This window comes from Phalangium opilio, unplaced genomic scaffold, assembly GCF_054372755.1.
Source record: "Phalangium opilio isolate 3A_F unplaced genomic scaffold, DU_Popi_V2 ptg000031l_1, whole genome shotgun sequence".
NCBI classification, from domain to species: domain Eukaryota; kingdom Metazoa; phylum Arthropoda; class Arachnida; order Opiliones; family Phalangiidae; genus Phalangium; species Phalangium opilio.
The window spans coordinates 8428521-8716878 of NW_028324158.1; the positions used below are offsets into that span (position 1 = coordinate 8428521).

General features: G+C 37.1%; 1 protein-coding gene and 3 long non-coding RNA genes across 5 annotated transcripts in view; 2 read left to right on the forward strand and 2 right to left on the reverse strand.

Moving 5' to 3' along the window:
- Positions 1-2221: 2221 nt before the first annotated feature.
- LOC149690424 (uncharacterized) lies at positions 2222-123371 on the forward strand. Its single transcript, XR_016383735.1, has 7 exons — positions 2222-2607; positions 18439-18521; positions 64355-64442; positions 81734-81944; positions 113588-113769; positions 115778-115962; positions 123131-123371. It is a non-coding gene; the product is annotated as an uncharacterized LOC149690424 (long non-coding RNA).
- Positions 14060-14384, reverse strand: LOC149690425 (uncharacterized). The gene is made up of 2 exons (XR_016383885.1): positions 14191-14384; positions 14060-14103 (listed from the first exon to the last, which is right to left on the reverse strand). It is a non-coding gene; the product is annotated as an uncharacterized LOC149690425 (long non-coding RNA).
- A 56809-nt stretch (positions 123372-180180) lies between the features above and the next one.
- The window catches only part of Ten-m (teneurin transmembrane protein Ten-m), a 415273-nt gene continuing 307095 nt past the window's right edge, over positions 180181-288358 (forward strand). For both annotated transcript variants that reach the window (XM_089869961.1, XM_089869962.1), the window contains exons 1-3: positions 180181-180632; positions 242936-242984; positions 273924-273949. The gene's annotated coding sequence lies outside the window, so the exon portion shown is untranslated. The remainder of the gene's footprint in view (positions 180633-242935; positions 242985-273923; positions 273950-288358) is intronic.
- On the reverse strand, positions 237362-241251 carry LOC149690427 (uncharacterized). The gene is made up of 2 exons (XR_016383732.1): positions 240276-241251; positions 237362-240211 (listed from the first exon to the last, which is right to left on the reverse strand). It is a non-coding gene; the product is annotated as an uncharacterized LOC149690427 (long non-coding RNA).

The following is a 288358-nucleotide window of genomic DNA, read 5'->3' on the forward strand; positions in this document are numbered from 1 at the left end:
CATGGTAAAACCGTTAAATATATTACACTGTTTGCATAGCATTTTATTCAGCCTCCATCGGGTTTGTGGCGCATAGGATAACGCGTCTGCCTATGGAGCGGAAGATTACATGTTCGAGTCCTGGCAAGCTCGTTGTTTATTTTTACAGATCTTTTATTCAACATAAATGAAATAATCCTATAAATACAATGTTTAGATAATTTTTGTTACGAAGTACGGGCTTGTGGCGTAATGGATAACGCGTTTGCATTCGAGGCAAAACATTGCAGGTTCGAGTCTTGGAAAGCTCGTTGTCTATTTTTGATGAAGAATCTTAGTATATATAAGGGAAAATTCTTAAATAACAAACTTTCAATGAAATGTGCGCGTGCTGGCGCGTGGTTTAGACATAACTTTTTTTAAAATCTTTACAAAAAGGTCAACTAAACTTAATTGAGTCACTAACCGCCTCTTTATATGAAATAAGTTACCACCCGCCTACCAATTGTGAATTAATTTACCACTCCCCTACCAAATGGTTTAAAATTTTAATCTTTCCCATAAAATAATGAGAGGCACTTGGAGTGAGCCAATATGCTCATGAACATCTTACTGGAACATCGAATTAATGACGTTTGACAAGCATATAATTATTTTTATAATATATTAATACAAATTAAGGCTGAAGGAACAGATATTATATAAAAAAGACTTGGTTTGCCCAAGCCTTAAAAACAAAACGATAAGAGTTTTTCCAGTTGTCTGAAGCGCAGATATTATTTTTTTCTATTGAATTTTAAAGACAATCCGTATTTTACTACTCTTTAGAATTTAATTCAATCACCTGATTTTACTGGTAATGGATTAGTTTCCTATAAATTAATTGAAATAAAAAATTACTTATCTCAGATTTTTCAACAACAATTCCATTTTCCTGAAACATTTTATCATGAAATTTTTTCTTTTCAATGGAGAACGTACTTTAATTTTCAAATAATTCTCTCATTAATAAGGTATTTCATGCGGTCTTTTAGAATACAAAGGGGGGCTATTATCACCTTTCTAATACTTGATAAACGGGTTCGTTTCTTCTTTAAGCACAGTCACAATTATTGAACTGTGTATATCAGTACTTGTGGGAAAGATTTTAGAAGTGTTGGTTGAGTTGCTATTTAGTTGACAACATTATGAAAACTTGATGTGTTTAAAACCTTTTGAAAGGAAAATTCTCGGAAATTAAAAAAGAAATTGTCAATTTGATTAAATTTACACGATATCCCTCAAAATAATAAATTCATGATAAAATATTTCAGGAAAATGGAATTGTTGTTGAAAAATCTGAGATAAGTAATTTTTTATTTCAATTAATTTATAGGAAACTAATCCATTAGCAGTAAAATCAGGTGATTGAATTAAATTCTAAAGAGTAGTAAAATACGGATTGTCTTTAAAATTCAATAGAAAAAAATAATATCTGCGCTTCAGACAACTGGAAAAACTCTTATCGTTTTGTTTTTAAGGCTTGGGCAAACCAAGTCTTTTTTATATAATACAGGGTGTTTCTGATTTCAAATAACAAATGTGAAATAGCAGGGAATTTTTAAATTTTATACTGTGTGACGTGTAGTGGGATTAGTGGCAAAACTGAAAACCCCATATTAATTAGTTTTATATTCCCTTTAAGTAGTAGTTTTGGGTCGAGGGGCTAACCAGTAACCACTCCGCTTCCCCATGACCTACTTATATTATTAAAAATATTTTTATGCTAATACTAATACGGGGTTTTTTGGAGGGATATTGTTGAGTAATTTTCAAATTTATGCATATTGAAATTTATTTATTTTAATTTCAGGTTGTTATTTGACCGAATCTCGTCATGGACTCATGGTTTAAATTTCTTCGATGGGCCACGTTTGGCCATCAGCGAGGGATCAAGATTTTGGCGGTCCAGTGCACAGTAGCTGCACGGAGGATCGCGGGAACCAATCAAGTTCTGGCCGACTTAACTGACGTCACGATGGTTTCCGAACGCGATGTTTTTGTTTTGTTTTTAATCGGGTTATACTTGAACCAACTTTGAACTTTGCGTGAACTTTCAATTTAATACGTGGTTATCTATGAACTTTGATGCGATTTACGGTTATCTACGAGTCCATCGGATACCAAAACAAACGAGTGAGTACCAAATCTCTGTTTTGCGCGCGCATTAATAAGCATACATGTCAGAGAGCTGCGTCCTAGGTGCGCATTAACAAACGTAGAGGTCAGAGAGATGCGTCCCATAGTCCCTTACCCTATAGTCTGCGAATATTTAGGCATGCGCATTAATAAAGTTTCAGGTCTGCAGAGTGCTGCGTCCCTTAGTCCCTTACCATAATCTGCACATCTGGAGGTCACCTGATCTTCGAAGGGCCACGTTTGGCTATCACCGAGGGATTATTTGTGTGAACTTGACGCTAGTTACGGTTATCTACTTTGAACTTTGAGTGAACTCTCAGTTTCGCGAGTTACGGTTATCTACTTTGAACTTTGTGTGAACTTCAGTTTCGCGAGTTAAAGTTAAATGTTTCGAATATTAAGTGAAGACGCGAGTTACCTACGAGTTCATCAGGATGCAAGAATTATTTCGTAAGTATTTTTGTGAAAATTCTTGGAACGATATTAGCTTGTAATCGGCTTGCTAGCATTTGATCTTCGAGGAATTAACAGAGGAGAAAACGATGAGTATAAATAGCGAAGTAGCAATTACTAAAAAAGAGAGTTTTGCTCGCGTTTAATGCAACTACTACTTAAGTCGATAGCTCTTAATGTAGACTGAAGCTGCAGGCAGTTATGTTATCTCGCGCATGAACTCCTCCGAACAATATATAGACCCGAAACCAAGTCATAGCTTGATTTATTAGCCGGAGCTATAGCCCTTGATGCGAGTCATTTCGCCCTAAGCTTACCCTCTAACCCAAAACTATACAGCCCGATCCTTACTATAACGTCAACGCTCTTCGAAGACATGGTTTAGAAATTCATGCGTCAAAGCTACGCCTATACATTAGGCCTATTATAATCAAATATTGTGCCCCCGTATTAATATCTATGCTGGTTTTGTGGGATGGGCTTGAGAATAAGTCACATGTCGTAATTCGGACGTATTTCTAACTCTGATTTCATTGGCTGATAGCTGCTTAGGGTGCAACGCGTGTAGGGATTCATTATTCGCGAGGTAAAATTCGTCATACATCATGATTAGTCTAGCACTTACCATAAAATCCGCCGAGGTACGTTGAGAAAATGGCTAAATAATGATTTTATGTATTCTGATCCGGTTGTGCGTAGATTTCCTTCTTGCCCAAAATTTGTTTTGAACAACATCTCCTCTTCCGTTCTTCCGTTAATCGTCTCTTTGAAAAACAATGTCCTCTTGGCTCTCCCGAACTTTATCAAACCATTTCGTTAAGGAATCATGTCATTCCCATTGCTATATGAGTTTAACTCAGACTCCCAAAATCCCGATAAGGGCAAGATTGCAACCCGCATCCCGTAACGTATACCTTCGAGCATTTATGGGACTACGATACGGAGAGGAGAGGGCTTGATTTCTCACAGTAGTTACTAGAAAGGAAAAAGTCCTCCGATTTATCAAAAAGAATTTTTATTTTATCCCTTTGCTTGCTTGCTTGGTAATGCGGAAAATTTTCTTCATCTCGCTTAACGTTTGCTTACGAAGCCAATATATCGTTCGTTTTGCCAGAGAGAGATAGAGAGAGAGGAGAGAGAAAGAGAGAGAGAGAGAGAGGAGACAAAGTTTGTTATAATCTTTGAACCAGTTTTATGGTGAACGAGCTGCTGGGTTTTAGAGGGTCTTGTAAAGAAGGCATTCAGTTTGGAGATGAATATTGAATTTGATTCCCTTAAAGGGATACACTGGGCTAGAGTTTTTTCTGTTTTTAATTGAAAGAGCGTGTAAAATAATGAATTATATCAATTGAAACCGTGTTAATATCTAGAATATTGAAGAAGATACAGACTATTAAATTTCTGTAATGTTAGGCTTTACAGCGAAGCACTGGGGAGTATCCCTATTGGACGAATCCAACAGGTGGTACTAGGCGTGAAAGCCTAACGCGTAGTGTCTATTATGAAAACTTAATTGCTTGTATCTTTATTAATATTGTAGATAGAAATATGTTCCAATTGATATATTGATTATTTTATACGCTTTTTCGATTAAATTTTAAAAAAATTAAGGTGGGAGTATGCCTTTAAATGGTTTCTAGTCCATTAACTTATAACATTTTCTGAGGTTAGAGTTCAATAAGAATGGGATAATAATATTAATTCATGGACTTATTATTTATTGTTTAAACAACCGAGAAGAGATACGCAAAATGTTTTGAGCAGAAAATTGGGATTTTAAGTTTTCCTTCCGTTCAAAAGTGTCATCTTTGATGTTTTTCGTTTTGTTTTTACTGCGGAAGGATTTGTTATACTTATAGATAAGAGTTTAAATCCTGAAATTTTTCAAATATAACCAACCAGACTAAAATACACTCGGGATCATCTAACCCTAAAGTTGAATGATTTCTGATTATATTGGGTTTTCAGCTCACCCTTTGACCTTTCATGTAGTTTAGAGCATCCATAAGTATATAACTCCGTAGATAAGTTAATCTTAAGTCATCCATTAATAGATGGGGCACACTACTACAACTACTACTAACACGTGTCGTACACTCCTATTGCAAGATGCGCGTTACAAATTAAGCCTTTTTCTACCTTCTCCTTCCATCATTATTTCGTAGGGTTACCGTAGTTTCTATACCTTAGATCATTTCAAGCCCAGAATGCAACGAAAACAATGTTATATATTGTTTAAACTAAATGTCATTGGAATATATGAAGTGGCTGTAAAACTCCTAGTGCAAATTGGGGTTGAAACTGTAAGGTTTACTGCAACGTCTTTCCCCCCTGTTCTTACGTATACCCCCACATATTTTTTCTTCAATGCCAGATGGCGTAAGCGTAAGCGCCTGATTTATGAAGCGGAAACACTTGACCCCTTTGATTCCCTCATTCTCCGCGGCGATGCTTCTACTTGTCCGGCAACTGTGTCCGTTTTGAGTTGGTGAATGAAGCCCAAAGGGTATGGCCGTAGAAGAACGCTTGTTTCTTATGCCTTTCTCTTTATTAATTGGGTTAAGACGAATAGATGGTTAGACACAGCATCCTCGAATCTTCCTCTGACGGTTTTTATCCCGGTATTTTCTTCTATCTCGGTTGTGTTTTATTTCTTTTCTTTCCATTTTTTTCTTTGTTCTTTGTTGCAGCGCCATCGCGGGCGACTTTGTTACCGCTATACTTTGTTATTCCATTTTATTCATAAATCACGAGCAGCTGCGACCTGGGCCAGCGCCAGGGTTTACTTCCTCAGACCAAGGCTTGATAGACCAATGGAAATCGGGCCTTTGCTTTGGACATAAAGGGTAGAATAGGCCAAATACGTTTATACCTTTTTTCAACAATCTCTCATAACAATATTGACTACTACTCGTTATCAAGAATAAATATGCGTTTGGAATATTTTGGTTGTTTTCTATGAGAGCTTGGATATTGTGTAAAGCTTCTTTGGATAATCAGCGCTCTAAGTAGTTATTTTTTGGCTTTTCATACACATTCGGGTGTTAGAATATTTTCTGTTCTTTGTAATCGTATCTTTCGTAGTTGTAGTCCTGGTAAATGTAATTCAGTTTGTCCATTTGTGGCTATCTCCTTGGTTTTGCGGACAATCAATGTTTTTGAGCCCATGTTTCTGTAACTAAATTTTGAAGAACACATGTTCATTGCCACTTTCCATTCAGTTTGACCAAAAGAACATATTCTTTAATTTATGATAAACTTCTCAGAAACATCATGTATTTTAAAAGTCCCCTAAATGTTAGCTTCTCCCTGAATGAATGAATGAATGAATATTTATTAACTTTTCACATAGGTGAATCCCTTTTAAATCAGGGAGGAGCAAGTAATTGCTCACAAGTAGTATAATGTACAGCTTTTTAACAAAATTATATAAGTTCAAATAAAATAGAAATAAATGTATAAATAAATGTATAAATAACAGGGCTTTCTTCACGCGTTAGCTTGAGAAGTCAGGCGCATAGTGTTCCACTCTTTGAGTAATAGTTTGGTCGACGCCACAGCGTCCTTTCGGGTTGCCGTCTCAAACCCCAGTTTCATCCTCAGGGTGGGGCTCATAGTTGGGGGAACATTTACACAACATACAAGCTTTGTAAGAAAGCCTTTTTACAGGCGCTATGGAAAAATACATATAGATAAAAACCCTGAATGATGGCTTTTCCTTATCAAGACAAAAAACTTGAAAATTAATTAAAATTTATTTCTTCATCCCTAAACTTTAATTGGAAACAATATTTAATTAGATTACAATAATAATAATAATCTAAGCCTTCTCAGTAACACCGTATATACTTTGAAATAATTTCCATTTTTGCAAAAATATGAGCTTATTTCGAGGGTTTTCAAATTCACAATACTGTCAATTAAAATTTATTCTTAACCCTTTAAACTTCAATTAAAATCAACATACAATTAATCACGGACAAAAAGGCCTGATTTCTGAGTTATTAAAAATGGCTTCAAGCCAAAGCCATTTCTTTCTAATGAGAGTGAGAGAGAAAAGCCTCTTTTCCCTATTAATAATTGACGATGCAGTCAACTTCCAAATTTCTCCCAAGGGTGATGCCTCTTAATTAGTTGTGAGGTCTATCAAATTTTTAAAACCTATACGAATTTGACCGGGCTTTGAAATTTCGCCTCGAGACTTAACATTATTTTGCGTGCACTATATGGAATCGTTTGCGATTACCGTGTTAATTAAGGAGAAGGCCCAAGACCGTGTATTTTTAGATTGGTATTCTTCAAAGGCCCATTCAGACTAATGTTAAAGCTTTACCTATTCAATGGGTGATGTCGAATGAATATAGTCTCTCTAAATCATAACATGTCGCCCGTTTATAGTATGTATATATGGTAACTTCATCCACCGTATCCGAGAAAAGGAAAGGGTACCTTTTCGACGGATTCGATCCCCTTTTCCGGCCCCGAGGGATTCAGCTTGGTTAGAGGTGCTCAGTGTATTCTGCTGCAAAAGAGGCGTATTTGTGAGAGTTCAATTTTCGTCTGGATATTTGATTTCAATTAGAATTAATGTGGAATCTGCATTTGCTTCAATACTACTAACTTGAGTATATTTATTCTTACAAGAATGGGATGCTTAGCTTTGAATGATAGATAAGCCGTCAGATATCTAATTTATGGAATACTATGGTAGCAGCCCTCTGGGGACATTTTTGTTAGTTTTCTGGCCGCCATTTTTAAAGATGGCGTTAAAATCGAAGCTCAAAAGCGATAAAGCCTATCTATAGGGTATACGGAGCCAGTGTACTAGATATTAGTGAAATCGGTTGAAAGGCGCAGACATTATTCCATAAAGAAGGTGTTTTACATTTTTAGCCGCCATTTTTCAAGATGGCTTCGGATTGAGAAAATCTTTCTTAGTGCCTTCCTACTGCTTAAGAGAAATGTCCCTGCAAAATTTTAGGCTCATAGGTAAAGCGGTTTGAACTGGGCGTTGATTATCAGTCAGTCAAGACATGTAATAGATTCTGTGAATTCATTGAAAGTGAGGCCTTGGTTTGGCCTCAAATAGATTAAAACAGGGTTGGTATGATAATGATTTCTGCTGGTAATTAATTTTATCTTGATTGTTGAAACTAATAATTAAGTATTTTCGACATGGGCTGCCGTCAGGTAGAAATTTTTTAAGTTTTAGTTGAAGGAGTGAAAGTGGTAGTTAGAACATTTTTGCACTAAGATATACTTTGCATTGTAATTTCCGCGTTAAATTGGACTAATAAGATGTCCCGGAAAATTTTGAATCTAGAATTCTGGGCAGCCATCGCCGCAGGCTTCAAATTCAAAACTACGTGTCATCAGGTTATAATTTGTCTCTAGCCTTCAAACGTTAGAATTAGTTGTTAAATTACAATTTTTCGGTAACGCCATTTATACTTTGTTCGACCATAAAACTGAACTACTATAGTCCCAAGGGTCTGAAATAAATATACAAGTATAGGTATATTAGACCTAACTATCCTGAAATATTTCTAAAGGTAGTATGAAATGAGAAGAAACCAGTTTTTAATCTATGCCTATTTAGATTTTTTTAAAGAAATCGTGGAAATCATTCAGAAAGCTCTCGTTAACATATTTAAATTATTTTAAAATATGAGGTACTAACCCTAATTTTTATATAAACCGCCATGAGGTTAAGGAATCTAACCAATCAGAGGCCGCGAGACTACAGATGCTTTAAGCGTCATGTTGTGTTGCTATGGCTGATTGGTTAGCGTTCTTTATGACGATTTATGAATGAACAAGACGGCCCAAGGGCTCGTAGTAGTAGCCACATCGAACGAGTGAATAGCCCCTCTATATACCCTACCCTAAAGAGTGGATAACCCTCTCTCTACCTTACCCTGTGAATAGCGTTTAGTTGTCAATGTAAACAAACGAGCATAAAAAAATTTCTCCGCACCCACGCGGTCTCGAACCCGGAGCCTTCCGTGTGTGAAGCGGGTGAGATAACCACTACACAGCAGATACACATACAAGAGGGCATCGTTTGACTGAATCTTATGCGAATTAAAACCTAACTTTAAAAAAAAAACTCCCGTATCTTCATTAGACTAGACTTTATTGGGTACTGACCATCTTTAACGATTCATCTTGCAGGCACTATCATTCAATGCCGCTACCAACTGCGCCACGATACACGATGATGCACTCTCTTTGAACTAATTTAGTTGTCAATTTAAACTAACAAGTCTTAAACAATTTCTCCGCACCCACGTGGTCTCGAACCCGGGGCCTTCCGAGTGTGAAGCGGATGCGATAACCACTACACAGCAGATACATATTCTAGAGGGCCGGTAGGCCCTTCTAGATAAGAACCGACACCCTCCCGTAATGTTAAATGAAAATTCACAGATTTTTGCCGATTTTCCCATAGGAATAACATGGGGTTTTTGGTGCTCCTGTACATCGAATCATTTAAAAACTACAATTAAGTTAGCATTCTGAATACTTTCAAATTAACAAGTAACTATTCAAGGTGTGCCTTTTTCAAGTTTCATCAAAATTAATTAAGTCTAAGTACGTTAATTTAAATAAAAATGTAAGTACCTCAAAAGACTACTCTACAGCAGACGACGCTAATTGCTCTACAGTAGACGACGCTAAATTGCCATTTCACCGCCTTGAAACTTTAACTTGATATTTTTCAATAAATATAACACTAAAATTTTTAAAAACTTCACTGGCGGGTGTAATTTTTGTTCAATTGTGTGTCTCGGATGAAATTCTTTACTTAGGATACCTTTTAAATTTATATTTTAGATGTTAGTTTCGACCAAGGCTTAAGGTGCCTTACTTGGCACTAGGCAGACTATTGAGTCTAGGAGGATGGAACTCGTTCCATCCTCCTAGATTGAGTGATCTTAGCTACAGAGCATCCAGTGTCGTCTAGTTTTTTAAACAGATTCCCGGGATACACAGATTAGCCATAAAATAGTAATGGTGGTACCGTGGTTAATATTCTACAGCAGATGTTTTTTGATTAATTTCCGGGATAGTGACCAGTCTTGGAAATAGCACAGGTCCAAAACCAGTTTATTAATTGCTCGAACCAGTTTTTTATTCGAAATCCGGGGGAGAACTTTTATGAAAATTCAGGAGGGACCAGTTTAAAAATTCTACTCCAGGGATGTAGACTCCTAGCCTTGACTGGTACTCATTCCATTCTTGCCTTCCTTACTATAACCACAACCCACTCGATCACGCTTTGGCTTCACAAGCTATGGAAGCCAGGGTGGGAAATAAGGATATTTTTAAAACTGGACACTGGGCCAGCAACCCTCCTGGCCTGGAATAAATAAACTGGTCCATGACCATTGACCACGGCGCGTCGTCTGCTAAACTAAAGAAGTGGGTAATTAAAATAGTTGAGATAATGTCTGGACTCTGGTTACCCTTGAATTTTCTTAGTGGTCCCGTGGACCACTAACGCCCCTCCGATTTAATTTTTAAACTGGTCCAGGCAATTTTATGATAGATTAATACAAATAAAGACTGAAGGAACAGATATTATATAAAAAGGACTTGGTTTCCCCAAGTCTAAAAAACAAAACGATAAGAGTTTTTCCAGTTGACTGAAGCGTGGATATTTTTTTTTTCTATATAATTTTAAAGACAATCCGTATTTTACTACTCCTTAGAAATTAATTCAATCTCCTGATTTTACTGGTAATGGATTTATTTCCTATAAATTAATTGAAATAAAAAGTTACTTATCTCAGATTTTTCAACAACAATTCCCTTATATGTTTTTAATGGTAGAATTATTTGAAAGATAAAACACGTTCTCCCACGAAAAAAAAATAAATTGCAAGATAAAATGTTTTACGTAAATGGAATTGTTGTTGAAAAATCTGAGATAAGTAACTTTTTATTTCAATTAATTTATAGGAAATAAATCCATTACCAGTAAAATCAGGAGATTGAATTAATTTCTAAGGAGTAGTAAAATACGGATTGTCTTTAAAATTATATAGAAAAAAAAAATATCCACGCTTCAGTCAACTGGAAAAACTCTTATCGTTTTGTTTTTTAGACTTGGGGAAACCAAGTCCTTTTTATATAATACATGAAGGCATCGTTTGACTATATCTTATGTGAATTAAAAACTAATCATAAAAAAATAACTTCTGTGTGTGAGCACTATCTTCATTACACAAGATTTCCTTGGGTAATGACCATTTTCGACGATTGATCTTTCAGGCACCAGCATTCAATGGCGCTACCAACAGCGCCATGATACACGCTGCTGAACGCTATTTGAGCTAATTTAGTTGTCAATTTGAACTAGAAAGCTTAAAAAACTTCGGCGCACCTACGCGGTATTGAACCCGGGCCTCTCCAGATTTGGGGCGGATGAGACAACCACTCCTCAAGATAAAAAGGTACTGACCCCATATGGGATACCGACCTCATGAGGTACTGACCCCAATTGGGATACGGACCTGTTGAGGTACTGACCCCAATTGGGATACCGACCTCTTGAGGTACTGACCCCAATTGGGACACCGACCTCATGAGGTACTGACCCCAATTAGGATACCGACCTCATGAAGTACCGACCCCAATTGGGATACCGACCTCTGAATTCTCTTTGAGCTAATTTAGTTGTCAATTTAAACAAACGAGCGTAAAAGAATTTCTCCGCACCCACGTGGTCGCGAACCCGGGGCCTTCCATTTGTTAAGCGGGTGAGATAACCACTACACAGCAGATACATATACATGAAGGCATCGTTTGACTAAATCTTATGTGAATTAAAAACTAACTATAAAAAAATAACTTCTGTGTGTGAGCACTATCTTCATTACAAAAGACTTCATTGGGTAATGACCATCTTCGACGATTGATCTTTCAGGCACCAGCATTCAATGGCGCTACCAACAGCGCCATGATACACGCTGCTGAACGCTATTTGAGCTAATTTAGTTGTCAATTTGAACTAGAAAGCTTAAAAAACTTCGGCGCACCTACGCGGTATTGAACCCGGGCCTCTCCAGATTTGGGGCGGATGAGACAACCACTCCTCAAGATAAAAAGGTACTGACCCCATATGGGATACCGACCTCATGAGGTACTGACCCCAATTGGGATACGGACCTGTTGAGGTACTGACCCCAATTGGGATACCGACCTCTTGAGGTACTGACCCCAATTGGGACACCGACCTCATGAGGTACTGACCCCAATTAGGATACCGACCTCATGAAGTACCGACCCCAATTGGGATACCGACCTCTGAATTCTCTTTGAGCTAATTTAGTTGTCAATTTAAACAAACGAGCGTAAAAGAATTTCTCCGCACCCACGTGGTCGCGAACCCGGGGCCTTCCATTTGTTAAGCGGGTGAGATAACCACTACACAGCAGATACATATACATGAAGGCATCGTTTGACTAAATCTTATGTGAATTAAAAACTAACTATAAAAAAATAACTTCTGTGTGTGAGCACTATCTTCATTACAAAAGACTTCATTGGGTAATGACCATCTTCGACGATTGATCTTTCAGGCACCAGCATTCAATGGCGCTACCAACAGCGCCATGATACACGCTGCTGAACGCTATTTGAGCTAATTTAGTTGTCAATTTGAACTAGAAAGCTTAAAAAACTTCGGTGCACCTACAAGGTATTGAACCCGGGCCTCTCCGGATTTGGGGCGGATGAGATAACCACTCCTCAAGAAAAAAAGGTACTGTCCCCATATGGGATACCGACCTCATGAGGTACTGACCCCAATTGGGATACCGACCTCTTGAGGTACGGACCCCAATTGGGATACGGACCTCTTGAGGTACTGACCCCAATTGGGATACCGACCTCTTGAGGTACTGACCCCAATTGGGATACCGACCTCATGAGGTACTGACCCCAATTGGGATACCGACCTCATGAAGTACCGACCCCAATTGGGATACCGACCTCTGAACTCTCTTTGAGCTAATTTAGTTGTCAATTTAAACAAACGAGCATAAAAGAATTTCTCCGCACCCACGATGTCTCGAACCCGGGTCCTTCCGACTGTGAAGCTGATGCGATGACCACTACACAACAAATACATATACTAGCACATATCGTTTGACTAAATCTTATTTGAATTAAAAACAAACTCTAAAAAAGACCTGCGATATCTGAGCACGAACTTCTTTGGACATGACTTCAACGGGCACTGATTCACTGTGGGATACTGACCACTTCGGGCACTGACCATCTTCGAAGATCGATCTTTCAGGAACTGTCATTCCATGGCGTTACCAACTGCGCCCCGATACACGCTGTTGAACTCTCTTTGAGCTAATTTAGTTGTCAATTTAAACAAACGAACATAAAAGATTTTCTCCGCACTCACGTGGTCTTGAGCTCAGGGCCTTCGGTGTGTGAAGCGGGTGTGATAACCACTACACAGCAGGTACACATACAAGAGGGCATCGTTTGACTGAATCTTATGCGAATTAAAAACTAACTATAAAAAAATAACTTCCGCATCTTCATTAGACTAGACTTTATTGGGTACTGACCATCTTTAACGATTCATCTTGCAGGCACTATCATTCAATGCCGCTACCAACTGCGCCACGATACACGCCGTTGAACTCTGTTTGAGCTAATTTAGTTGTGAATTTAAACAGAACGTTCGACTAAATCTTATTTGGCCCAACCAGGAGCAGATGACAAAGGAGTCTCGGACGCTAGCTTCCATAATGTAGAGGGCAATGGGATCCGCGAACGTCACGATTATTAACCAAAATCATTACACCAGTGCCACCTCTCGTAGGAAATTTGAGCTTTATTTTCCAACCAATAGCGTGGCTGCAAAGTCGCGAAAGGAGATCTGGGAAATCGCGTCTGGAGCCTCTCTTTATAAATACGTATCGTCTGCTTATAATTAGTATAGGCTTAACGAGTATTAGAGTTAAAAAATGGATTTCAACGGCGTTTAAGTCATTTTTGGGACTAAAATTTATAATGAAAAGCCAGGGAGTAACGTATGTACACTATTAAAAAACTAAAATATGTTTCAGTACCAAATTTTTCTAGATTTCTTCTTGAATTAATTGATAGCTACAAGAGGTTGGGACAAGAAGTCACTTACGATCTTTTAAAACCTAAAATGTAAGAGATACTGATAACTTTTTCCAAACTCTTGTAGCAGTCAATTAATTCAAAAGAAATACGGAATATTTTGGAACTAAAACACATATATAACATTGTGTTTCGGGATCTTTTAAAACCTTGCTTTTATCATTTGAAAACCCGAGTCCAATCATTCCAGTGGGCACAAATTGTTAATTAAGCCTTGGCTTACCTGGCTTTTTCTCTGTATTTCTCTGCTAGTTTGGACGTACTTTGACTATTTAGTAGTTTTAAAGTCACAAAATGTAGACTTATCTTTTATCTTAACAACAACGGTTACAGCTTTTTGAATAAAGTAATTATATTGTGTATATTTATGTCGCGAACGGATAAGACGAACCTCAGTAGCCACCGTTAGTCCGTTATTACATAAAAAAATTCCCAGCAGCCACTGGTGCCGGATATAATCCACCAAAAGCATCGTCTGCTATTCTGTCTGATGGCGCCTCTATGGTAAACGATACCACTACAGCTGTGACGTACGCGGGTCCCATTGCCCTCTACATTGTGGAAGCTAGCGTCCGAGACTCCTTTGTCATCTGCTCCTGGCCCAACCCTAACAAGCTCAGAATTATCCAACCCCAAATATACAAGTTCAGAAGTATCCGACCCCAAATATACAAGTTCAGAAGTATCCGACCCCAAATATACAAGTTCGGAAGTATCCGACCTCAAATATACAAATTCAGAAGTATGCGACCCCAAAGATACAAGTTCAGAAGTATCCGACCCCAAAGATACAAGTTCAGAAGTATGCGACCCCAAAGATACAAGTTCAGAAGTATCCGACCCCAAAGATACAAGTTCAGAAGTATGCGACCCCAAAGATACAAGTTCAGAAGTATGCGACCCCAAAGATACAAGTTCAGAAGTATCCGACCCCAAAGATACAAGTTCAGAAGTATCCGACCCCAAAGATACAAGTTCAGAAGTATCCGACCCCAAAGATACAAGTTCAGAAGTATCCGACCCCAAAGATACAAGTTCAGAAGTATCCGACCCCAAAGATACAAGTTCAGAAGTATCCGACCCCAAAGATACAAGTTCAGAAGTATCCGACCCCAAGGATACAAGTTCAGAAGTATCCGACCCCAAAGATACAAGTTCAGAAGTATCCGACCCCGCAAAGATACAAGTTCGTTTAAGAATTAAATTCGCCACTTTAATTTTAAATAATGAAGTCTGGTGGAGTATACGACCCCAAAGATACGATGTGGCTAAAAACCCCAAACATACAAATTCATAAGTATCCGACCCCACAGATAAAAATTCAAAAGTATCCGACCCCACAGATAAAAATTCAAAAGTATCCGACCCCACAGATAAAAATTCAAAAGTATCCGACCCCACAGATAAAAATTCAAAAGTATCCGACCCCACAGATAAAAATTCAAAAGTATCCGACCCCACAGATAAAAATTCAAAAGTATCCGACCCCACAGATTAAGAGGTACCCCACCCCACATCACCGCGACATTTTAGAGATAAAACTTAAGGATAAAAACTCGTGATTACTATGATGTCTCTATGGCTCAGTGGTAGAATGTCTTTCTTCTGCGTGAGCGACCCGGGTTCGATTCCCGGAAGCGATGAGAAAAAATTTTTAATTAAAATTAAATCTCTAACCGAGCCCAGTTACCCCTATGAGTGGGTTGTGGTAATATAGAGTTCCTAAAATAAACGATAACGAAAGCGAAAACTCCGACCACTACTACTACTACTACGGCTCGGGTCAAACTAAGAGCCTCATCGTATACTACGATGTGGCTTAAAATGAATTTTGGATTTAGGCTTAAAAACATCGGCTGCAGACTTTGAAAGTTTACATAAAATTAATTATTTTGATGTAAATTTATCAATCTGAAGTGATTAAAAACTGCTCCTTCATTCTACCTTTAAACTTTATACTCTTTCTTTTGGTAAACAACATTGCCAATAAAGTGATTAAAAGCATTATTTGTGACAAAATAGGTTATAATCAAATAAACTTTTAATAAAAGTATATTTGTTAAACTTTAGGTTATTTTGAGGCACTTGGGAGTGTTCGAACGTGATAAAAAGAAGTTGTTGCTAATTTAGGCTTAGGATTTAATGAGTTTTGCCTGCCAAGTTTTACTAGTTTCGGGCGATTGGTAATTTTCTATCAGAGTTCAATTTGCAAGAGTAGTGTCGCTAGAGGCTCGACAGAAATCTAATTTAAATACAAGCTGTTATCTAATGAGGCTTCCTGAGAAACTAGCGTTTAAATTAAGGCAAAATTTTCCTTCGTTTGGGTAATTAGAACTTAGTTACAAGTTTGAAACTATGATACGTGTTACACCTGCAATTCGAAATTAACCAAAAAAAAAATATGTATTTTTAATTGTCTTTTGAATTTTTATAACGGCTCAGGTGTCGTGCTCGGGTTTTGAGGCGAGAAAGGGATAACCTGATTGGCTTGATATTGCCATGCGCAGAACCTGTTTTACCCCAAGGGTGAGACTCTAATCCAATCAGAAAAATAAGAGATTTATTTTTGTCGCTCAATGACAGTCAACTTTGTTAGACACGTGATCCTACCCCTTAGATGGAGGCGAGACCCGACCAACTTGTTTATTTGTTGGTTGGGTCTATTCAGTAAACTGCAAAAGATTCCAGCTTAATTCGAGTGTGATCTAGTTTTTAAGTTCACCGTTAATTTTTATTCAAAATACCCAAAGAGGTATATAAACATGGTATCTAGAAAAATGTTAACAGTTTAACTAATATCAGAAGTGGGAAATCTTCCTACTTTTCCTGTGTTGAGGTCTACCATAAGTTTATAAGATGTGTTCCATAAATATGACACTACCTATGCTAGAGACTAGCAGCTCGAGCTAGTTCGAGGGAGAACGACAAGCGAGAATTGACTGCACTCGGTGGTTAATTTTGCAGTCCATCTTCCAATTTAGTCTGTACTAAGACTTTGACAGCGCCTATCTCACCAGGCGTCGCTTTACCCCAAATCTATGACCTTCTTCAATCACTTCAGGACAAGCTCCAATTTGTAACCAGTGACAAACTTATGGATTGTATCTTATAAATACACTAATTCTTAACACAGGTTGAAGTGTAAAATAATACCCAAAAGTGAAATATTCCGTTGTATATCCTCTGATTCTGAATCGTTCTTTTTAGGAAGTAACTTACATATATAGGAAGTTGTTTCCATTAGGATGCTAGAAGCTCAGATGGGTGCTCCATTATGTTTTTCTTTTGCCAAAAAAGGTCGAACTTTGATTTTCGGAGCTGATTCTTATTCTCCAAGGCGGATGTGTATTTTCCCCCTCTCTTTCTTCTTTTTTGCATCCTTTATTTTTGGTTCCTTCCGTCCATTCGCGTATAAATAGAAGAACAATGACCCATAGGAGGGCCACTCTCTACAGTAGCCGAGGGGGTCAGATATATGCTTGTTTTTGGTGTTTGTAAAGTGAAAATCGGCATGATTTTGAATAGTGTCGAGCCCCTTGGACTGTTATTTTATTTCTTCGCGAGATTTTTGGCGGGTAATAATGCCTCGTTGCTTCTTTTTTGTGGACCACGTGACACTGACGTTTAAAATAATCGTTGTGGTCGTCGTAAACATTGCGTCTTAACCCATAACAATGACGGATTGACGTTGCGTCGAAATTGATTGGGTAACGATGTTATTTTTGTATCCTCTCTCTCTCTATGGGGTAGAATATGAATAGTTCATAGTTTTCCAATCTCAGTTTTATCAGAAGTTTTAGAGAGAAGTGTACCATAATTCGTGGTAATTGTAACATGGTCAGGGTTGCCACGGGTCAGGGAAAACCTGGAAAAGTCAGGGAATTTGAATTTAATTGGTAAAATTTCTGGGGATAAGTCTTTATTTAAGAGTAATGAAAGTTTCTCCTCGTCCTCTCTTAACACAGAAAACTCTAGTGCAATCCTTAAAAATGTCTAGATTTGTTTTTATAAAGTGAATGCCTTTAAAAAATCTCTTGGACTGTTATTTATAGTTAAAATGTTTCTTATTCATTTTGGTGCAACAAATACATTGGAAAACTTCATGTAGAGAGTTTATTTAATTATAAGCACTTAAAACGTGCTGTAAACGTTTACACTTTCGGTCTTAAAATTTGAGGGAAAATCTCAGAAAAGTTAGGGAATTTGCATGGTTCTGAAAATTCCTTGGTTCTTCCCAACATCATTTTACATTTGGAGAAAGGTTACTAAACTGAATCACATATGTGATAAATAATTCCCTCATCATTACTATAGCGCTTAATTATTTGCCAAGGCGCATGCATGCGTTTGTGCGTTTTTGTCCCACGTCAAGACAATCATGGTTTGTCAATTGATTGCTGAGGATTTAGTACACTGAACAGTTATAGAATTCACACCGCACGGTGCGATAACTACACATCTGAAGTTTGATGAGCAGGAGGGCAAACAAAAATGTGCATGAGCCTGGGAAAAATCATGAATTACATAACTAAAGTATTAAGAGGATACAGAGTGTCATCCTTCTTCTATTATCGCCTTCTGCTATTACGTACATACCTCTTCTTAAATGTTTACAAAAAGAAAACAGCGAAACATAAATTTTTAAAATGATTTCTTTTTATTTTACAGTCTGGAATTGCACCTAGAGGACACCCCATCCTCTATCAGTGAAACGAATTCGATCCACTGTAGATCTTCCCAACGTTCGTTCGGTGAGTAAACTAAAGAGAAATTCGTTTTTCTTTCCTCTATTTTCGTCAGAAAGTTTATTTGAAATTCATTTTGGGGAAAAGTCTTAAATTCTTCTTCGAAACACGCGTGCTAAAGAACGTTCTGCAATTCGAGAGAAAGTATATACATTCAGGGTTTATGCAAATCTGGAAAATCTTTAGATACCTGGAAATGTATACCTGGAAGGGGAATCAGGAAAGTTTGTGAGACTCGAGTAAGATTGGCCGTGAAGAGGTTGCTCCAACTAAAAATAACTAAGCCCATAGTTATTATTTCAAAATAAACCACATCCTGCAATTACTGGGTCGTCTTGCTCCTGGAAGTATCAGGGGATAAACCTGTAAATTTCAGGGACAAAGGACTGCAAATTTCAGGGACAAAGGACTGCAAATTTCAGGGACAAAGGACTGTAAGTTTCAGGGACAAAGCCTGTAAATTTCAGGGACAAAGGACTGTAAATTTCAGGCACAAAAGGCTGTAAATTTCAGGGACGAAAGGCTGTAAATTTCAGGGACGAAAGCCTGTAAAATTCAGGGACAAAAGCCTGTAAAAAAGCCGCGTGGGTGTGGCCAAGTTTTTTATGCTCTTTAGTTTAAATTCACAACTAAATTAGCTCAAATAGAATTCAACATCGTGTATCATGGCGCAGTTGGTAGCGGCATTGAATGACGGCGCCTGAAAGATCTATCTTCAAAGATGGTAAGTACCCAATGTAGTCTTGTATAATGAAGATAGTGCGCAGATACAGTTATTTTTTTATAGTTAGTTTTAATTCACATAAGATTTAGTCGAACGATTCCCTTTTGTATATGTATCTGCTGTGTAGTGGTTATCTCATCCGCTTCACCCCTGAAAAGCCCCGGGTTCGAGACCACGTGGGTGCGGTGAAATCCTTTTATGCTCGTTTGTTTAAATTGACAACTAAATAAGCTCAAAGAGAGTGCAAGATCTTGTATCGTGGCGCAGTTTTTAGCGCCATTGATTCACAAAAGCCTGTAAATTTCTCTGACAAAAGCCTGTAAATTTCTCTGACAAAAGCCTGGGAATTTCGGGGACAAAAGCCTGGGAATTTCGGGGACAAAAGCCTGGAAATTTCGGGAACAAAAGCCAGGAAATATAGGAATATCGGTTTTCCAAGAGTTGTACCAACCCTGACATTTTATTCTTTACCAATATTGGCGCGCTCTTAAAGGCGCAATAGGCACTTTGTTGGATTTTACTTCTGCTTGGGAAAAAATATGAATATTAAAATGTTATCAGTTAAAGGGCGGTGAAACGATATCAATGGAGATGAATCCGTTGGGAATTCCAGCAGGTGATGCGTTTTCCTCCTCGCTATGAAAGAAATAAAAATTTAGAACGTTAGCGAGGAAACCCATTGAAGAAAACCCCAAAAACCACGCGGCCATGCAGCGAAACATATTTTATTTTTCTCTGCAGTTTTATTAATTTCGTTTCATTTTGAGGAGAACTCTAGTTTCCAGAACTCTTTACATATACAACTTTTGTGTTTTTATTAATATTTAAATAATGAGGATGGAATGGATGGGATGGTTTTTTTTTTCAAATTTCGATGAATTGGCATTGAGATTTTATTTGGAAATCATCTCTAATTCATGGAATTGAATACGGAGAGACGCACTAGTAGATTTCTTTTTAAAATTAAAGGGATCTTTAATGATTCATTATAATCACATATAATACCCGATATGTTCATCGTTTGGAAGCCAAATAACAGGGATAGGTTTAATTTTAGAAGTAGGAATGGAGAACGGTTAGTATTTACTCATAGCCCAGTATAGAGCCCCTCCCTCCAACACGTAACGAAAAGTTTAAATTATCTTATTGGCTCACTTAAACTACGTTTTGATGACGTTGCTTACGGGGACGGCGAAAAATACGTGGTTCCTTTTTACCTCTGTCGCTACGACCCACCTCTTCTTTCATACCCCTCCGTCCCGGGGAAGGGGGTCCTTGACTTTGACGCGCGCCCACATTACTCTGTTCTCCATTCCTACTTCTAAAATTAAATCTATGCCTGATTTTAATAATTATTGTTATATTGTATATTGTATATTTTTGTGAAAATCCGTTCAACTATAATAGACTTTATAAAATTTCGTGAAAATTGCAAAACCGTAGCTTAGCTTCTTGATCTCCATATGAAAACATCTTTAAATATACTTTTCAGTTTGTTTACCAACCGTCTCTGATCTAAATAACTTATATAATAATAATAATTTCATAAAAATATATTAATAAGTAATTTGAATCATGTCTTGGGAGTTATACCTTTTCGAAATATATATTTATATATACATACATACGTAAATATTAAGATTTAATTTAAAGTAACCTCATAAATATTATAATTACTATACGGTGGGGGGAGGAGAGATTTAAATTATGTCCAAAATATTCTAAGAATTTTAGACTTAGGCGCTAAATCCGTCTTAGGAATTCGCTCGCTTTAGAATAAACGACTTTTAATTATATTTATAGTTTAAATTTATCCAAACAGCAGTCGCATGCATTGCACTTGACAAACTTTAAGATGATTGGCTGCTGGGAAAGTTTCACTTCCAAACTTGAACAACTAAATATCAATCCAAAATGTTTCAAATTTTATATAATGACACTGATCTATCTCTAATTAAATTATCCTCTAAGCATTTATTTTTTATATAAAAACACCAGCAGTTGACAGACTTTTAAGCAGACTGGCTGCTATGAAAGGCCCCTATAACACGAGCTAAATATCATTTCAAATCTATAAAAATTTGCATATTGACATAAAGAAGTTCTTTTGTAAACAACTGAAAAACAACGAAATGTTAAGTCCAACAGAATCAAATCTTTTCCAGCTTATAGCAATAAAATCCGAACTGGAGAGCTATTTTCCAAATGACAAAACTTTGCCGTTGGGATTATTTCCAAAAACCTAAGCAATATATCACGCTCAGAAACTCTAGGAACATATAAAAGCTTATCAACATTTAAACACTGAAAAATAAAAAAGTAATAGCTAATAAATAGGGATTATTTTCCAATTTTAATATTTTTAAAGTTGGCCAAATATGAAGAAAAAATTTAAACCAAACCGTAAATCTTGAGTAGAATATTCGAAGCCATTTAAATAAAAATACAGTTTGCTTACTAAAAGCTCGATCTCGCAAATATATTGTTTTTATATTAAATTAAATCAATTATAAGTGAGATTATCTTTAGTTTTATCATGAATTTAATTAAGATTCCATGAATATTGCAAGCCTGAATTTGTTTTAAAGAAGATACAGAAATGATAACGGTTTTGACCAAACTGCATTTTTAATATGAGTAACACTAGAAGTAGGTAGTTTATCTCTGTTCTTATCAAGGTTGATCGCCCTAATCTAGACTTTATGAACAACCCCTTCCAAGTCGATAAGAAACTCTTCACAGTTTCCTATCCATTAAAACCATCTGATAACACTGGGTAGCTTAGCTAGTTGTCTATATTTCAATGCTCATTTCAGAATTATCAGTAAATTCTTCTTTTTTTCTTTTTGGATTTTATGGATATGCTAATTTTAAATTTAATCCCTCCTTGGCCTTGTGGAAAAGGAATTATCTTGAGTATTTGAGCAACCAATGGGGAATAAAAACCACCGCGTACCAAAAATCGCCACGTGACATGACGTCAGGAATATTTTCTGTTAGAAATGAGGGGCTCTGAATGATGCTTAGAGGGGGGTAGGAGCAGCGGATTTTGGTAAAAAGAAAGACCGGGAAAAAATTCATAGCGCGGGAAATATAAATTCCCTCGAGGTCACTCTATGCCAGGACCGACGATTGCATCCTCGGTCAACCATTTTTCACCAAAGCCGATTGTCGAATGTCACGTTGAGTCACCAGAGATTCCCCCCCCCGTACCTTGTACTTGCTCTGTGCATTTTCAGATATAGTAGGTTTTTCGGCGTTTTTTTTTATATCTAAAACGCTTTATATTATGTTGAAGCCCCCCGGATTCCGATTGTCCAGTTGTCGAAAGACATTGAAGAATTTTTAAGATTTATATATAAGAAAATATGGAATTTTCTTTTAAATGCGTGATAGATGTGAATGAATGAATGAATATATCGGTTTTTTTTGTGTTCGGTTTGGGAAAGTTGAGACAATGCAGGAAGAGTGGAGAGGAGTATGTAACCACCTTTCATTTTCTAACCACTTTTGACCTCAAAAGAAGTCGAAACATCGTCTGATTGATTCAGGGTTTGGAAGGAACATTGATGGGTATGTGGATAACAAATACGTTAGAGAGAGCTTCAAGTTGAATGAAACATAAGGATAACTGGACATGTGGCCTGTAGAGCCCAAGCACGTTTAATTTAAAAAAACTGGACATTGGCCACTTAAAATGGTTAATCTTGGAACTTTTTTAGTTAATTAAGTGACCACAGGGCCAGTAGACCCCCAAGTATTCAAGTTTTAAAGTGGACATTTGACCAGGGCCAATGCCTTATTTCTCATCCTGGGCCTTGAACATTACCAGTCCTGCACCAAATTTGGATGGTCAGTATTGTTTGAAGCCATATCTTTATTTACATCATTGTTGCCCACATACCAATCAATGTTTCTTCTTAAGCAAACAAGGTCAAGGTGGTCAGACACCAAACTCCGTTTTACCCCCAAACTTTTGTAAAAAATGTCTAATGAATTGAAATACAAGGCTTTTAAAGTATACTACACAATATCACATAATTTCTTGATATCTATAATATGATCCCAATCTCAATGAGTCAAATCAAAGAAATCCCAAATTATTCCTTTACTTTGAACAATTAAACACCCAGTTCTTAATATTTTAAATATGCATCAGCAGCAGCAGCACGACTTGATTTAAAGCAAGTATAATATATTTCAAATATTAATTCCAAGATTTTGCGCTTCAAAGCAGATACTAAATTAAGCCTTATTCCTTATAATCTTGGCCTAACACGAGATAGAATACGATTCCATTCAAATTTAGAGCTTAGATTCTACTGTATAATAGAAGATTTCGGAGCATGGAGTTGCATCACGCTACGATCTATTTTATTCGTAGACGGATCTGTGCAGTGTGGTTTAGCTATTTGAATACGACCATTTTATTATCTACAATAGTTAGGTTAACCCACAGTTATTGATGGATGAAACGTTGCAGAAGTTCTTATGATATGTTCCATAAGTTTGTCAGTGGTTACAAACAGGAGCTTGTCATGAAGTGATTGAAGTAGGTCATAGATTCGGGGTAAAGCGACGCCTGGTGATCGACGCGCTAGTTGTCAAAGGCTTACTACAGACTAAATAGGATCTAGATGGACTGCAAAATTAACCGAGTGTAGTGAATTCTCGCGTCGTTCTTGATGTATTATTAAAGAAATCTATATTGTTAGATAACGAGAGTGAGGTCAAAGGTTGAACTAGATAATCTTAGAGAAAGACTATAAACGGGAGTATACTAGATATAGAGTGATTCAGTGTTGAAGCTAGATCTCATGTAGGCTGCTAGAACCCTTTAACTAACTTACGTAAATAAACATTTTAAACTTCATTAAGTTTTTCCACCAACATAACAGTTCTCGAACTACAGCTCTCATTACGAAGTATAGTAGTTGTCGTCATACTTATGGAACATATCTTATAAACCGATGCCCAAACTGATTTGATTTGAACTAATACCGTTTATGAAGAGAATCTCTGCTCAGTGAAAATGGTACCACTGGATTCTTGGAAGCATGCATATGGCCGTTTACGAATATCTAAACCATACTGCGTATTCCGTTTTGATAGAGTTGAAATTTAAGAGGGGTTTAGTTTAGGAATGCGATGCGAGCCTAACTTCTAAGGCACTTTAAAAGGGGCTATAGCCGGTGTATGTATAGCGCCAGGGCATATTTCCTAAAGGACATTTTTATGGACTGAAATGGAAAAGGGCCGCGCGCGCCCAAGTTGAGCCACGTACGGTTTACGGTCTCTCCTTTCGTTATTGTAGGGAAATCCGAAATTTGAAGCGAACTTTGGTTGAAAAGCGACGAACGCAATAATAATACGAGCTTTCTATTCAAAATATTGTATTCCGCTCGTGTGGTTTTTGGCTTTCTGTTTTCGGTTCTGAAAGGGTATAGATCAGAATTAATGGATTTGGGGGTATTAAGTCAATATCTGTTTTGATGTATTAGCTCGTTGTTAACGTAATTTAATCTTAATTCTGCTTTGTATTAAAAATATAGTTTAATATACCTATCTCTATTAAGATTTATTATGTATGATATATCTGTATTCGGCAGGAAATTTTATTATTAGGTCAACCTATTTCAATGCTGAATTTAAGCTAAATCACTTAACACTAAAACACACTTAACAATTTATGTTTACTATATAGTATTTTTTATAAGGTAATTTTTTTTTGTAAAAAACTTCGAATCTATGCTCAAAAATCAGTCAATTAATGCTGGGTTCAAGTGCCGATATATTTTAAAGTTATATAATTTACATTTGAATTAATTTTAAAATTCCTAAAACCACTTTTAAAACTGATAATTTACCTCATAATTTATCACTATCTGAATAGATTGATTACACCTTAGTTTTAATCAATATTTGAAATTATATAATATTATCCGTCTAATTATATGATAGTATTTAATAAAACAAATTTAAAAATGAAAATTTAGAATAACAAACGCCTGGTGTGTTGCTTCCTCCTGAACATTGGTGTATTGCGGGTTAAATATTTCTACAGGCGCTATGGAGAAATACACTAGAGTTGTTCCCCTGAATGTTGGCTTCCCCTCAGTTATAATTTTACGCAGTATTATAAAAAATATACAGCTTTAGATAAAATTATTGCGACTCAATTAACCCAAAAAGGTGTTATTATAAATAATGACTCGCATTTATCATTCATCTATAATATAAAGGGGTGTTTGTCTAAAATAAAACCCCATCCATCCATGAAGATGACTCAACTCCTACGGCTTTAATTAAAAGAACAACACTTACTTCACCGCTTACCCCTGCGCTTCATTCTTGCCGTTAGCCCATTAACCTTAAATTAAAGCAAATAAAACTGTTCCTCCCTCAATTTAATACACACCAGTGACTATATCGACGCCATGAGGCTCGGATAAAACTAGTACATCCCTAATACGGGGCATTTTCAATAGTTTCCCCGTTCAATCGGACCCCGGGTTGGATATCATCCTGGGCAAGATACGCAATTTGAACTTTTAATTTCACTAAAATATTTCCCGGGCTACTCATTCGAGTTGCATGGACAACCGCAACGCCCTTTATTCATTAAGACTGACACGTGTCAGGCAAAAGCTTTCCTCGGGCAGTTGCTTCAGGGGTGTTCTGACGGTTACGCTTCAAGTTCAATACCATCATGATCATCATGCCTTTAGCATTGAAAAGGGAACGATGATGGGGTGGACATACTGGCATTTTCGTCTTGGTGAATCATAATAGACATTGGATCCATTTTTTTTCGGTCTTTCTGCATGGTAGGGAAAGGGTTAGTTTCGTAGCTAGTGCATCATGTATGGAGGTTCAACTGGTTTCGGGTATAAAAGGGTTTTCAAGGCTCATTTGAGGAGTTGCTCGAGACGTCGACAGTTGACGATGTGGGGTTGGGTTGGGTCGGGTCGGGTTGTCTCGTGTCTCCTTGCCATGGTTTTGTTCGTGGAAATTGAGGGAATTAAAAGATACACGAGGTAGAGTCGTAGGTAATTCCGAAATTGTTTACCAGCATTGAAGAATTATACGAAAAATATTTTGGAAAAACGAAATTACTGTATTTTTATTTTTTCAGGTTTATATATTCTGTTAAACCATGTTGAGTTGTGTGCACTAAATGCTTAGTTTAGGTGCTTTAAAAAGCACGAACGAATGCTAAATTTATTAAAAACTGCATGGACTACGAAGTAAAATAGGTTAATATTTATAGTCTGTGGCAGTCTAGTACACTAAAGGCTATGTGCAGGAATAACTATACCTACCACTATATCAGAAGGTTAACATTATCAAAATATTGTCATTATTACCCACGATGTATCTTTAATTTCATTACTCATATTTCCACGTACAGACCAACGAATTTCTCCTAAATTTCCAACGTTACATATTCGACATGAATCAATTAATAAAGCGAAGTATATAATTGCGATATTCAAGACACGAATTTTTCTATTTCAAATTTGAAATTTCCCCTTTGACACCTTTCATTGCATTAACCCTTTCGGCCAATATGTAAATATTAGATTGCTTTCACCCTTTCCTATGGCGTGGGTGTTCGCTTTGGGGTAACTTGGGGTGCGTCCCCTTCCGTATTAGGAACGCTTGAGGTCCTTGTTAATGTGGCGGGGAAAAATTTACCTCGTAAATAATAATTTGGTGTTGGGAAATATATACTTACTATCCATGCATGCTCAGGGGTATGTATGTATACATGATGCCCCTAGCCCGGGGTTCCAACTTCCATTGTACTGAAATATGAATTGTATTGTTGTATTGTATGGAGCTGTGAATGTAACTGGAGATGTGTACGTTAGGTTTTAATTGTGAAAATGTATAGAAAAGTATGATGGGGCGTTTGAAATGATAAAGTCTATACCAACTGTTAAAGATTTGGAGTAACAGATATGTAGAATTCATTAGGCGTTATCTTGAAATGATGATTGCAATTTAACTTATACGAGCAAAAGGGACGCTGCACTATTAAAATAAACCTTAATTTGCCTTGGGAAGATGGTTTTAGAGACTTCAATTAAATGCAAGTAGTGGAATGCACTTATTTCTATGCCATGCTGTTAATTTAGTGTATTTTCTTTTAAAGTTCATTCTCCGAACTCTGTTATTCTGGTATAAATTCTTGGGCTCTGATAGCAGTATCGGTGTTAATATTTATCGCTTTTCTCAATATGTTATCGCTTATCTCAGTACGTTATCGCTTATCTCAGTATGTTATCGCTTATCTCAGTATGTTATCGCTTATCTCAGTATGTTATCGCTTATCTCAGTATGTTATCGCTTATCTCAGTATGTTTACTCAACTTTCATCTAGCAATTGAATTCAGAGCGAGACATTTCAGATTGAACATTTGTTCATTTCTTTATCCCTGATTGTTGTAACCCAAAGTAATTAGTACCACTGGAAAGAGAAGGAGTAACGCTTTAATATATTCAACAGAATCCCTACAATCGCTTTTAAATTCAGAGTTGTGACACATAATCTTTTAGTGAAGCCCAACTTTTTTGAAAGCGTTTCTTAATCCCTAAGTTGTGTTCTACATTTTTTCCACTTTATATAGGCCAATCTCCCTACGTACATCTTATTATACAATAATGAATTTTGAAAAGACCAAATTCTCAAACAATTACTCCAGCAACAATTCATTCGTTTTCACGAAAACGAAATTTATAAATCTCCCTTGACTGGGACTTTATAGAGAAAATTCTCCATTTTAGACCATTACGAATTACGCTTCTAAATCGGTACTAGATTCTCTTTTTTAAAAATTTTTCCTCCGTTCGTCCGTCCATCCATTCAATTAGGAGCCAAATTTATTATTCGTCATTCTATTAGTGTTCCGCGACCACTTTAGAAATCCTTTTCGAAAATTCCTTTTGCCGCCAAATCTAGTAATAGTTGTCTGTCCTGACCATGCACGTTTTACCACCGAAATCCATGGATGGTGCATGCGAGGGGGTATTAGGTAGAGAATCTTAACCCCTTATATTCCTTTTACTCCTTTTATGTAAATTAGAAAATTCACGTGCGAGTGGGACGAGAGTGAGTGAGAGAGAGACACACAGAGAGAGAGAGAGAGAAAAGGGGAATTTGATTGTACGGCCAACTTGGCAAAATTTCGGACTAGAGGAATGATAGGGATGCAAGTACTATGGACTCACGACTCGGTAAAAATAACTGAGGCGGTTTCGTCAAATTATGAAGCATTGAATTTGAATATAACCTTATTTACAAACGTCGTGGGGTAGAATGTAATCTGGTGTTTGACCACCTTATTTTCTTAAACATTGATTAGGATGTGGACAAGTGGACAACCAAGATGCTAGACATGGCATCAAGCCAGGGTACTTAAACTATAGAGAGCTTTCAGTTGGAGGAGGAGCTGAGTCTTACGCTGCCATATTGGTGGGTTTAAAGCAGGAATGAAGCTAAGACCACCCAATATGGCTACCAGAACAGCGGTAAGACTTGGGAGGGTGTGACGTACTACTAAATGAAAAATTTCAGGGAGGTTTTGAGCGAAAACATTTTTATACTCTGTATGTTTTCCACAAGAGAAATGCGTAGAGTAGCATTGCATCGCCTTTGCTTAGTTAGTCTATGTTTTGAGGCCTGGTGGATGTTCTAGATGGTCTGAATGCGCTTAGTTCCGGTCAGTGATCGGAGTCAATAGGCGCTTAAGACGCCATTTGTCTGACCGAGAGGCTTAAAAGCGATTTAAAACGCTCTCTCTCCCTCTTTCTCTCTTCTGTTTCTCACATCCTTTTAAAGAAGGAATATTTCAACCTATTCCGCATCCCACCACTTTCTTATTCATTTCAAAGGGATCCTTCTTTTTTTTGTTCCTTAAGAAGGGAATATATTTTGTGAAGAGGTCTGAAAATGATCCAGATTAGTTTACGCATTTTGGAGTTCTTCTTTCCTTCCAAAGTTTCTTAGATTTAAAAACATCCATCGTAGTGGTGCGGGGTGTGGGTACGCGAGATAATTAATGGCGTGGCCGTGTTTTGTTCTGATAAAGTTTTGTTTGGGAAATTAAATGTTGGTGGTAGTACGGCCTGAACTTTAACTGAAGGGTCAGAGGTCAAGTTTTAATGAGAATACGTAACTCTTTGAAGGGAGGATGAAAAGGAAACGGAAGTGATTTTTTATATGTTGATTATTTTACTAGTTATAAGAATCTGCTTATAGAGAAACATTTATGAAATACGCGTCTCAGAGTGATTTTAAAATGCAAAATAGTTTCATACACTTCATCTATAATTTGAAATTGCACCTCTGACCAATTGCGTAACGCCCAGAAGCACCAGTACAAGTACAAATACAAGCACCAGTACAAGTACCAATACAAGCACCAGTACAAGTACCAATACAAGCACCAGTACAAGTGCCAATACAAGCACCAGTACAAGCACTAATACTCACCAGTACAAGCACCAATAGCCCGAAATTTGGTAAAACTGCTCGCGATGTGACAATCATGGAAATTTATTTACATATCAAAGGCTTTCTTGTTTGATAATCTATTCGTAGATAAAGTTTCGACATAAGTGTTATTGAACAATTTACAAGGCACTAACTATTCAAAACTACCTCTATTATACGAAGTAATTAAACTTATTACCACCTACAATAAGTCACTAAGTGATGTTTGAAAGGGTACCAAAGTCTTTTCAAAGGAATACACCAAATAATCAATAAACAATAACTGAAAAACTGTAAATTCACTATTTATAACACGGAATTTCAATTCGAAATTGGACATGCATCGTAACAAAATGTTTGCACGCTTAAAGCATCAAGAAAGCGTGCTCTTTACCTCCTTAATATCGAACATGAAAAGGGGACACTCTTCTAACCTGACCTTCAAATCATAAAAAATAATATAAAAGTGGACATAGAAAGCGTTCGGTAAACTAGTTTCTTCTTTAGCTTTGCCAGACAGAAGTTACTTACACGCGACGGGCAGAAAATGGCAACCAAAAGCAGACGCCGATTCACGCCCTCTCCGAGTCTCCCCCCTCCTCTTTATTTCTTTTTTTTTCTTTTTTGCCATCTTGCAACGAACGCCTTCCCGGCATTGCCTTCTTTCACGTAACATTACCCGACAAACAGAACTCTAAATCCTATATCCACGATATAGAAAACATATCTACTTTTGCTCTACAGCAAGCTAACCCTCCCTGTTTCTATGCGCAGGCTTTTAGTTTCAACTTAGAAAGTCCCTGTTCGTAGGTTTCTTGAGAAGAAAAATGTAGTAACTTTTATTATTAATGTATATATTTTTTTTGGTCGCAACACTGGTAGTAAATAAATTAAAAATAATATATTGTAGCTTTATTGTTAATGTATAGGCATGAAAAATAATAACGAAGGTCTTTTAGAGAGTTAGAAAATAGTGCTAAAATAGTCACAATTCATTAACAAATCACACATATCATGTATTGAATTTTAAAATTATCTGAAATATTTAACGATATTAAAACATAGAAGTGACATAAAGAATTCTTATCTTTCCGCAATTATGCTTGGAGAGATGTGTTAGGAGCTTGTTTCCTATTCTTATATTGACGTCATCATAGATGAAATAAGCCTTGTTAATTTACTATTCCAGAAGAGTCAATTGTACACGTTTTGTCGTTTCTATAACTTCATGATATTACTAACAATTGTACACGTTTTGTCGTTTCTATAACTTCATGATATTACTAAAAAGTCAGAGAAATTTCTTGTAATGCTAATCCTTAGACAGTACTCGTTCAGAATTAATTTACTTGTAGCCCAAGTTAAACACTAAACTAATAGTTTATTAATCATGTTAAAGTTAATTCACCTTCATTTAAGTTGTAAATTTCCTGTTATTTCAACCAAAATGGTTCTCATACCGAATTTTAAATCTTTCAAAAATTGAGACTTCAATAATTTTTATTTTTTGATAAAATTGAGTTATTGTATTCTGCTACGATTGAAGTTGTATTAATATTCCTTTCAATTTGGACAACTAAACTTGATAGCTATGGTCTATGGTAGACTTCAAGTAAGAAAAAGAAAATATAAAAACTGGAAGGAAAAGAGAGGGAGAGAGAGAGAGAAAGAGCTAGAGCGTGCTAGGGGAAACCGTAGGATATTAAGGGTGAATATTTGATGATCCGTCGTACAGCGGGATGAGGGACTCAAACGAGATTAAGCCCTCCTTAATGCCTTTGAGACACGGGGACACTTGACTCCGCTAGTCGTCTTTCCCGTAACTTCCACCTTACTGTAAAGAGACACGGTATGGCCAGGCATTTGTCCTTATCGGTCACTAGTCGACCGTGCTCTTCTGGTCATTTCAAAACGGTCAAGATTACTTTGCAGCGAGTTTGACGCCGAACGAAACTCGCCGAAAAGTCAGGGGGACCAAACCCCCTTCGGCTTTGGAGAGTGTCTATTGGAAAAGAAATACTGAAATGAGCGAATATTCCATTATATGTTACTAAAATAGGTCTAAAATGGTTGGAAATAGTTACAAAATTAGGCCTAAAAATGTAACAAATAGTTACAAAATGAGGCCTAAAAATGTAACAAATAGTTACAAAATGAGGCCTAAAAATGTAACAAATAGTTACGAGCACCACTACAAGTACCAGTACCAGTACAAGCACCAATACAACCACCAATACAAGCACCAATACAAGCACCAGTTCAAGCACCAGTTCAAGCACCAGTACAAAGCACCAGTACAAGCACCAGTTCAAGCACCAGTACAAGCACCAATACAAGCACCAATACAAGCACCAGTACAAGCACCAATACAAGCACCATTTAAATTATTACAAAATTATGCCTGAAATAATTTAAAATGATTACAAAATTATGCCTAAAATAATTTAAAATTATTATAAAATTACGCCTAAAATAATTTAAAATTATTATAAAATTATGCCGAACGTGATTTCAAATTTAAGCCTAAAATAAGTACATAAACCAAATGATGTCTAAAAAGTTACAAATTTAATTTGAATTAGATGTAATAATCATTTAGTATAATACAAATTTTGCCATGATATATTAAAATTGCCTAGTAAGATTTTAGAGTCTAAACCTTTCTAAGGCAGAAATACAAATACCAACGTTGCCCTGATAGAACTTGAAATATACGTATGTTATCGAGTCAGAAAGGAAACTAACCATTCCATTACCCCTTTAAGAACCAAGCTCCCGCGGCTAAACGTATTATAGTCTCCCTTTAGGCAATATAAGCTCCTTTCTTTCTCTTCTTCGCCCCCCACCTCCTCTTTGACCGTAGGGTGGGGACTGGGGAGTTACATCCGACTGACCATGATTAAATAGTATAAATGTTGCAAGGATTCCAGGCGTTTGATTGACCAGTGGCCAACCCCGTCTAATGCCTATACTATATTGTACACTGTCTGTCCGCGTGGTCATTTCTTATTTATAAACCTGGCTGGCCAGCCCTCTAGATAGCCAGTCTAGGCGTTAAGGTACAACGTATTGGATTGGGTAATTGAAAAAAAAAGAATCAAAAGAAATATAATTTGATTACGGAGCTGGTGTATGTACAGGAGCTAAGATTGTTGATGATAAGTAATGGATAGTCCAGTCAATGTTTCGCTACTTCTCGCGTTAGAAATCGTTACTCTGAGCTCTCTTATACAATATAGTAGCAGGAAATTGCGTTTTTATGTACAGGGTGTGTCTTATAAGTCTGCATGGCATAAATTAAGGGGGATGTTCTTTGGGAAATCGATTTTGATAGCCTAAAATGGAACTTCTATCTATGACATTTTGACGTCAGGTCCATCCTGTTTTCAATTTAAGATTGTCCGTAGTATTTTACGGGTGACACCTTAAATTTAATCAGGGATAGATTTGATTTTAGAAGTAGGAATAGAGAACGGTTAGTATTTACTTCAGTCCGACTCGTAGCCCAGTATATAGTCCCTCCCTCCAACACGTAACGAAAAGTTTAAATTATCTTATTGGCTCACTTAAACTACGTTTTGATGGCGTTGCTGACGGGGACGGCGAAAAATACGTAATTCCTTTTTACCTCTGTCGCTATGACCCGCCTCTTCTTTCATACCCCTCCGTCCCGTGTAAGGGGGTCCAAGACTATGACGCTCGCCCAGATTACTCTGTTCTCCATTCCTACTTCTAAAATTACATCTATCCGTGATTTAATTAAGAAACTGACAGACAATTATTTCTAATAATCTCGAAAACAGTGTCCCTTGTGCACGGCAAAATGGAGATAGAAGCTACATTTTCGACTCAAAATCGATTTCCCAATGAACATCTCCCTTAATTTATGGCAGACTTATTAGAAACACCCTGTATATTTATCTATGTATTAATAGAAAAGGGTTCTTTTGGTTTTAGGGTTAGGTTGTGAGTTGATCTTTTGCTATGTTGTTTGGGGTTGGAAATTGAATTTTCTTAACTCGATCGTTTTATTTGTAGAAGTGCGCTTACAACGTACAAAGTTAATAATAAAGCGATATGAGAAGGGTATAAGAAGTTGGGCATACAATACTTCTTCAGTCTTTGTTTGAGCGTTTCATAAAACAATAAATGCTGTTTGTATCGGTTTATATTATTTGAAATATACTATTGAAGCAAGAACCCGTATAAGTCTTGATAAAGTTGAAAGATTGAGTAGACCCTTTTGAAAAGGGGAGCCCGGATGAACTATCCTCTGATTGATATGTAGGGTTAGACGGACCATTGTTTGACATCTGGACAGAAAGACGTTAGCATAGTACTTCAACGCAAGTCCTTTAGTTTGGAGCCATATCTAACGTCTTTGCTGTTCAAAGGTGGTCAAGCAAAATTGTCGGTTGGACAGTATAGACCCTTTCGATGTAAAAAATTGGATAGGCAACACTAAGTATCGGGACCTACAAGGGGGTTGATCCCTTACCGTTTCTGCGCACTCTCATAATGCTCCAGGTCTACATCGCAGGCCCTTAAAAGCAAGATGAAAGGCAAAGTTTTACCCCATATGTTTTTCCATCTTAGTTGCAATGACCTCAATTTTGTTTTCCAGTGCAAAAGTGAGCTCATAAAAACGTATAATAATTAATACAAACGTTCTCAATGCTTATATGGGTTCTTGGTTAAATTGTAAAGAAGGCGTGGTATTAATAAATGTAACTACAATCCTGAAAATTAATTAACAAAACCATGCATACAATCAAAAAGAATTAATTAGGAAGGTTACGCTTTTTTCTTTAATCATTTTTTCTTGTATTGTTACATTCTCATATAATTAATTATTTAATCAAGGCTTTTAAGCTTCTTCTTTTAAATTTTTAACGGTATGGAGTAATGGCTAATTCTCTGCCAAGGAACACTCTCCGCGAAGCTGCATGAGCAAGATGACACTAATTTATTGAAAGTCTTTTATAAACAATGTCAACTTTTTTTCTTTGTTTCTTTGCCCTTTATTTCTAGCTAGGGTGGTGAGATTTGAGAAAATTTGGCCTTTTTTTTAGACCATGTCCTGGTATCTTAATTTATAACGCTAATGGTTAGTTTTTATTAATTATTCTAGCCCTAAAAGATTCATGTTACGAGGAAATGTAAAATTAGTGAAGTGGCAATGTTAAAAATTAACCATATTGAATTTTGACTAATTATTCTTTTAATATAGCAGGGATATATTTAATTTTAGTAGTAGGAATGGAGAACGGTTAGGAGTTACTTCAGTCCGACTCATAGCCCAGTATAGAGCCCCTCCCTCCAACACGTAACGAACAGTTTAAATTATCTTATTGGCTCACTTAAACTACGTTTTGATGACGTTGCTGACGGGGATGGCGAAAAATACGTAATTCCTTTTTACCTCTGTCGCTATGACCCGCCTCTTCTTTCATACCCCCCGTCCCTTAGAAGGGGGTCGGGGACTTTGACGCGCGCCCAGATTACTCTGTTCTCCATTTCTACTTCTAAAATTAAATCTATCCTTGCTATTAATATAGCTTTGAGATAATTTTTACCTTATTTTTCTCAGATGAGAAGTTTTACAATTTAAAATTTCATATCGTTTTGATAATTGAATATTAATGTTATCACAATTTAAAAAGATCAAAAATATTCCCGTGTTACGGAAGTCCAGCGCAACTTTATCGAAAATTTGACATTATCACTCATTTTCATTCAGCTGGACTTGGGAAGTTTTTTTGCTAAACAAGGCGATAGAAGCCTGCTGGGATCCAACGTGATTAGTGAATTCAAATACTTGGGCATAGCTGGTTGCCTTCGTGCGTAGCGGCCTTCTTTTTTCTGATGCGTAAATTTTATTTCTATTAAACGAGACACGCCCTTCCCTTACCGCTGCTCTTCATGATTGATTACCCGTTAGTGTCGAGAAAGATTAAAAGAGGGCGCCCCCTACACAGAAAACGACGACTCAATGAGCTCCAACACGATTACATCATTGTAGTCCATCCATGGACAACCGAGTACAGTAGAGAGGCTAGTAGTGTAGTTGTAGTTTAACCGAATAGGTGACGACGATGTGGTGAAAATCTTACTTGATTCATTTCCAATTCTGATTCCATGGCAAATAATTGCTCTGGTTTGATACTTGTGTTGATTACTATTTTCACACGATAGGCTCTAGTAAACGTGAAAATTCGCGTTTGACAATAAACAAAACACGTGGAAATATAGCATATTCAAAATATCAAAAGTTGATAAGATATGTTCCTTAAGTTTGACTCTGGTTAGAAACTGGAGCTTGCCATGAAGTGACCTAGGTCAGAGATTCGAGGTAAAGCGACGCCTGGTGAGGTCCTGTCAAAGGCTTAGTACAGACTAAACAGGAAGACGGACTGCAAAATTAACCACCGAGTGTAGTCAATTCCCGCGTCGCTCTCGAACTAGATTCACGTGGCATGAACCTATTTTATATAAACAAACAAATATTACGTGAAAATTAGTCTTAAACAATAAAGAAAATACACACAAGAAAAATTGCTTATCCAAAATATCCCTTCAATTTTCTACTTTTTTTAAGGGTTTCAATTGTTAGTACATTTATGAATTACCGTCTATAAAGAATACAAAATAACAAAGAAGAGAGACTTCTAGGTACTGATATAAGTTTTTATTTAGAATCCCTGAGAGGGGAAACTGAACATCCTCTGCCTGCACCTGACCTGATAAGCCCCGCACCATATACCCCAGTTGAGTGACCCGTAATGAAATTGCTGGTTTCGTTTCGATGCACGAAGTGTCAAGGGGTCAGTTACTTGCCAAAGTTGCACTTAGAACTTTCAAATATATATGTAAAGTTCGACAAATGTCCGATGCCTTACAGCAGGGGCACCGTGATACATTATGAGTAGGCCTACTATCATATAGACGCCTTCATATAGACCGTTTTATTGCAAACATGAGCAGTAATTTTCGCATATTTCCCAATTAAATAATTATAACACACGCAATGGCAGGTTGAACTCTCCTCGCATGTTCCATAAAAATGCTCCTAGTTACTACTACCTTTCTCTTTATTCATACACTCCCTGAAATCTTTCTTCGACTGCCCTTCAAATTTTTATTCGGTCATTCTAAATAGATACCGCTCTAGTGACAGGACGTTGAAATAAACCTTAGTCTATTTTGTTCAGAAAAGTGGTAAATTTTCATACCACCGCCAAAGTGGGGTCCGGATCGATTGCTCTCTCGTGTATCGGACCCCGGATTGGTTATATGGCAAAATTGACATTGCGAAATATCCCTTATTCCGTCAATAGTCGTAGACTGGCGGAGCTACTATCTCGCAAGCTGGGAATATGACAAATGGATCTCGCGTTTTCGCTCGCTTAGACTCGTAATTTGTGAGGGGGAACGATACAATAGATCGGTTTTCGGTTACCTCCTTTTTTATTGTAAAATATAGTAATTGCGTTATAAGGGGGCGGCATGGAGCTTTCTAGCTAGTTGCATGTACTATAAAAAAAGAGTATGGGTAGTTACAGTAAAGATATATTTTAATGATTGAAGAGGGATTTTATTTAATGATAGGTTCGCTTGGGTGGGCATGAAGCTATTGTAATTTGTTTTTTATACTTTTATGGTTAGAATTACATCAGAATGTTTCGAAATTATACTGAAATGACAATTAACCTTGAAGTTAGTTCTTAATTTTTGTCGTAAACGCAACAGTATTTTTTATTACCATATACTTAAAATTAGTGGTCACGCTAGAATTTGTTTCTGTTTCATTCATATTAACATATAAAATAATGAAGAGTTCTACGGAATAATGCGTTTATTTACAGTATTAAGTGAGACATGAGCATTTAAGTTAAGTTATTTAAGTCTAGGAGTTAGTCTTGTCTGTATTAATTGACAATATTGAAGCTTTGATTAGTAACCAAGTTTTTATGTAAAATTATCGTCGTCATTATTAAAAATTCAGAAAGTAGTTATGAAGATTTAATGGTTAATAGTTTATTATAATATTAAAAGTTATTTAATTTAAATCGAAAATATAGTTAAATCACTTAATTTAAATTAAGAAATATTCTTAAAATACTTAATTTAAATTAAAAAATATTCTTCAAATAATTAATTTAAATTAAAAAATATTCTTAAAATAATTAATTTAAATTAAAAATATTCATAATTCATTTAATTTTAATTAAAAATATTCATAATTAACTTAATTTAAAATTAAAAATATTCGTAATTCAATTAACTTTAATCCAAAAAATTCTTAAGTTACTTAATTTAAATTAAAAATATTCTTAAATACTTAATTTAAATTAAAAATATTCTTAAATACTTAATTTAAATTAAAAATATTCTTAAATACTTAATTTAAATTAAAAATATTCTTAAATACTTAATTTAAATTAAAAATATTCTTAAATACTTAATTTAAATTAAAAATATTCTTAAATACTTAATTTAAATTAAAAATATTCTTAAATAGTTAATTTAAATTAAAACTAGTCATAAATAGTGGAAATATTCTTAAATAACTTAATTTAAATTAAAACTAGTCATAAATAGTGGAAATATTCTTAAATAACTTAATTTAAATTTAAAATATTCCTAAATCACTTGATTTAAATTAGTAATATTCTTAAATCACGTAATTTGAATGAATAATATTCATAAATCACTTTTCCATTGCAAATTCTGAATTTTTCAGTCTATACACTGCGATTCTGTGAGTTTTTATTTTCATTTACTGGTGCAATACCAACCAATCCTATCCTTTCTAATATTTTCCAAGCCTTCACAAACACGCGAAAAACGTAACATGCCATAATTCAGATTATAATAAATGTTCCCTTCTCCAAACAAGCTCTAACGAAACCGGTTTGAATTCAAATGGGATCATTTTCCTTCGGAGATTTTTCTAGTCCTTTTTCTTTGCTTTTCGTTCAGCTAGTGTCGTTTAGAATCTCGTTATTATTTCCCTTTTGCTTATTAACTCGACTCTCTAGCGAAATCGTGAAAACAAGCTAAACTGTTAAAGAGACTGTGAAAAACACAACTTTGCCACTTGAAATGCAGCCAGAGAGAGTCGTTTAATAATTTATTCACACGCTCTTTAAGTTTAGTTACTTTTCAACAAGCGTTTTGGGGGCATGAAAGGGGAAACTTAGCGCAATAATCTGGTAATTTTCAACGTAACACGTATGACGTTTAAATATAACAAAAACTCTGGGAATTTCGAGAGCACCTACGTGATATTTTCGCCACGCATGGTTCGTATTTGCGTGGAAAACTAGGGAAGACCATGCTAGAAATATCGAAAGAATGGGATTAGGGGAAAATTTACATTCAGTCAGTCATCTGAGAAAATTCTTAATTGTTTTTAAAAATCTGTTAAAATGTTTAATTGGTTTTAAATTTAGGCCATATTCTTAACTGAATTTTAAAATTAGGGAATATTCTTAAATGGTTTTTAAAATTAGGGAATATTCTTAACTGTTTTTAAAAATCTGGGAATATTCTTAATTGTTTTTAAAAACCTTGGAAAATTCTTTATTGTTCTTTAAAATATTTGAAAATTCTTAATTCTTCTTTAAAATTCTCGGAAAATTGTTAATTGTTCTTTAAAATCTGGGAAAATTGTTAATTGTTCTTTAAAATCTGGCAAAATTGTTATTTGTTCTTTAAAATCTGGCAAAATTGTTATTTGTTCTTTAAAATCTGGGAAAAATTCATAGTTGTCCTTTAAGATCTTTGAAAATTCTTAATTGTTCTTTAAAATCTGGGAAAATTCTTAATTGTTTCTTAAAATCAGAAACAAATCATATATTTCCTGTAGTTAGGGAAAATTAAATTATGTTATGTAAACCATGTGACACATGTAAATATTTGAAGAATTGTACGTGTGACTTGTGGAAAATGGTTTTATGAAAATTTGTTACGAACCCTGTTTAAGTAAGCTCGAAGTGCCTTTTGTTTTGTGACTTTTCCGTATTATAAGTCGAAACAAAGTTTGTTATCTGCAGCTTTTATCTGGAAACGCTCGGGGCTATTTGTGATATGGATTAGTATATAATATCTAGGAAGTCGAGAGTTAGTTTTTCTTCACTCCGGATAGTTAAGGCTACGTGAGCATTTAATTCGCTTTTAATGCTGTGACGTTTTGGTTTTAATAAGGGTATTGGTATCAACGTTGGTCGATGACTTGTTCCGCTCTACGCCTAATCTTATCGTGTTTAATTTACCCTGTAAAGCAATTTCCTAATATTGTTTAATGTTATCCGTGAAACAATTTTAAGCTAAAGGATGTTTTTGGTCTATTTAGGCCTATTGAAAAGATTACCCGAGGGACTCTCCTGTAGTTATGAAAATGGAAAAGTGAAGGTTGTGTAGAAGTAAACATAGAATTAAAATTAACAGCAAAAAAAGGTTAAATTCAAGAGAAATAAACAAAAATAGGCCAAATTCATGAGTAATACACAAAAATATATCAAATTCATGAGAAATCACTAAAATAGATAAAATTCAGGAGAAATACAAAAATAGACAAAATTAAAGAGAAATACAGTAAAATAGACCATACGGAACAGAAATACACAAAAATAGACCAATTTCAAGAAAAATACACAAAAATAGACCAAATTCCAGAGAAATACACAAAATAGATCAAATACCAAATTTTCAAATTAAATGCATAAAAATAGATCAAATGCAAAATGTTCACGTAAAAACCACAAATACTAGACGAAATACTGAAAAACTAAAACAAGTAAAATGCACCAAAATTAACAAATAGAAATATTACATCTCAAAAAACGAAAATAGACGTAATCTCTCAGAAATCAATTAGACTAAAACTTTCAAGCATATTTTATTCCTATTTAAAACCTTCATGAAATTATTTCAGGTCTGATTATTGACGTAGATCTAACTGCAAACCAAAATGTTCAATTCAACCCATACGATGTTGTAACCAAACTGTAGTGGAGTTTTCATGTAATCAAGGGTACGGGAAGCAAACGTATACTTAACCGTGAAACAGAATTAAAGAGAAGAAGCCAGGGGGAGGATGAATTCGCCCACTTTATTTCCGCTAATCCCCGGGAGAGAAGGGACTTTATACAAGGACTAAAATTCGTTCACGTTATCCACTTTAATAAGCCGAATAGGGGGCAACATGGCGCAACTGTGATTAGATTTCAACCTTTCCTTTTATTAATGGATTTAAAACGAACGGAATTGATTCCGCGAAGGAGTCGGGGAGGCTTTGGCTTTGGATTTCACGCAATCCTATAATTACAAGTAATAAATGAGGATGGCTAATACAGCCATAAATATGGATAGCTGCCTTCCCCAGTTCCCCTTGGCGATATCAGCATTAAGCCTTGGACTAACGTAACTTAGAGGCAGAAGTTTATCACACGACGATGTAAACATCAATCGGCCCTCTCTCTCTGAACTATTTTAATTTGTACGTAGCCTTAAACCTATAATGAATAAGTATGGGTCCGCTGTTGGGATTATAGTATCGGAATTGATGTCCATAAAGATATTGGTGCGCCATCTTCCGTTAAAAATGTCTCCTCCAAACTGGAACAGAGTAGATTTAGATTTTCTTTTTTTAGTTGAGTCGGGTAATAGTCGAGGTAGAGATCATAGTAGAATATTGTTTCTGTTTCCTTAAAATCCGCCACTAGGTGACGCCCCTCTCCTCCATACCGCAAAGTCAGTAAGTCACGGTTACTGTGACTTTTTCCTTGGTCTAGTCGAGTTACTTGTATAGTCTGCTACCACGAACTTTCTCGTGACGTCACACCTTCCTATCTCTTACCTCGGCTTTGGCGACCATATTGAAAGTCGTCAATACAATTTAGACTACCAATATTGACGTCACGTCCCCTAGCTCCCCCTCTCAGCAAAACTCTATAGAGACAGCATAGGCGATGGTTTCTGTTTCATGGAAATTCACCACCAGGAGACACCACTGTACGAGGATGTTTGTTTATAGGAAATATACCTTCGACACATACTTATGGAGAGTATGATAGGTTTATGACCTTACACAGCTAGGAGATAAATTCAGGGATATATTAAACAATCATAGATCATGAAACATTTAGCGGAATCGTTTTACTTATTTCAAGTAACGTATGTCTAATGGAGGTTACTGTGTCTAGATTTCAGCTAGAAAGCGTCGAGTAAAACGAGTAAATTTAAGGAGACGACGAGACCTAATGGTCCACTTAGGAATTAGAAATTTCTAATTTACAATTATCAATGAATGGATGGAAAGATTGGCTGACCCTCTTTTCGGGATACACTCAGTTAATTTGTCGAGACGAATTAATTTATAGCTATTAATAACAATATACTAATTATACCGTCGTATTTCCATGAATAATTATATTATAAATTATTGGATTAATAATTTTAATCTTCATTTGCAAGTGTTTAAACGTTTGGGAAATAATTTTAACGCAATTAAATTGAGATTTACGTTTTAATCCTAATTTATCCTCTTTAATTATGTATTAGTACAGTCGGAATATAATTAGTTTTGTTTCGTATTCTGGTGAAATTCAACGATTAACTGTTTAGTAATTCAACCAATGCATATTTTAACTTTGATTAGTAATACTGTAGGTAATTTGTAAATATACAAATACTGTTTCAACAATAATTATGAAACTGAATTAATCATTATACTTAACTAACATAATGTATACTGTATGTTTTTGTTTGAATATTCCGCCATTTTTTTAAATGGCGACCGGAACTGTGGCCAAAATATCCAAATAATTTGAAAATATTTCATTATCCTGACCATTATTAACTATAAACCGATTTACTTTAACCCCTCCCATAAAATTATCATTTCATATTTATTCATTTGTTAAGCACTACATTTCCAAATTAATTTTACTGGAGTCAGTCCCTCCAGGAGCTATTTCCCAATTCGAAAAAGTATTTTTTTTCATTCTAACATACATTAGCACTTACATAAATACACTATCAGACTGTACCAGCACCGTGCTGCACCTTAAAAACTATAGCCAGTAACATAAACCCCACCCAATAGGCCTAGAGAAGAGATAAATAAGATGGAAATTTAATAGGCAAAATGCGCGGGACAGATGAATCATAATGCGAATGCAAGCCTTACTAGTAAGTAAGGCAGGGAAAACCCCCTACTATGAGAAAGAAAAGGACGATATGCATGTTGTACAGAGAGGGAAAGCTGCATGCTTGTCTATTGTCCACCGAGGACCGAATTCGAGAAGGCCTTCCCGGAAGTGCCAGGCTATTCTTTTCGCAAGTGCGAGAAACGAGAAACGAACACCAGGCGTTCTACAGTCTCCCCCTCCTTCCATTGTAGCACCCATAGCCAGCCAGCTCTTCATACAAAAAAACGTTGGGAGATCACCCCGAAATATGGATGGGCCTTTTTGATAGAAGATGGTTGTAAAATTAATCCAGCGTTTGGCTTAGTTATATCACTAGTTAAAGCCAAAGTGTCATGAGGAAATACGACTTCAGAGAGTTGTGCCACAAAAAAAGGATAGGTCCAGAACCATTCGTACTATCAGAAGGGGATAATAGAAGAAGGATGACATGACACTCTGTATCCTCTTAATACTTTAGTCGTGTGACATGATTCTTCCCAGGCTCATGCACCCTTTTGTTTGCTCTCCTGCATGCTCATTAAACTTCAGATGGGTAACTATCACACGGTGCTAGGGTGAATTATATAACTGTTTGGTACTAAATCCCCAGCAATCAACCCACAAACCTTGATTGTCTTGACGTGGGACAAAAATGCACAAGCGCATGCATGCGCCTTGCCAAATAGTTAAGCACTAATAGAGTAATAATGAGGGAACTATTTATCGCGTATGTGATTCGGTTTAGTAACCTTGCTCCAAATTTTCTGATGGTTGTCCTTTAATATACTACCATATCTTGATAATGCCATGATCCATCGAAAGAGCCCATTCCATTTTTTTTCGTCATCAGTTTCTACTAGATATTATGATATCAGCAATGCCCAAGTGTACGTAACTGCAATTTTTATGCGCTATAGTTCGAGCTCTATTATAATCTCACCTTAAAAAATATTAACTTGGACCCTAGCTACAAACAATAAAACATATCAAGCTTGGAGCACCCGGTATTTGATTTCAAAAAGCCTCTTAAGAAGGGATTTTGACCATCGGTTTGATTTAATGTTTTGGGGACTCCAAGGCACTTATCCGATATTAAATACTGTATGGAAGATCTTGCATGTGGTTGATATTTATTGTGCTATTTCAATATTAAACCTTAAGAACGCTGAAGGGGGATTTGGTTTAGGAGTTAATGCGTATATTTCTGGTTTGTTTATTGATTTCTGTGTTAGAAACAAAAGCCAAGAACCTTTCCATAACTGACAGTTATTGAAACCAATAACCCAACACCCTGAGGTTGTTTGAACTTGCTATTGTTTTGTGCAAGATTTGCGTGATAATGCAGGGAAATATGCGGCGTACGTATTCGCAATGATAAAAGTCGTAAGGAAGACAGTAGTCTACTAATTTTGGTAGTTGAACGTGCAACGTTTTATTTATCAATGAGGTCTGAATCTATTTGTTTTTTTTTGAAATTATTCATAGGTTTTTCTTGGACGTTTCACTATAAGATGTGTTCCATATGTATGACACTAACTATACATCGTAATGCTAGAGACTTACAGCTCAAGCTAGTTCGAGAACGACGCGAGAATTGACTACACTCGGTTAATTTTGCAGTCCATCTTCCTCTATAATCGTCCTAAGCCTCAACAGGCATCTCTTTACGTCGAATCTATGGCCTACGTCACTTCATGACAAGCTCTCAGCTAGTAACCAATGACAAACTTATGGAACATATCTTATGAACTTAAGGTATGAGTAACGTCTCTACAAAATGTCAGCTGCCCATGTACAGCGGATTGTGCTGGGCCTTGATTATCAATCAGCTAGTTTGTAATTTTACTTCAAATGAGATAAAAAATCAGTTGATTTTCCTTTTTGTCCTCCATTTGAAAGCAAAATTAATTTATCGAATAGATCAACTTGTAAACTACATACGTATCTAGTAGATGCATAAAAATCATTATTTTCTCATACATATTCTTCTGATCTGAATTGACGGTTGGGAGGTGATTTGGGACTCTTGCCGCCTTGCCATGCCGCAATTCGATCGAACCATCTAGTAAACCTCTTGTCTAGAATGGTTCGATATGCATTCGACGCGAATGAAATAAATCTATTTTGAATGTTGTATTTTTCTATTCTTTTTTTCCATTTCATACAAGGTGGGACAGGAAGGGAGATTATTTGGCCAAGAAGTGATATCTAGTTTATTAGGGAGAAGGTATAAATTCGCCACATTTCCAGCTTTATCTCCAGTCCAAACGTAGGTCCGGAGTTAATCCCCGCCGCCTCTAAATTACAACCAGCATCTCATTGGTTCTTGAAAACTCACGTCAGCGCGACGCGAATGACGAAAATTACAATCGTATTTTCCGACTGAGGAGAGCCGAAATAGCCCGGCCTCCTTTTTACGTCCCCCCCTTGTATTTTGAAAGGGGGATTGGGACTATGGCGTGCGAATACTGAGGCATCTTATACCTTCTCCCTAATAAACTAGATATCACTTCTTGATTTGGCACTATAGGGTCTTCTTCCCTTTCGTTTGTCAAACTCGGGTCTCGGGGACCTCAAAGCTGATTGAAATGACAGAAGGATTTCAAATCGGTCAGGCGTGCAAAGAAGCTCTTCGCTATTCATTATTATTATTAGAACGCTTCTTTTTTTCGTTGCGCTCGTTTTTCCCAAGCTCTTTCAAACGCCTCGTGTCTTCGCCAATTTTGAGTGATTTTGTTACTGTAAAACAGGGGGTTTTTAGAAGTTTTTTTTTTTTGGTTCTTTTAGTCTTTTTAGGTTAGGGTTTAAATCGATCGCAGTATTTGTGATTGAATTTGTTTTTAAGAACTATTTGTTGTCGAAGTTGATGATACAGGGTGTTTCTGATAAGTCTTGCATAAATTAAGGGGATTGTCTTTGGGTGCATATTTTGAGTCGAAAATGTAACTTCCATGACATTTTGCAGTCCGGGTTACTGTTTTCGAGTTTTGGTTTTACGAGTGTTTTAGGGATGACCCCTTAATCTAATTAGAAATCTTTATCTTAAGGGGTCGTTCGTAAAATACTCTGGACAATCATAACTTGAAAACAGTGGACCGGACGACAAATGGAGATAGAAATTACATTTTCAACTCAAAATCGTGCACCTAAAGAACAGCCACCTTAATTTATGGCAGACTTATCAAAACACCCTGTAGAGTAACTAAGACTATAATGCCGTACTTCCTTAAATTGTGTACTTAGTTTGAGGTTTTGATCGCTTCGTTAAGATTATGCTAATTGGTGTAAAAGATTCGTCTAATTTTCAGATGGAAAACTTCACTTTATTAATGGTTGCCATCATGTTAGGCACTGTCAAAGTTAGAAGTGACGTCACTGAAAATATATGTGCAAAATCATTAAAGGAGGGCACCAAGTTTTGTTTATTTTGTCAATATTTCGGATGGGCTAAATCCCAGCATGCTCATATTGTCCTATGTTATGTTTTTGCGCCTGCACCACTCTCTCCAAATAGATTTTTTTGCACTCCAAGGGGTCATGGGAAAGAACTATACGTGGTCTTCCTAGTCCACTAGTAACTACTCAAAACAGTAGCGGAGCGTGATTGAAGCCGCTCTACTCTCTAGAAAACCGAGATATTGAATCCAACATAAACCTATAATACTCTCCATAAGTATAGATCGAAAGAGAGCATATATTTTAAATTTACACAAGATTAAATGGGCGTCTCATGGTGAGGTGAATTTTCCAGAAACAGAAAGTATCGCCTACTATGATGCCAGTAACCCTACTCAACCAATCAAGGAAATCACAGTATTCCATCACTCTATTTAGTTCCAACTTAAGTTGAAAGAGAAGCATCGAATGCCTAGGACGAATCATTCTTTATAATTTTATCTTTTATATAAAATAGACAGCTTTCTTTTGGGGAGGAATTAAGATACGTGCGCTTTATAATTTAGGCGCCAATTTTGAAGGGTTTAATGCAGGAGAAAAGCTGAAACCAACCAATATGGCTGCCATAATCATATTTTATAGACATTGGAGAGTTTTCTTTTGGGGAGGAATTAAGATACGTGCGCTTTATAATTTAGACGGCCATTTTGAAGGGTTTAATGCAGGAGGAGAACTGAAGCCCAGCAATATGGATGCCATCATCATAGTAAGACTTAGTAGGGTTTGACGTGCTGGTTTTACAAGCCCCTACGGCAGACCCATATTTACGCATTATAGGGTAATATATAGATGCGCTTGGGAAAAACATCCTCGGTGGAGCGTTCTTTGGCAGGGATATTCTCTTCATTGTTTGTTGTCACTTTAGGACACGTGACTCATCTCGCGCTTTTAGGCCCGGACATTCGACCACGACGTCCTCCTCGCCTCCGCTTTCGCTTTTCACTCTTAAATATTATTGTAAGCTAGATATAGACACAATTGCTCTTTTTTTTTCTTTCTTCAACATGGCCGGGGGTGCTTTTGTTCTCGAGTGTTTGATTGGCACAAAGTTGACGTTATCGCGGCGTGGGTGTCGGCCCGATCTGACCTTTGTTTGAATAAACTAGCGGTCTCTGTGCCCTGATCCCTCAAAAATGATTTTACAAAATGATTCTGTGGAATATCAGCTTTGATTGATTTTGAAAATGAGTAATTTTCTTCAGTTTTTTTCCAAGTTCTAAATAATGCATGCTACCTTTCTTCTAATATCTGATGAGAATTTGTTAAGATAAGCGTTTGTAAAGTGACCAAAGACCGAAAAGATTTGAAGAATAATAGGAAGTTTTGATTAAAGTGTTTATACCATTCAGACCGTTGTTGAGCACTCAGATTGCAGACAGAATTGCTGCAGTTGAATCCATGTTTGACTAACTTATTTAAGACTTTTTAAATTTGAATAGTTCTCTAGTAGTAGATTCTACATTACAATGATACCCAATTTTAAGATAGAAATGGCATTGTAAAAGTTATTCAAATGGAAAACTTTTGCCATTACAGTTTAAGTAAACAATTCCCAAACACTATAAATCATTTCGAGATAAAATTTAACCCTGAACTTATTGAAATTCAAGGGTTTTTTTTAAAACCATGCACGCACGCACTCTATATCACCATTATCTCGTGAAATTGATCACTACCCAACCACCACGATGGGGTCCCCTGTCCGGAACACACACATACTTCATCAGGCCCTGAATGATGACCCAATACCCTTATTGTAATGTCTCTTTGGGCCTTCCACTCTTTTGTAAAAACTAACTTGTGTAACAATGGCAATAAAGAAAGAGGATTGCCCCATCAGTTCCACTGACGACCGTCCCTCCAAAAGCACTTAATGAATTAGAATATTTCCATGTTAAAATGTCTAGGGGCCCCCAATGATCATTCTCTCCGTTGACTGTATATATTAAAGTCACTCTCGACGTTATTTAGAATATTATGGGACTTGAAATTTTTATCAAAATTATCCCGGAAGACTTGTCTAAAATATATACATTTCATAATGATAAGTGAAACTGTATATGCGGCAAGAAGTGATATCTAGTTTATTAGGGAGAAGGTATAAATTCGCCATATTTTCAGCTTTATCTCCAGTCCAAACGTAGGTCCGGAGTTAATCCCCGCCTCTAAATTACAACCAGCATCTCATTGGTTCTTGAAAACTCACGTCAGCGCGACGCGAATGACGAAAATTCCGTATTTTCCGACTGAGGAGAGGCAAAATATCCCGGCCTCCTTTTACGTCCCCCCTTGTATTTTGAAAGGGAGACTGGGACTATGGCGCGCGAATACTTAGGCATTTCATCTTATACTTTCTCCCTAATAAACTAGATATCACTTCTTGATGCGGTTAGAGTTCTTCTATATCTACAAAAAATATGACTAAGAATTTCGTTATCATTTGAAGATTTAGATTGTTTGCTATCAATCTATTGTGTGGTTAACAGAGATTTAGTTGATTTATGGATAAAAACAGTGGAGGAAACGTAATGTAGAACTGAATTTAAAAGCTTTATTCATCAGAAGTATAGTCATAATCTACAAAGATTCAGAATTTTAATACTTGTTTAAGAATTTTTTCGTATTTAATTTATGCTTAAGGTTTTTCAAGGGTTCGGGGTAAAGTGTAAATTTGTTTTTGCATAATTTGGGTTTTTGCTTGAAGTTTAAAATAGGTTATTCAAAGTGCATCAAGAGTCGGTATTCAGTAGACTGTGAAGAAAGAGTGGAAAAATCACTCATGAAAAAGGTTAAACTTCCGGGTTTTTATCTAAAGGTGTATATAAAAACAAACCTAAAGTGCCCTTGAAATGAATAATAATGAGTTGAAAGGTTAATTTTGCCGGGATAAAGTTTTAATTTTCGTGTCAGACTTCCTTATGTACATAGTTAAAGGGATACTGCTTTTATTTTAAGTAAGTTTATTGAAGTATATATACAGGGTGTTTTTTACAAGTCTGTCATAAATCAAGGGGGATGTTCTTTGGGAAATCAGTTTTGAATCGAAAATGTAACTTCTATCTCCATTTTGCCACAAGGGACACTGTTTTCGAGTTATGATTTGATGGGGTGTTTTAGGGATGACCCCTTAATTAAATTAGAAATAATTTTTAAATCGACATCTTAATTAAATTTAAGGGGTCATCCGTAAATTACTTTGACCAATCTTAACTTGGAAACAGTCTCCCTTAGGGCAAAATGGAGATAGAAAATGCATCGTGCACCCAAAGAACATCCTCCTTAATTTATGGCAGACTTATCAGAAACACCCTGTATAAACAGTCAGCTAAACAAGGATGTTTTGTCATCTTTTAGCAAGCTTTAAGGTCAAAGTTCACTTAGATTATATTATAAATTTCAGACTAGAAATTATATGAAACTAATTTGAAATAGCTGAATAAGAAATTAGTGTTCTGTACTAGGCCTACTTTAACTTAAGAAATTGACTTGTATAAAAATTCCAAAAACTATTTTCAAGTTTGGTCCAAGAAAATTCAAATTTGGCCTAACTCATGCGAAGTTTTTGCAAAATTTAAACTTAATGAAATCAAAGTACAAAGCTTCTATAGGACGCAAGATATTTTTAGATAAGTTTCTATGGAATCTACTTCAACATTATTAAAGTTTACTTCGAGTAACAAACTTCTTATTGCTTAAAATAAATCTATAATCGAAAGTGTGTAGGACTAAACCAAGCCATCTCATACAATTTATTTCTAGGGAAGCTTCCTCGTTTATTTTTCTCGGTAGAGTTCGTTTCCTTTCAAATTCATTGGAGAGAATATAAATAGTGAAAAGGAAATCTAAATACGAAGATAGATGTCTTGAGTGTGATATATATATATTGATAGAAAACGAATGGCAGCAAGCTCCTTAGATATAAAGTGGGTGGCCGAGCGCGTTTAAAAAGCAATCGAAAATAGTCGAAGGCTTTTTATACAAAACTCCCTAGGAAAGGAAACTCGAAGGCGTCCAATTTTTAAGCCGAATTTCCATTAGTTTTTGTTGACAAACTTCTCTTCTTCCTCAGAGTTAGACTGTTCGAGGAAACTCCCCCTCTCGACGACATCTTCTCTCTCTCTCTCTCTCTCTCTCTCTCTCTCTCTCTTCTCTCTCCGAGAATTCTTTTTCTTCTTCTCCAAGCTTTCTTCTTTCTGGTCTCCTCCTTCATTCACTCCTATAGGGAGGTTCAAGAGCATTTTGCCTCGGGTTATTTTCATCCCTGTATGATTAAACGTTAGGTGTTATTGCGCCTTAGCTTTCGGTTCTTTTCTAAATTGATCTCGAATCGAGGCTGGTATAGTGGTCTTTTCTTCTTCTCTCTCTCAGTCCGATCTGATTTCGCTTGGACGATTTTCAAACCTATATATTATAAAGAGAAAGTCAAAGTGAGGGTGAAATATTCCATGATGTTATAGATGAAAGAAACAAGGTGTTCCAATTGAAGAAGAGATCGCTTCTTGTTGGGAAATTAATGAAAGGATTAAGCAGTATAATATTATAACTTGAACCGCATTTTTTCTAAAAATAAAAGGGATAACATTAAAAGAAAAATAAATTATCTCTTATTTAAAAGTAATGTTTATTTATTAGGTCTTAAAATCGCCGACTACTGCATACCTCGCCATGTTTAGAGGTGTCTGCTAGCCAGAAACCGTCAAGGATTGGTTCAAACAAAGAGGGTATAAAGAGGGGGAGTAGTAGGCTTGGCTGGAGTGTTCTCGCTTTGAAGGTTTTCCTCTAAGCTTCCGGTGTGTGGGCGCGCATCTTTCTCTGCCCTCTTATTGGTTGAAATACCGTGAACCGGATATTAGTAGGAAAATATAACAAATAAATAAAAAAGAAAGGCGAGAAATTAAAAATGCCTTGCCAAAGTTGCTAGCTTCTTTATACCCTATTTGTTTCAACCAATCCCATAGGGCTAAGAGGTTCTGGCTAGCAGACGCCACTAAACATAGCGAGGCAGTAAGAGGTTCTGGCTAGCAGACGCCACTCTACATGGCGAGGAATGTAGTATAGTCAGCGTTTTTAAAACTAATTAGATGCTAATTATTTTGTAAGAAGACATGCTTGTCTCAATGTTGATTTATACCTAAATTAAGGTAAAAGGTAAATGAAGCTCTCTGACAGACTTTGTCTTAAAATTGCATACTCCCGCTGTTAAAAGTGCATGCATGGTGTGGCGTATGCCAGCCCAGAATGAAAAAGCGTGTGGTGCCATGCAGCGAGTGTGTGGGTGCGAGTTGATGGGTGTGCGGAGTCTGGTTTTAGGTGGGTTGGCGTTGGATTGAATGAAAGAATGCCGGGCACGTGTTCGAGTGAATAGTAATCGCCGGGAGAGGAAAGGAAGTCTTGGCGACATTTGGCTTTTTCAAGCGATTCCTAATTCAAGCTATTCAAGCTTAAAGAACTCTCCCTTTGCCCCGGCCAACCTCGCTCCGACTATATTGCACCCCACTATCCAGTTCCAGTGCAGCAACCGAGTGCGTATAGAGACAGCGCTCCGGTTCTTTTTTTTCATCGTGTCTCTCTTTCTTTCCGGTTTTCCTCTGATCATTCCTCCTCTTTGACTTCTTTCAGTTTGTTTTCAACGAAAAATTGAGCTGAAAAGGTGTATTTCATTGGACGAGTTCCCATTTATTCCGTTTGCTTTAGTGCATGGTATATATTTGCGCATGCACTTTAGGCCTATTTTATTTTTTCAATGTAAATATAAAATGTTTTGAATGTATTTATTACACAAATTAGCCTGGGTTTTAAATATTTTCTGATCTTGTGGATCGATGTTTATTTGACAAGGCAATCAGGGTTTCGTCAGGCGATTGTTTAATTTAAATCGATGCGATTCAGTTCCGTTCAATAGTCATGTAGGAAAATTGGGTTGTGTTAAAACTGGTAATGAAAAGTTATAGGTCAAAGGTCGGGGCTTTCTCCTGAAATATTTAAGGGTTAGTACCAGGTGAAAGGTTTTAATTTTTTATTGCAAGAGCATCTGTCTATCTACAATATTAAAGGAGGTATAAGAAATTAAGTTTTCATACAGAGCTCTAGGCGTTACGCCCCTCTGTGACGTTATGATGTGCGTGAGTTGTAATTGGTCACACTAGACCTAAAGCATCATCTGCTTAAAGGAACTGCAAAGAGGGCATAGGCGGGTGGGTAAAAATTATTTGAAATACGTCACAGACATCACGTGATGCCAAGATACAAAGACTCCTCATGGAGTGGAACTGGACATCTAGTCCTTGTTTTTCGCAAGATTGCAGCGCCAATTCCATGAAGTGGTATTTTTCGAAATAAAACGAACTAAGCCTCTTTGAACCACGCCTCTCCGCGGTCACGTGCCTCTGACGTATTTCAAATAATTTTTACCCACCCGCCGATGCCTACTTTACAGTCCCTTTAACTGAAAGGTCTAAAGCATAGACATAATTGTTCATATCGTCTTTAATTTTGTAGATAACTAAATGGATCTAATATGATTTATTCATTATATACTCTTTCAAATAAAGATAAAAACAAATTCCGAGCCTTACCTTTAACTCTCTCAACCAGATCATAAATACGTTACAGATTTAATTAAATTCTTCCTTTACCAATAAAAAATGCAACTTTGTTTCAAATAATACCACGCTATTGAATGCGAACTCGCTTCCGAGAACCTCACTCAATATTTCAACAGGTAATATTGGGGGAACGAGTCCAGAGAAAATAAGAATCCCAAGTACCCTTGAATACACGTCTTCTTTTTTCCCCCTCCCTTCTTATCCACCAAGCCTTCTTTTAGTATATGATATTCTCAACCATTGCAAAATAAATTGGTTACGATTCACCTTGCAAGCTTACGATCGCTAAGGATGCTGGGTAAAAACAGGGAGGAGTAGTAGAAAAGGAGCGGTTATTTCTTTATATTATCTTCCACACCGGTAGAGAGGGAGATGTTGGAAAAGTTAATTGCAACTTGTCACGTGGCAAAAGTTCCCGCCTACTCGAACTGCCTGCCCTCTAGTGAGAATCTTTATAAGTAAGAAAGTGCATTGGCTGTAGTCGATACTTCACTAACCTTGGGCTGTAGTTGCGCAATCAGCACGAGACTTTTCTTGAAAATAGTAAATTTTGTGTAGAATAGATGGCGCAAAATAGTAGCCCAACATGTAAGCAGTAACCCACGTGACAAAAAGGAACCAATTTAACCTACTTCAACCCCCTTTCTCTCTCTCTGTGGGAGGGGTTTTGGCTCGCCTTGTGAAATAGGTCTTTTCACTCTCATGATGCAAAAAACTACAGCGCAGTCGCCAAAAGTGGGATGGAGGCCAAAGTTTTACCCCCGTGTCTTTCCCTCTTAGTTACCTTGAAATGATCTATGCTAGTTCACCCGACAATACGACTCCTTTTTACACTCCTCCCTGGGAAAAGCAAAGTCACTCGAGCGCCCAATTTCTTTGATAGCGTAACGAGAATGCGGACCATCTAAGAAATATATTCTTAACATCCTTCGTAAACACTTGGAGTTTCTAGATTTGACATTTCTTTTTTCCTTACAAGTTACAAATATTGCAAATTTGATATCGTTGTAAGCTTAATCCGATTTTGAAGTGTTAGTTGGGGATTTTGGAGTTTTTTTTCATAGAAAAATATATGATACACTTTACGACGTCCTTCACAATTTATATCGTATCGTGTGTTCAGGAAAACTAGAAAGAAATGTTTTCCTGTTTAGATGTTTAGAAATTGTCAGTAGCTAGTGTGTAAATAGATATTTCTTATATTAAATTGAAGCCTAAACGGTTTTTCTGAAGTAATTGAAATTTGAAGTAAATTTCCCACAAAGCTTTCAAATCTCTTTTTCTATTAAATTGATTCTCTAATTTAAACTGTTAAAGGAAAAGTGTAGTAGTGCTTGCAATATCCACCTTTTTCGATGACGTCATGATTCTGTGACGTATTGGCTGAGGAGTCTGAGAGAAAGAACCAATCAGAAAGCATGCTACCAACTAACTCTTTTGAGAAATACCTCACGATAGCTTAGTTATTTCGCTTTATAGTTTGATAACTTTAATTCACTTATTTACTTTTGTTGCTTTGTATATTGTGTAATATTATCGGCTTGAACTTCGTAAACTGGGGTAAACACTTGATATTTTCATTTGGATGTTGGGTTTATTTTGAAGTTTCCTCCATTTTGCAGTGAATTTAATAGTACGTTTCGTATTCAGAATTGATTCAATTTATTTGAAGTGAGAAAATGTTTGAAACCTTACATTTACAGCTTAAAAGAGATTCAAAATTGGTTTATAAATTATTTTTATTGATTAACTCGAGTATATCTTACAATATCGCTCTTAAATAAACATAATTTATCACTACAACACCCAACATCAATCAATCAATAAAACGAAACGAAACGATTGGAATGAACAACCCTTTCGACAATGTCCACTTCATATAATCCCAATAAGTCCAAACAAATTAAAACGATTCGACCAACTGCTATATACGTTTCTGTTATTTTTACTCTAACCATCATCAATTTCCACGTTACTAGATCTACTTGAAGAGATACCATTCTGCCTCAATCCCTTTAACAATAAATCGTGAAAACTACATACCCCCTTGAATTTATTCAATTATCACATGATTATTCAACTATAATAAGAATAATAATTGATTATGATCGTAGAATATATCAAATCAGGATAATATTATAATATTCATATTTTATTATAAAATATGATAATAGAAAAAAATGGTTTTTGGGGAAAACTATATAAAAGTCGAAGTGTTTTAATTTTCAAGTGCTAAAAGAGTTATCAAGATACACGTGAAAAATAGTTATATTTGTAATAATAATGTGGTTTCGTTGCAAAATATCGCGAGATTTATCGACTTTATTCTTAAAAATAAAGTTCAGCAATGTAAACATTTCTACAGGGGCCATAGGATTAGCATGGGGAGAAAACCGCCTTGATGTTGACTCCACCGTAATATCAATTTTATTTTAAACTATCACTATTCTTCACCTAGCTATAGAGAATTGTCTAAAAGCTCTTATTATATTACTAAGATCAAAATTTATGTAAAATTAACCTTTAGATGCATGAAACTTTTATAAATCCATATTTTCCTAATTGGAAAAAATGAATAAATCGAATTTAGGCTCCAATTAAACATATTGCAGAACTTCTTCATTCATGTAAGCATTAAATAACTTATTTGTCTTTGGAAATAGATAGGTAGGGGTGGAAATAGGGAAAAACTAGCCACTTCCCCTTACGGTCGGGGTACAATCGAATCAGGAAGATTAGCGAGATTAAGAAGACAAAGGCAGCATGCGGCGGAAGTAGAATTCCGTTCTAGCCCAGGTCACTTCCCCCCCCCGTTACTACATTCTGGTGAGACGCACAATTTCGATTGGCATCCCCAGCTAGCACCCCATAGTACTACACCCACGTGGACTTTCCCGAATCTAATCCAATATCAACGACGAAATTCCCAGTTTCGAAATTCGACCGCAATTTGCCAGCAATTTATGAGAAACACGAACCCATCTCGTATTCCCTTCACAATTTTACCAAAGTTCATTAAATGAAGTTTAATATTACTAATTCGAAGCTAGTCCGTTGCTAATCAAGTTAATTAACTATCGTGTAGTTTGAATCTACGTCGTATTAGAATCACACAGAATAGAATGATCACAGATGAGACTTTAAAATTTGAGTGCATTATAAAAGTACAAATTATTTACTTCAAATAATGGACTGCATCTTCAACTAAGGTTTTACAATTTCACCGTCTGTTATTCTTTGGTCAGGGATCGGAGACTTCATTTCCTTTGCAACGTCCGTCTCTCACGGTCAATAACATTTGGCAGTAAATGTAAGGTCGTTCAGGTGCAGGATTAGGCCTAGTTTGATTGTCAACTAGCATTTGCTTGAACTTACTGTTTGATAGAAGCGTATATACCTTATTCTTGATAGCTATACGTTTTCTTCAACAGTTGTCTAGAGAGGTACAGTTTGCGTAAGCGTGCATTGAATGGTTATAGTTGGGTGTATCAATGTCCAATCATATGGGAGGATGAATGCTGGGTGCGCTTTTGGAGTTTCTGTTTATAGCCCAATTGGATTGGAAGTTTAAGCCTTGGCATTTTTCAATATGGGTTCTTGAATTACAGTCCATTTCTACCTTTGAACATTCTCAGGGCATGGGTTTTTGCTCCAACCGTATTGCTTCTTGCATATAACTCGAGCCCAGTAGATAAATACAGTATTAAACCATAAATTTAAGGCAGTTTGATCAACCCTTGGAGGAGAGAGTTGAAATGTTCGTTTGCTTTGTTTGACAATGAAAGTCCAATAGAGTACCTTGTGCATGCCACTAACTTTTGTAGGTCCATTTAAAAATGTAACCTAGTTCTCAGGTATTAGATTCTATTTTTAAGACACAGGGGACTTCGTAGACGTTTACGCACCGTACGAACCTACAAAAACGCCACTGATTACGTAGGCTACGTTATAGGTATGGAGTTTACTGCTCCATCTTACCTATGTCCTCCAAGATCATACATAAAAAATCATTCCAAACCGTATGCCTTGAAATCTCGCCAAATTGGGCTGGAAAACGCGGGAACTGGCGACTAGGGGCTTGCCTGGACTGATCTAAATAGTTCTCGTGTCTGGCCGGGGTTAAAGTATTCGATGGCATGGCGGGGGTAAGAGAAATAAGTGACCCAAGGGCATTGGGGGTCAAGACTATATTGTCTCGACGATGCTTGGCTACACTCGTTTCGTGGCCGATGGCAATATCCGTTCTCCACTCTCTTCTCTCTCTCTCTCTCTCTCTCTCTCTCTCTCTCTCTCTCTCTCTCTCTCTCTCTCTCTCTCTCTCTCTCTCTCTCTCTCTCTCTCTCTCTCTCTCTCTTCTCTTATTCCTTTCGACCTGCTGCAACTCCTCTCTGTCGGATTCCGCTCGACTGGTCTCGATTTAGTCGCTTCGGCGAATCTACGACACCGTCTGTTTTTCCATTGCACCCAGCAACTAAAGATCAGGGTCCGAACTGAGATCCTATTCGGACTCTTAATATGCATGCGCAGTTATAATACCTTTTGGTGTTTGAAAGTTCAACATCGGGCTTCCAATTCTATTGTGTTTTTGAAGACAATGTCTTTCCTGTCTTCATTAAGGCCCATTCAGACAATAGACTAAAATCTTTCGTTCACGTTGATCTGTGAAGTCGCTTTGCACGCTTAATTAGTCACTTGTCAATGACAAAGTAAAATTTTCGCGGTTTAGTTTGGAAATTTTCAGTTTCGTCGTGCAGTGTCGAGATGGCGCCACCTCGTTCGCCCTTTTCTTAGCCACAGCCCACTCTGACGCATGATTGAGTAAGCTATACTTTAGATTTGCAGTACTTGAATCGAAATTTGCCCTAAATTTTCAAAATCAAAGTATTCGGCGGCTAAGAAGTTCCAAGGTCTAAATGAGTTAACAATTTATCACTTATAAGTTATTTACGACATATTGACACCATGCACGTTCAGACCGTATTTAGTTAGACTTGAATCTAACGTTTTGAATTGTAACTTTAATTAAGTCGGCTACACTAATTTGGAATTTGCGACCTTGGCAATACACTTAAAGTTGATACATCCATAACTTAAAGTTTTCGATAAAATTTTCTTGGAATGCATTAACGATCATATTGGGAATACCGCCCGAGAAACGAATCCGAATTTAAACTTTTATTTTTAAATTTATAGGAAGACGGAAGAGATCGAGGAATATTTAAATGAGCTTTAATTAACGTCAAAACCCGACTAGGAGTAGCTTCGAGTGAAATGTCGGGATGTGTGCAGTGGGTAAGGCAAATGCAACCTTGGCGTATGCAGTGGGCCTCGTTGCTAGGAATTATTAGCGTCAGGAGTTCATCGGAGGCAAAATAAGGCGGCGTCCTTATTAAAGAGACGCCGGCGGAAACAAGCTGCGGGTTTTGAGCCTAGTACATAGGCCTATCAACATGGAATTCTAGTGCAATTATGATTTAACTCCACTTTACTCGAGATCTCAATAGAATACATTAATGTGAAAAAGTGATGTAAACTAGAGCAGTATTGAAAGTTGCTGAGCCTACTGGAGCTCATTTGAAACATGATAGCGTTGAAAGATAAAATTGGGCTGTAGTTTCGTAATGCCACTCACGGAGTTTTCCCTAAATTGTTCCCTCACTTGTAATGATAAGGACAGAAAACAAAACCTAATGTAGCTGATAGCTATTCATTCGTTCTCAAGCAAACAGTATAGAAAATATTGCCAAAATGACTTCAAAATTAGTATTATTTTGGTTTGAAAAGCTTCTCAAGTTAAATTCTAGTTACTTTTACTTCTAATATAAATTAATTTAAACGATATTTTTACTTTGAATTTAAATTAATTTAAACTATGCTTTTTACTTTGAATTAAAATTAATTTAAACGAACATTAAATACAGAACCAAAGATTAGAAAATTCTACTCAACTCGTTTTAAAATTAATAATTTTAATATAATATTGATATAAATTTAAATGGATGTAATTGAATTGGAACAATAGATGCTTTTAGGGTAATTCAATTGCATCATTGAAAACCTGCATAAGAATAAAGCAATTAATTTTACCAATACATCTTTTCACTATTTACTTGTAAGGCTGCCAGGTTAATTCGTGAAATCAGGAAAAACAAATCACCTGTGCATAACTTTGCGTTCTTACGATATTCTAGAATTCAGGTAAATAAGGAGGCTATGTAGTGTTGCTCTCTTCGCTGCTTGACAAAGTTATTAAGTTTCCAAGCGAATCCAGAGCGCACTTTTGACATCGTCAACGAAGAAACGGAAGCTGGAAATTGGGAAGGAGATCGGGGCAAAAAGGCCCCCGAGTGCTACAGCCAATGACAGAATCTTTAATAAGCAAAAAGATAGGATATGGAGATATTTGGGGCCTGGCAATATTTCCAAGGAACTCATTAAGCAATGGCTTCCATCCCCCCATCATCCCATCCCCGACTTTTAAAAAGTTTGACCTAATCCACGTTTATGTAAAGAGTTTACAATATTTTTCTCGCTAAGATGCAGTACTGCGTCTAATGAAGTAGAACTCAAGTAATTAAGCGAAACTTAATTTAGACACGTTTTTAAAGCTTCTTCCTGCCTTCATTAGAATTGGTTCTAAATCAATTGACAATTTAATCCAGATTTAATGAGATACTCCTTAGTAGGTGGTTATGGTTTAGCTACATCTAAAGGAAGTGAATAATTTTCAGCGGATTAAGGCATATGCATCATTATATTTTCTGGGATTACCAAATAACCGCAAGGTTTTTTTTGTTTAAAATTTGTTTAATTATTACTTATACTAGCTGTTACTCGAGGCATCGCTCGCGTAGAATAAGAACTTCCATCAAAATGATATAAAGAATGGGTAGATTTTACTGATGACTTATATTTTTGTAGCACCCTTGGAGCGAAGGCACTCGGCGATGCCCGTCAGCCCGTCGGGACATTTTTTATTACTTTTCATGCGGACATTATTCCATAAAGGAGGGTTTTTAAATTTCTGCCCGCCATTTTAAAAGATGGCAACAAATCGAACCCAAAAGACCATTCAGCCCGTCTATAGGTTAAAGGAAACCAGTGTACTATATATTTGGGAAATCGGTTGAAACGCGCGGACTTTGTTGCATAGAGAAGATTTTTACATTATGGGCGCCATATTTTAGGATGGCGGCATATTGGAAAAATCTTTCTTAGTACGCGCCTACTACTTATGAGTAACGTTCCTGCAAATTTTCAGCGTTCTAGGGCTAGCGGTTTGGGCTGGGCGTTGATTATCAGTCTGTCAGTCAGTCAGGACTTTGATTTATATAGATATAGAAGATAGATAAGAATATATTTTCCCGTCCGGGCCACTGTTTTCAAGTTAAAATTTGAGTGTTTTACGGATGACGCCTAAAATTTAATTAAGAAACTGATTTAGACAATGATTTCTAATTTAATTAAAGGGTCATCCACAAAACACTCAAATCATACGTCGAAAACATTGTATGACCGGACGTCAAAATATCATTGAAGTTACATTTTTGACTCAAAATCGTGCACCCAAAGAACACCCCCTTATTTGTCAAAAACATACTGCATATCAATTATTTTTTTGTTTGACTTGTATTATATTTAAATGTAAATTTATATTTAGAAACTTAAAATAGATTTCAAGGAAGGAAGTCATCGAATCATTTAAAAACCCATCATAGTTTAGCAAATGTCATGTTCTTTTATTTTTTCAACAGCAAAATATCACTATACGAATTAAACATTGTGAGATCAGTAAGGTCCATTCAAGTTCCCAAGTATATACTAACGTCATTGAAAAATAGTTCTGGCTAAATGAGTGACATATTTCAACCACTCCCCATAAAACCTTATACAGAATTTTAATTCAGGCTCATTTCTCTATACATCGGAATAAGAAATAAAACAGCGTATTAAAGTAACGTGAAGCTAGGTGGGGCGGAAAGCTTCGAGTTATAGTTCTTCCGTCGGACAGAGCTACAACTTTTGACTTCTTTTTTGTTAGGCTGCATGACGTTTGACAAGCCGTGACTTTGACCAAGCCTAAGGTCGTCGTTACTTCCGACTTACTTCCGACTATAAACGTCAAAACGTAGTCCACACCATCTGTGTTAAATTTTCTTTTATTCCCCTAACTTTAATTTTGGTATCGTGGCCGATAATAATTGGGAACAAAAGAGTCACGTGAGGGTCTGGAATATACCATTCCGTTAAATATTTAACGAGAAACGAAAGGAATTAAATGGACATACATAACACCTTAAGTTCATAAGATATGTTCCTTCCATAAGTTCGTCACTGGTTACAAACTGGAGCTTGTCATGAAGTGAGTGAGGTAGTTCATAGACCCAAGGTAAAGCGACGCCTGGTGAGGCGCTGTCAAAGGCTTAGTACAGACTAAATAGGAAGATGGAATGCAAAAATGAGTTTGTAGTCAATTCTCGCGTTGTTCTCGAGCTGTAAGTCTAGCATTACGAAGTATTGGTGTAGTGTCATACTTATGGAACATATCTTATGCCATAACTTATTTATAAGCAATTTTCAAAAATGGACATGTTGAAATAACAACAGAGTCCAATTTAGTAATGGGTTACGCCTTATTGCAACTTAAATTAGGAAAAATAAAACAGAAAAACATTTCTTTAAAACACTTTATTATAGGCCTAGATGGCGTACCTTTATCCGTTCCGAGATACAACTTCAACCTCTTAACATCCCTTATCTCTCTCTCTCTCCTGTCTCTAAGCATCCTAAAACAATCCTAGTCCACTTTTTCTCTTTTAAAAAAATCTACTTTATCTTAATGATTACAAACTGACAGTCTAGTCATAAACATGCAAAATTTGCTTAAAAAGAAAACGAATATAAAAACTTGTTATTGTAAAATGTCATAGTAATTTCCGTTTAGGATGTGATGTAAAAAGACGTGAAGGTACAGTACGTAACGTTACTCGGGAAACACTCCTCTCTCTTTCTCTCTCTCCGTTGCCATGGCAACCTTTTCCTATTCATCATCGCGCCTAACTAGAAGAGCCTCCGTGGTACGTTCTCGGAGAACTCGGCCTCGTCGCTCTTCTTCATAGTGTTCTTCTTGTATAGTTAAGAGAAGACGCGGATGCGGGAACAGCTGTACAGTTTAATTAGTGGACGAGTTGGATGTACGATATATTTTTTATATATGCCCCTTTTATATGAACACCATATAGGCCAAATATAATTTTAATGTAAAAACGAAGTATCTCGGTTCTGTAGCAATTAAAATTGTAAATATTTTTATCTTACGAACATTTACAATACAACGTGTTTGAATGATAAGTCTGCATGGCATAAATTAAGAGCGATGTTGTTCTTTGGGAAATCGATTTTGAGTCGAAAATGCAACTTCTATCTCCATTTTGCCACAAGGGTGACTGTTATCGAAACACCCTGTGTATCTCATGCCAGTTGAACGTATATATAAGTTTTAGATATTAAAGTCGGTTTAATTGAATGTTTTCGATGTATTATTGAACATATTCTATCCCCAGGTCACCATGCACCTTCGTTCTGGTGTGTTTTTTCGCTTTCTGAAATTCTAATTTGATTTAATAATAAATAGATATCTACTTCACTTACTTAATGAACCAACAATTAAAAATACATAATTAGTCTTTATTAGTTTTTAAAACCATAAAATCATGGGCTTATTTATTTCAGATGCTCATAGGGCAACTTTAAATTAAGCGTAGAAATTACCATATACCTATTAGAATATTCATCCCCATGCAGCCAGGAAAATATTAATTTTTTGAAATAATCTTCTTAAGAATGGAGTATTTAATCAGGGATAGATTTAATTTTAGAAGTAGGAATGGAGAACGGTTAGTATTTACTTCAGTCCGACTCATAGCCCAGTATAGAGCCCCTCCCTCCAACACGTAAAGAAAAGTTTAAATTATCTTATTGGCTTGCTTAAACTACGTTTTGATGACGTTGCTGAAGGGGTCGGCGAAAAATACGTAATTCTATTTTTACCTCTGTCGCTATGACCCACCTCTTGTTTCATACCCCCCGTCCCGTGGAAGGAGGTCCGGGACTTTGAAGCGCTCCTAGATTACTCTGTTCTCCATTCCTACTTCTAAAATTAAATCTATACCTAATTTAATCTACAAATTATATTTAAATCAAACTCGAATTTTTAACGAAAACCTCATTCGAATATACTTCGCTCGTGAATCCTTCAACCGAGATTAATGCTTGATCAGATGGACTTTGAAAGAATTCTTTTAATATGTCTGAAGCAGACATTGGGATAATCCATCCATTTGGCGTTTAGTATTGGTTTGAGAGAATGCTAGGCATCCCAATAACAAAACACCATTTACAAGTCGGAGAAAACCGCTCTCTTAGAAAGGGAAAGATGGAGGATGTGATGGGATGGGGCCCACCAAGATCTACTCTAGTTTTGGTGGAATCCGGGCCCTGGGACGCGATTCCGGAAGAAGGAAGTAAACCACCCGTGTACGTACTCTCTTCATCAAGCGGCCAACATCACTGTCATTTTCCATCAAGGATCTAAAGAAGCCCAAATAGGTCGCGTCACCCCAATTAATAAAGCTCTCAATCTACTTTTCTATCGTCTTTTCTTCTACTATTCAATATCTCAAAGGTTTTTGGGATAAATTAATTACAATTAGTTTATAGTAATAAGTTTATAATTCAGAGTGGTCCAAAAGGGTAGCTTGGACCCAAGTACACAGGGTTTTATGGGAAATCAATTTTAAGTCAAAAATGTTCTGTGACATTTTGCCAAAACAAGCTATGATTGGAGTTATTTATCGATTACGCCTCCTTCAAAATTTGAATGCTAATTTAAATAAGGGGTCGTTCGTAAAACACCACAATCACAACTTGTTTAGGGTGTCATGTCACAGTTCTAACATTTTCGACTCGAAATCGCACATTTACGATTTCAACATTATTTAACTATAAGAAATTTCGTACCATAAGTTCATAAGATATGTTCCATAAGTTTGTCACTGGTTATTGAGACCTTGTCATGAAGTGACTTAGGTAATGCAACGCCTGGTGAGGCGCTGTCAAAGGCTTAGAAATGCAGACTAAATATGAAGATGGAAGTCCTGCAAAATTAACCACCGAGTGTAGGACTTCAATTCTCGCTTGTCGTTCTCGAACTAACTCGGGCTGTAAGTCTCTAGCATTACGATGCATAGGAAATGTCATACTTATTGAACAGATCTTATAAACTTAGGGTCATACTAACCTATAAATTAAAATATAGATATTTAATGTTCAATTTCTGTTTTTATTTCTTTGTACTGTAGATTTCTTTTATGCAAATTGGACGCACATTCCAAAAGCAGTTCTGAACAAACCGTATCCACTGCCAGTGTCAACCATATAATGTCAATGGTGAGTGTATATTAAATTACCTTTTAAAACAGTATATCAATATCCAACCAACCGTTATAATGCACAGGACTATATAGTAACACAATTTAAACTAATAATAATCTTACAGTTGAGTGACCTTCTTTTTAATTAATTCGGAGCTAAATTGAAAATTTGGGAATTTTCTCTGCACTCTATGCGTAAAATTTGCAAACAATGGTAGGGTATCTATCTATACACATACATACAAGACTAACTTTGGTTATAGTGCTCTTTAAAATGTTTTATACCACGTGATACAGGCGCCAGGCCTGTTATATCTCGAAACACGATATTGACCCAGCTAGCCTCGCGTAACTAAGATACTAAACGGGAATGAAGGGTATAGGCTCGGTATGAAGCACGAAGAGTGCAATAACAAAAGGGATACTAAAATAGCTATGGGCAAGAAAATTAAAGCCCACTTCTCAACCGATTTTGGGGCCAAAACGCTGTATCGACAACATACCTTACTAAATAAGGTTCGTCTATTGGATATATTGAACCAGTACAGTAAATATTAGTGAAATGAGTTGAATTTTTTTTAGACGATGAAGGTTTCATTACATTTCTAGCCGCCATCTTTCAAGATGGCGACGGATTGAAGAATTCTATCTTTGGGTGTTCCTACTACTTAAGGGTGTAGTAAATAATAGTGAAATAAGTTGAATCGTGCCGACATTTTTAGACGAAGAGGGTTTCTTTACATTTATTCTTAAAATCTTTCTTAGGGCCTTCCTACTACTTAAGGGTAACGTCTCTGAAAAATTTCAGCCTTCTTGGTAAAGCAGTTTGAGCTGGGCGATGATTTTCAATCACTAAGTCAGTTATTCAGAACTTTGACATATGTAGATAATATTAATATACTAAAATTTCAATGAACGATGCTTAATTAGAGGTCAATCTTGAAGCTACATTGTTACCAGTCTATAATAGGATGTTGTTAAGATGCATAATGTCCCAACCTTAATTAAAACTGAACCAAACCACTTTTAATGAACCTTTCCCAGTTTCCCCTAGTGTTACTGATATCAACTATGCAAATTGGTTAATCAAATTCATAAGTTAAAGTTAGCGAAATGAAACCGTCTATAATCAACAAACAAAGAACTTTTTCAATTCTCAAATATATATGAGATAAACTCAGGTTTCGCTGTTCAATTCCGACGCCTATTTGAAATATTAAACATAATGTCCATCTTAAGAAACATGACACATAGAACTATTAAGTTAGGTATGCACATGTTCCACCTTCATACTGGGACATTTCGATGGACTACCCTAGTTACTGCACTTTTTCACTAGGATTCTTTGACATATCAGGTTCGGGGTCGGTGTGTTTGCCTATTGGTACCTGTGTTTACCGTGCGTTGTGGAAGTAAAGAGTGCACGTCGAACGAGCTGAGCTGCACGAGGTCCATCGTGGACGCACTGGGGCTTGAAAAGTAATACATTAAACGCGCCTTTTGCGTCCACCCCGATATTGCTCGAGTTAATTAGGATCTGTCCCTTGTCATATCTCCTTTCCTAACCCAAAGTTACCTATACCCTTTTGCCCCCACACATGGCACTAAGAAAGCCCCATATAATATTCTTTACTCTCTTCAAAACTGTCAGGCAAAGGCCCAAGAAAGAGTAAGAAGATGTATACTTGCGCACTTTTATACTGTTTTCTCTTTAGGGACAATTTGGAAAGTTGCTTTGGCTAAGGGCCCTTTTAAAAACTTAGTACGAGAATGGTAATTTACGATGAAACTTATATAGAGTACATTTTAAATTAGAAAATTTCATTTTAATTGATGTCAGAAATGTAAAAATGTAAATTAAATTTAAGATTACTTCAAATTTGAAGTAGCGTACCTTTTAAGGCCCCGAAGAGATTTTAATATATTAACATCAAACAGAAATTATTGAACATTTCAAGAATTTTAATAATTTTCTTGCCTTTTTTAATTTTTAAGTTATGAAATAGTTGAGCTTCTAAATTTAGCATAGTTAAATATTTATTTACAAAGTTAAATCTCACTATATACAACACTATCTATTGAACAGGAATATATTTGTAATTCTAAAACAGCCCAAACATGTCCCTAATCCACCAAAGCGAAAATATTTCCGATAAAAACATGATGGAGAACCTAGGCCTAAAAAGTAGGCTTAGCAAAGTTAAAGATGCAGAAAGAGTAAGATATTGGCTTGGTATTTGGAGAAAGCTTTTTTACCAACGTTACTCTGTATCTTAAACGCTTTTTGAAAGCGAGGTTTTTGGGGTTCTGGTTGATCACTGAATACTGCTAAGTAACTTCTAGCACTAAGCCTAATAGAAGGAGTAAGAGTTGTAGCATGGGTAGGCCTTGGTATTTTCTACGTACAAGGCTTAATGGGAACTTGTGTAATGGTTTATCGGTGGCGCCCGACTCGCATCCATCATTCTAGAGGGACAAGCTCGCATCTACTAGCTTCCCCTTCCTAGAGGTTCCCCTTGAAGTAAGGCCGCTAAAAGGACCACGATATAATAGGCCTAATGAATATTGGGTGATACTAAAGTAAAGAATTCCGTGGGTGGCGTTCTAGCTGTATCGTATAGCCATGTGTGTGTGTATACGCTTTGAGACTTTTCTAAGGGACTGAACATTCAGTCGTCGAACCTACGTCACTCTTTCTATATCATGACAAGGAGATGGGTGCATGTAGCCTGAGAGTGTTGGGGTAAGATGGAACATAGTAGGGTAAAGCTGAACGCGTGTTTTTTATATACTTCAATTCTGATGTCGCACTGTTTAGCTGGCGAACGTAGGGTTGAAGGTTTTTTATGGAGTCAGGTATTCAGCCTTGGACACGATAGTTCCTGAGATTGAGAATTTTGTTTTTAGAATCCATCTAAGGTTGGTTTTTACAATTGTTCAATGCAGTTCTTCTCTCATTAAAACCTGCTCTCTAGAACACATGATGTAATTAGAAAGCAGACGACATTATCAATGTCGAATTTAGTACGTAAGTGAAAACTTCATTACGCCACAAAACCAGAATGAACTGAACCGAACCACCGCTATTGTTTAGTAAGTTATCCGTAAATACCAGAGTAGTTTCTATAATTCTGATTGCATCTCTAAAATTGTTTGATTGAGGCATATTTATTACTAGTGATAATTTAATCCACGTCTGTTCCATCATACCCCACCCAATCTGCAAGAGGAGTCTATTTGAGTCTATTCATTGTTCCATTTTGCCCGAAAGTCGTTCAGTCTCCCCTATGCTGTCGTTTCCAAAAACAAGCTTGAAGCTAGCTAGATATTCAGAACCCCTGAAAAAAGTTGTATAAAATTTTATGCAAAAAAATCTTGAAAAAGAAGACGGGGGAAGCTTGTCAATGATAAGAGAAGCGAGGCTAAAGCCCCTGCTGTGATTAGACTAAGCTTGAAACCCCAAAAAATACACGCTACATGTACCCTACATGTAAAAAAAATCTAAAAATGGCAACGGCCGTATCGTAACTTCAGTCAAAGACAAATATGGTCTCATAGAGACACATCACGAAAGAGAAAATAGACATTTTCAAAAGTCCCTGGTAAAACGGGGTCGTTTGTTTGACCTTGTTGGAGAGAGGGGTGTGGACTGATAAATTTCAAGCTCTATCTAACGTCTTTGGATTCAGATAGCGGATGTTTCAAGTGCCCAAGGGGCTATTCTTTTTGGGAAATACCCAGGTAACGACAGGGCTAACCCAAGGCAAGAAGCGATATCTAGTTTATTAGGGAGAAGGTATAAATTCGCTACATTTTCTGCTTTATCTCCAGTCCAAACGTAGGTCCGGAGTTGATCCCCTCCTCTAAATTACAACCAGCATCTCATTGGTTCTTGAAAACTCACGTCAGCGTGACGCGAATGACGAAAATTACAATCATATTTCCCGACTGTGGAGAGGCGAAATAGCCCGGATTTCTTTTACGTCACCCCTGTATTTTGAAACGGGGACTGGGACTATGGCGCGCGAATACTTAGGCATCTTATACCTTCTCCCTAATAAACTAGATATCACTTCTTGCCCAAGGATGTCCTAGAGTCTACACTTTGAAATGAAGGCGTTATGTTCCAATTTCTTATATTTGTCTTAGTTCATCCCTTCGAAGGAACTTATATTTATTCTACCGTGTTTTACTATACGATGCTTTTAAGTTAAATACTATGTCCAGAGTTTTTAGCCTCGGCTAGATTTTTCGTGTTTTATTTTTTTTATTTTTTTGCGCAAGGGGAACCAAGGCTTAAAGGCTGGACTAGAGCAGATAGGATGTAGTGTTTGCATTGCTCTCTCTTTCATGCGTTGCCTTTTAACCAAAACAAGAGAGGGAGAGAGGGTAGGAGAAGGGACATAAGGAAAATAAAAATAAAATATAAAAGAAAAAGTGTTTTCTGAGCCCAACGATACCGTCGGATGGTTTTTCTATTTTTTGAAAAGATGATTTTTGAGCTCCTAAGCGATTTCTTTTTACTTCTATTTTTGGGGCTTTGCATTCAGGGTTTTTTGAAGTAATGGTTAAGTATTGGAAAGAGGAAACGCAAAGGGAAACTAGAATCTCTTTGTGAAGTTCACTTCTTCACTGACTGATCATTGTATTTCGAAAACCTTTTGTATTTGGATGCTGAATCTGGTTTTGTAGGAAGAAGGCTTGTTTAAACCAGCTGCCCTCTTGGAAAATGGCGACGATATAAGCTAAATAAACCGTAAACATTTCGCCAATATTGTTTGTTACTTTAGTTAACGCTGGTTAAAGTACTCCTACTAAATACTTTCTTTATGGTATGTTTATAAATTGCAATATATAACGAATATATAGTTACTTTTAGTCATCGTCTCTATCTTTAAATATGTTAGAGAAACTATCTTCGTCTAGCGTCTGCTTGATCGCTTGATTAACACTAGGTGTTATTTAATCGTGAAAAGAATTACTTGTACCCAGTCTTACTTAACTTTAAGCTTTGACATTAACTTGTGTACGGAACCATTTGTATTTTGTGAAAATGTCAATAAGTAATAGGGGAGCGAAGTAAGTTTTTAGTAATTCATGCACAGATTTCATATTTTGTCTTACCATTTATATCAAATAGCTATGATTTTTAAAAAGGTTTTTGGGTTAGTGAAATTGAAATGAGCCGTATGTTTAGATAAACGCACGATTTTTCTTACATTTTTTTTCTTACTTTGAGGTTGAGTTGCAGTTTATTTATGTTCATATTTGATGAGTTTTACCAGAAGTGGTATGAGACTAGAAGTGAAGGGCTCTAGCATTGGTAATAGATCCTGGCACTAGTGAACAAATTTGAGGATTTTATGCCGCTTCCATCGCGCTCACACTACTGAGAAAAAAATTGGTCGAGTTCCAAAAACATTTCCTACCCCCTTCCCCTCAACCTAAAGCGGCCGAACACCGGCGCGGCTCCTTGAATCTAGTTCGGCCGTCTACCACCGCGAGCGTCTCACGTTTTGGAGGGAAAATTCTGAAACCGCCACTAGAGGGCCAATCGTTTGTGTTTTATCAAGTCTTTTCACTAATGCCGAGTGAAGAATTTGGTTAGCTCAATACTTCTAGTATCATACCACTTCTGGTTTTACTGTAGCCAAAAGACAGGATATATTTATTCGAAATATATTTTTTTCAATATTAAGATTCTTGTCTAAAACGTCTTGTCTGTAGTTTGGAATCATGGGGCAAAGGAAGTATTTAGGCGTAAAATACCCCTTGCTTTTTGTATAAGCGCCTGTAGAAGTGTTTTACCCTCAGAACACTGATGCTTATTGTTTAGATTGTAAATAAAACAGAGGTTTTGATTAAAGGGGGATTGAAATGGATAAGAAAATAACATTTTATCAATTCAGATAAAATTCTTTCTTGGTTAACGCATTTACAGTTAGTAAGGGATTTACAGACACTGGTGAAGAATTTTAATAAGTAGCTAATAATTTTCACTTGAAATTATAGAAGTGGTTTATGGAATTCCTATTATATCGCCCGCTAACATCATATCCCTTTATTGACACCAACATGGTCCAAGCGCCATACCTTACTAAAGTACCCATCCAAAAGAATTTAAAACGGGCAGAGAAGCATTCTCAGTGTCACCTCTAAAACTTCTTTATTATCCTTATTTTCTATAAAGTACGATTAATTAATTTCATTAATTAGCAAAAATAGTTGACATAACAAATAGCCATTCGATATAATTAAAACGCAATTTCAACTTCCATATATATATATAAATAGCATCGATAATGAATGATATATAGTCATTATTAAAACTCCGTTGTCCTTTCAAATTTGATGATGACTAAATGCAGGCAATGCAACTTCAATTTATCGCGTTACCGAAGTAACGTATTCAAGGCGCGCGACTAATCTCGTCAATTTGCAACGACAACGCGCGTGGCCTCAAAACTGACCAACGTAAACTCAGCATAGAGATTAAAGCGTATCCGAAAATGAGCGAGTCATCGACCTTAACAAGGGCAACGCAACAAAACGATGAGGAGAGAAGTCTCCAGTATTTCTGTCATGCAAATTGGAAGACAGGTTAGCCATACTCCCAACATTTAGGCCTCGCGTGCCAGAAGGGGATAATAGAAGAAGGGTGACAATCTGTATCCTCCGATTACTTTAGTTATGTAACATGATTCTCCAAAGGCTCATGCACCCTTTTTGTTTGCTCTCCCGCTCATCAAACTTAATTAAGATGGGCATCGCATCGTGCTAGGGTGAATTCTAAAACTGTTTATTACAAAATCCTCAGCAATCAACCCACAAACTGCGTCTTGACGTGGGACAAAAAATAGTTAAGCCCTAATAAAGTAATGATGAGGGAACTATTTATCGCGTATGGCATGATTCGATTTAATAACCTTGCTATAATAAATGTATTGTTAAGGGATGTTGGGTAGGAAGAATCATGTTGCAATTACCCCGATCGCTTTGTGGATTGTACACTTCTCTCGAAGAGAAGTGGTATTATGTACTTCATCTCGCGCTAAATGTTCCCTTTTCTCTAACCTCTCTCTCCCTCTCTCTCTTATTATTAAATCTCACCACGGTTTGCGTCTAGGAAGGGTATAGTGTAGAGTAAAATGGGGGTATGCTCTGGGGCAGCCCATTCGTTAAAGCGCCCAGTCTAAATTAGACACGCTCGGCGCGTTCTGTAGAATCACGGAATTGACGGAAAAGCAGAACTCCTCTCCTGTTCTCGTATGTCCGACATTGTAGTACTCAGATTGACATGGAGAAATAATTGAAGGAGGTGATGCACCTTAATTGGGATTGTTTATTAAAATGTAGGAACATTTATCTCAGAACATTTGAATGGTTTTCAGTAGCATATAGGAAATAGTTCAGAACATTTGAATGGTTTTCAGTAGCATATAGGAAATAGTTCAGAACATTTGAATGGCTTTCAGAAATATATAGTAATATCTCAGAACATTTGAATGGTTTTCAGAAGCATATAGGAAATAGTTCAGAACATTTGAATGTCTTTCAAAAACATGTAGGAAAAATATCTCAGAAGATTTGAGTGGTTTTTAGAAACATAGAGGAAATATGTCAGAACTTTTGAATGGCTTTCAGAAACATATAGGAAATATCTCACAATGTTGAAAGGTATGTTGTTAAGCAATTAGAGACCAGATTTATCTGCACTGTCTTTATTTGAGAAAAATAACGAGCTTTTAATCATGATAATGTTTTCATCTTTTGCTCATTGTCAGTTTTAATCTTACTAGAAAATATTATCCAGTGAAAGGGTAGATAATTCGTTAATTTATGCGATAATCACCAGGAAAATTTAATACTGCGTTCTTAATGCTAAAAAAAAAATCAGGATATATACAATTCTTTAAAAAAATATTCAGTTTTGATAAAACTACGAAGCAAAGGTCATTTAAATTGTTATTATGACCTCCTAGTTATTTCCTCCAAGTTCTGGTAGACTAGCTAGACCTAACAGCACAATGGTGGCTATAGCTAGAAATCGGTCCCAAGTCTGACCCCGGGCCCTACTTTCACAGTCTATGGAAAGCTAGTCCGAACAATATCGTGGGCGAATAATTCAGACGACGCATCTGCGTCCCGGGTCTCGTTCGTCGGCCGATTTACTAATCAGTCTGCATTGTATTATTCTTCACGCGTTTTGTTAATGTTGTAAGGCAAAAGTTGAATGCTCGAGTCATAGCAGCCCTTAGTCTAACTCCGTTGAAATTCAATAGAATTTTAGCAACGGTGCCATATCGTTGTATGAAATATTAGTCTTACCCCTCCTGTCCCGTTAGGACCCTAGTAGGGTCACGCGTGAAGGGTTCGTTCGTTTTTTTTCCTATTAAAGATTTATTTAACACCATGCTATAACCGTGAAGCAACAGTTACAGTTTAGGTTCGCGATATCGACGTACAGGATTATGGTTAGTGTAAGAGAGGATATAGTTTAATTTTGCGTATATTATATGTATATGGATGGGGTTTCTATTGCAGAATACAACATGGTTGGTTGTTCACGCGACGTTGCACGCCACGTGTTTTTGTATACGTTTTTGGTAAAGGGATCATCAGGGAGGTTGGAATGAATTTATTTGTTTTTTTGGGGTAATTTCTAAATGAATGGCTCGCTAACTGGAGTGTCGTGGCTCTGGGATGGTAAAGCTTGCTACACATTAAGGCGATTTGAAGTGTTAATTGTGTTGCGTATGGGTTTGAAAAATGGTGTCCAAGCTTGCTGTTTATCCATATTTATGTAAACAAGTTGCATTCGCGATGTAAACAACATGGTATAAGAACTATTTTATCATTATTTCAATACCGGATTAAAATTGAGATTTGCTTCATTAGTTATCCGAAAAATCAGTTAATTTACTGTATATGATAAATACATTATTATTAAGGTCGAAATTAAGAATATCTTTTGACAAATTGAATTATACTCCATTGTCAATTTCACAAATAGTGTGTGTTCATCGTGACAAGGTATCTTTTTCATCTTGGTGTTGAAAATAATACAATTCATATCAATAGATCAATTTTCTTTTTCAAAATTAATCGTTTAATATTGATGAAATACAATTCGTAATAAAGAAAATGATTAATCTTTTAACAAATTGAATTTTACTAATAGACAAATTCACAAATAGTTTGTGTGCTCAAAACGTGATAAGGCTTGAACTTTTCCATATTGATCTTGAAAACAATAACAATTTATGTCAATAATTAAATTTTATTTAACTATTTATCAAAATTAATCGGTTTAAAATTGAAGGAATACAATTTCGAAAAAAAAATAGTAACTCAATTCAGTTAATAATTTGTCATAATTTCAATAATTTTCCGCTTGAAATTAGATCATGAAAAACCACCCCTACAATACTTGAAATAGTCACCCAAGAGACCAGTTCACCCAATAAACCAGGAGAAATATAAAAAACCATAACCATACGCTCCTTGAAATAAAAACCACTGTAAAAAAACCCTCTCTAAAAACGGTACGAGAATGGAATAGTAAAAATCCATTATAACATCTATATTGGACATCAAAAGTAAATCTATATATCACACACAAAAAAAATAGGATATAAAAACCCGAACAAGGGTATCATATTTACAACTTTCGACCCCACCTGGGGTACCGTTCCCTTATATTGGCCTCTATAACCCCAAAACCCCTTAAACTAGGCATGTATACTACAGACCCTCACCATGATATCTCTTGAAATAATACCAAATCCCGGTGGAATTGTTTAACACTCTAGCTACGTTCTAAAAGAAAAGGGATAGGCATTATCCGTTGAATGCACGTGCGACTTTGATGCCACCTTTGATCATTTTAAAATTGTTTCGATTACTTTGGCTATAGCATTGTCTTCCATCATGCTGTAGCGTTGGGGTGGATCATAGACTATTTCGATTCAGTTGTTGGTAGCGTTTTCATTTGTGATAGTATTTAGTTTTACAATAGGCAGTTACAACTTCGTACGCGACTTAAACGGAAAAGGTTCATGGGAAGGGATATATCAGCCCCTAGCGGTTTTGCTCACCACTTTTACGAGTTTCAACATGAATTTTTTCAATCATTCAATGAAAATTAAGTCGTATTTTTCTGCCATTTTTGTCAAATTTTTTAAAATCACTTATAAACTTATGATCACTCCGAGACACTTTAGGCGACGTGTCATCATACTTAAGGCCCATTGAGACTGGACTCAAATCTTACCTTCACGTCGACGACGTCGCATTTGCTCGCTTAATTAGACTGTTTACACGTGTCAACGAGTACATAAAAGATTAATTCGCGGGGCTAATTCGAAAATTTGGTCTGGCAGTGTCGAGATGGCACCACCTAGTTAGCGCCTTTTTTGCCACAGCTCGCTCGATCATGCCTTACTGACGCATGATCGAGTGAGCTACGCTTGAGTAGCAATGTTCAGAAATTGAAACTGTTCAATATTATTGATAGAATTGAATTAATTCTTGGATTTAACTCGGGGAGGGGTTAAGGTGTTAGGCCTAGATCCGTGATAATACCAAAGATAAATGTCTAAAAGCGTTCCGCGTCATTCGACTCCCGTTTGGAAAAAGCTTGGGGTCTCCCCAAACACGGAGCTGAGATATAGACGTAGTTAGGTTTTTAGGATTGTGAAAGGCGAAGATGAGAGGAGTGTTGAATTTTGGAAAAAGGTTCTCCTCAATTTGGTCGGCCAGTGGTATGGTGGCAACTTGGGGTGGGGATCCTAGGGGTGTTCGGTTACTATCCATGGTTTTTCCTTTTCTTTTCAAGTTTAGCGTTTTAGATGGATCAACTATGGGAAAGTTATGAGATTGATCTAAACCGATGTTATCACGCAATAACAGGTTACGTTTGTGAAAATGGCGGGCAGATAAGATACTGCTAACACATCCTGGGGCAAATATTTAGACAATACTACTTATTACCTTTGTTTACAACGTTTTGAAGTGCAATATCTTAGTCGTTTGACGATGGGATATTTATAAATTACAATATAAAACAAGTCTATAGGTACTTTTCGTCATCTTCTTTCGGCGTAAATAAAACAATTTAATATTTCGTTATGGTTATTACTGATGTGCAGCAACGTACAGCAACGTACAGACTTTATAGTTCATCAGATTATAAGGTTACTTCAGTCAAGACGAAATTTGATGGTTCTCTTAACTTAGGCTGAAGTCAAACTCAGCTTATGATACAGTACCAGTTACATTATAAACCATGGCCATGGTTGAAATGTCTCGTGCAAACATAGAGGGTATATCTCCAATAAAGATGTTACATAAAATGTATCCCGAGTAGCAATTCCTTTATTAGGGTTTCGACCATCTCGTTTCTATTTGTCCGATGACCTGACTCGAGTTTACTCGACGGGGAAGAGAGAGTGCTTGTACCAACCAGCTTTGACTCTAATGCAATCAAGGAACGGCCAAGAGGCTGTTATGAATATTAAATCTCCCTGGTGGTTCATGGCCATAGATCTTGAACCTTGTAGGGTTCTCTCCCTTTTAGACCCTGAACAACTCGAACCTACCATTGAACTGTTTTGCACGGTCCGTTAGACCCTAAAACCGGGCCATAATGCATACTAGCCTATGGCCTAACATGTATGGCATGCCGGCGGGGTCCACTTGGGTACCAATTTAGTAGTGTAGGTGAGGCCCTGTAAATCGCTTTTGGCGATTTCTTGTCATTGGTACATGGTGTTGTCTTCGAACCGTCTTCGATCTATTGAGCGAATGGAATAAGCAATGGGTATAAACATATGAAAATGATACTTTCCACAAGTATTGGTGTACATGATATTTGCTACCAGCTTGTGTACTTTCTTAAGGCCCAACGCACACTGGTGCAATTGGTATTACACAAACACCTCATGATTGTGACTTCTGAAAACGTCATTTGACCTTGGATGAGGAACGTTTGAGTCTGAAGTGGCATAGTTGAGGGGCATTATCGTTGTTTAAAAATCCCCGCATGCTTTTCCTGGTTGCAGGCATCATTAAGTGCAGCCACCTTTCGGTGGGAATATTTAGTAATGAAGGCACGTGTTGTAGTTCTTGTTGCTATACCCAGGTGGCACCTAAAGCATAATTATACCCAATTAAAAACTAGGGTATTATGGGTAAATTTTACGTTCACGCATAGGAAAATACCCTCTAGTGTTATAGGGCTATGGATTATGCTACTCTAGAGACCAACTTAGTTCCTTCCAACAAGATTTGACATCTATGAATATTTTAGATATTAAACAAATATCTCTGAAAGAAATATGATATGTTTAATGTTTGGTATTCCATAGCCGCCATTTTTAATTGGGTTAGAGAATTATATGAGCTAGCTCAGGGAAATACCCATAAAGATTCAAATGAAAGCGTAATTTAAACGCGGATATAAATTGTTCTTAAAAAAACCTTGAAATTTACAACCGACCCACCCATATGAGCTTGGGAGAAAACCGATATATTTGAACCCCTTAAAAAGACCCTGGAACAAAAACCCCACCACCCTGATTTTTAATGAAGCTTTCCCGCTTCTTCCGACTCAGCTGCATTTGCAGAAGGAGAAGAAAAGAATCCATTTTCATATGTGTTTATAGAATTTTTTCGAAAGAAAATGTTCAAGAATAAGTTCATAAGTTATGTTCCTTAAGTAATTCAATTCCTATACTTCGTAATGCTAGAGACTTACAGCTCGAGCTAGTTCGAGAACCACAAGAGAGAATTGAAGTCCTTCACTCGGTGGTTAATTTAGCACTTCATCTTCCTACTTAGTCTGTACTAAGCCTTTGACAGCGCCTCACCAGGCGTCGCTTTACCTCGAATCTACCTCACTCATTTCATGACAAGCTCCAGTTTGTAACCAGTGACAAACTTATGGTGGTAACAAACTTATGAACTTTTGGTTTAAAGTTACTTTATTACGTAACCCTTAATTCCCATAAGTTATTAGAATTAGTTAACACTTAGGTTTTAATTTTATATTCATCAGCACTGCACTAATTACTAATAGAAAGTACCTGTAATTTTAATTTTCTCGTTCAGTCTCTTGAGTACATTATAACGAACTTTTTGGAACTCTAAATGCTATTAGTGTCTTTCACCCCTCCCCTTCTCCGTACCTGAAAATCATATTTTCATTGGTGGATTGAAAGGAACTATGAAGAGCCATGATCCTCAAAAAACTTGGCGTGGCAATATGTCGAAAGAGCTTTTAAATTTGCCTTAATGCAGTTAGGAAAGCTCTCTGCGAGTACTAATCGAATTTAGCCTACGACCGAGAACCACCTACGTACTTTACTTTCATATTGTGATAGTTCAGCACTAAAAAAGTTCCCGTTTTTACCTGCTTTTATTCAATTTTGTTCATCCCTACCTTTGGTTTTTAGGAGCTTCTTTTTTTGGGACAGACGCGGGCTATGATCCTGTTACCTTGTTAATTCCGCAATTTTTTTCCTCTTTAGGTTGCTAAAATATTGGTGTAAGAATGCTTTTTGTCGGGGTATTAATTATATTTTCCGAGATTTAATTAAGTTTTCTCCGAACTATGACGAAATTTAATTAGTAGTTAATGATAAGTTGATTAGAAAATAGGGTTTAGTGGCCCTAAATAATAAATGTACGATTTTTTTGGTTATTTATTTAAGGCAAAATTTAAATCATAACCTAAAGTTCATTAACTTTATTTATTACCAGCAAAATATCTATAATTTTATTTATATTTCAAAATGTTTTTTTATATGTTTATTCTTTCTGTACAGTCACAATTTCCAAATTCACCAAACTTCGCAGTTGATAATTAGTAACCCTAATTGAGGATTTTAGAAGTGTTTTTTCTGAGTTATTGTCAAGGTTGCAAATGAATCGAATCCCCAGACTCTTAAACCTGTTTAAAACGTCATATTCTAGACCCCTAACATTTTTAACTTTACGAACAAACCTAGCTCAGGGAAATACCCATAAAGATTCAAATGAAAGCGTAATTTAAACGCGGATATAAATTGTTCTTAAAAAAACCTTCAAATTTACAACCGACCCACCCATATGAGCTTCGTTTGATCCAATTTTAAAAATGTAAAAAATAAATTTCCTAAAAAAAACATTAACATAATTAATTTGAATACTAATTGGTTTTGTGTTCCCTGTTTCCTGACCCTTAACCCTTAAAACACCCGAGGGGGGGGTTTGTCATGGCAACGCAGGGTAGGTCAGCTATCTAGTTGCACATATTTAGAAACAACAAACATTTCTATTTTGTTTTCTGTCAAAAGAGTTATTTTTAAACGCAACACCTAATACTTACTTTTTCTTGGCGTAGGCTATAACATTCTACAGAAGAAAATAGGCTTATTCTGAAAGATGGTTCGGTTGGGTAGTAGGATCTAGGCCTATCTTTTTTAGTAGGGGTGTTGGAAGCGAAAGGAAACTCAGGGGTTAGGGGCTGGTGAAAAATGGGCCCTTCTTTTTGAAGTCGCTTTCGATAAAAGGGGAATTAGGTTAGGCACCAAATGGGGCACGTGATGAAATTAGGGTAAAGAGAGGCTCTAGCCCCGACCGGCCTTTATCTTTACCCTATTCGTTTTCGCCTCCTAACGGCCGCTGCTTCAACTAATAGACGATACAGAGCACAGAAACTTCTAGCGTTCACTCACTCTCAGAATGCATTGAAGTCTGGTTACGAAACCAATATCCTAAGCTATAGTTTCTGTAGTAGTTCTATCTTTGTAGCTATCCGTACTGCTGAAAATCCCAGAATGTTTTTCAAGGTTGGGTACCTCTTGGCATTAAATATTTTAGTAGATTATTTGCGTGTAAATAGAAGTTCTTGTTGCTATAACCAGGTGTCACCTTAAGCTTACGTTCGCAACCTAAAACCAGGGTACTATGGGTAAATTCTACAGCCTTGCATACGGAACAGCCTCTAGTTTTAGCGCTATAGAGTTAGCTACTCCAGAATGAAACTTTAACCTCCTCCAAGGTCCAATCAAATAAAAGCAACCGAACCATTTAATCGAAACTCTCTTTTCCGAGAAAGTTTATAAAGTTTTACTAAAAATAAAAAGGAGAAATATAATTGACTTACTTTTATTTTTATCTATTTATTTATTTATTTTGGCTTTGGATAACCATAACCTTGAGTTTTGTTTGTATTTTTCGTTTGTCATCAAACAATATATACACGAATGTTTGTTTATTTTGAAAAGAGGGAAAGGTAAAGTTTAATTTTAGACTGGTGAAACTCACATTAACTGTTGAGGTTTTGTTTTGTTTATTTTTTCCCAGTACTATTAAGTGACGTTCATTGCCTACCTTTAATGTTACTTAAGACGTTTCGAATTTTCTTTCAAAGTATTGGAAAATGCGAATTTTTCGGTCTAAAAGGCTAAAAACTTTAGAAAATCAAAGTTTAGACTAGACTTTTAAAATATACTATATTTGGTCTGAAACTTAATTTTAGGTCAATTTAAAATAGTAGGCCTAAAGGCACTTCAAATCTCCAAAATATTTTAGTTATATTCCTGACGTTTTTGAGTTCGGCAATAAACCCCGAAAAACTTTGAAATATTAGAATCGAGAAATTTCCTAGAAAAATATTGTTTTAGAAAATCATACAGTTTTTCGACAGAAGTGGAAATTTCATGATCATTAAATATATTAGCTATTATGAAGTAGCATTTTGATGTTGTAATATATAAACAAATTAATGTTCATAAAACCTGGAAAACAGGGAAATCCTGGATATGTCATTGAAATAAATAGTTAAGCAAAAACATTTAATATTTCTTAGTAAAATTCAGGGAAATGAGAGAAATTTCTGAGCACTCCCGTTGTTATTACTCCACGTATAGGAAAAAGCCTGGAAATCTCAGGGAAATGCATGGGAGAAAACCTGGAAAACCCAGGGAAATATATGGGAGAAAACCTGCAAAACTCAGGGAAATATATGGGAGAAAACCTGTAGAACTCAGGGAAATATATGGGAGAAAGCCTGGAAATCTCAGGGAAATCGGTTTTCCAAAAATTGTACGAACCCTGATAAACATTAGAAGAGTACACATTCTACGAGGATATAGCTATTATAAGGTATTTTCTCCGAATGTCTCATTCCAGTAACTATTCAGTCAAATGTAAAAAACAATCCAAGCGTGTTCATCCAAATATACGTCCCTTCGGATTCAAACTACTTAACTTATACATTTTAAAAGGATCATAGTGTCAGAGAGAGCCCCCTTTGAAGGCTAGACGACCCCTTTAGGCTCTACCCGTCTTTTGAAAGGTGCAAATGTTGCAGTTACTATTTGCATAGTATATTACTTTTACCCCAGCGATTTTGAAATAACAGTATAAACGGTTGAAAAGACTTGATACTAATAGTACAGTTCAGGAATTTATTTCATTTGCCAGGTAATATTGCTCGAGACGGTGCAGGTGTGTTTAAAACAGTAAGATGCGTTCAATAGCAGCTAAAATGGGAGATACAGGTATTATTGTCGTTGAGATAGGACTGCAATATGTCCCCCATGTTATTCATGGCGTATTAGATTCGTTTAGGTGGGTTAGGTAAGGTTCAAAGGGGGTCAAGTTGACTCTTTCTAGCCGCAGCATGATGAAAATATTTTGAAATATAATAATCACAAAATTCGTTCAAAATTGTAAAAATTTTGCTATACCAAGTAGCGATATCTAGTTTACTAGGGAGCAGGTGTAAATTTGCCATATTTCCAGTTTTATCTCCAGTCCAAACGTAGGTCCGGAGTTAATCCCCGCCTCCAAATTACAACCAGTATCTCATTGGTTCTTGAAAACTCACGTCAGCGCGACACCAATGACGAAAATTACGTATTTTCCGACTGAGGAGAGGCGAAATAGCCCGGCCTCCTTTTACGCCCCCCCTTGTATTTTGAAAGGGGGACTGGGACTATGGCGCGCGAATACTTAGGCATCTTATACCTTCTCAGTGGTAAACTAGATATGGCTTCTTGCCTATACCAAATCAAATTCCAATCTGTGAGATGTTTTATTTCAGTCCTTGTTCAACATTCAACTGATAATTAAATAAACTCACTCTAAAAAGAATTCGGATTAGTTTTGGAGCTTGGTCAAAGGCTTGAGGGACCATGGACTAACACGTATTTTCCATTAAATACCTCCCCTTCTAGAGTTAAAAGAGTTTAAATGCAAAGAAATGAGACTAAACTATAGAAAGAAGCCTGATTTTTCTTGAATTTTTCTCTCATCCAGGTTTCAAGCATGTGAAGAAACAAGAGAGAGAGAGAAAAGCCACGACGCTTGCAATATACACTGTGTCTTTTGAATGTCTCGGAGAGAAATATCGACTTTGTGTGTTATTTCTTACTGCCTTGGACTCTTTGGACTGTCGCTCGCGGGGCCATGAGTTGGACCCAGCCCCAACCAACCTGAGGCAAGGAAGGACCTTCCTGAGTGACATTGGGTAAGTGGAAAATTGTGTCTCGTCCTCTAGCTTGCGGTCGCCGTAGACACGTGAGCTAAACGTTAATCGATCACCTGTAAAACTGCGAAGCTTTACATTGTGCTTACACACTGCAGCCTTTTCTATAGCCGTTCCGTTATTGAACTATACCGTTTGCCCTTAGTTTAGAAATACCTTTCCTTCGGTTAGTATGATTCACTATAGGAGAAAACCCATATTTTTGGATTAGCGACATGGTAAGGATTGTGTTTTAGAGCGTCTGATAGCCAGTTTAAGAATGGGTTTCTTGTATGTAACATGTTTTAAGATGGGGTATCAAATATGTATCATGTTTTTTAAGGATGGGTTTCAAATATGTAACATGTTTTTAAGGATGGGTTTCAAATATGTAACATGTTTTTAAGGATGGGTTTCAAATATGTAACATGTTTTTAAGGATGGGTTTCAAATATGTAACATGTTTTTAAGGATGGGTTTCAAATATGCAACATGCAAAAATGTAACATGTTTTAAGGAGTTTTAAATATGTAACATGTTTTTAAGAATGGGTTTCAAATATGTAACATGTTTTCATAATGGGTTTCAAATATACAAGATGTTTTCATAAAGGGTTTCAAATGTGTAACATGTTTTTAAGAATGGGTTTCAAATATGTAACATGTTTTAAGAATGGGTTTCAAATATGGAAGATGTTCTCATAATGGGTTTCAAATATGCAAGATGTTTTAAGATAGGGTATCAAATATGTAACATGTTCTAAGAATGGGTTTCAAATATGTAACATGTTTTTCAGAATGGGTTTCAAATATGTAACATGTTTTTAAGGATGGGTTTCAAATATGTAACATGTTTTTAAGGATGGGTTTCAAATATGTAACATGTTTTTAAAGATGGGTTTCAAATATGCAACATGCAAAAATGTAACATGTTTTAAGGAGTTTTAAATATGTAACATGTTTTTAAGAATGGGTTTCAAATATGTAACATGTTTTCATAATGGGTTTCAAATATACAAGATGTTTTCATAAAGGGTTTCAAATGTGTAACATGTTTTTAAGAATGGGTTTCAAATATGGAAGATGTTCTCATAATGGGTTTCAAATATGCAAGATGTTTTAAGATAGGGTATCAAATATGTAACATGTTCTAAGAATGGGTTTCAAATATGTAACATGTTTTTCAGAATGGGTTTCAAATACGCAAAGTATTTTCAGAATGGGTTTCAAATATGCAAGATGTTTTCAGAACTCCTTTCAGATTGACACCTCCAATTTTCATTGTTAAAACTTCGGTTTTAGGAGCGATACAGTGAAATACTGTTGAGTTTGCTATAGCCCTAGTTTCCTCACCCTTGTCAAGGCTTTATCAGACCTGGATTCGGATTGTATATCATTTCCTAAACCCTTTTTGACTAATTTGAAACAATTTCATTAGTTGACGTAAATTTCATTATGGAACAAGAACTTTAATTTACAAAGTACCGGTTCATTAAATAAATTAATATAGTAAAATAACTGAACCCTGGGGAGCTGTTTATGGATTTTCCGAAGCGCAGCCTTAATAAAGTCATTTAATATCTAGACTGCATGCAGCGTATGTATGTATGTACACTTCTTCTTCGTTACGATCATCGCATCACATCACGCTGTTTTAAATTTTCTACTCGAAAGATAATTTGTTAATGAGCCTTAAAAGAAAGAAGGTTTACCCTGACCACCCACGTACCTTCGAAACTTTGTAACCTTCGCCTTGCTCTTCATGAATATCAAATATTGATTAATATTTAATACTGACAAGGCCTAGCTAACTGAGGACATACGTTTAAAAACACTGAATTTTAAAAAGGTATGCCTTTCAAACTGCTGGATGTTTTAAAAGTCTAATTTTATAGGGATATCCTAAATGTTTAATTAAAGAAAGAGCATATACTGTTTAATTTCGATTTGATAGTTTTAAATTCCTGAAAATGTGAAATATGGGGCTAATAAGTTAGGTTTGTTATTTGAATATTGAAAATATTTCAAAAATGGAAAGGTACTCGTAACCTTTGACCTATAGTTAATGGTGTCGTAACTGTGTCGTCTTCTGGCTGAAATGATTTGTAACTTGCGACTGTTGTTTGGTTCAAGTAATTTCTGAAGTAAATATCCCTTATGCCATAAGTTCATAAGATATGTTCCTTCCATAAGTTTGTCTCTGGTTACAAACTGGAGCTTGTCATGAAGTGACGTAGGTCATAGATTCGAGGTAAAGCGACGCCTGGTGAGGCGTTGTCAAATGCTCAGTTTCAGACTAAATGTCAAGATGGACGGCAAAACTAACCAAGTGTAGTCAATTCTCGCTTGGCGTTCTCGAACTAGCTCTCAGGAAGTCTCTAGCATTACGAAGTATAGGTACTGTCATACTTATGGAACATACCTTATTAATTAACTTATACTTATAAATAATTCTCATAAAACTAAATTTAAAGCGTGAATATAACGTGGCGCTTTTTGCTCTGCAAATTTCAAGTTAAAACCGGGCAAACATAAACCAGATATGCGTAACATTCTAGTATTTTACTTTAAGTAATGAACCGCGATAGTATATTCTGTAGTGACATAATTATGAAAAATAATTTTCGGAGCGTTGCCATACCAAATTGCCCTATTATGTGGCTGCAGTCGAGATCCCGCGAGTTCCTGGAAAAATTAGGTCTATAGCCAATCAACCTTTCTTTCTACGTTGAAAACTCTCTCTCTCTTTTTGAGGGGAAAAAGCAAGTGAGTTGATGAGGGATTCGCGTCCGCGCATAAACTTTAGCGATATGAAATGGATAACCGTAGGCAGAGGCGCCAGAGCAGATCCATTAATGATATTGAATAACGGCGCTTGGGATTTCTTCACCCGGCCATCCCTAAGGCTTAAGCGCGCCGATAGCCTCCTGCCCAGCAACTCAATCACCCTCTATTTTAGGGTAGGCGAACGCCCACCCTCCTCTCCTGTTTGCGCTTCACGTGGGGAGACGAGGGATAGGCATTCCTTACTTTGTTAGTGTAGATAATAAACGATGAAGCGAAACTCATTTTCCTTAATTGCAAAAATGAAAAGAAATAAAACCGCGCATGTGCAAAACGATACTGTCTATAATATTAAGAGTACTTTGGAACGTTTACCTCCGCCGTTTCCTCCACTCTTGCGTTTGTACACTGGTTGATAATTTTCATGGCTTTTGGTGCTGGGTTAGCAGCCATTTTTTAACCCAATGTTAAAGAATTACGATTAAAATTCCGGAATTCAAATGATGTAATTGAAACGAACCGTAGATATTGTGTAGTCTACGGTTTCATATGTTTGTCACTGAAGCTTGTCATAAAGTGATTGAAGTAGGTCATAGATTCGAGGTAAAGTGACGCCTGGTGAGGCTCTGCACCAAAGGCTTAGTACAGACTAAATATGAAGATGGAAGTCCTGCAAAATTAACCACCGAGTGTAGGACTTCAATTCTCGCTTGTCCTTCTCCAACTAGCTCGTGCTGTGAGTCTCTAGCGTTACGAAGTATAGGTAGTGTTATAATTATGAAATATCTTATGAACTCATGATAACATGCATGTTTAACACCTTTTTAATGGGATTGTTGCACCCCAAGACTAACTAAGTTAATTTTTGATACGTTTCAACAAGATAACCTCCCTCTCTATCCACATCCTTTTCCGTACACACTATACAATAAATCTTACATTCTTCAAAACTAGACAAGCTGAACCTAGCGCGTTCTGGTGGTGAAGCTTGACCACTGATAGTCAGCGGTCATTGTCGTCTAGGTCATTCATTAAGAGGAAGTGTTCGGACAGGTGGCCTAACACCCTGTCCACGGACGGACTTTCATCGCGTGACATGTTCTGTGGAAAAAGAATGCGAGAAAAAGGGAAGATACCCGAAGGAGCGTGCTTGGACCCTCTATAGTAGTTCCTTAAAAGGTTCCCTCAGTGATAAATTGGTGGGCAACGGTGCCACGGTCGAGTCTGCCGCGATTAGTTCCGCTTGTCGACGGAATTCCTCGACAAACCAAGCATGAACTATTTCCTCACCTATCCCGATAGATACTTGTCATCCATTCTTACATATATTTTTCTAGATAAAATAGTAGCGTTCAAGGTGAAAAAGAAAAAGATGAAAGTACATTAAATGTAGGCCTAGCATAAGTGTATATTCTTCTTAAATATGCGTCGGTTGGTTATTTTACGACCACATCCTTTATAAACGGGAAGAGGGACATCTCGAGGTGGCCGTTAGACCATTTCGGAAATAACATTCAGAGAACCCAACACACAGGAGCCAGGCCACCATTTTGGGTATTCTCCCTCTTGCCAAGAAGCACCGCTAGAGGCAGTGCGAGTTGGTTACCCTTGGGGTCCAACTGGAGCTGGTTCTTGGTGCCCCAGTGAGTTGGATATGTATTTTCTGCAATTGCCCAAAACAGGAAACATGACCTACTGTGATTTCTTTCTCTACCCATAACCCAACTCGACCATCGTATGAAAAATAGAATAGACCATGCATGTTTCAATTTCTGTTTGGAATAGAAACATTTGAACGAAGACGGCAGACCAATAGTTCTTTAGTTTACGGTTATGACTGTAGTTATAAACAATTTAAGGAAAAACAGTTGTCTTAAAATTCCAACTAAATCAGACGAAATCCAAACAAATAGAAAAGAGGTTTTTCCCAAGGTTTAAAGGTTTTTATTTGAATCCTAAATCGTTACTAAAAAAAGAAGAAAATTGGGTTTACATTTCAGAGATTATACCTTTCTGAAGAACATCCTCAATAAGATAAGAATGTTTTTACTTTAAAAGAAAAAAAAATTATACAAAAACTAATGTGATATAATGGACTCACAGATATGTTAAGACTCGTTACTTTATTAACTTCATTTCCCAAGATCCAAACGACATCTGATTATATTTACATTGCTAGACTAAAGGAAAGCTGCCCTTTGTCCCCGCGTGATCTTATCTTATCTATCAACTTGTTATGTCTATTATTATTTCTATTATATATCTATTATATAACATCCTTCCCTTTCGAAATATTGAGCAGAACGAAGTTCGATATTACATATTGTCAAAGATGAATTAAAACTTTTACAACATTATTAAATTTCCTTATCTACATTTAAAATTAAACATTGTCTGTTAAAATCATGATTGTCTGATTCTTAATTTTCCTTCCGGTCTTTGGTTCTTTCTACATCCGGATAGCGAGCAGGGGGGTTAATGTTATTCCTGGATCTGGTCGATGTTCTTGGGAATGGTACTGGTCTCGATCTTAGAATTGGTGATGGTGCGATGTTTTGGGAGTTCGGGCGTGGTGGCGATCTATTTCCTTCTTGCGTCTGGAGTTGGTTTTGCCCTCTTCCTATCGTCGCTAATCCTGGTGTCTGCTCTTGGAGATGATCTTGGTTTGCCGCTGGGTCAGGAGTTCGCTGCCGTTTTGTTATGGCTTGATGCTGGTGTTCTACCATTGTCTCTGTGCTTGATTGTGGTTGGTATGCATGAAGCGCGGTAGATTTTGATGCTGCAGGTGAACAATGCCCCATTGGTATGTGCTCCGGGCGTAGATGTTGCCGCGTGCGTCGAAAGATCTGGTTCTCTTCTGTCTGAATTATATAGGACTGAGGTTCCGGGGCTGCCGATATTATTGTGGCTTTACCCCACTGTCTAGGTCGGATATAATGGTACACTTTGGTGCCTGGACTTAGGTGTAATGGAACTGGTTTTCTTGCCATACGTTGGTTTATGATCATCGTGTTTTGTCTGTCTTGTAAGGTCTCCTGAATGTGCTTAGTTGGGAAATGTGGTCGTAAGGTTGCAGTTGAAGTGGTGAGTGGTGTTCGGATTCTTCTCCCCATAAGCATCTCAGCCGGTGACGGCAATTGTCCAATTGGTGTCGCTCGGTATTCCATTATCGTGTGTTGAGGGTCTTTTCCTTCTTGAATGGCTTTAATTAGCATATTTTTAATGGTTTGTATGGTTCTTTCGACCATGCCGTTTGATTGTGGGTAATGGGGGCTGGATGTGGTATGCTTTACACCCCATTGTTCGAGAAAATGTCGGAAATTACAGGAGTTATATGGCGGACCGTTATCTGATATCAATACTTGTGGCGCTCCATGGCGGGCAAAGTGAGGATTGAGGAAGTTAATTACGGCGTCGGCGTTTGTGGATTTTAGTTCTTGAAGTTCGACGAACTTTGAGAAATAGTCTACCAAAATTATCATCTTTTTGTCCTCTATTTGAAAAAGATCGGTCGCTAACACTTCCCAAGGTCGTTGTGGAATCTGATGTGGATGCAACGGTAATGGTACGTTTGCGCGTTCCCGTTTTTGGCAAGTTTCACAACGTTTTATGTAGTCTGTTATTTCTTGGGTCATTTGAGGCCAAAAAACGTGCAGGCGAGCTTTAGCAAGGCAGGCTGTAATGCCTTGGTGCGCCGCGTGGATCTCTTGTAATACGCTGGCGCGCAGACTAGTCGGGATATATAGTCGCTCTCCTCGATATATCAGTCCTTCGCTTTCGTGCATTTCCTCTTGTATTCCCCAAAATGGTTTTAATGATTCATGCAACTTATTGATCGCTGTCGGCCATCCTTGTCGTATGTATAACATTAACGTTTGTGCTATGGTGTCTGTCGCAATCGCATTTCGATGTTTATATATCTTGTTCTCAGGTAGGGCGGTTTGCGTTGCGTGGACCATGACGCATGGCCCTTCTAAGTATGGCGTGTTGATATCCTTCTCCTGGCGTGGGGCCCGGGACAAGGTGTCTGCGACATACAATTGGGCTCCAGGTACGTAAACAACCTTTAAGTTGTACCGTGACAGCTTGAGAACGAGACGTTGGAGGCGCGGAGATAACATGTGAAGCGGTTTTTGTACCACGGCGACCAATGGACGATGATCGGTTTCTATTGTAAATTTGGTTCCCACGATGTAGTAATGAAATCGTTCGCACGCGTACAAGATGCCCAGAAGTTCTCTTTCAATTGGGGCATAATTTTGCTGCGTTGTTGTAAAGGAAGTTGAGGCGTATTCTACTGGTCTGTTTTCTTGCATAAGGACGGCGCCGACTCCAATTTTGCTGCTGTCTACTGATATCGTCGAGGGAGTTTTTGGATTAAAGAAGGCTAGAACAGGCGCGGTGGTGATTAATTGTTTCAGGCTATGAAAGGTATCATCAGCATTTGCATCCCACGAGAAGGAGACTCCCTTCTTTAGCAGGGCGCGCAAAGGTGCTGCCTCGGTTGAGTGTTGGGGAACAAACTTAGCGAGGAAGTTTACCATCCCCAGGAAACGTTGCAGCGCTGTTCTTTCCGTTGGCGGTGGAATTGCCTGAATTGCCTGGATTTTTGACGGTGCTATACCAAGGCCAATTGGTGTGATGGTGAGGCCTAGGTAAGTAATCTTCTGGACAGCAAGTTGCATTTTAGTCGAGCTGAACGTGAGTCCGTTTTGTCGTGCCCGTTCTAGGACTGTGACCAAGGTCCGGTTGTGTGCGCTTGTTTTCGTCGCTATCAGGAAATCATCAGTTGAAATATGCGTCGTCGGAAATTGTGACGGAGGGTAAATTGAATGCATGATTCGTTGGAAAATTGATGATGATGTACACATGCCCAAGGCTAATCGTACGAAACGAAATCGACCAAAGGGGGTAGCAAATGTACAGAGAAATGAACTTTCCTCGTCAAGTTCAACTTGCCAGAAAGCGCTTTGCGCATCCAACACCGTGAATATTTCCGCACCATGTAGGTTAGAGAAAATTTCCTGTGCTGTTGGTGTCGGGTACGGTTCCAATCTTATTGCGTCATTGAGTTTCCGTGGATCCAAGCATATACGGACAGGAATCGGCTTGTGTTCTTGGCGAACGACCACCATTGGATGGACCCAGTCCGTAGGTTCGGTAACCGGTACTATGATCCCAAGGGACTGCAGTCGCGATAATTCTTGGGCGACTTGGTCTTGTAGGGCACATGGTATTTGGCGTGGAGCGCTTATCGATGGTGTGGCGTTGGGTTTGAGATGGATTTTATATTTACCAGGGAGTTTCCCTATCCGATCGAAAATGTCCTGGTACATGTTTATAATCTCTCCTGGTGTCATTTCATCGATTTTATGTGGAGGCGGCATTGGTTCCGGTATGGTTACTTTTTCTTGCGGCGGACGATTGATAATGATGGACGATGTCGTGTTTCTGGTTGGCTCTCGCTGTATTGAGTCTGTTACTTTTCCTATCGGGTGTTGGTGCTGTAGAGTGGTGGTGGACCTTGCCGGCTGTGAGTTTTTGCGCGGTTTCATGTTCCGTTGAATGAGACCCAGTTCGACAGTTGCTCTTGCACCGAGGATGGGGACAGTCTTGTGGGGAGTGATGTAGAAACATTGGTCCGATCCGGTTACGAAGGACGCGCATCTGACGTAAATTACTCCGATGATGTCGACGAAATGACCCGAGTAGGTGCGTACGGTGTATGGCGGGATGTGGAGTTTCGGTTTTATTGGAAATTTATCATAAATGCCAGAGTGAATTATGTTTACTTGGGACCCGGTATCGAGTTTCATTTGGACTGGAAAATTTGCAAAGTATATAGTTTCGATCCATTCGTCTCTTTCTGCTGGCAGCGCTGTCATATCGTGGCAAAATAAGGTCAATTCGTTGCAATATCTCTGGGACAGGCTGGAATCATCTGTTTCGCCGAATTCGTCCTGTATGTAATCTTCCGCGCCGTAGGGTGTGTGATTTAGCTGTTGGTTTCTGGACCAGTCAGGCTCATCATTGTATGCTGTTGTTTCGTGTACATTTTGCGCGCGACAGTGAGAGGCCCAGTGTCCTGATCGTGAGCATTGGTAACACTGTGAGTTTGTCGCTGGGCAGCGGTCTTGACGGGGGTGGGGAGTCCCGCAGTTCTGGCAAACATGCTGGTTTTGTCGGTACGTTGTACTTCGTTGCTGTCGGTGGTATGGATGTTGATTATGTGGCGTTGTGACCGGAAGTCGGTTGTTTGTCTCCGCACGTGGCGTATTGCGGCGCCTATTGTGTGGGCGGTAGTTATTGCCACTGCTTGGTCGCTGTTGATGTCCATAACGTTGTTGTGGGCGACCTTGATGCATGGCGTCCAATGCAGCCGGTGTTTGATCTTTTTCTGCTGAGAGGGTTATGGTTGTTGCGTGTTGCGCTGCGGCTTCGTTCGCTTGGCATTTTGCTATTGCGAGATCCAAAGTCAGGTGGCGTTCGGCCAATAATTCTTTTCGCAGGTCTTCTTTGCGGATGCCGCACACGATTTGCGTGCATACGAGAGATGAGGACAAGGCTCCAAATTCACACTGGCGGGCTTTCGTTTTGAGATCCGTGAGGTATGCATCGAAAGGTTGATGTTGACCTTGCTTAGTGGTGAAAAAGGTGTACCGAGAGGCTATGAGATTCTTGTACGGTTCATAGTATGTGTCGAACGCGTCATAAATCCGCTCTAGTGTTAGCGCTGGTGGAGTCGGGATTGTCAGAGTGTCGTACACACGTCTTCCGGCCGGGCCGAGAATGTGCAGAAATATTGCGATTTGGACATCGGGATCTTCTGTGGCTAGTTTGGCGGCTAAGGCGTATATTTTAAAACTATTCTTGTATTCGGTCCAAGCTACGGAAGGGTTCACGGAACCGGGGTTGAAGGTATCCGGGCTTTTGAATGTGGTGGATGTCATTCTATCCGCACTTATAAACACGGCGCGACTGGAGTATGGGCGTTAGTAATACGAGGCGAGAAGACTAAATCGGCGCGTATAAGAACAAAGGTTCGCGTACTTCTGACACCATAATGTGATATAATGGACTCACAGATATGTTAAGACTCGTTACTTTATTAACTTCATTTCCCAAGATCCAAACGACATCTGATTATATTTACATTGCTAGACTAAAGGAAAGCTGCCCTTTGTCCCCGCGTGATCTTATCTTATCTATCAACTTGTTATGTCTATTATTATTTCTATTATATATCTATTATATAACAAAACAACCTGCTGTCTTACATCAATAAACAAGCTTGTAGTAATACTAGTGAAGGAATCAAAACAATGAGGGTTTATCATTGGATTTCCTTTTTTCAGTATATTTGTTCTTTGCAAAACCACCTTCCACTCCAGGTTGAGGATAAATCCTCTTTAGATTTTGAATTCAGGATCGCCAGATGTTTGTACCTATATATACTTTTTTTTAATCTGGGCCGAAGTAAAATTTTTATCAGACTCCTTATTTGCATATAAAAACTTTCAGGAACAACAAGGTCTAATAGGGTATAGACAGAAGGTACACGGGTTTTATTATAAAGCCCTAGCTGTATTCCTAAAATTTGTTAAGCGGCCCTTTTTTTGAGCTTTATAGTTTAAGCGATACGGGAAAGTGTATATAAAGTTATCAAAACGAAGGGCTAAAGATAAAGGAGGTATACGATATAAGGGTGCTTGTTATTATTCATGAATAGTTCTACGGGAATAAAGCACTGAATTTGAATCTATTCACTCGGACCACTATTATATTGAGATGTTAAAATAATATAACACCAGCTGCAATAATTTTTTTTTATTTGAAACTATGAATGAGTAAAAAATTCATGCTTTTTTATTGGGTATTTTAATTTTAAGTGGTGTAATTTTATTTTAGAATTTTTGCTATTTTTTAATCGTGTTTTTCGAGAATGATTCAAAATCTTTGAATTATAGCTTAGGTTCAATTTCGGGAAAAGGGTCATTGGCAGATTTTAGTTTAATTTTATTAGTAAGGAAGTTTTAAGTTCTGAACTGAACTGAACTACAGTCGTTATTAAATAAGTCGCTTACTCGAGCCTGGGAAATAGCAGTTTTTCATAAATTAGAATTTGTCGATACGTAGCTAAGATATTAAAACAAATTTATTAATATAAATTAATACTTTTTTAATCATAACTTTAATAAAATATTAATAAAAACTTCAAGTTCTGAACTGAACTAAAGTCGGCATTAAATAAGTGGCCTACTTAAGCCTGGGAAATAGTGGTTTTTCATAAATTAGAATTTGTCAATATATAGCTAAGATTTTAAAGCAAATTTATTAATATAAATTAATACTTTTTTCATCACAACTTTAATTAAATCTTCCTAACTTTATCCTGCGTCGTAATAAAAATAAAAACTGTCTGCGCGGCAAACATTGATCAAGCAATAAATTTACCGTCACAATTACCCACTTAATTCCCCCAGTTTAGAGAAAAAAAACCGTAATCCTCAATGCAGACACCATTTACCCAGCATCATATGTAGAATTAACTTTAGCAAAATTCCTCTAGTAGGCTCCTAAAACCCTAGAAAGTATGTGAAAATTAGCAAAATTTTCGATTCATATTTCCTATCTCCAACACGACACTGGAACCCCAAGTCCGTCCGTGCCTGTGGTGATACTATAGTTTGTGGGGGAAATCCGAAATCGACTCCGTTCCAACCCAATTGCAATCGAGCTAGCTAGCGAGATTTACCTCGTTAGTATAATATTCTTGGAAAAGGAATCTCTTTTAACTGGTAATAGCCCTATCATTGGAATCGTCCGACCAGTTTAAAATCTAGGTCCTGCTTGCTCGGTAACATCATAAGCTTGCAAGATAAGTAATGGTAGAGACTTACAGCTCGACATAACTAGTTCGAGAACGACAAGCGAGAATTGAAGTCCTACACTCGGTGGTTAATTTTGCAGGACTTCCATCTTCCTATTTAATAATTTGTACTAAGCCTTGACAGCGCCTCACCAGGCGTCGCTTTACCTCGAATCTATGACCTACTTCACTCACTTCATGACAAGCTCCAGTTTGTAACCAGTGACAAACTTATGGAGGAACATATCTTATGAACTTATGGCGACACCACACCAACTTTCGTTCCTCGTCCACGACACTTTTCTAGATAATCTGCAAGGGAGAACCGTCGGGATGGAGAGGTAAAAGAGGGAGTGAAGCAACTGAGCTTTTGGATCAGATAAGCGACCGCATCCATGCCACGTTCAATTTCGTCTAAACCAACTTAAGTCGCTAGTGGTTGGAACTTTCTCAGTGTCTCAGAGCTAAAAGGTCGAAAGTGCAATGCGTAATGTTCCGTTATGTTAATTTACTTTCATATTGTTTTTAAATGTTTAATTACGCATTTTAATTGAATAGATAAGTGGGCTAAATTTTTTTTAAATTTTATGAAAGTCGTCCTTTCTTGGGAAGAATTTATGAAAATTATTTTTATCGTGATTTGTTTTCATAGCTTTTGAAGGCATCTGTTTGCATCAGCATATCCTTTCGAAAAAGGTATTTTCAAAGGACTTTTGAGGGCAAACAAATCTCTGAAATGCAATGCATATTGTTAAAGTTATGCAACAGTGTTTACCCTTTAACTCAACTTACTCAAGACAATATTGTGAAAGTTTAATTTCTGTTTTGTAAGTTCCTTGAGATTTTTATGCTCAAATCGAACGAAACAGACCAAAACAAGCCACCTGTTAGAATGTTCCACTCATTCTTTCAGCATTCATTTAAAGAAAAACCATCCTCTAAAGAGTAGACCCGGAAGTTACGACATTTTGGCACCCAGTTCAGGTTCCATGACCCACTGAAACCTTTCCTATTTTTCCATTTAATATTCGGTGAATCTTATCGACGCGAACAGCTAGGATTGGGTATATACATTACTGATGTGAACTTAATTCGTCGTGAACCAGCTCTTTCCAAAGCTGGATCCTCGACTCCCTGCCCGTAAAAGCTGCATCTGTGCGCGTGGTGGCTTTTCGAATATTTGTCAATTAAAGTCAGATTAGGTTGCCCGTATATAATCCACGATGGGTAATTATGGCACGAACTCTTCCCTATAAGAGTCTTTACTCTCGTCTGCTCCAGGGCACTTGGGTGCGTTCCACCCAGTTCAGTTTTGAGTTCTATTTTCCCGCCTGAATATACATGTATATGTAGTCACCAATCGAGGGGGAAACCACGAGGATATATTTCTCTACACTTGGCTTCAGGTTTCTAATTATTTCAAAGTAACTTCGTAAGGATTTCAAAGAGACTTCAAAAGATTATCAAATGATTTCATAAGACTTAACAGATGATCAAGGGATTTCACATAACATAAGCAGATGTTGAAGGGAGTTCACATGACTTGATCAGATGATCATAGGATTTCGCATGACTTAAACAGATGATCATGGGATTTCACATGGCTTAAACAGATGTTGAAGGGATTTCACATGACTTAAACAGATGTTCAAGGGATTTTAAAAGACTTAAACAGATGTTCAAGGGATTTTAAAAGACTTAAGCAGATGTTCAAAGGATTTCATAAGTCTTAGACAGATGATCAAGGGTCCTGGATTTCTTAAAAAATCATTCATGACTTACACCTGATTTCACGAGTGGTTCACCCCTTGTCCCCAATCGTAATTACTACGCTGTTGGCCTATTTCTATACACTTTTCGGTTGAAGAGAAATTCCTAGACTAGTTTCATCTATGTACAGTTTAAAGTTCCGCAACATGTTTCCCTATTCTGCAAATTACTTTTGAAATGAACGCGGGTCGTTTCATAAGAGAAATGCAGCGGAATTTAAAAGTAACCATGAGATGTCAGAGAAATTACTGGCACTTTTGTAATTGCATACTTGGTTTGAGAATATTACCATATCTCCTTTCCTTTGAAACTTATCGTTGCTGCAGTCTTAAAAGTCATCTTATCCCCATACAGAAACATTAAATTTCCATGTTGGTATTTCGTTTCATAGAATGCATTCGATGTAGTGCCATCGGTACTGTATTTTTTCAAATTACCAAGTTTCAGCAAGCATTCAAACCATACTTCAGATAGTCTATAACCGACTTAAATGTTTGTGACATCGAATTCTGATGACAATAAGCTTGTAATATTCAGAATTTAGATCTTTGAGGCTCAAAATGTCAGCACTAGTTCGAAATTTAGAAGAGGATATAACAACTAGTTCAGATTACATTACAAATTTACTAGAGTGTACCAAAGACAATTTGGAAAATGTCGCAAGATATAATACGTTAAAATATTTAATTTTTCATCAATTTCAATGACAAGATATTGATGGTTTAAAAGTAAAATCAAAATAAGCATAATTTAATTTATCATATTGACACTATGTCTATAAACAGATGTTGTTTATTACATTCCCCCCTGTAGTCCGAATTAATCAATTTAATAACTTTCAGCGTCATAACCGAAACCAAGAAGTGATATCTAGTCTATTAGGGAGAAGGTATAAGAAGCCTGAGTATTCGCTCCATAGTCCCAGTCCCCCTTTCAAAATACAAGGGGGGACGTAAAAGGAGGCCGGGCTATTTCGCCTCTCCTCAGTCGGAAAATACGTAATTTTCTTCATTCGCGTCGCACTGACGTGAGTTTTCAAGAACCAATGAGATGCTGGTTGTAATTTAGACACAGGTATTAACTCCGGACCTACGTTTGAACTGGAGATAAAGCTAGAAATGTGGTGAATTTATACCTTCTCCCTAATAAACTAGATATCACTTCTTGCCCAAACTATATTCGCAATAAGGCATGCAACTTTGCAAGCCAATTCAATCAAATCATTGCGTGAAACGCTGAAAGCTGAATTGCCCTTTCTTATTAGAATAATAATTGCAGGCTGGCTATAGCCTTTTGCATGTAGAGACCGACCCAACAAGTTTATGTTACGCGAGACACGTACGTTCTCGATATTTGAAAGCACGTTGAACACGCGAATCCCATCAATTATCAAGCTAGTTCGTTTCTCATCACCAATAAACAACTAGAACCATAGGCTATTTCGATACGAGACTTGCTAATTTAATTCCTGCGCTTTGATCTTTTGGATTATTAACGTATTGGAATATGGACTCGAGAGATTAGCTCAAACCTTCTGTCGAATTGGTCGATGGGTTTATTATGGAATACGGATATCTGGGTAAATTCTTGTTTCGCGCAGTTAAAGCTCAGCTTGAAATTTGGAATCAAGAATCGGGACTAACAATGGGTGGGTTGTATATTATACAGAAGGGAGGGCAAGAATGCCCTTGTTCTACCCACCGCCTAAACCGATAGCCTCGTGCCCCGTTCGTTGTTTGAGGTTTTCAAAGTCTTATCGCCCATTGTCCTCGCCTGTTTACACGACTTAGCGCTTGAACTAAGTAACTCATATTTACGAGAAACGTTAAGTCTATGTTCAAAGGGTTTTGTGGTTCTGAAAAATGCATGTTGCTAAGCCAATGGATTCATTTCAACACTGTACAGCTCATCTTTGTACAATTATTATTTATTTTTAAATCATTATTATTTTTGTATATCGTTTCCTGCGTAGCCATGGTATGACCTCACATGAACCCTAAGCATTATCGACATTAGGTAACATAAATTTTTGAAGTTTAACACGATTTTAAATGAAAAAATTAGCAATAAATAAAATTAGAAACAAAAATTACTAGCATTTAAAAATCTTTGATGTATACCAATGAATTTATGCTAATTTCACGACGCCTGCACATAATATTAGAGAGTTTAAAATGTTGTTCGAAAATCACTTACTGAAACGCCTTGCACCCTAGACGTAAGTTATTTCCAAATAAAGGGTAAAAGAAAAAATCAAACGTAATTTTCAATTTTCATTTTCAAATTCTCCGTACAATTCGGATGATTTTCTTCCCAAAGTTTCAAAGTAAAAAATCTTCAACTTTTAGACTTTTCTGGTGCGTTTACAAAGACAAAACAGATCTAAGTGGTTTAGTCTTCTGAACGAATTTCAATTTGTTACTGAGAAAGATTAAGTTCGACATACTTTTTAATATTTCAAATTAGTTTCATTTAAACTCTATAACTATTATTAAATCTTTTTGATGAATTTGAAGAGTTACAACATCTGTTCACTAAAGTTATATTGAGTCCAACACGTTATGGCACACTTCCGTTCTACATTGTGTTGAAGCTACGCCTTATACTGTATGACCGAGAAACATAGCGCTGGTATAGCTATAGGAGGTCATTAAGCTTCTCTAGAACGCTTATTTGAAAGCGCCAATTTGCTGATATAATTGCTCTCATAGTTTAGACGCAATGCTGAGAGGGGGAGGGGTGTATATGTATACAGTAGGACCACCGGCCTTGTATTATTGCGGCGCACTCGTTTGATATATCGCTCTAGAATTGAATCGTTAATTAATGTTGAAATATTCCGGAGATGGAGCTATAGGAGCAGGGGGGATGGGGGGTACGTCGACTCTACCCTAGATTTAAATTACAGTTTGGTTTGAGATTGAGAGATTTTAATTTAACCCTTTTCTGAAAAGTTGCAATAATTATTAAGTTTTAAGATATAATATAGTATAATTATACGGAGTATATAGTTATTAGTTGATCGTTATTATAAATATTAATTTTTAATTGAGCTGTGTAGCCGATTAGTAGATTTTAATTTTTCTAATTAAAATTCGTGTTTTTTATTTATTTTATTTTTTATTTTATTAATACGTGATCTCAAGTTTCAACCAATTTAATTATTTGATGTTCTGTATTAATTCCTTAATTATGGCATCAATATTAATCAATTTTATTAATTGTTAATTGAGCTGTGTAACTTATGAGAAGGTTTTAAGTATTCTAATTAAAATTCTAGTTTTTTAATTTTTTTAATTCCTGAGCTAAAGTTACAGCCAATTTAATTATTTGATGTTGTGTATTAATTCCTAAATTATGGCATCAATTGAGCAGTGTAACTGATTAGGATATTTTCATTAATCTAATTAAAATTCTAGTTTTTGTATTTTTTTTTTAAATTCGTGAGCTCAAGATTCAACCAATTTAATTAATTAATGTTCTGTATTAATGCCTTAATTTAAATTATGAACATCGAATAATAACTTGATTTAATTCAATTCAATATCTTTTAACTTGAAACATTTTGACCATATTGCTTTCGTGCAATTCTACTAGAAGCCGCATTTATCAATATATAGGCAAGCCATTTGGAAAGAAATCCCATATTCATATCTCTCAAGTGTAGGAAGTAATAATATTAGTTTTCATTTTCATTGTTATTAGTTCCTGATATTCATATTATTCTCCATAATGGTTGTCACTAAGGCATATAGGAAGTCGTTTCAAACGCCCCCTTTTCCTCTAGAGAAAAGAAACATTGTTCCTCTCTCCATTGATATGATAAAAAATAAAAAAGTTCGCACTAGATCAGAAATGAATTAATTAAAAGTGTAAATTACGAAGACCGTTTTCAGAATCGACTTAATAGAGAAGAGAAAAAAACCATATTTAATGTGTCCGTCTGTTAGTAACGTTAATTCTTACAGTGTTTAGCTTACAAAATCTTAGTACTAGTAAAGTTAGTAATAGAGTAGTAATTTTTAATGTTAATGATTAATTAAGAAAGTTACTTTTACCAAGATTAGAAATTAGAGTATCTAGCAAACTGCCTACTCTATAATTATTGATGGGCACAAACCGATATAATATCGGTATCGGTGGCCTATATGGCACTTTAACCGATATCGCTAGATTATCGGTAAATATCGAGTGATTACCGGTAAATATCAAGTGATTATCGGTAAATATCAAGTGATTATCGGTAAATATCGAGTGATTATCGGTAAATATCGAGTGATTATCGGTAAATATCGAGTGATTATCGGTAAATATCGAGTGATTATCGGTAAATATCGAGTGATTATCGGTAAATATCGAGTGATTATCGGTAAATATCGAGTGATTATCGGTAAATATCGAGTGATTATCGGTAAATATCGAGTGATTATCGGTAAATATCGAGTGATTATCGGTAAATATCGGGTGATTATCGGTATATATCGGGTGATTATCAGTAAATGTCGAGTGATTATCGGTAAAAATAGGTTGATTATCGGTCAATATCGGTTTCATTGGGAGAAATAATCGGTAAAAGTCGGTATCAATTCCTGTAAAACTTCGATGTCGTTATCGGTATTGACATCGGTTAATTAATTTACGATATCGACCATCAATATACGTTAAATATTATAGTATACCGTCATAAAAGGTATAATGAAGGATGATTAAGTACCGAATGGAAATATGGTGCTATCACAAAAATAGAAAGCAAGGATAATTAAACATACCTGCAATTAGCTGAAATTGACTTAAAAATAAAAATTGTACCTAATTTGAAAGCTAATTTCTTGATAACTTTTCATGAATCTACCTCTTATGGCGTATTTCTTTATGGCGTGATCTCGATGACTAAACGCCCGTAATTGTCCGGATGTCGTAGTTTTCTCTTACTCTGTCTCCCCCTCCCTCCCTCCCACCTCACTCACCTTTAAACTCCTCCTTCTTCTAGTTCTGATTAAGGTATGAAATAAGGAAATGGCCTAGTCGAGATAACGGACGGGGGAGAATTGGTCCAGCCCCATCGATCTTTATAATTATACGACCAGGCTTTCCTTTTTTATTCCCGCTTAATCTAAAATACCTCTCCCAAACTATACCAACTGCCCTTTCAGAGAAAAGTTTTATTTTCAAGACTCGCCGAAAGACGGCGCCGGCTGTTTTAGTAAATTCCTTACATTGTTTTTGATTTACGAGTATTTTGATGTACGAGAAAGTTTGGAGCTTTTTTTAATTTTTATGGGTTTTCATAATTAGTTTGGAAAGTTGTCGTTTTGAAATATTTTTAATTGAGTTACTTATTTTTATATATAGGCCTATATAATTAGAAATTTATGAAGTGTTGTTTTAAATTAAAGTTTAGGGAGGAAAAATAAATTTTAATTAATTTTATCGACTTTTTAAATAAATACGGAAAAGCCAACATTCGGGGTTATGGTTTATATGTATTTTTCCATAGGTTTATAGGTTTACAAAACTTGTAAGTTCAGGGAGAAGCCAACATACAGGGGTTTGATCAGTATGTATTTTTCCATAGCGCCTGTAAAAAGGCTTTCGTACAAAACTTGTATGTTCAGGGAGAAGCAAACATACAGGGTTTTAGTTTATATGTATTTTTCCATAGCGCCTGTAAAAATGCTCTCTTACAAAACTTCCATTTAGGAAACTTTTAATATAAGGACGTTTCTGATAAGTATACAATAAACTAATTGTTATTAAAATTAATTGATTTTCTTTAGTTATTAATACAGAAAAACTTAATTTCAACACCAAATAATATAAGTGTTACTCCGCTTTATATCCTAATGTTTAAATTAGAAACAGATAGACAATGGTCCGAATTTTGTTAGACCGGTTGTGTTACAACCGTCATTTAAACATTAAATCCACCCTTTTTATTCTTGCTTTTTCTTTTATCTTGCACTTGCTATATATTTACAGCCCACGCCTTCGATAATTAGAAGAAAATCTAGCTAGAAGAGAGAGAGAGAGAGAGAGAGAGAGAGAGAGAGAGAGAGAGAGAGAGAGAGAGAGAGAGAATGAGAGAGAGGTACGAAATGACCCCCGCAAAAACCAGTTATCTCAATCTAGAATCTGAGACCTCCACGAAAGGAAGAAAAAAAAACTCATGTGCTTGGAGCTAGAAAAAAAAAGAAAGTACTTTCCTCAGTCAGTAACTACCGTAGATAGTATACGTCTAAAAGAAATAAAATTGCGGTGGTTCTGCTGCTGGTGCCGAGGCCCTAGCCGGTAGCATTTTGGGAAACTGATTGGCTAAGGGCGTAACCAAGCCTTCCCTAAAACAGCGCCTCTAACTCTATCAAGAAGTAGTTCTGGGCATTGTAGAAAAGGAAAGAGTCGGGTGGTATGACTCGTCTTCTAATTCGGCTTCAATTACTAGACCCTCCGCTTTCTTATTGTTTTCAATCTAGTCTAAGTATATATATATATATATATATCTCTAAGAGAAGGGGGTCTTTAACAGAGCAGAAGTTCCTAACTTGAAGAGGAACATTTATTTGTTTTCTGTTAAATGGCTTCTAATTAATTTAATAATTAATGATTATTTGCTTGAGGTTGGAACAGGAATTCATAAGGTAATAGGGAACATTGTTTAGGAATTTTCTCAATGTATCTAGGTGGGTTTTGAGGGAGGAGCTAGCTAAACTTCGTGCAGACGACCAATCATTGAAATCACAGTAGAATTACGTCAGAATTATGAGAAGTGACAGAGAGCACTTAAGCCCCGCCCACAAACCCCGCATAGAGATTAACACGAAAGATATTGGGGCACAATGATTACTCTTAACTTATGGATTCCTGCAGGGTTGATCTAATAACGTGAAAACCATTAAGTAAATTTATTTAATTGAAGCTTTTTATTCATTATTTGCAATTTTAAACGATGCGTTTGAATTTTTGTTATTCATACAATGGTTGGTTTTCAACATGTTTCTTTGTCTCTTTAAGTTGAAGTTGATTCATTCAGTGAAAGTTCTTGTAGATTTTCTTTCCACAAACGTTACCGACTTTAAACGAAAGTGTATGACCTCGTTTATAAAGGGGACAATTTTCCCTTCAAAAATTTGATTGATATGGTCTTTAAACTTTCATCTGTCTTTTTCTTTTTATTCAAAAAGATTCTTATTGTCTTACCACGTTAAATCATGAGTCAGGAAACCCAAGGATATTTTTTTTAAAGAATTATTGAAAACCTGAAATTTTTAGAAATTTAGAAATATTTTCTCAGTTGGCTTTTCTTTACCTTAAGCATTTGCTGCTCTTTTATCACGACGTATTTTTGCGTTCTTAACCCCACTATTTCTAGTATAACAAATACTAACTCTTTAATTGTTTTTACTTCCACTAATTAATGTACTTCTGGTATAGAACAACACAAAGAAAGGGTAAAAAAAGAAAATTTCGGAAGTTAAAGATCCGTTGCGGAGCTAGACTCTATACACTCTGATTCTCGGTTCATCGATTTCTTGGGGGGTCATTAGAAAAGTCATTTTTGTTTCTCGTAACCCTTCCATCCCTTCTGTAGCTGAGGAACAATGTACTCGTTGGATGGACCCTGTCGTATCGCGATACTTGGCGCGATCGAGTTGAAAGAAAAGGGGCGAAATTTGGCTTTTTTGTATGTGAACTGAACTCGGGCTGGGATGCCAATTTGGGGGAAAAGGGTTATACAGAACTACTTTACTCGAGATCTTCTTTCTCCACTAAAAAAAAAGAAACTAGTTGAGCGCTAAATGGGAATTTCTTATACACGGTCAACAAGATTTCGACAAAACTTCAATTTATCTCTCGATTTTGTGTATTTTCTAGTGATGGGCAGGAATCGATGGTATCGGTATCGGGACGGTGACCGATATGGCACGGTTAGAGGTTAATTTAACGGGTTTTACTGATTAATCGGTTAATATCGGTCTCATTGCGTTAAATAATTGGTAATCTTACCGATTTATACCAATTAATCGGTTAGTAATCGGTAATAATCGGTTAAAAATTGGTAAAATAGGTGAATAATCCGTCAATATCGGTTTCTTTAGTGTTAAATAATCGGTTATCACGCCGAGTTCGAATTATCGGTTAAAATCGGTATTGGTTATAGTAAATGTTCGGTATTTGAGTCGGAATCGACATCGCCTAATTTACCTTATCGGTCATCACTTCTTAAATAATCGGAAGTGTTTTGTAAATAAAAATTTTTGGATAAGGTATAATGTAGGTATTTGAGAATACGTATTTTTGGTAAATTCAAGTTCATTGGATAAAAAAGCACTTTAGAAAGTTTTGATGAAAAGCTATACAATTTCTATAAAACATCTTGAAATTAGACATATAACTTAATTGAAGTAACTCTCCAAGACTAAGACAATAAAATTCCAAAAAACACAAGTCTTATAGCGGTATTGAGCATTACACTGTCTAAGATTATATTCAAGAGGGAGTCATTTTGGGTGATGGTCTCGTAAAGGTTGGCCTGGTCGATAAACCTCGTTGTTTGTTAATATACGTAGAAAACCGCAACGATGCAAGGTCTACTGGGGAACGATTATATGCGGAATATAGCTAGTCCGTAGAAGAACATTTGCGGTCAGCGCGGAGTTAATTGCGCGAGAGGAGATTATCCCTTATTCGAGTGGATATATTGATTGCAAATTAACTTTTTTCCTCCACCTCTCTACCCCTTTGCAAAACCCGCATTTCTGCAATGGCGCGAGTGTATCCCGTTTCAGCCTGAAAGTTCAACAAACACGAACATACGCTTGTATAAAGGGATCAGTTCAAAAGCTCATAATCATTAGTAAAATATGGATGGCGAATTGAAAAAAATTTGAAATTAATAGAATGTTTCTTCTTGAGAAATATAAGAGAAATTCTGAGGATATGTTAATGACTTATCAAAGGGTTTAATTCGAATTTAATATTATTTTTAATTAACTATTTGTTTATTTATTTAGTTTAATAATATAATGTTTCTCTTCAATCAAAGTTAGGAGATGAGAGTCGGTAATTTACCATACGTAACTTAACAGTAATTTACCGATTTCTATCTTAAAATATTTTTACAAATGATGATTTACCGTGGTAATATAAATTATTAAACATGATTTTTTGAAATTTTAATGCTCAGAGTTCAAATCTCTTGATGTATAACCAAGTGTACTAAAAATTACTGTAATTTCATATCTCTTGTCAAAGTGCCCTAATTCAAAATAAGAATTCACCTCAAAATTTTCTCACTTCCAATTTGAATTGGTATATTTTCCAATAGAAGACTGCGGTTTTTAGAAACACTTAATAAATTATAAGTGTGGCTTTCAAAGCGCATTTTACAAAAAGTGGAACGTTTGTAAAAGCATTGTACTTATAGCTTCGAAAAACCATCCTCTTTACTTAACGATCTTCTGATCACACGTAATTTCAACTACATTGCATTGTCTAATTGGAATATTATATAGCCACTGTAGACGTACATTCTCGAATTCTTGTTAGTCGCTATCCTTTTTTCTAATTTATTTTTATTTCTCCGGTTTTTGTGGTTGGTTTATTTTTGTACGGGATGTTGATTTTGTGGCTTGCGCCTATGCCTTTCTTAATAAGATTGCCATGCAGGTCTTCACGGGCCAATAACGATTGCCGAGCTTTGGAAATAATTCCCATCTTAATAACGAGACATAATCTAGGAGGAGGCTCCCGGCTTAGCATTTTTCTGTAATATGTCTAGAAAAAAAAAGGAATTGATCCGAAAGGACTAAATGCTAACGGCTTTTAGGTTACTTTGGGTCGTAACGAAAGAAAGGATGCGTCTAGACTCTTTGATTGACTTTTTTCCTTCTTATACTTTGAATATTGGTAAGGGGACTTGATTCTATGATTTTTATGAACTTAGCTCTATAGCTTTCTTTGAATTTTGGGTTTTTTTATTATCACATATTGATATATTACGTTGAACTTGAGCTGTAGGTTTTTTTTTGGGTATATTTTTCCATTATCGTAATGAAAAATTAAAATTAAAGCAAGCACTTTTTCAGTTGTTAATATTTTTCTAATATTGTTCTGTGAATTTGGAAAAATTTAGATTGAAAAAAGCTTACCTTGATATAACCAGGGATAGATTTAATTTTAGAAGTAGGAATGGAGAACGGTGCTTGTAGGTGCTTGTAGGTGCTTGTGGGTGCTTTTAGGTGCTTGTAGGCGCTTGTGGGTGCTTGTAGGTACTTGTGGGTGCTTGTAGGCGCTTCTAGGTGCTTGTGGGTGCTTGTAGGTGCTTGTCGGTGCTTATGGGTACTTGTAGGTGCTTGTGGGTGCTTGTAGGTGCTTGTGGGTGATTGTAGGCGCTTGTAGGTGCTTGTAGGCGCTTGTAGGTGCTTGTGGGTGCTTGTAGGTGCTTTTAGGTACTCCTGGGTGCTTGTAGGTGCTTTTGGGTGCTTGTAGGTGCTTTTGGGTGCTTGTAGGTACTTCTGGGTGAGTGTAGGTACTTCTGGGTGCTTGTAGGTGCTTTTGGGTGCTTGTAGGTACTTCTGGGTGAGTGTAGGTACTTCTGGGTGAGTGTAGGTACTTCCGGGTGCTTGTAGGTGCTTGTGGGTGCTTGTAGGTGCTTGTGGGTGCTTGTAGGTACTTGTGGGTGGTTGTAGGTGCTTGTAGGCGCTTGTAGGTGCTTGTGGGTGCTTGTAGGTGCTTGTGGATGCTTATGGGTGCTTGTAGGTGCTTGTGGATGCTTGTGGATGCTTGTAGGTGCTTTTGGGTGCTTGTAGGTACTTCTGGGTGAGTGTGGGTACTTCTGGGTGCTTGTAGGTGCTTTTGGGTGCTTGTAGGTGCTTTTGGGTGCTTGTAGGTACTTCTGGGTGAGTGTAGGTACTTCTGGGTGCTTGTAGGTGCTTTTGGGTGCTTGTAGGTACTTCTGGGTGAGTGTAGGTACTTCTGGGTGCTTGTAGGTGCTTGTGGGTGCTTGTAGGTGCTTCTGGGTACTTGTAGGTGCTTGTAGGAGCTCTAATATGTAGATAGAAACATGGTTCTAATTGATATACTCATATTATTTTATACACTCTTTCAATTAAAAAAATAAAAAAAAATATAGTCCGGAGTATATATATCCCTTTAAGGAACTTAAACATTACTCAAGTTCACTCTCGAACCACCACCATCATCATCATGATAATGATGTTGAAATCAATACTGAAGAATGAGGTGGGGGAAGAGAAGAGAAGACAGGATGGATTGGATATAGGTTTTCGTTTGCGGTTCTGATTTTTCTTGATTGCAAATTAGTAGTGCTTCTCGCTATCGTTCACCACCACTATTCTCACCATGATCCATGTTGGTTGAGAGAGAGAGAGAGAGAGAGAGAGAGAGAGAGGTGAAAGATGGAGGGAGGGACACCGTTATTCGGAATATTAAAGAGCTATATTAATAAGAAAGTAATTGGGGTTGTCTCTTTGATTGGTACTTCTACTTTTCCTCATCAATTTTTTCCCGCTTTTTTCGTACCGCCTTTCCTTATGGAGAAAGAGATTGCAAAATTAATCTCTTCCCCTTCCTTATTCCCTCTTTTCTCTTACTGATTAAGTTCTTACCCAACCCGCCTCCGTCTATGCAAATTTCTTACGGAAAAACCACCATTTTTTTCTTTCTACGTCAAGGCTCTTTCCTTCTGGCAGAAGTATACAAATTGAAGTAATAGTTACACACCTGGTACGTTTACTTTCACCAGGGATAGATATAATTTTAGAAGTAGGAATGGAGAACAGAGTAATTTGGGCGCGCGTCAAAGTCCCGGACCTCCTTCCGCGAGACGGAGGGGAATGAAAGAAGAGGCGGGCCATAGCGACAGAGGTAAAAAAGGAATTACATATTTTTCGCCGTCCCCGTCAGCATCGTCATCAAAACGTAGTTTAAGTGAGCCAATAAGATTATTTAAAATTTTCGTTACGTGTTGGAGGGAGGGGCTCTATACTGGGTGGTCTATGAGTCGGACTGATGTAAATACTAACCGTTCTCCATTCCTACTTCTAAAATTAAATCTATTCCCGGTTTAACATAAAAGAAACCTTCATATAACTCTTTCAGTTGATGAACTTCTGCCCATTATTATAATAGTGGGAGGAGGGAATCCCTAATAAAACTCGACTTTTGCGGATTGTGTATGTGGATTTTTTCCATTAATATTTCGAAATATAATTTTTTTATACCTCCTATTTCTGGAGCTATAGGCCCACGTGGAAAATTTGCTTAGCAAATTATTTCCGCGTACCTTAATTAATACCAGTACATTAATTTCTGTTCCATTAAATGAGCTTTTTTCTAGCCATTTCTATCTTTAGTTCGTATTTTACTAATTTTCCACTGTAAGTTTTGGTGTGGTTTTTTGTGTGTTATTGTGTATTGAAGTATCTGATAAGTATATGGCAGACTTATCAAAAACACGCCGTAGATACAGGATCTGTAAAATACCACGATGGTTCATTTTTTCATAAAGAAATATGTAAAATAGCAAAGAAAAAGAAAGCATTCAGATTGTAAATACATCGTAAAATCTTCTCTCCATTCACGAATGATAACTTCAAATATTTCCACCCCAAAATGACCTTATAGTGGTCCATTCCTCCTAAGTTCAATGTTATGTAAAACTGTACTTTCCTGTAAAGAAACACACGATATAACAAGCTATTCTCCCGCTCTGTATACCCTAAGCCTCGTCCCCGAATTCTATCCCAGATATAATTTAATTTTCCGTTCCGCTTTTTCGGGCCTTTTTCTGTTTTTTATTCAAATCCATTTTCATAACCCTCAACTTTTCCCCTCCTACAAACAAAGTACTGTAAACGAAAAAGACGGGAAAAAGAATTACGTATTCAGTCAATCTGTCCTTGTCTTCAGCACGCGTGTCAGGAAAATCTACAAGGAATGACCCAGCGTTTTTTAGGCCTTTGCACTTACATGGACAATAGGCCTAATTCGGAATCACGAGGGACGAAACAGTGGGACAGAGGGTAGATAATTTTGTACTGGACATAACATAAGTTCATACGATATGTTCCATAAGTTTGTCACTGGTTATAAAGTGCAGCTTGTCATGAAGTGACGTAGGTTATAGATTCGAGGTGAGGCGCTGTCAAAGGCTTAATTTGGTACAGACTAAATAGGACCTAGATGGACTGAAAAACGGCGTGTGTAGTCTGCAATTCTCGCTTGTCGTTCTCGAACTAGCTCGAGCTATAAGTCTCTAGGATTACGAAGTATAGGTAGTGACATACTTATGGAACATATCTTATAAACTTATGGATATAAGCATGGAAATTGAAAATCAGAATGTCCCCGATTCGTTGTCCTTGATAAGCAATGACTGACGTGAGGAATGTACTCTAATCATTACTATGCCTAAAATTCTCAAAAAATATTACGCTGTGTTTCGAGGCTGATGGTTCACGCTGTTGTAAATTAGGTTTATTGGCATATTCTCTCAAATATATACCTCCCAACTTGCAAAGGACTGTTTCCTATCACTTTTTTAAGCCCATGCACTCCGGACTCCGGAAAGAAATCGCGCGACTTCCGTGACGTCATTGGTATAGTTTTAGGGGTCATAGTTGAAAAGAATGGACCCGGAACGAAGGAGATTGTATAGCGTATAGTTAAGAGGACACAAAGGAAGCGCCTGGAACGTTGGTGGTCTGGTGGATAGTGGTCCCGGTATCCCCACGTGCCTAAATAGGTCCATTGTCCGAGCTTTTGATAAATCACCAACGTCCAGTCAACGCTAAAATAATGGACGGCCTTCGACAAAGGAGAATTCAGGGGGAGCCCACCCGAGATCGTAATTAAATAAATGTACACACAAAGCCCACCACTTTGGGACGACCTAAGTCGTTACAATGTACTGTAAGCTTACATGGAATTTGGGGTATCTTTGACAGAGCTATGTGAAAATTACTAGGCTACTTTTTCGTCCAGAGTTTTGAGTAAGTTCAACGAGTTCAATTTAACCGTTGTTTAATTATTCAAAACTTAATGAAGTAGAATTTGTTTAACTATATTAAATTGTTTGAACTGTATAAATCAGTTAAAAGCTAAAGCCTCTTCTCTTTGTTATTTATTGTCGTGTTTATTGTTGCTTAAGTGATAGAATCTTAGTTGTAAATCCTGTCTGGTTTCACCTATTTTATTGTCTGTTTTCAGATGTTGTGGGGAAATGAGTGAATTCTGTTTTATTTCTGTTAGGCCTATACCAGCGCATGGTTTTTAGCAAACCAATTGGAAGTAATGAGCGTACTATTGACTAGTTTATGGTCGTTTGTTTCTGTCTATTTGATCAAGGGTCTCGTTTTATTGATCTTTTTTCAAGAAAAACCAAAAACCTTTCATCGGACTACTTTGAAAGTTAGACAAGTGTTCTTACTTGCTGTTGGTCTTTTCCTTTTCTTCATTCATTGGATTCCACTCGTAAAAGTACTATAGACTTAGTTAAACAGAAGTCCTCAGTCGAGACTACGAGAATCTCACTTTACTAGTTCTTGAGCTAAACTTCATTTAGATTCAAGATAATTTACTTTAAAAGTTTATGTTAAAAGGCATCGAAATTTGTTTTAATTTTTATGAAACATTCCTTTCTGAACGTTTTATTTAATCTTCATGACCAATTAATTACATCGTTTAATTGATATTTGATAAACTAAAAAACGAGTCTAAAATATGTTGTCTGTGAAAAATTATCCTCCAATCGTTTTAATTGTCAATAAGTTGTCTTTAATTGGTCAGAGATCAGGTATCTATTCCTTTCATTTCCAAAAGATAAAACAACGTTTTAATCTTGAACTATAAGTTGTAAACTTGTACTTTACAACCTTTTGAAAAATGTAAACCTCTTCAACCGACCGACAACTTCCCCGCAAATTTTTCTTTCTTTCTTCTCTTTCATTTCTTTAAAAGGCAATATTTAACTTTAAAGTGACGGCTTACTAAATACTGATCGGGATTCCCACCCTCATTTTTCCCCATCGCTGAAGAAACGTTTTGCATACACTTCCTTTAAGCAGAATCGCGAAGCTTAAACTTAAATCATTAAAAATAATAAATTCAAATTCCTTTCTATGCCTTGAACTCTCTCTCTCTCTCTCTCTCTCTCTCTCTCTCTCTCTCTCTCCACTCGTCGTTTCTTAAACTTCAAAAAGAGTGAGTGAGAGGAGTAGAAAGAAAGAGAAAAGATGGGATGCTGGGAAGAGAGGGCTCGGTAGAATTTGCATCGATTTTCTTTCTTTTAAAGAATACTGGGCCATGCATGGTGGTAGGGAGGTTTTTGAGGGTATTTTTGGAGGTTTCGGGGGTGCTGTCGGTCCAGATGCGGCCATGTATCACTTTCTTAAAGATCAAAGAAGCTTCCAATAATTATGTAAATCCGACTATGATGGATGACTGGTTTTAGTTCTGACGCCAGAAGGACGTATCTAAAGATTTTGAAAAATGTTTTTGTGTCTGTTGGAAGCCGTTTAGCTTAGGCTATTTATAAATGCTAGTTTGAAGGGATAGGTCAATGTCAAATGTGTATATTATGTATCTTTTCAATGACTTGCGGGCCAGATATCTTTGCTGCTTAGAAATATAGGTCAGATATCTTAGCTACTTAGATTTATAGGCCAGGTATCTTTGCTGCTTAGAATTATAGGCCAGATATTATTGCTTTATATTATAGGCCAGATATCTTTGCTGCTTAGATTTATAGGCCAGATATCGTTGCTTAAAATTGTAGGCCAGATATATTTGTTTAGGGTCGTCCAAATAACTATCTTTTAAAAGGTCCTGGAAAAACACTTATTTCAAATAAGAATCAGCCATTAGCAGAGTTCTTGGAAATAATTATATACTCATTTTGCAAATGGTTCATTTTAAATTTACTTCCAGACGTAAGACCCGCTTTTTGCAAAGTTTCTAAGACAAGGGTTTTCTTTGAAAATACTTTTCTGAACTACAGACGAAGAACTTTGCCTTAATTGCAAATGTATATTGTTAATTAAAAATTTTTACGCTCGAAGGTCTACAGACTTTCATAGTTTTCTAATTTGCATAGAGAGAAACTTTTCTTTGCAACAGTAAAATTTGAAATTAACGTTTGAACAATCGATGTGTGCTCAAATATTTCTCGATCAAAGATAATGAACCCCTAAGACTTAAAATTGACTCTGTTGAATCGCTTTATAATCGACTTGAAAATAAAAACTAGACCATCTGCATCTTAGGATGTCTTTGCATCAAGAATTAAACCAATTTTTTTCTTCTATCTGAGCAAAGAGGAGTTCGAAGGATAATATTTAAACGGAGGCAAAATGAGGCAAGACGTTGAAGAAAGCTTGAACGACTAGGTCACGTGAGACATCGTTGGTTATAGGCCTCTGTCTTCGCAGCACTGGGTAGAGTAGAACTAGATGAGAGGGCGGTATTGAAAGCATTTCAACCATCTGTCTGCCCCAGATTCTAGGGTTCTTGGGTTGGTATATCTCGTAATTAGCGTCCATCTAAGTAAAGAGGAAAGAAGACATCTAAAGACCTTTGACCTCACGTCTTTAGTTAGCTTGTTTCTTTCCGTGGCTTTCCCTGTCTAGATTGGCCTGTCATCCCATTTCAATGTCAAACGACTCGTTTCCGGTTTCCTCCGCCTATTACCAGCGCTTCTCCTGTGTCATTCAAGACGCCTTGTTGAGATGTGTGCAGGATAGAGACTGCGGTTAGGCCTAGCTAGTCAAATGAAATTAGCTAATAGTTCTATTTATAAACCTTAGTCTTTAGGAGTCTTATGTCATCGTAAAAGGAGTTACTGTCATGTCAACTGATGGGTTGTTTTGGTGTCATTTAATTTTTTTACTGAATGTTTTGTTCTCTTATGTGACTTAGAAACATTGTATCATTTTGCATTTGGGCCAGGGAAATATTCTGGGTCTCAAGGTTTTGCGGTACTTATAGTTCAAAATGTGATGATTACACCAAGAAATTGGTAATTAGCCATGTATGCACTATCCTAAGTGAACTAAAACTTAGACAATAGCATTCCAAACATTCATATTCAAATTTACGACTAATATTTACAATTTCTGTTAATTTCAATGATTTTTTTGGTGTATTTAATCGTAATTTAGCTTAAATTACCATCATTTAGTTTAAATTGCCGTCATTTAGTTTAAATTATCATCATTAGTTAGACAAAAACTTTCCGAACATTCATATTATACGTCTAATATTTACAATTTCTGAAAATTTCAATGATTTTCATGGTGTATTTAATGGTAATTTACCTTAAATTACCATTATTTCGTTTAAATTGTCATCATTAGTTAAATTACCTCGAGAAATATTGTTGACATCGTTTAATACAGATTTAATCTCAAAATATTACTTAAAACACTTTTTGTGCACAAATTTCAAAGGTTTCTACTGATATAATTACGGTAATTTAACTGTAATTACTGTCTTTAATTAAAATACCTTAATTATCTTACCTTAAGTAGTTTAAATCTAGGTAAATACTTTATTTGCCAAATTTTATGGCAAATTAACTGAAATTATTGGCAGGAAATAAATTACCCGAAGAAATATTATAATATAAATAAATATTTTCTTAATTTATTCCAAAAAAAAAACTCTTCCAAAATATCAATATTTCCCTTCAAAATCGAAAAATCCATTCCATTTCTCCTTTACACTTTTTTACCCCAATTAAATTTCCCGCGTGTCGCTCCGCGCAACTGTTTTGCGCACGCTAATTAGACCCCGTAGATTTTTCCTTGACCTTACTAATGAATCCCCATACATTTGTCCTTGGACTGACTAATTGAACCCCGTGAAATCTGATTGCAACGTGCGGCTCGGAAGGCAAAGACGTGGCGAGATGTATCGGCGAGGTAGCCATTGAACAACGAGGGAATAAGCTGGAATTATTTTATTGCTTTTAAGTAATGACTATTAATTATTGACAACTAATTATTAGAAATCTTTATCCTTCTCTGATTTGAACCGTTTAATTGGAAAGAATATGTAAGTTATCATATTTTAAAGCGGTTATTTTCGTAGGAAAGGAAGAATTTCTGTTTTAGGCCAATGTTCCCTGGTTTATTTCGCGTTAGTTTTAAGCTTATATTAGTTATGATAAATCATTTAATTGTAAATATGTTAATTTATTATCGTTACAGATATTTTGTGACAGTTTAAAATCAACCTCGCCGCGTGGATTTGCGTATTGATTTTTTTTTGAGATGCGTGTACCCGCAATCGAATCCATGTTGAAGAAGCCATTGGAAGCCATGGATAGACGCGAGGCATTTTTTTTTCGCCTGGACACGATCAGACCAACAGGACACAGACGATTAGCCTGGTGAGATTAGTGTTAATGATTTTTTAGAGTGGTGGTTGCTTAAATATTCGGTGGGTGGTTAACTACTCGGTGGGGGCTAAATTACCCGGTAGGGGGGCGAAGTTAACCTATTGGGGGGACTCATGTTAACCTATTGGGGGGGACTCATGTTAACCTATTGGGGGGGACTCATGTTAACCTATTGGGGGGACTCATGTTAACCTATTGGGGGGACTCATGTTAACCTATTGGGGGGACTCATGTTAACCTATTGGGGGGGACTCATGTTAACCTATTGGGGGGACTCATGTTAACCTATTGGAGGGGGACTCATGTTAACCTATTGGGGGGGACTCATGTTAACCTATTGGGGGGAACTCATGTTAACCTATTGGGGGGACTCAAGTTAACCTTTGGGGGGGACTCAAGTTAACCTTTGGGGGGACTCAAGTTAACCTTTGGGGGGACTCAAGTTAACCTTTGGGGGGACTCAAGTTAACCTTTGGGGGGACTCAAGTTAACCTTTGGGGGGACTCAAGTTAACCTTTGGGGGGACTCAAGTTAACCTTTGGGGGGAGGACTCAAGTTAACCTTTGGGGGGAGGACTCAAGTTAACCTTTGGGGGAGGACTCAAGTTAACCTTTGGGGGGGACTCAAGTTAACCTTTGGGGGGACTCAAGTTAACCTTTGGGGGGGACTCAAGTTAACCTTTGGGGGGGACTCAAGTTAACCTTTGGGGGGGACTCAAGTTAACCTTTGGGGGGGACTCAAGTTAACCTTTGGGGGGGACTCAAGTTAACCTTTGTGGGGGGCACCATTTAACCTTTGTGGGGGCACCATTTAACCTTTGTGGGGGGCACCATTTAACCTTTGTGGGGGGCACAAGTTAACCTTTGTGGGGGGCACAAGTTAACCTTTGTGGGGGGGACAAGTTAACCTTTGTGGGGGGCACATTTTAACCTTTGTGGGGGGCACATTTTAACCTTTGTGGGGGGCACAAGTTAACCTTTGTGGGGGGCACAAGTTAACCTTTGTGGGGGGCACAAGTTAACCTTTGTGGGGGGCACAAGTTAACCTTTGTGGGGGGCACAAGTTAACCTTTGGGGGGGGCACAAGTTAACCTTTGGGGGGGGCACAAGTTAACCTTTGGGGGGGGCACAAGTTAACCTTTGGGGGACTTAATTAAAATACCCTAAGTAATTTAAATCTAGGTAAATGCTTTATTTGCCATATTTTATGGTAATTTAACTGAAATTATTGGCAGGAAATAAATTACCCGAAGAAATATTATAATATAAATAAATATATTCCTAATTTATTCCAAAATTCCATCGAAAAGCTTTTCAAAATATCAATAGGCCTATTTCCCTTTAAAATCGAAAAATCCATTCCATTTCTCCTTTACACTTATTTACCCCATTTAAATTTCCTGCGTGTGGCTCCGCGCACACTGTTTTGGGCACGCTAATGAGACCCCGTAGATATTTCTTTGACCTTACTAATGAAACCCCGTACATTTGTCTTTGACCTTACTAATGAAACCCCGTACATTTGTCTTTGGACTGACTAATTGAACCCCGTACATTTGTCTTTGGACTGACTAATTGAACCCCGTACATTTGTCTTTGGACTGACTAATTGAACCCCGTACATTTGTCTTTGGACTGACTAATTGAACCCCGTGAAATCAGATTGCAACGTGCGGCTCGGGAAGGCAAAGACGTGTCGAAGTGCGTCGGCGAGGTCGCCATTGAATAACGAGGGAATAAGCTGGAATTATTTTATTCCTTTTAAGTAATGACTATTAATTATTGATAGCTAATTATTAGAAATCTTTATCCTACTTTGATTTGAACCGGTTAATTGGAAAGAATATGTAAGTTATCGTATTTTAAAGCGGTTATTTTCGTAGGAAAGGGAGAATTTCTGTTTTAGGCCAATGTTCCCTGGTTTATTTCGGGTTAGTTTTAAGGTTATTAGTAATGAAAAATCATTTAATTGTAAATATGTTAATTTATTATCGTTACAGATATTTTGTGGCAGTTTAAAATCAACCTCGCCGCGTGGATTTGCGTATTGAATTTAATTCGAGATGTGTGTACCCGTACCGCAATCGAATCCATGTTGAAGATGCCATTTGAAGCCATGGATGGACGCAAGGCAATTTTTTCGCCTGGACACGATCAGACCAACAGGACACGGATGATTGCCCTGGTGAGATTTTAATGATTTCTTAGGGTGGTGGTTGCTTAATTGTTCGATGGGTGGTTAACTACTCGGCGGGGGTTAAGTTTTCCGGTTGGGGGCGAAATTACCCGGTAGGGGGCTCAAGTTAACCTATAAAGGGGGGGGGAGCTCAAGTTAACCAATAGGGGGTTGGGCTCAAGTTAACCTATAGGGGGTTGGGCTCAAGTTAACCTATAGGGGGTTGGGCTCAAGTTATCCGATAGGTGGGCCCCCAAGTTTATCCGATAGGTGGGCCCACAAGTTTATCCGATAGGTGGGCCCCCAAGTTTATCCGATAGGTGGGCCCCAAGTTTATCCGATAGGTGGGCCCCAAGTTTATCCGATAGGTGGGCCCCAAAGTTTATCCGATAGGTGGGCCCCAAAGTTTATCCGATAGGTGGGCCCCCAAGTTTATCCGATAGGTGGGCCCCCAAGTCTATCCGATAGGTGGGCCCCCAAGTTTATCCGATAGGTGGGCCCCCAGGTTTATCCGATAGGTGGGCCCCAAGTTTATACGATAGGTGGGCCCCCCAAGTTTATCCGATAGGTGGGCCCCCCAAGTTTATCCGATAGGTGGGCCCCCCAAGTTTATCCGATAGGTGGGCCCCCTCAAGCTTATCCGATAGGGGGGACCCCCTCAAGCTCATCCGATAGGGGGACCTCCTCAAGCTCCTCCGATAGGGGGGACCCCCTCAAGCTCCTCCGATAGGGGGGACCCCCTCAAGCTCCTCCGATAGGGGGGACCCCCTCAAGCTCCTCCGATAGGGGGGACCCCCTCAAGCTCCTCCGATAGGGGGGACCCCCTCAAGCTCCTCCGATAGGGGGGACCCCCTCAAGCTCCTCCGATAGGGGGGACCCCCTCAAGCTCCTCCGATAGGGGCCCCTCAAGCTCCTCCGATAGGGGGCCCCTCAAGCTCCTCCGATAGGGGCCCCCTCAAGCTCCTCCGATAGGGGCCCCCTCAAGCTCCTCCGATAGGGGCCCCCTCAAGCTCATCCGATAGGGCCCCCTCAAGCCCATCCGATAGGGGGCCCCCTCAAGCCCATCCGATAGGGGGCCCCTCAAGCTCATCCGATAGGGGGCCCCTCAAGCTCATCCGATAGGGGGCCCTTCAAGCTCATCCGATAGGGGGCCCTTCAAGCTCATCCGATAGGGGGCCCTTCAAGCTTATCCGATAGGGGGCCCTTCAAGCTTATCCGATAGGGGGCCCCTCAAGCTTATCCGATAGGGGGCCCCTCAAGCTTATCCGATAGGGGGCCCCTCAAGCTTATCCGATAGGGGGCCCCTCAAGCTTATCCGATAGGGGGCCCCTCAAGCTTATCCGATAGGGGGCCCCTCAAGCTTATCCGATAGGGGGCCCCTCAAGCTTATCCGATAGGGGGCCCCTCAAGCTTATCCGATAGGGGGCCCTTAAGCGTATCCGATATGGGCCCCCCAAGTGTATCCGATAAGGGTGGACCCCAAGTCTATCCAATGGGGGCCCTGTGAACTATGGTTCACTGAGTACGTAAGACTAAGAATTGTGATATTGTGACTACTTCCGGTTGAGAACTTTGATTCTTTTAATACTTAGTGTTGTGAATGGTAATTTTTTACTACTTCCGGTTGAGAACTAAGGCTCCTTGAATAAATAGTGTTGACAATTGAGCTTTCCAGACTACTTCCGGACGTTCCCTTTACCCTCATTGCCCCGTAATTTACTTATGGTACAAAAAATGAGTCTCTTTTTTTTCTAAGTCTAGTCCAGGGCAGTCTGGTACAATTTAGGGTCCCCCTAAAAAAATTTGTAGGTGTCATTAAACTACTACCTTCTTTCGGAAGGGATAGTCTAGTTGAGGTAGAAAGAAAATCTGAGAGTTTATTTTTATCCGCTAAGAGGTCTTTTATGTCTGGGGACAAATTGGTCAACTCCCTGTCCTAAAAAACGCGCTTTAAGCCCGAGGAGGGGGGGAGAGTGGGGTGGGGACGAATGCCCATTACGTGGCCCCGGGATCCAGGAAGATCGCGAGACCGCGCCATTAAGAGCGTTCTGGGTAATAAAACTTAATTTGAGCGTCTTTAAGATGGCCCCGATTAAGGCTGCTGCATGGACCTGCCCGGGCCAAAAAGATTTCCAATCTTTTTTTTTTTTTCTTCTTACTCTCCATTTCGTAGTTCTACTTTTATTTTGATGGGATTTGAAATTTTGCTATCTTTTTTCCTTTTTTTCTTCATTGGAAATTAGAGTACCATGATGGTTTGAGCGCGTAGGTTTTTATCTGATAAGCTAGACTTGTTTTAATTTAATTAACTCTGCCTTAGGGATAACTTGATTGGATTATTGAATTGATTTTTTTTTAATTTGGTACGAGAGGCGAGTGAGTGAGACATTACCAAGAGAATCGTGCTGGAATTCGTGAATGATTTTACAAGGCCTACCACGTGTCTAATATTTCGCTAGGAGATTTCGGGATTGTTTGTACCCCTGAATTGGATTTCATTAGTAAATCAGTGATACAAGGTTCGTGTAAACACGTGTAACGCTGAAGATTAACTTTAATTATCAAAGAAATCTAAATGAAGTTTCAGAGCATTGTTTTCTTAGGAAGAATACTTTAGGAAAGTTGGTTTTATCAGGGATAGTTTTAATTTTAGAAGTAGGAATGGAGAACAGAGTAATCTGGGCGCGCGTCAAAGTCCCGGACCCCCTTCCACGGGACGAGGGGGGTATGAAAGAAGAGGCGGGTCATAGCGACAGAGTTAAAAAGGAATTACGTATTTTTCGCCGTCCCCGTCTGCAACGTAGTTTAAAGTGTTAGTGACATAATTTTCGTCACCCACAAACTTAAAATGCTAAAAAAATCCTTGAAAAATCTAGTTTATTATGATATGTTTACTTTTGTATTTGGTTTCGTAGAAATTTGTAAAATTGCAATCAAAGTTTAGTGTTTGGAAAAGGCCTAGTTAAAATTTTGTTTCGCTTAATGACGTAGTAAGGAGAAACTTTCACTCTAGATGTCGCTCACGTGACGCCTTTAAGTGTCTCAGCGCCGCGTTAAGCCTATTTTATTCAGATTCGCGCGGCATTAGTCATTGAGTTCTAATATATGTATTTCTAGAGTTTTTGTTGAATTTCCTCCTCGCGTACTCGGATTCGTCGAATTTCATTACTTTATCATTAGTCGTTAACGCCATCTGTCGCCTTACGTGAGAAGCTTAAAAGAATTTCCCACGATTTTGCGGGAAAGCGCCCCGCAAAATCGCCGCAGCTCGAGTTTGAAAATTAGGCTTAGGAAGAAGTAAAGCGCGAAATATGAAAGTTAGGTAATTGAAAAACAGTAAGTGGAGCCTAATAAATAAAATTTGATATTTAATAAATGGAATATTGATCAATTTCTTATTAAATGCGTGTTTTTACTTGGGAATTATATGTTATTAGTTATTAAAGTAACACATAATGTGAAAATGTATTAAATTTTAAAATGGGTCGAGACTCAAAAATGCTCAGTATAAAAGTGTGTCAACACTGGTAGAAATAAAAATGTTTTGTAACATAAGTATATAGTATACGTATAGAAAATTAATAAATATTTTGATAGTTCAACCCTTTTTGAACTGTACCATTAAGATTCCCTACAAAAAATTCGGAATTACCAAAACAATGGTGTCAGGCCATTAATGGAATTGAATGAACTCCAAAAAAAGACATTTGCGGTGATCATTTTTGTCAAGTTGACTATCACGAAAGCTCAAAAATACATATACTATCGGTTAATGCAGTTACTTCTCTGTTTTTACTCGAATCTAGCAATTTACTTCCATTATCATAGCGGTTTCTAAACGTTTCCTATCTATATTAAGAAATTATAGCAGACGCCATAGTAACAAATATGTGTTTTTAAGTGAAATAGATGGCGCCACCACCTAATGATAAAGTTATCCGTCCGTCCCATAATTTCAAAAACGATGGTCGCTCGAGCGCGAAAACCCGATATCCAAATAGAACTCTAGAAAGATATATGTTCTGAACTCAATGGCATTAGTAGACTCGGGAGTCTCGGGCGCGCGCGCTTGGCTTTTCCGCGAGATGGCGTGAGTGACGTAGCAAGGAGAAAACCCGCCAAAAATCTTCTCCGCAAATTTGCTTTTGCCCCCCAAATTTCAAGTTTTCAAAGCGTTTTTTCTGTGTTTTCCTTCATATTTAAATATTAATCAAGCATATTTTTGGAATCAGAAGAGTTTAAACTCTCAAAAAAGTAAGGTTTTCTTTAGATTTGAGATAAATTTTAAATCACGTCGCTATTCCTTTAAGTGGCCAATAAGATAATTTAAACTTTTCGTTAGGTGTTGGAGGGAAGGGATCTTTACTGGGCTATGAGTCGGACTGTAGTAAATACTAACCTTCTCCATTCCTACTTTTAAAATTAAATCTATCCCTAGTTTTATCAAACCACTCACTCCACTTTATACGAAACCTAGCCATAGCCTAAGCGGACTAGACACAAAACTTTGATAGGGTCAGTTTTGCGGTCATTGTAATTGAAATTCATGATTCTACTAGAAGCTATTATCCTTAAATAGGCCTTCAAAATAAATTATCTAACATTTCGATTCGAACCGTAAGGTTTCTCTACCTTTTTAGGCTTAGTTGTAGTTGGGAACTTGGGACACTCGGCTTGGGGTCAGGTGTCGAAACGAATGAAAATGTTTCTGGAATAACCACGCCCTAAAACTAGAGAGAGCGCGAACGACAGCACTTAAATAGATAAAGTTTCCCTAGGAAAAACTGCGGATGCTTGCTTATGTGTGAAAAAAAATGAAAAAAAAAACCTAGATGACGACAGCTCCGGTAAACAGGACACAAAACGTCGCCTCTCTCTCTCTCTCTCTCTCTCTCTCTCTCTCTCTCTCTCTCTCTCTCTCTCTAAATATTCCGCCATCAGATTCGAAAGCTTTTTGCGCTTCTTCTGGGCCCAAAGCATCTAGACATATCCGCATAAGTTTATAAGATATGTTTCCATAAGTGTGACACAATCTATACTTCGTTATGCTAGAGACTTACAGCTCGAGATAACTAGTTCCCGAACGACAAGCGAGAATTGAAGTCTTACACTCGGTTAATTTTGCAGGACTTCATCTTCTTGTTTAGCCTGTACTAAGCCGCCTTTGACAGCGCCTCACCAGACGTCGCTTTACCTCGAATCTATGACCTACTTCAATCACTTCATGACAAGCTCCAGTTTGTAACCAGTGACAAACTTATGGAACATATCTTTTGAACTTACGATATCCGCTAGACCCAGGGTTTCGAGATAAGCAAGCGTTACAAATAGAATGAGGGTGGAGTCTAAAAATGAATTTCTTGTTTCCTGATAAAAAAATTATGGAGGCCCTTTGACTGCTCTTCCATGACATATTTGTTGGAAATATTATTGATGATTTTTTTTTGTCTTTGAGAGTGGATAAAATGTAAGACCTTTGGGAGGGTACAGAATGCGGGGGCCCCCTTGGCTTGGCTTGTCGAAAATAATTGGTTGTTTATCTGACTTGGGTAGTGATTTTGTTTTTCGGGATGGTATGGGGACTTATCAGTTCAATGGGGATCGTGTTTGTTTTGGAACTAGGTTTCTTTAATACGGGCTTCGATCGACATATTTTTGTTTTGAGAAGTGTAGATTCATATGGTTTGTTTCGTTAATGATTTCTTGGTTTAGGGTTGGTGGTTTGAATTGGAAGTTGGTTAGGCCTATCTATGATTGGGTTTGAACTTATAATTTTGTATTTATGAATGGGTTTGACCTTGGGATTGCTTATTAGTTACGGTTTTGACCTAGGAAATGTTTATTTAATACTCTTTTGACCTTGGAAATGTTTATTTAATACCCTTTTGACCTTGGCAATGTTTATTTAATACCCTTTTGATCTTGGCAATGTTTATTTAATACCCTTTTGACCTTGGAAATGTTTGTTTAATACCCTTTTGACCTTGGAAATGTTTATTTAATACCCTTTTGACTTTGGAAATGTTTATTTAATATTCTTTTGACTTTGGAAATGTTTATTTAATACCCTTTTGACTTTGGAAATGTTTATTTAATACCCTTTTGACCCTGGGAATGTTTGTTTAATACCCTTTTGACCTTGGGAATGTTTGTTTAATACCCTTTTGACCTTGGGAATGTTTGTTTAATACCCTTTTGACCTTGGGAATGTTTGTTTAATACCCTTTTGACCTTGGAAATGTTTGTTTAATACCCTTTTGACCTTGGGAATGTTTGTTTAATACCCTTTTGACCTTGGGAATGTTTGTTTAATACCCTTTTGACCTTGGAAATGTTTGTTTAATACCCTTTTGACCTTGGAAATGTTTGTTTAATACCCTTTTGACCTTGGAAATGTTTGTTTAATACCCTTTTGACCTTGGAAATGTTTGTTTAATACCCTTTTGACCTTGGAAATGTTTGTTTAATACCCTTTTGACCTTGGAAATGTTTGTTTAATACCCTTTTGACCTTGGAAATGTTTGTTTAATACCCTTTTGACCTTGGAAATGTTTGTTTAATACCCTTTTGACCTTGGAAATGTTTGTTTAATACCCTTTTGACCTTGGAAATGTTTGTTTAATACCCTTTTGACCTTGGAAATGTTTGTTTAATACCCTTTTGACCTTGGAAATGTTTGTTTAATACCCTTTTGACCTTGGAAATGTTTGTTTAATACCCTTTTGACCTTGGAAATGTTTGTTTAATACCCTTTTGACCTTGGAAATGTTTGTTTAATACCCTTTTGACCTTGGAAATGTTTGTTTAATACCCTTTTGACCTTGGAAATGTTTGTTTAATACCCTTTTGACCTTGGAAATGTTTGTTCAATACCCTTTTGACCTTGGAAATGTTTGTTCAATACCCTTTTGACCTTGGATATGTTTATTCAATACCCTTTTGACCTTGGATATGTTTATTCAATACCCTTTTGACCTTGGATATGTTTATTCAATACCCTTTTGACCTTGGAAATGTTTATTTATAACTGTTTTGAACTTTGAACTGCCTGAAGCAGGCGACACCTTTGATTACCCTTAAACTCCGATGGTTTCTCCCTACGCTAAGCCTTGTATAAGACAATGACGATTAATGAATATTTAAATTAGCTAAATCAGGAATTGTTTTCAAATTTCAGGTCAGTATTTGCCTAAATGACGTCATGATGGACAAATCTTCGAAGGGCCACGTTTGGCCATCATCGAGGGATCAAGATTTTTGGCGGTCCAGTGCACACTAGCTGCACGGAGGGTCGCGGGAACCGAATCTCGTTCTTACCAACTGAAATGACGTCACGATGGATTGGTTCCCGAACGCGTAGTTTTTCCGCGGTATTATTAAATCGGGTTGCCTGAACTATGAACTTTTGTGCGCGTTTCGACGGTTTTCTTCGAGATCATCGGGATGCCAAAGATAACGAGTGAGTACCAAATTATGTTTGTTCTAGTGCCTTAACCAAATTTCAGGTCAGAACGCAGCGCCCTTTAGACCTTTACCCTTATCTGCAAATCTTAAGGTCGAAGTTCATTCCAATCTGGTTACTTGACCACTCAAAAATACGCAGAAATGTTTTGGTCATTTTCATTATTATTGTTTTATGTTGTTGTAATTAGAATTGCTTGGGGCAAAGGGGTATAGTACTTGAACTTAAGCATCAACCAGACCTCGAGATAGTAAGGGTTTTAAAAAGGTAAATTTGCAAACTTAGGGTCGTTAGAACTTTGATAATTTATATGAGAAGATTAAACCCTTAGATATTGAGTTGGATAAAATTATCCTTTCACTAAGGATATCAAATTTTTAGGTCATACTGAGTAAGTTATCTAGAGTTAGGAAACTTTCCCATTTTGAACTTTTCATACAAATTTTGACCCCTGCAATGGAATAAACAACCCCATTTGTATGATTTCAATCCTAAGAAGTTTTGAAAGCTCTTTGATCCGGCCTTATCCATCCCGTACCATAAACCAGCACCATCGAAACTTTCACCATTGCATGCCCCGTTTTCTATACCGAATCCAATCTAAAGCAGGTCATTTATGGGTGTTCCTTTAACCCGGATACCCTAAATGTACACACTCGTAAGAACTCTTATAGTACTTGAGAACGTACGAACCAGTCAAATTGGGCCTTCGTGAAGTATACTATCGAGATGAGGGTCGTTCCAAAAAATGGTGGTAGGTGTGGAGTATAATGGGTTCTATGGGAAATCAATCATTTTTGAATCGAAAATGATGTAATTTCTATGGCATTACATTGGTCTAAGGGTTACGATTGTAGTGTTTTAGGGATGATCCCTTAATTAAATGAGCAAAGTATTTCAGATTCTTAATTAAATCTTAGGGGTCATCCGTAAAACATTCCAATCGTAACTCTTTTAGGGATCAATTAAATCAAAATGTTTTCATTTTCGTCCTAAAGTTGATTTTCTATAGAACCCACTGTACTTAGATTCTACCATCAACATGGCGACGAGATGTATGAGGAATCCCTCAAGGGAATAATATTCTGGGTCATATACTTCGGTCCTACCACCAATATGGCGACCCTGTACGATTTATTCGAGGCAATAAAATGACACGTCATTGTCAGTCAGCCCAATTCTATCTCTGAAGCAACGTTCTCAAGTCTTATACAGGTTCTTGATACGCTAGAGAAGTCTTCCAAAAATCCTTAGCAGAAAGCAAGCAATCCAACCAACTTAGCTTTCGTTTGAAGCGTCACGTCCGCGTTTTGGAGTGCCTTCATTAAGATGAACAAAGGAATTAGAAGGGGGGGGGGTACGCTCTTTGTAGTTAAAATGATGACGTAGTGCGGCCCGGCTGCATGGCCCGGTCGGCAATCTTAATAATGATCGCGATGCTTAAAATAGTTTGCGCCTCTTTTAACCCAATCCCTTCTACCGAAATCCTTCAACGCACGAGACATTGCCTTTAAACTAGTAGTAACAGCTCTTCTACAACGCGAAAGACACGTGCCAATTGGCTTAGATTTGCAATGCAAACCGGAAAATCAATGTAAAATTATGGTAGAGTTGACAGTGAAATATTTTGGTGAATTTAGTGGTTGATTAAGGTGGTGTCGATAATTTTTTATCAATTTTTTCATTAGTGATTTTATAACACCGTCGTCAGACAAAAATTCGAATCTTTTTAGGTTTATATATATATATATAATTTTGTGTTAAATTATTGGGAATTTGCAAAGAATCAATAGTGAGTAAGTCAAGTTGGATAATGTATAAATTTAGCAAGTTCTCCAACGTTGTATTTTTAAGAATAATTCTTAGTTCAGTTTCATAATTTTTCTTAAACTTTTACAGAATTTGTTTGGTTTATCTTGTATTTTTTTTAGTGTTTTACGGAGGACCCTTTAAATTTAATTAAGAATCTGAATGACAAAGCTAGCGAAATTTAAGGGGTCATCCATGAAACACCCCAATGATAACTTGCAATTCTGACACACCTTTTAGAAACATCCTGATACGAAACGTTTTTCGTTCCACTATACTTACTTAAAATCAGATTTTAACCCTAAAATTCGCTGTGATAACCTAAAAATAACACTGAATCATTTCATCTTGAGACCTAATTTCTATACTTCCGGGAGTCAGGACCACCAACTAATCTAAATTTTAATAAACCTATTTTCCATTTGAAAACCGCGCTCACCAAAATTTGGCGACCTTTTAGTTAAACAGTTTTCCAGCTATAGGCCTAGCTAGCTGCTAGCTACTATTAGGTGCATTCACGGTCTCTCTCTTCGCTGGCATATCTCCGTGTATTAACCAAAAGGGAGGACCCGGGAGTAAAATGAGTTACAACCTCGCGCGGGCCACCCAAATTAGACTAATTAACACGAAAGCTAATTTTGGTTTCACGCGTTTGGGGCGCGAATGGGCCGGCGGAAAGGCCCCCGTCCCTTTTATCCCGAAACCTATTGCCATGGCTATAGGACTAAAACCCGAGGCTCTTCCTAACAGCAAGCTGCCTGCCTACCTGCCTGACTGCCTGCTACAATCCCTATCCATTATAAGTTATCACGGCCGATCAATGCTCCCTTCTCTATAGCTAGAAGAGTGTGTGTGTGGAGTGGTGAGATAGATTAGATTGTTGGTCCATATAGAAATTGACAGGTTAAAAAAAATATTGTTTTCACTGCATGGTTAAAAAACTTGTTTTTTATTAAAACACTATATTATTGGGGGTTTTTCTGGGTTTTTATTGGGGTTTTTTTCTGGGTTTTTATTGGGGTTTTTTTCAGGGTTTTTATTGGGGTTTTTTCTGGGTTTTTATTGGGTTTTTTCTCAGGGTTTTTATTGGGGGTTTTTTCAGGGTTTTTATTGGGGGTTTCTGTATAGAGATTGCCATTCAAAAGTCGCTGCTTAGTAAAACAATTCTTAGAACTTTCATGAAATAATACTTTTTGAAATTGAAACCATTAATATCTTAAACTATCTTCAAAAAGAAATTATTTTATCATTTAAAATCATCAAAAACACCCTGGTTTTTAGTACATTACAAATTTTGAAACTTAAGAAAAATTGCTCATAGTATGGTGTTTAAAACTCTTAAGTCTCCTAAATGTTAGCTTTTCCCTGAACATTAGAGGTTTGTAAGAAAGCCTTTTTGCAGGCGCTATGGAAAAATACATACAAATCAAAACCCTGTATGTTGGCTTCTCCGTGATTTTTCAAAAAAAAGCTAGGAATTTCATTAAAATTTACGTTTCAACTTTTAAATTTAATTTTAAAAAAACAGTTGATCAATTTCTAATTATTTGTTAAAATAAGTAACTGATTTTCAAATATTTCGAAACGACAACCTTCCAAAACTAAATATCAGGCCAATCAATATTTTGGGTGCCCATATCTTCGTAAATAAATACTGTAGACCCCCCTTGTCCTTCTGCTAAGACCACGCCGGTCAATTTTGTGGCAAACTAATCTGAAACATCGTGTATGCTCCTTCATGAACTTGGGAGTTGATAAGGGAATTTTAGGCGTACCTTTCCAAGCCTCTCACACACTATAACTATCTCATCTGCTCTCAACGGAGAGAGCATGCGGGAAAGAGACTGGGGTTGGAGAAGAGAGAGTTTTGTACCACCAAAAATCGTGGCAAGCCGTTTCCGCGTCTCCCCCCTCTCGTTTCATCCCAAAATGGATTCGACCACTTTTGGCGCGCTGCGAAAATGTGCCCTGGAACGTCCTTAAAAGCGCGCGAATGAAGGTCGGCTCCGATCCGTTGCAGCAAGGAAAGCTGGGAAAAGAGCCGAGCTCCAAGAGAGCGTTGGAAACTCCCGAAAATCGGGACACACGCACAGCACACACATCACATATTCTCTCATAGTTACACACCCAACCCTATCTCTCTCTCTCTCTTTCTCTCTAACGTTTTTCCGGAGAAGCATCTTCCTTCTGGAGGAGACGAGATCTTCTTCTTCTTTTTCTTCATCTTTCTGCGTTTTTGCTCGCGTTGCTGACGCGATATCGTTTTGACGCGTCGAAATTCATCGCGAAGGTGAATGAATGTGCTCTTTCTGACAATTTTAAGTAAAAGTAATGTTGGTTACTGCTGTAGATTAGTTTTAAATTGAACTGAACTGAACTGAACTGAGTTGAATTGAACTGGTTGATTGTTGTCGTTCTCATAAATTTGTCCTTGACATCCGGAGAGAGACAGTGCAGGAGGTCGAGTTGATCATTTGTTTAAAGGGATTGTGTGGAATATTGGGTCAGTACAGATTTTTATTGGTTTTGATGCTTTTTAGTGTTCATTTTTCTGTATAGGAATGTGTTGTTGTCAGATGTTTAATTCTTGGGTTTCCTTAAGAAATGTTACTGAAGCTCAAGTTAGAATTATGCAAATTTGATAGGAAGGTGTATTTACTTATTGTCGTACCTTTATCCACGTGGCGAAATTTCCCGCCAATTCTAACTGTACAATACATAATTTTCTTTGAAAATATGAACTTTGATTTATCTTTCTGTAAATGCACGCGTTCTTGGTCGTGTTTACATCCCTGAGGTAATTACAGAATATTAGTAAACAATTTTGTAACGGATTGTAATTATTATAAAGTATAACAATGAAAGGAAAAATCCTTTATATTTTTATATTTGCTCATTATTCAAAAATTTAAACTACCGCTAACTGAGGCGAAATATTATTATTTAACGTACAAGCTGTTCTTGTTTTTAATTATCTCCGTTTTAATTTTTGAAAAGAAAATTCCAGTTCGCTAATTTCCGTCTCATTAATTCATTACTAAACAAAATCATTTAGCCCCGGGAGATTTTACTCACTTTCGAAAAGAGATCTCGAACTTGTTTCGAGTTTTCGTAATATATTTTTATCGAGGGGTAAGACACTATTTGTACTGACAATCGTTTAATATACTGCATGGGTTTACAATTTTTGGGGTTTCTCTGCATCGCCACATGATTTCGTGCCATTTTGGCGCGGTTAATTTAAACAATCGTGATTTGCCAAGAAATTACGTGAAGTTATCACTAATGTTTTTCTATAGTTTCCCAAATTGCGATAGATTTAAATGATTAAACACGTTTCGTCAAAGTAGACTTCCAGATCTAACACTGAGTTTGAAAGATTTGTACTAAATTAAATATTTGTCCCGGCATTATCAGCTAAGAAATTACGTGAAATTATCTCAAATGTTTTTCTATAGTTTCCCAAATTCTGATAGATTTAAACGTATTTTGTTTAAGTACACTTGAAGATTTTACACTGATTTTAAGTGAATTGTACTAAATCTAATCTTTGTCCCGTGTTTTACCAGATTTTCCCTTACAAAAATATTGTTAGATGCCAAGAAAATTCTTAATTCCCTCAAATTTCCATCAATTTTAATCAAAATTTATTTTTTTGGGCAAATGAAATTGTGAAATTTTGTTACTGTAATTGTTCATTTACTCTTTCTATGATTGTACTAATTTTTTTTACAAGTTAGGATGTCTCGCAAAACGATTTTTTGACCTTGTCATACTTCACTTCATTCTGCAATTAAGGTTACATCAAGAAGTGATATCTATTTTATTAGGGAGAAGATTTAAATTCGTCACATTTCCAGCTTTATCTCCAGTCCAAACGTATAGGTCCGGAGTTAATTCCTGCCTCTAAATTACAACCATACCTCCTCCCAAATAAACTAGATATCACTTTTTGGTTACATCACTTAATCTTTTGCACAATATAGTGATTTACCCCCTTAGTTAATTTCCTCCTTCTGTGAATTGGTACCTTTTAACTTTTAGTAAATATATATATACTGGTGATATGAATAGCATTTATAAATAAAAATAAAATTCCAAGGATGTATAGACGTACATAATACTGTATTTCAAACTCGGTAGCCCCACGGCGATGTAAATATTTTAAACTTTAACGTTTACAAAAGTTATTAGCGCGAAATTTCGTAGGAGTATTGCTTTTGATTGGAGTATCCGCATTTTGAATCGGAAATATTTGAATTTGACGTGAGTTTTCAATAACCAATGAGATGCTGGCTGGTTGTAATTTAGAGGCGGGGATTAACTCCGGACCTACCTTTGGACTGCAGAGATAAAGCTTTAAATACGGCGAATTTATACCTTCTCCCTAATAAACTAGATATCACTTCTTGATATTACTACAGGCCAAATAACTCCAACAACCTTTAACTTACTGCAGTAATGCAGTCGAATTGATGTGAGGCCGCGGTCCATTGGGATAGATCTTTGCTCCCTCGACTTTATTCATACCAGCATGCACTATTTTATTCTCTGTAGCGATTTAGGTTATACAGTCATTCTTTTTAGAATTTTGGGATTAGGGATTTAAAGTATTTCTCTCTTAGGCATGCAGATACATAAAAGAGAACCACACGGTGCAGCGCGTATAGTATGGTGTTTAAAGTGTCGGCATGCTTTTTGAGTTTGTCATCTGTACTATATAGTTTTCATGAGTCAGACGCCCATATTCGATGGTTGCAAATTTATTGCTTCATTTTAGCCGCGGGACCAAGAGACGTGGGCGCTTCCTACGCTGTGTTTTATATTAAAGTTTGGCTTGATAGATTGGCCCACGTATAGATTGTTTTACTGGAATTTCGGTTGTGCATCAGTCCTCTTTTTCTCATTGGGTGTTGGGTGCACTTTGATTGTACCAGAGGGACTTGGGCTATGGTGATTGTTCTAGCTCAGAGTTGGTCGAACGTATACTGAGGTTTAAGACTTGCTTAGATTTTAGAGGTGTTGTGTTACCAACAAGTAACGAGAACCCACTATGAAATACTTTATTACCTAAGTTATGAGCGTTCAGTTACTTGTTAGGATAAGTTTATAAGATATGTTCCATGAGTGTCACACTACCTAGACAAGTTCGTAATGCTAGAGACTTACAGCTCGAGATAACTAGTTCCCGAACGACAAGCGAGAATTGAAGTCCTACACTCGGTGGTTAATTTTGCAGGACTTCCATTTAGTTTCTATTTAGTCTGTACTAAGCCTTTGACAGCGTCTCGCCAGGAGTCGCTTTACCTCGAATCTATGACCTACCTCAATCACTTCATGACAAGCTCCAGTTTGTAACCAATGACGCAAACTTATGAAACATATCTTACGAACTTATTCTGATGCGAACCACAAGAACAAACTGTTACACGTTTTGCCTCCTTTGAATGTTAAAACGCAAACCTAATTTGTAAAATATTGTTGTTTTCTCTTGAAACTTGCAGGCTCAAACTTTTCATCCTTTAAATCTATCTATTCGTACGTGGATTTCTTAGTTGGTATACTCGGCCTCCTTTTAGCAAATTAGGAAAATTTCAATAATTGCTCTGCGGTGCGGTTGGTTAAAACGTACAACAATAGATGAGAGAAATCTGAATGTATATACCGAACAAAAATGGGGGGTTTGCTTTTGGGAAAATTCGCCAAGTACTTATAGGTCATAGGCGCTGCCTGAATGTTTTTGAGCTTATTGAATCTCTACGTGTTTTAAACGACTGTAGTCTGCAGTGAAGAGAAATTGAGAAATTTTCTATTAAAGGGGGGAGGGCGTGAAAGGGGAGAGTGGATTATTCCGCTGAGAGTGAATTTAGACTTTGATTGTTTCCAATTCTACCCCCTGGTCGTTTACTCTACTGATGGGTTCTGCTATATATACCTTATATATTGATTTTGCATACGCCGAGAAAGGCCTTAGGTTCACTATGTAGAAATGGCTGGAATGCAATGATCCCTGGCTGGAATGCAATGATCCCTGGCTGTCTAGCAGCAGAACTTGGTCACCTCGAAGTTATAAACTGTTCACACTGTAAAATGTTAATTCAATGACGAGTTGAAACTTTACGATGGTGAATGTTTCAACTTAATTTTCTTTCCACCATGTTTAAATAACACATGTGATGGGAGTTAAGCTAAGATGTCTTTAATTGTTTTTTATTCAATTGATGTATCACTTGATATCAAAAGATTTATGAAAGGGAAATAATTACATTAGCAGACGATAATGTACTATAGAGTATTACTGAGAGGAGAGGAGCTACGGGGACATGACGTCAATATTGGTAGTCTAAATTATATGGCCTGAGCTGACGACTTCCAATATGGTCGCCAGAACCATGAGGGGTAAGAGATTGGAGGGTGTGGCGTCACGATAAAGTTCGTTGTAGGAGTCTATAGGTGACAAAACTAGCTACAATATATGATGGATTTATGTATTGAAGTAAAGTTTCAATTGGCTCATTCATTTTGGTGGAATTATCCATTAAATTAGTACAAAAATGATCCACATGTTCTTTAGCGTCTTTGCGGTTATCGATTTCTACTGCTAGCTAGGCATTTAAAGCAAGCCAGTTCTAATCATTCTGTTCACGAAACACTGCGTAATATGTTTAATATAGACTAAGGGTTTCCGTATGCCAAGGCTTAAAGGGAGAATCTCCTTCCTCTAGTTTAAACTCGACTCAACCTTTCTGTATGAACAAAACAGACTTTCTCCTGTATATTGATGGGATAGGGTGGAAATATCAATTTTACTTGGCAGCATTGTCGAAGGTGCTGAAGACTACGGTATTTGCCTTGTCAGACTTTTAGGTTGTATTGAAATATTTCTAAGCTTGTCTGCCAATTTGGTCTAAAAGCTACAAAGTGTCTAAGTCAATAAGAGGCGCGGCGGAAGTCTTAACGTTTCAACTTAGATTTTGCGGAGAAGGGACGCTAAATATTTTGGAATCTAACACTGTTAAGTATCTTATAGGAAAGTTATTATTGGGAAAGCTTTAGAACTAGTTGAGAAACAAGGCAGAACTGTAGAAATTGAAGTTTTGTCTTCGCGAGTTGCGTATATAGCGTTTTGCAACGTCTGGAATGGACGATTTGAGATTTTGAATAGAGGGAGATCTGGATTGCCTTTTTGTGCAGATTGGTAAATCCCAGCAACAAACGGCTTGAAATGAAGTAGGTACGAAATGCCTATTCTGCATCAACTGAACTCCATCTTAACTACACACAGAATAAAAATGCAGTAAAATAAACACTATGGTAATGGCAATAGCGTATGCCATCAAGATGATGTTAATTTAGTTGCGCATCCTCCCTGTTTTTAATACCGTTGACAATACTGTTTTTCAAAACAGTGGAACTAACAGTTTTAAGAACTAACTGTTCGTGTATTCAGGGGCGTTCGTAGCTTTTAAAATGACCGCTTCAGAGGTTGTTTCAAAGACAGTCTTAACCGTTGATTATATTGTAGGGGTCAATGAAAAAACCAGCTCTATATGCTCTTTTACTACCAATAAATCACAATTACATAAAATGTCTGCTGCTGTAAAATTAACAGCAAAATATGTGGGTTTAAACTCACTAAGCACTGTGGATTAAAACGTGGTTTGCTGTGAAAATAAAAACACACCATGCTGTTTCAAACCGCTTATAGTACACTAAAAAAATAGGGTTGCTGTAAAAATAACAGCTCTTAGAACAGTTTTAAATCCCGGAGCTTATTTTGATAAAGACGCTCTTTGCTGTTAAACTAAAAGCACTCAAACATTTATTAAAAACATTAAGCTTTGTTGGTTAAGATGCAACTGGTCATTATAAGAAGACTAGCTGACAGACTGTCCATTAGTGTAGATTTATACTGGTTGCTGTAATACACTCTAAGAAAATGCGGTGTGCTTTAGCACCTTTAAAAGTAGTTTATAAGGGTCCAAATTTGACACCATTACAGGTGTTCACTTACACCCCGGAAAGGGTTTAATAACACTTATTTGAGCATTTAGTGTCAAAGATAAGAATAAAATGGTGCAACAGAGGTTCAGCTTTACACCTTTTTAACTCTTATATCGAACTAAAAGTTAATTTTTACTCCCTTATGAGTGTTGTGCAATTCCTTAAAGGGTGCAGTATAACACCTTTCCGAGTTTAAATAACGCTTTCTGAGTGTCGCATGACAGCTTCCTGAGTGGTTGATTTATCAGCAAATAGCGGTATATGCTTAGCAAGGTTCAACCTTGAGAGAACTTAAGAGGACAGTTCTAACAAGCAAGGGTAGTTCTCGCATCAATGTGAAACTACATAAAAAGTTGGCCACTTGATCGACTTAAAATCCAGCGTCAAACTGCATGGTAAGTTGGTCATTTTCACCGACTTATTAACTTCTGAAAAAGGCAGAAAGTTATAAATTAGTATAATAGCATCGGGTATTAAATTGGTTTTGGAGGCCCTAATATCCCAGCAGTAGATACAATCGTATTCGTTAAATTTAATAATCTCTTTTCACGAAAAGTTTTTCGAACACCGAAAACGCGTTTGACCTAATCTATTGTACCATATTTAAAAAAAGAAAATCCATGGAAGTGCGAGAACTTGGAACAGTTTGACACTAACGACGTTTTTGAAGCGGAAATTTTTCTAACTGTAACTAAAGTCGACGATATAGAAGTTAGTGTACGGTTTATTTTGAGGGGACTAACTTTGAAATTTGGGGGCGCTATAGCCCCCATAAAAGGCCTAGCGACGCCACTCCAAGAGTGTCGCATAACGCTTTTAAGAATGTCGCCTAACACGTATCAGAGTGTCGCCAAACACGTTTTGTACATTTTCGGTCAATTTTAGAAACAAGTAGGTTGAAATTATAATGAAGAAGAGAAATTGTAAAGATAAAAAATTGGTTTTAAAATTAGCAATTCACTGACTTTCCAAAATATTTTTATTTTCATATGGGTCCTTTCATAATAAACGCGGACCTTTTCCAAAAGGTTTAGCATGGTTAGGTAAGATTAGGTTATATTGCTTCAAGGTTTAAATTAAAGCGCTTCAAGGTTTAAATTAAAGCGCTTCAAGGTTTAAATTAAAGCGCTTCAAGGTTTAAATTAAAGCGCTTCAAGGTTTAAATTAAAGCGCTTCAAGGTTTAAATTAAAGCGCTTCAAGGTTTAAATTAAAGCGCTTCAAGGTTTAAAATAAAGTGCTTCAACGTTTAAAGTAAAGTACTTAATGTTCAAATTAAAGTATGCAAAACTTTAATTTACGGTGGATTATACAGTAAAATGTACGTTAAATTTATACTTAATAGTGTAACTATCTGTGTTTTTAATTTTACACTACTGTATTCTTCACGGCAGCATACTTTTTTCCCGGAAAACAGCAACGTTCTATTAATAATAACATATCCTGCACTTCCGTTTGAGAAATAAAAACTAGCTGTTTTTTCCACAGTCGTTAACATAAAAAAACAATGTTTTGCTGTATATTTAAAATTAAGGTAATGTAATTTCAAAAAACAGCGACTACCTGTATGTATTAAGGCTTGTTAGAGGTTTTTCTAGATAACAGCATTAAACAATCAAAAACATGGTGAAAACTATTGTTTCTTTGACATTAGTTTCTCAGTGTGTAGATTATCTTTGTCGCGTTTACAATGAAGTTACTCCACTAGTATCTTGGTAAAAACAAATTTAATGTATACCTAGGGTGAATTTTCTGTTATAAAAATGGGATATCTACAATTGTGTATAGACGTTTCTTCGCGTTGCAATACCGTTGTTTAGCAAAGAGGGTATAAATAATTGGAGTTGAAGCTAGCCGATTTAGGAAGACATTTTGGAAGTTCTCGCCTTCCGTTTTGTTTATTTGTTACATTTTCTTTCTAATATCCGGTTCACCTCATTTCAACCAATAAGAGGACAGATAAAGATGCTCGCGTACACCGGAATCTTAGAGGTGAACTTTCAAAGCGAGAAAACCCATTCCAAGCCTTCTACTCCCCCACTTTATATCCTCTTTGGTTGTAGTTAAAGATGATTAGAAATTTTTTGGACAATGTATAAGACCAAAAGTGAAACTGCGTTACAGTGGCGCTAGCAAAAAATAGATCCGAACCGTTCTTCAAAGTAGATAAAGACCACATTAAAAGTAACTTGATTTGTCGGTTACATCCGCGCTCTTGGTTTTAAACTCTTATATAAAATAAAAGGCAGCATTTCTTAGATAAACCCACGTGGTCCTATTGTCAATACGTATGAAATCGTGAAGCAAGAAAAAGCAAAAGCAAAAGCCCAAAGGGGGGAACAGAAAAAAAGCTAGACAGAAATGGGAGCAAATCAGATCAGCAAGCGAGCTATAGAAGAACTATACGTCGGTATATCTCGTCAGACGCGCGTGGAAGTGTGAAAATGGAGGAACGGTTTCCAATCCCGAAAATGCAATGCCTTCCAAACTAAGGCCCCCATTTGTTTTAGCCTTAACCAAGAAGCGATATCTAGTTTACTAGGGAGTAGGTATAAATTCGCCACATATCTAGCTTATCTCCAGTCCAAACGTAGGTCCGGAGTTAATCCCCGCCGCCTCTAAATTACAACCAGCATCTCATTGGTTCTTGAAAACTCACGTCAGCGCGACGCTTAGGCATCTTATACCTTCTCCCTAGTAAACTAGATATCCCTTCTTGTCTTAACGTTGTTACAAGTGTAGTTTTTGTTTTGTGCGCAGTGTAGACTCTGGATGGGAACAAAAACCCGCGAATTCTGTCACTGCCATTTTTTCCCTGAAAAAGAAAAAATAAAAAATAACGTCTGCCGTATATGAAACTCGGTGTGTCAACATCGAGCGTCTTAGCCTTAAGGCTGCTAGGTAACGGTTGTTAAGGTTAAGGTTATACCGAATGAAAACGCCTTGATCGTGTATTTTTAAAGGCTCACGTTATAGCTTATGATATTGGTAAAATCTTAGGGTAGAAAAATGTCAAAGATTCCTTCATCTAGAATATACAAAACCTTAAGGAAACTACTCCGGCTTCTTACGCTATCCACGTTTATTTTGATAATGGAAGCAGTTTAGAATGTGGTGTTGAGACTAAGGGTTTACTGAGAGGTAACTTTGTCATAGTTTGGATAGTTTAGAAGATTTCATTTGGAGAGGGAATAAAAATGGGAGAAAAATTACCAGCCATTCCTGTGAAGAATCTTTAGGCCTTGGTTAGTTGTTTTATGTAAGAAATCTAACAACCTATACCGTCTAGGCCTTTTTTTGGCAATCAGAGTAAATCCTGGCACGTTTTTCAACTACTGTTTTTGTTTTCTTTGCCAAGGATAAGTCGGATTTAACCGGGATAATGCCACAAACGTTTTCTTTTCTATGTTGTATTGTCAGGTTTTTTTATAAGGTTTTGTCTTAAGCCTTATACATTCTTTAATAAGTATTTGGTTACTAATTGGTCTACCACCTTAAGTCGTTGAGAGAGGGGACATGGTTTTGTTCAAGAAATTTTCCTGTTGACGTTTTATAAAGCTTTCTTCAATAGAACAAGTTCGTTTAGTTTACCCTTAGCTATTTGAGAAAATATATACAATGTTTTGTTCGAGTAATGTTGTTGTTGTTGACGTTTTCCAACGCTCACTTCAAAAGAGTTCATTTTAGTTTAGTTTTGCTAACATTGTGTTTAATTTATTCACTTTAAGAATTTTAGAAGTAGGAATGGAGAACGGTTAGTATTTACTTCAGTCCGACTCATAGCCCATAGAGCCCCTCCCTCCAACACGTAACGAAAAGTTTAAATTATCTTATTGGCTCACTTAAACTACGTTTGATGACGTTGCTGAAGGGGACGGCGAAAAATACGTAATTCCTTTTTACCTCTGTCGCTATGACCCGCCTCTTCTTTCATGCCCCTCCGTCCCGTGGAAGGGGGTCCGGGACTTTGACGCGCGCCCACATTACTCTGTTCTCCATTCCTATTTTCTAAAATTAAATCTATCCCTGATAAGACAAAACTTGGCTATTTCGACTACAGTTTTTAAACTACCACAATCATTTTTTCTTTACGTAATATATTGCTTATAACGATAATGAACTGTAACAGTATTTTATGGACGCTCCCCCTTTATTTTCCTAACCTGGCTGGTAGTTTTATAAATTTACCCATGACGTCAATGGAAAAGCCGAAGACCGCATCAACATCATGAAGATGGACCCACGAGTGGTCCACGTGTTCGTGCGCGAAAGAAAATACTAAAGCGATCGCGCTATAAAAAGGGTCCCCGACCTTTGTTTAACTCTCTCTCTGACTTTCACCTTGGTCCTGCTTGGTCGGACATTCTGTCGCTGCAGCCCTCGGGCTCGACGCCCTCGGGCGTGGACCCTTCGGGACCACGCCGCGGTTTTCTCGTGAAGTCCCCGGACTTAAAACTACGCGCCGGTAACCTGGACGATGCTACAATTTCGCGCCGGACGCTTTTGTGCGGGTCATCATCAAACTCGTAATTATAAACTGAACTAAATATGCCTAAATGTATTGTTAAAAGGGTTCTAGTAAGGCAGAACTCATTTCTGTTTTTAGATTTAAATTAATCACGCTAGTAAAAATGTTTTTAGTTAATGTTCACATTAATATTAATTGTGTTAAATTTTCTTTATGTTATTTAAAGTTCGATTTTTTTTTTGAAATAACGTTTTTTAGTGTTGGTCACGCTCTCCTCAGTTAACGTATTTTGCTCGTTGAGATTTGAATACCCTAATTTTTGGTCGAGGAAAGGGCTATTTTATTTTGTTAGAAAGGGGGCATGAATAAATTAGTCACCAGTACCGCCAGAGAAAATGGTTAGGCCTAGCTAGCCGCTCAACGAGGTTTAAAATTTTCCATACAAATATTTTTCCAAGTTCAGTACCACCCGGAGTTAGGTTTTATAGAGTGATGATGGACGCATTGTCACCCTAAGCCGTTGAACTCAACTCGCCCCGCTGGTCGGTGCGAGGAAGGGTTTTTCCATGCGGTTCCTAAAATTTGTTTTTCTTGGTGTTTGCTAAATCTTTTATAGATGTCCATAATATGGATTTTTCTAAGTTAAATTATTTTGTAAATTTTTAGTTAGCCTCTGACCATCCCGTTTAGTTATTTCACCTTTAGCAATATAATTTTCAATGGATATAATTCCAGTTAAAATTTTTAGTTTTTAGTTTTTCCCCTGATGGTTATTCACTATTTCATTGTTCTGACCTCAAGCTTTTATCTCAGGAGCTTGTATACCTCTGTACAGACCCATCGCAGTAGGCAGGCATAGATATGATAATCAAAAATTTGGGTTAAATAATTTTTTTTTGGATTTAGAGTACTTTAATTAGTGATCTCTTAGTGTTTATTTACTTGTCAGGGTTAATTTTTAGGCAATGCTTTAGTCTAAACGAGCATCCCACTATTTCCCTTAATTTTTCCGCCTGTGCTAACACGGGTTGTGAGTTTGTTTTTGATCCTAGATAATATTTGAAAGCCCGTTATTATGCGTGACCACCTCTTTAACGTTGGCCAAGTTACTTAGTGATATATTTGTTTTCAATTGGCCATTGAATAACTTTTGGGTAGGGAACCCACATGTTTTTGTTTAGAGGAGGGACCTCTAGTATATTTAAGCTTTGGAGTATTAGGTTAACTCTTATGATTTGGATATATAGTCCGCGTGTATACCTGACTTTATTTACTATTTAGCTAGCTTTGTAATATTTTTGTGTTTTATTTTTAGTCCATATGACTCCATTAATATTAATTTTTTTTCTCATTGACAACAGTTGAGTTTTTTTGTTTGGTTTCATTATGCCAAGCGCTGATGTTTAACTGTTTTAGTATTTTTGGCCCCAGTTTTGCCACTTATGTTTTGTTTTTGTTTTTGCTGTCACAAAATCTTGTTTTGCATATTCTTTTTTTTTGTCTCAGTCATGTTTTTCTGTATTGTTCTCGAACGAGGACGTTCGAAATTAAGTGGGGAAGAGTGTAACAGTATTTTATGGACGCTCCCCCTTTATTTTCCTAACCTGGCTGGTAGTTTTATAAATTTACCCATGACGTCAATGGAAAAGCCGAAGACCGCATCAACATCATGAAGATGGACCCACGAGTGGTCCACGTGTTCGTGCGCGAAAGAAAATACTAAAGCGATCGCGCTATAAAAAGGGTCCCCGACCTTTGTTTAACTCTCTCTCTGACTTTCACCTTGGTCCTGCTTGGTCGGACATTCTGTCGCTGCAGCCCTCGGGCTCGACGCCCTCGGGCGTGGACCCTTCGGGACCACGCCGCGGTTTTCTCGTGAAGTCCCCGGACTTAAAACTACGCGCCGGTAACCTGGACGATGCTACAATTTCGCGCCGGACGCTTTTGTGCGGGTCATCATCAAACTCGTAATTATAAACTGAACTATATTTTTATTTAATTAAACCCAGCCAGGGTTACGAACTATTTTTATTTCAAATTATTAAAACTATTATTATTTTTATTATTTCAATGACGACAGTTTTGTAATTTTAAAAAGCATTAAGCTTTATTTTATTTGATTATTATTTCTATTATCCCCTAGACATTAAAACGAACCACTTTAATAAAGTTTCAATATCTTAAGTTCATCAATATTTAAGATATCTATGATCAATTACTATTATTTATAAAAAAACTGTCTCAGAACTTAAATTTCTCCCAATTTCCCCGAAAATTAAGGAATAAATCTCTCATTTTGACAGATTTTTACGCAAATCCAATAAAACCGTAACTCAATTTTTTTTTCGTATATTTTTTGCTGTAAGTTCGTTTCTTAAAACCCTCCAACATTCTCTCTTTTTTGCTCGCATCAGTTAACAAAAATGGGTGGCAGACATCGAAAACGAATCTATATATATATAGGGATAGGGTAAAGGCTTGTAGAAAATTCCCGTATAACGCTTGATTTTTATTGAAGCACCTGGCATATTTGTCAGGGACGGCTTCGGGATAGAAAAATTCTGTTCATGATGATACGGATCTTGAACGGTATATTTTTTCCTAACAAATTGGGAGGCTGGAGACAGAGACGCGATATCTGTTCGTGGTCACCCATTGAAAGTAGCCGTAGATCGGTTCTACAGTATTTTTGTAATGAGAAATCAGTATTTCCCCCCGCTCTGTTCTTCATTAATAGACAAGGTGCGAATATTACGTCTTTATCTCCCTCCTTTTACCGCCTCAAGCCATAAGCGCGTTGAAAAGTTTTCCCTCGGTTATGAAAAGTAAGTGATGTGTCAACCGAAATCCGTTTGCTCTCCCATCCCATTTCTACATCTTCATCTTGAGCTTCCCGGCGGCTCTCTCTCTCTCTCCCGTTTCTCCTCAGCCTCTTCCAATCCCTATATATACGATTTTCGCCGCACCGTTTGGATTTCAGGGGGTAGACAATAGCCTAGATTTTTTCTCCTCATTCTACCTCAGCAAGAATCGAAGAGGACAGTGTACCGGGGAGAAAGTTTCGACCTTAACCAGTTGTCGATGAAACTTATCGTAGGTTAGAGATTTTTTAATTTGGCATTCGCGCACGTAAATATGTAATTTACAAGTTATTAAAACCAAGATAGCGGAACATCCAAGGAATTTTAAGTCTGATTTCTTTAAATTTTGATAAAGTGATAATGAAGTAGAAAATCAAGTTATTTTTATTTAAGGGGGTTAAAATATGCGTTAAAACATTGGGGGAATTATAACCAAAATTTTGTAGTTTTGAGCTTGCTTAGTCTATCTAACTCCATTTTGCGACAAATTTTCAAGAGCGAAATTTCTTCAGGAAAACGGAATTTTCCATGGCCAATTAGGGGTCGCTAAAAATTGCTTCGTCGCTCGATTAAACTTAATTTGGGGCGTTATTATTGGAATTAATTTATGAAATCACACTATATTTATTTCTTGACAACGCTTCAAACGTTTTTCTAAAGATAAAAGAACATTTATGGCATTTTTAGAGCTTCTAAAGTATTTCTGCGTAAATATCAAATAAGATTGGTACATGGCGATGCTTTCCACCCTGTATAATGTAAGGGTTCATTTTTTTCTGTTAAAGGATGGGGAGCTAAATATATACGTAGTTTTGTCGCCTAACGTATTCCCCCGAAGCCATTCTTATTTTTCCGTCTCCACTCACTCCTCTCTTCTTTTTTTTACTTTATTCTTTCTTAAATTCGCCTTTTGCTTGTTCTGGGTGAAAGTTTTAGCTAAGGATGTAAAAGGGGAGTTTTTTGTCCTCGCTCTGTCTTCCCTCTTTTTAATACGATTAAGAAGATCCTAGTCTCGCTATTCAGCTCGATTTTGCAAGTTATTAAATATTATAGACAGTTTTTGAGGCAGATTTATTTTTTCTCTTATCAAATGAGTATTTCTTCTTGGGGGAGGTTGTTGAATTTTCAATAATAAAATACGAGACGGTTTTTCGTAGGTGAATTAAATGCCCACCTTTTTATAAGTTAACTTATTTTTAGATATAAAGTTTGAAATATACATCTAGATAAAAAGGGTGTTGAAATTGGTGCTTATTTTTTTAGGGTACTTATTATTGGAGGTTAAAGAGATACTTCAAACTAGAATTATTTCTTTTTTAGTTAATAGAGCGTTGAAAATAACGAATATATCAATTGGAACCATGTTTCTATCTATAATATTAAAGAAGATATGAGCAATTAAGTTTCCGTAATGGACACTACGCGTTAGGATTTCACGTGAGGTACTGGGAGTACTCCTATTGGACGAATTCGTCAGGTGGTACTAGATGACCAATAGGGAGAGGTACTTCCCAGTGCTTCGCTTGCAAACCTAGTGCCATCCATTACGGAAACTTAACTGCTCGTAACTTCTTTAATATTGTAGATAGAAACATGGTTCTAATCAGTAATATTCATTAATCTATACGTTCTTTTGATTAAAAGAAAACCAAATATTCTAGCCCGGGCTATCTCTTAAAGTTTAGTTAAGTTTTAAATACCGAAAAAGATGTTTACTATTGTATCGAAGGCGGCAAAATAAGTTTTTCTTTTGGATATAGTAAAACTTTATTGCAAAATTGAATAAAACAACCCCTTTATTGCAAAATAAAAAAAAAAAAAGAAAAAATGTAAAATCGGTTATTGGCTTAATTCTCTAGAGGTGGCGCTCCGATTTTTTTTCTCTCGAGAAATTTATTGAACATTCAAATCATTAGTTTTAACAAGATTGAAGAAAAGTGAAATAAAACTTTTTATTTAGTTATTTATTTATTTATTGCTATTTTACCTTTCTGTCTGTAAATTTCACAAATAATTTTTTTAAATTCAACGGAATGAAAGAATAATATAATAATAAAAAAAACAGCTCCCAAAAATTTCAAGAATTGGTAAAATATTCTGATAGAAAATTTTCCCCCAAAATCATTAGTTGATTGGATAAAGAAAGGCAAAAAACTTATAGCGTTTTCCTTTGGTTCCTCGCGGAGCGCTCCCAAGGAGCAATAAAAATGGTAGTTGTAGTTTCCAGCTTCGTTAAAGACTCTTTTTGAAGAATAGGATCTCATAGTTTTATTCCTCCATGGGATCGCTCCGCGAGGACACAAAGGAAAACGCTATAACTCTACCAAAATCCGTTATGTTTTCCACCCTCTTGAAAAAGGAAGTAAATTGAATCGAAGTTATCCAGTACAATTAGAACATGTAGCTCATTTTCCCGCCTACTTCAAGACTACCCCTTTCCAAGAAGTGATATCTAGTTTATTAGGGAGAAGTTATAAATTCTCCACATTTCCAGCTTTATCTCCAGTCCAAACGTAGGTCCGGAGTTAAACCCCGCCTCTAAATTAAAACCAGCATCTCATTGGTTCTTGAAAACTCACGTCAGCGCGACGCGAATGAGGAAAATTACATATTCTCTGACTGAGGAGAGGCGAAATAGCCCGGCCTCCTTTTACGTCGCCCTTGTATTTTGAAAGGGGGACTTGGACTATGGCGTGGGAATAGCATCTTATACCTTCTCCCTAGATATCACTTCTTGCCCTTTCGTGAGCTCAGTGTGGAAGTGTCTTGAACTTTGAGTTAATATACATTTGGGGTATTTTTTTTTCTTGTTGTACTATTGGGCACACGCTGGTCGTAAATTTGAGGGGTCAAGTTCGAATCGGTTCACACGTCCTCGCCTTTCGTACTGTATTATTTTTTTTTTCAACTTAATTCTATACCAAGCGCTAACTTATTTAGTAGCATTTTTCTCTGCCTGTTTTGCCAGGCTACACCCTGGTACGCTCTTAAATTGAAACTAGGTTTTCCTTACGATTATTATTCTTTGCACTAGGGTTCTCTATTTGGTTTTTAGGCGATAAGGGGGTGCCACGCTTTCAGGGGTTGTACTTTTCTGTATACCCTATTTCGTTTTAGCGGCCTCTAGAGATGAATTCTGGCCCCTGTTTCTACCCCCTTCCCAAAAAAAGAAGTGAAAAGGAACCACCGGTTTCTGTACTGTAGTCACGTGATTGTTTTCTACAAAGCTCGGGGATCCCCCCCCCTCTGCTTTTAGGTAAAACGTGATCGAACATCTTGACCGACCGTTCCAATGTAGTTGAGTAAAAAGAAGTTTATTCAGCCGAAATTTTTTTTTACTTCACATGTGAAAATTAGGTTTGATTCCCTATAGGGTTGGGTTTCGGGAAAATTGTCTGGGAAGTTAATATAAAATCATAAATATTATAGAATTAATCGGACGTTTACTTATAAATTTCAAGCAAAACAATTTTGGCTTTCTTTTAATATTATAGTTTTGCAGGGATAGATTTAATTTAAGAAGTAGGAATGGAGAACAGAGTAATCTGGGCGCGCGTCAAAGTCCCGGACCACCTTCCACGGGACGGGTGTGGTATGAAAGAAGAGGCGGGTCATAGCGACAGAGGTAAAAAGGAATTACGTATTTTTCGCCGTCCCCGTCAGCAACGTCATCAAAACGTAGTTTAATTGAGCCAATGAGATAATTTAAACTTTTCGTTACGTGTTGGAGGGAGGGGCTCTATACTGGGCTATGAGTCGGAGTATAACTGAAGTAAATACAAACCGTTCAATCCATTCCTACTTCTAAAATTAAATCTATCCCTGATTTTCGGTATTAAAAGCGATGCTCTCTTAGCGACCATCTCCAAAAGCCCCAAAATATTGCAACAGCCCAGGGTATACACGCAACTTGTAGCATGGCCGATCTCCTCAACAACGTTTCAATGCCATGCACACAATAAAATGTATCCTCACGCTCGGAGATTTAATATCCAAGGAGCTTTTTGCCCCCATCAGTCTGAAGCGACTCCTTTAATTTGTAAATTGCACCGGAGCCAGTCCGACCCAACAAAACGTTGCCTTGGACAATTCCGGCGCTGGACAAAACGGTTTAATGTTGAGCAAGAATTTCTTGGCTCCCTAGACTATTTACTTTCTTCATCTACTTGTCTCCTCTCCAAGGCTGTAAGAGCACGAAATAACCGAGAAAAGGGGTCTTGCTTTTTTATTGGCTTGGTAGGCTGCTAGGGTGTTTTTACTTTTTTTGGCTTAATAGCTTGGAGTAAGTTGCTATAGTCTACCCAGTTGCTGTTGTAGTCTGTTGCCAGTGTACCACAGCACACTACTCTGTTTGATCTTATTGCACCCTCGTGACCCTTTCTCGTATGTTTAGTGGACGCGAAAAGAAAATGTATAAGACCAAGGCTTAACAACTTTTTTTGTTGTTGGATATTTTTCGAAAGTATGCTAAACAGAAGTGCAACCGTAAACGGAATCTATTTAATAATCAGGGGAATTAAAGGTGAAAGGATATTGAATTAGTGAAATCTTTCCACCGAGATGGAATTTAACAAATTGCCTTATGTTGAACTGAATCTTGATAAGGCGGCAAAACACCAAGGCCCACTTAAGGCACATTCAGATTAGACTAATGTTTTATGTTCATTTCGGTGAAATTGTTTTGCTCGTTTAAATAGACACGTGTTGACGACTACTTAAAAGATTCCCGGGTTTATTTCGAAAATTTTTAATTTTGTCTGGCAGTGTCGAGATGGCACCACCTCGTTAGCACTTATTCGTTATCCATAGTCCTCACGATCACGTCTTACTGACACATGATCGAGTAACCTATGCTTTTACAGACGATTTATGAAAAGTTTTGGTTTCTTGGCGCTCTGCATTTGTCATATTGCGTTCGACTATTTTAGTATTCAAACATCCCTACAGTAAGTCGTCTGCTCTCACTTCTGAACAGGGAAATGAATGTACCGACGCGACCGAAACGAAACTAACTACCGACGGGATCGTCTGAATGGACCTTTGTAGATACAAACCATTAGCATTACGGCCATCGGTAGAAATCGTCATACTTAATGTTACCATCTTACTTTTATAATAATATTGATGATGCCATTCACCTATAACGATTTCAGATGCTCGCTTGTATCAGTCTCAGTATGCAACAAGGTTCAAAACTGAGTTCCACCCTATTTTACGCAGGATTACTAAGTCCTTCTTTTAAGTCTATTCCATAACATAACACTCGGTTTGAAACGAACTTTAGATAACGGGACGATTTTTGTCTCTAAAAATAAATCGAGCTTGAGTTGGTTTTGGTCTAAACTCTTGATAGAGGCTATATCGAAGAGAATGGGCCAGAAAAAAAAAAAGATCTACATAGAGGGCTATATATAGAAATAAGCTAGACTCGGGACTTGCAAAATTTTTCTTTTGAAATAACCCGCTCCCTATTGCTTTTTTGCCTTTGAATTGAGATCGAGGGAGTTATATAGCCATGCAGTGGAGAAGGGTGCGTTGCTATGGTAATATCTTATAGACTCTTTCGATTTGGAAACCTAGTAAGTCTTCTTTAGGCCTTTATTGGAAGGCGTGGAATTTTATTAATATTGCCTTGTCAAAGGTAGATGGGATGTTTTTGAGAAATGCTCTATTTGGAGTGTAACGTAAACTATCCCAGTCTCTCTTTGCAGTTTTTTCTCCTGCCTTCTGCATGGGTTGGGCAGTAACGGCGTTCAGGGTCGGATAGTTGAGAATTTTTTTCTTTTTTTAGTTTAGAGGTTCTTCGTTACTTTTAGGGCTATTTTGGTATTGTGAAGTTTTAGGGATTATAGGCCTAGCTAGAGTTAATTTATGCTAGAGGATGTTATCACGATTATGAATTTGTTTATGATACTAAATTTTTACTTAATCTTCATGAATTTAGTAAAGGTTTTTAGAAATTGCCTAAAATTTGGCACAAAATTGACCCAAAGTTTAAGTTAGCAAAGTTTCATAAAATTAAATTGAAATACCCTAGCTGTAACTCGTTTTAAATAAGGGACTTACCTGTAAACAAGCCACATGCTTAGAGTGGAAATAGCTTCATAGACAAGGCTTAGATTATTTTTTTAAATTTAAGAAAAAATATATTTTTAATTTAGTGAAAATTTTCACTTTAAATTAAAGATGAATATATTGATATTTAGAGTATTTTATGAAAACAAGGAGAATAGAGGAAAGGTGGAGTTGCGGCAATGAAACTCTTCCAGTCTAAACGTCTCTCCTTCATAATTCTAAATGCTAAGCAAAAATGTTTTCGTAATTATCCGATCCCTCGACCCAGGCAGTGTGTGTGTGTGTGTGTGTGTGTGTGCCCGAGCTTCTCCTAGGGTTATATCATATATCAGCCTTTATGGTTTTCTATACGACGATATCCTATACTCTTCCCTTTCCCTATACGCTATTGCTCCAATTTTTAAGGGTTATCCAGGGTGAGCTTTATTTCTTTTTCAACTTTAATGTGTTTTTTTTTCTCTCTCCTCTCCTTCATCGGGATCTGGCTGTGCTCGCTTCACCCCTACCATCTTTTTGAATAGAAAAATATATACGATATACTTACTCCGAGTCCTACCTTCATAGGGTTGGTGTACGGTTGTGAAAACGACTTTTTTATGCATGTTTGAAATACCGAAAGGTTCAGAGGCATGGGTGATCTTTTATTATTATTAGATATGTATGTATATATATAGCCATAAGTTCGTGAGATATGTCACATCCATAAGTTTGTCACTGGTTACAAACTGGAGCTTGTTATGAAGCGAGTAAGGTCCTAAATTCGAGGTAAAGCGACGCCTGGTGAGCCACTGTCAAGTGTAATATTACGAATGTTGAAAGTTTGATCTTAATGTACTGGTAGCAGTAAAAGGTTAAGATACGTTCCATAAGTTTGTCACTGGTAACTTAGAAACTGGAGCTTGTCATGAAGTGAGTGAAGTAGGTCATAGATTCGAGGTAAAGCGACCCCTGGTGTGGCGCTGTCAAAGGCTTAGTACAGACTAAATAGGACCTAGATGGAAGTCCTGCAGAATTAATTAACCGAGTGTAGTCATTCAATTCTCGCTTGTCGTTCTCGAACTAGTTATCTCGAGCTGTAAGTCTGTAGCATTATGAAGTATATGTAGTGTTATACTTAGGGAATATATCACTTATAAACTTATGATGTATATATATTTTGGGTTATGTATTTCTTAGAGTGTTAATATTGTGGAAATATATTGTTGTTGAAATGGAGAGGGGTGCCTGACGACGCCACCGCGTTATGAATTTATGATTATGTATTAAGTGCTATATAGCATTTGGTTACAAGTTTTTCATTTTTTTTTCTATTCCCGGCCTGGTGCTGTTTTGAGTTGCAATGAATTTCTCTTTTGATGAAGCCCCCTGCCGGAGAAGGTATAGGTTTTTAGAGGGAGTTAGCCCGGCATGCGCCCTTGAAAATTGAAAATATTCTGAATTGTTTACTATTTGTTAAGGTTTCTACATGGTGTTGCCCGTGATAATGTTCCTTTATTTGAAATGTTCAGACATTTTCTCTGTTTGTATTTTGAAAGGGGGACTGGGACTATGGCGCGCGAATAGTTAGCAAACTAGATATCGCTTCATCGTTAAATATGTTTATTTTCTTTGAGAGAACCTTGTTATTTAGTATGGAAGCAATCTCATTACTCTCTTCAAAGCACGAGAAAATTAAATTAATAAGAAAATAGTAGATTAAATAAATAGCGGAGAGATAAACCCATTTAGGAAAAAAAATAGAAATGAAGCTCCAAATTTCTAGGTCAAAGTCCCAAAGGCGTAAAAAAATATACGCGAAAGTTTTAGACCGACCTCTTTAATGAAAGCCTACGGCTACAGCGCGTTGTACCTTAAGACTCTAAATATTCTAGTTTCTTAGAAAGGTCAAACTTTTAGTAGCTGAAGCTAGAGATGGAATGGTCTATGTCGAAAGTTGGGTAGAGTAAAGTCTCGCGCGATGCCGAAAGAGGGTTTGACGCTAAGAAACCGTTTCTTTTCTGAAAAAAATAGAGAAAACAGCTTCTTTCCATTAATGGTTCGTTCTCGAGAGGATTTCGTTCTTTTTTTTCTTGAGACTCGCGGGAGAATATTCAGTCTTAAAATTAGTCACTATTAATTATATTTGGAATGACGTTACGCACGAGTTTGTGTAAGGTTTTTCTCTCGCTCTTCGTTATGTGCGAGTGTGGCCCTCACCGAAATTATGCCTATGCCTTCTCTTGAGCATTGCACGCCGGAATTGAGGTTGGAATCCCCATTTACTTATATAATATCTAAGTAATGAAATGTATACAGTATACATTGTAGGGTATTTTTCTTACCTCTCTACAAATCTTACTGTGTTTCGTAATGAAGAATTGATGCGATTTTCAACTTTTATAGCCTTGATATTTTTTTTATTTTTCTACGTATTTTAAGCCAAATTAGTATTATATAATATTAGAATTTTTAACCCTATATTTTCCTATAGAAACATATATTTTATCTCATTTAAAATCCTACAAATCCTATACAAAATTTATATTTTTGGCTCGGCTCTCTGAATACTCAAAACGTGTTAATATTTTGCGCCTGTAATGGAAATATTTCTATCCTTAAATAATAAGTTTAACTAACTTCATGAACAAATTTAATTAATTACTTAGCATATTTTAATTTAATAACCCTCTTCGAATAAAAATTTTATTTCTCCGAGCATAGTCAATAATTATCATTAGTTTATAAAATACGTTTCATAAGTACGACACTTCCTGTACTTCGTAATGCTAGAGACTTACAGCTCGAGCTAGTTCGAGGGAGAACGACGGGAGCGAGAATTGAAGTCCTACACTCGGCTGGTTAATTTTGCAGGACTTCCATCTTCCTAATTAGACTGTACTAAGCCTTTGACAGCGCCCCAGTCTCCAGGCGTCGCTTTACCTCAAATCTATGACCTACCTCCCTTACTTCATGACAAGCTCCAGTTTGTAACCAGTGACAAACCTATGACCAACGTATCTCATGAACTTATGATAGTATAAATCTAGATCATTTATGGGCGGAGTTTCTAAAAACTGAATTAACTAACTAATAAGGTTAAAACTTAATAATATACTTTTAGGTAATCAAGTTTAATTAAGCAATGTAACCTTTATAACCGTAAGGGAAATTAAGTCGGCGGTGATTCTGATTCTGAGATCATAATCAAATTTCCTTCTGCACGGACCAAAAGTGAAATACCCTTTAGCAGCTAGGCAGGTAGCTCTACTTCCTTTTGTGAAACTACAAACGAAGTTAAGTCTATAGCTTTACACGCTGCATTGGTTCTACTATATGTTTAAACTTCAAAGGGTTTCGTTCGACTTTTATATTGAATCAACAGGATAAGGGGGTACTGTAGTTATTAACTTCATAATCAGACAAAGGCCAGGCCAGTACGCCCTCGAAGCCTAGGTTCAAACGCCAGAACTTATTAGGAGACTTTATTAAAGGAACCTCTTACTTAGAAGTTGCTTCGATTTTGACTCTCATGGGGTCGGAGACTTGAAAAATGCTAGTACCTTTTGCTCGAAAATATATCTTTTTCGAAATTCTGGGTTAGGGAAGCTAGCTAGCGCTGAACTGCTGAAATTTTTTAGCCTGAGTTAAATTTAACGCTGAACTTCTGAATATTTTAGACTGTCTTAAAGGTAACGCAGAACTGCTGAAATTTTTTATCCCGTGTTGTTAACACTTTGAAACTGTTTTGGAAAATCAAAATTGTAAAATAATATATATTTTGAGTTCAATGATTCCATTTCTTTTTTATCGTGAAAATTTTAATTTTTGGAATTATCTTAATGATTTGAAATTGCTTTCAAAGTACTTGCGTCAACGTAAGGGTTTTTTTAAGTTGCATTAAGTAATTTTTCAAATTGGAGTTGAACAATTGTTGGGTTTTGAAAAGTGGAATAAGGAATTAGCAAACTGGAGTTCAACAATTATTTGATATTTTATCGTTATTTTTTTGAATAATTTTAATGATTTGAAATTGCTTTCAAAGTACTTGCGTGAATATAAGGGTTTTGAAAAGTGTATTTAGTAATTTTCAAAATTGAATTGGACAATTATAAGTTATAATGTTTCAAATTCCATTGCCACTCTGAACGTTAATTCTTTTTAGTTAATTTTTATTTTTAGTAATGAAAAACAGTTTAAAATCAGTTTCGAACAACTTACTTGAACTTATCGAACTGCCAAATGATCGATAATGGTCTTACAATTATTTCAAACTGCTTATTAATTTAGCGAACTTTGCGAGATCACCTTGAGGCAAATATCCGACTCCTCTATATCCGATACTATAGACTTGCATTCTAAACCGTAGACTATAGAAACTTGAATGTTTCCGAGGGTATCACAAACGATTAAAACTTGAACTTCCGATACGATTTTCGAGAGAAGTCTGTACGACGTCTAATCAACGTTAAGTTACGGGTTTAATCGGATCAGGAATCAATTTTGAATATTGCTTAACTAATCATGAATTATATCGAGTTATAATCGGCCGCTATAGCTCGGTGTTGTTACGAGTGGACGGATGCCTCCGCCCGCGTGCCTTACAGCTTTGTTAATGCCGAGTATGTGATCATTTAAAATATTGATGAAAGTGTATTTATTGGTTGTATCGCGAAATAAGGTGACTCCATATATCCCATGTTATTATCTATGCGGGGTTTCTAGGTTAGGCCAGACTATTATCCGTCATACAAAGAAGTGATATCTATTTTATTAGGGAGAAGGTATAAAATCGCCATATTTCCAGCTTTATCTCCAGTCCAAAAGTAGGTCCGGAGTTAATCCCCGTCTCTAAATTACAACCAGCATCTCATTGGTGCTTGGAAACTCACGTCAGCGCGACGCGAATGACGAACATTACGTATTTTCCCACTGAGGAGAGGGGAAATAGCTCGGCCTCCTTTTACGTCCCCCCTTATATTTTGAAATAAGGACTTGGACTATGGCGTGCGAATACTTTGGCAACTTATACCTTCTCCCTAATAAACTAGATATCACTTCTTGGTCATACCCAATCCATCCTAGCGTTATGGTATGTTGACAACGTAGACAGTTTTTCGTCTCAGACGGTTTTCTTTTTTTCGGTCTAACTTAGAGTTTGCGCAACAATTATAATTGACTGTAACTTTATCGAAATATGGCCATGATCACTGTTTAAATACTTCTATAGTATGTGAATGGTATAGCTTATGAGAAACTTAAGGAAGCATCTTTAATAGATGAACCGGATATCGGAGACGATAATCCGGCGGTATTTAGACCCGGGCTAATCGCTTTAACGCCCGCTTCCCTGATTGACGAATTGCGGCCATCTGTTATAGCGTAATCTCCACCCCCTTTTAACTAATTTAGCAAGTGGCCCGTGTTAAAAATATTAGCGTTTTCGGAGATTATCCGTCGTAATTCTCGTAAATGCTGTAGCAGCGGTGTGCTATATAGTGCCTGGGAATTGCCTTTAATATAGTTGAGAACCTTAGTAACTGCACGCGTCTTTCACGAAGTTATCCAATGAAAGCTTCGACGGATCGCGTTCCCCGTAATGTAGCTTAATTGGCTGATGCTCTACTCTATAGTGTATGTATTCGTGGAATTACTCTTAGTGCATACTTCATTTAAGACATGCTTCCCTTTTCGTTGCTTATAGATCAATCCATTAAGTGCATAAGAGAAGCCAACACCACACCACAGGGGCCTGGGAGGTCACCTTATTGGACATGTCGGCCAACTTCCGGCCTGTAGTGAACTCGGACTAAGTCTGCATGTTGCCTCTTGCTCTTAGAGGGCGACCTCTCGCCTGTTTGTTGGTTTCTCTATAAGTTGTTTAAGGAATTGTCTATGAAATTAATTTCAACTGATAGGGAGTTCGCGACAGGACCAAGGAGAACTTAGGTTCTGGTTTGTCGAGGACAATTATAATGGATGAAAGGAATACACTCTTATAGTCAATCTTGTAAACAGTATGACTCGAAATCTGACAAGCAGACCCCCGGATTATGACTTTACGAGCTTGAATAACATTGAAGGGCCCTATTCTCTCTATTTACTTATTACGTCTGGAAATGTAATGCGTAATGAGACGGAGCGAAATATGTCTCTTAGAAGTTTACTAGCTGTTATAGTTGGAAATGGAAATGTAACAAATTTCTACATTTGTATCAGTATATTATTTATATCTTCTACTGAAGGTGCTACTTGCCGAGTTGTACCTTTGGGAAAACCTAAATTGAAATGAACTGAGTCAACTGACGCGTGTTTTCAAAAGTTAGGACGAAGTTGCACAGTAGACCATTTTGATGTAACTAATAGGGGAAAGGCACGGGGGTCAAAACTTTGCCTTGCATCTCGCTTTTTGGCGCCTGCGCTGTAATCTTTTTGTGTCATGACAGTGAGCAGAGACGGGTGGCAATGTAACAACTCCGTTGTATGTCCCGATACTGAGGGTTGTCTACCCCCTTTGTTTACATCGAAAAGGTCTATACCGAGAAAAATTCCAGCACTGTTTAAGTTTAGGCGCAAGAGAAATCGCAATTTTGCCTTTAAAAAATTTAAATAAACTTAACTTTTGTTTAATTTAAACTTAATGAAATTAAAAGTACCAAACGTCTAGGACACTTGCACGTTTTTTTTGTGGTATTAAAAAGAGACTCAAAATATTCAATCAGCGTAGGCTATCTTTAGTGTTTGGTACTCCTACAGTAATTTATTTTGACCACCCAATCAATCTTTTTACAATTAGAACAGACAGAAGAAAAAAAATTAGGCGGTAATGTAGATAAAGCTTTATTGTGGAAAGCACAAGAGCCTCGCGAGGGCCATCAGGCATTGATTAGAAAGGCCTCATCAGTCAATAGGTGACGCCTCATTTCAGAAGAAAACAAGGTACCCCTTTCCTTTATATATATAGAACAACAAAAGCAAGGAATGAAGAGAGAAAACAGCTGGCTGTTGATGCAATATACGCAAGCGGTTATGTACTTAAGAAAAAAAAGATCTAAATTACCCTTTCAACTATAGCGTCTTCGAGCTGCAACGTGGCAATACGTCCCCACCCTTTCTCATCGAGTATAATACACCAGTGCACTCTCTAAACTGTCTAGTCGATAAATTTTACGGTGTTTTTATATTTCATAACGAAAATTTGACCTGATTTTCAGTATTATCGATTCCATTACGATAAAAAATATTTTTGTTTTTAAATCAAAACACTCGGATAGAATTTGCAGGGAAATCTATTTTTGAAAGCCTTATGTAATTATATTAAGTAAGAGTCAATTTAATCCAGTCTGTCTGTCTTTCTGTTTGTATCCCAGCTTAGTCTGTTAATAACGTTCAGAGAGACTCAAATTCATCCCACGTGAAAATTATAAAAAAATGCTTTCTGTATAACAACATTTCGTCGTTTAAAACGTTCCGAAAAACTAGAAAAGTGGCAATTTAATCTGTCTTTCTGTTTATAACCCAGCTTAGTATGTCTGTCTATCTGTTAATAACGCTCAGACAGTCCAAATTCATCCCAAATGGAAACGATAACAATAGTGGGCTTGTTAACAACGTTTCGTAGTTTGTAAAACGTTACTATGCCTAGAACTTTTGGATCTTATTTTCATAATTTATTATAACTTATTTCAAATTCTAGTAATAACTATTTGAGTCAATTTTGACCCTTTCGTACCTTACATAAACTTTCCAATCATCTACGTAATATTCACTAGGGATATTGTTACAAAAGATGCATACTCTCTTTAAGACCCAAAAGTCCTAAACCAACGGGGGCCAGGGAAACCTTTACACGTTAGTGTGTATCTCGTCGGTACAGGCGCTTGTAAAATTTACTGTAGCGAGTACATGAGTACGGTCAGAAGTATATAATATTTCTCTTCGAGAGAAGTGTACCTTAAAGCGGAGTAACTGTAACATGATTCTTCCCAACATAATAAACGAAAAATTTGGAGCAAGGTTACTAAACCGAATCACATACGCTGTAAATAGTTTCCTCATCGTTACTCTATTAGCGCTTAATTATTTGCCAAGGCGCATGCGCTTGTGCGTTTTTGTTCCACTTCAAAACAATCAAGGTTTGTGGGTTGATTGCTGAGGATTTAGTAATAAACAGTTATAGAATTTACCCTGCACGGTGCGATGCCCATCTTAATTAAGTTTTATGAGCAGGAGAGCAAACAAAAAGGGTTACATGAGCCTGGAAAGAATCATGTTACATTACTTAAGTATTAAGAGGATGCATAGTGTCACGCTTCTTCTATTATCAACTTCTGGTACTGTGCATTGAGTAGGTTGAGGAGCCGATGCATACTCTTTTCCGGAAGTGTACTGGAATACGTAAGCCTCGGCTTGATATTACCGTCGGTGTCTTTGGGGGTGTCCCAACGCGGCCGTTCAGTTTACGGCTTATAGCACGCACCTGGGGCAGTTAAATTTACTGGGGTTGGGGCATGGGCCTTTTGCCTCGATGGGGTTATCCACCCAGTTTAGGCCCCAGAGGCCACCGAAGGGTCGTAAAAGCGACCACCGAATGTAAAAGGTTTTGGCTTCCAGGAGCTCTTATCGGCTAGAAACCACAGACCTACTGCATTCGCCCGACTATATGGTACTGGTAGACCTAAGGTAAACTTGCCGACGTTAAAGCTTTATGAAAGGGTAAGCTTTTAAGGAACAATGTATTTAAATTATGGTCATATGATCCATCCCTATGGTCTCTATGGTTGTAATATTTATATTGGACATCGAATTTGTGTTATTGATAAAATTCAATTTATATTAAATGATTTAAGGACCTTTATACTGTTAAAAGGGTGGTAGGATCGAAGTGCAGTGAGTGATTTGTAGTCGTAAATGTTCTGTGACCTTTTAGCTCAAGGTTCAGCGTTTAGAATTTAAGATTAGAGTGTTTTACAGATGGCCCCTTAAACAACTTACGAGATAAAGCAATTGAAATTAAAATTGTCCATTTTATACTTTTGGGAATGAACTTCATATTACTTACTTCCGCAAGTACAAATCAAATTGATGTAATTTTCCAAGAATTTCCGAAAATTCTAATTGAATGACTGAATTTTAGTTTCAATTTAAATCCCCTATTTCCTATTCTGTTAACAACTGGAATACATACAGCTAGTAAGAATCATTGCGTTGCCATTTTCACTCAACGTATCAAGGTGTATTTTGTGACGTCAGAATTATGAGGTGTGACGGGTAGTAAGTTCTCAAGCCCAGCCCACAAAACCCTCATAGAAATTAAAATGGGAGTACAATGTTTCCTATTAGTTTTATGTATCCCCGCGTTTATAATTGAAAAGTTCTCCATTTAACTCAATAGATGATACAATATGATATACATAAGCCTCTCTCTTCTCTCTTGAATCCTTTTCAAAATGCAATCAGTCTTCATTCGTGCGTATGAAATCTAAAATAAGTCATCTGATCTTATATCATCGCATGCAACTTTCATCAACTGAGCTAACGCTGATATCTATCTTAAATGTAACCCGCCACTTGTGTGTGTGTCTCTCTCTCGCTCTCTCGTGGAACGTCTTGTTAGAGAGTTACCTGTCTTAAGAAACCCTTCATCGTTTTGCGATAAGGTCAAAGATACGTCTTAGTCCTTTTTTTTTATAAATCGCGCCGTTGGTGCTGTCCCGTGTTAAAAGCTCTCCTGGATTAGGTAGGAGACGCTAAAGCTATTACTAAAGTCTATCCCGATTGCCCAGTTGCTGCATGCACTGGATGCTCTGGGATTCGGTCCTATTATCACTCCGGTGGATTCTAGAGCTCCACTATATCCACGCCCTTGGTAAAAACAAAACGTTGATGGTACGGGGTACCAACTTTCCTACAACGAGCCCATCTAAGCAAGGAAATGAAGCAATTTCCTTTTTATATAAGGGAAAGAAAGAAAGACAGTGAGTGTAAGGATGGTTCTCTCCTTAGTTGGTGATGTAAGGTGGGATATAGTTTAGGGGGTAAGGGTCTTACCCTCGCTTTTAGGATGCGTACTGTTGGGTTAAGGGTAAAAGAAAAAAAACCAGCTAGGTTCAATCCCTGCATGCCTATACCCTTTCGAGATCTAGACTTATCTACGTTTCTTTCGCCGGGTTTTTTTTTTTTTTAAATCTAACAAGTTGGGTGTTATGATTATGTGTTAAGATTTTACTCTATTAGGGGTGGTTTCTATTTTAGAGGGCATGGAAGTATAGATACGTCATTTCAATTACTACGAAGCTCCTCCCATTCTACTCCCGTAGATTGAGATAAAATGGTTTCCCTTTCTGTTTGTCTGATGAATCGTGATGTTTTCATGTAGTGTTTGTTTACAAGGATTGAGGGCAGTCTCCTTATTTGTAACTAGCAATCACGTGAATTTTAGGTGGGCTTAGAGGTAGCTACGTCATTTGAATTAGTGCGAAGCTCCTCCCATTTTACTCCTGCAGATCGAGATAGATCGGTTTCTGTTTGTCTGATGAATATGTTGATGTTTTAATTTGTTTAACAGCAATGAGGGCAGTCTTCGTATTTGTAACTTACAATCACGTGACGTTACGTTAAAGCGCGCGAAATTTAAAATTCAAAACAAGGCTTAACGGATTATTATAATTTTCTCTGCTATATAGTGATTATTAATAATTAAGGTTCTAATTAAGAAAGTAATTGTTTAATTTATGTGTGCTACAATTATTTCACGCGGTTTTTTAAAGTATTATTACAATTTAATTGTGATAGCTTCAGAAAATTATAACATAATTCGGGGTCGAAGCTAAAAATCTTACCCCTCAGAAATTTCACTGCACAATTTTTTGCTCGTCCCTATCCACCCACTAAGAAATCGCGGGAAGCAGGCAGAGAGAGCTGGGGCCCCGCCCGGGTAGGAACAATGCTTAGTAATAGTAATTACTTTTTCATTCCATTAGTACCTCTCCGTGTCCCTCCCCTTCAGACTTCCTTGAATAATAATGTACCGTAGACAAGCCGTAGGTCTTAAAAGTTATGCAATAATTTTCTCGCTCGCTTTGGATCTCTTCATCCATCCATCCTTCCATCCCATTGCTCTTGGGCCTCCGCTTGTGTTCGCGTTTTTGTTAGTAATACAGAGAAAGCTGAAAGGGGTGTTTTCCATATTATCTTTTATATCACGTTATTTCTTCATCTATTTAATTCACGCGTTCACTTCGAACTTTCTCACTCAGCTTACTGTTCGTGCCATGATTCTGGAGTATGTTTAATTCAATAGTCATGTTTATAAAACTTGAAAATATGTAATAGACGAAGTGCCTGAATTCTTTGTTAGGGCTGATAAAACGTAAATTCAATGTATCTAGAATTATATATAGATATGCAAATATCATGTTAAAATATCTCTTATTATAAAAAGAATATTATGAAATATGAAAAATTTGTTTATTTGAATGGATTGAAGTCGTCAAAATTCTCAATAAACTTCTAGCCCAAACTAATTTACCTAGAAGGCTAAAATTTTGCAGGGACGTTACTATTATGTAATAGTTACTCGCTTAGAAATATTTCTTCGATCTGCCGCCATCTTGAAAAATGGCGGACAACAATATAAAGAAACCTTTTCGTATGGAATAACATTGATTGCGCTTTTCAAATGATTTCAATCATATTTAGTAAACTGGTTATCCATATCGTATAGAAGGGCCTTATGGAATTTGGAGGTCTATTTACCACCATCAAAATGGCGGCCAAACGGGATAACGGGCAAACCTGCTAGTATAAAAGTTTAAAAGGGTATTTACACTTACGCTTTCCTTTAAACACTTGAAATATAAAGATGTTCTACCCATTTTTATTTTTTTACTTTCCTTAACTCCTACCATGTACTTATAGTTTATTATTTTCTTCTGGGGGTCTTTTCGTATACTCCTTGCACTTATTTATGGTTCTGACTGCAATGTTACGTTTTTATTACACGGTGAAATGTCAGAAAAGGTGAAAAATGGTTTATTTCTCTGCCCCCCTTTTCCTTTTAGCCCCTTCAGGGTTCCTTAATACAATAAATTAAATCATATTGGGCTTGCTGCTGCCCCCTAGCCCCTATCTCCCTGCCCCTAGTCTCTCTTAGCTCTTCTTCTTAAGATATACAAGTTTTTATGTAAATTTCTGGGGGCCTAAGAAACGCTTTTTCTTCATCTCTTATTCTTTTGACTTTTTGTTATGGATTTCTTTAAGGAGTTATTTTTTTTGCTAGCTTGAGAAAAATGGATAGAGGATGATCATTTATGTTAAGCGCATTTGTTTATTCCCAGCAGTTGTATCATTTATTCAGACTTGAACACTTTTTGACGTGTGTTAGTTGTAACGAATTCAGCACGAGAAATATAGGCCTAAGTGTTTTTATTATATGTGTACATGTGGAAGGAATATTTGGGTATTAACTTAATTTTTCTTACTGAGAGCTAGTTGGAGAACGACGCGAGAATTGACTACACTCGGTTTTGTAGTCCATCTTCTTGTTTAGTCAGTACTGAGCCTTTGACAGGGCCACGCCATTCGTCGCTTTACTAGAGTCTATAACGTTTCACCTGCGTCACTTCATGACAAGCTCTCAGTAACCAGTGGATACCTTATGGAACATATCTTATGAACTTATGTTTATGTTCAATTAATGAATTTTTACAATTGTGACAGCAACGCGGAGTTAATCATGCAAATTTTAAAATACAGAATTATCTTAATTAGTAACAGCCTAATCCCAAGATTTTAATTGTAACCCGGAAGCTTTTAGATGCATGCTCTTTAATTTAATGACTATGTCCTATTCTCAATCCATTATATTCCGAAATATCCTTGAGAGTTCGGATAACAATGCGGAACCCAAGAAATAATTTTAATCTCTTACGCAATATTTGTTGTCTTTGGTCAATACAATGCCTTCATCGGCTGCAATAGACCAAAATTGTACCCTTCTATTTCAAATCCTTGCCTCTAATTCGCCAAGGAAAATAGTTGTAACCTTCGAAAGTTTGTGGTAACTGCAAACGGAGTAGAGTTGAGGATCAAATAACCGATGTTAAATGAAGAATAGAACATTCCATTAATGTCTTGAAGAGAAACCAAGGAACAAGGGTGGGGAGGTAGCCATCTTTGGTTATTTCCCTCGCGTTAAGAGGCGACGCAAGATGGAGTGCCGAGTTCACTACACGTTGTGGGAGGCTAGCCAACTCGCACTGCCTCTAGCGGTGTTTCTTGGCGCAAAGGAAATAACCCATGATGGTGTCCCCCCTTCCTGTGGTGTTAATTACTTCTCTGCCATAATATATGGAATGCTCTATACGTATTTGAGATGGGGAATCAGGGAAATTTCTTGAAAGACGAGTGAACTAAGTTTTCTATACGTTTCTTGAGTTCGCCCTACCTAAAATTATTCTTTGTTCCCACTCATACCTTTGCCATACTTTAAATTGATAGTAGCAGATAAACTAAATCCTAATGCTACTACGTGTAGAGCTATCTCAGTTGTGACGTCAGTGCCTCGGTAAAACGTTACGGGCTCAGCTTTGGCAGTGGGCGGCCATGTTTGGTACCGCTTTGGTTCAATGGGCAAATAGCATAGGTGACGTCACACTAATGCTTCTGAGATAGCTCTATTGACATAACCGAAGGACCCACAGTTCATCTGTCACGTTGCCTTAAATAGGTTTTAAGTGAGGCTATCCCTTTAATATGGCTTGAACTAGTGCGTATGCCCACCCACCCAACATTGAGCATCTTGGTCTTAGGAAAACCTTGTTCGTTGTCTTGGATTTATCACCATCAATTAATCATTCCAGTCTTTTATGTAAAAGGGATGAGAAATTTTTCTCATTTTGCTTTTTATTATCGATGGTGAAAGCGTAAGAGGTTTTCAAAACCTCTTTCCGAGCTGTTTATTTCGCGTTACATCATCCATGGATTTTGGAATGGATTACAATCAGTTTTAAGATGCGGTTGAATGTATGTTAAACTACAAAGATGGAGAAACTTAGCAGCTAAGCTAGCTTCGCTCCTTTCCGTTTTTCCCTGTAGAGAATTGCTATTAAAACTTGGATTTGAGAATTCAAATTTTTAAACTCTTTTACCGAGTTTTCTTATAAAATGCGGCGTTTGTTTCGAGATAAAAGTTTTCTTGCGTTCGTCAAAAACAAACATTGAATATAACGCAACCTCCAAAAGGGAGGTAAGTTAAAACTAAGGCCCAAGTTTTATTCTTTCATTTGAAAGTAAATATGAAATTACCAATATTTTAAATTGAAACCATGTGTCTATCTACAAAATTAAATGATATACCAGCACAAGTTAATTTACAGGCTGAGCTCACGCGTTAAGCCTTTGCCTGAAGCAGACGGAGGCAAAATTCTGTCACGCGGTAGGCGGTACTACTCGTCCAATAGAATATTACGTGGAAGTTACGAATATTTCCAATTGAAACCATGTCTCTATCTGCAATATCAAAGTTGATACGAGCATTTAAGTGAACTTATAGGAGCTCACGCGCTAGGCCTTTGCCTGAAGCAGATGGAGGTAGAAATCTGTCACGTGGTACTGTTCGTTAAATATAATTTTACATCACAACTTCATCTGCTTTACACAGAGGCCTAGACGCGAATGTAAACTTACCCTCTCGTATCTTCTTTAATATTATAAATGGTAGCTTAGTTCCAATTTTTAATATTTATTATATTATTTAATCTTTCCAATGAAAAGAAAACATTCTATATTTTTTTGAACTTCAACTATAGGTAGCCTTCCGAAAGATTAAGATAAATATTTCAAAATTAGATTCGCCGTTAGTACAATAAAGAAAACTTGGAAAAGATTATCACTTTTGTTCGAAACATTTCATACCTTCGAAAATGTTACCACGGGGTGTGAATAAATTATTTAATGATATTTATTATTTTATATGAAGGTATCCCGTTTCAGTTGAGTCCATAAAAGAGATTATACTTTCGAGGATTTACTTTAACACTGAATTCAATTCTCTGGGATATTTTCTCCGAATTTCTTGAGGAAGATGAAATGGGATTTTCATTTCTATTCTGTACGAAATGGAATTATCAATTATTGGGATCTAAGCTTTATAGGATCTTTAAAGATGATGAAAATGATATTTAACATTTTATTAGTGAAGAACTCGGATTTTGTTTTTATTATTTATTTGTCAAAGTCCATAAAATGAAAGACTATCTTTTATTCGAGGATTATGTTCCTTAGCTCTAAAGAAGTTTGTTAATTGAAGTAAAATTGTCGCAAAAATCATGTACTTCGGATTAATAATCAAGTTTTGGCCCAAACCACTTGTACCTACTAAGCTGAAATTTTGCATAGACGTTACTCTTAAGTAGTAGCTTCACGTTATGAAAGATTTTTCCAAATCCGCCGCCATCTTGGAAAATGGCGGACGGAAATGTGATCTTCACCTTCCTTACAGAATAAGCTCCGTGCGTTTCAACGTATTTCATTATTATTTAGGCTTCCTGTTCACTATAGCCTGTAGATGGGGTTTGTTGCTTTGGCATTGTATATACCGCCATCTTTAAAAATGGCGGTCTAATAAGTAACAAAGATGGATGGTCATGACGTGCAACTCAGGGTAACTTTACTGAACTAGAATACAAAAGCTTCTTCATCGATATGCCTAAATGAATTGAATACTTACGAATCTTTTAGATAATAAACTGTTAAATAAATTCCACTTTATTTGAAAGTGATTTTTCTAAATAGGTAAATCACTTTGTAACTACTTTCACTTTAAAATCGATTCAATTGAGGCCATTATTAGCATTATTTTTCATTCTATTTTAAAAATAGGATAACCTGAATATAAGATTGTGCCAAAGCTTTAAGCCTTGGTTCGCATCTTTGGGCCTAAGGGTATAGCCAAGGCCTAGATCTCATTTTTCTTTTGAAGCCTTAACGTTAGCCTGTTTCTTAAAGCTAAGGAAACAGGGGGAGGTGAGAAGGGGTAAATCCCTTTTGACCGAGGCTGAACAAGCAACAAAAAATCGAGGGAGACATTTGTCTCCATCAGATGTCGCTGTTTGCTATTAGAGCCTTTTGCGCGGCCAAAATCTGGCTTGGGCCTGTCCCTGTCCCCTTCAAGTATCTCTTTCTAAATACCAGCTTTTTTCCCGGGATATTTGTTCGACCGAGTTTTCTAACTCTACTTGTAAATATAACTGAGGTTCGTTGATTTCGAGAAAATGATAAACCGAATACAGAAACTTTGTCTGTAGAAAATTGTTACAGAAACATTTTAATTAAAAAATTCTTAATAAGTTTAAAAACAGGACACCTTTCATGCAAATTCTGAGAGGATTGATAACTTTCTGTTTATCTGCTTTTCATTTCAGTTTAATTTACTAAACATTAAAAGATAAAACATTAGATAAATCCACTTTTAATAATATAAACATTCCTAATTTAGTTGAAGTTTGATTCAATTCTATGGCCTTGTTTTTAAAAAATTCCTTTGAACTCTGTGTTAGGTTAACAAAAAATGCATTAAGTAATTATTAAAGGAATGCAAATTTAATAACCCATTTTGTGTCTAAATTTAGACTTAAAGCTTTGATAATTTGGGAAAATGGACAATAAGAATATTTTTAGGCTTTTAAACAAAATTTAACTGAAGCCTTTTATAATAGGGATTCTCCAACTTTGTCTCTTTTAAGTGTAGATCTTTAATAATTAAAATGGTACTATATATTCTAACGTATTAAAAGGTTTAAATACATTGAATTAGACTATAGAAGGTCTTAGAATATTTCATATTTAAATCCTAGCCCCTGGTTGTCGGTTTTCCCCTGAGCACAGGTGTTAAGCGGTTGAAACATTTTTACAGGAGACCATAAGGAAAGCGAGAATTTTAAAATAAAATCTTTGTTTTCTTACTACATCTTCAAAGTAATTTCAGTATTTTTACAATCAAAGAAAATAAATCAAAAGGAAACCTTGTGTTAATTAATATCAGGGTAAACTTCATTACATTATTTATTTATTTAACTAATTAATTAAAACTAATCACATCAAAGGAATGAAACTTAAGAGAAAAACAGTAAATGAAATCCCAAATGAGTTTCATCACGTACACTACATTTGACATACAAAAAAAAGGTCACAACTTTGGTATAAAAAATTATCAGCAAACAGTTTGTTGGTTGGTGACCTGAGAAAATAATCTCTTATTGGAAGAAGGTTCAAAACCAAAAGAGAAGAATAAGAAAAGTATATGTAGAGGTTAAAACAGGATCGCGACCTTTTGAGCCCCATTGGGCACAAAGTTTAAGAAGTAAAGATGTGGGGGGACACATGGAGAGGGGGGCAAAAAGCTAGGCTAAGAAGCGATGACGGGCAAGGGGGACCTACCCAATAACCATTAATCATAGTTAGCTACTTAACAAGCTCTTTACTTATTCTCAGCCCCCATCTAAAAGACTAAAGGTGACTGGCGAGGTTAGGCCTAACAGTCGGGCCTTGGCTCGTGATATAGCTGCTCCAACGTGTTGGAACCCAAGGGGTCTCGCGGGGTCGAAAACTTACGCGATTTCCTTTTTGGTTGGGGTCAACCCCTAGGAACGTTACGCACGTTGGTGACAAAAAACAAAAGGGAATGGTGGGAAAGGAGAGAGGGTTTGGTGCATGGGAAAAGAGAAAACACGAAACTTACTGCGTGTCGAAGAAAACAGGGAAGGGACCGACGAATCTTTTGGCTCGCGTTCTCGTTTTAGCTACTCGCTAATTACTAAATACGGCCAGCGTCGTAGCTCTTTACTTTTATATGTATACATGGGAATGCATTATGTATTAAGACGTCGTCGAACTTGCCTTGAAATGAAAAGAGAGACCTGCGTGGGTTGGGTTCACATCTGCATCTTAGGGGTTTGTTTTCACCTCCAGGTGTAAGGTTATGAAATGAAGCTTAGGGGGTCCGCGAGCCCCAGCTTGTGTAAAGAGTGATGGGAGGGGGAATAAATTCAGTTAAATCAGGGATAGATTTAATTTTAGAAGTAGGAATGGAGAACGGTTAGTGGTTACTTCAGTCTGACTCATAGCCCAGTGTAGAACCCCTCCCTTCAACATGTAACGAAAAGTTCAAATTATCTTATTGGCTCACTTAAACTACGTTTTTATGACGTTGCTGACGGGGACGGCGAAAAATACGTAATTCCTTTTTACCTCTGTCGCTATGACCCGCCTCTTCTTTCATACCCCCCTCCGTCCCGTGGAAGGGGGTCCGGGACTTTGACACGCGCCCACATTACTCTGTTCACCATTCCTACTTCTAAAATTAAATCTATCCCTGGTTAAATACTCTCTCCTTTTTAACATCGGGATGCAGACTAAGAAGCAATTGACTTTAAAAGAAAATAGAACACACTAAAGTTTGGAGAAATTTAATTATTCGGGGTTAAGTACTGGTCCGGGCTAAAAGGTAATTAGGGCCGAGGATTACCATGAATAAGTTACGTTTTATCTAAGTACTTTGTTTAACATTGTCTAGGAGACTTTAAATTTCTAAATAGTTAATTGGTTCTGGATCGAAATGTATCTTAACAACCGGTCAACTTGTAGACTAAGCTTTTGAATTCGTTATTATCTATTGTGTTTAAGAATAAGAGCTTCAGATATTGGAAGAGGAGATATAATTAAACACATAGATACGATTAATAATATATATATAAATGGAGAGGTGGACTCAATATTAACAAGATCGAATATAATCCATTCCACAGCGGGTCGTCTCTTCTCTGTCACTCTATTCCTTCCATAGAACACGTTCGGGACTCCCTCTAGGGGATCTCTAGGGTGCTGCTTCGCTCTAGATCTAGAAAATGAGGAAACACCTAGCGGGGCGCTCGTGAGACTGGGAACAGATGCCTTGCGACAGGCCATCATAGAATCTAAAAATCGAGATAGACTTATACCCTTCGCTCGCACCCATGCACCTACCATCGGCCTTTCTTCTTCTAAGTTCTTGCCTAATAAAGGAAAGAAGTAGACAAATTTACGAAGTTATCAGGAGCTTCCAACTGAATTTCATTGGGTTCTTCCTGTTAGTCACGTGACCTCGTCATGGTCTTTTTTGTAAGGTGTAGTTAAGAATTAAGGATGGATAAACAATGTAGACGTTGGGTTAGCACCATGGTCAATCATAATAAACGTTGTTGTTTTCTGATAAACTTACTGGTTTCAATAATAGTTGTTTAAGCAGACGACGTGTTCTAACCAATAGGAGAAACTCCGTGTACTTCCCTAAAACACAAAGACGATAAGGACTACTATTGACTCAACCAAGTACAGTGAAATTGCACCCATGAAGCTTGCTCGGATTGTTTTATCAAAAATTCAATTAGTCGTTAATAAACTTCTGAAATTTGTATACTTCTGCTAATATACTATACAAAGTATCAGGCCATGGTTATCCAACCCAACCTCTTCCTTATCTATCTTTATCCTTCGATCATTTAGTTGGCAGTAGGGGGGCTAGGTTCTGCAGTGTTTGCATGCGTGGTAGTACACGTTTTTCCATTCGGTTCTTCTTTCTTTCTTTCTTTAGCCTTGCATCAAAATGTGATCAATTATACAACAAGCTTATATATCTGCCTAGGTAACTAATTTTTCTTCGCCTCCCTAACCGTATTGAGTACACGTGATAGTAAATATGGTAACTGAATCTATCTATGTATGGGAAAATTTTTGGTTGATGTTAAGAATATGGTGGTCGTTAGATGATTTACCCCATTTTGAGTTTCTATATTTGAATTTTGGTTGATGGATTGTCTGTCAATGAATGGTGTGGTCTTTGAGTTGTTTAGAAAAAACCCAGGGCGCGGGAATTTTCTAAACAATTGGGACACTTTAGGGAGTATAGTTTCTTGAGTTTTTCAAATTGTAATTTAGGAACCTATCAAGTGGATCAAAAATGATACAGTCATGGACTTGATTGGATTGCAACAACGACGTCATTACGGACCAAATTTGTTGGACTGGTTACTTTAAAGCCTTATCTAACATCTTTGTTGTCCACATACCAATTTTAACCCTAAATGAATTACAGCCCTCTCCTCTTTTTGAAAAAGTCTATTGGTACAACCAAGAAGTGATATCTAGTTTATTAGGAAGAAGGTATAAATTCGCCACATTTCCAGCTTTATGTCCAATCCAAACCTAATCCCCACCTCTAAATTACAGCCAGCATCTCATTGGCTCTTGAAACCTCACGTCACCGCGACGCGAATGACGAAAATTACGTATTTTCCGACTGAGGAGAGGCGAAATAGCCCGGCCTCCTTTTACGTCCCCCCTTGTATTTTTTTGAAAGGGGAACTGGGACTATGGCGCGCGAATACTTGGGCATCTTATACCTTCCCCTTAATAAACTAGATATCACTTCTTGCGTACAATTAACTTGGGACAAACCAAGTAGTGCAATGTTTAATATGTTAATTTTAGCATAACTTGGGATATAACACTCGCACTTCTGTTTTAATCCAAGTGTTAGACATCTCCTTAAGCCTTCGTCACTTATGGAGGGGAGGGGGGGGGAGACAAGTTAAAAAATTAATACTTTATACAAAGATGAAACTTGACGTAAATCTTCAAAGCAAATTTTATTAATGCACGTACCTTATTATAACCTTCCAAAATTCATTAATTTTTAGTGTGTTTGAAGGGATGTACGAAAAAAAAAACGAAATTTAAGTCATCTTTCGCAGTACAGTGTTTTTTATCACCTTTAATAATAACTGTCATTAAAGTTAACAGTGTTTCCACGTAAATATAATTTTCAAAGCTTAATTATAAGCGGAAAAGAGTACATGGACGACCTACAGCTGTAGTGTATTATAAAGAAACACTAGCCAAAAAAAAATAAAAGAAGCTAAAAATGGTTTTTCAATTGATTTTATGTCAAAGGCGTTGTTCATTTTCGTTAAAAACCGAAGTTGACAAGCTACGGGGTCGCGCCTACCATACGTCCACCGGTTCGTCTCATTTTGAACGTGCAGTACACTTTAAGTTAAAGCCTCGTAAAGTTCATATTCAGCACGCTTAATTATTAATTGTTATTGAATTAACTTAAAGTCGTAAATTTAATCATTTTTAATATTTTTGATTAATCAGATCTGCTTCTATATCGACGCAAACCAAGTTTTATTAGATGCAAAATGTGGGGTTAATATAAATAGTTCCGCTGCATTCTTAGGTTGAGATGAACTGTTCGGTCTATGGTGGAAACGTATAGTCAAATTTCAACGGGAAAAGCTTTATATTATATATATAATATATAAATGTATATCAAAGCCATTTTTAATGAGTTTTGCAGGTATATAAGCCTATATATAGCCAGAATGCTTTACCACGTGCTGTTTTTCTATACTTGCAAACTGTTAAAAGGAAAACATAAACTTTCCTTTGTACACTATTGTGTTGTTTTTCTTTTTATGTTGAAGTACACTTCCCTTTAGTTGGGCCTATACTGTAGTATGGCTTTTCAAAATGTTTTCTTTTATGTGTTGTGGCATTTAGGGCTTATTAAAATTTAGAACTTCTATACTGTCCAAAAAAGGCTTCAAGTTTCGTATCACAAGGTTGACACTGACTTTTCGTGATGGTTTGTAACAAAACAAACAAACAAACACGAAATATTTCAAGAAAATTATCACAAATTCATATAAAATTAATGAGATATATTTAAAGGGTTAGTGTATGTGAGATAAACAAGTTGTATATACTATCTACTCAGTTGAAGGCAAAAATTAAACGACAAAAGTTTGGGGAAAGGTTCAGTATTAAATATATAATGTAAACAAATTGGTAAACAGTCTATACCAAAATAGAATGCGCCTTACCCAGAATCATGCCATCAGAACACAAAACCAGAAATTAAGGATTTAAGGAAGGACTATGTATAGAATGGCAAAGAATCCCAAATCACATAACGCGAAGTTACATTCAGATTCAATCGAACTTTGCCCTTTTATCAAATCTAGGTCCATGTTCTTCCTGTGGCTTACAAACACATTGTGATTAGTTATGGCATTGAGGTAAACTCCGATTGAGTGTTAAGGTGGTCACGAAGCCCTTTGGACGAAGAATTTCCCTCATTTCGTCGATTCTCTCTGCGAGTCGACTCTAGCTAGTCTTTAATCAGATTAAGATCCAAGCTAGTCCGAGTATCACGTTTCTAACCCTAGTTGGTTTCTCTCTTTTCATGGGACATAGAAAAGCTAAGGAAATGTAAGATTGGGTTTATAGGTCTTGTATTCGCCAGACTGTTTCAAATTTTGAGCAGCAAGTATTAAGGTTTAATTTTATCGTCGTTGCACTGGACCAATTGAATTTGGTGATATGAGGTGCTGAAATTGGCAGTTATTTTAGAGTGGAATATGTTAGGATGTGGCATTGAAGGGTTTGGAATTATCTGTGATAACAGGGGTCGTTTGGAAATTGGGGTATGGGTTGGAAATTAGTTGGGAAAAAATGGATGGAGTTTGGAAATTGGTTGGGAAAAATGGATGGAGTTTGGAAATTAATTGGGAAAACGTTGGGTGGAGTTGGAAGTTAATTGGGGGAAGTTGGATGGAGTTGGAAATTAATTGGGGTAAAGTTGGATGGAGTTGGAAATTAATTGGGGTAAAGTTGGATGGAGTTGGAAATTAATTGGGGTAAAGTTGGATGGAGTTGGAAATTAATTGGGGTAAAGTTGAATGGAGTTGGAAATTAATTGGGGTAAAGTTGAATGGAGTTGGAAATTAATTGGGGTAAAGTTGAATGGAGTTGGAAATTAATTGGGGTAAAGTTGAATGGAGTTGGAAATTAATTGGGGTAAAGTTGAATGGAGTTGGAAATTAATTGGGGTAAAGTTGAATGGAGTTGGAAATTAATTGGGGAAAAGTTGAATGGAGTTGGAAATTAATTGGGGAAAAGTTGAATGGAGTTGGAAATTAATTGGGGAAAAGTTGAATGGAGTTGGAAATTAATTGGGGAAAAGTTGAATGGAGTTGGAAATTAATTGGGGAAAAGTTGAATGGAGTTGGAAATTAATTGGGGAAAAGTTGAATGGAGTTGGAAATTAATTGGGGAAAAGTTGAATGGAGTTGGAAATTAATTGGGGAAAAGTTGAATGGAGTTGGAAATTAATTGGGGAAAAGTTGAATGGAGTTGGAAATTAATTGGGGAAAAGTTGAATGGAGTTGGAAATTAATTGGGGAAAAGTTGAATGGAGTTGGAAATTAATTGGGGAAAAGTTGAATGGAGTTGGAAATTAATTGGGGAAAAGTTGAATGGAGTTGGAAATTAATTGGGGAAATGTTGGATTGAGTTGACTTGGAGTTATATGATAATCTGTGCTTGGAAATTATGATAATTTATTTTACATTGTTTTGTTTTGTTTTCATCTTCAAAATACATATAAGTCCAGACATTACATGGCAACTTCGTTCAAATTTCTCCAAATCACTTAACGGGCCTATAAGCCCTATCTCATTCTATAAATAGGATAAATCCTGGACGAAGAGTATAAGTGTACAATTCTGGTGTGCCGGATTGTTTTTGAAGTTTCTGTTTTGAAAAGTTTGAAAAGGGCGTTCGTTTAATCGAGTTCGCGTGTCAGATACTTATGAAAGCTAATCAAATTAGGGGTTTCCCTTTTCCAACGTCGTAGCCACCCTCGACCCACCCCCTTTTTGGGCGCCTGCATACTACTATGGACTAGAAGAGAGAGAAGTGAAGCTCTTTAAGAAGGAAAAGGGACCGCTTTTGAATAAGTTATCTTTTTAATAGGGTTTCCTCTAATTAATTAAAATCCTCATTTGTAAAAAGGAAACCATGCCCTTTCCTTTTTCGGATTGTATAGTTAATAGCGTAATATCTTTAAAAATCGTTCGAAACCTTTTTAACTCGAGTTTGCTACTACTATTTTTATTCTTAGGACCTTAAGCATTGTGTATCAATCCGCACTTGCTTTCTGTATATACCGGAGTTACTCGTGTTTTTAAAGTATTTATAATTTTCTTTCGCTTCATTCGAAATTGATTAGTTATTTCAATTTGTCTTTCAAAATTTTAACTGGCTTTTAATTAGTTAATTGAAATTAAACATTTTTATTGCGGATTCCTATTCAATTTGTTTCCTTGCGCTGAATGAGCTTTAAAAATTAAAATGCAGTTCTATTACGCGGTTTGTGTTTGAATGATTTTTTTTAAATTATATAAGAAATTAAATTAAAAACGTTTTGCTCTTAATTTTAGGCTCTAAGTCTAATTTTAAAACAAAAATTTAAAAGCACGTGCCTTTTCTCGCGCCAAAATTGAGAAATCACGTGCCTTTTCTCGCGCCAAAATTGAGAAATCACGTGCCTTTTCTCGCGCCAAAATTGAGAAGCACGTGCCTTTTCTAGCGCCAGAATTAAAAGCACGTGCCTTTTCTCGCGCCAAAATTAATGACTATACGAGCTTAGATAACCCTTTAAAGGGAGGGTGAAGTAGAAAATCAAGTGATTTTTTATCGATTCTTCTACTAATTATAAGACCAGTCTGCATAGTGAAACATCCAGGAAATACTTCCGAATGATTTTAAAATTCAAATTAGGTTCAGATTTTAAGGATAATTTGAAACTAGCACCTCCGACCAATCACGTAACGCCCTGCCTTTTTGTTAACAAAATTCTCGTGGCACGTTCCATGTCTCGCGCCACGATTATCACGTAGCGCGCGAATTTTATCAAATCTCGTGATAAATTTCTTTAGGCATGGCGCGTGCCACGAGAATTTTGTTAACAAAAAGGCAGGGCGTTACGCGATTGGTCGGAGGTGCTAGTTTCAAATTATCCTTAAATTCTGAACCTAATTTGAATTTTAAAATCATTCGGAAGTATTTCCTGAATGTTTCACTATGCAGGCTGGTCTTATAATTAGTAGAAGAATCGATAAAAAATCACTTGATTTTCTACTTCACCCTCCCTTTAAACGCCACAATAAAAAGGTTCACAATTGGCCAATATTTCAAAACATGATCCAGCCATGTTTAAGCCCACAATAAACCGAAATTGGCATTAATAGTATTATACCGAACATTACAGAAACCAGATACACGTGTCATCATGTTATAAAACATGGCCAATGAAGTTCATGGTGGGAGTATAGAGCCTCTGATATCAATGCTATATTTTCAACGCCAGCCAAGATATAGTTTCCAAAAAGTCGAGCAGTCAGTTTATGGCTTCATGTCTTGCCATTATAACAATAGTATATACCATAGTTACGCCACACCGTGTGTACGAGTCTTTTGATTTACGAGGCCATATTTTGTTGAAAATGAGGTTTTTTTAGAAGGTGTGGGTGTACAGGGTGTTCCGCGGAACTTTACCCCCGTCTTAATTCCGAGAGGCAATGCGCCATTATGGGCCAATATACTCTGAAATTGATTACCTTGAAACTATCTCGTGGAACAGAATATTTTGGAAAATGCTGCAATGCCTTTCAACTCCTCATCAGATTAAATCTTTGAAAAAACAAACAGGAAACTAAAGACAATTTTAAAAAGAAAGATGTAGTATCGTCTGCTTGAATTACGGTTAGTATGAGGACGCAAAGAGGTTAGATAAGGCTTAAAAGTTACAAGTCCTGCAACAAATTTGGTTCGTATTTGTTGAAACCTTATCTTAATTTAGGTCTTTGTTGACAAACAAACCCATGAATGTTCCATCTAAAGACAACAAGATGGTCAAACACCAAACTCTAAAAATAGAGTTTTGAAAGGTCTATTAAATTCAAAAGTTATCATTTGATAATTTCTTTTTAACTTGCATCTGTCTTACCCGGAAGCCCCCTATATCAAGCTTAATGCAAGCTTCCTCTAAAATACAACCAAGGCGAAATTCGGAGAGGTGCCTAGCTGGTTCCCTTTTAATAGCTTTTACGACTCCCTCGATGAAGCTAGCAAGGAGGGAGAGAGAGAGAAAAAAACGTAATTATTTTTTGCTTGTTAGCCCTTTTTTCAGTTTCAGTTTTAGTCCCCCTACTCTCCCCTCCCCCTTTTCTCTCATAACCGTTTTTTATTCTCTATGTTAATAAAATCACCTACGTTACAGCAGTGTTAAAAATTTTAATGAGAGTTTCCAGCTATAGCTATAGCTATATTCAGCAGGAAAAATGAATTTTAAAAAACCTTTTTATTATTTTTTCTTGCCTCATTAACTTCTATTTCTAATATATTTTGAATATTAAATTAGGTATTTAAGAAAGATTTTTACCCTTTTTTGTTTCGCTGTTTTTGGTTTTGTTTTTCAATAAGGGTTAATTGCTATTTAGGTCTATATAATTTGGGTTGTTTGAAGGTGTGAAGAAGTCTACTACTAAACGTTATTGTTTTGTTTTTCCAATAGGGTTAATTGCTATTTAGGCATTCATAATTTGGGTTGTTAGAAGGTGTGAAGAAGTCTACTATGCTAAACTTTACCTTCAATATTTAACTTTGCTTTCATTGGTTGGTAGCGCACTGACAAGTCTAGCTCTTCGCATAAAATCCGGTTAAATACGTTAAGAAAATGGCTTCACAATGTTTCCTGATACCAAGAAGTGATATCTAGTTTATTAGGGACAAGGTCTAAATTGCCTTAGTATTCGCACGCCATAGTCCCAGTCCCCCCTTTCAAAATACAAGGGGGAACGTAAAAGGAGGCCGGGCTATTTCACCTCTCCTCAGTCGGAAAATGCGTAATTTTCGTCATTCGCGTCGCGCTGACGTGAGTTTTCAAGAACCAATGAGATGCTGGTTGTAAGTTAGAGGCGGCGGGGATTAACTCCGGACCTACTATACGTTTGGACTGGAGATAAAGCTGGAAATGTGGCGAATTTATACCTTCTCCCTAATAAACTATATATCACTTCTTGCTGATACTATACTGACTTAAAAATAGGTTTTGGGACAGTTTGAGAAAAATATATGTCAGAGAAATAAATAAATAGTATTTATACTTGTGCGAATATAAGTTATATCTAAAATATCGAACCTTTTCATATAATATTTTGACGTCAGGTTATAGTATACAGTATGGCAGCATAAAGGATACAGTCTAGAAAAATGGGAGTGGAAATATATGGTAAACGCAAAAATGTGTTCAGAATGGATCGCATACCGTTCGGTATGTGCCCTGAATCGCGACATTAAATTGGACACTTGCCGTTAAAGAGTTTTATATATCAATAATTTTAGATTAAAGCGTAGTCATAATGATCTAAGGTATGTTTGAAGTTAATATAGTTAAATTTAATTGAGTAGTAATTACCATAAATTAAGGTTTGCTTCAAAGTTTAGTCTTTTTTTAAGCAACTTTCCGACACTTTTTGCGCCCACTGTAGTAGTCGATGAAATTGTTTTGGGATTCCCGTCACGTTTGTGACTCTTGTATCGAGCGGAATTGAACAAGGGCGCTCGTTCGACTCCCTTCCAATAGGGACCCAACCGGGGAGATGCGAATCGGATAGTGTCCGAAGTTACAAACCCGGTTCAAACTCGGTTTTATCCCTAACTCACCCTTTCTCATCGCTATCGAGTTTCCCTGACTCAACTCGATAAAGAACGCTGTATAAGTCAAGCTAACCTTATATTGGGTTATATTCTATTGACGGTTTTGACCCTATGGTGTTATTAGTGATTACAAAATGGGTTGAAAATGATATTGAGAAAGGGGGTATTTTTGCTTGTTTTTTTTTCTTTTCTTTTCGTTTGGTATATGGATAAGCTAAACTATTAACGGTTTTGGGTATATATCTTGTGGAAAATGGTTTTCTGTTGGTAGCCGATTTTTGTCTTTTTTTGGTGCGCGTTATTTGTGCCCTATTTTCCACCGTGCTGAACTTCGGTGTTAGTGAAAATATGTTGTAAGAGGTTAAATTAAATTTAATGTTTTGGGGTGTTATTAATTGGGCCAATTTTATTATAGTGTATTTGATATATTCATTAATTACTTGAAATAATCGGAATAATTTAACGTAACAAGATTACTAATTTAAATTTTTTGTTGATTTTTGTTAATTATTAATTATTAGTCATCCAATAAAATTTTATACCGTGACGTCATCAGCTAAAGGCATGGACTCTAGGTGGTAAATTTAATTATCCATATCTTCCTTAAAATTAATAATATCAATTTGAAATATTATTTTATATGCTTTAAGTTTACAGGGTGTTTCAAAATAGTCTCTCAGAAATTAAGGGATCTTCTTTGGGCGATTTTGAGTCGAAAATGCTCTATGCTCATTGTCTTTCAGTTTCTTAATTATATATATAAGGGGTCATCCATAAAATACTCCAATCAATCATACCTTGAAAATGGTTACCCGGACAACAAAATGGCATTGAACATATTAGACTCAAAATTTCCCATAGGATATCTCCCTTAATTTCTGACTGACCTTACACTAACACACTGTATATAAATAAAATTTTTGTCAACCTTGCTCTTACTATGCCTACATTCTAAGTGTAATTAATTTAAAACTTAATATTTTAATTTTTATTATTATTTACCTTTTATGAGAGAGTTACGTGGTTTTAGCTATAAACACGCCTGTATATCTTTTCTTACGAGTTTGGCTTTGAAATATTTCAAAAGATACGCGTCCGTAGAGAGTCTATTAATGAAGTAAAACAAATAAAACAAATAATAATGGTTTAAAAATAATATTACGTATTCTATTCGTACACCCTGTTGCCTTTGACTTTATTCAAAGTCTGTCATCGGATAATGGAAAGTTGCGTTAAAAGGGGTATGCATGCTAAAGATTTATATTGAAAATACATTCATGCTATTTGGGAAATGATTTGGGATTCATCAAGTCCCCCCTCCCCTCCCCTCCTTTCTTTCTTTCTTTCTTTCTTTATGAAAGTATATTTAATTTATAAATTCTAAACAGGATTGATCATATGGTATAGTTTGAGAACATCTTTGTATGCGAGACGTTACTTTAACCCTTTTATGCTAATTCGAATAGTTATTTTTGTGTTTGTGATATAGTGAATGACGGAGAGAGCGGAATATCAAATAATAAATTTATTTTTCGGATAAAAATAGGCCTACTGAGTCCTTAAAATAGACCAATTATTTAATTATTATTAATTAGACAGGAGAAATCTCTATATTAATTAATTTTTGTCTGTGAAATTATTTATAAAAAGAAATATTTTGTGAAATATTAGCTTATATTATATTAAAAAAATATTTAAAAGTATCTATGTTGGTACAGATCTCTAATTTAAAAATCAAAAAGGGAAAGCCAACATTTAGGGGTTGCAGGGTAATGTAATTACCCATAGCCCCTGTAGAAGTGTTTAACCCGCAATGCGTTGCTGCCTAGGAAAAAGTCATCTTATAGGCGCATTAAACATTACCTTATGTATTTATTATAACCTTGTTTAATTTATATTGTAAAGCTAATAAATATTTCTTTTTGTTTGTTTTGCAGGTTCTAAATATTTATCGAAAAACCGTATGGAATCTTGTGTTGGGCCTGTGTTTCCTTCAGGGATTAATTGGGTAAGTCTAAATTTAAATTTCACTTATCATTATTTTGTTGGGAAATATTGTACAGTTAACGTTTTTTTTAAATGAACATTAACAAAATATTTATTGTTAAATTGGAAACTAACAGTTTCCTAAGTTCTGATTTATGAGATAACATTTTGTCAGTGGGGGGGGGGGGGCGGTAGAAAAACAATGACATAATACAGGCCCCACTCTGAGTGGAGCATTTATGTGTATGTCGTTTCCAGAGTCTGAACTCTTGTTTATCTATTGCAATATATGCGTTATAGGTTCATGGTAAATTGCAAACTTGAACGTTACGTTTTGATATAGCCTTGAAAACCTTTTATTAAAAGGGGTAAAGTGTTCGAAAAATTTGCTTCCAATTACAGATAAAGGTCAAACTATAATAATATATAACAACTAATTATTCCGAATGGTAAATAGTTTCGTATAGCCCAATACGTATATAGAGAAACGGGTTCTTTCGTTGCAAGGTTTCAGCTTAGGCTTGGGGGGTCCTACGGGACAGTTATATCTGGGTGAAATTGTGCACGTGTGTGTGTGTGTGGAGGCGGGTTACGGTATATTAGTGTCTCCGATCACGTCGCTACCATCTTTCAGACAGAAAAACGATTAACCGGGGGTATCCGTATCTGCCTTTTAAGTCGCAGCAGTAGCAGCACGCGGGTCCAACACGGACGGCCATGCTATAGCCAAAGCCCAATAGCAATAAGCCCCTTCTTCTAAGGGAGCTATCTGTCATTTGATTCCAGATCTAGCCTCACGTGACCCCACCCCCTTTTCCTCATCGTACAATATCTCTTGGAGTACGTAACTTCGAAACTGAAAGTGTACTAACTCGGGTCAAAATACTTCGATTACTGAATAGGTAATCCCAATTTCCAGGAATCTTTGTGTAACCATTTTCTCAACGTATATAGGCTAGGTTTAAGGGAGGAGCTAGGCTAATCATTGTGTAAGATAATTTTGGGTCACGAATAATTTACCTTAGTACGTGTTGAACATTGCCCCCATTCTGGCCTCGCGTTACTATACGTCATAGTCATATGACCGCGGGACTTTATTGCACATGCGCTAGGGATATGAGGGAACGACAAACTAATTTAATCGCAGTTTGAAAGACGTCAGAATTATGAAGCGTGTCGGAGAGCAGTTAAGCCCCGCCCAGAAAACCCGCACAGATAACATGTAAGATATGGGGAAACTATGATTTCTATTATGTTATGGATTCCTGGTTATTCAGATTATATTATATTTCGATAGAAACGAAATTACTATTTAACTCTTAAGCAATTAACGCTATATTTTATTGAAACCAAGATTTTTACTGACCCCTGTGACCTCGGGTTCAAACAAAATTCAACGACTCTATTGTCACTTATGAGGTGAAATCTTTCCGTCCACACTTCATTTGACCAAATTGGAGGTGTACCCTTAAAGATGAATGTTGCCTTTTCTGACCTTTCTGACCCCAAAGTCGAAAAACAATAGCTTTAGTGTCACCTTATTTTTTTTCTTGGTTAAAATCGGAAGTATACCAGTTAAAATGAGTTCACGAACAACTCTAGGAAATTAATATATATAGATAGTGATCCGAAAACTTCTCCTGTGTACTATAGTATTTATCCTAAAGTGTAAACATCCGTAGCTCTTTATTCCAAGGATATCCTATTCTGGCCCTGTTTACTATATACAAGAGAGATCGCGGAGCCCAAAACCAAGTCGATCTCTTAGGACACGACAGACTACTATACTTCTCTTCTTTAGTATGGATCACGTATGGCGAGGAAAATGGGCTTATCTGACGCACGTACCCTTCCCCTCTCTCGGAACCTTCTGTTTTTCTTATGGTTCCCTATGGGATATTTCACGCGGAGAGTGCAATGGACTTGTAAAGCGCACGGGTCAATGGTATTTAAATGAGGCATGTGACCTATGAGGTTATGAGATATAGTTCGTTTCATTATCATAGCACCAGCGTTGAATTTGTTCCGCACTGAATTTCACTTGCATTTTCGGTTATAGTTGGGTTATGTTGTACTTTCTTCAATTTTGCGTTGTTCTTCTGCCAAATTTTTATAAGGTTCTGAAAGGATTTTTTATAAATTATAGCGATGGATTAGTAACTCAGTTCCTTTTAGTGTGATAAAGAGGACATACTTAATCCTTAAAAGCCATATCCTTAACTTAAGAGTGCTATCAAGAAGTGATATCTAGTTTATTAGGGAGAAGGTATAAATTCGCCACATTTCCAGCTTTATCTCCAGTCCCAACGTAGGTCCGGAGTTAATCCCCGCCTCTAAATTACAACCAGCATCTCATTGGTTCTTGAAAACTCACGTCAGCGCGACATGAGTGACGAAAATTACGTATTTTCCGACTGAGGAGAGGCGAAATAGCCCGGCCTCCTTTTACGTCCCCGCTTGTATTTTGAAAGGGGGACTAGGACTATGGCGCGCGAATACTTAGGCATCTTATACATTCTCCCTAGTAAACTAGATATCCCTTCTTGCCTAGAATTTTCCATCAATGAAATTCAGTCACTATTACTTTCCAACGCGTAGTATTCTTTTATTGGGATGAACCGTTTTGTTTTTCTCATTTGGAATATTTTTACTTTTATAAAAACATATGCGCTCGGATTTTCTATTAGCCCAAAAACATCGTTTGAGTTATTTATGCAAATTTTTCTCATTTGTAATAGTCGTACCATATAATATATTTTGTGAAAGAAGCCGTATACGTTAATTTATTTATTTTTCTTCATGTTAATAGCTCTGGAGGTTTATTTTAAATATTAATACGCTATACACGAGTGATGTTTGTGGGAATGTTTTTTTTAATTTAATTTGTTTGTTTATCTTAATAATATTTATGTTAATGAGTTTTGGGATAATAATGATAATTATGTACAGAAATTCGAAATTGAATAATTTTGCGATGTTAAGTATATACTGACTTGGGTTTAATTTAAGATGGTCTAAATTTTAATAGAATTGCAAATTTAATGATATAGATGCAGAAAAGCTGAGGGGGTAGACACTTGAGATCTTAGGTGTACAATATGACTTGAACTCAATGTACTGTCAAAGCTGAACTGTGAGTTCCGAAGGATTTAAACTCAATGCACTGTCAAAGCTGAACAATGGTATAGATGCAGAAAAACCGAGGTGGTAGACACATGAGAACTCAGGTGTACAATATGACTTGAACTCAATGTACTATCAAAGCTGAACTGTGAGTTCCGAAGGATTTGAACTCAATGCACTGTCAAAGCTGAACTCTAACGAGATCCAGAGCGTATATACCCCCTCGAGAAAAGCATACGATGAAAATTTAGGAGCTTGCAACTAAGCTTTACCGATAATAATTAAACTTAAGGATACACGTTTTATTTTTTTGCAATTGTGTTGAAAGTTAAGTTAGTTTATTAATTATATTTAAGGGGCCATCCGCAAAACACTCGTAACAATCATTACATGAAAACAGTGACCCGGACGGCCAAATGTCATAGCAAAGTTTCACCCAATATATAATGTCCTACAGACCTTTCAGTAACAATTGTTTAGTAACTCATCCCGTAGACTAATACCTCGTCAAAATCGTGGTTCGCTATTCGAACACTAGCCTACAGTTCTTCCAATCCAATCTCCAGACTCCAACACGGAATAAGGATATACTCCTGCTGGATGTAGATCGAACTTCGAAGTCATAGCTAGAGCGGAGACCTCTGGATGGAAAAGGGGGCTGCAGAACTTGATTTTGATTCCTAGCCCCCTTTATCGTAAGGCCGACTTATTTCCAGGGCTTCCCCGTGTTTTTGCCACGCTGCGGTGTATGAGGTAGGCCGTTGTGTAGTCAGAAAGGGGGGGGGGTAGGGAATGTGTATGATCGGCTGGGCAGTTCTCTCTCTCTCTCTCTTCTCTGGTGAGCTGAGCTGAGCTGACTGCCAGAGAGATTTTCTAGAACCGCTTTCAGTTTCGTCTCAAACAGCGATCTGAAAGCAAGGTCCATTTTGAGAAGCTGTCTTTCTCTCGTTCTCTCTCGTATTGGTTGCCAGCTGAGTTCTTTTGTAGCAGATATCTGGGATACTGTATCGAAGTTTTTAAAGTGAATTTAACCTTTCGAACGTTCCAAGATTACACTGCATGATTATTGTGAGCTGAGTTGAGTTTCAAGTCAAGGTTTGATCCTGAGGATCTAATTGTCTCGTGTATAAGAGAGTTTTCTACCGGAAAACATTTCGCGCGTTCTCGTTCTAGATTTCGGTGTCGCAACGTGTTCTGCACCGAACTTCCAAAGAAAAGAGTATTACTATAACTTTCGCGGTTTGTCACTCTTTGACGGACGGCGTTCTTCTTGAATTTGCATTGTTTTTCTTTTAAGGAGATCTGATTGAACTAGTGAGTATACCTGTTTATTCGAAGTTTATGTATTTGTTTCGGTAAATGTTTGATGGTAATTGTTTATCGGTGTAGGCGGTTCGGTCCCACCTGGCAGTTTTAAGTCTAGGTTTTTGTCGAAAACGTTTTTTAGGAGGGTTTGGGCTATACTCTGGTTTGGGTAATTGAATTTGTATTTTACACGACTGCAGTGGGTTTATAGGAGTTGGAGTTGATAATGTATCTTTGAGGTCGAATGAAGTTTGCGGAATTGTTTTCTGTTTTGCAATCACTTTTGCCGTTTTCCATTGGCATTTACTCCGGAGTTAGAACGAAAGTTCCTTGGAAATTGCATTAATTGCGTCTATATCTAATTTAATGTTGCTTCATGGTGGAAGATTGCAAGCTACAAATGTAAAACGGCATTAATTTTGACATTGCGAATCACCCAAAATTTACTAAATGAAAAACTGAATTTTTATTAGAATTTTGGATTAGATAATCGAAAAACGTTAATTTTCGCAATTTTACGGAACTTCCATAATTTCTTAGGAAATTGCAAAACCCAATTGCGCATTCTATGCACTTGTCATTCAGAAAACTAACGTTATAGATTACAAACTCTGAAATATTACATTTTGCAATTGCAATATCGATTTGATTCCGTTTAAAAATATACAGAAATAAAAAATATTGTCATTGTGAATTTTTCCATATAAACCCAATAACAGCTTCCATAAACAATAACTTATAAATTTTCGGCTCTAAATATTAAAACCACGTACATTATTAATTGTGAAACGTTGCCCTGACTGAAACATGTCTCTACACAAAATGCGTAGCACTTGATTTCGTAAGGTTACGTTTAGAAAAAGCGAGATAACATTTTTCAAAAGGCATCTCGCGGCAAACGATATACTTGTATAAGAAACGTCGGCCAAAGTCGTTAAGGACTTTTCTTTTGGGCAGCAGTAAGGCAACTTCTTCTCCTTTTAGCTTGTTTTTCTCTTATATGTACCGGTCATGAACCGGTATAGGTGGTAGCGGTATATATATATCGTGAACAGAAAAAGCACTCGGTGATTTATCGGTTTTTCTTTTGGGATAGCTTCCATTCATTTTATATTTTTCTGGACATTTGAAAGAAAAAAGTTAAAAAAATAAAATTCCACCACCACTACCACGTTTTTTTAGGTATATACAGGGTGTTTCTGATATGTCTGCCTTAAATTAAAGGGTATGTGTGTTCTAAGGGTCAATTTGAGCATGGAAAGTGCATCAAAGAACATGCTGGGATGTACAACGTTTAGTTGTGGAGATATGGGCTCCCAAACATTGATTGGGCCCTTAACCAATTAAGGAAATACTAATAACACATGTCAGTTCATAAACATCACCTCCGTAGGATTAACATTACACCTAACTTTGGAGGCTCATAACTCTGATTCTACTAGAGATGTCCTTTTAGTATGTAATAGTCCTATTTTTCCCCCTCCTTCGTTAAAATTTGCTCCATAGGATACTCCATATAAGGGAAAAACCTGGAAATCTCAGGGAAATTTGTTTTCCAAAGTTGTATGAACCCTGCATGTGCAGAGTAATTAGCTTTGCTTTACCAGCGTAAGCACTTTTTTACTGATTTAATAGTTTTATTACACTTATACTGTTGATAATCTAAGAAGGTTCAAAATCCTTCTTAGATTGAAGACTATTGAATTACCTGATATGTCTTACTCCAAGTTTGTGATTGTTTCCTTGTTTTTGGGGATAACCAATGTTGTGGACCCCAGCATGTTCTTTGACACTTTTCACTCACCCAGTTTGACTCAAGAACACTCCCTTTAATTTATGGTAGACCTATCAGAAACACCCTGTACTGGGGAGAAAAGGGTTATATAGCGAAACGAGCTGAAAAATCCCATTTTGCTATCTCTTTAGTTAAGTGATTTCTCATATGTTCCTTTTTTAATGGAATGTTTGATCTTATATATATACCAGCAAACTTGAAAAAAAAAAGTTAACGGTTTCCAATTGGGAAAATGTATAAGAATTCTTTCTCATTCGCTGATGCCTCCGGATCGTGCCTTCAGCAAACTTTAACATAATCTAAAGCATTTTTTTATATATATGTATATAAATTAAGGTTATATCGAAATGTTAGGCACATTAAGCAACCTTCATTATAGAATTCTTCGAAGTTTTAAGCTTTTAAGTCAAAATTATATTGCACAAATTCATTTCTCCTATTTTGCATTCTTGAAAACATTATTAGACTGATCATATATGGGTTTTTTTTATAGTACATCACCTTTGAAGTTTTGTAATTTGAACATCTCAATATGTCCATTATTCTGAGTGATCCCCTGTCGGTGCACACCAGTGTTCAGTGTTTAAACATGACATATAGTTTATTTGACAGTAAGTTTTTCTTAGACGAATCAGTACAAACATTTCGCCATCCATCAGCCGCTGCACACTGGTGTTCAGTGTTAAAATATCAATTTATTGACCATAAGTTTCATTCTTGAACTGAACTGATTAGTGTTCAAACCTTAATTTCGTCAAGCACAAATTCGAACGGTATAGAAACTTATTAATTTAAAAAGTGCAGGCCTGTCTTTCTCCATCCCATATAAAATAGAGTCATTGAACGTCGGATAAGCTAAAAGGACGTCTGCAGGCCGTAGATTCAAATCGCTACAGCAAAACAACCACCCGCGTTTAGTCATTTATCAGACTGCAGTCTTGGGAGTCAAGGGTCCACCATGCACCCACCATCTCTCCAGCCATTCTGCAAAGTTTTCCCTCAAATAGGCTAAATCTAGCTAGCTCTCTGGTAATTTCGACCAATAGAGGAGGGTTAGGGTGAGGTAGGTTCAGGGATTCGGGGTCGTTTTGGGGACGGAGATGCTTAGCTTAATCAAGGATGTAAGTAAGAGAGCCGGCGGTGCATGCAGGGGTCAGTGAAAGCCGCTTTCTAGCTTGTTAGCTTCGTTTTAGTCGCCCATCGCGTCTTATCTCAGATTATCTGGACCCAAGACCATCAGGGTATGTGGGAAGATAGTGTGCTAAGGGCAACGTATTCAAGTTTTTTGGGGTGCATAATATTTAGCATGGGCTCCGATATAACTGTTCTGTTTCTTTCAAAGTAAATAATGGCCAATGTATGCCTTGGATAAGAATGGGTGGATTTATCAGGAAAATTTATCTTTGAATTGGAACTAAAGGTTATCGGCAGAGAAAAAAGCTAGCACATTCAAATGTTTGTTTAGTTTTGAAGAAAATAACCTCATCATTTAGACCATTATGAAAAGATTTATATTAGGCCTGGTCGATGGAAAATTACTTTTGATTTTAATGTAGCAGACGAACTAAGGCCAGGGCCGGAAATAAGCACAGGACACTGCATGGACGTTGTCCAATAAAATTTTAAAATGTCCCATAATTTTTCTAAAAACTAAGGGGATCATTGGACATTTTGACCAATAAAGTTTCCGTAGTTTTGATGGTTTTACTATGAAGACGCGACGGTATTTTTGCACACTCCTGCTGTGGACAATGCCCTATAATTTTTCCAGTCAAAGGGGCGTCTTTGGACACATGTCCATGCCCTGACTAAGGCTGAGAAATAAGGTGAAGACCCTAGCTGGGACAATTTAAAATAGGGGTTTGTAGCCACTTAATTAACCAAAAACGTTTAAAATTTACCCATTTTTAAGTGGACAGTGTCCAGTTTTTTAAATTCAACTGGTCACATGGCCATTTTGAAAAATAAAATCCTTATTTCTCAGACTATTACTTTGTCAAACTACTGTCTGTGTTTTAAATTACAAATGCGATTATTTTTATTGTGAAAATTAGTCATAACTCATAATTAAATCTTGACCTAAGATAAAATAAATTTTGCCGTCCGGAGTTTAAGGCAACTCTCCCGGGAAGCTGGGGGCTACATTATTATAAAATTAATTATTTAATTTATCTTAGAATTCAAATATATAAATCTGATAAAACGTTTGCAACCGTAGTAGTATACGTTTAAAGGCGTGAACCGCAATATTATTCTTAACATTTTATACCGAAAATTATTACGGAAAATTATATTATCCGGACCGCATCTCTTTAAAAGCCTTTTCTAACGTTCCGCAAAATAAACCTTATTAATCATCTAGCGCATTTTTAGACAATAAACTCGAGAATGCGTTAGCTGAAGCGTCGAGAAAATATTTGATTAAAATATTTCGCTATTCGGTGTATAGTAGTCCAGTTGTACGTACGAACCGCCGTTGTTGCCTCCGACGCTGCTTGCTTCTACTTGGTTGGTTGGCTGGCGTGGCAAGGGCATTTTGTCTTACATTATTTGATTAAGACGACTTTCAGTGTGTTAAAAGTGGACAATTTCTCCCGCTTGTCCCGCGGAATGCGAATGTATAGTTTAGTAGTTTTCTACCGCGCCCGGAAACGATGCCAGCTGAGTTGAGCTACGGAGCTCCATTCGCGCTCCTATAGTGCAAGAGTGTGAGAAAATATGTAAATATTCCCTTCTAAACAACTCTCATTGCGTGTTTTGACTCGGTCGTGCCGGGAAAACATGGATATCAGGAATATTGCTGTTGTCCAGTTTGGGGTTCTGAAGTACAGTACCAACTTGTCAATTTAATGAAACAAACATTTATATTTTTAATGCTATACTAATTGCGTACGGATTATGAATGGATAATAATTGCCTGCTTTTATAAAATTTAACAAATTAGAGGCAATGCAGTTGTTTTAGACCTATTTTAGCGCCAAATCATTTTGGAAATCGAATACGCGCGCCACCTTGGTGAGGAGAAATGTTACTAATGGCGTACGAAATATCAATCAATAATAATTGCCTGTTTATTTTAAATTTAAGCAATTATAGCAGAGCATTTGTTGTATTTTAGCGCCAAAACATTTTTAAAATCCAATACGCGCGCCATCTGGTTGAAAAGAAAATAAGAGACTGCTGCAGCATCTTTGTTTTAATGTTTCTACTTAAAACCTGACCAAAATAGATTCATATTACTGTGATTTTCCTTCCTTAGTTGAGGGGGGTTACGGATAGGGATGAAGATTACATTTTCCATCAAATGTACGGCCACTAGATGTCTCTCCTATACCATTTCACAATGTTTCTAGTTAAAACATGAACGGAATAGAATCATAATACTGTAATTTTCCTTCCTGAGTTGAGGGGGGTTACTGATAGAAGTGAAGAATATTTTCCAGCAAATATACTACCACTAGATGTCCCTCCTACCATTTCACGTCGCAAATATCTTTTCGACTCGCTTACGTGGAGTATTCTGCCTCCATTCTCCAGTTATATATTTCTATTTATTTTCGTTATCTATGGGAAAAATAGGAAGGCGGTATGGTGGAAGCCTTCATTACCTATGGAAGTGTGTCGCCCGGTGAATTTGCATCAAGCTGTTTCAGCTTTTAAAAGCATACCGGGCCATGCAACTCCTGACTTTTCCCCGGGCCTTAAATCGTATTGCACGCGTATATATTTTTCCCATTAGAAACAAAAATATCCGATAAATCTCTAAGAATTATTTTTTAATACGGCGTAGTTGCAAGGCGTACGACGACAGGGGACGAAACCAAAAAAATTACCTTTATACCTTTTTACGATTTATTGCAAATGTCTGGCATTCGTGAGGTAGCTTAGAGAAAGGGTTATACATTAAAAAGAACTCTTTCCTTTTGAAAAACTTTCTCTGTTTATTTAAGTATGCCTTTTACTGTATTTTTTTTTTCGTATCTAGCTGGAATTCATTTATTAGACTAATTAAGTGGAATTTAAATCTCCGCCCATCGGTATAACCTAACCTATATTTATAATTGCCCCTTATTAAAAATACAGGGTGTTACTGATAAGGCTGCCTTAGATTAACGGTGACTTTTTCCTTTTAATGTTTTAGGGGCTACATAATGTTTGGGAGCCCACATTCCTGTAATGTTGCAGACCCTATGTGCTTTGATGAAACTTTCCATTCAGTTTGAGCTTAGAAATAAGAAAACACCCTTTAATTAAGGGCAGACTAATTAGAACGAAACACCCTGTATATTCAGGAAGCAATTATTCAATTTCAGTTTGCGCTTTAGGCCTACCTGAAAAATTTATTCTAATAAAACATACGTATGCCTTTGCCCGTATTGCAAATTCCGCATGATTCCCCTCTTGAAATTACTCTATTTTTATTTTATTATTTTAATAAGCGTTCATATATAGTGACGTAAGGTAATTAGAGCATTGCGTTATCCTATTATTTGTTCGTCATTAGTAGAGTCCAAATTAAAATCATCGATTTTAGCATTAGCTGCTAACTCTATGTTCCGAGGCCTCTCCGTTGTTTTCTGTATATTAGCCTTTCCTACCGTGCTTTTCTCTCTGCTTCCCATTTTAGACATTGTTTTTTAGTATTTGTTTTTTGGTTACGCGTACTTCTATTTACAAATAGAGAAGAGAAAGGAAAAAATATGCTAATTGGAAGCAAGCAGAATCCCAGTCTCTTTATGTATACAGGGTGTTTGTGAAAAGTCCATCAATAATGAAAGGGCGTATTTATTGGGCCATTTTGAGTCGAAAATGTTCTATGACATTTTGCCGTCCGAGCCACGGTTTTCGAGTTATGATTTGAATATTTTAGGGATGACCCCTTCATTAAATTAGCGCTGTCTTTCAATTTCTTAATTAAATTTAAGGGGTCATCCGTAAATTACTCCAATCATAACTTGAAAACAGTGGCCCGAACGGAAAAATGTCATAGAACATTTTCGACTCAAAATGGCCCAATAAATACGCCCTTTCATTATTGATGGACCTTTCACAAACACCCTGTATATTCTAATCTGTGTTTTGGACTCGAATCTCCTCTCATAGACAAACACCATATAAATAAAGGTATATGCTGTTGAAGTAATGGTTTCTGTATGTGTTGGAGACCCGAATATTTTTAATAACACTGCACGAATTTATAATTTGATTTTCGTCTTTATTCGTTAATTGGTTTAATAAGGGCTAAGAGGATTTATTAATTTTATAAAAGAAAATTTAGAAAATTTTTGAATAAATTATATTTTAACAGGGATAGATTTAATTTTAGAAGTAGGAATGGAGAACGGTTAGTATTTTTTTCAGTCCGACTCATGGCTCAGTATAGAGCTTCTCCCTCCAACACGTAACGAGAAGTTTAAATTATCTTATTGGGTCACTTAAACTACGTTTTGATGACGTTGCTGACTGGGAAGGCGAAAAATACGTAATTCCTTTTTACCTCTGTCGCTATGACCCGCCTCTTCTTTCATACCCCCCCCTTCCTCAGGAAGGGGTACGGGACTTTGACGCGCGACCAGATTACTCTGTTCTCCATTCCTACTTCTAAAATTAAATCTATCCCTGATTTTAATTTTTGATTTAGATATTGGCTTAGAAATTTACTAAAATTCAAAAGTTAATGTTCGGAAATTTGTTCTTTGCAATCTGCAACTCTTTAGGAGTGTTAGAGTTAGCTGTTTAGGGAAACATTTATTTTCACTCCATGAAAAATGTTAAACATTTTCAAGCTCATGCCTTTAGTCCCTTTTAAAAATTCTAAAATGAACCAATTGAAGTTGTACCACGGTTGTACGCACTACTTATGTTTCAAACATGCATAATTAAATCGAAGGTTGACCCATACAATAAATTTCAGAAAAACAGTCGTTGGAAGCTATTTAAACCGCACTATGCAAAATAATATAAATGATACAATAATGTTTAACGAACAGAAAGTAAAATCAAAACCAAAATCTGATAAATTCTATCTAAACATGTACTTTCATCTGTAACTTCGATAATGTCAGGTTTTTGTATAGTACAGTACAGGAATCAACCATCACCTTTTCTAACTACTCTAGGGCAAGCTCTTATAAGGTATATACAGGGAAAGCGGCCAGCTCGGGGTACACCGTAAGCAAACAAGAATGAACTAGATATGCCAGACTAGACCAGAGTCACCAGAGTGAAGTGCATGGAGGAGACAGGGAAACTCTAGCTACATACCCCCAAGGAGTGAGTGAGAGATGAGACATGAGAGAGAGAGGCAATAGCTAGCAGACGAAACTTTTGAGTAGATGTGATGTGAGAGAGAGAGAGTGTACTAAAAACACGGTTTGTTTTCAGACCAAACACTTCAAAACGCTGCTAGACTATCACCGAAAATTTTTCACACACTCCTCTCTATGGCGTCGAAGGTTGTTGCAATGGGAAGGGGGAATTTTTGAGTTGGATTGAAAGATCACCCCCAAGGATTTTAGAGTAAAAATATCCCGAGGGAGTTAAATTCAATTCAATTTTATTTTATTCCAGGATTATCTTAAGTGTATTTAGGGAAATTATAGCGTGAGTGATAGAGATGTACTGCAGGTTATAGGATCTGAAAATGCATGGGTAAAACTAAAAATACGTTGACCTAATAAAAGAAGCTCGAGTGACAATTTACCTCACAAGACAAACAAATTATTTCCCATCTAATAAATTGAATATCAATTCGTTTAGAAAGGTATACAGACTACAAAATAGGAAAGTCTAATCAGGGATAGATTTAATTTTAGAAGTAGGAATGGAGAACAGAGTAATGTGGGCGCGCGTCAAAGTCCCGGACCCCCTTCCACGGGACGGAGGGGTATGAAAGAAGAGGCGGGTCATAGCGTCAGACTTAAAAACGAATGACGTATTTTTCGCCGTCCCCGTCAGCAACGTCATCAAAACGTAGTTTAAGTGAGCCAATAAGACAATTTAAACTTTTCGTTACGTGTTGGAGGGAGGGAGCTCTATACTGGTCTATGAGTCGGACTGAAATAAAAACGAATCGTTCTCCATTCCTACTTCTAAAATTAAATCTATCCCTGATCTCTGCTGAAAAAATTTTTTTTTTTCAGCTCCTGTTAACATTACTCCCATACGTTGAATAAGAGACAATAGAAAAGACTTTTAACTAATCAAATTTAATCCTCGCTAATCACTACACCATCCATGTTCGAAACTTATAAACCAACTTTCAATCTCCATCTTTAAACTTAAAACGTTTCTCGACCACCCCATCACCCATACATATCCTTTTTCCCTTAAGCTCTGAAAACTTTCTATACACCTCATCCCATCCCATCTTGGTATGTTATGGACATTATAGTTTCTCTGTCGGCATTTCAGTTATATAACTTTTGAAAGCTTGGTGCATGGCACGAGAGGGGGGAGACGAGGTTCGCAAGCGTCTCTTCAATTCTTTAGCGTAATATTCCTTTCGACGTGTTTTCGTTTTCGCAAGGTGCTTGCTTTAAATTTCGCGGCTTTTAAAAGTAGATATTTATAGAGCAACGTTACCAAGACGAAGAACAACAGCTGCTGCCGCGTGTAGTTTTGAGTTCTTGCAGCTTGGATTTGCGGCGGGTTCTACTTTCTAAAAAGGATGGAATGAAACTAAACTATAGGCTTAGCTCGTGTAACTCTAGCTTAGTTGATTTCCGATCTAATATAAAGAATAGCATAAGTTTATAAGTGATATGGTCCATAAGTGTGACATGCACTACATATACTTCGTAATGCTACCTAGAGATTTACAGCTCGAGCTAGTTCGAGAACGACAAGCGAGAATTGAAGTCCTACACTCGGTTAGTTTTGCAGGACTTCCATCTTCCTATTTATTCTCTACTAAGCCCATGACAGCGCCTCATCAGGCGTCGCTTTACCTCGAACCTATGACCCACTTCAATCACTTCATGATAAGCTCCAGTTTTTAACTAGTGACAAACTTATGGAACATATCTTATGAACTTATGGGAATAGTAAGTACTTTGGGTGTTGTTAGGTAAGGGGTTAAGGATGGTTCTCTGTGTGTACTTCATGGTTCACCAGCTGGGAGATGTTATAGACGTTTGTCTAGAAGTCTAACTGTGCGTCGGCTCGGCTTGGGTTTTCGATTGGTTGAAAATATACTTTTCTTTCGGTATTTTAATAGATAGGGACGGTTTTGTTATATCGCTATTGTTTTGGGTTTGTTGTGTGTTATGAACTACAAATGATTCGTTAAATCCAGACGCGAGACAAGTTAAGTTTCTCTTATAAATGGTTGGACGGATGAACGAGTTTAACGGTTTTCGAGTGTTGTTTTTGGCTTAACGATTTTTGTTACGTCATTTTGAGAAGGGAGTGCTTCAAGCGAGGGGCTTAATGTTTAACTTCTATGATCTTGAAATTGGGGTTCGCAACCGAAAGTTCATTATTTGACGTAAATAAAGTGACCAATGCCGGTCGAATTTTAAAAACGAAGGTACAGGAGTTTTGTATCTCGATTAATAGGCTAACTCCCATATCCACTGTGAATGGATGACTCAATTCACCTGTGGCGCAGCCATAAGCCAAATATTACTGTAGAGAAAATTAACTTAAATATTGGTTTATGCAAATTAGTTTCTAGCTTAAATATTGATAAGTACAAAGCTAACGTTCGCAATTTGAATTAAAGGTGTTATTTTTTGAACAATGTACTACAAAGTACATAAGTGTAAAAACTATATGTTTGATTTGATAGATCGACATAAAAATGTAATTAGGCGTCCATTAATCACTATGCCATCAATCTTTAATATACGCTGCAAGCTCTCTCCTTACTCTGTATAGCGTAATGTATATTTACATTATACATTTGCATGGAGTTATTTTAGGTGGAGTCCGCAGGGAAAGACCTACCTCCCCTCAAGGCCTTTTACACTTCTATTATATGCGCTACTGTTTTTAGAATAAATTTGCATAGAAGGGGCATTCCATATAGAACTTTTCGCTATATTTTGTCCGTTCTTTTCAATTGGCACGACAGTTTGATAGACTTTTTCGATGATGGATACTTGAAAAGTCACGTTTGACTTTCAAACGTTGATAACTTAAGCTTATGAAGGGTAGATAAAAATGTGCTGGTAAGTCCCAATTGAAATTGCGATTGCAGATCTCGAGCCTGCGATAAACCACTTCAGTTAAATTCTAGAGCAAGCTCCTGGTGCGACTTGTGCGTATTCTTAATTTAAATATCACCAACCTTATCAAGTAGATTAAAACTTCGTCATAATACCCTTCAATCAAAATGGTCTATCAAAAGTCTGGCTTTTTCTTTTTTGCTCGCACGTGATTTCTGCAAGTCTCGCGCTCAATTTGAGTTTTTTGTCGTGTATCGTCTAGTACGTCAGAGGGCACGATCCTTTATTTCCGAACAGTGCTTCTAAGGCATATACAGCTCGTGACAGCCGGTTACCGAAATATGTCGCTTGATTTTGGTGAAAACGGAATAACAATAGGCTGGGCCTTTCTTTCTATGCTCTCCAAAGGAACGGAGAACCAGCCTTTTCCTGAAATGCATTTCCATGGTTACTTGGAGAGATGCTTGTGTTGAAGCCAAGTCGGTGAAAATTTTAAAAGCAACAGGTCAACTGTATAGTTTCAGTTATTGGGTCTTAGTTCAGGTGTCTAGGGAATTAGCATATTTTCAGCGTTATAGTTACTTTTGTGCCTTCATTTTACAATGGAAGGGTATAAACCACATCATTCTAAGTATCCTTGGAATTTTTTGTGTTGGGTGTTCAGTTTTTTTCTATTGATTTCACTGGCAAGGCGTGTTTTGATCAGAAAGGTTGGTTGGGTGGTTTTTGCAGTGTAGTTTTTTATATTTGATAGGAACTCTTCGTTGATGAGAGAGTAAAACAGAGTATGAGAGGGAGAGAGAGAGGGGGGTCGCGTTTAATTTTCCCAGTTCTTGTTTGTCGATGCTTATGTTGATGTTGATGTCGTTGGTAGAACGAGTTTCGAATGACATTTGACGTCATCAGTTGTCATACCACAAGCATATGTAGGCCAAGGAAATAAGGTAGATCTATACGTCTCATCTGTCCTGGTAAATGTCAAACGTAACTGATGAACCATAAAACATGGCGTAAATAGAATTTGAAATTTGCAATTTCGCGGTCTCCTTATGCAGCCTTTGATCGTTGTTTCGAACGAACCTTTTTTTCCTTGATTGTCGTCATTTAGTGGGATTGGGTAGTTTTCGGAATGTTTATTTATTTCGCTATACTGTGTTTCGGTTATTTGTTTTGGAAAGGAGCTAGCGTTTTGAATTTTAATGCAAATATTCCACGTTTACTGGCGCATGCATGTTGCAGGTAACGTTTTTGATTTTGATAAGAGTAAATATGGGAGTGAAATCGCGGGGCAGGCTTCCATGATTACACAAGGGGGAATGTTTACACTGTCGAAATAAGCCTTGGCTGTTTCCTGATCAACATATTAGACAATTATAAAAAGAAGAGTAGAATCTCACTGCGGTATTTTCGCAGCGGAAAATACGATTGAGTTGTTTTTATTTACAACGTCATCCGTTGAAGGGTTATGTTGCAAACCCGAAACCCATCTTTGACGCCTGTTTTTCTACTCCTCTTGCTTATAATTCTTAATAGATTATGGATAATTTTACATTGCACTAGAAGTTATCAAATCCCCAACCTTCCCCAAAAGAAAAAACATCAACAAGGAATTGGTTTTAGTATTTTGATGGAAGCTGCTTTTTTGTTCAACAAGGAAAGACGAATCCTTGGGTTTATGGACCAATATGTCTCCAATGATCAAGCTACAAAAAAGCTCAATGTTCGTAATCCTAACAAAATCCCCAAACAACCGAAGCGCGTAAAAAGAAATGGACTTATTAGTACTGAAAACCGAGAACTCCCATTTCTATTATACGGCAAAAGCACTAAAAACTAGTCGGAAGTTAAAAGAGATGGTGTCACTTCCGGAAAAAAATCTCTCCTCTATGACTTCCGGGCCCCGTTGATCCTAATCTGGGAAATAAAAACTATAGAACCAAAAAAAAAAAAAAAGATCGAAATTTCAACGCCACGTGGGGTAGAAAAAGTGAAAGACCAATAGGATAAAAAAATATGTTCCGACTCCGTTAGGGCTCTATGGGAGAAGATTACGTCACTCGATGACGATCTTGACGTGGGTACCCAGTAAGGGGGACACAGCGGTATAAGGACTAAGGGACACTAGACTAGCGATTCCAGTTCATTGTTTGGGCCCCTTCGATTGGGTTAAAAAACGTGTCGCGTGGCCCCGACCCCTGGCGACACGTGTGGGAAATGGCTGAACGGAGGGCGGGAATTCGATTCACATCCGACTTTAATTTATGAGAAAGAGTATGGGGGTGGGCCAGTTCATAATATCTCGGGTAACAAACCATTTGGAAGTAGTTGCGTCAGAGAGGGTTCCGTTCGTTTGCTTTAAGACTCTTTAGTCATCTAGACGCGGCCGGCGCCTCTATCACTCTGATAGGGAACAGTATGCTGGATTGGAACATGGAGACTGGTTTTTAGGTGAAATTACTCCTTGTACAGGGTGTTTCGTACGTGATTAAAACGTAACGTACAGATGATATAGAGAATACTTGAAGTGATGTAATGACGCTTTAACATGTGGTAGGAGCTTGTATCGTATACTTCAATTGGCCCTTAAGTCGTAATTTTGTTAAAATATCACCCAAAAAAGCTCGGAAGAATCAAACCTTGCGCAATAGATCAAGATTCCATGTGTTGCTTCTATTTCATAGTCTGGGAATCATTGCATATATTAGTTTTTGAACAATTCAATTTTGCAGCTTGAACCGGAAGTAAATAAACCTCGTCTTCTTCTTTAATTAACGCTTAATTCCATTTTTATTTGACCTAAATTAAAAGGGAATTAAGGGTTATCATTCTAGAGTCAAAAATTCATAGCTCCCCCTGTACATTTTTGGTTTATGTACTCTGAGGACATTTTTACGTCTAACTTAGTCACGCATCGGGGTTTTTAACACTCTCTTACTTTTACCTTATGCAAGCAAGGACGTTTTACGATCGTAACGTAGTGATAACGGGTGTATGGTGGTATTATGTCAGACACTTATAACCAGCCCTCTTATTTATGGTTTATGACATGACGGCTGTCCTGTCCTGTGCTGTGCTGCATGATTCTTCGTCCCCTTTTCCCTATAACTGTGTGTTTTTCATCTTTAATGGTTAGTGAGGACAAACGCATACGATCTTGCATGTTTAATCCATAATTGGACCTTACACGTTCCATAAGTTTGTCACTGTTTACAAATGAAGTGACGTAGGTCATAGATTCGAGGTAAAGCGACGCCTGGTGAGGGCTGTCGAAGGCTTAGAACAGACTAGATGGACTGCAAAATTAACCACCGAGCGTAGGACTTCAATTCTCGCTTGTCGTTCTCGAACTAGCTCGAGCTGTAAGTCTCTAGTATTAAGAAGTCCTTTCTTCCTATTTCGTCTATACTAAGTCTTTGACAGCGCCTCACCAGGCGTTGCTTTACCTCGAATCTATGACCTACGTCACTCTCTTCATGACAAGCTCCAGTTTGTAACCAGAGACAAACTTATGGAACATATCTTATAAACTTATGCTATGGGTGATGAAAAAAAAGTATTTTCTATTTTTTCCCTCTGGTTTTTTATGAGCATTTTTAAGAGATGTCCTTGGAATCGCTCGATACGGCCTGAGCGCTCTGCCCCTTTGCCTTATCCAATGATGATATCCTCTGCTCGCTATACTGCTCAGGCTGACGGCGAATTTTATCTCTCCTTTTTTCCAAGCGGACTTAATGCGAAAGCAAATAATAATCGTACTGCCATCTAGTCGAGAGAAAAATCGACTTCCATCGTGCGAGATTCTCTTATTGAAACTCCCTGTGTGTGTGTTGTGTGTAGGTACTTATATCGTCTATCAGGGAGAGATGCTAAAGGTTATCAGGAAAAATGGTTCTATTATTCTTTCTCGATACCTCTCTGATATTGTTTTATTATGGCATATAAAGCATTAGATAATGTAGTTTTGTCTATGGAAAAAAAGATTTTATTTCAACTATTTTTACTAGTTGTGTGGTTATATAATATCCCAACGCCGCTTATTGGGGTGTAGTTAGTTAGTTTGTTCGTTTGTTAGTGGTGGTGTTTGTGGAGTTCATTGGATACACGAAAAGGAAGTTTGTTGTAGAAGTGGGTTGAAAGATAAGTTACGTATTGGCAAAGAATGAGTTAGTACATTTATAGTGTGGCGTAACACTCGGCTAATCCCGTATCTCCTTCACTGTCAGGTCACATAAACAAATCTTTATTCAAATGCTAAATCACAACATCTTTTGAAACCAACTGAAGACTTTTACGTTATTGCTGTACTTCGATTTGAAAACAGTTTATCTGTACCCATTGGTAGCTCTACACCTTAACACCTGAATCTCTAAAATACCTATTTTTGGATCTCTGAGATGTGTGAAAAATACGTTTATTTATTCCTGCTTCTTTTAAATAAATAGGTTCCTGCATGATCACACTAAACATTTCAATTTTTATATATCTTTTAGATACGACCCCTATCATGGAAAATATCTATTGACCAAAGGGGGTTGGTTGGATGGTTGTTTGTTGTTGACACATATATGAACGTAACTTGGACGGAGGAGCTAGTCTAGTCCTAACTGGAAAGGACGCTTATCCGTCCGTACCGTACCCTTTTTCTCCCACTCCTTTCCCTTGATTCACTCGCCCCTCGAGGGGGTAACTTTATCCATTCGCCGTCGCCTTCATCTTCCTTCCCATCAAGTTATAGCCGACACGTACACAAACAGAGCGCGTGGCCGAGTTTGCCCATGTGATATAAGAACTACACTCCCAAAGTCCGTCCCAACCAAAAAACCCCTCCGTAATGTTTAGTAAAGATCGTACGTAACTCTTCTATGATTAATATTGAATTTTTCTTTTGGGATCGACTTACAAGGGGGGGGGGAGAAGAAGAAAAAAAAACTGCTCAGGTTTTTTGATGGGACGATTTTGCGTTGGGGCGTAAAAAATATCCCTTTACCCTAATGGAAACTAATACTCAGGCAGGAACCAACGGCTAGCCGTTAAACTTGGTGTAGGACTCTCTAGATCCAGAGTTTTCCATATGGGGTTTTTATATAAACCTCGGGAGTTATGCGGGGGGATTTAGGGTTTATTAACGTAATCCTCTGAGTCAGGAAGACGCTTAATTTTAGGCTTAACACAATCCATGGTTTAATAATTAGGCTTAGGACTTTATGATGTTTAAATTTAGGGTTAGGACTTAGGACTATTCATGTAGAGAAAATTTAGGGTTAGGACTTAGACTATTCGTGTAGAGAAAATTTATGGCTAGGACTTTGGACTGTTCGTGTAGAGAAAATTTAGGGTTTGGACTTAGGACTATTCGTGTAGAGTAAATTTAGGGTTAGGACTTAGGACTATTTATGTAGAGAAAATTTAGGGTTAGGACTTAGGACTATTCGTGTAGAGAAAATTTTGGGTTAGGATTTAGAACTATCCATGTATTGAAAATAGAAAATTAAGGGTTAAGAGCGACTTTAGTTGGGCTAGCTGAAGTTGAAATTTGGAGTAATGGGCTACATTAATTGGACTAGCTGAAGTTGAAATTTAGGGTTATGGGCTACATTAATTGGACTAGCTGAAGTTGAAATTTAGGGTTATGGGCTACATTAATTGGACTAGCTGAAGTTGAAATTTAGGGTTATGAGCTACATTATTTGGACTAGCTGAAGTTGAAATTTGAGGTTATGAGCTACATTATTTGGACTAGCTGATGGTGAAATTTGAGGTTATGAGCTACATTATTTGGACTAGCTAATGTTGAAATTTGAGGTTAAGAGAGACAATATTTGGACTAGCTGAAGTTGAAATTTGAGGTTAAGAGAGACAATATTTGGACTAGCTGAAGTTGAAATTTGAGGTTAAGAGAGACAATAATTGGACTAGCTGAAGTTGAAATTTAGGGTTAAGAGCTACAGTGTTTGGACTAGCTGAAGTGGAAATTTGGGGTTAATTCGACTAAGTTGAAATTTAGGTATATAAAAACTATCAAGGGCTTTAATGGGTGGGTGAATCATCTTGTTTTGCTAGGCCAAAACATTTCTATATCGCATAACCCTTTAAATTGAAAAGGAGCTCGGGGCGGTCGGTGGTGGTAGGTCTAACTCGAGTTATTCGAAGCCTTTTTCTTCGTTTTTCCCATGTATTATTCGTGGGAGGCGAAACGAACGGCTACATGTAAATTGCCCCGGGTAACCGGCTAAAGTATATAGGAAACTCTCTCTCTCTACTTTACCTTACCGTATCAAGAGTGCCAAGTGTTTGATTTTCTAGAAACTGGTTTGTTGGGTTAGGGTTAACGTAACGGGGAACTTTGGGAAGCGAGTTTAATTGAATTACTAAGTGTAGAAATTTAATTTTTTCTTTTCAAAGTATTTTGATTGATTCCATTAATGGCTTTAAATTGATATTTCTAGTTTAAATTGATTTTTGAACTATTTTTTGAAGTTAATGTATTGGAATTAATACATTTTTCGTTATTGTAAGTCTTTGTTGAAACCAGGGATAGGTTTAATTTTGGAAGTAGGCATGGATAACGGTTAGTATTTACTTCAGTCCGACTCATAGCCCAGTATAGAGCCCCTCCCTACAACACGTAACGAAAAGTTTAAATCTTATTGGTTCACTTAAACTACGTTATGATGACGTTGCTGATGGGGACGGCGAAAAATACGTAATTCCTTTCTACCTCTGTCGCTATGACCCGCCTCTTCTTTCATACCCCTCCGTCCCGTGGAAGGGGGTCCGGGACTTTGACGCGCGCCCACATTACTCTGTTCTCCATTCCTACTTCTAAAATTAAATCTATCCCTGTTGAAACTAAATCCAGATATATCCCATGCATGTTCTGGACAATATTTGGGCCGGAAAGTTTGGGATTTTTTTCTCTATGGTAATACCATAGGTTGACCTAAATCTGAAAGAAAAACGTTAAGTCAAAATGTCATAGAAAATTTTCGACTCTACAATCCCCCAACTCCAACTGTACTTCGGCCCCACTGCCCTTCATTGAACACCCTGTTTATAGTAATTTAAAAATACTTGAATAACATGGCGCCTTTCCATTACAAGATTGAAAAACCACGCTCAAAACTAAAGTAAATTTCATTACGAAAAAGATATGGCCTGTTTCAGACACTATAGTCGAAACTATTGATGAAAATTAGACCCGTATGAAGAAAGAATGAAAAGTGTTGCAGCTGGTCATTCGAAAAGGGGGGGTTTCTTTTGCCGGACCACCGCTGCTGCTGCTGGCCCAAAGTGCTCGATGCTATAGTAGAGCTAGCCTTCCTTTTATAAAGATATAGAATTGGGAATTGGATTGTTGTATAGCTCTAGGAAATTTCTCTCGATCCTTCTTGCGCACTTACAACAAATGTAAGGCTGTAAAGGCTTAACTGCAGCCTCATGGTTTCTGTTTCTCTTTTCTCTTTCTTTCACTCGCTATTTTCTGTGTTAGTTCTACGCTTGAACAATCTTTAGGATTATTTTTCAGCAACTAAAACGAGGTCGACCGAACCAAGGCCCAAGCCAAAAGTTTTCTTCTCGCTCGCTAGCTAAACACGTGCGCCGTTGCATTGCAAAAATCTCCTATGTTGTTCTTAAATATTTGGATTGAATTGGTAAATTACATGGAAATGGATGTAGAATTTATTTAGTTAGCGCTGATCAATTGTTTGCGTATAATTTGCTTCTTTATTGGGAAAACAGTTTCTATATTTGTACAGGGTGTTTCATAAAGGTTTTGTGGTAGGACCAAGAGGTTATATCTAGTTTATTAGGGAGAAGATATAAATTCGCCACATTTCCAGCTTTATCTCCAGACCAAACGTATAGTAGGTCCGGAGTTAATCCCCGTCTCTAAAGTACAACCAGTATCTCATTGGTTCTTGAAAACTCACCTCAGCGCGGCGACACGAATGACGAAAATTACAGTCATATTTTCCGACTGAGGAGAGACGAAATAGCCCGGCCTCTTTTTACGTCCCCCTCTTGTATTTTGAAAGGGGGACTAGGACTATGGCGCGCGAATAATTAGGCATCTTATACCTTCTCCCTAGTAAACTAGATATCGCTTCTTGATGTCATAGAAATTACATTTTCTTCTCGAAATTGACTTTCCATAGTACTTCGGTTCAAACGACCCCGCTTTGATACACCCTGTATATCAGCCGCAGAATTTCAGCTTTCGGAATCTGTTTTAAATTAACGTTTCGAGCTGCAGACGACTTACAAAATTTACAGTTGACTTTTCGGACGACACAAAGACTTAATATCTTTTGTCTATCATTGCTTTAATTAAAACCTATTGGTTAATAGCCCTAGTTGTTTCGCAATTATTTAAATGAGTTTACCAATTTACGTTTATAGTGATTAAATCGAAGTGTTATCTCATACTAGAAGTAAATGACGGTGAAGTAAAATCTTGAGTGATTAATTTTTTCATATCTTTTCATTCATCATAGCGATAAATAATAAACTAGAGTAGGTAAGATCGGGGAATCTGTTTATAATTGGGCGTGTATTCATTTTCCATCAATTAGGGGCTCGGAGTTCTCTGTCATATGTGTATAGTTTTAACAAAATCGGTACCGACGTGAGGTTATTAAGAAAACTGTCTGTCTTATCAAATTTTCCCTCCGCGTCTTTTGGAAAAGAAGAGGGGGAAATTGGAGGAAGGTGCCACGCCCCTTCCTCCCTTAGTTCACCCCCCTCCCCCGTGTAATTCCGGTAATAGGCCCACCAGGTAGATGGTTACGTCCCAACTCCTGTCTTCAATACCCTTAAACCCTAAACCATACTTTGCAACATCTAATTCGTCAAAGTATGCCTGCTTTGAGATGAACTTCAGAAGAGACAAAACTCCACCCGAGAAGGAAAGTACTACCACTTTCAATGTACAATACAGGCGAAGCTGACAGTCTTAGATTGTTTTTGCATTGAGGGTAACCTTTCCGTTAGTGTAATCTAAGCTTGAAACGAGAGGGGGGAAAATATTCTGATAAATATTAAATTTATTAAGAGTTGCCGACGTTGAGTTTTATTAATACGAAAAAGCAAGGAGCATGCATCCTGTGGTGAGGTGTTTTGTGAGCTATTGCTAGGCGAATTCGCGTTGTCGTTATGGGTAGCCAAGCAAAGGCGTTAAAAGGCGAAAATAGGTCATCTCTAGCAAGAAGTGATATCTAGTTTATTAGGGAGAAGGTATAAGATGATAGGTATTCGCGCGCCATATTCCCTGCAGTCCCCCTTTTAAAATAGAAGGGGGGACGTAAAAGGAGGCCGGGCTATTTCGCCTCTCCTCAGTCGGAAAATACGTAATTTTAGTCATTCGCGTCGCCACGCTGACGTGAGTTTTCAAGAACCAATGAGATGTTGGTTGTAATTTAGAGGCGGGGACTAACTCCAGACCTACGTTTGGACTGGAGATAAAGCTAGAAATGTGGCGAATTTATACCTTCTCCCTAATAAACTAGATATCACTTCTTGTCTGTACTCTGTAGCGAGTGCTGGACTGTGTGGTTTTCCGTTTATGAGCTTGGGAAAATTCTCGCATTTATGATTTGGCAAGAGGGTATTTAATTCGGTTTCTTCTTCAGCTAGGGACCGCATAGCTTCCTTCTTCGTAAGGTTTTAATGGTCCCAAATGTATAGAGAAAATTACTCAGACGGTATAATTCTTTCGCCTTTTGTTATAAGGGGCCAATGAAAATGTAATTTTCCTTATATGAACCCAGTTGCTTCATAATTTATAAATGCTCTTATGTAATCTTATATTTTTTTTCTTACTTTAACGGTTTGATGTAATCACTTGGTACATAGCTCCATCCGAGTTATATACTTTAAATCATTTTGGGATGGATATTTGATAAATTCGGGTTCGGGTTCAAAATTCTCTCTCCCGACCTAAAGATAATATTATTGTACCACAGCTAGTTCGTCTCTCTCTGGTATAAGCAACATAGTATAATTATCCACGATAAGTTTTCCTGTTATATTTAATAGCGTATCCTTCTAATCTAAGTCAATAGTTGTAGTTGATGCCGAACATGTTATACTCAAATTTAGTTGGTATAATTCTCTCTTCGTAGCATAAACTGTCTGTTGTATACAGGGTGATAAGTCTGCCATAAGTTAAGTGATGTGTTCTTAGGGTCAAAGTGAGTACACGGGGTCAACAACAATTAGTTAACGTTATTGAAGGCTGGTATGTCTTATTCCACATTTATGGATATTTCCTTGTTTTAGGGGCCAATCAATGTTTGACCCTTTCCTTGCCCGGTTTGACCCTATCCAAGCCCAGTTTGTTTGACCCTTTACATGCCCGGTTTGACCATTTCCATGCCCCGGTTTGACCATTTCCATGCCCCGGTTTGACCCTTTCCATGCCCCGGTTTGACCCTTTTCATGCCCCGGTTTGTCCCTAAGAACATACCACCCTTTAATTTAAGGCAAACTTTACACTGAAACACCCTGTATTTTGGCTTTTAGGTTTGGATATTGCTCGGTGGTTGATCATTCCGCTCTAGATAAGACCAAACCCTTCTCTGCCCTAGCTGCATGCTACTCCCTTCGGCCAGGAATATGTTTGGAAATTCCGTATTAATCGCCAAAAATGAATACCCATTTGATAATAATTGACTATAGAGTTATACACAATATGTCTATGTACATTATAGTTAAAGGGAAACACTGTTTATAAGCCTTCTCCCTGCCTGCATGCATGGTTGTTGTCTGCTTGGATATAATAGAAAACGGGTCAATAGATTAGAACCCCCAGCAGCAGCAGCTAGCCCTAATGGAAACCTTGGCAACTTTTCAAAATTTTGCTCTCGGAGAGAAAGGTTGCCTGGATGAAATTTTATTTAATATTGAAATTTCAGATGGGTACTTTTATCTCTCTTCTCTCTCTCTCGTTTTGGGTCCGAGGAAGTTCAGAAATTGAATCTTGTTACTGTTCAAAGCTATTTGGAACTGCTATAACCGCCCCCTTTTCCGAAACTATAAAGGAATAATTAATTAATTAATCCATAATGAAGAAGGTTGTGTCAGAAGTGAATTTATTACCTTAAGTGTAAAGTAGGCCCTGTTTATCTTATTCAATGTGAAAACGTATAGACAAAGTAGGCCTATAGTTATGTTTGATTTCAAACTCAGGAATGTTCTTTAGCAAGTATTATGCATATCTAGTTTTACAAAAAACAATACAGCTACCACTTTAAAATGGGGGAACAAAGGGGTTCAAAGTTAACTGTCCCCCAAAGTATTTGTTGTTTGATGCCATATCTATTGCGTACCAAGAGGGGGGCGTCGTCTGCTTGATATATAGGGTTAAAGGCCGACTTCCATCGAAAAGGGTTCTTACGAACTGAAAACCGTGCATCGAGAGTAACAATGGAGCGACCGTGCCGATTTTCGAATCCCCGCTGGACAAAATTTTGAGGGGTTCTTACGAACTGAAAACCTTGATACGGGGGTTCTTACGAACTGAAGATAAACAATAGATATTTTCCTTCAGAGGGTCGTAAAAATCGGGAATAAAATATTTAAGAGACTTTCTATTGTTTATCTTCAGTTCGTAAGAACCCGCATAGCAAGGTTTTCAGTTCGTAAGAACCCCTCCAAATTTTGCCCCAGTGGGGACTCGAAAATTGGCACGGTCGCTCTATTGTTAAGAATCGATGCACGGTCTTCAGTTCGTAAGAACCCTTTTCGGTGGAAGTCGGCCTTTAAAACGGAGCATTGATGGGTATGTTGACCCAAAGACGTTAGAAAGGACTTCAACGTTACCAGTCCATCAGAGTCGTTATTGTTTGAAACCATATATAATGTGTTTATATACACATACCCACCATTGCTCCATCTTTAGGCAGAAAGGTAGTCAAACACCAGACTCTTAAAAGTCTCAAAACACGTCCATCATATTGAACATTGACATAGTTTGAAATAATTTTAATGGAACCTTATAATGTCGAGTGTACCTTGATCAGAAAAAAATACGTGGCATGCACCCATGTTATTCAAAGGTATTTTTCTCTTTGACCGGTTTTCTCGCTGTATACTACCACCACCCTTCAGGTCATGGCTTCCTCGTAACCTCTTAAACCACTAATATGAGTGATAGCTTGAGGGTCCCCATTGAAGACGGTGTATGTTGTACCAGTACTGAGGTTTTTAAGGTATTTTATATTGGGTTTTTTTTTCTTCCTCTGGAGGCATAGCTTGTACTTTATTGTATACCAGGGGCTATTAAGGAGCTACCAATAATGAAAATAGCGGGTATGGTATGGAAGTACAGCTTGGGCATCCGGGTTTTTTTTCTTCTCTCGCTCTAGCCATTTACGCCATATCCCAGAAATTGGAAATAAACTCGACGGGGTCTCCCCGTGCTGTGTAATATAGAATAGAAAAGCGGCGAGAAATCATTTTGGCCATGGTGGCTAGGCTGGGATATCATTCCTTTTTGGTGAACATAGCACCCCCACTGATTCCTGGCTCATACCTTGGCGTTTTAAGCCTTGGCAGATAAGGAACTCGAGGTTTGTTGAGTAGGTCTGGCTTGATTCGTGTGAGTCATACTTGAATTACTTTTAATTAGGACGTCCTTCTTAAATTATGCTCATAGAAGAGTGAAGACACCTAATGGAACTAAACATGATCTTGTAAAGGTCATGGGGTTATAAATGTATCTGTAATAGCATGAATGGAAACGTCACCCATAGGTCTTTTAAACCCTGGGTACGTCAGCGACCAAGAAACCAAAGAAACATTTCTAAAATATCGTGACCTAGGTTAAGGCAAGAATAATAAGTTTAACTGGCCAGGGAATGATCAGTGAAAATGGGAGATGGTTCTAGTGGTAACATGCGAGATATTTGAGAATTCAAGGGTTCTAAATTTGACGTGATCAACTTTTTTTATCCCAAAGAAAAAAAGCTGACTGGGTAGCTTGTGGGATATTGTAGACCCTACAGAGAAGAAATGAAAAACTTTGAATGTCTGTTCCTTCTTCTTTTCACCCTGCACCCTAGATGCACTCTGTGGTGGCGACCGTGGTGTTAAAGCTTTTATACCTACGTGTGTGTTTATATTTTCTCCAACGTATATTATGGGTAAGGAGTTTGAGGTGGCCTTGAGTGTGTTTGTTGTAGATTTGTGGTTTGCGTGTGGGGGAATTCTACGGATAAACGGAAATCAAGAAGATTTTAGGAGAAAGTGCATGTTCAGAATGCATCTACTTCAGTACTTGGGGCAGAAAGAGTTGGTATTCTTTGACGCGTTAATCATGGCAACTCATACAGTGCCAGGGTCTAAATTGTTCAAGCTGTAAATCACGACAATTTTTTGACTGCCCCTTTAACTGAAGACTCTGGAGAATCGAAATCCTTCTAATGTTGGCACAAGTTTCTATTTGAATTCAATACAAAATTTTATCATAATGGCGGGCGTATGCGTATAAGGGTGGAAGAGAGCGTAATAAGGTCCAAACATCACGTGATACTAATGACTTAGGACTATGACCATCTTAGCCCTACCCCGTGCCTACCCTCCCTCGAGATGATTGTTGCTCGAGAAAGAGTAACGCTAACACACGTAGTTATTGCTATTACGTAATCGTAATTTTTCTTGTTTATGCCTGGGCTCTTAGATATATATTGGCGTATTGAAAATGGGGTCCTTCTTATGATTTGGTGGGATTCTCGGGTGCTTTTATTCCATTATGCGTTTCTTTCACTCTCTTCTTCCATTGTATTGTTCTTTCTTTTTTTTTGGCTTTTGTGACGTTTTGAAGTGAAGAGTGCCGCGCCGCCGCTGCTATTATTGATAGGAAAAAAATGTTTAATATGCCAGACCCATTGTTATTTAGATATGTTCTTATTGATACGCGGGGACCCACCTCTCTTTTGAGGTGATATTATTGGTCAAAGCTCTTTTCGAGATCTTAACGGACTCTTTTGGGGTGTTTAGACCTGACTGACTTTGATTTGAGACTGACTGACAATTTTCTACGTACATTTGGTGCATCCTTAATATCTTCGAGGATTCGGGGGTGTCGGCTATGTTGGCTGCGGATAAGTGATCAATAGACTGATTTCATGACTTTTAACTGATTTGTAATTTTTAAAACACTGTTGTTGTATTGAGATCTTGGATTAGTAAGCTTTTCTGATGGCTAACCTTAATTATTTTCGTAAGGTATGTTCCATAATTTTGTTAGTGGTTACTGAGAGCTTGTCATGAAGTGACGTACCTGTAACGTCATAGATACAGACTAAATAGGAAGATGGACTGCAAAACCGAGTGTAGTCAATTCTGGCGTCGTTCTTGAACTAGCTCGAGCTGTCTCTAGTATTACCAAGAATAGGTATACTTATGGAATATATCTTTTAAATTTATGCTGTTGAACATCGTTCAATGTTTTGGACTTTATCTTAATGGAGATTATTTTGACTCATTTCTCGGTATTGTCGCCCATCAATTGACCTATAAAGGTAGAGGTCACTTAGCGTGATGGACGAACAAGGTTGTCGTAGTTATAGTTTAAGATCGGATGTAGTAGAGACACTTTAACATTTTTAACATGACACCAATGCAACCATTTGAGGAATATCTGAAACTTGCTCGATTTGACACCTTTCATTCAGAGATTATTAAACATGCATAGATATAGTCTTGATTCTTTGATAACCCCGAGGCTGTTTGCGTCTTAGACAGTCAATCGTATATTCACAGTTTTCTTATCCTCTTGACATTTCGAGTATACGCACTTCTAAAGAATTTCTTCCTAAATAAATCCGCCACTCCTTGGATAAAGAAAATAAATATATAAAAAGATAGAAGCAACATTTAGAAAGTGAGAATCCGCAACGATATATATGTATAGGCCTGACTTCAAAAGAAAAATCAAAAACCTTCCAAAAAGTTCCACACGCGCCTTAAGCTGAAGATATAACCAAGGCTTAGTGAAGCCCGTGACTGCGTGTGCCTTTGCTGTGTGTGTGTGTGTGTGAAGATCTTTCGGATCAATGATGACGAAGGCACATAGAAGAAGGCGCATAACTGGGCGCAGTGACCCTCGAGCGAGCCACTTCCGCTGCCATACCTAAGATAAAAGGGAGACGGAAAAAATACTTTTTTTCTCTTGCTCTCTCTCTCTTTCTCTCTTTCTTGGATTTAGGGTGCTTTTTTTAATATCTTTTCGTAACCGATAAAAGTTGAAATATACTATACTATATCCAAAAAGCCGAAGCGGTTCCCCTTTTTTGACGAATGGAAAAGAGAAAAATCAATGGTGGAAAAAAAAAGGATATATAGTTTTGAGTGGCCAATTCAAAGACATCGGCAAAAAGCCAGAGGCAAGAACGTCCCTATTCTGTACCCAACCAACCTTTCCACCATCTCGAAACCGAAACAAAAAGTGCACTGAAACTCCTAACCCTCACCCTATCCCATAGAAAAATGAAACAAGGTGGATTTATGTGGATTAAGAAACATCTTTTCATAATCTTGGTCGCAACCCCTTTGACTAGTGGCGGTAGAGAGGAGTGTAAACTGTGTATCCCCCCATCTGGGCGCGCTCTTGTAAGAGGGTATACTGTACGCACCCAGTAGGGGGATTACACTGAGCTAAGAGATCTATAGAAGGGTATGACGTTTGCATACGTAGTTCTGCCTTTACTCTATCTTTGGGGTATAGCTCTGGTTTGACCTCTTTGGAGCAGGGATGTTTGTACTGGGGTAGCATACTACACTAGAGGGCCCTTCTCCCACCATGCATGGCTGTAAAATTTACCCTCAATACCCTTGTTTTAGGTTGCGGGCATAGGGGTTAGGTGCCACCCGGGTATACTAACAAGAACTATATTTAACACGTGCCTAAGCTAGTGAAATATTACCAGCTACACTCAATGATGCCTAACTTGGAAAAGCATGCTGGCAATTTTAAACATTCACCACTCCAGTATCAAACTTACCTCCTTCAAGGTTTAAGAGAAGAGCCTATGATAAACGTTAGTTTAAATATGGTATTTTCTTGAAAACTAAAAATGGGATGAGCTAAAAATCTTTTCGAGACGTACAGTGCCTGGAAATGTGCATTTTTTCTTTTCCCTGACGTGGTAGTGCGGCGTTCCTCTTCTTTTTTGTTTTTGGTATATTTTTATAGTACAAAAAGTTTCCCAAAAAATTCCCAAATAGAATACCGGAGAAATTCAAAATGAACATTTTTATTTTTACTCTTTTTGTACCCATAAAAGTTTCTCTCCCTGATTATATGCCCATTTCTTTCAGTATATATATCTTTTCGTTTTGTTTCGAAGTTAGGCATACTTCTAAAGGAATTTTTCGATTTTTTTTAGGGAGTAAAGGGTTACTCGTGAATCTACAAACTTTTGTTTTAAGCCTTTTAAATCGGCCAAGATTCTTTGAAGTATAGGCCTATTCTTTGATATACTTTTTTTTTTTGTTAGTGACAGAGAAAATTCACGATGTGGAAAATATTTGTAGACAAGTTAAAAGAAAAATCTGGGTGGTTTTTATTATAAGAATAGGATTCGCAAGTACTCTAGAAATTCTTGAAATGGTGAGGCAGAAGTTACCATGTATAGATATAGCATTCTTGGGTCAAATTTAAATTAGGAGTTAGGCTTAAGAAATTTAAATTTTTACTTCTTTTTATTGGTCAAGGCATAAGTTAATAAGATATGTTCCTTCCATAAGTTTGTCACTGGTTATTGAGAGCTTATCATGAAGTGTGGTAGGTCATAGATTCGAGGTAAAGCGAAGACGCCTGGTGAGGCGCTGTCAAAGGCTTAGTACAGACTAAATAGTATTAGATGGACTGCAAAATTAACCACCGAGTGTAGGACTTCAATTCTCGCTTGTCGTTCTCGAACTAGCTCGAGCTGTAAGTCTCTAGCATTACAAAGTATAACTATTGTCATATTTATGGAACATATCTTATAAACTTGTGGTCAATACATTTTTCAATCGATTAACCCAAGAACCTCCTTGGGTCAGATTTGAATTGAGAGTTAGGCTTAGCAATTTTCAAATATCGCCTCTCTTTATTGGTCGAAATAGTAAAAGGTTTTGTATCCATCTTTTAAACAAGTAGAACTCATTACTCCTCTAAACATCGGGATCGTACCCCATGGCATCGTTTTAAAATCTTCCAAAATACCGACCTTCTGGTGCTATTGGGCTTAACCCCAATTTTTCAAAAAAAATCGTTGTGTCTTATCCGACAAGGAGGCGTTATGACTTTGAGGAGAAAAACCACTTTTTAAGTAGTTTCCGGCATGTCCAGTGCCAAAAAATGTGGGCCGCGATAGATGGAGGTCCCTTTTGGAAGCAGCAGCAGAGAGAGACCCTCTTGATCTGCCTTAGAGGCTTTTTCTTTGACGGACAAGGACGGACCTTCCCCCAATCGAAGGCGAAAGGTCTGAAGTTTTAATACGAATCCCTGTGGCGTTTCGGTTTTTTGAAATAAAACAAAAATGAATGTAATATCGGTTCCATAGTTGAAGCTATAATTTTATGGAAACTGTTGGATCAACTAAACAGTTTAACTCCCAGTATGTTTCCCATAGCTATACCCTCTTGGGAACTGTACATTACCAAACACAGGAATAAGTAACCACGCTGTCTTTGCAGATTTGGGGTGTATGGATGGATATTGAGTCTCGTAGCGAGCTATTCAGAATTTTATGCTTTTTTATTACTTCGCGATTTAGGTGTGTTTTTCTTTTAATATGATATTTAGTTAAGAGAAATTTTAGTTTAAAATATTGGGCCTAGTTCACATTTACGAAAATATTTTTTTTTAAATATTTGTATAGTGTTCTTTTTTTATTATTATTAATTTGTGATTAAATAAAATGGTAAATTAATTCATTAAATTTAAAGGGAATTCTAAGTTAGGTTTGGTAAACACAAATTAGTTGATTAAGTTTAATAAGAAGTTTGGTTCATTAATGACAAATTAGTTGATTAAATTTAATGGAAAGTTTGGTTCATTGAAGACAAATTAGTTGATTAAATTTAATGGAAAGTTAGGTTTGGTTAAAAACAATTAGTTGATTAAAATTAATGGAAAGATAGGTTAGATAGAGACAAATTAGTCCATACACTTTACTTGAAAACCCCGAGGAAAACCCACTTTTTATTGAATTCAATGTATAGATTAGTTGATGAAGCATAATGAAAAGGTAAAATAAGGATAGTCAGGTAAATTTAATGGCAATGATAAAGTTTAATTAGAAGACAATTAATTTACGTAATTTAATTGAAAAGCCTCCATTAAATTCAATTTAAAGCCAAAAAATATCAATATAATATTCAATGGAAAATTCAAATTACTGCAACGAAAGAAACAAAATTTCGTTGTAAAGTTTTTTAGTGTGAACTAAACCCAAACCGGTGTTGGATGAAAAGCTTTATAATATTGAGGTTGAACTGAAACGAAAAAGAGAGAAAGGACCCGAGTTGGAAGCTATACAGTCAGAGAGAGGAATAATTCGACCAGAGGTTGAAATAGGGGATCGTTCATCATGGGTGATTGGACACGCGGAGACGTAGCTGCCCCCCCCCCCCCAAAAAAATAATACATATATTGGAAACATAGAAGACAAAATTTATCTCTTTATACTACTACCGCATTGCTACTCCTCTTTTTCTCACTCTATTTTCCAAATTTTTCTTTGGCCTTTTTTTCCTTTTGCTATGAAAAGGCCTCCCAAAAATTTGGGAGTTTTGATAACCGCAAGTGGAAACACCAGTTTGTAATATTAAACTTAAAGTAAACCTATGACCTCGCGAACGTCCTCTTTTTTAGAGAGTGAGTGATTTAAAGCATTTTTAATGGTTAACAATGCTATAAATTTAACTTACACCAAACTAACCAAGATAGTTAGTTAGTTATTTAAAGGTAGTATGAAATTACACTCACTCCATAACTCATTACCCCGCTCAAAACTAATTCGTATGAGTAGACACAAGCCCCATGGACCGTATGTACACCGTAACAAAGATAAGATAATGTTATGCATGGTAAGGAAAAACAAGAACGGTATTAGATAAGAAATTATCTAAACTAAGGCGCCATAAGGGCAGTCAAAAACAACCATATCCCCCTAAAAAGGTACCCCACGAAAACCCAACTAAATCCCATGGATGTTAGATATATTTAGCTAGCCACACGCGTTCTAATACCACAGACTGTACTATACCTACCATATGGAGGGACTGTACAACACGCTACATACGCACAGTAAACTCCCGCAATAATGATAAAAGGCTACTGTGGTTTTATCTTTCGACAATGTCAGAAGAGTTTTAGGGTAAAACGGCTCTAGAAATCCAATGGACTTATAATCCTATCTTTCTCTCCTCCTGCCATGGCTTTGCCTCATGCTCTCAGTCAAATCGATGGGCGCATTTTTTCCCGCCAAAGTGTACCGCGTGCATTGATAAAGTGAGGAATGCCTTGGAGTAACTAATTCAAGGTGTGCATGCATGGTTTCTTTCCTTAAGAAGTTACTTATAAACCGCCAATAGGGAATCGGTGAGGATACGAAAGCAGTTAAGCCTAGAAAACGTGTATTCAAAAGATGGAATTGGACTGTAGTACAGAGAGTGATATTTGTTCTTCTTGGGGACAATATTCAACTATGTTCGTGAATTCTCATCTGGAGATGTGAACGAATTTGTATTTAAAAGTTTCGGGTTGCTGCAACGCCTCAAAATTTAAACTAGCGATGATAGGGGCATGGTTACGGTTGGGAAGATGTTTAAATGAATCTCGAAACTTACTAATTCGGTACCTGAGGAATTCCCCATTAAGTACCGCAGTCCCCGCGTTCACTGATCTCTATGTACTAGTCATCATGGTTCAACACAAAAGTAAACAAAACGTCCTTACTTGATTCCACCAACAAGGAACGGAACAGTGTACCAGCTAGATTTTCGACAAAAGTGATAAGGAAAAGGCGTTGTCGCGGCTAGAGCTCCCGCGTTGAAGTTCTTTTCCAAGCAAGAGCCCCGGTGTAGCTAGCCCTCGTGGTAAGACCAATTCAACCCCTAGTTCCTGATGTAGAAGCCAAGCCAGGTTGGCTCGCGAAGAGAGGGGATCTAGGGGGAGATATGACAAGGAGCTTTTATTTTTTTAGGCTTTTATGGATGAACGGATAGAAAGATTAGAAGCGACGGTTTAGCGACAACGACGAGCGACGAGCAGCGTAGATGCCAAGGCCTGCATCATGGGGAAGTTGGCTGCGCCGCCTTTAGACGTACCCCTCCCTTTTCCTTAACGAATCAAACGGATGACGCCTCATAAGCTAACAAATTTGACGTGAAAGGTGAAATAAGAGAGGGCCCCACCCCACCTCAACTATACTAGCTATACTCAATCGCCGCGTCTTCTTGATAATTTAAAACGCCAGAACTTTAGTATAGGCACCACCGCCACCACCAGCGTCGAAGGGATTTGGTTTCAGCCTTAGAATACTGATATTCCTATCCAAGACAATGTTCTGCATTGTTGTTAGGCCTTTGACCTTTTTAGCCTAATTAAAAGGCGTGTAGTTGTACCAAGGAAACATTGCGGTAATTCTGTTGGGCTTATAGTTTGAAAGTTGACTTTAGGAGTTTTACTCCAAGTGCACCTTGCGAAGTTGAACTCTTTGGACGAAATTGGTTTGTTCTTGAACTCATTGGTACGAAATGAACTCTTGGGTTCAAATTATCTGGTTCTTGTACTGTTGGAAATCAAGATATATTGTACTTGAAACTGTTGGGGTCAAAATATCTCGTCCTTGAACTCTTGGGGTCAAAATATCTCGTCCTTGAACTCTTGGGGTCAAAATATCTCGTCCTTGAACTCTTGGGGTCAAAATATCGCGTCCTTGAACTCGTGGGGTCAAAATATGGCGTCCTTGAACTCGTACGGGTCCCATTGAGAAATATTTAGGGTTATAAGTTGGGCTCAGACCTTTTTAATATATAATTGAAAATATTCCTCCATACATTAATTGCTTTCGGAAATCCGAGAATCACTAATCTCAAAAACGATTTTCTTTCCAAAAAATTGATGGCCTTCCAACTTTTTAAGAACCAGGACTTCCCAAGCATCTTGTTTTTACTGGGGCTCTTTTCTAGAGAACCATCATCATAGACTTTAGAAAGGTAATAGCCCTTGGCTGACGTACAAAAACCAGAAGACCCAAGCCAGCCAGTGTGCAATTGCACCCACTCATCTACTGCAACACAAAAAGTCAAAAAGTTTTCCAACTTTTCGAACAAAAGTCTTTCCTAATACTTTAGCTCCTTTCGATTCTTTCTGTCTATAAAAGGGGAAATGTCTTTCTTCTGCTCTAAAGTCTGAACCCTCTTTTGACGTCGATGAGGTTCATGAGGTAGCAGGCGAGCGTAGGTGCGGCCGTTGATTTTAAATGGTCCGAAAATTTCTTTTCGATCGGCAAGGGTGCAGGGCCCCCGGACCCAAGAGGTGAGGTGGTTGGAGGGGCATGGGGGAAAAAATCATTACCATCGAAATAAGACCGAATAGATCGGCAACGGGAGAATTCTTTAGAAATGCACGCGGCTCGCCAGCCTGAGCCAACCAACTCTTCAATTGCCCTTTATTCCCCAAACGTGAAAAAGCAACAACATAGGAGACTATATCTACGCATCGAGGGGATAACCACTGATCAAATCTAGGGTACATATTTATAAATTGAAAGCTTTTCAATATTTCTTAAATACCTAAGTAGGACATTTTCTGGAGTTAAGAGGAGTACGTTTTAGAATTTTACTTGACAAATTTTTCGAAATCGTGAAATCGGGTTTGAATATTTTTACAATTGTCGAAATCGATTTCTACGTTTCTTCAAGTCGCGAAGTCGATTTCTACGTTTCTTCAAGTCGCGAAGTCGATTTCTACGTTTCTTCAAGTCGCGAAGTCGATTTCAATATCGTGAAATCGATTTCAACGTTTCTTCAAATCGCGAAGTCGATTTCAACGTTTCTTCAAATCGCGAAGTCGATTTCAATGTTTTTTTTTTTAAAACATGAAATCAATTTCCAAATTTCTTCCAATCCCAAATCGATTTCAATGTTATTTGAAATCGTGATAGCAATTTGAATGTTTTTCAAATCGAGAAATCGATTTCACTATTTCAAAATTTAATATAAATATTAAGGAACGAGTCAAAAAGTAACCAAAACAACACCGGAAATCAGTCAGCCTACGATTACCATAGAAGTGGCTAGCCTCTTGCTTCCAAAGCCCACCTCAGCCATCACGCCCCACTATCCTGCCCACCCTTTTTTTGAAAAGGGGGATCCAAAGAGGATGGAATGAGGTGAAATCAAAATCGAAGCTCCCCCCTCCCCGTTATCTCCGTCCCGGATCTTTATAGCATCGATGCTTTCTCCCGCATTGCTCTGATACTTCTTCTCTTCATCTCACTCGGATTTAGCTGACTTTGTTCCTTAGCACCACTTTGGGAACCCGGCCTCAACTGATAGGTTTTTTTTCTTATACGTGTGTGTGTGCTCCCAACGATACCGTTTATTTCCCTTTGATACGAAGAAAGTAGAAGATTTTTGTAAAATACGCGATGGGCGGTGGACTGTTGTGTGTGTATATGTATGTACCACTTTGATCGCATCTACCCTGGGAATCGAAGAAATGGGAGAAATATATACTATGAAAGTCCGTTTTCGAACATTTGAACGGGTTGCACGACGCCGGGTTTTCTTTCTTCTACTCGTTGTGTGTTGGATTGGGTTCAGTTCGGTCTGCGCGATTTTTGCAGACGATAGACTGTTCCATTAATTAATTACTTGCAGTAGCAATTCCAGACGGAGCCTGAGTTCACTACACGCTGGAGGGTAGCCGACTCGAGCTACCTCTAGCGGTGCTTCCTGGCGAAAGGGAAGTAACCCAAGAAGGTGGTCATTCCCTTGTGGTGTTTGCTATCTTCTGGGATTAACGGAAAGACCTATTGCCTTTACAAGACTTGATAATTAATTTGACTTCAGAACGATATAGATGTAATTAATTAGCAGACGACGCTTTTCCATTTTCTGACTCACCTCTGAACTCAAAAGTTAATTTTAGTTTGACATATTTGTTTCATTGGATCTACGAATTATATTTAAAAGTAAAAAATATCGGAGATGGGGATAAACAGAATGTCCAATTCGAACTCAACCCGATGGATCTCTTAGCCACTCATGGACATCTCGGAACTCGCGTTCCTATAGGAGCTGAGTTGGGATAGCACATACGGAAGTGAACCCGGTTCGTTGTTAGACTTTGTATGTGAGTGGTTAGTTTGGCACTCTGGCCGCACTGGGGCGAGGATAGGGGGCGGTTGATTCCGGGGGGGGGGGTTGCTGGGGGTTTTGGAAAAGGCGCGAGATAGGAAAGGGACGAAAGGAGGCACAGTGAGAACTGACTGACCTTCCGGATTTTGACCATCGCTTTTATTACCTCCAACGCGACCCTCGGGAACCAGAAGTCAACCAAAGGCCGCTTCGAAACCCATTAACCTTCCGCGCCTGTGTATTCTCTCTTAGCCTTTGTATAAGCTAAGCCTTGGTCTTTGCTTGTATCAAACGAGCCAGGGACTCGGGGAGAAGAATGGATTGTCCATGGGCCCACCTACCGGATTTCTCGTCTATATACGTCGTTACTTTGAACTCATCTACCAAAATAGATGGGATTGCTTGATGGAAGTTGGCTCAACTCGAGCTAGTGCTCCATCGCGAGCAGGGCGAGCTTGTCTTGATGGAAACCATTTACTTCCTGGGCTCCTTTTCCCAGACGTTCCCGTTCCTGTATTGGACGTACGCCTATCATGTTGTTAGAGCCCATGTCCTTTAATGTTTATATTTTGGTACTTTGGCTGGCTTGTGAGTTTTCATGTTGAGGGGTGGGTTTTATTACGTATCGATTTGTTATTGGGCCTTTACCATTGTTTCATGGCATGGCATTGTATCAAAATGGTATATATTAATGGAAACATAAATGGCCATGGGGAAACCGTTCTGTAATTGTTACTGCATTGGCTTTAATTTGATTGTGTACAAGTAAACTTTCAGCCTTACTATCGTTCGATTAATCAAACAAGAGGCTGCATTTCAGTAATAGTTTGAATTATATAAGTTCATAAGAGATGTTCCATAAGCTTGTCACTGGTTACTTAGAGCTTGTCATAGATTCTCGTAAAGCGACGCCTGGTGAGGCGTTATCAAAGGCTTAGAACAGACTAAATAGGAAGAGGGACTGCAAAACAGAATGTAGTCAATACTCACGTCGTTCTCGAACTAGCTCTCAGTATCTAGCATTACGAAGTATAGATAGTGTCTTACTTAATGAAACATATCTTCTAAACTTATGTTTGAATGGATTTCTCGGGTGTAAGTTATTATATCCCTTCGAAAAGCATTTTAGAACCTTGGGACGAGGATGCATTCTTTCGCGAAATTCTAATTCCAATTCTAACGAGAAAGGACAACAATATCCTTGTCTCTCTAATCCCAGGATACATTCCTAAATATAATGAGATCACCAGCTTGCCATAGATTCAAGAAAACCGATCCAATTCTGCAAATTCCGGGACGAAGTCGCTCTCTCGCTAGTCTAGGCTGCTTACGCACATGTCCATACTAGTAAAATGCATGGGGGATAAGGAAAAAATGCAAGCGTAACGTTAAAGATTTTCGATAAATCATTCGTAGAAGAAGGGTCGAGTCATACGTGCATGCCGCTTGTGCGCGATAACCCTTAATTGGCTGTCGGAACAATATTCCAGTCCTTCCCTCCTTACCCCGTGAACCAGCCAAGAAAAAAGAGTAGAGAGTAGGCCTAGGTTACCAAGGGAACGACTTACCGGAGGGGGGACACTTCGATGGCATTCTTCGCTAAAAGGAATTGGTGAATATTGTAAAAGGGGAACATAACATGATAGAGGCACACTGGCCCCCTAAATAAAAGAAAACCCAAAATAGGTTCAAGGGACCACCGATAATTGTTTGCGAGGATCTTTCGTGGAATTCTTGAAAATCCTCAGGAGGTATGTCCTCCCCCCCTTATATCCATCTGGAGAACAAAGAAAAAAACAGATTTATATCGATGGATATGTCGAACGGGAACCCCTTGCCCTGGATGTTTTATTTTCAAACTATTGACATCGAGTTAGATTTACCTGAGAGGCCCTGATAAGGACCACAGGGGTTTTAGGGGGGTTTATTTTTTCATATGGGTTGGTAAGGGGATCCGACAAAGGGGACCTGATAACACCTTCGTTTTAAAATAGTCCTATTTTGGCTGAAAATGGCAACATGCTGGGTATATAATGGATGTCTTCGATGGGCGAACTGGTTCAATTGAAGTGGTTAAATTGTACCGGGGAATGTTGTTATTGCTTTTGTGTAGAACTTCTGATTGTGAAGGAGGGGATGCGTGTAAGCGTTTGACGTCAACATCTTATTTATGGTGTTTACAGATATTTCTTTGCAGAGAAATGAAATTTATCGGTATTCTACTATCTCACTCCTGCTACCAAAAAATAAAAAATACCAATCTTAATTGGTTGTAATAGTCCAAATGTTTCAAAACGTTGTACATCATAGTTTAGTTAGTTAATTTTAACTGTTGAATAGTTTGAAGGACTTACAATTACTATTGAAATTAGCCACGTACAATAGGGTATTCGATATGAATATCTGAAGCTTTTGTCAACATCAATGTACCGTCTATGTAAACCGGAAGTAGCGTTTTTTGTCCTGTCCCTTGACACCGAAAAAAGAAATATTCTCTACATTTGCACAAAGGATAGCCCCCATAACGGTATTTTTTTCTTCTGGCTTTCCTATTGAGAAAATATAATTGAAAATACTGGCTTTCGTATAGATGTAGATTTTTTTCTTCATCTCTTATTTTTTTTTTGTCATCTTTATAATATCAATTCCATTCGAAAGGACCCCCGTTCTTTGGTCCAAGAGAGGAAGGATGACGGTCCACAGAGTGTGACACCGTATTGGGCTGATTATGCAACCGCACCAGAAATCGAGAACCTGATTAGGATTTTACGCTTCTATGCTCTTTCCCATTATAACACCATCTGCATTTTTCAAAAAATTGGGGACAAAAATATTCCGTGGCGGGCTTACGATATCGCTTGGGTTTGGATGTCACTTCTATTGAGGAAAAGTATTATGATTCCGAAACTTCGAATTAAATGTTTGTGTTCTCTACAAGGTAAATGAAACACGTAGTTACTTGTGTCCAGAGTATTTAGGTTGACTTTGGCATCCATGTTGTGTTTTTAAGGTACATCATAAAACTGACTGAAACTCGCATCCTTTAGATTTAAAAATCTTTAGATGTTTGAGTTCTCTACAAGCATAAGTACCATAATTACCCCTGATAAGTAAAACACGCCCGTTGGACTAATGTAACCAGCATGTTCATCCGCGTCCTATACAAGTTAGGTATATGCGACGCCGTGCGGCCTTTTTTGTCCCAACTTTTTTAGCCAATGGGAGACGTTTCTAAGGGTGCCTCTAGCTTCTCAGAAGTCTGACTTAGAATCTCGGTAAATGGATAGAATTCTTAGATTCTCAGTCTGAATTCTGAGTAAGTAAACATTAAGGTTTCGTCTGCTATACTAATGGGCACGGAAGCCTAAGCTACAAATATCGTTTAAGCGTTAATGATTATTGTTATTTAACCTACATAAATTGCTGAATTAGTACCGTTATCCATCATTGCTTAACATATGTCGCAACAAAAATAATGTTTTAATTACAACCCTAAACCATGCCTACACTCGCGCGCTTGAAGGCCGCCATTACACCAACACTGGTCCGTGGCCTACAAGATATCTGTAGGGGAGGTCTGAATATGAGCCTCCGCGGACGATTTACAATTTCAAGTGACTACAAGAGGCCGCCTCCTTCGTTTTTTGGGTGAAAATGCCGGTTACATTAGTCCAACGGCCGTGTTTTACTTATCAGGGGTAATTATGGTACTTATGCTACAAGGTTTATTGAAACAAACAGTTATTTGTGTCCAGGCTCCAGAGTCTTTAGGTTGACTTGGGCACCCATGTTGTGTTTTTTTGGTAAATCAGAGAGTTGACTGAAACTCGCTTACGAAAAGGTGTGAGATCTTTCAAGTTTTCATTTTCAAATTAGGCCTAAAATGTGCAAGTTATAGCGCGACACTTGTTGGGTTATTTGAAATTATTTCCTTACTATTTTTCGAGTATGTTTATAAGGAACGGAAAGGGTGTGAGATCTTTCAAGTTTTCATGTTCAAATTAGGCCTAAAATGTGCAAGTTATGGTGCGACACTTGTTGGGTTATTTTAAATTATTTCCTCACTCTTTTTCGAGTATGTTTATAAGGAACTTGATATTTTATACCTGGCTCTAAGTCATTGCTGTGTAGAAAACCGCAATACAAAGCCAATAACCTATTGAATTTTCAAATCATTGAAAAAGCCAATATCGTCACACCGCAGTCCTTGCCATAAAAAAACGTTTTACCCTCTGACCAGGGTCCTGGTTCTATAATCTCCATTCAAAACCCATTCATTCCTGCTTCCCTTAGACCAACACGACGCAGGACCCTTAACACATTCTTATCCCAATATAAATTGAAAATAATATCTACAACATGGACCCAAAACCAACGGAAGGTCCCAACCCCCCATGTTACGGGTCACCTATGCGATATACCTACTTACCTTTGAAGGTTCAAGCCATACCCACGTCAGTTGACTACAATCCCATATAAACCTTGAATCTCTGTATCTTTTAACTGCAGTGACAAGTGACAAACGATGAAAACATTGGCACCGTACCCCATGGCCTAACACTATCACGGGTCGATGCATCGCAAACCTACTACGCGTAAAAACGAAATTGGACTTTTTGGTATATATTCATCTTGATTCTGATCCGTTTAAAAGGGAATGTCACGTATCTCTCCGTTATTAAAGAGCAAAGTTAGGTCGTTTTTACCTTTAATCGAATCGATATCTTATCCCCTTTCTGTCCCGCGGTGTAGAGTGGTAGGACGTAGGACAAAGCGACATTGGAGAAGAGAGAGAGAGAGAGAGAGAGAGAGAGAAGAGGTGAAAATGGGTCCCTTAGGGGCGCTAGGCCTTTGTGAAGGTTATATGTACGTCCGAGGGGCAAAAGCCCCAGCGCCCTTCTCCTGCCCTTATTGTTATATCTTTTATTAGGAATTCGTTTATATTGTTAAGGGTCGGTCTATCCCTTCTCCTGTTTTCTATCCCTGTGATGATCAGATGTAAGTTACCCTTTAAAGTTATCAAAATAATTTATAGCATTTCATGCTGGGACCATTTTATTGATAATGTGGAATTATATCGTATACATTAAATAGTCCCCACAATTCCTCGCGAAAATCAAAGGGACACTAATTGAAAGTACCAATATCTAATATTAATTAGTTAAAATTGTCAGCTACAGTCCTGTTATATCCGAAGCCTAGTTTATGTCTATTTTTGGTCTACAATCTCTGTCGTCTAGATCTATTACAAATATGTTTTATAATGCGTCTATTACCATGCTTCTTTCCATTTGTCAAACGATCATGATTCTAATGTTAAATTTACGCGTCTCCAATTCGAAAGGTATGATTTTGCCCTTTTTTTAAAACTTCAAACTAATTTACTTCTTGATTGAATGAAGCAAAAGGTCTTTATTATCTAGGCAAACCCCCTGAACTATAGCGAGTGTCATAATTAGCCTTATGTTATATACCGAGGTGGGTTTTGTGCATGGCATAATGTGCACTGATGTGCATGCAATGCAGCCTTTTGTTGCGTATAAACGAGAATTGTATATTTCGAACTTTGCGCCCGGGGGGGGGATGTCTTTGGGGGTTACCTTAATGTGCCAGCTTGCCTGTTGACTTGAAATTGAGAATGATTTCCCATTTTTATAACGAACGAAAGGGGATACGATAAAGTTAGAATTTATTAATAATTTTTTGAAAAGGATCGGATTAACAGATGGTATACGGATTTTTGGAACTTGGTTATACTGTATACTTTCCAGGATGTGTTGCTTTTTTATTTTATTATTCAAGTGCGTTGCATATCAAAAGCAAATGTAAATAATATAAAGTGAGACGCGAAGTATTTGTATCCCCTCTTTGACTGGTCGACCAATCTTTATTTTTTCCCTTCGCCTCTGACCATCAGACGAAACTATATCTATTTTGAAGGCATTTGTTACTATGGTCGTAGAAATATCCCCGTATCCATTTAAGTAATAACCTTATGGTTTAAAAACATTGCTTGCCTGTAAAAAATGCTAGGACAAAATTAATCATTTCTATCTCATTTCAAAATTAATTTTTCAAATTAACTGTGTTGGGATATACAATTTCGGGTTTTTGATTCAAACATCGTGAAAATAAACTTTAAGGCCCTTTCAAACCACTCAACATTTGATTCAACTAGATGGGTCTAAAAGAATATAGCCACCAAAAATTGGTCAGTGGTCAATTTTTAATTTGGTGGTTCCTCAACTTATCCAACTTCTGTTCAAACGACCGAACTAGTTGACTCATCTAAATAAGTCCAAAAATTTGTTTCGTCTGAAAAGACCTTAAGTTTATTCATTGCGTCGGTCTGTAGCGTGACTGCAGTCTCGTTTTCGGTGCATTCATTGTTCTATAGCCATCTCATTAAAACGGGAAACCATTTGAAAATCGTCATAGTCCGTTTAGACAAAGTATCGTGCGGCCTTCAAGCACCCCTTTATGTATAACTCCTCCTTTTAGTGGTATCATAAAAATGACCCTCTTCAACCTTCAATTTGTCAAAAACTCTTTTATTCTTTAGCTGCATGCTTGGCCATTGGAAGGCTAACGCGGCAAACGACGACGCTTTACGTTACCAAAGGCTTGTAGCCCTTTTTACCCGCAGCGCGAGTGGCTGGTCATTATTTTAACCCATGGTGCGCGAGAGAAAGTGACCCCGGTAAGCACCTAGCTCACCCATCTCCCCTCCTTTACCCCGGTCAGCCCTACTTTCGCGAAAACTCTGTACAATTATGATCAAATTATACCCTTCCAGTTGGCATTGAGTCCCGGAGAGTGAGTAGTGGGCCCATGCCGAGACTTAAGGCCCTAGCTTTGCTAATTTCCAAAATACTTCATGGCAAGATGCTATATAGGGGTAATCCAAGGGGTTCAACACTTCGAATCAAGATTAGACTCAGTTTATAAGATATGTCACTTCTTATGATCCGTAATGCTGCGTGGAGACTTATAGCTCGAGCTAGGTCGAGAACGACAAGCGTAAATGGACTACACTCGGTATGTTTTGCAGTCCATCTTCCTATTTAGTCTGTACTAAGCCTTTGAAACCACCTGACCAGGTGTCGCTTTACCTTGAATCTATGACCTACGTCACTTCATGATAAGCTCCCAGTAATCAGTGACAAACTTAAGGGGAAGGGCGTCAACGTTACCAGTCCATCTAAGTTCTATTGTTTGTAGCTATATCTAATGTCTTTGTTGTCGAAATACCAATCAATGTTCGGTCTTAAGAAAACAAGGTGCTACATCACCAGACTTCTGCAAAGGGTCTATTATTGCAATGAATTTTGGACTGAAGTTTCAGGTTTTCTTAATAGAGTGTTGGACCTCTTGACGTAAGGCAAACGTCTCTGGTGTGAATGGTCTTAACGCGGCGGCCTTGGGTATGGTCTTTGGGTTTGGTCTTAGCTCATATATTTACGGGAGCGATTATTTATGAGCCTGGCAAACATAGATGGCGCGAGCTTGCCTGGTTATACTATGAGGAGTTTGCTCCGCAAAGTTGCACACTTCCCCAAGTTTGGCGAGAGCGCGCGTTTTCTAATTAGCCAAATGAGTTTTCCAACAGCAATTTTGGGGGCTTAATGACTTCCGAGCGACCCAGTTCTTTTTCCCTATAGCCTTTGCACGATTCAGTCTCGCTCTCGCTCTCTCTCTTGTGTAGTAATCTTTCTTTGGATAGGCTATCTCTCTCTCTCTCTCTCTCTCTCTCTCTCTCTCTCTCTCTCTCTCTCTCTCTCTCTCTCTCTCTCTCTCTCTCTCTCTCTCTCTCTCTCTCCTTTTACCCCGAAATGCGGTTTTGATCATAGCACTAGAGGCATGGCAAAAATGTTGCAAGTCTGATATTTATACGAAAGCTTGGGTGCTTGTGATGTGATTATCGAAATAAAATAAGCGTTTTAAAATCTATGCGGACCCAACTTATTTAGTGTCTCTGTTCATTAGATATGTTCCATAAGTTTGTCACTGGTTACAAACTGGAGCTTGTCATGAAGTGACGTAGGTCATAGATTCGAGGTAAAGCGACGCCTGGTGAGGCGCTGTCAAAGACTTAGTACAGACTAAATAGGGGGAGATGGGCTGCAAAACTAACCGAGTGTAGTCTTCAATTCTCGCTTGTCGTTCTCGAACTAGCTCGAGCTGTAAGTCTCTAGCATTACGAAGTATAGGTAGTGTCATTCTTATGGAACATATCTTATAAACTTATGGTGGAAGACAATTTAACCAATTATATATTGACATACTCAAGTCTTTCCCACGAGTCTGATACCAGAGTAATCATGATCCAACGTCTTTTACCATTTTATCTATATCTATATTTGAACTCGAAAAACTTCAAATGTTAATCCATTAATTTAATTTTGATGATAATACTTATTTTTGGGCTTTTTAAGCTATAGATCATGATAATGCTGCTCTTGGATCTGATTCTTGTAAGCCCATATATATAGATTACGATTTGCGCGTGTCATTTAAATCAAAGTGGTACCGTATTTAGCCTCTCAAGCAATCATTCAATCTATGGACTTACTACGATTTGAACCTAAAAATCTTAGATAGCTTCGTTTCTCTATCAGACACATCGAAAAATGTGTGCGAGGGTTTTGAAAATAAAGGCTTTTCTAAAACCCGAGAGCGATAGCTTTCGATCGAAATAGGATGATAGCCCTCAACCCCCTCCTCCTTCTACTTCTCCTCCATCCTATCTAGTAGATGAATAAGTTTCTTAGTCCTTTTTATTCGCAATGGTCCTCCTGCATCCATAGTGCTTGGAACAAAAGCCAAAGAGGGTGAGCTGGGTGGTGATTAATTCCTTTTAATTTGAGGACCCAATAATGGCCATACTTCTATTCCCCCCTGACCAACGTACTACCCCCCCTCTTCCCGCAATTTAAATCCTCCCCATTATTAATTAGCTATAAAAGATGCCCCCCCAATGCATGGAAGGGGCCCCTTCCCTTCCCTTCCCGCGCGAGCTCATACCAACTTTCTTTATAATAGAACAAATTGTCATTTTTGTATGTCCCTAATTTGTTTCTGTTTTCGCGGGCTCTTCGCGTGTCAAAACTCTGGAAGTTTGACTAATTGACCTGGGACTACGGATTTATTGAACTGAACGGTGGGGGCTCTTCTTCTTCTTCTTTTGGTTTTAGGTCTAGCTAGGATTAATCGTTCATCCTTTAGGCCTAAATTGCCTCGTGCGGGTTTTATTGGAATGCCAATTTTCGGTGGTGCTGTTTTAGAGTAATATAAATGGTTAGGTCTGTCTATACTCTTTTCAAATGGACCTTGTTTTGTCAGTAAAAGTTTTCTATTTCGACATATGGGATTGTACTTGGGTTTTCGATTGGATATTTTTCTTTTAGTGCTGATGTTATTTATATGAAATTTTTGTGTGTTTTGGGCAATGTTAGTTTCTTTATTGAAACAAAATGTCCACGTATTTTTCTCGCTTTTCAAATGTCGGAGAGGGGTCTGGTGTTTGACCGCCTTGTTGCCTTAAGACGGGTATGTGTTCGCAACAAAGACGTTAGATATGACTTTAAATAATAAGGACATTGGTGGACTGGCAACGTTAAGCTCTATCTAGAGTCCATATACGGGATAATCCGTATTAGAGGACGATACTGCGAAGAAAAATTCTCTCCTGATAATGTTTCTAGCAATAATGACTAACATCCTTTCATATATATACTAACGTTATAGACAACAGCGTACGCTGTATGTACACAATGAAATTTGAAAGGCCTAGAGTCATTTATTTTAAATGCAACTAAAACTGGCAACATTTTACTCTGCGCGTCATCGATTCACGTTCTCGTGTGTCGTTAGTACGCTCTCTCTTTCTCTCTCTCTCTCTCTCTTCTCTCTCTGTCTCTCTCTCTCACTGTTTTCTCTTTCCCTGGTCGAGCTGCGCTATCGAAGTTAAAAATGGGTAAATTTAAATAAACTAAAAGCGAAGGCAAAGACCCGGCTCGTGCATTGCGTTCCGGTTCATTAAGGTAATATGACCCGAGTGGCCTCCAACGATTAGCGAAAACCGCTACGGAGTTCGAAAGTGCGCGCATACAGTAACACACACACAACCCTTTAACCCTTTACCCTGCCCTTAAGTTACCGTTCTCAGACTAGCTGCTTAGCGGCTCTGCATGTCTGCCTGCCTGCCTGCCTCTTTTACATTTTAAAATTTTTCGATACTTGTCTCTCTAATTCCTTGTTTAATAGTTGGGCTGGGCTGTCCCAGGAAGCTAGCTAGCTAGCTGCTACCCAAGGTTTTCACTGTGCCGCATTGGAAATACTTAACATGAAGTAAATAACGTACCATCATTAAGATATATTTCATAAGTTTGTCACTGGTTACCAACTGGAGTTTGTTATGAAGTGATTGATGTAGGTCATGGATTCGAGGTGAAGTGACGCCTGGTGAGGCGCTGTCAAAGACTTAGGATAGACTATAGGAAGATGGACTTATAAATAGATATTTGAACTTGGCATCGATTTCTATCGATGTCCAAGTCATATTAGCAGTCATTTAAACCAATGGAGCAGCTCGTGTGAGCAGATGACAGTCTCAACGTTGGCCAAAAGTGGTTTACAGTTACTAGCATAATGAAATGAATTTTTCAGGAACGTATTTGATAGTACCTAAATGAAGATGGTGTCAAATATGGTAACGTATCCTTAAGGATCTGTACAATTATTTACATCAGGTTACGGCCTTCCGTTTGTACTACTACACTTACTGTGAACTGTTAATATTCCGAGCACGTTTTTCCGCTTTTACCCGATTTGCTTTATTTACCTTTGTCGGTGAGCTCGCCCGCAATGTCTGTTCGCGTACATAAAGGTAATGAAGTGTACGCCTTGCGAAATGGTTAAATTACATATTTCAATATGACAGTACAAAGGGTTAGGCTGCGTTCCATATTTTACCGCGAATGACAATGCATTATAACCTTTTATTTTTGAGACTTGTGAAAGGTTTTCACGGACGTAGAGAACACACATTTTATAACCCTTACTTATCCAAAAAAAAAAGAAATAACAAACGCTAAAGTAGCTACCTGGAATATATACCTACCTGCCTTGCTAAGGGCGTGACCGCTACCAGAATGTCCGTTCGATATTTTACATTTTAATATTTTTCTATCTTTATAAGCTACTTCATTTAAAACTTGGGTAGAGTTTAAATTAGTAGGTTGAAAATGGGGTTTTGTAGCTATCTGTGTGGTATGATTTGATGGTGAAAATTTACCACCTCATTTTAGTGCCTAATTTAATATTTTATTCATAGTTCTAAAAGACTCAAAAGAGATTGACGACTATTTAGGTGTATTTGTTATAACTTTATAATGGAAATGGAATTTATTTTGGTTGTTTTGAATATTAGATTTATTAGGTGCAGTTTGGCCGTTTTGGTTTTTAATTTTTCTCAAAACATTTGGCCAACTATAACGCTCGTGATAAGAAAAATAATTTGTAAACAGAAATATTTGGGTTCAAAATTTAGTAACTTTAGATCAGCGCAAGAAACTATCTCGCCATGGAGGGTACGTAGAAAAGGAGAGGAATCTTAACTCCCATAACGGGTGAAAGGGGGCGTTGTTAGAAAACTTGGTTGTCTCTGATCACATGGCAAGAGTTCCCTCAAACGAACAGTACTGCCATCTCGTGGGAATCTTCATGAGGAAAACGAGTCCTTTGGCTGTAGTTGCGCAATTACTAAGACTTTTTTTGAAAATGAGAATAGTACATTTTGTATTGGAGAGAGGGCGCTAAATTCAATACACACGAATGAACAAAATTAACCCCTTTCGACCAGGGCTCTACATAAGGATATTTTTTTTAGTAGTCAGCCTGACTAGTGAGCCCTCCTATCCCAATTTTTTTAGTAGTCACTGACTAGTGAGACGCATGGTTTACGAATATTTGGGACATTTTTTTTACTAGTCAAGTTGACTAGTGAACCCCCAGATTTCGATTTATTTTAGTAGTCAAGGCATTTTTTTAGTAGTCAAATGCCTTGACTAGTGCCTTATGTAGAGCCCTGCTTTCGACCCACTTTCTTGCACTGTGGTAGGAGTCTAGACTCACCTTCACTAGACAATACGTCTCCAGTTCTACTCCTCCCTGTTTTCGCGTAAGGTCCAAGGAGCATGCAATTTTCACTATTTTCACCCTCTAGTTACCCTATTCTCCACGCCATGGCGACAACGTCGCTAGTATTTTCATCCCACAACTCTTCTAAATGGAATAATTATGAGGCAATAATAGCCGGCACTACGCCTCCCACGCCTACCAGTTACGTAAATCTACTGCCAGCAAGGAAAATTTAATATTGGAATAGAAGGTCCGTCCAACCGTCGTACTGTACAAAATGTTAAAGGCCTTTTGGTAGCTTCTTTCATTTCCGGTTGTGTCTCTGATTGGTTTACATTTTAGTATTAGCAACGTTAACAAATTGGTAGCTCCTTTCGTTTTAGGTTTTCTCTGATTGCTTTAGCAACGTCAGAACCAACCGGAAATGGAGAAAGAGAGAACGCGTTTGTCAAGTTCAACCTTACCTTCTATTCCAGCTGCACTATTTTCACTGCACAGCCAGTCTTGATGATCAAATATTCTTTGGTAATAAGAGAAAAAGTCCGGGAAAAAAGAAAGGGGTTCTGCTCAGGCTAGCGTATCTTCTTAATGAGTGAGCCGCGGATTTAGCTCTAGCTATAACCGAGATCATTTGCGATTTTTGCTTTGCCCGGCGACAATCGGAGTCCATTGCGAGTTATAGAAGGGGTCGCTCTTGGTTAATTGAAAGGCGTCAAGTTAAATGCGCAGTGGGCGGTACAGGCTAGCGCGTAGTACCAAAACGAAACAGAGAAAACTCCCGTAAAAACATACATCTGGTGTTTTTACTTTAATGATCTTTTATGTTGTAGGCGTTTTATTGGTAATTCGCTCGGCCACGCGAGCTCGCGACTAGTGCACGCGGGACGTTTTCTTTATATCGCTTTATTAAAAGAGTTTTCTCTCGGACCTTTTATTGTTTGAACGACGCGTTGAGGTAGAATCCGCGTTGTGTTTCTTTTCGTATTGTAGCCCATAGCTGCATGTCGTTAATGGTTTGTAGCGAAAGTTTCGTATTCCGGTTTACATTAACCCAGTGAACTAATACTGCGTATGTAATATCAAGAAGTGATATCTAGTTTATTAGGGAGAAGGTATAAGATGCCTAAGTATTCGCGCGTCATAGTCCCAGTCCCCCTTTCAAAATACAAGGGGGGACGTAAACGGAGTCCGGTCTATTTCGCCTCGCTTCAGTTGGAAAATATGACTGTAATTTTCTTCATTCGCGTCGCGCTGACGTGAGTTTTCAAGAACCAGTGAGATGCTGGTTGTAAAACGCCGCTGAGCATGCTGGGAGAACTTTGGTGCCGTTCCATAGATGGGGTATGCAGCAGTGTGGGAAATAAGGATTTTTTTAAAACTGGACCTGTGGCCAGTAAGCCTAGGTATTTTAATTAAAAAACTGGCCACAGTGCCACCTACCATTTTTAGCCTCAAAAATCAGGCTTTCGTAATTTATGGCCAAATTATCTATTCTTGACAATATGTGCTATGGCATAGGCTTAGTAGGTTAGTTTTTAGAGGTATGGGTATTTCAAAATATTGGAGTCCTAAATTAAGAACTATTAGTCTTTATTGAGTAATGCTAAATTAAAAAATTCGACCCGTAGGTAGGAGGGAGTTGGCACTCCATTGTTATCTTCCCATACACGCTAATACAGTCAAAATCAGCAGGCTGCCTTTCCCAAACAAGACTACCGAGAGATTATCTTCCCTTTAGCTTCACTTCATCTACAGATTCTACACTGTGTGAAGAGCGTAGACAGACATACGAAACCCACCCATAATCCCACTCCCAAATACACAATTCAGGCCAAACAAGCAAACAGCATAGAAGCAAAGACGAGACAATTTTAGGGATTAATCCCATAGTATTTATTTAATGAACCAAAATGTTGAGGGTTAAAAACTTTGAATTAATTAAGTGGCCACCAGGGCCAGTAGACCCCAAAGCGTTTAATTTTTAAACTGGCCCAAGTAATTTTTAAACTGGCTATTGGCCTGTGATTGTGCCTTATTTCCCACACTGGTATGCAGAGGCTATTTCTACTCACATCTTTCCTCTAAGTAACAACAACCTGTGTACTTACCTGAATTCGGTTAGGCCTAGTTGATTTGCAATTTGAACACTTGGGATTCGATTATCTGAAACTTGTACACAATCCTAAGGGTACACTCTACGCTAAATAAATAGAGAAGTGCAAATATGCCATTGGAATGTATATATGAAAAGCAAAAAAAAATTATTGCATTCCAAAAAAATATATCTTTTGTAATTGAACGAATGAAGCGAAAGTCAATTCATCGCTTTATAATTGAGGATATCCCTGCCTTTGATTGTACTGTCTCCTTTTGCACGAACACTGACTACATATCTCCGTAGGCCTATTGAAGAAGGGTCCTATAGTCCATTGTAAGTGAGCTTCAGAGAAATTTTACAAGTGACTTCTCCTGGAGAGGGAACGATATCTTACGCCTTTAGTTGGGTCTTATCCGTGCACGCGGTTTAGAGTGTAGGATATGCCTAGCAAACAACGAAACTCCCCCCCGTCTGTATGGCTTATAACTCCTGGCATAACCCTGTAATACTCTCTATAAGCATTGGTCTTCCCACTGAACACAAATAGGAGGGTTGGAGAAACCAATTTTCCGTCTACTGCATATCTTTTTTTCTCTGAATGAGTCGGGTTACGAGTAGAGATGGAGATCACGGTACGCCATGGTTTCTGTTGTTTCATTCAAATCCGCCTCCAGGACACGCCCACCTACGAAAAGGACCCAAACTTAGGGAGAACATTATAGGGTGATGATGATCCTGGCATATATATATTTTTTCCATCGAATTTTCTTTTATCGTTCCTTCGTATCTCACGGGCCGATGCTTCAAAATGGCGTCATCCATTTGGAAACAATTTCTTTATACTCTATCTCTGTAGCCCGCGCACCGTACCTTCACTAAGCCCCTGTTTCTCTAGTCGTATACTTTTATCCCCAATATTGCCGCCGTATTCTATATGTTTATGCTATGGGCTCGAATTTATTCAATGTCTCCATGAATTAAAATTAGCTTGAAAATCCAAATAGAATGAACATGGTTAAAGCGCTTAAGTTTTGATATTTCTGGTAACAATTGAAACAATTCTTATGGTATGAGACGATACGATATTTTTCTGAGTATTCTGCATCGTTCTTTACGAATATTGTGGTCCTGTGGAGGTTGGTTTAATCCAACTTTCTTTATATACGTTTCATAAAATGGCAGATATCGGCTGCGCATTGGATCAGGGTTAGCTGCCATCCAGAAGTTTCATGGCTAGCTGACACGTCAAAAGTATAACGCAGGGCTATAGTTGAACTTGTACAACATACATGCCATGCCTCGTTTTCGCTTTTTCCCAAATTGATGGAGTGGAAACAGTGGCGGCGTGGCTTAAGGGTGACCGTACATGGCTACAAAAATTACAAGTTCGTTTTTGTCAATTGAAATATGCTGTTTATGTTAATATACAAGAATTTTTTTAATTATAAACGCTTATAAATATGTATGTCCTTTGCGTTCGTTACTAAAATATTGGATATGGTCTTCAATTTTGTAAATGTCTCGCAGTTTTCGAATTCAATTCAATTCGAGGTAAAGCGACGCCTGGTGAGGCGCTGTCAAAGGCTTAATAATGCAGACTAAATAGGAACTAGATGGAACTTCCTGCTTAATCGAGTGTAGGACTTCACGCTTGTCGTTCTCCAACCAGATGTCAGTAAGTCTCTAGCATTACGAAGTATAGGAAGTGTCATACTTATGGAACATATCTTATAAACTTATGATGAAGCGTAGAGATGTTCAGTAAAACTAATGATCTTGACTTAGAATGCCTCTATAAAATTGAATTGACCAATTTTAAAGCATTGATGTTTTCAAATTGACATCAACAATCAAAAACACCGTATTTCAACACTTGAAATTAAGGTAAAGCCTTCCTTCCTTCACCTTCTAAACTAAAATCTTCGTACAAGTCTGAAGCTTTTATGTCAAGAAATGATATAAAACTTACAACAAATGGGCCCCCTCATAATTATATACGAATCAGAAAACATGCCCATCAAAAGATATATATGGTATATAAAAATAAAAAGATGAAAAAAGTAACTTTAATTAATTTAAGCCAAAATAGCTGGTAATTGGGCTTCCATCCAAAAGAATTAGCTAACAAACTTCGCCGCCGTCGCGTTTGCCTTTCAGCTGTGATTAAAAAGAAGGTACAACATAAAAAAGAAATCTTACACAACATTTGAGGAGGTCCCTGCTGCATGCCACTTCGCGCGTTGCCCGAATATAAATTTTAAATGAAATTTTTTTATTTAACACAATGACATTGTGTTTTTCGCCCGTACCTCCCTGGAGATTCAAGGTATAGTTTTGGCAGAAGCAAAACGCGGAGACCGTCCCGGTGTTGTATGTATAGGACGATCAATTTTTTAATCCCATTAAAAAAAGAAAGAAAAAGAAAAAAGAAAACCTAACCACGAGAGGCGCTCGCGAAGAAATTCCTCAAACTAAGTCACGTGGGGCATATTTTTTGATGAAGGTAGAAAAGGAAAATCATAATTTTTGTGTATAGCTAAAGTATATGATATCTTTTCGGGTTTAATTTGATATACTTATGATGTTTTACCTCAACTGGCTGGAGGTCTACGGACTTTTATAGTTTGTTGTGTCTGGAATATATACATATAATAGGATTATTTTAAATGTTAATTTTCATGCCGGTTTTGTGGGCCGGGCTTGAGCACTTACTATCCGTTACGCCTTATAATTCTGACGTCTTTTAACTGTATTTTCATTGGTTGGTAGTTCCAAGGCTCGAGATAGATTATTCACGAGGTAAAATTAAGTTCGTCCTACGTAATGATTAGTCTAGCTCTTCACACACACACAAAGCCCGACTGCGTTGAGAAAATGGATACTCAATGTTTCCAAGTGGCTGTATGTATTCCTGGTAGGGTATATACTAAAGTTGCACCTGCCAATTGCATAAATGGCGTTGTAAAGTTTGTTTGGGCGCTGGGTGTTTTTTGAAGTAGTTGGTATTTTTCTATAGTGCTAGGAAGTGAATGCAGAATGTGCATTTTCTTACTACTTATCCTGTATTACGAGTTAGTAATCAAATGCTTTTAGTTGCAATCTGTGAAAGCTATTATGTTATTCGAAAGCCATAAGAGAGGACTGGACTTTTTGGCAACTTTGGCTATAGGGTTCTATTGGCTGCTTGACAAATACATTAATTCAGTTGATTACACGTCTCCTTATGAATACCTGCAAGTAGTCACATTAAATTTAACGAATACGATGTAAACTTTAATAACAACCTTAGCTTAATATACTTTTTCTTTGGGATGGGATATGGAACGAACATCAAGGGCAGAAGCAGAAAAAAAAGCGTATTTGGCTGGAATACAAGTTCAATCCAACCGCGTAAAAACCGCACAATGGCGGGCTTAGAAAAACAGACGTGTTGACACCTTAATAAATATCTTTTCTACAATTTTTTTCTTTCTGTCTTTCTGTTAACTTTTCTTTTTCTCACTCTCTCACTCCTCTCTCTTATATTCTTCCGATGGTTTGAAGAGTTCTTTTCCACCGCGTTCAGCATTTTTTCTTTCTATCTTTTTTTTTGCGGAGATGTTGGTGAGAAATAGGCTTCCAGTGTCTGTAAATACAAACAAGATGGTGTTAATGCAGTAAGAAGAGAACAATCATGTTGAATTTTGATTACTTGTTGGCGGCATTGGCATGTAGCTATTGTTGATGAGGAAATCGCGAAAAACATTCTCTGCGAATCTTGATGAAAACCGATTTGAAAATATGATTTTTTTTATTAAATAAAATCTATTCAATCATATTCTTTAAATCTAGACAATTACCAAACCTTGGTTCCAATTATTCGGTAGATTTTCTGCCCATCCCCTTTGATCGTGAAAAAATTATAAAAAAACTAGGAATTTCTTACAGTCTGATTGCCAGACTATACAATACTGTGCCATATATTTGTGAACTCAACGTATTTCGACTCGTAGCCATGAAATGTTAAGCCGACTCTACTCGCTAGTCAAGGCAAGTTGATGAATAGATTAATTTGAAATTTAGCCTTTGGAAGAAATAGTACTTGAATGTTACTATTTATGATTCCTGAACACACATGAGGTCTAGTGCCTTTTAACATAAAACAGGTCCATCTGATTTTTTGCCCTGAACGCATTCTGACTTGTATCCACGGAATTCTAAAGCCAACTCGACTACCTAGCTGTTGAATAGATCAAATTGAAATTTAGGCTTTGGGGAAAAATAGTATTTGAATGTTGCTATAATTAATTGCAACCGGTTGAATGTTATGATTCCTGAACACATATGAGGTGTAGCGTCTTTTAACACTGGTAAACAACTCGTGGACATCAATTTTAGTACCATCCTTGGGTATATAACGGGGACGAACCAATAAAGCGTCGCTGGTTTGAGTTGAGGAACAAGGAAAGGTGAATTGAAGTGAGCTTGAGAGAAATTGGTAAGATGGTTTGAAGAGGGGGCCCCTCACGTTTTGACAAATGAGCCTTTTTCATCGCAATAGCCATCCATGGCCAGGGTTATGGAGTATAGTAGCCTTAAATGTAGATAAAACTGAAGTAATACGTTATATACGATGAACACTAGCTGCGAGATTCAATAACATGAAAATTGCCTCTCAGAATAGAGTCATGATGTATCAAATCTTTAAAGACCCGTGTTATTGATGTACTTCGAACTTATCCACTTCTGTATGTCCAAAGATGAGCCTTTTCGGTAGCCAGGACGAGAAACTCTGAAACCTCTGGCTGGTTCCTGAGATGGGAAACCGAATAAAACCAAACCTTTTCTTTTTTTTAACCCCCAATGTTTCAATGAGAGTATCCACTTCTTAAAAAGCTATAGGAATATACTTATTGAACGCTATTGACTTAGTACACCTTCCTAGTCTGTGTTTCAGTAAACTTTCGCGGATGAAATATATTTTTCTTCTTGAATTTCTTCAAGGGGTGCATTTTATGGATTGCTTTTCTTCCTTGGGTTTCTTCTGAGTTTGGATGTGGAATAGCTATTTTAAAAATGTGGATGAAGAATAATGATTTGTCTCGGTGAAGAAGAATCGGAACTAAGAAGATAGAGTGAACCCAACCTATTCGCTCTAGGTCTATAACTTAATCCTAACACTACGTTGCAGGGAATGTTCTTGTTACCTTGCAATTCATTATATCTATTTAATTGAAAGTATTGAGAAGTTATACATGTTGTTTCTGATAATTATGTTATAAATTAAACGGTGTGTTCTTAGGGTCAAGTTGAGTTGAAAGTGTCAAAGAACATCATGGGGTCTACAACATTTAGTTGTGGGGTTATGGGCTCCCAAAAGTAGTACACTTCTACCGTTGGTAAAAAGGTTCAATAAAATTCTTAGAGTGAAGACTTTTGAATTGATATGTCTTACCAGAGATAGATTTAATTTTAGAAGTAGGAATGGAGAACCGTTGTTAGTATAGAGCCCCTCCCTCCAACACGTAACGAACAGTTTAAATTACCTTATTGGCTCACTTAAACTACGTTTTGATGACGTTGCTGACGGGGACGGCGAAAAATACGTAATTCCTTTTTACCTCTGTCGCTATGACCCGCCTCTTCTTTCATACCCCTCCGTCCCGTGGAAGGGGGTCCGGGACATTGACGCGCGGCCACGTTACTCTGCTCTCCATTCCTACTTCTAAAATTAAATCTATCCCTGGTTTGACCCTATGAACACCCCCTTTAATTTATGTCAGACTTATCAAAATAGTACTCGGGTTTTTAACCCTTCTGATAACACACGTCTATTGTCTCTAGGGCATGTTTTTCTATAGTAGACAATATTTATTAGGCTTTGGGATAATGGTATTTGAATTCATTAAAACGGTTGGCGTGGTTTTGTATGTATGTATAGTATCGCTATAGCTCAAAACATTTTTTATAATTCTTAAATTTATTACGCTCGCGTCTTATAATCGCAATGAAATTCCGCCCCAATATGAAACAGTGGTCTCTTTTGTAATTTTGATTTTGGAACTGAAGGTTTACGTTGATGATGTTCAGATTTATGGAAGTTGGCGTCAGTAAGGCATGGTTAAGTGAGCTATGGCTAAAGAAAAGGCACCAGAGAGGTGGTGCCATATCAACACTGCAAGACAAAATTTGAAATTTTCAAACTAAACTCTCTAAACTTTTACGTTGTCATTGTTTTGACAGTTCTGTAATTAAGCGGTCAAATCGACTTCACCAACGGGAACACAGTCTAGTCTTAATGAGCCTTAAATATTAATTTCAAACAAGACAAAATTAGTAATGAAGGACAAGGTTTAAGTTATTTAAAAGTTAAATTGAAACTTTTTTGTACTTCGTCTAAAATTATCATGAACGCTTTAGTTCACTTGCAAAGCTCATGGGAGTGAAATGAAATTATAATGAGGTTTCGCTATTCGTATAATTTAGTGTTTTGACTTTTTCGAATAACAGGCTCGCGGTTTTCTGTAGACTATATTTAACGTCACGTAAACACGGCTTTTGTTTAAATTTGTCCGGGGCTTTTGAGTTAATGAAGTTCAAGGCGGGTAATGCGGAAATATTGTTAGACTGTAATACTATTTAATGTATTACATGTCTTAAATTGAACGGATTCTTGATGAGAACGCTCCGAAAGGATGGAATTTATATTTGGAGAATAAAATTAGTTAGGGTTACATTGGCAGGTGTTTGCTAAAAGAATTTCGGGTTGTGCCTCTGTAAGATTTAACAGTTCTGTAATCTAAGTAATCTTCCGGATCCACGCTAACAAAAGCTAGTCTGTAATTTGATTTTTACTATAATGCTAATTTTGGATTCTGCTCGTAAAAAATGCTGTACTATCCCTGCACTCAAATCTTAGCTGTAAACCTTATTCTGTTGGCCATTTTTTGCTTCTCAGACTATTATAATATTATAATTATTTATTATTTTATTTATATATTATAATTATAGACTATTTTATTATAATATTATAATTTTGTGTTATTTTATTGTAATATTATAATTATAATTATGTATTATTAATGGTGGAAACACTCGAGGGCTTATCTTGAACTTTTGATAATTTTAATTAATAAATTAATTAGTATATTCCAAATATATAATATAAAATTGAATTGCGTTTAATTTATTATTAACATTTTGTGATCTAACTAGCAAATCAATTTTTAAATGTTAATCTCAAATTTGAAATTCATTAATTCCATTCTCTATTATCTTCAAAGTTTAAAACTCTGGGAAATAATCCTAAGTTTCGTTCTATATTCGGTTCTATCTATGTTTCTATGATAACCTAATAATAATTCAACTTCAAATAAAAGGGATTCGGCAGAGGCTTAGGGCTTAAAATCAAAGTTATATTATGAGCTCGCCCGTACGTTCTTCTTGCCATTTAGGATTTCATAGAGTAGAAATAAATTGCGCTTATAAATTCCCAAAAGCCTGTATATACATTTTCAAACGGGACATTACCTCCGAAAAATAAAGGAAAAGGCCTAAAGAGGCCTAGATGTACAGGGTGTTGCAGGAGAATTGTGGTAGGACCGTAGCGTAGTGCGTTGATTCTATGGGAAATAAATTTTGAGTAGCAAATGTAATTTCTATTATCACATTTTACCCTAAGGGACACCGTTTACAAGAGTGTTTTAGGGATGACCCCTGAATTAAATTAGAAATCATTGTTTTTCAGTTAATTACTTAAATTTAAGGGGCCATTCATAACATACACTAATCTTAACTTGAAATTAATAATGTTCCTTGAAGAGCAAAATGTCGTAAAATGTTTTAGACTAACTCGCTCATTGTACTTCGTTCGGTTCTATCACCGTTTTTTGGAGAACACCTTGTATATATATATTTATACCGGGCCCGGTAATCCGAGGTCGCAATAACAGAGCAATGAAAACAAGATGGCCCCGGCCAGATTACACTTTTGCGCGCCCTCTAGTGACTAGAATTAGTATTACTATATTCATTGACCCCGACAAATTTATAATTTTCAGGTTTTTTTCCATTGTTTATAAAATAGCATTCCGATTATGAATAAAACCAATCTAGTAAGAATTTGGTTTACAGTTTAATTAAATAAGTAATTAACTGTAGTGTTCAAGTCTTGGTGGATTAATTAGGCTAGATATACTAATCAATATCCAAGATTTATTCTACCATATGATTATGGTCATTCGTTACATTGGGTGGCAAGGATGCCGCTTGAGTGCGGATAAAGAAGCGAGGAGTGTTCTCTCCTATACGCGATGTACGAGGTTACCTCCCATTTTTAAAATGTGAGTAGTTTTTGGTAATCGCCATCTAATGAGCGAATTCTGTACTTTGATTTTATTCCGTATTTTAAAAATGGCCGCGGACAACAACAATCTTTATGACACAGAGTTAACCCTTTGTCAGGTCCCGAATGAAGTTTGCAAACCCATGATCTCCACTCCCTTAAATCCCTATCACTACTTTTACAGCCAAGAACGGAACATGTTCTACCCCAGCTTGCCATTTTTACTTTTCAAAACTTACTAATTACCAATGAGAATTAAAAAATATGTTCAAATCATCGGATTCACCGAGCCAAAGGATTTCAGACGAAGGTTTTGAACTTCCTGCTTTTGAACGCTAGATGGCTTTAAACACCGACGTTTAAAGAGACAAAAATACCGAATTTTACGCTTTACTTCGACGCTAGATGGCGGTATCAAAAACTACTAAGACGCAATGGCAGCCCCCCTTGAATTTGCCTGGTAAACAGACAATTAGAAAATGGGGGTTACAATCAATCGATATCTGAGGATGGGGCGCCATCTAGGTTGTGTTTGGAATAGGCGGGAATTACGAATATAGCAATACTCTCCCGTGAGATTAAAACCCAGTGACTGTATGAGTCTTAAGATAATGTGAGGGTTTAACAATAAAATTCGAAGATCATTGGCAACTTGTAATATTGCGCTATGCATTTGTAACAGTTTGGTTGAGCTTAATGAGGTAGATTGTAATTCAGATTTAACTTTGTTTAAGTCACTATTTTATACTGTCCTTTATGAGGTTATTGTTATTGTGGTGAAAAGTTTGTTTAAAGTCATTATTTATACTGTCCTTTATGAGGTTATTGTTATTATGGTGAAAAGTTTGTTTAGCTTGGTTTAGCTGCTGTCTCATAGGTTGAGCCTTTCAGGCGCTCGTCTGTTTCGGAGTGGGTTGCGGCGAATTGGTGTTGCGGATGTGGTGGTGGTCCTTGGGACCAGTGACCCTCGCATTAATTATTATTTTACCGGTCCCACTATAAATTAAATTTCTAAAATGGTGAGAATAAAAAGCACGTAAAGACACAAAAGTAAAGAAGCTGGAAATTCTAATTGAATTTGAATTTTTTACTGTAGGAAAAAGTAGCATATAACAATCCATAACAGTTAACTTTTATTTCTTATCACAATTTTTCAACTAGTTGCCACTAAATATCAATCAACATGTCTAATGATATTTGAAGTTCTTAATCCTTTTCTGAACTAGCCTTATTCCTTATTGCATTTTCCATAAATTCAGCGGCAATATCTTCTCTCGCTATCAGTAAGCCAGATCAAAATCTTGTAATGTGACCATGCACTACTGAGAAATACGATTACTGACAACTAGTACTGGCTATGGTCTAGACTGTCGACTACAAGAGACTCATTCTAGAGTATAGACGCTAGACAAGATCAATAGTCAATAGAATACAAAACTTTTGTAGGGAAGTTGTAGCCAAGGAGTACTAACTACCTAGGAGTAGAATTGGTAGAAAATGAGTTGAGATAGAAAAATTCTAAAAAGGAACCCCGAATTTATAAACTGGTCCCACCGTCTATTTTTTCCAAAAACCCTAATTAATAAAGTGCTCCCTGATACCACTGACCCCAACTTTTGGAATAAATAAACTGGTCCGAGCAATTAATAAACTGGTTTGGGACTTGTAAACCTGTCTTATTTCCTACCCTGTAGTGACGAGCCCATGATGTAAACAATAAAGATGGCCGCGAGCTACGAGGTTTAAGCCTCGGTCTTTAGTGTATCGGGACGGGGGGACGGGGAGTCGGGGACTCGGGGTCCGAGTAAAATTGTCCATGCCCATGCCTTTTAATAATTATCTTAATGTTCTTTTTATTGATGATTGTTTATGCCTATTAATATTTATCTTAATGTTCTTTTTATTTATGATTGTTTATGCCTATTAATAATTATCTTAATGTTCTTTTTATTGATGAGCTTAAGTTGTAAATTTTTAATTCGATACTTTCAAAGTAACGTTAATTAAACCTTCAATACCTTGATTTAAATTTTAATTTATAATCCTTATTTAATTTAAGGATGATGTCAGTTTGTAAGTCTCGTTAATTTAATTCCCCCTTTCCCACAGAGAGGGTCTGAAAATTTAAATCACTTGGCAGAGACTGGAGATCTTCAACATTCAGTGACAGACTCTGAATCTCAATGGGCATTTAAAAAACTGTATAAATTTAAATTGAAATTCCAAATTATAATTAAATACTTTTTGTTTGATATGTTGATATTAACGTAATCAATCCTTGAATACTCTATTGGTACTATCAACACCATCGTTAAATTTATTACTTAAATAATATAATTTTTTTTAAATATAATAATCAAATTAGCGACTTATAATTAGTTAACTTTAAATGAGTATGTTTCACTGATTAAAATTACATTTCTAAAAATTGTTAGGTTGATAGCACTTTCATGTTTCATGTAGAAATTTCATATTTCCGTGGATGGAGAGATGAACACGTTGATTCCGTTTGTCGTTGATTGAAATTAGATTCATTTTGGTCATAAATTTCATTTTATATTTTGAGTTGTTGATTTTATGAGATTGTTGATTTTATTTTTATAATTATCACTTACGTAACTGTTATTAGTAGATGAACCCAGCGAGAGCGGAAACTGCCAAAATGATTAGTTAATTTTGCAAAGAATCTGCAATTTAATTCTGCAAAAATCTACCTATTATTTTATGTCAGTTCCGTTAAGTGATCATTTAATTTTAAACTTGCCAAACAAATAGTGAGCAATGGTACCTCCGTCCCAAACTAGTTATAGTTTTAAAACGATGACTCGAGTTTCATTTTGTTAATACATTTAATTTTATTAGTAAATCAACCTGCCTAACTTTTAAGCAGACGAGTCTTAAAAAACGATATCATTGGTGAAATTAGAAAACTCTCTCTGCTTAGCGCGCCTTCTGTCGGGGAGAACCTTAATTTCTTTTTTGATTAATATGATAATATTAATTGTAATGTTTAAGTTCCCAAGTAGAAATCTAATCTTGCCTAGGATTAAAAAGATATATAATAATTATAAATTGCAAAAAAAAATTGCAAGCAACTGTCTCTCCTCCTCTAGCGCGATACAATATATATTCGACAGCATCCAGTGGCGGGCGTCGGGGAGGTGGGGGGTCCATACAGTTGCACAGTTCTCTCTCTCTCGTCTCCCGCTAAACCCACGCAGTAAGTGCGGGCGTCGGGGAGATGGGGGGGGTCCATATCCTAACTCTCTCTTTCTTCTCTTCAGTATAATTTATCTCGCTTTATATTACAAGCAAGCGTGGCTTCGTGGTAGAGCGCGCGGCCGGGCGTCTTCACTGACGTCTCGTATGGATTGGGATATCGCGGGTTCGAGGCCCGGCGCCGACGGGAAAATAATTTCAATTGAAATTAAATACGTTACGCCACCTATGAGGTGTGAGGTGTACTACGGATGAATTTCGAGTCGAAAATTCGCGGGAAATTTGAAATTCAAAAAGTTTATTTATGAAGAATCTTATTATGCGGTTACACCAAATCCAGCCAGCCGTCCAGCCAACAGAGGTCGGAACAATACTTTCGAGCTCTAAAGAGCGCAAAAGTAAAAAATGAAGCAAGCAAGAAAGAATGAATCCCATTCCTCTATTATATAACCTATCTCGAAAAACCCTGCAAAAAGAGTGGAGACCTTTTCGTCGGGAGAGATTCGGAGAAATGGCAAAGGATTTCATAGTAGTTTTACCCCAGATTTTTAGTGGTTGTTTCGGTGTGTTTAGTGTTTATAATATTGTCGGTGCTGTAGTTGGGAAAAGGTTAGGGGAAAATCTGTAGGATTGGTTTGGACGTGAAAATTAATGCTGACTGTTGATGGGAACTAGTTGATAACTCGTCTGCGTTTAATTCTTTACCAAATGTCTGTTGGCCAACCTAGAAAGCTTGCTTCAAAATCTGGGAACAACTAAGAAATCATTAAACTCATCGACACTCTAATGCGAGGAAAGTAAATTCATTGATATTCTGATATTTTTAATTGAAACAATCAAGGGAAAACCTAACTAATTGGTATAATTGGTCCAAGATACCAGTGTTAATATGACCAACATTTTTTTCTGCATTTTGGGCTTTAAAACCGTATATAATACACTCAAATAATATGACATAATCTTTGTACGGTTTCCAAAATAATGTAGACATACAGTTAACTTCATCATTCGAGCAATTGTCATCTTGTTTTGAAGCTATTTTATCTTTTATTCGTCCCCCATACGTCCCTTTTTAAGTTTTTTTTTTATCCTCGGCGGTATGACTGGGTGGTTTTTGGAAGCAAATATTATGGAACTAGTAGGCTCGATTTTGACGGGCTTAACCCTAAATTATCCGTCGTTTTACCGAAACTGAGCGGTTGTGGGCTTTAGATTTCCTTCTCCTATCTCTCTCTTCCAAGAAGACTATTTGAAATCTCTGCTCTCTCTCCTCTTCTCCCTCTCTTCATCCTTTGATGTTCTATTGGGATTGGAAGATGCTGGGGATGCGGGATAGTTTGCTCTTCAACTTTTTATGTAGCAGAAATGATCCAAAGAGATTGAGAGAGAGAGAGAGATTGAGAGAGAGAGAGAGATTGAGAGAGAGAGAGAGAGAGAGAGAGAGAGAGAGAGAGAGAGAGAGAGAGAGAGAGAGAGAGAGAGAGAGAGGGAGAGAGAGATCGTGATTTGGGAGCAGACATCTTTTTCGAAATGGACCAAAATTGAAAGCTGATGGCTTGAAAAAATAAAAAGAAATAAGGAACGATGATAAAGAAATATAAAGAGTCGCGATGGGCCAGTGAGGATATTTTCCTTTTCTATGCATTTATAATATTTGAAGTATCTTTCAAATTTAAGTGTCTTTTACGTAATCGTAATGATATGGATTCCCTTTTATCCTTGCGGTTATCTTATATACAGGGTGTTTTTGAAAGGGGTGGGAGTAATTATGGGGGTGTACTTTGGGGCATCGAAAACTGAAAGACAATGTTAATTAAATTAAATTTTGTTAATCAATTAAAGCATACGTTTATAAGATATGATCCATAAGTATGACACTAACTGTACTTCGTAATGCTAAAGAATTACAGCTCGAGCTAGTTCGAGAACGACAAGCGAGAATTAAAGTCCTACACTCGGTGGTTAATTTTGCAGGACTTCCATTTAGGTCCTATTTAGTCTGTACTAAGTCTTTGACATGGCCTCACCAGGCGTCGCTTTACCACGAATCTATGACCTACCTCACTAACTTCATGACAAGCTCCAGTTTGTAACCAGTGACAAACTAATGGAACATATCTTATAAACTTAAGTTAAACGAAGCATATAAAACACATTTTTAAACTCTTGTTTCTAATCATATTTCGTTTAATTTTCTATTTATAGATTGATTCTGAACTACGTTTCCAAGCATCTATAATCCATCTTGGATCCGGTAAGTCGATAAGTTTAATTCTGTTATTACACACATTTCATTCAACATCTATTGAGTATTATTATTCGCTATAAGAATTGTACAAATGTAACTCCAAACTTCCCAAGCGCAAAAGTAGATGAAACTTGAAACCCGTATAAAATTTCTATTTTATATTTAAAGAAACATAAAACCCAAGAGGGTAGGCCTATGCACTTCAGATCGAATGAATATCGTTTTCAATAGAGTCAAGTTAGGTCTTTCCATCCAAAAATTAACCGCGTTGAAAGACACATAACCCATGAGACTAGCTATGAGAATTTTTCGAGTATTTTTCTTTACGATTAGCTGAACGACGCGTCGATTGATGCTTGATGCCTTCTTCTGAGCTTCTTCTTGACTTGGGTGGCTGATAATAAATTTTATATGCACGTTGAATGCCATACGCCAGACGTGAATACATACCAGACCCAAATTTCGTTGGCTCTTTTGATTTTGAACCGATATCGCTGAGACTTATATACCCTATGAACGCTGTCAGCAGTTTTCCAAGGTTACCAGCGTGAATATCTATGAAATACCATAAAGTAGTGCCTCTACTCTATAGATTTCAAAACCCAGACGCGACTAAGGGCGACTGTTTAGGGTTAAAGGTCAACTTTTCATCCCCACATCTCCGGCAAGGCTCTCAGCGTCATGGCTTCTGTTTATTTACTAAGCGTGATTGTGCGCCTGTTACGTTCTAGGGTGCGCTGGGGTACGTGTTAGGGGTGTTCTGGGTGTTAACGTGGGGTGTCTCGAGCAGCGCCTGCTGGCCTTTGACAGCCAGCTGGACATTTCGTCCGATAAACAACATTAACGATATGCGCGCCTTAAGTTTTTATCTTTGTATGGGTTTTTTATTTTCTGTTTATGGGTGTATGGGCTGGATTTCTTGGTTTATGAATAAATAGTGGAGTAAACCTCGCCAATGTTTATAAGAGTAGTTAGGTCTTATAAGTACCTTGGTGCCCAGGATTACGCCTAACGTGAAAATTCGAAAAGCCTGAGAAAACAATGCGTTTAGGGCTCAATGCATTTAGTTGTTTATCGTGTGATAGTTGCAGTAAACAGATATGATCAAGATGTTTGTACATTGTCAATTCATGTGTTTCACATGAAGAAGGGAAATTTGTGTGTATTTCATGAAGAAATAGGGAAATTCGTGTGTATTTCATGAAGAAATAGGGCAAATTCGTGTGTATTTCGTGAAGAAATAGGAAAAATTCGTGTGCATTTCTTGAAGAAATTGGGCAAATTCGTGTGTATTTCATGAAGAAATTGGGCAAATTCGTGTGTATTTCATGAAGAAATAGGGCAAATTCGTGTGTATTTCATGAAGAAATAGGGCAAATTCGTGTGTATTTCATGAAGAAATAGGGCAAATTCGTGTGTATTTCATGAAGAAATAGGGCAAATTCGTGTGTATTTCATGAAGAAATAGGGCAAATTCGTGTGTATTTCATGAAGAAATAGGCAAATTCATATAATACCACTAGAGAAACAATTCCATAGTATAGGTTCTAGATGAAGCTGCACTTACTCCCTAAATACAGAGAGACTAAGGGATAGAGGCTACTCTGTGGCCCCATCTAGCCTTTTTAATATTAGTTATCAAATATTGCGCCAATCTTTTTCATATAGACTCAAGATTATTTTGGTTATAGAGTAAATACTTTTTAAAAGGATCAAACTATATGAAAATGGTTTTTAGTTTTGTAAAACGTCAATATACCATTACCCGCATTATAAAATACCATAAACCGGTCATTGGCCGCTAAATCCCGCGTTTATTAGACAAGCTCTGACGTATTATACAAACCGCGTGCAATGCATACGCGAATAGTCGGCCCGAGACTACAAAATAAATAAATCTTAGCCTAAATTCTTCTTCGGAACTATAAAACGAGCTAGGAATTCTCCTCCGAGTCTTCATCTTTCTCTAAACATTGGTCGTCTGGCAGGCAGTCTTATCTAAGAACGTGATCTGGGATTCGTCACTATCGTTAATTCAGACACTGAGAAATAGAGGGAGCTGCGAACAGGAAGCCTGAATAGGTTTAGTTCATCCAAGAATAATGGGTAATTTTTAATCAAATGAATGTACTCAACTGTATTAATCCTATCATAAGACATGTTCCATAAGTTAGTCACTGGTTACAAACTGGAGCTTGTCATGAAGTGACGTAGGTCATAGATTCGATGTAAAGCGACGCCTGGGCTAGGAGCTGTTAAAGACTTAGTACAGGCTAAGTAGGAAGATGGAGTTCTGCGAAATGAACCACCGAGTGTAGTCTGCAATTCTCGCTTGTCTTTCTCCAACTACCTCTCACTAAGTCTCTAGCCTTACTAAGTATAGTTAGAGTCGTACTTATCGAACATATCTTATAAACTTATGATGCAATTTAAAAATAAGACCAGTTCAAATGAATTTTTATTTAATTAATAAAACTAATCACGTTTGCAATTACGAGGAAGGGGAATGTTACATGGTACAATATTCCTGGAAGTATATAAGTAAATTCACTTGCCATAGTGAAAGATTCCAACACTCTCCAAGATTTAATTTACGCCTTGTCGTAAAGTGGTGTAACCATAATCGCGTTTTGAAGTGAAATCGTTGGCCTTTCGTTGTTCGGATGCAATGTTTGCCGCTTCACTTGAGGTTAGACATATTGATTATAGCGTCAGCAATAGTGTAAGAACTATCTCCGTTCTGTTATAATAATACAACGGAAATGTAAACCTTTTCGTTTTGTAGTCCGACGTGTGTAGTCTGCGTTTTCTCCATTATCTGTTCAGGATTTAATATTTAATTCAGTGGAAGGTAGAGTTTCCGTTTCATCTAATGCATATCATAAGTTTATAAGATATGTTCCATAAGTATTACGCTTCCTATACTTCGTAATGCTAGAGACTTACAGCTCGAGCTACTTCGAGAACGACAAGCGAGAATTGAAGTCCTACACTCGGTGGTTAATTTTGCAGTCCATCTTATGACTATTTAGTCTGTACTAAGCCTTTGACAGCGCCTCACCAGGCGTCACTTTATGACTTACGTCACTTCATGACAAGCTACAGTTTGTAACCAGTGACAAACTTATAGAAGGAACATATCTTATGAACTTATGGTATTATGTAAGGTTAATGATGTTGGGATACAATTTAAAAGCATTTATTGTGAAGTTACCGCCCTCGTTTAGGTGTTTACACTATAATTTGGTATACATTTCTGATATGAGAAACAGCTTAAAGGGTTAAAAATAGACTGACCTAAAATAATTCAGATTCAATTATCGAAGTATCAAGAAAAAGATAACTCATTTAGTTGTTTTTTCTTCTCTCCAATAGCTAAAAATATCTACTATTTCCTCTTTAACATCTTAACTGTCCTTGTCCTTTCTTGGAAATACAGCCCACAAAGAGAGCTTGTTTCGAAACGGCATTTCTCAATCAATTAAAGGATGTTTTTACTTCCTTGAATCTTACAAGATCTTACCTAGAAGGAAATCAATGTTAAGCCTTTGCTTCCTTCCTTGAACGTTTGTATTTTTTTCCTATCACCGTAAGCCGCTGAGGAGGACTTAAACTATAATACCTTCGTGTCCTTTGTATAAAGCAGTATGACCCATAGGTGTGCATTGTTCATTTTAAATAGGACTTAATATAAATTGTTTCCGCTTTGATATCGTTGAAGTCTCGGCTTGAAGTGATTTAAATGTTTTCTTTAACTGCGAATATCTACTGCTAGTAAAGGTGGGGAACGTTTATGGGGGAACAGTGTGCTATGCCTTTAACTGCAGTAAATACTCCGCCTTGAAATTTCAATCGATGGGTTCAAGTCATCTACGGATTGAAAAACAAGATGAGCAAAGCGTATTAAACCCCCGCGTTGTAAACATGGCTGTAATTTTTAAGTTGTTGACGTTCAGATAGGTTGAAAGACAGTCAAAAATTAAGTTGTTTTACTCGGTTTCAAATGATTTGAGTGGATTGATTTCAAGGCATGATCCCGATTCCACACTTTAGAGGGCTTTCCGCCTTATATCCTTCGTCACTACGTCATATCTACTGATTTATGCTCGCAATAAATCTAAGATGGAAAGGCGTCGAAAAACCCAGCCTTCCATTTTGGTTTTTTGCGCTTGCGCTCTAGGCGTTTTGGATCAGCTGAGAGTGTCAATGGATCATCCCCTTGTATGCCCCGATTCTGGGGTTTTCCAACACCCTTTTTTACATCGAAAGATGTGTATTAAGACCAACCAGTCTCGTTATGACAGTGAGGTTTTCAGGCATGAGAATCCAATTCATTGTTTGAGCGAAAGAAGTAGAATCATCTAAATTGCGTCCAGTATCTCAGCCAGTCACTTGGGCTCAAACTAAGAACCCTTTAACACCTTAGGTTTCCCAAGGAGTTAAAATCGAAATATAAGGAAAAGAAATGGTCGGAATCTGAAAAATAAGAAATAGTAGGGGAGTATTGGGTCATTGAGACAAAATCAACGAGAGGGGCCGCGTACTGGCTAGTGCCAGCAGCACGCTTGGATAAGTCGCTTTCTTTCTTTGCCCGGTTTCTTCTTCTTATAGCATCGAGGGTTTGAAGGAAGGTCGGTCGTCTTTTTGGCATTGGCTGTTAAGGTTTTGGAGGTATAGGGATTGGAAGGAGGTAAAGGAGGATACTTAAATTGGAGAGAGAGAGAGAGAGAGAGAGAGAGAGAGAGAGAGAGAGAGAGAGAGAGAGAGAGAGAGAGAGAGAGAGAGAGAGAGAGAGAGAGAGAGAGAGAGAGAGAGAGAGTGAGAGAGAGAGAGAGAGGAGGGAAATTCTACTACACTCAGCGGAAAAAGAGAGAAAAATTGTTAAAAAAAGACCTGGCTTTACTTCGACCCTTTATCTGCAGCTGCTGGTCGATAAAGAAACGCTATGTTAAAGGGGGTCGTTCCTAAAATTGTTTGGCTGCCTGCAATTCATTAGCGATTTCGAGTCGAAAATGTTATATGACATTTTTTTTTCCGTCCGAAAATGTTTTACCATGCGTTTTAAAGTTATGTTTGAGTTGTTTTGCGGTTGACCCCGTCTCCTTAATTAAATTATCATCAATTGTCCTTTAGTTTCTTAATTAAATGGAATGGGTCATCTTTTAAAAAGTCCATTTTAACTTCAAAACGTTGTCCCTGACTACAAAATGTCATGGGGCATTTTTGGACTCAAAATCGCCCAAAGAACATTTTTCTTTTCTGACAGACCTCCCAGGAAAACCCAGTTAATTTATCTAAAATTTTTCATAGACATGATTAAGGCAAATATACTTTTAAATAAGTTTAAATTTAGTTTGGAATTTTATTTTTGGGTTTGATTCAAACTCCAATTACTCTGGAGTATTTGTTTTGTTCAGAAACTTTTCCAACAACAATTTCCTCCCATAACCAAAGCCTTCATATTTTTTCTTAGAATATCTAATACCGATATTGTTAATATAAATCTATATATACTGGTATTATATTTGGAGCAAAATAAATATCATCCGGTATAGCCTGTACACCCTTAGGGTACTAAGTCTATCCCCATGATCTCAAAAATCCCGTTCCATTTATTTATCCTTTGCTTTGGTTCGGTTTTTGCGCCAAGGTATACTGGAGAAAAGAGAAGTCCAAGAGCAGAGGGATGGATAACATGAATGTATTTGTTTTTACTATGAATATTGGCTTGGTTCGATATAATATTGAATTTGACTAATTGCTGAGTTTAAAACGGAGCTTTAATTGGTTTTAAATATTATCAGAAGGGGATAATAGAAGAAGGATGTCAGTCTGTATCCTCTTAATGATTTAGCTATGTAACATGATTCTTCCCTTGGTCATGCAGCTTTTTGTTTGCTCTCCTGCTCATCAAACTTCAGATTGGTAACTATCGCACCGTGCTATAGGGTGAATTCTATAACTGTTTGGTACTAAATCCTCAGCAATTAACCCACAAACCTTGATTGTCTTGACGTGCACGGGACAAAAATCCATAAGCGACTTGGAAAATAGTTAAGCGCTAACAGAGTATTATGAGGGAACTATTTATCGCGTATGTGATTTGGTTACTCCAAAAGTAAAGTTTTCCTCGGTGAATTTCATTGATTCATCAGTTTGAGACTATGTGGAACAAAAAAGAAATCGTAGTAAACATTGAGGGAAAGGGGTCTCCTCCGGTCAATGTACGATTAGACCGTGATGTTGCAACCAGAGAGAGAGAGGGGGGGGGAGACAAAGCTAAGGGAAACAGCCATGGTCCGTTCTCCAGCCTCTCATCCCTTCCACCGAGAGCACTGGCTCGTTAGGCTTAGCGTCAGTTGCCATAGAAACCGATGGAATGGAAGGGGAAAAAAAGAGTTTCTCCCAGCAATGCTAGACAGATCGAAAAACTCGCCCGGAAATAGCTGGTGTTTCGCAATAATAAATACATTTTTTTCTTATTATTTCATTTCGGTAGCACATGTTGTGATTGCGGGATAATTTTTAGCGTACCTTTCTTTGAAGAGTCGATATAGCTATAGCTTTGATGGCAGAGTGAATATATTTTTACTATGAACCAATGAGAAGCGTTACACTTTCAGTTTATTATGAAGTATTTAGTACGTTTTTGCGTTGAAATTAGGGCTAATTTAATTTACATTAAAGGGAGCAGTACAAAACCGGATGTAGGTCCAATCATGCAAAGAAGTAATATTTTCTGACACAATTTTATTGCGACATTCAAACAAGCATAGAGCCTTTCATGAGTTAACACGGCTATTTAATTTAAAAATGGATTAGATCTTTGAAAAACCATAAGTTTATAAGATATGTTCCATAAGTGGGACACTACATATACTCCCTAATGCTAGAGACTTACAGCTCGAGCTAGTACAGCTCGACTTTTGCAGTCCATCTCCCTATTAAGTCTGTACTAAGCCTCCTTTGACAGCGCCTCACCAGGCGTCGCTTCACCTCGAATCTATGACCTACCTTCCTCACTTCATGACAAGCTCTCATTATCCAGGGACAAATCTATGGAACATATCTTATGAACTTATGATAAAACGGATCAAAATGCTTTCAAAGTGCCTTGTGTCGCGCATAAGCTTGGCTAAACTTGATTGCGCCACACTTTCCCGACTTTTGGTGTATAGTTTTATTTTAAAAATACTTTACCTAAAAACAGGAACAGTATAGTTATAAACGGTAATAAAAATGTATCATGAATAAATATGCCTTGCGACTTGCGGATTACACCACACCATGCACCACCACGAGTCTTTTAATGTTATTACCGTCAGTCTCTTTGCTCTCTCTCTCACAAGCCTTTTCCACAGACAGTTACCCCTATACCAGCATCCCACGGATGGTTTCCCTGGTGGTGTGTCTCCCCTTTCAAGCACCGCCACGTTTTCATCCCCATGTCAGAGAAGAAACAAATTGAAAGTCTGAGACGTGGATGGCCAGATACCCCGTTCTTATTATTAACCCAGCTAGGGCTGCGTTTCATAACCATCCTCAGTTTGCTCTCTAAACTAAAGCTGTAATGATCCAGATTGACGCATAATGGCGCCCAACTTTAGTTTTGGGCCATGGAGAAAATTAAGAGTGTTTTTACACCTCACGCGTCCCACGCTCGCCATCTCTCCAAGGGTTCTACTGTCTCAACCCTATCCTATCTAAAACCAGTCCAGGACCATTCCGAATATATCTCCTCTCCAGAGATGTAATGTAATCATTTATCACAATTAGGTGTTGGGAATTATAGACAAGTAAAGAGGCAGCTCAGTGCACCATGGTGGGCATAAATGTGGATGGAATGGGGTATTATAAGAAGCATTTTCAGTAATTTTCGACATTGGTATATCCAGGGTGTTCTTTAACGAGTGATTTTAAGCCTAAAATGTTCTACGACGTTTTGATTTAATTAACACGGTTTTCAAGTTATGGCTAGGGTGTTTTACGGATGACCCCTTTATTAAACTAGCATTTTATATCAGTTTCCTAATTAAATTTAAGGGGGCATACATAAAACACTGTAATCATAACTTGTAAAAGGAGTAAAATGTCATGGAAGTTAAATTTTCGGCTCAAAATTGATTTCTCATAGAGCCTTATGTATTTCGCTCGTCCTGGTCACCTTTTTTGCGCACCCTGTATAATAATGTTTGTGCGCATGCTTGGAATTGTTCGTATGGGATACAGAAAAAACTTTTAAATTAGTTTGAAGAAAAGTGGTCTGAATTCGTTGTTTATGAACCATCAACAACAATTATAGCATACGTCTATTATGTAGGGTCATATAGACTTATGATTACAGTTATACCCCATGTTCATTGACACTTTCCATTGGGTTTGATCCAAAAAACACGCCCCAGACTTATCAGAAATATCCTGTAGAAGTTAAATCAACCTTAAATAATTAACAGCATCGCAACCTTAATTAAAAATCTTCCGTTAATTACATGGATGTCATTTGACGAGCATTAATGCTACGAAACAAACCGGTGGGTGCACCGCAAGTCGTTATCTTATAATCTTTACATTTGATACGGGTAAAATATATTCACCTTTAAATGACCATGCACCATCCTAGGTTTCTACCATACGCAAACTAATTTCTGGAACGTTAAGCCTCGCGTTCAATCCCTCGTGCCATCAACATGAAAAGCGTTACAGAAACGGCGTTAAGGTGTGAGGGCTCTCTTGTTAATCTTACCAAATTAACGCGGATGGTACGTGGTGCACCCCCCTAAAATCCTTCCTCAAAAATGTTTAATGTTGCAAAAAGATATCTTATACCCAACCAACCCTTGGCGCCAAGGCTTATCTTTACATGAATATCTCCTCCCAACTCTCTTATCTCGGCATGCTGAAGATATAACCCTATGTTTAAATGGAATGAAGCAATGTAGAGCAAGGCGGGGTACTGCGTGGAAAATGAGTGAATTAACTGACGCCGGGAAATGGTATTTTCAGGTATTAGTTACATTTGGGAAAATAGTAATTTTCGGATGAGAAAAGGTTAGGCTTAGCACGAATATGTATGTTGGTATTTCATTTTCGTTTGCGTAATGTCCGAAGTAAATTATTTGAAGTAGGTTTGTTTTTATTTGGAGAGCTATGTTTTAATCTATGATTGGTAAAATTCTTCAAGTTAAATTTTCACTTTTCCATACTTTTGAAAACTGTTAATTTAATTGACTTACCAACTAACTAATTAAAAGAGTAGAACGTGCTGTTGACGGCGTTCAGCGAGAAAACCGATCTATTCGGTATGTGCACTGAACGACCCTTGTGACGTCGAAAAAAAGTAGTAGACCCATCCTAGTAAACAAGCTAGAGGTGCCCCAAACTTCTATTAGGTCTTGATAACAAATCAACCCTTTATCATGATGAAATTCAATCATCAAAAATGGAATAAATTTACTTCATTTGATTCACATCTGATAATAGTATATAACGTTTTGTACCTATAACATTACGGGGGTAAGACCTCGTAAAAATGCTGATGTTGCACTATACATGTATTTCAAGTTGAGTTTGCATTACAGTTTAAAGTTATGTAATGTTTTTGAAACGGTATGATCTTAGTATTCTTTACGTTGTAAACTGAGGAAGGGATGTAACGCGTATATAGTTACTGGATTATTTAATACTCCTTGGGGTTGGAGAGAAGGCGTCGACATTAACTTGAATTAGGTAAAAAGTCGGGTCTGCTTTATTCGGCTCTATTTTGTACCTCCAGCCTAATGCTTACGTAGCTTAGGTGTTAATGTAAGGAAAATTAAAATTACTTTAGCCTTGGCTAGAATATTACTTTTATGATGGTAGACAATTTATGTAGTGTAGGCCTAATATATTTTTGTATAATATATCTTTATTTTTTCTTAGCTCTAGCTTAAATAGGTTCTGTACATAATAGTTTTAATTGTGAAAACCTTGACGTATGGATTTTCCCATCATCCTATAACTGCATATGTAACCTTTATTTACACCATAAGATATGTTTCATAAGTTTGTCACTGGTTACAAACTGGAGCTTGTCATGAAGTGACGTAGGTCATAGATTCGAGGTAAAGCGATGCCTGGTCAGGTGTTATCATAGGCTTAGAACAGACTAAACAGGATGATGGAAGTCCTGCAAAATTAACCACCGAGTGTAGGACTTCAATTCTCGCTTCATTCGTTCTCGAACTAGCTCGAGCTATAAGTCTCTAGCATTGCGAAAGGTATAAGTAGTTTCATACTTATGGAACATGTTTTATAAACTAATTTCTACGTCTTTTATATAAGCATACGAAAGTAAAATCCCTGGTTGGTATTAAGCTTTAAATTCTATAGCAATGCGTTAGCGCAGATTATGTAAATCTTAATGTTTTTTGTCACGAACTTATCTTTAAGACACGCTAGGCAACTTCCCGGATGAACAGCTTGGTACTATATACGTAAAAAAGATTACGATTATGCAATGGAAAAGATTAAGACAAATGCATTAAATCGGATACAAAGAAATATAGCGGGAAAATGTAAATTTCATCGGTGCGTTTTGAGAAAGTTAGATTAAAAAATTCATTTCGATCTTTTCTCTAAATGGATTTCTAATATAGTTTTTATGATTTTTCTCTACAAATATCAGAATTGGTTTTTCCAAAGAAGGGACGCTAACCTTTAATCTAATTACAGTTTATTTTAAGGGAATGTGACCTTTACGAAAGACTAACCTTACTTCAATTCATTCAATAGACCCATGTATTGCTATGTTCACACTTGCACAGGAGTCGGTTGACAAGTACAAGTACAAATACAAGAACCGGTGCAAGTACAAATACAAGAACCGGTGCAAGTACAAATACAAGAACCGGTGCAAGTACAAATACAAGAACCGGTGCAAGCACCGGTACAAGCACCGGTACAAGCACCAGTGCAAGCACCGGTACAAGTACAAATACAAGTACCAGTGTAGAATACCCCTGAAAACTAGAACCAAGCTTCTCGAGTATCAGTTTTGTTCACACTTAACTTTAGAAGCGTTTTGAATCGCTTCGAACCGGTTTCTCATGTAGTGTGAACATGGCTTATGTTAGTTCAAACCCCAAAATCACGTCCGTCCCAGAGTTCATCCTTAAAAAAAAGAAAGAAGTAAAAAGGTGCATTGGGTATTGGACATAAATAAAAAATGAATACGTGTGTATAAGTTACAATCATGAAAAATGGATGCGTAGTATAAGTTGTGGCATAGTTGGGATGCAAACAATGTTTTGATTGTACTCACTCTTGGGTTTTAAAAAAACAACTCGGAAATCTTGTATTACCATAGTAGCCCATGTAGAGGGAGGTTCCAGATCATAAAAAATCTAGGAGTGCATCAGGAAAGATATAGGTAATTTCAACCTAGACCCATATAACTTCGCGGCCCAATCCCGTGGAAGAGAAAAAGAATCAATTTCCATAAAAGGACCAAAAAAGTAAGAAATTGGTAAGCCTATATACTTCAAAGAACGCGTTATAGTTTGCCTCGGCTATATTTTCACCTATTAGAAAATATCATTAGGTATGAATCCATCTAGTTTCGGCGCCAGTGCAAACTGACGCGCGATGCCGGTGTAATATTCCTACTCCAGAGTAATACGGAGTACTCCGAACTCCCTCTACATATAGCTTTGGGAATAAATCAAGGAAAGCTAGCGGACCGTTTCGAAAAGACTCGGGAGTTAGGGGAAAAAACATGGGGTCGAAAAGTCGCTGCAGTTCGAGTGTGTAGATGGTGTTAGTGGTGTATGTTTAGTATTTTGGGGGTGCTATGGATTCATAATAATAATAATACCGTAGAGGGTGCTAGTTTCCATTAGTGCAACTTTTAGACGTTCATTGATACCATTTCTTATGGATATAACGCTCAGTTTGAATTCTGCAGTTCATCAGGTGCAATAACCGTCCATGTCCACTATGATCCCATTTAGATCGATTTCTTAGAATCTTTAACTGGTAATCTTCTGGACCTTTCCGCTTGAATTAAAGGGGAGGACTTGTAAAAACGTCACCTCTGACGTCATTCATAATGTATTTGAACTAGGAAACCACGTGATATTGTCGTAGATAGCGACCTATGAGTGTCCTAACTCGAATGTAAACAAGTTCTCTTTGCGTGTTCTGAAAGAGTAAACCTGGGATCGACTGTTGTCCAAACTTGTACTATATATGTGAATAGCCAATGAGACGTGAGAAAGTTTTGAGACCTCCCCTTATCTTCAATCAGATATCAGTATGGGGTCTAAAGCTAATTGTAGATTCCAAGTGGAAGAATTTATGTATTTCTGTCCCATTAATTAGAAACCTTAATTTAAAAGTAACTAAAACATCGAATATTGTGTCTCCATCTCCTTCGTCACGTGGTTGCCGTGGTTAGGCATTTTATGTCAGCTCCTCTACAGCATTCTTGGATCCACGAGTGCATTATTATGGATGCGGATTGACACCCCCTCGCTTACCTGTCGATATATCAAGTCTCCCCAACCCCTAGCGGGAAAACGTCCGACTCTATTAAGGGGGAAAACGAACACACGTGACCTTAACATTTGCCATTTGTTTTCCTTGTTCGACTTGGCATTATTTTTTCGAGGGTGTCTGATTGTAGACTTGACTTTTTCCTATAACGTGGTATAGTGATAGTACGCGCGGATTGTGTATAGAATATACCATAAGTTTATAAGATATGTTCCTTCCATAAGTTTGTCACAGGTTACCAACTGGAGCTTGTCATGAAGTGATTGAGGTAGGTCATTGATTCGAGGTAAAGCGATGCCTGGTGAGGCTCTGTCAAAGGCTTAGTACAGACTAAATAGGACCTAGATGGAAGTCCTGCAAAATTCTCGGTTGTCGTTCTCGAACTAGCTCTCAGCATTACAAGTATAGATAGTGTCATACTTATGGAACATATCACTTATAAACTTATGATATACTGAGTGTGGGGATAAAAATCGAAAAAGATTGTATTTGGCAGAGAATTTATCAATACGTAAAAATCCTCTTCCCGTCATGCAGTTGCTAGAAAGAAAGTGCATTTTTAGGAATTTTTGGGGGTTTTTTTGGGTGGGAGAACTGAACTTGGGAACTTCAATTTGTATCTGTAGATGAATCACTAGGTATCGGGAATGTCGGAGACTGTTTTGTAGCTTTTAGTGTGAGTATATAAAAACCTCTCGTGACTGTTGAAGGGAAAGAATATATGATCAATATTGTTAGCGGTACCTGGTATGATCTCACCGTATATATTGAAAGTACCACATACGCTTTTTCTTATAGTTGATCAAAATGGAAACAAGGTTTATTCAGGTGTTCATATCTTCAAGCTTAAGACTAGAAGACCCGAGGCAATCTAACCACCATTGAGTCTGACCTAAGCCTAATCATAAACTAAACCTAATATAACCCAAGCCTAATCATAAACTAAACCTAATATAACCCAAGCCTAATCTTAAACTAAACCTAATATAACCTAAGCATAATCATCAACTAAACCTAACTTAACTAAAACCTAATCATAAACTAAACCTAACGTAACTAAAGCCTAATCATAAACTAAAACTAACCTAAGCCTAATCATAAACTAAACTTAACCTAAGCCTAATCATAAACTAAACCTAACCTAAGCATAAGATTAATCATAAACTTAACCTAACCTAAGCCTGAGATTAATCATAAACTAAACCTAAAATAACCTAAGCCTAATCAGAACCTAAACCTAACCTAAGCTTAATTATAAACTTAACCATAAATACAATTGAGGTCAGGTTGCAAATGCAGCCTTATCCCTAAGTTATAAATTAACAGGTAACTAAATGAATTCAACCGAATTCAACACTCATATACTTAAACCGGAAGTGATTAATTACTTTCAAAAACATTTAAAAAATGTAACCTACGATTTATACCAAATGTTGTCTCGTGTTTCATATTTGGTCGATTATGTCAGTGGGACATTACTTAAGCCTAAGTTAAGCTAAGCTGCACTGGACATTGAACTTTATCTAATATAGTTTATTCATTCGTATTAATTTGAATTTCCTTTACTTCCTCTGGAAATAATGATCTCATTATTTGTAATAAGACTACACGAGGAAAGGTAATCCCTTTGCAGAAAATATCTCTATAAAAGACTAAAAATCAGAAATCATATGAAAAACTCCAAGGCTTAACGCTAATGAATGGAAATATTGAACAAAGGAACTTGAGTGAAAAACTAAAATTGGGGACCTACATTACAGGCGGCGCGTCATCTAATACATTTATGAGATTGTCAACCTCGATGGTCAGAGCAGCTCCAATTTAGTCTCCTTAACGATAAAACGGTCTTGTAGAAACACGCTGTTCCTTGTACAAGAAAAAAAATGGGAAGCAAAGACTTTGTTCTCTTATTAAGTATAAAAAAAGGCGCCAGAAAGTGTGATCAAATTCGTGGGCCCGTTAATGATGAACTAATGAAGTTTCTGTCTTATAGAAAACTTCAAAAGAACTAGGCATAGTTCTTTGGGCTTGGGTTCATGGATATTATAAATAATATAGGGGATTAGAAAACTGTGGTCTTCCCTTGTACTTTGTCCGTCAACAATCTGCACTCCGCAAAGAGAGATTATGATCATTCTGGGACATCAAATAGTTGTTAAATGAGAGCTCTAAGCTTCTGTTGCAAAAGTACTTTTGCATCTTTGCCGGTCCTTTTTAGAATATAAAGTCCTTGCTTGGATTGAAAAATGGATGGTTAATAACGAACGCAAAATTACTTTCTTTTGTGTTTCATTCTGATAGATCGTTTTACATCGTTTTACATTCATTCAGATATAACGTGGTTCTCCAATAATGTTTTAGAGAAAATATCTAATTAATCGAAATCGAACATGGGCGTCGTAGACCTGTCCTACTTCCATTTGCTTTATCTTTCAACTACATTCCTTCAATTAACAATCTACAATTAATTAACTACACCTTCTTAAACTACATTAATTAACTACACCTTCTTAAACTACATTAATTAACTACACCTTCTTAAACTACATTAATTAACTACACCTTCTTAAACTACATTAATAAAAACGAAAGTCCATTAATTGCTTATATGGAAAATGTACATTGCAATTTCATCTTTTTAGATACTGCTAGACGAAACAAAATTTAAATTTATTTATATTTCGAATGAATTTATTATATAATTACTAGCTTATCCTTTGGCATTCCATAAAGGCTTACTCTTGAATTCCCAAAGGAAATAATGTCCTAGATATTTTTGAGGAATTGTTTTCGTCATTAATATACAATTTTACAATTAATTCCAAGTCACAAAATGCCGTTTTTCCCCTCTGTTTATCCGTTTCAATAAGCCTGGTTATTAAAAAGAAATAAAGTCAAAAACAAAAAGGGTTTTGCTTTATACACTTTACGTGGTTTAAACATCTGCTTGATCTCAATTTTATACAATTTTTCTCTTTTAAAATCAAATTTTGAAGCTCATTCAATAAATATTTATTCATCTCTCAGGGACATTGTTTTCTATTTATTTGTAAAATATTCCTTATTCTTTTCGTCGGGTACATTGGAGTCGGGACCAGCATAATATCAACCCTTTTATCTTTCGTAAATATGATCTGTCTACTTGCTATGTTTTTGCTAAACCAGGGATAGATTTAATTTTGAAAGTAGGAATGGAGAACAGAGTAATCTGGGCGCGGGTCAAAGTCCCTAACCCCCTTCCACGGGACGGAGGGGTATGAAAGAAGAGGCCAGTCATAGCGACAGAGGTAAAATGGAATTACGTATTTTTCGCCGTCCCCGTCAGCAACGTCATCAAAACGTAGTTTAAGTGAGTCAATAAGATAATTTCAACTTTTCGTTACGTGTTGGAGGGAGGGGCTCTATACTGGGCTATGAGTCGGACTGAAGTAAATACTAACCGTTCTCCTTTCCTACTTCTAAAATTAATCCCTTGTTCTAAACAGAATTGATATTCTCAAATTCGTTTGATGTTTTGCGATACGTAAAATGCGGTTTACTTTGAGGTGATTTTTAATATACTTTTCAAATGAATATTCCTTAAAACTAAGTAGGTTACGCATTTATTTCAGGTTGTTTATTTATTGTTATTTATCATTGAAATAGGCTTAAATGCAAACAAAAGAAATATTCTTTTGAAAACCAAATTACCGAAGCTCTTTATTCCATTTTATCGTATTGTTTCCAAATCTTTTGACTGTCTAAAAGCAAAACACACAACTTTCTAAAACTCCGTGCACAGTTCTTTTATTTCAAATTTTAATTTTTTTCATGCTGGTTTAGACCTACATCTCCCCGGGCTATATTCTTACCATGAACCAAAAAATCTGATCATACCTTCTCTAAAACGGGGTCAAATTTTGTAGGAATTTTTAAAAACGGTTGATTTTATCTCCCAAGTGTGGTGGTGTAGCAAGGAGTAAAAAAAAGGGGTGGTGTAGCATAGCCAAAGAATCAGTGAAGGAAGAGTAGAACGACGACCGAGTTTTATTTATTGATCCCTGAGCTGCTCAGTCGGTTCTCCTCCGGATAGCACTGGAACTACTCTAGAAAAATATCGGATCATAAATCTGGGGCATGCAACGAGGGGCCCACAGTATAGTAACTACTTCATAACAGTAACAGATGCTACCGAAAAGCTACGGAGTGTAGGAAGGGATGCTGGGAGATCATTTGCATTTTTACTAAAGAACAATACAATGAAAATGACACGCTCTTCTTTTGCCTCCTTAAATTCTGTTATTCTGCTTCGGTGGTCGACAGCAAAACCAAAAAATAAAATTTAAAAATGGGTTTTTGGAGTTTCTTTGAAACTAGAGAGGGAGGGGTGGAATTAATTCTTAAAATCTTGATAAATCTGATAAATATATTAAGGAAGAGTAGAATAATACGCAATGCGAACTAATTTGATAATAAATGGTTTTCCAATGCTGCAGACGACATTATAAGCTTTGAAAAACGAAACTTCTTTATACTGACTGTATTTGAATTTTCTTAATTTATTTTTTGGCATTGTAACAATGGGACTGTGTGACAATTAATGCCTCTGAAATATTATATATCAGAAAATTTTACACGAGATGTTATTCCATAAACTTTCGAAGTACATTGGGGTTCTATATACGATATTGAACACATAGTATATTAAAAAGGAACACTTTAACAAAATTATTGAAGAGAACATGCAACTGCTCACACCTAACATTTTTCTATAAAAATATATAGAGGTCTTCTCATGATACCTGCCATTCATTCCTGCTTTCCTTAGATAGTTAAATTTCTATTAAAATATATCAAATTAATAATGATTACGTTTAAAAAAAATAAGATACTTTCGGCAATAAAGTATATAACAAAATTTAATCATACCATTTTGCATAAATTACGAGCTATAAAATTAATATTATCCTTTAAAACAACCATATAACCTAATTCCTCCTATATGTATCTACACCTACAGTATATAGTTTAATACCTGGAGTATTATTGTAGTCAGTTAGCACCTTGGGAAGCACCAAAATATAGAGAAAATGTATAATTAACGCAATGGTATTCATTGTTTACGTTTTTGCGTACAGAAGTACACTTGTAATTACCAATGGGCTAACTGACTATATAGGCCAGTGTCTTTCCTGATCACGAAAAGCAGTCGTAAAATGTTAAAACCAAGACCCCCCCCCCCTACTATACCCTCCTTGTTATAATGGCAGACCTATTAAGGGTTTCAAATGTAGGGCCCGGCCGCTCGTTTTGGGCCTTTTAGGCGATTAACCTAAGACCAAGTAAATGTTGTAAAAAAAATTTCCTCTCTTGCATAATAATTTTCTTTTATGCCCGATCTCTTCGGGACTTAGTCTTGGTGGTTAATTATCAACGCCAGTGATTAAACCCATCTTTAAGCTCTCTTAAATTTGAATTTCTTGGTCTGTAGGCCCCGCGTGGTACTAGTGTTCTTGAATTTCCCTAATTGCAAAGCATTTTCCGGAAAACGCATTTAAAAAGAAATCCAAAAAATAAACAGAAAACCAGATATTTCCATAATATTGAAATTCCTTTTGTCAAATCTCCGGCTGTAAATATGATGGCTTCTTGCAACACGCAAATCTAATAGACCAAAATGTCCTCTTTAAACTAGTGCTCTTGAATTTTCCCTAATTGCAAAGCATTTTCCGGAAAACGCATTTAAAAAGAAATCCAAAAAATAAACAGAAAACCAGATATTTCCATAATATTGAAATTCCTTTTGTCAAATCTCCGGTTGTAAATAAGATGGCTTCTTGCAACACGCAAATCTAATAGACCAAAATGTCCTCTTTAAACTAGTGTTCTTGAATTTTCCCTAATTGCAAAGCATTTTCCGGAAAACGCATTTAAAAAGAAATCCAAAAAATAAACAGAAAACCAGATATTTCCATAATATTGAAATTCCTTTTGTCAAATCTCCGGTTGTAAATAAGATGGCTTCTTGCAACACGCAAATCTAATAGACCAAAATGTCCTCTTTAAACTAGTGTTCTTGAATTTTCCCTAATTGCAAAGCATTTTCCGGAAAACGCATTTAAAAAGAAATCCAAAAAATAAACAGAAAACCAGATATTTCCATAATATTGAAATTCCTTTTGTCAAATCTCCGGTTGTAAATAAGATGGCTTCTTGCAACACGCAAATCTAATAGACCAAAATGTCCTCTTTAAACTAGTGTTCTTGAATTTTCCCTAATTGCAAAGCATTTTCCGGAAAACGCATTTAAAAAGAAATCCAAAAAATAAACAGAAAACCAGATATTTCCATAATATTGAAATTCCTTTTGTCAAATCTCCGGTTGTAAATAAGATGGCTTCTTGCAACACGCAAATCTAATAGACCAAAATGTCCTCTTTAAACTAGTGTTCTTGAATTTTCCCTAATTGCAAAGCATTTTCCGGAAAACGCATTTAAAAAGAAATCCAAAAAAATAAACAGAAAAACAAATATTTCCATAATATGCCAGTGTGTAAGTTTTTATGCGAGGCAAGAAGTGATATCTAGTTTATTAGGGAGAAGGTATAATTTCGCCACATTTCCAGCTTTATCTCCAGTCCAAACGTAGGTCCGGAGTTAATCCCCGCCTCTAAATTACAACCAGCATCCCATTGGTTCTTGAAAACTCAGGTCGGCGCGACGCGAATGACAAAAATTACGTATTTTCCGACTGAGGAGAGGCGAAATAGCCCTGCCTCCTTTTACGTCCCCCTTGTATTTTGAAAGGGGGACTGGCCCGCGAATACTTAGGCATCTTAAACCTTCTCAATAATAAACTAGATATCACTCCTTGTGAGGTCAAAAATTTACATTACACTTTTTTTCTGTTATATACTTGGAAATCTTTGAAAGACAATTTATGCGTAGGGATGTGAGACGGTAATTTACCAAATACCGCGGTAAATTACCGATTTTAAAATACCGTAGTTAATTACCGCGGTAAATTACCATTGAACGGCGTAAGATCTTAAAACCAAAATCATAATATATTTTGGGTTTACAGAACAATCGTATTCTTCAGACAAGGAGTATTGATACAAGCATTTACACCAGGAGGCCAGGCTACTTGGTCCACTGCACTCTGTCCGCCAATATCCTGGCCTCCTGGTGTAAATGGTTTCAATCCTCCTAGTCTGAAAACAATAGTATGTATGTATGCATGCATGCCATGATCACGTGACATTGTTAAACCTCCGCTAAATTTAGAAGACATTACCAACAAGGCTAAATGAGTTTTTAAAATTTATACGTCTAGGCCTAGCGTCCTTTCTACTGTACTCATAATGCATGTAGTTGATGGCATTCAATTATGAAATAGCCAAGTATGTTTGGGGTCATCGTCCTAGACGTGGGTTTTTCGTTTGATGACCAAGGCTTAACAGTTCTCAGATTTGCGAATCTTTAATACTTATCGAAATTAAAGTGTTTTTGCATGCGCTGAGAAAACCCGCCGGTAATCCAATCTCGTTTCTATAAAGCCCGCGAAAACACATACTCCATTTATAAATCGACGTTATTCGTGATCACTGGCCTTTCGACAAAATTATCGAGATTGTTGGTCGATAGAAACGCGCCCATAGCCTAATCTCGCTATTGGGAACTAAACTGTGCTGCTCAAGCCCCTATAGTTGGCATAAATGTATATTAAGTACTCGTGTTTTAGGATAGGAGTTCGGCCATGATGGGACGTGGCTCCGATGACCGTGCTTTACCAAACATTTTAGCCGATGAGAAAAGCCCACGCTCTTACGACTATTAGCACTCATTTACGAGGTGCTGGACACTTGAACAAGAAAAAACAAAATCCATAATCCAGATATCATAGTAAAGAGACAAGAGAGCTGGACGCGAGATAACAAACAGCACTTTGCAGTTAATTAGTATTCCCAAATCAATATTGAAGAGTGACGAGTGTCCGACCACATGGGCCCTGCTTTATTATATATATTATCATCTTCCGTCGCCGGAACACCTTTAGTAGTTTAACACCTTGTTAAAACCTAAATTTTTGCGATTTATTAGGTGCGATAGGGATAAATGTGGTGGTTTCAAAGGTGCTAAGGAACTAGGGGAGTTTCGCTGTTCATATCCTGCAGCGCAAAATTGGTCTAGACTCTAATTTGTTAATTAGCTAGACATTCTCGTTTTTAGAGCGTTTTGCCAATTAGGATCATTAGCAATTAACCAAGGGATTATTTAATTTAATTGGCAGGGATTCCACTTTAGTTTTTATGGAAGATAAATGTTAAACAATGAGTGTTTATATTAAGGTTCATTAATTTTAGTAAAAATGTTTTTTCTAATGCAGGGTGTTTCTGATAATTCTGCAATAAATGTTGTAGACAAAATGTTCTTTGACCCTTTAACCTCAGTTTGACCTCAAGAACATAACCTTTAATTTATGGCAGACTTATCAGTTAGATAGAACGTAATTTATTATAGAAAATAGAAATAAAAATTTATTAAATAAATAATTTATTTGAAGCCCCTTTGTGGTTACACACACTGGTGTATTGCGGGTAAACCTTTCTACATGCGCTATGGAGAAATACATTGGTATCTTGCCCCTACGAGTTAGGCTTCTCGAAAGGATCAGTAAATCAAATTTCTACCCATAAACCTTTTGCTTCCATATTGGTTAGTTCCCAAGGTTTGACTTAAACCCAAAAACTCCAGTGTTTGTAGGCGTTAAAACATTATTACCGGCGTTCAGTGTTTTTCTAAATTGCCATTACAAACGTTTCTAACCGAATTTTTATGGAAATTTGTTATTTTATCCGAATTTAAATCATGGAGTCGAATTTGAAAGCTTCTGGACGTCACGCGAGGTGAGGCTAGGCGGGATTTGGGAGTGTTGTCCCGTCCCATAAACACGACGAAATTAATCTTAGCCCCGCCCCTTTACAATAATAAGTATTTAGGCACCGGTGCCGTGTATGCATGCCTTGAATGACCTGTAATAAAAGAAGGAAAAAGTAACAAAAAGAAGTAAAGAAAACGCTAAGTTCTTGTTATCCTTAAATGAACATTAACTTGAAGTTCTAGGTGTTTTGTCTTAATTGGTTTCCGGTAATATTTTGGAAAGTTTTTTGTTCTTATTCTGAGTCGTTCATTTCTGAATTAACATAGTTTTATTTTGAATTTAAAAGTAGCAAAAGAGTTAGTTTCTTATATAAAATTTGTAAATATTTGAGGAAGTTGTTTGTCTGTTCTGTTCTTTGAGCACTGCTAGAATCGTTAATTTCCGAATTAACCTCGTTTTATTTTGATTTTAAAAGTAGCAAAATGGTTAGTTTCTTATATATTAAAAAATTACCATGCAAATATTTCACAGGGTTTAGTGATTATTGCCTACAATCATATACATAAAATTCTAGTATCTTAGCTAGTGTAGTAATAAATAGCGATTTGAAGAGCTGTGACATTTGGACGTTGTGTCCGAAGAAAGGCTATAAAACGTTTCGTTTACCAACTTTTTTTCTTTGTAAAGAAGAATGGGAGGATACAGCCAATAAAAAGGGTTTACTGTTGTTTTCGAGTCGTCGCGTCGCTCGCTTTCTCTAGGTGCTTTTGTAGACGTATCTAATTTACGGACACGCTCGTTACACGCGGCTCAACTAAAGCCAAAAGTTAAACTGACACGCGAAATCGGATTTGAAGACTTAATCGCCGACGTTTCTTTTTTTCCCCCATAGACTTTTGCAAACGAGTAATCGGCGCGAGATTGTATCCGCCTTTCTCTAGTTTGTTAATTTTAGATAATGGTTGCGTGTCGTAAGGTGGTTAAGAGGTTTTCAAAGTTTTTCATCGGAAAAGTATATGCGAAAGAATGAGAGAAAAAAAGGGAAAAATGTTGCCGGATTTGGCTTTGCGTGTTTCGATGTTGAAACCGACATGTAGATTTTAGTATAGAGAATGAAAGAGGTGTCAAAAACATTACTCAAAACGAAGGGCAAGCCTTGGCCTCTCTCTCTCTCTCTCTCTCTCTCTCTCTCTCTCTCTCTCTCTCTCTCTCTCTCTCTCTCTCTCTCTCTCTCTCTCTCTCTCTCTCTCTCTCTCTCTCTCTCTCTCTCTCTCTCTCTCTCTCTCTCTCTCTCTCTTGTATGTGTACTTGTAAGAACTGCCTTTGGGCGGGAGTGGTAGAATGGCAGAAGTAAAAATGCAGTGTAGCGGTGCAGAAATCTAATCAATTTCTCTTAGGTTTTATTAGTGACTCCATGCACTCTACTCTCTAGGCATCGCCGCTTCCACTCTATTCTCTTAATTTTCTGTATCGTTTTAAGCCGGCAGACGTGAGATGGGTTTGGTGGTATGTTTAGTTAAGAATAAGTGGGTGTATTATGATAAGTGATATTTTTTAAGTCGCTATGACATTTTTATTATGAGTGAATTTAAAGAAAAATCCAGTTTTATATTTCCTCAAAATTTAAATTATACATAATTATCTTTTTAAAATTTTGAGCGTATTTTTCTAGTTAAGTCTCTTTCCTTAGTCAATAGCCTAATTTCGCAAATTTTATATCTATTTTCCAAAATTGAATACCTATTTTCTAAAATTTAATGTCTATTTCCCAGTTAATAGCCCATTTTTCCAAATTTAAGGTCTGTTTTCTATAGTTATTAGCCTATTTTTCCCAAATTTAATGTCTATTTCCCTGCTTAATAGTCCATTTTTTCAAATTTAAGGTCTGTTTTCTACAGTTATTAGTCTATTTTACCAAATTTAATGTCTATTTCCCTAATTAATAGCCTATTTTACCAAAATTAATGTCTATTCCCCTAGTCAATAGCCTATTTTTCCCAAAATTATCGTCTATTTTTCCCAAAATTATCGTCTATTTTTCCCAAAATTATCGTCTATTTTCCCAAGATTTTCGTCTATTTTCCCAAGATTTTCGTCTATTTTCCCAAGATTTTATCTATTTCGCCAGTTAATAGCCTATTTTCCCAAAGTTGTTAGTCTATTTCCTTCAAATCCTTCATATACAATTCTCTCCTGCAGCAAATTCAGTAAATTTTTCAATAGCTGAAACCATAATCCAACCCTACAGATACAGAACCTTTAAATTACAATTAATTCCATTCAATTAGACCAGAAAAAAATTAAGCTTCCTTATTTTTTACTATCCCGAGTGCTAAAACACAAATGCTATTATTAAACTCTCGAAAAATATATCGGACCTAACATTAAACCAATGAAAAAAAAGGTGACATCAGGCCGAAGACCCGAGAAAGTCCTATGGCTTCTCGATCGCCCTGGCGAAAACGTTTCGCCACTTTCAAACGTGTTACCATATATTTTTTTTTTACCTTCTCTCTCACTCTCTTCCTGTTCACAACCTCCCTATGTATAACAGGATTACATTGTATCCTGGACCCAAATAGGCTTAAATGTTTTTTCGTTCGAACAGCGTGGCTTACACCAACTTATATCCTCGCTTACATCACAACACAGGGTCTATGCTATTCGAAAAATTTACGTACTTTACATAGCGAGCTGTGTTTACATTATCGCTAAACAATAGGCTTTTCGCGCGGAAGCCAGCTACACATAGAATTTTATGCCAATGTCAAAATATTTTGTTTAATGGTTTTTATTATAGTTTCTTCTTCAAGTATTTTTTTATACACGTTACATTTTTATAAAGGCCTTAAAACGTATTCAGGTCGCTGAACATTAGAATTTCCTTTTGAAAAATAGAGAGAGAAGAAAAAAAAAAGAGTCACCTTTAGGTTAAATTTAAATTTACGAAAATTTTTAATAAATGCGCAAAGAGGATTTTTACCATCTTAGCATTCTTTTGGAGTAACTAACTTTGGGAGTTGTTTAAAGGACCATTCAGCAGACTAGAGTTGAGTCTTATGTTCCTGTCGGTTGCCTACTTAATTTCGTTTCAGTCGCGTCGGTTCAGAAGCTAGAGCAGACGACTTAAAACTAATTGCCTATATGGTGATTTTTTTTTTTTTTGAGTCAAGATTTTTGAAAACTAAAATAGATGAATCCATAATGACAAATTCCACCAAGAATCCAAAAACGTTTCACTTGTATATCTTCTGCTAAATCATAGCTACCCCAATCACGCGTCAGTAAGGCTTGATCGAGTGAGCTATGGTTAACGAAAAGACCTAACGAGGTGGTGCCATCTGTCCGAGGAAAATGAAAATTTTGAAACTAAACCCGCTAATTAATCTTTTACGTAGTAGTTGACACGTGTGAACAGGTTAAATAAGTGAGTAAAGCGACTTCATCGATGTAAACGTAAGATTTTAATTTAGTCTGAATGAGCCTTTGATATAAAATTCAGGAAAATCTTTCTTGTCGTCAGTAAAAATTGAAAAATCTTCTTAGTTACTTACCGCACCACGTTTCTTCCCCTGTTCTTAACTTTGCATTGACGCGTCCCTCTATTATTGTTGACAAAAAATATTCCCATGCCAAGAGAGAGAGAGGAGGCTGGGTGGTTGAGTGGGTGACTTGGTTACAAAGAGTGCAGGATTTTTGTTGGCAACCTTTATACGGGGAGCCAGCCTTAAGGGGTTTTCTTTAATGGGCGAAAGAATATTTTTTTATTCTTTTGTGTTTTGACGGTTGCGTCAACAGAAGGCGACTTGAGTATTATTCCGAGTCCCCTGTTCTGAGTGGAGGCTGATGACTGTGACCCTGGATGTGAAGTTGGGAGGTTTCTCTTTCGTCATTTCGAGGCTAATATTTAATTCATTCATCAGTTTAATTTTAAACACAAAAACGCCTCTTCGATGCTCAAAGTTTTTCTTATGATTTTTCTTATGATTTGTTTCGTTTTTAATTAGACCTAACCTGTCTTTATCTTCTTTTTTACTTAAGCCTAACTATTGATTATCTTCATTTATTAAGCCTTACTTGTGATAATCTTCATTTATTAAGCCTAACTTGTGATTATCTCTATTTATTAAGCGTAACTTGCGATTATCTTCATTTATTAAGCCTAACTTGCGATCATTTTCATTTATTAAGCCTAACCCGTGATTATCTTGATTTATTAAGCCTAACTTGTGATTATCTCATGCTTACTCAAGCCTAACCCGTGATTATCTTCATTATGGCTTAAGTTTATAGATTTAACTCCAACTAACTTTAAGGTATGATTACTCCATGGTAAAAGTTAGAGTACATGCAGGGAAACCTCCCTTTTCAGAAAAGTTTGATTAACGTCTGCTGTAGCAAATGATTAATATGCGGACGTGGTTTAGAGGGAAGAAGAAAAAAAACCATCGTCTTGTATGAAAAGTAGCGAGAAAAGACTTTTCTAAAAGGAAATAAGCCTTGGCTCCCTCTTTTTCTGGTAGACAGTAGACACACTAGGGGAAAAGCTGAACCTTATAGTCTGTAGGGAAAGACCGTATTTCGGTGATTAACGATTAAGAAAAAGGCGTGCATACACGATTGGAGTCATTGTGTAGCTAGGGATGAGGGCTTTGCGAGTTTTTAGTTTTCTATATACATATTATTATTTTATCTGGCACCCAAATATGTGATATTTTAGTGTCAAGATAGCTTTATTAAATGATTTTGCCAATTATTTAGTTCCAGTTACATTCTGGGAGATGAAACTATTACAATTTTGATGCGTCTTGTTAATTTAGAACTCACTGGAAAAGGTGTTAATTTTCTTAGTTTAATTTATGGTTTAATTCCCTAACTTTAATTTGACCAAACCAGAAAAATTTCTATGATTTTTTTAATATATAATGAACTACAAATTGAATTAGGTACAGTTACATTTTCAATATTTAAGTAAAGATTCCAATTCGACTGAAATGGCACTAAAGCTGAGTTAATGTACTCTAAATTACATTTGATTGAATGGGTTTCGGTTCAATGAAACTTAAGCAAGGGTTATATTAGCAAAACCACTGCTTAATTAGCCCTTGTTTTCGGTTATTTTCAACAGAAGGGGATAATAGAAGTGTGACACTCTGTATCTTCTTGATACTTTAGTTATGTAACATGATTCTTCCCAGGCTCATGCACCTTTTTGTTTGCTCTCCTGATCATCAAACTTCAGATGGGCATCGCACCGTGCTAGGGTGAATTCTATAACTGTTTGGTACTAAATCCTCAGCAATCAAAATCAAAACACAAATCTTCATTGTCTTGTCGTGCATGGGACAAAAACGCACAAGTGCATGCATGCGCCTTGGCAAATAGTTGAGCGCTAATAGAGTAATGATGAGGGAACTATTTATCGATTTAGTAACCTTGCTCCAAATTTTGGCAATGATGTTGGGAAGAATCATGTTTCAATTACCCCGCTTTGTCTCATAGAGAAGTATTATATACTTCTGTTTACACCTATTTTCGGAAGAATTTGAACTATATAAATGGCAACGAATATATATGAAAGAGGAGAGAGGAAAGGAGCTTTCTGCCATCTTGTCTAAACCTTATGTATCCATAAAAAACGTTCGGCTTAAAAAGCGAGAGAACGTAGAGTATTAGAAGCTGACACGAAAAAATCAATAGTGGAGAAATATTCTTTCAAAGCGACAACGAACGCTTAACAATAGAAGAGCTCTAGAAAAAGAAGGAAGGAATAAAGAAAGTGGCCACCGTCGTCACCACCGCTCTCGGTATAAAATATTGCTGAATATAAACGTTCAAAAACCGTCTCCCTCCTGTACGTTTTCTTAATAGCTCAAACAATATTCCTTCCTATATTTTTTTTCTTTTTGTCTTTTTTTGGTCCACTCTACATTGTCAACATAGGAAAAACCTTTGTCATATATTCTTTTTTTAAGTTATATAACATTCTCGACAAAATATAAATAGTGTAAACGTGGGATCGGATACTTGATAAAGAGATATGAATTGTTCGGTAGAGATTGTTAGGGAAGTGGAGGTGAGATAGGCAGATCTCTATACAGGTTGGGTTTACCGGAAGTGGTCAGATTGGCAGGTGGATACTTGATAAAGAGATATACATTGTTAGTTAGAGATTACCGGAAGTGAAGGTGAGATAGGCAGATCTCTATACAGGTTGGGTCACGTTGTGGGAGTAGTGGAAGAAACGATGATGCAGGTTATGGACTGGTTCAATTAATCAAAGAGAAATTTTAAGTCTTTTATTAAAAGATTAAGATTAGTTTAATGTCTGTTTAACTCCATATTTAGACAATTAGTTTGACTGAGGTTTTTGGGTCAATTAATTTGAGGATTATACCAGTTTCAATTACTAATGAAAGATATATTTGGGCGTATTAATTAAATATTTCAATATTAGTTTGTCTGTAGACTCCATAAGTCTCTAATATAACACAATAAGTTTAATTTATTAAAGTTAAGATCTACTCAAATTTAAATCTTGCAAATATCCGACGTCTCACGTTGTAAAAGAATATTGGGAGAAACTACGCCGCAAATAAAACAAAGATGATGAAAATACGTCGGCAGTTTTACGTTGCGTTGCGTTTCTAGGCCTAGTTTTTATGGATTAATCGCGTAACACTTGACCATATTGGATAAGAAAGGCTTAATCTTACTGCGCCTGTTCTTAGGGACAAGTTAAACGCGTTTAAACTATATTGAAATTCCTCGCCAAAACTTTTCATTGATGTTTTTTTCTCGATAAAAATTTATATTCTATATGACTTACAAAGAAAGTCATAAATTACGGTTCACTACCTATGGACCTTCATCTTGCTTTTTTTATTATTAGTTTTCATATTATGTTTTTTTTCCTTTACATTTTTTATATATTATATGATAAATGATTTATATGAAACGTTTTAAGGCAATATACTACTAGTGTTGAGGCTTGTTTTTAGATTGGAAAATATATGGGGTTGTTTTCAAGTTTTGATATAGTATGGTAATTGTAAGGGTTTTGTCTCGCTTTTGTGGAATATTTTCTCACTGATGTATATTGTTTTATATGAAAGGCGTTTGTTACATGGGTGCATTCATGATGTTGGGAAAGTTGTGTATATATCAGGCTTGTTGCAGTCCTGGAAGTTCTGCATGGAAAACCTGGAAACGTCAGGGATTTTGAAGTGTATGTGTGAAATTTCGTGGAAAATTCAGGGAGTTTGAAGTGTATGTGTAAAATTTCATGGAAAATTCAGGGAGTTTGACGTGTATGTGTAAAATTTCATGGGAAATTCCGGGAGTTTGGAGTGTATGTGTAAAATTTCATGAAAAATTCAGGGAGTTTGAAGTGTATGTGTAAAATTTCATGGAAAATTCAGGAAATTTCCAATTGGTTCTGTAATTTTAATATAGCGTTGATATGAAATAATATTTCTTAAAAGTGGAAATATTTTCCAGAGAAAATTATTTTAGAGTTTTACTGCAATATTTTTCCATTATTTTGTAACGTACGAACCAATTACCAGAAAGAATTGTGAATTAATTAGTCCCTTGAAAGGTCCAGATCCAAAGATGATTTTTAAAGTCGCCTAAATAGCGATATAAATTCGAAACCCAAAAACCTCGTATTCACATAGTGACATAGCAATATCTAAAAAATAACAAATTTTCACCTTCTATCCCCACAAAATACTATTGAATTTCTACGACACTACATGAAAAGGTAACCCAAATCTTGTCCCTGCTCAAAAAGAAAGAAAAAGTAAAAAGAAAAAATTGCATCTGAACAAAAAAATCGAACCGGAAAAGATTGAGCAAAACTAAAAACCCCCTCGAGTTTCTTTCGTACTTAGGTAACATTAGTATTTTGCGCCTGTTTTTAAGCTTTCTATTCCATTTGAAACTTTTCTTTTAGAGGGCTTCTTCTCTTTTGTAACGAAAGTTGAAGCTTCAGGAATCGAATAGAACCGTACTGCGGGGGTGTTAGGAAGAAAAATTTTCTCCTCGCTCGATCCAAGCTTATACTCTTCTATATGTGCCCTCTTCGCTACGTCTTGCATGGTGCAGGCGTTAACCCATTAGAAATGACACACTCTCTCTGTTTTGTCTATACTCACCACCTGCTGGTTCTCACACCTTTGTCTTTACCCTCCTTAGAATTCAAGGAGTCGAACACTTAGTCAGTAACATCGTTGCCAATTTATATTTATTTTTCTGAACATCCTTACAGAACCCAGGCTTTCATTAAATAATGCTAGTTAAATAGATTAACTACAACTAACATTACCATCTTATATTTTTTCAAATAATAAATCGATTAGCAGTAAAATCAGTTGATTGAATTAAATAGTTATCAAGGTTTAAATGAATAAAAATAATGGAAAAAAATAATTGCAATATCTGAAGCTTCAGGCATTTGATAAACCTCACTCTTATCGTGTGTTTTTTAAGTCTTTTTCCAAATCAAGACGTTTTTATATAATTGTATTTTACTGAGAAAACAGCTTTGAACTTTTTTGTATTATCTTTGACATAATGGAAGGGATCTTTCCTAAGTTGCATTGCAAGTATCCAACACCCCCTACTGAATTTAGCGCACCCTAGTGCCGTTACTTGGAACATAACCCAAACCAACCAACGACTAAAGTATTTCACTGCATGGGGATGCAAGTGGGTTTGGTTCATTTTGAGTTTGAGAGTTCTTAAGGTACGTTCGTGTTTCGTTTAGGAATTCACTGAAAGCGCGATAAGTGGAAAAGCAATGGGAGGAAGAAATCCCCGTCTTAAGCCTTGTACTGTATTAATTTTTTTTACAATGAACAAGAGAAAATGGAATAGAAACCATTGTCGTCTTCGATTCTTTACCGACACTCCGAAATTTCGCGTGGTTTTTCTTTCGCCTTGTTTTTACTGGATTTAGTTTTTCTCTTTTTTTTGGGCTGGTTTTTTTCTTCGATAGATTGTAACTAAGAGAGTTTTTACTTTTGGTGGGCGAATTGTGTGGGATTCGATTCTTTAACACGTAATGCTCATTATTTGGAAATTGATTTTTATCTTCGTTGTTGGTTAAAGTTTTGGGCTAAAGTTTAGTCGAATTTGTCGAACACGAGTCGACTTGCGAAACTAACTTGAAAACCTTTTCATGGAGACAGTTAAACTTCTAAGTTTATCAGCAGGCTTGTATAAATAAATATATGCTGGTTAGAACGTATTAGGGAAAAGTGTCGAAGAACATGGGGTTTACAACATTACTATAGAAAAAAAGGAATAAATATAAAAATAATTAGAAAAATACTCGAAGCCCCTTTGTACACACCGGTGTATTGCGGTTAAACAGTTTTACAGGCGCTATGGAGAAATACATTAGTACTTTGCCCCTATGAGTTAGGCTTCACGAAAGCCAAATTTTACATCTCATTTCTACCCATAAAATTCAAACTAATAATTAAATTAATTTAAATTTAATTTAATTTCATAATAATTAACATAAACCTTTTTTCTATTTTCAGACTATATTATCCATGAACACTTAAAGGTAAGCGAAATATTCTAATTTATGTTTCTATTAAATGTTTATCAAAATGGGTTAAAATTTAACTATAATATGCGAAAATTAAACCGTAAAGTTACGTTGACTGTCGATAGATGGCACCACGACCCCCGTATCTCTCCAAACTCTATGTAAGAAAGCCCCTAACTCAGACCGTTTTAGTTGCACTTTCAGAGTTGAGGATATGAGGGAATATTTTATGAACTTTTCCTTAACAAAAACCATATAATTAACTCTCAAAACTACAAAATAATAATAGGAAACTTTTCAAAATTATTATATTTTGATGTGTTTTATGAAAGAAAGATAGTTGGCAACAATGCCTTTTGATATGGTAAAATAGAAAGCTCTGAAAACTTTTCCACCAGTCTGCTGACTGGACTTGAGAGTAACTTTACGTGGAATTCTAATTAGCATTTTTGCTTAGGTTAGCGAAATGAAAAGAGAGAAATTTTTGGGAGTTGAATTTCCTTCTATTTAGTGACAATTTTGCAAAAATTATTTTAACAATGACTTTTCTAAGGGGCGGTTTGCTGTATTGTGTGTTGTCATAAGAGTTTTTACCTCGTTTCTAAGCTCTCTTAGTACAGTTTATCACCTAATGTAGTGCCATTATTAAAGGATAGGTCCAGATAACATAAAATTATATACCTTTAAAAACGGCCTTTATCTAAATATAAAAGTAAAAATATTAAAAAAATAAATAAATGATCTTTCATTACAAAATAATTAGCTTAGTGGCGTTTGCTAAATCGAACATATTAACCCTATGGTATTATTTGAATTCTCACAGGCTAAGAGAGGTAAGAGGTTCAGTTTAGCAGACGCCACTAAAGCAATGGCGGATGGCGCAGTAGTCCTTGATTATTTTTAAGACTAATTAAATGCCAATTATTTTTTTTTTATTTTTTTCCTTTTATATAAACGGTTCGAAATGAATTCCGTATTTGTTTAAACACCGTTTACTCTTCAAGTTATGAACTTTGCGAACAAATTTAACCCCTTTTAAAAAGATATACGATGCATTTGACTCTAGCTGAAATTTACCGTGAACAATGCTACATCATTTTTGAAACAAAAACAATTTTTAGGAACTCCACAATAACCCCTTCATTTTAAGGGTGCGGGATTTTTAGTCGATTGAGGCCGCTGTTGGGGGGAGCTTTTGTTTGCTGGAACCAGCAGCAGCCGTTTTAGAACTCGAAACCAATCATTAAAGGAAGTTTGTCGATGATTTTTGGGCAAGCGAACTCGCGGAAGGAAGCTGGGACTTGAAAACGGAGAGCTCAAATTCGGATGCACGCCTTTGGACGCTATATAGCTGCTGCATCTCGCGCGCGTTGTTTTTGGTGGAAACTGCAGGGAAAACCCTTGATTTATCACTTTTTAATTCGCTTCCGGGGAATACGATGCTTTAACCTCTAACCTCCTTTCTCTTTAATTCAGCCATGGCCTAGCTGGCTTCGTTCAGTTTTGTATCGTACATTGTATTGTATATATATCTTTTTAACTAAGCCTTTGCCGTTTTGTTTTGGACACAGTTTAGATTGTTACTAACTCAGTCAAATATACGTGGTTTTGAGTAATCCGTGAAATTGCGAGGTCTTCCTTTAAAGACAGCCATAGTTTAATCATTGTTGCATATTTAACATTTTTTCTGAGAGAGATTTAATTAGGCCTAGAAAGTGAATGTATAGTTTCATATCTTAAAATGTTGTATTGCTTATAGCATAAGTTCATATGATATGTTCCATAAATAAGTTTGTCACTGGTTACAAACTGGAGCTTTTCATGAAGTAGTGAGGTAGGTCATAGATTCGAGGTAAAGCGACGCCTGGTGAGGAGCTGTCTAAGGCTAAGTACAGACTAAATAGGAGAAGATGTACTGCAAAATTAACACCTAGTGTAGGACTTCAATTCTCGCTTGTCGTTCTCGAACTAGTTATCTCGAGCTGTAAGTCTCTAGCATTACGAAGTTTAGGAAGTGTCATTCTTTTGGAACATAACTTATAAACGTATGAGTTTCGCTATTTATGTTTGAAAGTTATTGACTGTTAGTTAAGTGTTTCTACCACATAGCCTATCTACTTTCAAGCCCTGGTGATGATGGGTTTCAAGTCAAGGGCATTGACTCAATGAGGTGTTATGTAGACACACAATTTTTAATTTAAACTCTTAGGAGAGTTAGTTTTTTATTTTTTGACGTTTGATTTATGAGGATAGGCGAGAGATGAAAAGTATCACGAGTCTAACGTATCCTTCCGCTAGTGTTAAGACTCTCTTCCTTTCTAGACTTAACCACTAGCTACGTCTGCGACTCATCCCGTTCCTATATATATGCAATCAGTCTTAAAACGCCCGTAACTTCAATAGAAACCCATAGAGAAACACTCATTCTTAAGGTGCAACCGAGAACCGCTCCTTCTTTTTCTTCTTGGTCTACTTCTGGAGCGACTATTTCCGATGTAAGGATCCGAGAGAAAAAAGGAACGAAATCCATCTTTTCAAACACTCCTTGAAGTTAGGCTTAGCTCTAGTTCTGCATCTTCCCTGGGAACGTCTATTGGGCTCTCTCTCTTCCAGGCCAACTTCCGACGTCCGACCTGGCTACTCAATCATTCTGTTAGAAATGCCCGCCGTTAGGCCCTCTTGTCCCAAAAGGGGGAGCTGAATGCCTTGCCGCACTCTTTAGAGCTTCTGACTTTTCCACGAGAATTTTATATGTATACGTAGTACGTGTCATCACGGAAAGGCGTCTAGCGCCACCAAAGGCCAAAAGGGGCAACACGTTCGTTCATTCGAGTCCCATACTTTCGTCTTTGTCTAGGAGCTAAGCGCTTCTCGGCGCCTGTGTTCCCTGTGTTTCATTGTAAGAATTCGGTGTTGTTGAAGTTGGGGAATTTCTTGTGGAATTTTTCTTAGGTTTCTGTGGCTATTGTGTAAAGGGATTTAACTAGCAAAGGGAAATTCGGAATGGGGATTAAGTTTAGACGAGTTTAGGCTTAGCGATTAGGTTTAGACGAGTTTAGGCATAGTGATTATGTTGAGATGATTTTAGGCTTAGTGATTACAACCAAAATTAAAAACTGGTTTCGAAATGAATTCATATCTAATGGGAAAACCCATGATTGGTTTAGGCCTAATTATCCGAACATTTGTTAATCATGGTGAGAAAATTATGAATCGGAACCATCCATGTTAGAATTAACCCTTTGGAACCTTAAATCTTGGTAATCACTTTGTTAGTATTAACAAGGACAAAAATTAGTCACTGGGTTATGAAATTTGACTTCATTATTAAATTATGCTTGAAAAGTTAAACATTAATTGGTTTTCGTCTGAAATTCATGACCAGAAGCAGGTAGCTACTTCAATAACAATGCACTTCTGTAAAACCCGATTTCCAAAATTAAACCCTTAGCTGATCTTGACTCCATTGAACTTTACGCGTGAAAAACATCGTAGTATATGACGTGTAGCATCCATCCCTCTTTTGCCTGGTTTTAAATTAATTTTTGAATGTCAAAATGGTGAATGGCAGCGACGTGAATTTTTGACAATACAGCTAGGAGAAGGGATCCTCCCTCCGTGAGTGGTTTTGTTTAAAATAAAGGCCAGACTAAAGATAGGATAAGCTTTGCTTTGACTTCCCAACCGTGCATGCTTGTAGAATTTTGGAATAAGCATATTTTAAGCTTCTGGCTATTTTCGATTTTGTAGTACGCGTGGTGTATAGTTTAAACCAGTTATAAGCTTTATGCAGTTTTGTTTTAATTAAAGCTGAACTCGCTTCAACAATAGAAAGGTTGTTAAGAGTGGAGAACGACTTCGCTTGATGTAAATAAGCTGACTTTTCCGACTGTGCTACTTTCTAAATTTAGAGGACGCTATTTAGGTTTTGAAGGGAGAATTAAATGACCAGAATTAACCGTTTTATTATAAGGGGCTCGTGGACTGACTCCTGGTTTTATTAATCGTTGTAGTTGCCGGTGAGTAATTACTAAAAAAAATATTAAATTAATTTTATATATGATTTTAATATTGACGTGCTAAACCAGAAGTTCACGTTTTTATTTACAAACATAGAGACCGCAACACCACGTGACGCTTTAAGCAGAAAGGGCGTGCTTTATTCACTGTCGCTAATTGGTTAGAGTTCATCAATATAAGTCGATAAAAAATGGTTGTCTAATAAGTCTCCCTTAAATGCCAGAAATGCACTGAACACTTAAAAGAATTAAAACGTATGCGAGAATTACTCTCTTTTGCCAACTTTTGACGAATATTAAATCACTGTTATTCTAACTACCATAAGTTTATATGTTATGCTACATAAGTATGACACTACATATACTTCGTAACGCTGGAGACTTACTATGAGAGCTAGTTTGAGAAAGACAAGCCAGAATTGAAGTCCTACACTCGGTGGTTAATTTTGCAGTCCATCTTATGACTATTTAGTCTGTACTAAGCCTTTAGCAGTGCCTTACCAGGCGTCGCTTTACCTCGAATCTAGGACCTACCTCATTCACTTCATGACAAGCTCCAGTTTGTAACCAGTGACAAACTTATGGAACAAAGTATCTCATGAACTTATGCTGCTACCAGTATCATCCAAAAATTAAAATAAAAATGGCCCTATTTCAAGGACTAGCTTTCTGTTCAGGGGAAAAAACGAAACACTCAATCACCCAACGAAAAATTTCGATTATATTGGAACCCTTTTTTTCGCTCTCTAGCTCTGTCTTCTCTCTTCAGAAGAGTTAATCGCGTGTTGGGCATCAAATTAAAAATCATTACCTCTCTCGTAATATATATTGGTTGAGATGAAAAACGGTGGCTAATAATTTATGTTGCTGTTTTCACGGCTGAGTTGAGAATGGGGTCATTTCGTTTATAACCATAAGTTTATAAGATATGTTCCTTCCATAAGTTTGTCACTGGTTACAAACTGGAGCTTGTCATGAAGTGGTGAAGCGACGCCTGGTGAGACGCTGTCAAAGGCAAGTTTAGTACAGACTAAATAGGGGAGATGGAAGTCCTGCAAATTTAACAGAGTGTTGTCAAAGTTTGTTACTGGTTGTTGAGAGAGCTTGTCATGAAGTGACGTAGGTCATGGATTCGAGGTAAAGCGACGCCTGGTGAGGCGCTGTCAAAGGCAAGCTTAGTACAGACTAAATAGGAAGATGGAAGTCCTGCAAAATTAACAACCGAGTGCAGGACTTCAATTTTCGCATGTCGTTCTCCCTCGAACTAGCTCGAGCTGTAAGTCTTGAGCCAGCATTACGATAGAAAGTGTCATACTTATTTAACGTATCTTATAAACTTATGTTATAACTATACACTAACTGTAGTTCTAAGAAGGTTGCCTCTCATTCTCGCTCTGATGGTTATAGAGTTTAGTGAAAATAAAAAAGGAGGTTTAAATTCATTGCGCAATTAAAAATAAAGTTAACAAGAAGCCGTCAACGGTGGTGATTTATGACTTTTATTACAAAGTGGCCACCACCACCATCGTCTTCTTCTATCTGCTTATTAGATTTTTTTCTTTTCGTTCCATCGCGCCTTTAAAGATTAAGAAACTCGCTTCGGGAGTCAAAGAAAAAAAAAATGCCGTAATTGGATATTTTTTCAATTTTTTTTCATTGCCCTAAACTTCTTGGATCATACTAAATTGGGTATAAATAATACACTAGAAGTGTATAATAATTAGTTCAGAGGAAGTGTACATAAATCGTCTAAGACACTAAAAATAACTTCATCTTTGTTCTTAAACTTTCTTAATTGTGCCAGGGAGGTGTTGAAAAGGAGATGATTATTGGGAAGAAGGGGGAATGTTTGAAAACGTGGTTACAGCTTACCACGTGGGAAACGGCATGAAAGTTCCTGCAAACTGGCGCAGTAGGAACTGCCCTCTAGTGAGAATCTTAATAATTTAAAAAGAAAAATGTAAACAAAACAATGGCGTTCATTGGCTGTAGACTTTAATGAATATAGTACATTCTGCCTTGGAGAGAGGGCGCGGCATAATTGCTCAATATTCAAACAGTAACCCACGTGACAAGAAGGAACCAATTAAAACCACCTTCGACCCCTTTCTCGAAACTGTGAGAGTTAGGCTCGAGGTGTAGGATATTTTGAGTTGGAGAGAGGGCGCGAAATATAAGAATTGATTTTAAAATAAGTGCTGCTACTTCATGGAGAATAGTTTATTTAAAACTAAAAATTAAAAATTATTTTCGGGAGCTTTCGAACCGTGGTTCTTCCTCAGCCGTACAAACTTAAAATGTTGCGAAATAGTTGCTTAATATACATACCACGTGACAAGAAGGAACCAATTTAACCGCTTTTCCCCCACTGTTAGAGTTTAGGCTCGAGGTATAAAATATTAGCTCACCCCTACAATACGAATCCTTTATTTACTGCTTCCTGCATGTTTGTGCTCTTTAAAATACCTTTATTTCGTTAAAACTGTTCGATTTTTATATTAAACCTAGATAGCTTCCTTTTCGGATTTTTTTCTGTAATAACTATTTATTAGAAGCTCAAAACTATCTACAATAATCTCTTTCTGATAAACAGTAAATATATCGAGTTAATATCACAACCCCAAAATAAGATAACTGTATCATTACATCAATTTCTGACAAAGAACATACCAAAAAATCCATTAGAGTGTATCTTTTCTTTTTTCCTGTTGTAATACCTTCCTGATTATATGTGGATTTATGTTATATCCGAAGAGGAGAGAGAAGAACTCGTGCAATGGCACATAATGTAAGCTATTAAACCTATTTGTTGTCAGATAGATAACTCGTTGGTTGGCTCGCGCGCAACAAGATACTATTACGCTGTTGTTACTCTTTTTTTTTTTCGTTCCCCCCATCAAAGAATGATGAGTAGCCACGATCGCCAGAAAGAATATAGTCAGCGTTTTTTTATTAATTCCGCGGGAACACATCCTGACCGATATAGAAGATGCTAAGATGAAGAAGGGTTGGATACTCAATGTCCCTTCTTCTGGAGAAGAGACAGCGAGCGTTATACTAACCTAGCTCAATTCTGATATAGCTTAAAAGCATTATCAAAACGATAATGTAGTTGAAATGTAACAATACTATCGATTTAATTTTAATTTCTGGGGTCTACATTAATTTATCCTAAGCTTCTACATAAATTTAGCCTTAACTTCTACATAAATTTAGCCTTAACTTCTACATAAATTTAGCCTTAACTTCTACATAAATTTAGCCTTAACTTCTACATTAATTTATCCTAAACTTCTACATTAATTTATCCTAAACTTCTACATTCATATAGCCGAAATTACTTCATTATTATAGGCGAATTACTTCATTAATCTAGCCAAATTACTTCATAGGCAAATTACTCCATTAATCAAGGCAAATTACTTCATTTATCTAGGCAAATTACAACATTAATCTAGGCAAATTACAACATTAATCTAGGCAAATTACAACATTAATCTAGGCAAATTACTTCATAAATTAATCAATGACAATAAATTAACCAACCCACCGATTTGAACAACACAAATGACTCAAATTAACACAAAATTACTTCAATACTCTGACCACAATACGAACTACCCAGTATCCGATCTCTCGGTTAGTTTAGCCCCAGTGTGATGAATATGAAGTTTAGAATAAGGCCATCCTTCCTCTAGAGTCTGGAATCTTTAAGTTCTTTTTTTTTCTTTTCGGTGCACGGCGGCTGTACCGGTGGCTATTTCCCAGTGACAGGTTGCGTAAATCATGGGCGGGGATCTAATAAGACGCTTATACTACATCTACTTACTTATCGACGAGGATATTCTTCTCTCCCACGAGCAATCACCTCACAACGTCATTCCTTTTTTGACATATTGGCCTATTTCATCTTCGGAGTTTTTTTTTTTTTTCCTTTCCTTCATTCTCCTTTTTTTTAATATAATATTAAAAATGAAAAGTCGTTTATCACTTTAGGGTTAGAGTTAGCCTTAGTGCAAAAGCACAATACCTAACAGGTAGCATCTTTCAGGTGATAGTCAAAATAAATCCCGCGCTCTTGTGATGTAAATAAGTGAGTGGGCAACCCTCATCCAGTATTTGGACATACAAGGGGGTTGATACATTGCTATCTCTGCGCACTCTCATGATACAAAACGCTTACAGCGCAGGCGCCAAAAAGCGAGATGGAAGGCAAAGTTTTACCCCCACGTGTTTTCCCCTCTTAGTTGCATCGAAATGATCCATTGGGATGTTTTGATATACACGTAACTGATAATCGTTACCTTAAAGGGCAGACGACGCTAAAATTCCATTTTTATTGGATTATTCCGTGGAGATCATTTTTATCGGATTGGTTTACTTCCTTACTAATGCATTAATATAAAATAACTTCCATTTACCGAGCTATCGAATTCCTTCAATTATATATAGCTTGAAATACCTAAGAAACTTAATACAAAAGGTTATAATAATAATCGTAATAATACCACAATATTAGAAATTATTAATTCTCTCTAAGCGAATTAAGGTATTTCCGAGAAATACTTCCTCTGTTTTTAAAAAATGTCATTTTTCACTTCCGCAATTTCTCCTTAAATGCATGGGGAAGTGGAAGGGGGAAGTATATGAAAGAGAACGAGTGGTGCATGGAAAAGTGGAAATCAGAGGTTAGAAGAAAAATTAATCTAATATGAGGCTAAGCCCGCATGGACCATCCATGGATGAATCTCAGCTATTATTAATGAGTTTGAAAAGAATGGTTCTTCCGCATTATTTCTCGGTGCGTAATTCTTCTTCTCTCTTTCAAATGACTCAATCAATATTCAGCTTAGCTTCCTATATCCGAATTACTCCCTGTAATTCCCCAAAGCATCCTTCTTTATTTCATTCTTCCTTCTTCCTCGTGCAGTTCTGATTCGACGTATGCTAGTTGCATGGCCAGATCGAAATGAATTGCATCGTAAGTTCATAAGATATGTTGCTCCATAAGTTTGTCACTGGTTACAAACTGGAGCTTGTCATGAAGTGACGTAGCCTGGTTCGAGGTAAAGCGACGCCTGTTGAGGCGCTGTCAAAGGCTTGGTAGCAGACTAAATAGGAAGATGGAAGTCCTGCAAAATTAACCGAATGTAGTTTGCAATTCTCGCTTGTCGTTCTCGAACTAGTTCGAGCTGTAAGTCTCTAGCATTAAGAAGTGTGTCACACTTATGGATGGAACATATTTTATAAACTTATGGTTGTGTTTAGTCTGGCTTGTAAAATTACCCGCGTAAATATTAACGGAAAATTATCAAAATGTTTATAGGTATACGGTTAGAATTGTTACGTCATAAATTTAATATCATATTTCTTTTCAAAATAAACATGGCGGGAGATTATGGTTTGAATTTGGAACTTATTTCGATTTAACCATTAACAAAACGCTTTAGACCGAGAACTCATTTAAGATCCGAGAACGTGTAATATACGCTTCGTTTATTTGCTCCTATTTTGCAGTGGGATGTAAGTTATAATCTTTGTCAATGTTACGGTTACGCACGAAAGGAAACCGGAAATATAGGAGGGAAGCTTCTAATTCTGTCCTTAAACAGTCTTAGATCATAAATGGGTTCCTGTTCTGACGTAGATGGGGATGAAAAATAAAGGCAAAAAGAAAAAAAAAACTAAATTGTTAGATAAAAGTTCTCGGTAATGAATCTAATATTTCGTGATTAATAGTTTAATTTGTTTTACGGAGTTTATAAATGATTTTTTTTTCGTTAATTACAACTTGGGCTTGAAGTTTAAATTGCTCTACTTTTTCATCCTTTATTCTCAATTTACTCTAATTAATGTATGGAGAAAATTTCGTAGCAGACGGATTAATTCTGCGAGAATGCTTTAAAAAAATATTTGGTATAGACAATTCCTGAAAATACTTGTAGACAAACCAACGCGCAGGCTCGGTGGGCTCCTTTCATCGAGTGTTAAAACGCGAAGTACACTTATTTATAAAAGCCAAAGCGGTGAAGGAATTAGGGGAAAGGGAAGGTTAAAATTCAAATCCTAAAAGCTCGTGCCATGCGCGAGTCATTCCAGGCTCGTTAATTGCTCGCCTGGAATTTCCAATATAGCATTATACTTATTAGTTAGTTAGTTGTTGCGTGTGAGGAGCAGGGATATCCTCCCCGCGTCGCGTCGCGTCTTCCAAAAGCATATTACCCTACCCCATCTCATTCCTTAGGCTACAGAGAATATGCTTAGAGCCAATCGACTATCTAACACTAGCAGAATGTTACGTGGGAAGTGCAGTCGTCTTACTTCTGGGGTTTTAGATGCAACGATGACACCCCGTAAGGAAGGCGATGTTATCTGAGGCAGATGGTAAAACCCCACAAAACCTTACAGGTGTAGGTTTAATGTCCCCCCTCATGATTTTATATAAGCCTTGTTTCGAATTAGACCAATTTAAATGTGAATAGGTTGTAAGTTCTTCATAATTGATTTTATTTGATTATGGAAAAACATGTCACTTATTGCGAATTATGTAGAGGAATTTTTGTTGCTTTTTGCAAGTATGTGCTGGTTAGAACAACACTTCTATTTGGCGGAATATAATTACTTAAATTTATATACGTATAGTTAAATAGTAATTAATTATTATTATTTATTTAAATAAGCAAAATTAATTTTAAAAAAAATTACTCGAATCCCGTTTGTGGTTTTTTTTCTTTGATCATTGGTGTATTGAGAGTGAAACAGTTTTACAGGGGCTAAGGAGAAATACATTGTAAGTTTGCCCCTTTGAGTTGGGCTTCAAAGAATTTGATTTTCGTTCTATTTCTACTTAATAGAATCTAATACTAATTTAAAATAATTAAATTAATTAATTAATTAATTTATTAATTAATTTTAATTTTTACCACCGTAGTCGAAACAATTAACATCTTCACTTTTCCTCGTTAGCTTATATTTTATTTGCGCAATTATAATAACAATATACCAATTTGCATTTATTTTCAACAAAGCTTTATTTCTTGTACAGTTTATTGACTGTTTTACTGCAAAAGAGAGGAGTTACAATATTTTAGCACGTTTTGGAAAATGGTGGTGGAAATCGTCGTATAGTACAGTCACATTCTGTCGTCGTTCTTCATTACCGGCCGCGTGTTTCGGCTTAGCGCCTAATAGCGTTGGTCTTAATATCGCGTTGTGGCTAGCTGAAACAGTTGCCACCACCATCAGCAGAAGGGCACCCTCTCTTTTCAACCCCTTTAACACGGGTCTACTCTACGCAACGAGAAAAGAGGTCTCAAAATTTAACGCGCGTGTTTGTAAAGTCGGACTGCTTGACCCTCTTCTTGCAAGAATTTATTAGTGTCCACCACGAAAATTAAATTAGTTACAACAAAATTCAGGTTTCCTTTAAATTAAAGGGTGGTTCACTGGTTCTGATAAGTCTGACTTAAATTAAATGGTACGTTCTTAGGGTCAAACTTGAGTGGAAAGTTTCATCGAAGAACATGGGATCTACAAGGTTTAGTTACCAAACATTCATTGGTCCCTGAAACCAGGAAATATGCACACATAATTTTTCGATAGTCTACAATGTAAGATAGTTATTGAACCTTTACCTAGCAGAAGTGCACTATTAAATGGGTAGAAATGTGCGCTTACTGGTAAAGTAACGCTAATTACCCACCAATCGTTGTTTTAGGGGCCAGTTTATGTTTGGGAGCCCATATCTCCATAACTAAATGATGTAGACCCCATGTTCTTTTATGAAACTTACCACTCGGTGTGTCCCAATTTGCGGCAGACTTCAAAGTATATAATTTTGGAACAATTTGATATTCATGTTGTGATTCGATGGATTCGCGGATAGGGTATGTTCTATAGCTCTCATCAGGCTACAAGGTAAGGCAGGCAGGCGAGGTTCTAGAATGGCCACTAAATTATTCAAGCGACTGAAGATGTTTGCACTCGGCGTAGCGTGGTAAGACTAATTAGGAAAGGCCCCCGGATTAAAATTACCTTGGTATACCGTATAGAACACAGTGCGCGAAATAAGGGTTGGTTTTAGGCTTAGGGATAAGACGAAACTCCCTCTCTATTCTAACCTCTCGCGGGAATTACATCCTTCTCTTGCTGTACCGCGTCCGTGCATGCATTGCCATGTACCTTCCGTTCAGCAGTTGGTGCGCGTTGAACCAGCCACCCTTATGACGCGCTACACCTTTTCTACTTCCTCGCGTGTCTCGTGTTTTAACGTATCATGCGTTTGAAAAGTTCAATAAGCCTTGGATCTTCAGGAACTTGGCAAGCTACGCGTGGCATTTTGTTAATTTTTTTACACCCCACTAATACCTTCCACAATGCATTTCGCCTAGAAGCCTGTTTGGGAGAGAAACATGATGGCTTGTCAACCCTTTAAACTTGTTACTAAAACTCCATGGAATTCGTCTTTTAAGCCTCTCTGCGCATGGGCGAAATTTCGAACTTGCCAGTTAGGATAGAGTGTTGCTTCCGTTTCTCCACGTGAATTACCTCCGTTTTTCCACGTGACCCAACTACTTCCGTTTCTACACGTGAACTATTTCCGTTTTCCACGTGACCTCTCTACTTCCGTTTTTCCACGTGACCCAACTACTTCCGGCTAACGTCAACGCGACGTCACATCCGCCTGCTTTCTGTGGCCAGCTTTTGAGTGAAATTGAGCATTCACTTAGATATTAAAATTTATTTACTTCCGTACGGTTATTGTTAAGTAAGCCCATTTGAGAATGGTGCAATCTGCATATTTGTTCTTCCGAACAGAATGCCTCTCATCTTTGGAGACGGAAATATAACTCTATAACAGAGACAAACTTTCAAGGTCTCTCTTTATTGACAAATGATTACTTCCGCATAGAGATAAAAGCATATATACATTACGTGAAACTCATTAATGGTGGAACCGTTCTTTAAGATCGCAATCCGAAACCATTAGATATCTAGGAAATTGGAGTCAAGTTTACCATTGTTATACTTGTGAAGTAATTCTTGGTAAGGCTTATAAACTGAGTTATTTTTAGATCCCAAAACCTTAAGACGATTCCAGGAAAGGAATGACTGCTTTATAACCATTTAGTCTGAAAGAACATTAAACAATATCTTGGATTCCGAGTGGCTGGAAACAATGCAACCCAAGTGTATACGTCTCTTCCGCCACACTACCCATAAATGGTGCTCTAGCCCTAACCTCCAGACTTAGGGTCCATAGTATAAAGTATTACGGACTCATCATAGCTTCCGACTACCCAATATCCTGAATCCCCTTTCCAGCATGGATTAGCAAAACGGGGGGCAGAAAATTTGGGGAGATTCTAGACGTAGAGGCCCAAGCAGTATAACTTCGCGGGGGAGTTTGGGGTAATGGGACTGATGGGCAAAGGATTAGCGAAGAAAATGTTTCCGCATCCGCAGATTGATCCCCCTTCTCACTAGCCATAAAAACTAGTACGGAAAACCGACCTTTTTGGTGGATGCGAGTGCATGGAGTATGCATACGTGTTATTTATTGATTGGAGTGGATGTTTAAACTTGAGCAATGAATGACATGCTTGGAACTGAATGCCAACAACTCTACGTGCATCCTACAATCCATTAAGATCGACCCTGCTACTGCTAGACATACCCCAATGAAACAGACGTTTAAATCTGTTCGCGGTGCGTCATTGAATAGAGTTTAGACTAATGTCAAGCCAAAACTAAGTGATGCCCAAATCTTCCGCTTTACAAATGTTCCACTGGTGGGGACACATCTCAGGAAATAGACGTATGCTTTAGGGGGAGTACGCGATTCGTTAGGGCAGTTTTGATTGGCTTTGACTAACGAACTATAGGCTACCCCAAAGTCGGTGATTATCCGGTGGTACTAACGTGTATGCCCGAGTAGTCGGACATTATACTATAGTACATCTATAGACCAAAATAATTTTAAAATATTATAAAAATTACCTGTAAATTCCATTCAGAACATTTCCAAAACTAGACATTTGAAATATTTGATAACCCAAGAAACACTGAAAAATTTCAATTGTCCGACCCCAATGGAACCCTATGGATCGAAAACGAGCTCTAGCCTATTTTGCAATGAGGTGTATCGAAACCTATTTCAACCTCTGCCTTGCAATTAATACAAGCTAACATAAAGGTGAGCTCAAAATCGCGCCTACCTACCATCGAAATGGTCCACGAAATTTATATGATAAACCCAAGGGGCCTTCGATGAGAACCAATTTCGTTTTCTCGGGTTCTCCCTAAAGCAGCCTTATCAATCCTTGCCAATGGAGCCTCACCTCTCCACCGGTGTTTCCCGCCTGGTGTCTATTCTGATCTATTTTAAAACGGGGGATCCCTTTTG